The sequence below is a fragment of the Manis pentadactyla genome, chromosome 6 (genome assembly GCF_030020395.1).
Source record: "Manis pentadactyla isolate mManPen7 chromosome 6, mManPen7.hap1, whole genome shotgun sequence".
Classification (NCBI taxonomy): domain Eukaryota; kingdom Metazoa; phylum Chordata; class Mammalia; order Pholidota; family Manidae; genus Manis; species Manis pentadactyla.
This window is the reverse complement of record NC_080024.1, coordinates 16,835,777-17,111,036: the sequence shown is the minus strand read 5'-3', so window position 1 is coordinate 17,111,036 and position 275,260 is coordinate 16,835,777. Positions and strand designations below refer to the sequence as shown.

The 275,260-nt window shown below is 52.4% G+C and overlaps 13 protein-coding genes and 1 pseudogene across 52 annotated transcripts; 9 read left to right on the top strand and 5 right to left on the bottom strand.

Moving 5' to 3' along the window:
- Positions 1-2,474: 2,474 nt before the first annotated feature.
- On the bottom strand, positions 2,475-8,408 carry RESP18 (regulated endocrine specific protein 18). 4 transcript variants are annotated; one of them, XR_008998168.1, is made up of 7 exons: positions 8,195-8,408; positions 6,400-6,504; positions 4,647-4,779; positions 4,390-4,429; positions 4,179-4,268; positions 2,840-3,121; positions 2,475-2,620 (listed from the first exon to the last, which is right to left on the bottom strand). XR_008998168.1 is itself a non-coding variant. In XM_057503512.1 (6 exons), exons 1-6 carry the CDS (start codon positions 8,298-8,300, stop codon positions 3,071-3,073), a joined length of 504 nt encoding a protein of 167 aa, XP_057359495.1. In that variant the 5' UTR covers positions 8,301-8,408; the 3' UTR covers positions 2,475-3,070. The 4 variants fall into 4 exon arrangements, 3 of the variants coding, with proteins under 3 accessions (XP_057359495.1, XP_057359494.1, XP_036770434.2); XM_057503512.1 differs by having other exon boundaries at positions 2,475-3,100; XM_057503511.1 differs by having other exon boundaries at positions 2,475-3,026.
- Positions 8,409-46,238: 37,830 nt separating this feature from the next.
- Positions 46,239-54,253, bottom strand: DNPEP (aspartyl aminopeptidase). Of its 9 annotated transcripts, none has more exons than XM_057503505.1 (15): positions 54,194-54,253; positions 53,523-53,616; positions 53,350-53,438; positions 53,125-53,238; positions 52,744-52,869; positions 52,398-52,537; positions 52,055-52,130; positions 51,840-51,947; positions 51,032-51,109; positions 50,744-50,827; positions 49,612-49,772; positions 49,198-49,237; positions 48,973-49,074; positions 46,692-46,859; positions 46,239-46,441 (listed from the first exon to the last, which is right to left on the bottom strand). In XM_057503505.1, exons 2-15 carry the CDS (start codon positions 53,608-53,610, stop codon positions 46,325-46,327), a joined length of 1,491 nt encoding a protein of 496 aa, XP_057359488.1. In that variant the 5' UTR covers positions 53,611-53,616; positions 54,194-54,253; the 3' UTR covers positions 46,239-46,324. The 9 variants fall into 9 exon arrangements, with proteins under 9 accessions (XP_057359488.1, XP_036770375.2, XP_057359491.1 ...); XM_036914480.2 differs by having other exon boundaries at positions 46,239-46,375; XM_057503508.1 differs by having other exon boundaries at positions 52,398-52,528.
- Positions 54,254-74,554: 20,301 nt separating this feature from the next.
- Positions 74,555-81,525, top strand: DES (desmin). The gene is made up of 9 exons (XM_036914468.2): positions 74,555-75,227; positions 76,124-76,184; positions 76,314-76,409; positions 76,547-76,708; positions 76,880-77,005; positions 77,417-77,637; positions 78,924-78,967; positions 80,459-80,541; positions 80,731-81,525. The coding sequence occupies exons 1-9, from the start codon at positions 74,653-74,655 to the stop codon at positions 80,770-80,772; spliced, it is 1,410 nt and encodes a 469-aa protein (XP_036770363.1). The 5' UTR covers positions 74,555-74,652; the 3' UTR covers positions 80,773-81,525.
- Positions 81,526-87,375: 5,850 nt separating this feature from the next.
- Positions 87,376-142,007, top strand: SPEG (striated muscle enriched protein kinase). Of its 8 annotated transcripts, XM_036914331.2 has the most exons (41): positions 87,377-87,913; positions 96,839-96,928; positions 97,012-97,348; positions 100,134-101,434; positions 103,284-103,427; positions 103,749-103,931; positions 112,710-112,885; positions 113,101-113,189; positions 114,101-114,276; positions 116,706-116,966; positions 118,007-118,165; positions 118,263-118,452; positions 118,558-118,781; positions 121,305-121,424; positions 121,655-121,759; positions 122,351-122,557; positions 122,961-123,084; positions 123,200-123,375; positions 125,647-125,759; positions 126,185-126,353; positions 126,577-126,673; positions 126,800-127,000; positions 128,022-128,079; positions 128,670-128,747; positions 128,858-129,036; positions 129,556-129,582; positions 130,252-130,404; positions 130,583-130,625; positions 131,643-131,711; positions 131,977-133,957; positions 134,272-134,403; positions 136,680-136,796; positions 136,946-137,113; positions 137,226-137,348; positions 137,503-137,670; positions 137,804-138,413; positions 138,878-139,117; positions 139,200-139,423; positions 140,190-140,265; positions 140,470-140,619; positions 140,941-142,007. In XM_036914331.2, exons 1-41 carry the CDS (start codon positions 87,535-87,537, stop codon positions 141,131-141,133), a joined length of 9,810 nt encoding a protein of 3,269 aa, XP_036770226.2. In that variant the 5' UTR covers positions 87,377-87,534; the 3' UTR covers positions 141,134-142,007. The 8 variants fall into 8 exon arrangements, 7 of the variants coding, with proteins under 7 accessions (XP_057359486.1, XP_036770307.2, XP_036770226.2 ...); XM_057503503.1 differs by lacking the exons at positions 134,272-134,403; positions 136,680-136,796; positions 136,946-137,113; ... (6 more) ...; positions 140,470-140,619; positions 140,941-142,007 and having other exon boundaries at positions 87,376-87,913; positions 131,621-131,711; positions 131,977-132,173; XM_036914412.2 differs by lacking the exons at positions 129,556-129,582; positions 130,252-130,404; positions 130,583-130,625; ... (11 more) ...; positions 140,470-140,619; positions 140,941-142,007 and having other exon boundaries at positions 87,376-87,913; positions 128,022-128,068; positions 128,858-128,995.
- Positions 142,008-143,113: 1,106 nt separating this feature from the next.
- On the top strand, positions 143,114-146,306 carry SPEGNB (SPEG neighbor). Its single transcript, XM_057503647.1, is given in 7 exon segments — positions 143,114-143,134; positions 144,520-144,574; positions 144,804-144,826; positions 144,911-145,084; positions 145,086-145,215; positions 145,786-145,927; positions 146,115-146,306. Coding segments are annotated over 7 exon segments (675 nt in total). The 3' UTR covers positions 146,245-146,306.
- Positions 146,307-146,897: 591 nt separating this feature from the next.
- Positions 146,898-153,884, top strand: GMPPA (GDP-mannose pyrophosphorylase A). 5 transcript variants are annotated; one of them, XM_036914292.2, is made up of 13 exons: positions 146,898-146,987; positions 147,831-147,891; positions 147,997-148,094; positions 148,959-149,062; positions 149,328-149,514; positions 149,860-149,919; positions 150,990-151,120; positions 152,161-152,295; positions 152,417-152,514; positions 152,678-152,724; positions 152,947-153,039; positions 153,162-153,330; positions 153,612-153,884. In XM_036914292.2, the coding sequence occupies exons 2-13, from the start codon at positions 147,852-147,854 to the stop codon at positions 153,710-153,712; spliced, it is 1,263 nt and encodes a 420-aa protein (XP_036770187.1). In that variant the 5' UTR covers positions 146,898-146,987; positions 147,831-147,851; the 3' UTR covers positions 153,713-153,884. The 5 variants fall into 5 exon arrangements, with proteins under 5 accessions (XP_036770187.1, XP_036770204.1, XP_036770196.1 ...); XM_036914309.2 differs by having other exon boundaries at positions 146,927-146,987; positions 147,837-147,891; XM_036914301.2 differs by lacking the exon at positions 146,898-146,987 and adding an exon at positions 147,031-147,112.
- A 7,409-nt stretch (positions 153,885-161,293) lies between these two features.
- ASIC4 (acid sensing ion channel subunit family member 4) lies at positions 161,294-182,527 on the top strand. Of its 2 annotated transcripts, XM_057503502.1 has the most exons (11): positions 161,294-162,222; positions 176,379-176,523; positions 176,613-176,740; positions 176,930-177,092; positions 177,613-177,669; positions 178,878-179,102; positions 179,641-179,794; positions 180,866-180,957; positions 181,040-181,119; positions 181,441-181,545; positions 181,720-182,527. In XM_057503502.1, the coding sequence occupies exons 1-11, from the start codon at positions 161,641-161,643 to the stop codon at positions 181,831-181,833; spliced, it is 1,845 nt and encodes a 614-aa protein (XP_057359485.1). In that variant the 5' UTR covers positions 161,294-161,640; the 3' UTR covers positions 181,834-182,527. The 2 variants fall into 2 exon arrangements, with proteins under 2 accessions (XP_057359485.1, XP_036770173.2); XM_036914278.2 differs by lacking the exon at positions 178,878-179,102.
- Positions 182,528-182,667: 140 nt separating this feature from the next.
- CHPF (chondroitin polymerizing factor) lies at positions 182,668-187,322 on the bottom strand. Of its 2 annotated transcripts, XM_036914240.2 has the most exons (4): positions 186,985-187,322; positions 185,359-185,932; positions 184,662-184,841; positions 182,668-184,350 (listed from the first exon to the last, which is right to left on the bottom strand). In XM_036914240.2, exons 1-4 carry the CDS (start codon positions 187,296-187,298, stop codon positions 183,091-183,093), a joined length of 2,328 nt encoding a protein of 775 aa, XP_036770135.2. In that variant the 5' UTR covers positions 187,299-187,322; the 3' UTR covers positions 182,668-183,090. The 2 variants fall into 2 exon arrangements, with proteins under 2 accessions (XP_036770135.2, XP_036770140.1); XM_036914245.2 differs by lacking the exon at positions 184,662-184,841.
- A 107-nt stretch (positions 187,323-187,429) lies between these two features.
- OBSL1 (obscurin like cytoskeletal adaptor 1) lies at positions 187,430-213,248 on the bottom strand. Of its 8 annotated transcripts, none has more exons than XM_036914189.2 (21): positions 212,068-213,248; positions 210,336-210,605; positions 209,999-210,250; positions 209,531-209,833; positions 209,102-209,398; positions 207,868-208,140; positions 206,359-206,631; positions 205,432-205,704; positions 202,288-202,560; positions 201,218-201,493; positions 200,857-201,144; positions 200,393-200,668; positions 199,523-199,792; positions 199,092-199,364; positions 197,838-198,104; positions 196,913-197,025; positions 196,157-196,397; positions 195,906-196,067; positions 195,458-195,562; positions 194,905-195,174; positions 187,430-187,584 (listed from the first exon to the last, which is right to left on the bottom strand). In XM_036914189.2, exons 1-21 carry the CDS (start codon positions 213,077-213,079, stop codon positions 187,541-187,543), a joined length of 5,811 nt encoding a protein of 1,936 aa, XP_036770084.2. In that variant the 5' UTR covers positions 213,080-213,248; the 3' UTR covers positions 187,430-187,540. The 8 variants fall into 8 exon arrangements, with proteins under 8 accessions (XP_036770084.2, XP_036770058.2, XP_036770093.2 ...); XM_036914163.2 differs by lacking the exon at positions 187,430-187,584 and adding an exon at positions 194,048-194,412; XM_036914198.2 differs by lacking the exon at positions 187,430-187,584 and adding an exon at positions 194,048-194,182.
- Positions 187,616-193,254, top strand: TMEM198 (transmembrane protein 198). The gene is made up of 5 exons (XM_036914270.2): positions 187,616-188,102; positions 188,427-188,631; positions 190,872-191,447; positions 192,446-192,648; positions 193,031-193,254. The coding sequence occupies exons 2-5, from the start codon at positions 188,466-188,468 to the stop codon at positions 193,166-193,168; spliced, it is 1,083 nt and encodes a 360-aa protein (XP_036770165.2). The 5' UTR covers positions 187,616-188,102; positions 188,427-188,465; the 3' UTR covers positions 193,169-193,254.
- INHA (inhibin subunit alpha) lies at positions 213,249-216,808 on the top strand. 2 transcript variants are annotated; one of them, XM_036914256.2, is made up of 3 exons: positions 213,249-214,110; positions 214,282-214,504; positions 215,813-216,808. In XM_036914256.2, the coding sequence occupies exons 1-3, from the start codon at positions 214,057-214,059 to the stop codon at positions 216,643-216,645; spliced, it is 1,110 nt and encodes a 369-aa protein (XP_036770151.2). In that variant the 5' UTR covers positions 213,249-214,056; the 3' UTR covers positions 216,646-216,808. The 2 variants fall into 2 exon arrangements, with proteins under 2 accessions (XP_036770151.2, XP_036770158.2); XM_036914263.2 differs by lacking the exon at positions 213,249-214,110 and having other exon boundaries at positions 214,145-214,504.
- Positions 216,809-226,140: 9,332 nt separating this feature from the next.
- LOC118925520 (UBX domain-containing protein 2B-like) lies at positions 226,141-236,536 on the bottom strand (annotated as a pseudogene).
- On the top strand, positions 236,289-250,576 carry STK11IP (serine/threonine kinase 11 interacting protein). 3 transcript variants are annotated; one of them, XM_036914135.2, is made up of 25 exons: positions 236,289-236,336; positions 236,510-236,595; positions 238,629-238,834; positions 239,037-239,111; positions 239,392-239,487; positions 239,858-239,965; positions 240,082-240,153; positions 241,111-241,237; positions 241,436-241,539; positions 241,668-241,763; positions 242,018-242,059; positions 242,251-242,397; positions 242,594-242,678; positions 243,231-243,548; positions 243,725-243,930; positions 244,119-244,232; positions 244,326-244,503; positions 246,316-246,540; positions 246,651-246,754; positions 247,797-247,894; positions 247,982-248,160; positions 248,388-248,469; positions 248,673-248,743; positions 249,238-249,485; positions 250,179-250,576. In XM_036914135.2, exons 2-25 carry the CDS (start codon positions 236,535-236,537, stop codon positions 250,326-250,328), a joined length of 3,192 nt encoding a protein of 1,063 aa, XP_036770030.2. In that variant the 5' UTR covers positions 236,289-236,336; positions 236,510-236,534; the 3' UTR covers positions 250,329-250,576. The 3 variants fall into 3 exon arrangements, with proteins under 3 accessions (XP_036770030.2, XP_036770039.2, XP_036770046.2); XM_036914144.2 differs by lacking the exon at positions 236,289-236,336 and having other exon boundaries at positions 236,425-236,595; XM_036914151.2 differs by lacking the exon at positions 236,289-236,336 and having other exon boundaries at positions 236,430-236,595; positions 246,316-246,522.
- A 10,861-nt stretch (positions 250,577-261,437) lies between these two features.
- SLC4A3 (solute carrier family 4 member 3) lies at positions 261,438-274,784 on the top strand. Of its 6 annotated transcripts, XM_036914109.2 has the most exons (23): positions 261,438-261,653; positions 261,817-261,960; positions 262,286-262,451; positions 263,041-263,321; positions 263,471-263,586; positions 263,908-264,107; positions 265,671-265,816; positions 265,966-266,146; positions 266,611-266,746; positions 267,011-267,194; positions 267,623-267,722; positions 268,178-268,362; positions 269,008-269,233; positions 269,411-269,629; positions 270,007-270,155; positions 270,341-270,535; positions 270,978-271,199; positions 271,550-271,639; positions 272,139-272,305; positions 272,747-273,000; positions 273,325-273,494; positions 273,665-273,838; positions 274,462-274,784. In XM_036914109.2, the coding sequence occupies exons 2-23, from the start codon at positions 261,910-261,912 to the stop codon at positions 274,537-274,539; spliced, it is 3,690 nt and encodes a 1,229-aa protein (XP_036770004.2). In that variant the 5' UTR covers positions 261,438-261,653; positions 261,817-261,909; the 3' UTR covers positions 274,540-274,784. The 6 variants fall into 6 exon arrangements, with proteins under 6 accessions (XP_036770004.2, XP_057359483.1, XP_057359482.1 ...); XM_057503500.1 differs by lacking the exons at positions 261,438-261,653; positions 261,817-261,960 and having other exon boundaries at positions 262,313-262,587; XM_057503499.1 differs by lacking the exons at positions 261,438-261,653; positions 261,817-261,960 and having other exon boundaries at positions 262,313-263,321; positions 267,011-267,120; positions 267,609-267,722.
- The last annotated feature ends 476 nt before the right edge of the window (positions 274,785-275,260 follow it).

Sequence of the window (275,260 nt, the reverse complement as noted above, 5' to 3'; positions counted from 1 at the left end):
CAGGTGTTCAGTACACCAGGGCATGGTAGAAAACTTGAGCTGCTTTTCAAATGGATAATAGCTGATGGCATAAAAGGGTACATCCTTACTCTAAAATCCTAGGGATCTATACTATAATAGTCCTACTGGGCTTGCCAGAGGACTCATGACATCTTGGTCTGCTACAGACACTTTCAATGCTCCTGAGACCACTGGTCATCACACCAAGTGAAAGGCCAACTTGCATTGTGACCTGGAGCTGCTGCAGAGCCTTTTCTTGTTTCAGGCCACACTAGAAGCCTGATAGGTCACTGATAAGTGGGTCAGAGTAGCACAGATAAATGTATTGTATATTGCCTTAAATATCAAAGAGGCCCATTCTTTCATAAAGAGTATTGTCTCATTTTTCTTGTCATAGGTGTCCATAGTGAAGGAAATTGTCCCACTTCAGAGAAGGCATCTAGACAAGCCACAAACAACTGGACCCATTAATGTGGTAGGACTCTGAACTTTCTTGACAGTCCTCTTCCATGGACGTGTCTCATGGCATGCATGGTACTTGCTGCATCCTGTTCACCATATCCAGTTGGCATGATATAGGACCAGTGTGATTTTCCATGGGACATCAAAGCAAAAAATGTCTTTTTTTGTGTTTATTTTTACTGAAGTATAGTTGATATACAATCTTATATTGGTTTCAAATGTAGAACACAGTGGTTCAGCAGTTACCCACATTATTAAATCCTCACCCCCACTAGTGCAGTTACTATCTGTCAACCCAGGAAGATGTTACAGAATCATTGGCTATATACTTCATGCTGTACTACCATCCCTGTGACCAACTTATATTATGACTGAGAATTTTTGTGTCCTTTTATCCCCCTCACCTTCCCCACCCTCCCACCCTAACCCCTCTTCCATGGTAACCACCAGTTACTTCTCAGTGTCTATGAGTCTATGGCTATTTTGTTCATTTTGTTTTGCTTTCTTTTCATATTCCACAAATAAATGAAATCATACATGGTATTTATCTTTCTCTTCCTGGCTTATTTCACTGAGCATAATGCCCTCTAGGTCCATTCATTCCTGCCCTGCTTTTTTTTAAACTTAAAAAAAAATGTGAATACTAGAAAATTTTAAGTTACATATATAAATTGTATGTTTACTGGACAACACTGACTTAGAAACTTCCTTTTTTTCTCATTCTTATAAGGAAAGACAGCTGGAAGAAGTTTGCATTCACATGGCAGAGACAACTGTACGTCCCCAAACTGTCATCAGCTGTTAGAGTTAATAGATATTTTCAATTTAATGTATCAAATATACTATCATTTCCTTTATTTTTAGGATCTTTGTTACCTTTGTAAGAAATCTTTCCCAACCTTTAGGACATGAAGTTATTTTTATACTATCTTGTAAATCCTTCATCTGCAAAATCTTGTAGAATAGCATTTCAGCATCACCAAATGGCTTTAAGCTAAGGAATAAGTTTCATCATTATCTAATTCTTCTTATTGGCCTATGATCCACGTGGATTCTATTTGTATGTTTAAGTTATGGATAGAGGTATATTTTCCTTCTACAAGGATACCCAATTTTTCCTGAACTGTTTTGAAAGATTACCCTCTCCTCTCTGAGGAGCTGTGCTCTTCTTACATCCTTTATTATAAATGAAGTGTCCACATTGTTGTGGGCCTATTTCTGAGCTCTGTGTTCCATAGATCTACCTGACTGTCTTTGCATCAATACCACACTTTCTGAATTACTATACTTCATACTAAGTCTTAATAACAGGTAGAGCAAATCATCTCAACTTCTTTTCAAGAACATCTTTTCTCTTATTCACCTTTTACATTTTCATTTTGAGAGTTTCATAGTTTTAATTAATGAAATATAACTTATATCCAGTAAAGTATACAAACCAGATCCTGATAACTGCCCATTTGCTTGCACCTGAGATTTCCCAGTGAGTGTGAGAGTACTTTGAGAGGAATAAAACTCTGCAGATAGGATATTCCAGTGTCTGGTCAGGCTGCGCATTGGTGGTCAAATTGCCCATTCACTTTTAATATTTTAAGCTATCAGGAGCAAACTGGCAAGAACCATCAAACTATTTAATGTATGTATACTTTGATCATGACACTTCTCTGTTGATTCTGGGAATGAGCAGGATAAGTGGGAGGGTCGAGACCCTCATAAAACAGGAGGGGTCAGGTCTGTCTGCTATGGAAGGGTGGGCAACTGGGCCACACGACACAGCTGGGTGCAGGTGGGGAAGGCTGTCATTCCAGCTGTGGTCCTACCACATTTTCCACACTTCAGGAATGGTCACTGGAAGGAAAACAAGGCAGAAACCAGCCTTCTGACTGTATTGAGGACTCTGCTCTCCTCAACCCCACTGGCTGTTCTGGTCCCACCTCTCTCACTTTGGAGGCTCTGGCCAGGTCCAGATCCAAACCCCACCCATCCTGCCTCAAGACAAGTCACAGAAAGCGTCTGCATGACAGTCCACTTTAATCGGGGCATCCTAGAACTGCCCCTCTGGGGACAATGAGGAGGGCATCAGGGCAGAGAGGCTTCACACGTGGGTTCAATCAGCAACAAGGTTGCGGCCAATAGTGGTGCGTGATTCAGAGAAGCCCTAAAACAAGACGAAAAAAGGAGTGGAGTCAGTATGTGGGGAGATCGCCCCTCCCTCACCTACTGTCCTTCCCCAGATGCTTCAAAAACAGCCTGATTTGAGTAAGCCCACAGTGACTCAGCCCATCCATTGACTGCCTGTCCCCTTAGTTCCCACATATATTTCACCCTCTTTCTGGTAATTTTCCCTTGGGTTCAGGGCTGGAAAGAATGGCTGCACCTTGTTTGCATTCCCCAGAGCACCATGGCAACCAGTCTCTCACAGGTGGGTCTGTCACTTAGCTCTGAGTGCGTTGACCCAGCAACCAATCCAGGCTCAGGAAGCCCAGCTGCCTTCTTGCGGGAGTGAAAACTGGTTTCCAGGGAGCTCATGAGGCACTGGAAGCTCCTTGAAGTGCAGGCTGCCTCTGGATGGGGTGCACAGCAGCTGGGGATGCTAGCTCCATGGCCATCATCCCAGTCCAAGCCACCTCAGCCTCTCCTGGACGAGGGTGATTGGCTCCTAACAGGCCATTCTCCAACATCACTAGAGTGACCTTTTAAAATTGTGTATCACATTATGACATCCCATTCCTTAAAATACCCAGTTAACTTGGCACTACACATAGAATAAAATCCAAACTTTTTACTGTGATCTGTGAGCCCCTGTATGGTCAGTCCTGGGCTTACATCTCCAACCTTACCTTCTACCACTAACTTTTCCATCTGTTCCTCTAATGTGCCACAGCATCCTTGTTTCAGGGCATTGTTTCAGTGCTCTCTGGTTGGGAAGCCCTTCCTTTACACCTTCCTCTGGCTGCCATCTTCTCGTAATTTAGGTCTCAGCCCCAAAAAAGACTTCTGTCAATGTGGAGAAGTCTGATGTTTGGGACAACCCAACTTCCAGGGCAGTCCCTGAGAAGCAGAGCAGGGGCTGTGCAGGGGGAAGGGCTAGGAATCAGGAGACCTGGATTCCAGCCTTTGCCCTGCCATGAACCTGCTGTGCAGCCTTGAGTAAGTCCCTTGACCAGCCTGGGCCTCAATATCTCATCTATAAAGATAGATAGTACCGCTAGATGGGTGTTTTTAATCTGGATTCTGAAGAGTTCAAGCATCCATCCTAAGGAGACAACTCAGAGCCTTGCCCAGGTGACTTTCCCAGGCCACAGGAGTTGAACAAGGCACCGGTGGAGGGTAGAGGGGATGCTGTATGTGAAGGTCTCTGGGCTACCTCCCCCATTAATCCACAGGAGCGCTGCTATCACCTGCTATGATAAGAGAGTATATGGAGAAACTTTTTATTTAATTTTGAAAACTGCAGTTTTCGATGCCTATTTCACACTCAATGTCTGTGCATGATCCTACAGATCATTTTGTCCTTAAAGGCCAACACCTGCTCTACCAGCCTTTCATATGGATAGTCTGTGAGAAAGGAAAGTACCCTTCAACTGGGAAACAAAAGAACTTTCTTCAGCTTATCAGTTTGCACCTCAATACCCATTCCCTTCTTCATACCTGCCTCCTTCATTTAAACAGGTCCTTGGTGGTTCCACCCTCCTGAGAGAAAGTGAGCCCCTCACCTTGACAGGGTTGACCACCACTTGCTTCAGGGCCTTTGAATCCACTCTGGAGGTAGAGCACTGATCCCTGTTCACCTTGACCACTGGGCTCTGTGAGGAGGGAAACCAGGAGTCAAGAAGGAGGCAGAAAAGGGTGACAAGTCCCCAGAGGGAAAAAGATGGGGCCCAAAGTCAGAGATTTAAGATTCTTGAGTAGACACATGAGTCTCACCTTGGGAAATAGGAGCTGAAGTTTCGTCTCTTGCTTGCCCCTGTAAGAAACAGGGATGACAAATGAAACCTGACTTGCTAAAACCCACCTCCTCTCCCTTTATAGATATCACTGATGGCTCATTGAGTTACTTCCTGTGGATCCCAGACAGACCTCCAAGTCATCTTCAGCACTCTTGGCAGCTCTTAACTGCAGTTTTAATACCTCCCTGCTCTGTCTGTCCACCCGGGCATGAACTGACCATAGGCCTCACACACCTCACCCCGGTGGGTTTGGTGGGAAAGGCAGCCTGCCCATCCCTCAGACATGGATCTTGGGGATGGAGTCTGCTGATGTGCTCCATCTTCTGGGCCATCACATCCTGGGTCATGTCATCCTTCCAGAACAAACCTGCAGGGTGAAAGGATGCAGCAAACTGAACCTGGGACACTCTGACTGGCCCACTCCAGGGACCAGAGTGAGATCAATATTACCCCCCTTCCTCAGATAAATAAAGGATCACCATTTGTGGAGAGAATTAAATGAGATGGCATATAAAAGTTTCTTAGCATAAAATATTCAATTAGGATTAGTATTAGATTTTCTTTGCTGATTCATTTGATGATATTGTTAGGATTAAATGAGATTAGGCATGGAAAGAGTGCTTAGGAAACTCTGCTAATGATTCCTAAACTTTAGTATGCATCAGAATCTCCTGCAAGGCTTGTTAAAATACAGATCAGTACACCTATGTTCATTGCAGCATTATTTAAAGAGCAAAGATATGAAAACAACCCAAGTGCCCACTAATAGATGAATGGATAAAGAAGATGAGGTACATATACACAATGGAATATTACTCAGCCATAAAAAAGAAGGAAGTCTTGCTATTTGTGACAACATGGATGGATCCAGGGGGTATCATGCTAAGGGAAATAAACCAGGTAGAGAAAGACAAATACCATATGATTTCACTTACATGTGGAACCTAAAAAACAAACAAAAAACAAATAGATCCATAAGTATAGACAACAAGCTGTTAGTTACCATAGGAAAGGGGGTGGTGAGATGGGTGAAATAGGTGAAGAGGATAAAGAGGTACAGACTACAAATTGTAAAATAAGTTAGACATAAGAATGGAATTACAACATAGAGAACTTAACCAGTACTATTGTAACATCTTGGTATAATAATTGGGTAGTTACACTGATGGTGGCAAACATCTAGTAATGTGTACAATTATCCAGTCACTATATTGCACATCTGAAACCAACATAATATTGAATATTGCATATCAACTTTATTGCAATAATAAAATTAAAAATTAAAAAACAACAACAACAGACTACTGTTCCCCACCCTAGAGTTTCTGACTCAATAGGTCTGGGGTGAAGGTCAAGAATTAGCATTTCTAATGAGTTCCCTGGGGATGCCAATGTTGCTGGTCTTGGGATACACTTTGAGAACCACTGCTCTAAGGCATTATGCCCATATTAGACATCAGTAATAGTAGTAGTAGCAATATGGACTCAAGGCAGATTTCCTGTACGACCCTCCCCCTATTCATGAAACTCTGCTTTAAGGAAGGGTGAGCCATCTGTCTCTAGGGGACTCTGTACTTCCTTTCATTCCTCTCCTTTATTTGTCATACAGTTTGCTCTGCTTCCTACTCAGAGGCTGAAGGATGTGTGTGTTCATTTTCCTGGCTGAGAATTTAAGGATTCCTGGCTCTGGAGAAACTCAGATAGTGCCAGGGGTCAGGACTAGCATGAAGGAATTGGATGCCAGGCTCTTATTCAGGGGCTTTTTCTCGAAGACTCTGCTAGGTTCTTCTAGGGTGTTCAAGGGCAAGCAGCCCACCCATCCAACTCCACTCTAACTCTGGTCTCATCCCTGCTCCATGAAATGAGCATGACAGGGAAGTCTCAAGTAGAGTCATTTGGGAAAGAAAGCCTCCTCAGGTCAAAGAGCCCTTCACTATCCCCCCATATCTGACCAGGCCCCAGCCTCTCTTCTCCAGCTCTTACTCACCTTGTGGCACAATCTGCTGGAGTACAACTTGCAAGTGCTGGAAGACTGGCATGGTGAATTCTTGCAGAGGCCAGATCTGCCCCATTCCCACTTGGCCCTGACCATCTAAGGGCAAAATAGTGGCATCAGGAAGGAACTTGGCCAGAAGCCTTCCAAATCCCAGTTGAAGAAAAGCAGCTTCCTTCCATTGTCACCTCTAGGTCCCCTGGTCTCTGTCCCCCTCACCAGACCCCCAGTCCACTTGCTTTCAAGTCCTCCTTCTTTCCATTTTTCCCTTCCTCCATCCCCACCTTTCCTGTTCTTCAGTACCTGCCCCCCATTCACCTTTGGTACCAACTTCTAGGTAAGAACCAAGCTAGGCAAAGAGCAGCCTGTAGAGATGGAGGTAAGCAGAGACTCAAAAAGCTACACACATGGAATGGATAGTCAGGTAAACAGGTGGGGCTTGGGAAGCAGATGAACTGCATCCCAGGGAAGGTTCTGAAGCCTGGAATCTTTAGACAAAGAAGGTTGGTATGTACAGGGTTTGAGTGTCTGGATCCTTGTATTGAAAGCCACAGTTTTCGCACAGTGCATAGGGGAAGGAGAGGTGATGGCAGAGGATAATCCCAGGGCTATACACACCTACCTCATTCTAGGAGATAAGGTAGCAAGGTTGGAGGAAAGTTGTTTTTTTTTTTTTTCTGTAGTGGAATTACCATGAGGCATTATGGATAAGCATTTAAAAAAAGGGAATTCTCCTTCCAAATTAAATGGATCCTGATATCGATTTCCTGGCTTTGGAAGGAACAGAACCTCCAGTAACCTGTTGAGAAGGAAATGAGCTTCTAGAAGGAGAGATGGTTCTTTCAGATAGCTCTCCAAAGACTGATTGGAAACGTGGTGACCTGGACACCTTCGGCCCGACCCACAGGGCGCCTGTGGTGCTCTGCCCGTGGTGCTGAGAAGTGGATGAAGCCTGGCACTGAGGCAGCTCCGGGCGATAAAGAGGGCTAGGTCTCCCCGCAAGGCTTGACAGTCCTCCTCCTTCCCCCTCTTGTTTTCTGCCACCCAGCCTCCTCCCACAGTTCTTCGGGAGTCATTGGCCTCTAAACCCAAGAGCCTGGCGGGGGGAGTTGGCATCAGACTAGGAGTTTGCGCTTCTTCCGCACGCGCCCCGCGGTGGAATCCTCGAGTCTGCGCAGTAGGCCTTTGGCTGCTCAGATGTAAGTCGGCGCGGGTCCACCTGCACCCCTCAGAGCGGAGCGGGAGGAAGAAGGGTGGCCTCCTTTGCCCCTCCATCTTCTGTTACCCAGCCTGGACTCCCCTTCTTATCGGAAATGAGACCGCGGACACTAGGTTCTGAAGACTTCTGAAGAAGCCCTGGCTCGTATCTCCGCCCAGCCTTTCCTCCGGAGCCAAGACCTCGATTCCCTCAGTGCCTGACCCTACTGTCCCGAGACCCAGGTTCCTGCCTATCCTTCAGCCCTGGGCTTCTCTTCCTCGGCCTCTCGGCTTGCCTTGCTTCTCCCGCGGCCACACAGGCCGGTTTCCCTTCCCTCTGCCCATTTGTTTCCCCATCCTCCCCCCAAATCCACATCTTCCCCTGAGTCAGCTTCTCTTAGGTCCAGATCCCATATGCGGAGCCCCAGGCCACGCCTGTGCCTCTTTCTACGAGGCGCTCTCTACATTTATCTCTTTAAGAGCTCCCAAACACATTATTTTCCTCCTAAAGTCCGAATCTTGAAGCCCCCTAACCCATTTCTCTCAGGATCGCTCTCTGGCCCTGCGCGCACCCCCCAGGTTTCCTCCTGACCGTGGCCACTAATGTCGCTGCAGCCCCCTGGGCGGCTGTTCAGCAGCAGGAAGCAGAGGAGCAGCCGGAACGCCCCGGGGACCCCAGACAACAGCGGGCGCTGCATCCTCCCGGGCTGGGCGGGCTCGCTCCGCACCTGAAACGCAGAGAAGGTAGAGACAGCCGCCGGAGAGGCTGAGCGGCGCTGTCCCACCAGCTGGCAAGGCTGGATCTGCACAACGCTCCCTTGGCAGCACGGCCAATCGCCAGCGGGCCCTGCCCCTCTGGACTCTTACCCAACTCCTCCTTCCTCCTATGGCCCCGACAGCCACCCCACTCCACAGCAAGGCGCCAGCTTCTTTTCTACGTAAACCTGGTCCCCGGGACTGCCGCTTCTACTCCCAGTTCCGAAGTTAGAAAAATGGTTGCGTGTAACATGTGGGTGCGAACTATACCCACCTCATAAATTTGTTGTAAGGAATAAATATGAACAGCGACTGAACAATAAACACTCAGTGTATTTAGCCTATTTTTATAATCCTTGATGCTCTTTTTACCCTCTCTCTTAAAAACCTTCAACATGCATGGGTGGGTTCGACCTGCAAAATACATTGCACGTCTACCCATTTCTCTCCACATCCACTGCTATTGCCCTGGTTCAGACCACTCTACTCTTCAATAGAGTGATTGCAGTAAGTAACTAGCTAACTTATTCATCTCTTGGGTCCATTCTTGTTTAGTTATAGGCTAGGTGTGAGCTTTCTAAATCCTACATTGGCATTTCAGTAGTTTTTCATTAAGCTTAAAAAAATTAAAATTTTCAAATGTCAAAGAAAAAGAAAAAAGAAAAATCTAGTGGACATTCATAAGCTTACCACCCTTAAGAGATTTAACAATCATTAAGATTTTGCCATAATTGCTTCTTTCTCTTGATGAAATATTTTAAAGTAATTTACAGACATGACATCTTACTCCTAAATAATTCAATATGCGTCTCTTAGAATTAATGATAATTTCTTTAAAAACCACATACCATTAAGACATCTGTGGTAGGCTAATGGCCCCTAAGGATGTCCACATCTGAATCTGTGAATATGTTACCTTGCAGTTAAAGGGTCTTTGCAGGTGTGATCAAACTCAGAAGGTGATTAGCCTCAGATGAGGAAAGTAGCCTGGATTTTACAGGTGGGCCCAAGATTATAATCATAAGGTTCTTTATAAGAGAGAAGCAGGCAGAGCAGAGTCAGCTGTGAGATGGTACATCAGAAGCAAGATGTTGGACTGATACAAGGAAGAGTCCACAAGCTAAGGAATGCAAACAACTTCTAGAAGATGAGAAAGGCAAGGAAATATATTCTCCAGAAGGAATACAGCTCTGTTGACATCTTGATTTTAGACTTCTGACTTCCACTGAGATGATTGGTTACAGCAGCAATTGGAAACAAATATCTAAAATATTTATAATTCCCTGATTTATGTAATTCTCTACTTATTCTGGATATAACTCCTTTATCAGATAAATGACTTATGAATATTTTCTCCAACTGTGAGCATTTCATTTTCATTTTAATCTTAACAGTGTCTTTTGAAGAACAAAATATTTTAAATTTGAGCAAGTCCAATGTATTAATTTTATCTTTTTATGGCTAATGCTTTCTGAGTTCTTAGAAATGTTTTATCCCAAACTTATAAAGAGTTTTTTCCTGTGTTTTCTTTAGGTGTGGTTATGCTGGCTTTATAAAATCAGTCAGAAAGCATTCCCTCTTTTGCTATGTTTTAAAAGGATTTGTATATAACTAATATTATTCCCTAAATACTTGGGCCTGGAGTTTTTTTTGTGAGAAAGTTTTATTACTATTTCAATTTCTTTAGCTCTTCAGACATTCTATTTCCACGTCTGTTTTGGAAATTTCAATTTTCCAAGGAATTTGTAACATAGCTGCTATCACATTTTTTAGCATAAAGATGGTCATAATATTGCTCTATTATTCTTTTAATAACTGTAGGATTTGAAGGAATTTCACCTTTTAAATTCCTAATTGTGATAATTTGTATTTTTCCTCTTTTCCCCTTTATCAGTGTAGCTAGAGATTTATAAATTTTATTGATCTTTTTAAAGGACTGACTTTTGGTTTTATTGCTTTTCTTTTTGTTTGCCCATTTTATTGATTTCCATTCTTTATTATTATTTCCTTCTATTTTCTTTGGGTTTCTTTTATTTTTCTAGCTTCTTGAATTGGTAGCTTAGAAGTTGATTTAAATGTGTTCTTTTTCAATAAATGCATGTAAAGCTATACATTCTGAGTATTACTTTTTTGTGTTTTCATTAATTCTCAAATGGTTAATATTTTAAAATTTTTCTTGTGACTTCTTAGACCCATGGATTTAGAAGGATGTTGCAATTGGGGACTTTTTAGGTTTTTTGTTTTTTGCATAATCCACCCCAAGCCTATTTTTCGTCAGTCTCCAATCTTCTGAGGCATAACAAACAAGTTCTTACATGGAGAACAAATTCTTACATAGTGGATTTTCATTCAGTTTGAAGAGCTTCCTTTGGCATTTCTTGTGTAGGTCTGCTGACAATGACCTCTCATACATTTTGTTTGTTTAAAAATATCTCCATTTCTCTTTCACTTAAAAAAGATGTTTCACTCTGTTGTGTATAGAATTTTGAGCTTACCTTTTTTCTTTTAGCATTTAAAGATTTCTATTGCTTTCTGGCCTCTATGGTCTAAAAGATAGCCTTCATCTTTAGTATTGTCCCCCTGAAAGAAATATGTCTTTTTTTTATTTGCCTGCCTTAAATAGTTTTCTCGTTATTTTGGTTTTCAGCAACTTGCTTATGATGTGCCTATATGTGACCTTTTAGTATTTATCTTGCATAGGGTTTGCTGAGCTTCATTATCTGTGGGTTGATGTATTTCATTAATATTGGAAAAATTTTAGTCATTATCTCTTCAACCACTTTTTGTACCCATTGTGTCTCTCCTTCTAAGACTCCAATTACATATGTTAGACTACTGCTATTATCCTACAGATCTTAGAGTCTGTGTTGTGTTATTGTTTAAGCTTTTTCTCTCAGTGCTTCTGTTTGGACAGTTTCTGTAAACTTGATCATTTCTTCTGCTGTATCCAGTGTTCTACTAAAACCATTCAATGAATTTCTCATTTCAGATTTGTTTAATTCATAGAATTTGAATTTTCTTTCTTATAGTTTCTATTTCTCTGCTGAGTTTTCCCAATTGTTTATCTTTTCTTGTAAATTTAACATACTTATAACAGCTGATTTTCATTCCTTGTCTACTAACATCTGGCTCACATATGGGTCTGCTTTATTGATGATTTTCTCTTGATTATGGTTTACATTTCCCTGCTTCCTTGCCAACTAATTTTTTGTGTGTACAGGACATTTTGGGTTGATATATGGTAGACACTGTGAGTTATATTATCTACCTTTAAAGTGTTGAGTTTATTTTGGCAGACAATTACATTTTTGGCAGAAAAACTCAAAGCCTAGTTAGGACAGAAGTGTTTCAGTTCTGCTTGTAACCCTAGGCTGTATCCCTTTTTGGGTTTGGGACATTGTACTTACACCTTTTTGGTTTGGGACATTGTACTTACACCTAAGATGTGGTCCTTTGTGATTTCAATGAAAAGCCCAAGGTGTTTACCAAGGCCTTCTAATTGTATCTGTCTTGAATCCCATACTTGGTCTCCCTAACACTGTAGCAGCTTCTAAAATCTCTGCTCAGATATTTGACTTTTCCACTAGGTTCCCTGAAGTGTCATCCTGCACATGTGCCATTGAGAAGGTAGCAAGGACTAGAAGGGAGTTTGCATGTACATTTTGGGTTCCCCTCTTTGAGCTCACACATTTCTCAGATTTACCCCTCAGTTTCCAGCTGCTCACCTCCATCCTCTCCTTTCTCAGCCATTCAAACTGCCCCTTTCTGCCTGAGCTCTATTTCCTCATGTGCTGCAGGGACGGGTGAAGGCTCCTCAGGAGAAATGCCTGTTAAATGTGGAAGTCACTTGGGAGACTTCCCTTTTTTTCAAGGATTAAATTCCCTCTAGTTTCTTGCTTTTGGTTGGTCTCCATATTTTTATACAGTTATTTTTATATTTTGTTCAGCATACATATATTCAGTGTTTAAGGAGTCTTAGGGGGTTGGGTTTGTTCTCCTCAGTCCATGTCCCCACTCCAACAAAGAATTGAAGGACAGAGACACAGTAGTGAAGTGGAGCAAAAGTTTTATTTGAACACACTCTAAGGGAGGAATGGGCCAGAGTCAAGGTAAACAAAGGTAGGTTTACTTGAGTAAAGCAGAGAGGAAGGGGAAGCTCAAGGATGGGAACTTGCAAGCTCAAATCAGAGCTCCCAGTAACCCTTCCTTATTTGTCTGAAGTAGGACAGAGAGAGTAAAGACTTGTGCTCAAAGTCTGGAAAATAGAATGAAATAGCAAAGTGACTGTGGGTAAAATTGCAGTATTTCCAGAATCTCTCACCTGGCCTTAGTGTATCTCCATATCAATAGGTGTTTCCAAGGGGTGGAGAAAAGTATTCCACCTCCATATCAATAGGTGATTACAAGGGTGGGGAGAGCGAGGGCATATCTGGACCAGAGAGGATTGGTGGGGTGCCTTTTTGCAGCTGGGTAGAGAGACACAAGGGCAAGCAGAAGTGGATGACTGCTTGTAAGCAATAAGCGGTTTCTTCCACTTTATTTCTCCCTTTACCTGATTTCGGCTTCAAAGGTTATTTGCCCCAGGCTGGAAACATATCTCCTCCTCCCCCCACCCCTCCCCAGCCCTGGAAGTTACACCTGGTAGTAGTCGGCAGAACCTCTGAACCCAAAATCTGTCTTCATGGGCAGGCTGTCCCACATATGGTGGGGAGATACCCAGAAACCCCCCATTGGGAGGTCCCAGTGGCTGCTGCTGCCAGGTAGGGTGACAACTTACCCTTACCTTGGGCAGTTGTGGATGGTGCAGCTTCACCCAGGAGCCCCCTATCCATGGGGCTTCCACCCTGGGAACCCCTATTGGGGAAATGGTCTAGGGAAAAGCACCTCCTAGATGGCTGGACCAGCAGCTGTGGAACTAGCCCTCTGTAAGATAGAAGACTGCTTAGAGGCCCTGAGTGGCTGTGTAGCAGCTGGGATTGTGGGATGTTTGCTTCTTGAGATAGTGGAAAGGGTTATTGAGGAGAGAGACACACTTCAGCATCACTTGGAGGAGCTGGGCAATGACCTATGGGATGCCCTTAAGGAAGAGAAACAGTTATTGAGAAGATGGGTCATGCTCCTAGAAGGTACGTTAGCAACGAGGGAGGAGGCAGCAGGAGAATCTGCATTGCAGGAGGCCGTGGGGGAGAAGGAGGAAAGAGCGGTGCCTTTAGTCCTGGCTATGGTAGAGGAGATGTCAGGGGAGAATGAGGGGGTAGGGCCGAGGGTCAAACTGTTACCAAGGCCACCGCCGGAGGTACCAGTTCCTCTGGTTATAATTAAGAAAATAAAAACCCAACAACCACAGGTTCCTCATGGGGAGGAGCAGCCCCCTCTCCAGGTTGTGGAGCCCTCCAAGCTCTGCCCCTATACCCAGGAGGAGCTGGTGGACATGAGCATCCGGTTTTGGCAGAAGCCAGCATAACCTGTGCCTACATGGCTTTTGGGTCTCTGGGTTATGTTGGGTTCTGAAATGGGTAGACTAGCTACCCTGATGACTCACCCTTCCTTCCAGCAGCACTTGCAAAGTACCCACACACTTCAGGGAATTAGGCGCTTCTGGATTGGCTGAGGGCAGCCATCAGGGCAGTTTGGCCTAATCAGGGTAATTTACCATACTTACCTACTAGCTGAAAAACGAATGCAGAGCTCCAGAAGGTGTTAAGGGAGTTGGGCATGAAAAATTTCATCTATAACATGGACCCCCAGGGCTCTGATGAGTTTTTCACCAAAGGAATGAGAAATCTGGTGCTCCATATAGCTTCCCCATCTTTCCTTGGGTTCCTAGTGACTATTCTTGCCCCCCACATAGGGCAACCCCTAAGTGAGGCTACTTGTACTTTAGCATATCTGGGGGAGGTTGAAACAATAAGAGCCTGGAAGGAAGTACGAGCTACAACTGCAAGAAGAAGTACAAAGGGCCCCGTGAAGGTCTCGAGGACCCAGATGTGGGTTGATTTGATAAAGGCAGAGGTAGTGAAAGAAAACTTGATGGGCAGCTCAATAGAATCTTGTTAGAATTGTGGTACAGATTAAAGCCAGAGCAGCAATTCCAGTCACTGAGGTCCAGGACACAGAAGTTGGAGGCAAAGCCCCATGTCTGGCCTATGTCCCTGCAAGACTTCCTGGAGGACAGTGCTCAGGCTTTGCCTGGGCTGTCACCCAGGCAGGAGGACGATTAGGCATTGAGGTTTGACTGAGGGGGTGGTCAAGGGCCCCACCTTGGGGGACATAAGGAGAACTGGAGGCCACACATAGAATTAGCAATTCATTGGTCCCCTGTGAATTTACAATGTGTCCTGGTGCGAGTGGACACAGGAGCTGAATGTTCTCTGATTTATGGCAACCCAGAGCATTTTCTGGGGCCTTGATGTGATAAATGGCTATGGGGGTAAGGTAATTAGAGTGAAGAAAGCCCAAAAGACCATAGCCCACTGGGGATAGGGCATTTACCCCTGAAGGAGTATACTGTGTATATTTCTCCATCCCTGAATATGTTTTGGGAGTTGATATCCTGCAGAGCCTGTGGTTACAGACCACTGCAGGCAAGTGCAGACTGAGGGTGCGTGTGGTAAAGGCAGTTCTGAGAGGACACGTTAAGCACCCACCTGTAGCTCTGCCTGTACCTCTGGGTGCAAATACTAAGCAATATAAATTGCCTGAGGGACCCAAGGAATCTGGACACAACTCTACAGGAGTTGGACAAGGTGGCATCATAAAGCCCACTCATAGTTCTTTTAATTTCCCCAGTGTGGCCAGTGGAAAAGCCAGATGGCTCCTGGCATATGACCGTGGATTACAGGGAATTGGATAATGTCACACCCCCTTTGCATGCTGCTGTCCCCTCTATAGCAGCCCTTATGGACACGCTCAGTCATGAACTAGGGATGTATCATTATGTTGTGGACCTTGCTAATGCTTTCTTCTCTATTGACATAGCACAGGAAAGTCAGAAAGTTTGCCTTCACGTGGGAGGACCAGCAGTGGACATTCCACAGGAACACTGCCACAATCCCACCATTTGTCATGGACCTGTAGCCCAAGACTTGGCCACATGGAAGAAACCACAAACAATGCAGCTGCTTCACTCCATTGATAGTATTATGCTCACATTTGACTCTCTTGCAGATTTAGAAGGGGCAGTTCCTGTACTGCTGCAATATCTACAGGAGAAAGGATGGGCTGTGAATAGCATCAAGGTTCAGGGACCTGGTTTGTTAGTAGTTCTTGGGGGTTGTCTGGTCAGGTAAAACCAAAATTATCCCTGAAGCGGTCACAGACAAGGTCCAGCCTTTCCCTACCTCTACCACTGAGGCAGTATTCTACTGGAGAGTGTTTATTCCACACTTGGCACAAATTCTGAAGCCCTTATACCAGCTGGTATGAAAGGGCATTGGGTGTGACTGGGATGAAAAACGTGCAGCTGCTTTTACTGCTGCTAAGCAAGCAGTCAAGATCATATAGGTCTTGCGTGTAATGGACTCATCAACGCCCTGTGATCTAGATGTTCATGTAACTGAAGATGCTTATGGATGGGGCCTTTGGCAGTGGCTTGTACGGATGCACCAACCTATTGGATTCTGGTCACAACGATGGAAAGGAGCAGAGATCTGGTATACCTTCATAGAGAATCAACTGGCTGCTGTGTATCATGCCTTGTTGGCTGTAGAGCCCATCACCAGAACAGCTCCAACCAAGGTAATAAACACCCCTCCCATCACAGGGTGGGTACAAGACTGGACCCAAAGGCCACAGAGTGGCTTATACTGGCCAAATGGGGTACATATTTACAGCAGTGTAGTGCCCTCTCCAAAAGCCCCTTAAGTGGAGAACTCCAATGCTTATTTGAGCCAGTGATGTATACCATGGAAAGCTGGAAGAACTTGCTTTTGAGCCATTGGTAGTTGAGAATCCTTATCCGGAGGGAAAAGCCTCTATACCTGAAGATGCTTGGTATACAGATGGCTCCAGTCGTAGGCAGCCCCTGAAGTGGAGGTCTGTGGCTTTCCACTCTAAGACTGAGACAATATGGATGGAGGACAGAGAGGGGAAGGGCAGCCAATGGGCTGAGTTGTGGGCAGTATGGCTTGTAATTACCCAGGAGCCCTCCCCTATAGCTGTCTGCACTGAAAGCTGGGAAGTCTACTGGGGCTTGAACCTGTAGCTACTGACATGGTACCATGCCAACTGGATGGTTGGTCACCAGCCCCAGTGGGGGCAAGAGTTGTGGCAAGATCTATGGGCCTCTGGTCAGACTAAGACAGTTACCATATATCATGTGACTGGCCATTTGTCTTTGGCATCTCCTGGGAATGATGAACAGACACACTAGCCCAGGTGCACTGGCTAGAAGGAAAGCCTGCCTCTGATGTGGCCCAATGGCTACACTGGCGTTTGTTGCAAGCAGGGCAAAAGACAATGTGGGCTGTAGCCTGTTGGTGCAGCTTGCCGTTGCCCTTTGAAGAAGTCAGCAGAGCCTGGAAGGAGTGCCCTATGTGCTCTAAGAGGGACTTACACCGAGTCCTGCAGCAACATGGGACAATAGTAAAGGGGCCAATATCCCTTGTCAGGAGCCAGATAGACTGTATTGGACCTCTGACCATATATCAGAAGGGTATCACTATGCCATGACTTGTGTAGACACCACTACTGGACTGTTGGTTTTTTTCCTGCATGTCATGCAGATCAGCAAATGACCAAAAGGGGCCTCGAATGTCTCTTTGCAGCCTATGGCCAGCCTTGATTGAGAATGATCAAGGCACCCACTTTACTGGACATGTTACAAGAATGGGTACAGCAATTAGAAATAAAGTGGAAGTGTCATGTACCATATAACCCTACCAGGGCATGCATGACAGAGAGGTACAGTGGTTTGTTGAAATCTGGCCTGAAGTCGGATACCAAAAATCTTATGGGGCTGGTCAGTTTGTTTTCTGGACAGTGCTATGGCATTTGAATGAAAAGCCCCGAAAAGGAGCCTTGAACCCTGTGGACATGCTAGCACACATTGCTGCCTCTTCTATACAACTGTATGTGCAAACCAAAAAAGAGTTATTGAAGCCAGGATATGGCCAGCAGAGCAACATCCTGCTGCCGGCCCCACTGTGTTAAACCCTGGAGACTGTTGAGTGGACGTGGCCCTACACATTTCAACACATGGACCAGCGATGGCTGGCCCTTCTGGCACTTTGGGGAAAAGGCCTGGAACTGGCCTTCTGTGTGTTCCTGGAGTAACAGCAGAGTGGCCCCCAAAGTCACGGTAGTGTACGCAAAACATCTGGAGGTAAGAGCATTTTACGGGGAAGTGTTGTTTTATCTTTATAGCCAGTACATGTACCTCCTGTAGCCCTATATATTGACCCATCTGTAACTCCCACAGGGAGGGGGTGAAGGTCTGGTATACTAGACCAGGATGAGATCCCATTCCTGCCACTGTCCTATCACAGGACCACTCTTTTGCATGCATCCTACCTGATGGACAAGATTTGCCTATGCTGGTATTATTAAAACATGTATCTTACCACCCTTAAGGTTATTTTCTTCTACAGTCCCTGTGGCCTGGGCCCATCCCCTGGCTGCAGCTGCTGTGTGATGATTGCTCTGAATGCCCTACCCATTTAGTTACTGGCACCTGTGGAATGGGTGAGCTATGGACTTTATCTGCACAGGACTTTGAACCTAGCTGAATCCTCCGGCTTGAGAATTATTGTGATTTTATTGCTGTTGTTATTGTATGTTATTCGCCTGGTTATAGTACTCTAGTTTGCTGGCACAGGGGCCATTGAAGAAGATGGAGAGCAAGTAGATTGTGAGGCAAGATTTCTGGAGGGATGGGCTGTGGGTAAAATTTCAATATTTCCAGAATCTCTCTCCTGGCCTCGGTGCATCTCCGTATCAATAGGCATCTCCACCTACAGGATGGAGAGAAGTAGTCCATGTCCAAATCATAGGTGATTACAAGGGTGGGGGCAGCAAGGGCATATCTGAACCAGAGAGGTTTGGAGGGGTCCCTCTTTGCAGCCAGGTCATGAGAGAAACACACTGGTAAGCAGAAGCAGATAACTGCTTGTAAGCAAGAAATAGGTTTCTCCCACTTTATTTCTTCTTTATCTGATTTCAGCTTCAAGATTCTTTGCCCCAGGCTGGGAACATATTTTCCACCTGGAGTTACAGTAATAGGATACAACTGGAAGAGCACAGAGATAAAACATAGTAAGTTAAGAAGAAAGAAGTCTTTCAAAAATACACCCTCCAAGAAAGGGGACCGTGGGCAACCTCAAAGAAGATGCACTTAAGGGCTTAGGATTCTATCTTTTATGGATTTCAAGAATGGGATAAAGGTAAAGGGTTAGGGGCATAAGCTTTCATGAGGTCTCATGATGTCTGTCTCCAGTGAGAAACAATATGTCATTATCCATAATCAGTACCCTAAATAATTCTGTGGGATAAACTTCCTGTTCCTCTCCAAGATGGTGGTTACCCCCAAGTGCTGGGAACGTATCAGTTAGGACTGCTTGCCTTGCCTTGAGATAGGTTGTTGGCTGATTACCAAAGAATAAGTTAGGAATCTAACTTCCCAACTCTCTGCTTTTAAAATGGAATCTTAGCCTTAAGATAAGTCCCTCCTGTTCTTATTATGCTATTTGTATCTTCACATTTTTAGGAGAATTAATCATGTTGCTTGTCCCTTGTCTCTGTCCTACCTCATTTGTATTAGCTGGAGCAAGTCTCAAGGTCAGCTTAGATTCAGAGCATGTGGAATGAACACACATTGCAAAGGGTGTTAACTCTGAGTCCTTTCTGGCTTTACCTGATTAACTCCCTGAGTTCTTGGCCAGCCCCACCCTATTTTCACCCTTCTCATATCCATCTTTCTACCTAACAGGAGGGTCTGGCACAAGCAATTTTGTCACACCAGGAACTAGAATTTTATCTGACAATCACTGATTTGTGTTATACATAATATTTAAAAATTATTTACAGAAATAGTTTGAGACCTAGGAGCAAATGAGTGTGACCCTGCTCTGAGAAGTATAATGCTACAGGAAAAGGGACATATTGACCTTTGGGTGGGTTGAACAGAGATGGGTGTGATTTTCTCTTCCTTTTAAGATTTCAAACTACTAGGGAAAAAGCAATAAAAATGACAGATTATGTATGCATTGATACTGTGCTGCTTTTTGCTAATCACGGGAGGGGGCCCTAATGCTGAAAGTCATACCTTCAGAAGACCAAGCTTCTGAAGACAAGGCTGTGGATGGAGCCCACCTATTCTACTACCAGAGAAGCCCACAGAAAGAATTTTGACAAAAACCTACTTTAAAATTCCAGAAATAGGTTTTTCTAGAACTGCCTTTATAGATGGCAGTGTGGGGGAGAGGAAAGGAGAGGGCTGCCTCAATTAACTATAAAGTTTTGTGCAAAGAAACTCTAAAATGAAGGAAACACAGATGGGAATTTGTGTGTATTTGTGCTGAAGGACCCTTCCTTTACAGTGTAAACTTCCCCTCTGCCCAGAAATCATAGGCTCTAACAGCCGTCCTGATTTGGGCAAGTCCTGAGACATGGTGACTCAGCAGCTGTCTGACTGCAGGCCTCCCCTTGGCTGGATGTCTGTTCTTTTTTCACTCCCCTGATCTTCCCTTACACTTACAGCTAGTCAGGGACCCTGACCTGGAAAAGAATGGGCAGATTCCTGTTTACATACTTCAGCACCATGGCAACTAGTTACCGTTGCAGGGGATCAGTCACTTATTGCTGATGATGTCACCCAAGCAACCTGGCAGATGAAGTACAGTTGCCATAGTGACAGGAATCAGAGGCTGTTTCCTTGGAGAGCACGAGGGTGTAGAGCCCCCCTGAGGTTCATGCTGTCTCTGGACAGAGTGCATGGCCAGCTGGGGGTGCTTGGCCTTACTGTGATTGCTAAGTCCAAGCCACCAGTGTCCCCTGGACCAAAACAATACTTCCTAACAGGTCTATCTGTTTCACTCTTGCCCTCTCCCAATACCTTATTCAACAGTGCTAGGGTGGTCTTTTAAAATTGTACATCATATCATTCTATTCATTTCCTTAAAATCCCTAGTGATTTTCTTCTGCCCTTTGTATAAGATCTAGATTCTTTTCTATTATCTATAAGGCCCTATATGGTTAGTTCTGGGCCTACTTCTCCAACCATTATTTCCTACCACTGGCTGTTCTGTTCCTCTAATGTGTTGTTTTGGAACTGAAAACTACAATAACAGAAATGAAAACTCACTGGATGGGCTCAGTGATAGGAATGACAGAGGGAAGTGTCAGTTAACTTGAAAATGGAACAATAGAAATTATCCAATCAGAACAACAGAGAGAAAACATGGGGGAAAAGTAAACGGAGCCTCAGGGACCTGGGAGACAGTACCAAATGTCTAACATTCAGGTCGTTGGAGCCCCAGAAGGAGAGTAGAAAAAGGGTAGTACATCAAAAATATTTGAAGAAGTAACGGCTGAAACTTCTAAAATTTGTCAAAGCCATAATCCTACAGATCTGATAAACTCCAAAGAGGATAAACCCTGAGACATTGTAATCAAACTTCTAATAACTACAAACAAAGAAAATTTTGAAACAGAGAAAGCAAACATATAAAAAAAATCACTTACAGACTAATCCACATGACAGGGTGTAGATAAAATTGCAGTATTTCCAGAATCTCTCTCCTGGCGTTGGTACATCTGCATGTCAATAGGTGTCTCAAGGGGTGGAGAGCAGTGGTCCATCTACATATCAGTAGGTAATTACAAGGGCGTGCAAGCATTTATCTGAACCAGAGAGGGTGGGTCGAGCTGTTTTCTGCTGCAGCCTGGTCAAGAGAGAGAGGTGGGATGACCGCTTGGAAGAAATAAACGGGTTTCTTAAACTTTATTTCTCCCTTTGACTGATTTCAGTTTCAGATATATCTTTTCCTGGGATTTTCCCCCAGTGTTACACAGGGATTTTTCATTATATACTATAGGGACCAGAAAGTAGAAGAATAACATTTTTTGAGAGGTGAGAGAAAAGAGCTGTCCATCCAGGATTCTTTATCCAGCAAAATATACTTCAGGAGTACAGGGTGGAATAAAGATGGAGAAAAACTAATTAATTGCCAGCTGACTTGCTCTAAAAGAATTCTTAAAGGCATTTCTTCAAAGAGAAGGGAGATGGTGTCAGAAGGGCATCTGTAACATCAAGAATGTAGGGAGGGGAATAGAAATGAGGAGTATCTGGTAAATACTATAGGCTATTCTTTTCCTCTTGAATTATTTTAAAATACATCTGATGGTCGAAAGAAAAATTATAACGTCTGATAGAGTTTTTGATGTATGTAGACGTGATTGATTCTAATTGATAACAACAACATAAATGGGGAAAGAACAACAGATCTGTAAGCTGGTAAGATACCTACATTTCACTTGAAATGGTAAAACAGTGATTATAAGTAGACTGAAAAGTTAAATGTGTCTACTCTAATCCCGAGAATGACCACTTAAACTAAAGAAAGATGGTAAAAAATACAACTGATACATTAAAATTGAATACAAAAAGTGTTTCAGCAGCCCAAAATAAGGAAGGAAAAGGGAAGCACATGATTATGGAGACAAACAAGTCCTGTTGGGGGTTGAGTTTGTTCTCCTCTGTTCTTGTCCCCACCACAACAAAAAACTGAAGGGCAGAGACACAGTAGTGAAGTGGAGCCCAAGTTTTATTTGAACACAATCTAAGAGAGGAACAGGCCAGAGTCAAGGCAGACAAAGGCGGGTTTACTTGAATAAAGCAGAAAGGAAGGGGAAGCTCATTGATGGGAACTTGGAGGCTCAAATCAGAGCTCCCAGTCACCCCTCCCTACTTATCTGAAGTAGGACAGAGTGAAGACTTGTGCTCAAAGTCTGGAAAACCGAATGAAATAGCAAAGTGACAAAGACACCACTGGACAAGCATGGAGACAAAACTTGGTAAGTTGAGCAGTAAGAAGTCTTTTAAAAATACACGCTCCAAGAAAGGGGACTGTGGGCAACCTCAGAGAAGAGGTGCACTTAAGGGCTTAGGATTCTTTTTTATGGCTTTCAAAAATGGACTAAAGGTAAAGGGTTAGGGGGCGTAAGCTTGTCATGAGGTCTCATGATGTCTCTCTCCAGTAAGAAACAGTATGTCATTATCCATAGTCCTCTAGAGAATTCTATAGGATTAACTTCCTGTTCCTCTCCAAGATGGTGGTTACCCCCAAGCGCTGGGCACGTATCAGTTAGGACTGCTTGCCTTGCCTTGAGATAGGTTGTTGGCTGACTACCAAAGAATAAGTTAGGAATCTAACTTCCCAACTCTCTGCTTTTAAAATGGAATCTTAGCCTTAAGATAAGTCCTCCTGTTCTTATGCTATTCATATCTTGGCATTTTTAGGAAAATTAATCATGATGATTGTCCCTTGTCTCTGTCCTATCTCACTTGCATTAGCTGGAGTAAGTCTCAAGGTCAGCTCAGATTCAGAGCATGTGGAATAAACTCACATTGCAAGGGTGTGGGTTCTTTCTGGCTCTCTGGCTTTACCTGATTAACTCCCTGAGTTCTTGGCCAGCCCCACCCTATTTTCACCCTGCTCATATCTGTCTGCCAACTGTCCCATGATCTACCATCTGCAATCAGAGAACCAAGAAAGCTGGTGGTGTAATTCAGTCTGTGTCCAAAGGCCTGAGAACAAGGGGAGTGGACGGTGTAAGTCCCAATCTGAGTCCAAAGGCTGGAGAACCAGGAACACTGATGTCCAGAGTCAGGAGAAGGTGGATGTCCTCGCTCAGGATGAGAGCGAATTCACCCTTCCTCCACCTGTTCGTCCTTTTCAGACCCTCAGTGGATTGGGCAATTCCTACCCACATTGGTGAGGACATCTTTACTCAGGCTAGTGATTCAAATACTGATTTCTAACAGATATCCTTACATAAGCACTCAGAAATAATGTTTACCAGCTCTCTGGGCATCTCTTAGTCCAGTCAAATTGACATACAAAATTAACCATTACAGTGGGCAACTGGGAATGAACCATGCTGGGGACTGCTGAGAATCTGTCGAACTTGTTTTAGATTTACCCCACCCAGGGAAGGATATGCTGGAATATTTATCCACTAAACTCAATCCTTAACTGTTAGGGCTGCCTCTGGGCACGTGAGGTCCCACCCACCTGAGGGCTGTCTTGAGCACAGCATGAGAAGCAGAGTCCCAGGGCTTGAATTGGGAAGCTGTCATCATCTATAGACACTCTCCACCTGCAGCTGCAGGTGAGCTTAGAGATGGACTGGGAAATATGAGGCAGGGCATCTACACAGTCCGCTATACAGGTGTTCAGTAAATATCTATTGCATGAATATGATATATGTATGATTTACTTCCTGACTAGTCTCCAATTGCCTTGAGGCAGGAACTTTGTATCGCTATGGCCAGCACAGTGAATGAATAATGGGAAGAAGTAGGGGTCAACCTGGCTAATAAGAGCTAGGGACAGATAAATGTGATGACTTGAGTGTTATGTTTAGCTATGTCCTTAGATACAAGGATGCAGGAGAGAAGACATGCCCAGGCTCACAACGAAGCCTGTATTACTAGGGGAGTAGCTCTTAATTTCTCTGGGTTCTATATGCAAATAGGTGCTGTGGTCTAAATGTTTGTGCCCCTCCAAAAGTTCATATGTTGAAACTCTAACTGCCAAGGTGATAGTATTTGGGAGTGGGGCCTCTAGGGGGTGATTAGGGTGTGAAGGTGGAGCCTCATGAATGAGAGGCCCTAGAGAGATCTCTCTCCCCTCCCACCATGTGAGGTTATAGCAAGAAGGCACTATGAACAAAGAAGCAGGGCTTCACCAGGCACAGAACTGGCCAGCACCTTGCTCTTGGGCTTCCCAGCCTCCGGAACTGTGAGAAATAAATTTCCTTTTCTTATAAGCCACTCAGTTTATGGTATTTTTTTATAGTAGCCTGAATGGACTAAGACAGTGAACTTGATACTTTCCTGTGTGTTTCCATTTGTGAGCATCTAATGGGCTGAATGTGGAGGTGCCTCAAGAAATACGAAGTTTCATGTGTGGGACATCTGCAGTTGCAAGTGGGGTGATGAATGGTGGTTGGTCTCCCCTTTCCCAGGGGCAAACTGAGCACAAGTTTCAAAATGTTAAATGTATGTACCCTTTAGTTATAGAATTTTCTGTGTGCTTTCTTGAGGTTGGGCTGGCATGAATGCTCTGTGTAGAGAACCCTAATGCTCAGGGGTACTGGGAACCTCAAAAGGCAGAGGAAGGTCCCAGGCCTGCCAGATGGTCTGGTGGGAAGACTTTCCTTTCATAAATGGGAGACAGAGAAGACACATTTGGAGGCTGTGGATGCGGACAGCTGCCATTCCAGGTGCAATCCCACTTTACCTTTCACCCACCTTAGAAATGATCTGTAGAAGGATGGGATCTGAAACCAGGCCTCTGGGTGCAACAGGGGCTCTACTCTCCGCATCCCACACCCCAACCTTCCCCATGCTCTGATCCCTTCTCTCACCGCAGAGACTCTGGCCTCGTCCAAACCCACCCATCCCATCTCCAGACAACTTTACAGAAAGAGTTTGCTTGGAATTGGCCTTAATAATCCAGATTTGATTCAGCCTGCAATTGCCCTTCTTGAGAGCACCAGGGAAGCTGTGGGGAATAATCAGCTGTGAGGTTCTAACTCAGAGTAGGGCACTGCTCAAAGGCAACCTCAAATGGGAAGAAATAAGGGATTTTCAATGAATGTGCTGAGGCAGAGGTGGCCACTCCCTCCCCCCAAATTCAGAACAAGTCTGGATAGCAGCCAAGTGGCTCAGGCACTGTCAGACTGCAGGCCCTTCTCTGCTCCACACCTCTAGTCCTGTCTCCTTCCTGGGATTTTCCATTAGACACGGGGCAGGCCGGTCCCCTGAGCCTGGAGGACCATGGCAGCTCCTTGTTTGCATACTTGATAGAACCATGGCAACCAGGACCCATCACAGGATCAGTCACAGGACCAACGATGTGGTCTGGCAACCAATCCAAGCTAAGGAGGCCTGGCTGCCATGGCGACAGGGATAGGGACCAGTTTCTTTGAAAGGAGTGAAGGGCTGGAGCATCTCTGAGGTGCAGGCTGCTTCCAGATGGGGCCCCACTAGGAGCTTCCCGGCAAAGCTGCTGTGCTCTTTGTCCAAGGAACCACCAGATCCCACCTGGATGACTCAATGGCCCCAAACAGTTCTACTTGTTTCTACTCTTGTCTATTTCCTAATCCATTTTCTAGCAGTATCAGTGCATCTTTATGAAATGTTTACCATGCTGTTCTACTCCCTCCCTCTAAAATCCCCCAGTGATTTCCCACTGCACTTTGAAAGACCAAACCCATCTACAGACGTTAAGGCGTGAGTTGTCCTGGGCCTATTCTCCAAGTTCATCTGCTGCCACAGGCTATTGTGTCTGTTTGCCAGCCACGAGCCCCACAATCTCACCTAGATGCAATCATATTTGTAATGTTCTCTGCTGTGGAGACTCTTCCTCCAGACCTCCCTGACTGCTTCCTTGTGTCATTTAGGTCGAAGTTCAAATATCACGTCATGAGGTGTCCTTTGGGAGGAGTGGTCGGATGTGTGAAGAAGCCCGACCACTGCTGGGTCTTGGAGAGGAAGGCTGGGGCTGTGCAGGGGGCTGGCTGGGAGTCTGGACACCCAGTCTGGTCCTGCTGCATGCTTGCCTGCTCAGGTTCTCAGCGGTGAAGGTGGATAAATAACGACTAGATGGGCAGTTCTCTATCTGGGCACCAAAGAGCTCCAGGGTCCCCGAGATGCCCGAGAACCGTGCCCAGGTGACTTCCTCAATGCCACGGAGAAAAGCAAGGGAGAGGGGAGTGGGAGGGGCTCTGGGGACTCCTCTCGCATTTATGGGCAGACACTTTATGAATGTACTTATGGATATAAATGGATATGGATGGAAAGTGAGGATTAGGGTCATGTCATACTCAAGATGTTCTTAGAAAAACTGAGAGCCTCTCTGTATTTTTTTTTTTGAATGATGGGAAACGTCTGAAGTAAATTTCTGAAATTTCTGCAGGCCCTTCAAGCTCTGTGCGCGTCTCACAGAACATGAGGCCATGGGAGGCCCCCAGACCTGCATCCTGCTGTTGCTCAATCTGAAAAGATCTGTAAGACTGAGGAAGTAGGGGCGCCCTCCAGTGGGGAAAGGAAGAATTTCCCCTCAATCCTGCAACCACAGCAGGCACTTGTCACACATTGTCTTTAATCCTCCAGACACTAAGAGGCACCATTCCTACCATCCCCATTTCACAGATGTGGAAGAAGGGACTTGAAGACCTTAGCAATGTGTCTAAGGTCACAGCTTGGCAGGGGCAAAGCCAGCCCTGGTTTCTGCCTGTATCGAAAATCCTGTTCTTTTCCATCCTTCAGGCCCTCTCTTCCAGAAGGTTCCATTAGGCTCATTGAAGTGCTGTTATTCCTTATCAGCCAAAATCCATCCACTCTTTTTTTTTTTTTTTTTTTTTGTAGATAATTATTTTTTTATTGAAGGGTAGTTGACACACGGTATTACATTACATTAGTTTCAGGTGTACAACATAGTGATTCAACATTTATATACATGACAATTCTAGGTACCAGCTATCACCATACCAAGCTGTTACAATATCTTGAGTATATTCATTACATCCCGGTTACTTATTATTTTACCATTGGAAGTGTATACTGTTTTGTTTTGTTTTTTTTTTGTGAGGGCATCTCTCATATTTATTGATCAAATGGTTGTTAACAACAATAAAATTCTGTATAGGGGAGTCAATGCTCAATGCACAATCATTAATCCACCCCAAGCCTAATTTTCATCAGTCTCCAATCTTCTGAGGCATAACAAACAAGTTCTTACATGGAGAACAAATTCTTACATAGTGAATAAGTTCTTACATGGTGAACAGTACAAGGGCACCCATCACAGAAACCTTCGGTTTTGCTCATGCATTATGAACTATAAACAGTCAGTTCAAATATGAATACTCATTTGATTTTTATACTTGATTTATATGTGGATACCACATTTCTCTCTTTATTATTATTATTTTTAATAAAATGCTGAAGTGGTAGGTAGATACAAGATAAAGGTAGAAAACATAGTTTAGTGTTGTAAGAGAGCAAATGTAGATGATCAAGGGTGTGCCTGTAGACTATGTGTTAATCCAAGCTAGACAAGGGCCATAAAACATCCACGTATGCAGAAGATTTCTCTCAGAATGGGGGGGTGAGGTTCTAAGCCTCACCTCTGTTGATCCCCAATTTCTCACCTGATGACCCCCCTGCGACTGTGCCTGTCTTAGGTTGTTCCTCCCTTGAGGAATCTTACCCGTCTCTGTCTTCCGGGGCCATACAGGGAAATGTAAAGTTGGTAAGTGAGAGAGAAGTCTTATTGTTTGAAATGGTTAGCTTTTTATTTCTTTGCATATTTATGCCCTGTAGCTTCTATGCCCAGCATTTGTCTTGAGGTATCTTTACCACTTGGAAGAATTATGATACTCGGTAAATTTGATATGAGGCACAAATTCTATTTAAGGGTTGTAATTAGGAAGGAAGAAGAAAAGCTATAGAAGTAGCAGGCGGAAGAAAACATGGGAAGATTGATTATTTCCTTGACATATCTTCTTGTAGAGTAACTTCAGCATGTATAGGTTTTAAGCTACTACTTAAATTGCGCACACACATTAACATAATAGGAGTATAGTTACATAACCAAAGCATACCTGTAATTACCAGCCATCTCCAGTGAAACCAAGAAAACCAGTTAGGCACCTTAGGCATTTGTGAAAACTTATCTATGATATGGTGGATATTGTCCAAATGAACTTGAACAGTCTGAGAGCAATCAGACAAATTAAAACAACCCATTCCTGGGGAATGTTCACATCCCTTATGTTCTTTTAACAGTAAATAGTCTGTAGTTGTAAGATTTTGGAGCGCTACAATTTGCACTTCTCCTAATTCCTGGTTGAGTTCCAACAGTACAGATCCAGTCAAATTTGTTGTTTTACTGTATGCACAGGCCAGCTTAGATATCTCCTTCCTCATTCCCATGGCAAGTCCAGGAACTGGTGGGATGAGTGCATCTACAGCTGTAGCAGTGCGTGGATCTTTGTTGGGGTTTTTTGATGATCATCTTCTGGCATGAGTCTTCCAGAGAGTGCTGATGTTGAAAGTTCTTTTTCATATCGTATCTTAGTTCATTTTTGGGGTATCCCAATTAGGCTTTGATCCTCTGTATAAACACAAACAGACCCTTTGCCTACACTTTTATATGCCCTTTATACTCTTGTGTAGAACTCATTGGAGGTTACCACACAGAAACTGCCCTTTTTTTTTGTTTTTTGGTATCGCTAATCTACACTTACATGATGAATATTATGTTTACTAGGCTTTCCCCTATACCAGGTCCCCCTATAAACCCCTTTACAGTCACTGTCCATCAGCATAGCAAAATGTTGTAGAATCCCTACTTGCCTTCTCTGTGTTGTACAACCCTCCCTTTTCTCCTACCCCCCCATGCATGCTAATCTTAATACCCCCCTACTTCTCCCCCCCCTTATCCCTCCCTACCCACCCATCCTCCCCAGTCCCTTTCCCTTTGGTACCTGTTAGTCCATTCTTGAGTTCTGTGATTCTGCTGCTGTTTTGTTCTTTCAGTTTTTCCTTTGTTCTTATATTCCACAGATAAGTGAAATCATTTGGTATTTCTCTTTCTCCACTTGGCTTGTTTCACTGAGTATAATACCCTCCAGCTCCATCCATGTTGCTGCAAATGGTTGGATTTGCCCTTTTCTTATGGCTGAGTAGTATTCCATTGTGTATATGTACCACTTCTTCTTTATCCATTCATCTATCGATGGACATTTAGGTTGCTTCCAATTCTTGGCTATTGTAAATAGTGCTGTGATAAACATAGGGGTGCACTGATCTTTCTCATACTTGATTGCTGCATTCTTAGGGTAAATTCCTAGGAGTGCAATTCCTGGGTCAAATGGTATGTTTGTTTTGAGCATTTTGATGTACCTCCATACTGCTTTCCACAATGGTTGAACTAACTTACATTCCCACCAGCAGTGTAGGAGGGTTCCCCTTTCTCCACAGCCACAGCCTCGCCAACATTTGTTGTTGTTTGTCTTTTGGATGGCAGCCATCCTTGCTGGTGTGAGGTGATACCTCATTGTAGTTTTAATTTGCATTTCTCTGATAATTAGCGATGTGGAGCATCTTTTCATGTGTCTGTTGGCCATCTGTATTTCTTTTTTGGAGAACTGTCTGTTCAGTTCCTCTGCCCATTTTTTAATTGGGTTATTTGTTTTTTGTTTGTTGAGGCGTGTGAGCTCTTTATATATTCTGGACGTCAAGCCTTTATCGGATGTGTCATTTTCAAACATATTCTCCCATACTGTAGGGTTCCTTTTTGTTCTATTGATGGTGTCTTTTGCTGTACAGAAGCTTTTCAGCTTAATATAGTCCCACTTGTTCATTTTTGCTGTTGTTTTCCTTGCCCGGGGAGATATGTTCAAGAAGAGGTCACTCATGTTTATGTCTAAGAGGTTTGTGCCTGTTTTCTTCCAAGAGTTTAATGGTTTCATGACTTACATTCAGGTCTTTGATCCATTTTGAGTTTACTTTTGTATATGGGGTTAGACAATGGTCCAGTTTCATTCTCCTACATGTAGCTGTCCAGTTTTGCCAGCACCACCTGTTGAAGAGACTGTCATTTCGCCATTGTATGTCCATGGCTCCTTTATCAAATATTAATTGACCATATATGTCTGGGTTAATGTCTGGATTCTCTAGTCTGTTCCATTGGTCTGTGGCTCTGTTCTTATGCCAGTACCAAATTGTCTTGATTACTATGGCTTTATAGTAGAGCTTGAAGTTGGGGAGTGAGATTCCCCCTACTTTATTCTTCTTTCTCAGGATTGCTTTGGCTATTCGGGGTCTTTGGTGTTTCCATATGAATTTTTGAATTATTTGTTCCAGTTCATTGAAGAATGTTGCTGGTAGTTTCATAGGGATTGCATCAAATCTGTATATTGCTTTGGGCAGGATGGCCATTTTGACGATATTAATTCTTCCTAGCCACGAGCATGGGATGAGTTTCCATCTGTTAGTGTCCCCTTTAATTTCTCTTAAGAGTGACTTGTAGTTTTCAGAGTATAAGTCTTTCACTTCCTTGGTTAGGTTTATTCCTAGGTATTTTATTTTTTTTTGATGCAATTGTGAATGGAGTTGTTTTCCTGATTTCTCTTTCTGTTGGTTCATTGTTAGTGTATAGGAAAGCCACAGATTTCTGTGTGTTGATTTTGTATCCTGCAACTTTGCTGTATTCCGCTTCTCACTGTTGTTTGCTTGAAATATGTTTTTCCATCCCTTGACTTTTAGTCTGTACATGTCTTTGGGTTTGAGGTGAGTTTCTTGTAAGCAGCATATAGATGGATCTTGCTTTTTTATCCATTCTATTACTCTATGTCTTTTGATTGGTGCATTCAGCCCATTAACATTTAGGGTGACTATTGAAAGATATGTACTTATTGCCATTGCAGGCTTTAAATTTGTGGTTACCAAAGGTTCAATGTTAGCCTCTTTAGTATCTTACTGCCTAACTTAGCTCGCTTATTGAGCTGTTATATACAGTGTCTGGAGATTCTTTTCTTCTCTCCCTTCTTATTCGTCCTCCTCGATTCTTCATATGTTGGGTGTTTTGTGCTGTGCTCTTTCTAGGAGTGCTCCCATCTAGAGCAGTCCCTGTAAGATATTCTGTAGAGGTGGTTTGTGGGAAGCAAATTCCCTCAGCTTTTGTTTGTCTGGGAATTGTTTAATCCCACCGTCATATTTGAATGATAGTCATGCTGGATACAGTATCCTTAGTTCAAGGCCCTTCTGTTTCATTGTATTAAATATATCATGCCATTCTCTTCTGGCCTGTAGGGTTTCTGTCGAGAAGTCTGATGTTAGCCTGATGGGTTTTCTTTTATAGGTGACCTTTTTCTCTCTAGCTGCCTTTAAAACTCTTTCTTTGTCCTTTATCTTTGCCATTTTAATTATTATGTGTCTTGGTGTTGTCCTCCTTGGATCCTTTCTGTTGGGGGTTCTGTGTATTTCCGTGGTCTGTTTGATTATTTCCTCCCCCAGTTTGGGGAAGTTTTCAGCAATTATTTCTTCTAAGATACTTCCCATCTCTTTTTCTCTCTCTTCTTCTTCTGGAACCCCTATAATACGGATATTGTTCCTTTTGGATTGGTCACACAGTTCTCTTAACATTGTTTCATTCCTGGAGATCCTTTTATCTCTCTCTATGTCAGCTTCTATGCATTCCTGTTCTCTGGTTTCAATTCCATCAATGGCCTCTTGCATTCTATCCATTCTGCTTATAAACCCTTCCAGAGTTTGTTTCATTTCTGTAATCTCCTTTCTGGCATCTGTGATCTCCCTCCAGACTTCCTCCCATTTCTCTTGCGTATTTCTCTGCATCTCTGTCAGCATGTTTATGATTCTTATTTTGAATTCTTTGTCAGGAAGACTGGTTAGGTCTGTCTCCTTCTCTGGTGTTGTCTCTGTGATCTTTGTCTGCCTGTAGCTTTGCCTTTTCATGGTGATAGGAATAGTTTGCAGAGCTGGGACGAGTGACGGCTGGAAGAACTTCCCTTCTTGTTGGTTTGTGGCCCTCCTCTCCTGGGAGAACAGCGACCTCTAGTGGCTTGTGCTGGGCAGCTGCGCGCAGACAGGGTTTCTGCTTCCTGCCCGGCTGCTATGGAGTTAATCTCCGCTGTTGCTGTGGGCGTGGCCTGGCTCGGGCAGCTACTCCAAAATGGTGGAGTCGCGTTGGAGCAGGAGCTGCTGGGAGGCTATTTATCTCCGTGAGGGGCCTCCCTGCTCCCTGCAGTCTAGGGGTTAGGGTGCCCAGAGATCCCCGGATTCCCTACCTCTGGATTAAGTGTCCCGCCCTGCCCCTTTAAGACTTCCAAAAAGCACCCGCCAAAACAAAACAACGACCACAAAAAAAAAAAAAATTAACTTAAAAAAAAATTTTTTTTTTCAATTAAAAAAAAAAAGTGGCCGCTTGTTTTTCTTTATTCTCCGGCGCCAGCCTCAGGCATCTGCTCACCAGTCTTGCTGCTCTGTTTCCCTAGTATTGGGGGCCCTATCCCTTTAAGACTTCCAAAAAGCGCTCGCCAGAACAAAACAGCAAAAAAAAAAAAAAATGGTCACGCGTTTTTCTGGTGTCCTCCAGCGCCAGGCCACCAGCGCCCACTCACTGTTCTTGCTGCCCTGTTTCCCTAGTATTGGGTCCCTATCCTTTTAAGACTTCCAAAAAGCGCTCGCCAAAACAAAACAGGAAGAAAAAAAAAAAATGGTCGCGCGCTTTTCTTATGTCCTCTGTCGCCCAGCCTCCAGTGCCTGCTCACTGTTCTTGCTGCCCTGTTTTCCCAGTATCGAGGGCCCTGCACTCTGGCCCGGATGGCTGGGGCTGGGTGTTCGGCAGCCCTGGGCTCCGTCTCCCTCCCGCTCTGCCTGCTCTTCTCCCGCCGGGAGCTGGGGGGAGGGGCGCTCGGCTCCCGCCGGGCCGGGGCTTGTATCTTACCCCCTTCGCGAGGCGCTGGGTTCTCTCAGGTGTGGATGTGGTCTGGATATTGTCCTGTGTCCTCTGGTCTTTATTCTAGGAAGTGTTGTCTTTGTTATATTTTCATAGATATATGTGGTTTGGGGAGGAGATTTCCACTGCTCTACTCACGCCACCATCTTCCGTCCCTCAGTTCAATCCATCCACTCTTTCACTCTGTCTCCCTCTTTAAATAGGCCCAGGGCAAGGCCAGGCCCTCACCTGCAGTAGGGTCTCGCCATGGTTGGTCATCCCTTGGTTCAGGATGCTGAACACCACTTCAGAGTCCAAGCATTGCTCCCTGTTCACCTTGGGCACTGATCTTGGCGAGGAGGGAAGCCAGGAGTCAGGGTAGAGAGAAAATGGAGAAAGGGCCCAGAGGGAGAGAGCTGGGACCCAAATAAGGGATTTCATCCTGAGGGCACCTCCCCTTAGGGAACAACAGTGGAGGTTTCTCTTTGTGTTTTCCCCTACCAGACAAAGATGAAGCCAGGGGTAGCATAGATATACTATGCTTCCCACTCCCCTCCCTTTGCAGACATCACTAATGGATCATGGCATCGCTTCTGGCTGAAGTCAGACAGGTGCTCTCTTCGTTCTATTTACTGGACTTATGACAGCTTCTACCTGCAGCTCTAATACTCCTTCCCTTCCCAGTTGCTCTGGAAACATGTGCAGTGTGGACAGACAACAGGCCCCACACATCTTAGCCCAGTGGTTCTGGTGGGAGAGGCTGCCTGCCCATCCCTCATGCAGGTCTCTGGACAAGGAGCCTGGACATGGGCTCTGTCTTCCCAGTCTTCACATCTTGAGTGATGTCATCCTTCCAGAACAGCTCTGCAGGGTGAAAGGATGGAGTGAGTGGTTGCTTGGGACGGTCTGATCGGCCCACACCAGAAACCAAAGTGTGAATAGGATTTCTGCTTTCTCCAAAGTACAGAGGGACCACAGGGCACTGGAGGGATCCAGATACTGGCTGGGGTGCAGGAGTGACCACCTCAGCAGTGGAATCCCTGTCTTATAAGCTCTGTGGCCCGGGGAAGCTTACCTAACCTTGCAGAGCTTCAGTTTTCTCACCCATAAAATGACTAACCTTGCAGGGGTGTTGAGAGAATAAAGGAGCAGCCAAAGCACATACGTTTCCTAGCACAGGGCTGGGCATGTAGGAAGGGATCAAATGGGCATTGAATAATGATCATCATTGAGAACTAAGTGAAGCTGAGGAGGTGCAGGGTGCTTTTAAAACACTAAGGCATTGCTCGCACATCAGGCACTATGATTAGTAGAGCAGTCAAAGCAGTTCTCCCTTCTGAACTCTGCAACCATGAAACTGCTTTCCAGAAGGCTCAGACTTCTTCCCAAAGAATCACCTTCCACTCTCCACACCCATCTTTCAGGTCTTCTATTTGCCAAACACTCTGAGCTGCCCTTCTGCCAGGTCAGTCTGGGATATGCACATGTGGGGGAGAGGTTCTGGCTAGGGTCCCCGAGATTCCTGGCTCTGGAGCACTTGGCCAGCACCAGGGTATGGCCAGTCCCAAGGATATCAGCGCTGGCCCTCTTCTGGGGACCGCCTCTGCCGTACCTCCCTAAAGAGCCCAAGTGAGAACGGGTCCGCTGTGAAGGTTGGTCCCCCATCCCCGCCCCACCCAGAGCCTGGGAAGCTGGGGCACCAGAGGTGGGTATGATGAGAAAGCTTCAGGCATGGGAGTTTGGGAAAGGAGTTTTTAAAGTCAAGTTGTGGATCCCCCACCTATATCTGATAGGCCCAGCCTCTCTCCTCCAGCTCCTTCTGTCTCACCTTGAGGCACAGGCTGCTGGTGCACACCTTGTCAGTGTTGGAAGATGGATCAGAACTAGATGAGTATCTGGATGTTGAAGAGCCCAAAGGCTCTTTAGGACGGGTTCTCAGGGTTTTGAGCATGTGTGCATGTGTATGTGTGTGTGTGTGTGTGTGTACTGTAGGCATGTGTGTTTGTGTATGTTCATGTGTGTGTGCACAGGCTTGTGCGTATGTGGGCATGTATTTGTGTAGGTGTATGTATATATGCATGCATGTGTATGCATGTGTGTATGTCCAGTGTACTGGTATTCATTATCTATTGTTCTGTTGCTGCATAACAAGTCACCACAAAGCTTAGTAGCTTATGACAATAACCATCTATCTCACATAGTTTCTGCGGATTGGAAGTCTGGGATAGCATTAGCTGGGTATATCTGGTTCAGGGTCTCTCGTGAAATTTCTGTCAAGGTGTCAGCCAGGGATGTATTCATCTGAAGGCTTGACTGGGGCTGGATCTGCTAGGAATGTTTGGTAGAAAGAGAGACATGAGCAGCCAAAGAAGAAGATAAGGTTCAAAGACAAAGCCACCCAAACTCCGCCCAGAGAGGGGGTTGCATGTAAAGACAACAAAGGCTTTGCAGGGAGATAACTTTCTTGCTGAAAACCAGATCCCAACATGGGCACAATTGAGTAGGACTAAGAACTGCCCAAACCACACCCCATCACAGGAAAGGACATGCTCATAGATGGACCTGTAAATCAAATAACCCCTACTTGTCAGTCAAAGAGGAGCCTCATAGCCAGAATGTAATATAAAGGCCTCCCACCTGATGGACTGGGGCCTTTGCCCACTTGGACTCTGGCCCACTCCTCCCTTGGAGTATATTCAAATAAACTTTCACTCTGCTTCACTATTGTGTCTCTGTCTTTCAATTCTCTGTTACAGTGGGGACGAGACAAGGAGGACACACTCAGCCCGGGGACAGATCTGCTTCCACTGTGACTCACGCACCCTGGCAGTTCGGTGCTGGCTGTTGGCTGGAGGCCTCCGCTGTGGCCACATCAGCTCTCCATGTGGCTGCTTGGGTGTCCTCACAACACAGCTTCCTCTAGAGCAAATGAACCGAGAGAGAGAGAGAGCAAGGCAGAAACCACCGTGTTTTTATAACCCAGTCTCAGAAGTCACATATCATCATTTCTGCCATATTCCACTGGCCACACAGACCAACCTTGTTACGCTGTGGGAGAGGAGTATGCAAAGGCACAAATAACAAGAAGTGAGGATCAGTGGAGGCCATCTTGGTAGTTGGGTACTGTGTGCAGTATATACCTGCAGGGATGTATGCGTGCATGTGTGTGTGTGTGCATGTGGGTTTGTATGTATATGTGTTTTGTGTGTGGATGGATGGATATGTTTAGATATGTTCTGTGCTATGTGTGTGCCCATGAGTATATGTTGGGTATGTGTGTGCATAGAGTTTGTCTATGTGCATTTGTGTATGTATATATGTCAGTGTGTAGGTATATGTATGTGTGTATACCCATGTATATGTTATGTTTATGTGAGGTGTACATGTGTATAGGTATATGAATATGTGTGCATGAGCATGTAGGAGTGTTTGTGTTTATAAATGTATGCCGGCACACATGCAAGCTTAGAAATGTCACTGCTATGTTGGAGAGGCAGGAGCAGGGGCACTTGGGAGGAGTCCCTCGTGCTCCTGAGACAGCATATGGCGGAAGGGATCAAGAGACTGGAGGAGCGGCTCTCCAGTACCTCAGAGTCTGCAGATTCCTGTCCTCTCGGCAGGTGGCTCCCTTTTGTCAAGGCTTCCTTTTTGGCTCACTCCTGTTTGAGGGTTTGTATGTATATGTGTTTTGCTGAAAACCAGATTCCAACATGGGCACAATTGAGTAGAACTAAGAACTGCTGTTTGAACACACACACACTGTTTGAACATCTCATCTTAGTCCTCCTGCCTGAGCTCTGCACCAAGGCAGCCGGAAGCGAGCTCAGAGGAGGCAGCAGCCCCTGGGAGAAGCAAGAGGGGTCGGCCGGCCGGAAAAGAGGATTTTCCTGCAGAGCCCATTTGACCCTCTCATCCGTTCTCTGCACAGGGCCAATCCTGAGCTTCTGGGGATTATTAGGCAAGAAGGGGGCATTTCTTGAACTCTAATAATACAATCTGAGAAGCAATTCCTCTCCTCTTTCAATTTAGAACGTTTCTGATGTCAGCTTTTGTGTTTGGAGGCCTTTAAGCTCTTTTCCTCTATTTTAAAAAGTATTTTTACTATGATTGTGAGAAGTAATATAGATACACAAAAGCGGGTAGGATATAGAGGTGCAACTGAACAGATTATTAGAGCATGAACCACTGTGTCATTCTCCAGGCAACAGAACACTGCCAACAACCCAGAAACACCTTTTGTCCCTTCCAGATTACCACTCTCCCTCTCCCCTCCTATCTCCCAGAGTTAATCACTTTCCTGACTTGGTGAGCATAATGGCCTTCCTTTGCGGTTGTGCAACACAAGTAAGCACACATCTCTGAAGAGTAGTGTTAGAAATGCAATTATAGAGCATATTAGTTTTCTAGGGCTGCTGCGACAGATCACCACAAGCTTGGTGGCTTAAAACAACAGAAATTTTTCCCTAACAATCCTGGAGGCCAGAGGTCTGAAATCAAGGGTGCTGGCAGGGCCGGGCTCCCTCCAAAGGTTCCCTGGAGAGTATCTCCCTCTTCCAGCTTCTTGGGAGTCCTGGAATTCCTTGGTTTGTGGCAGCATTTCCACTTCTGTCTTCACCTGGCTTCTCGTGTCTCTGTGTGTCCAAATATCCCTCTCTTTTTTCTGATAAAGACACTAATAACTGGATTTAGGACCCACACGAAAGCCAGGATGATTTCATCTCAAAGTCCTTAAGTAATTACATTTGTTATAGCCTATTTCTAAATTAGGACACAGTCTAAGGTTCCAGGGATACATGAATTTTGGGGAAACACCACTCAACACACTGAATAGAATATGTATTATTTTGGGTGGATTTCTTTGGTTCAATGTTATAAAGACCCGTATTATCGAACGTAACTTACTGTATTCATTTTCATTGACTTATCGTCTTGCATTGTTGGTAACTGTACATTACAGTTCAGAGTATAATGCACTGTGAAACTCAAGAACCTTCTGCTCCAAGGATCCTCTTCTTCACAGCCTCCTTCCAAGGCTCTGGGAGGAGCCCTAGCAATGTGTTCACATGATCAAATATTTTCATATGATTCGCAAAAGTAATTTGTTATATTTTCTCATTCTAGTCATGCCTTTTTCTTGCTTAATTGTCCTGGATAGAAGCTCCCGTATAATGTAGATTTAATCAGTGAGAGCAGAACTCCTTATCTTGTTCTTGATGTTAGGAGAGAATGCTTTCCATCTCATCATTAAGTATTATATTATCTATGGGTTTTTCACAGATACCCTTTATCAAGTTAAGAAAGTTCCCTTCTATTTCAGGGTGTCAAATAGTTTTATCGTGAAAGGATGTTGGATTTTTGTCAAATGCTTTTCTGCATCTGTTGAGATGATCATGTGGTTTTTGTCCTTTATCCTGTTACCATGGCATATTACACTGACTGATTTTCTAAGTTGAGCCAAGCTTGCATTCCTGGAACAAATCCCACCTTATCGTGGTATATAATCCTTTTTGCCTGTTGCTGGATTCAGTTTGCTATTTTGTTGAGAATTTTTGCATCTATATTTCTAGAAAATGAATTTCTTCCCTCTTTTTATGTGATGTATTTGTCTGGTTTGGGTACTAGAATAATACTGATATTCTCTCCTCTTTTACTTTTGCGAAAAGTTTGTGAAGAATTGGGTGTTAATTCTTCCTGAAATGTTTGTCCTCATTCTAATTGGATATTTGCTTTCATACTAAATTTATTTCTAATTTTGTATTCTTTAATTAAAGAGTGTCCCCAAATTTCAGCCCTCACAAAACTGAGAGCTCTCTTAGGGACCATGTCTCCTGTCGTGTTCATGGACCCTTGAGTTGTTTGCAGTTTGGGACTCTGATGAACAGTGCTAGGGACCATGTCTCCTGGTGAACAGGCAGATGCACTTACTGAGGGTGTACACCTAGAGAAGACTGGCTGCGTCTTGCAGCTGTTGCAAATTTACACTCCCACTGATATTGTATGAGAGCTCCTGTTGCTCCACATGGTATTGTCAGATTAAAATTTTTTAGGTATTATAATGGATGCATAGTGGTTTTGTTAGGTTAAGCCATATGAAATTGTGATTTCATAGGTCAAAATGGTCAAACACAATTATATATGATTTCAGCCTAATATTTCTCTGATGACTAATGAAGTAGAACATGTTTTTCATGTTAATGGCCATTTGAAGTCCTCTTTCACGAAGGGCCTGTTCAAGTATTTTGCCCACTGTCCTTTTAATGTCTGACTTTTCTGATTTGTAGGTCTTTATATACTCTGAATATGAGCCTTATGTCAATTACATGTGTTGCAAATATGTTTCACTTTGTGACGTGTCTTCTAGTTCTCTTAATGATGTCTTAATTTTAATGAGGTCAAATATGCCATTATTTTCCTCTATGTTTAGTGTTCTTTGTATCTTGTTTAAATCTTTCCCTAACCAAGGTCATAAAGTTATTCTCCTCTTGAAGGGCCCCCACCCATAAGATGGCGAACTTCCTGCTTCTCTTCCGGGTCCTCGGTTCCTGCCGGCACCACCTGAAGCCCAATCACCCCTCGCCCCCCCAATCCCAGCACCTAGCCAATAGCCACCAGCCCCGTAGAAGTGACACCACAATCACCCCATGCCCCTTCCTATATAACCCAGCACCTTTCCCTAATAAAGGGGAATTCTCCGGTGAATTGCTGCTGTGTGTCGCTCCTTTCCTTTCACCTCTAATATTTTCTAAAAGCTTTATTATGTTGACATCTATATTTAGATCTAAATCCACTTGGAATTGATTTTGTGTATTGTGGGAAGTAGGGTTCCAATTTCATTTTTCCAAATGGATATGCAATTTTCATAGTGCAATTATACAATCAGTTTGACAACTCCCACCAAAGAAGAAAAGCAAAGGGTGGTGGGAGGACTTATTGATATTTTTATTAAGATTACATTGAATCTATATATCACTTTGGAGGATAACAGATATTTTTACAATATTATACTTTACATTCACAAATGGTATGTATCTTCCAAATTATTTGGACCTTGTTTCACATAATTTTCTCTGTAGAGTCCTTGCATATTTTTTATGTTTATTCATAGGTACTTCATTTTTATGCTTTGTAGAAGTCATCCTTTTTAAAATTTCATTTTCTAAACATTCATAGCTGGTATATAGAAATAGAATTGATTTTTGTGTATTGATTGTTCAGCCAGCTATCTTGATAAATTCTCTTTTTAATCCAAATAATATATCTTTTGGATTTTCTATGTAATAAATTGTATCAAAAAGAAGTTTATTTCTCCCTTTCCTGTGCTCTTATTCCTTTTTTCACCTTATTATCTAGAAGGACCTCCCCCACAATGCTGACGAGAAATAGGATAGCAGGCATCTTTGCCTTATTTTCAGTCTCAAGGGAATTGTGGCATAGTTATATTTCCCCAGAAGCAGATCTTAGACAAAGATTTTATTTGGGAGTTGGAGGAAAACACTGGTAGGGCTGTGAGTAAAACAAGGGAGGGAGGGTGGCCAAGAAAGGGGTGTACTATCAGGATGTACTTCATTCTGCTGGAGAGACTTGGGGAGCTAGTGTAAACTGCACAGATTACTTATATCACCATAGATGTGAGGGGGCTGGCGAATGTACACAGTCTTGTCAGTTAGACAAGACTGGTTAGAGCTGTTCTTGGGTAGGGAGCATAGTTCCCTAGCACGCGACCTGCCCTGTGAATGGGAAACAGTAATCAAGCAGGAAACAAGAGCCTCCAGGCAAAGAAGTGCAGATGTGGGCAGTTGGAAATGGGGCCAAGTGCACCGGAGTGGTAAAATGAGGGACAAGGGTGGGTTTACTGACAGTGTCTTCTACAAAGACCTTCAGTATTTTACTATTAAAACAGGATTTGTAGTCCCCATAGGACGGAAGCCATGCTTAAGTCCAAATCTCTCTATAGATCCTCCCCAAATCATTCAATTCAACAAAAGGAGAAAGGAGGAAATTAGGAGACAGAAATATCACAGATTCTCATGGAAAGTGCTGCACATCTGGTCTCTCCTGTTCTGATATCCTATTACCACATCAATGCTGGGGAGCTCAGCTCCCAAGCAGCTTCCCTACCATCCCCCTGGCCTGGCAATCACAGCCGCCTCTGCATCCTGCAGTAGCTGAAAGGCTTAGTGATTGCGATCCTGAGCATGCCAGGCTCTCTCACCAACACACTCAGCACTAACAAATAGATGAAACTGCTGGTACTTAGAAAACAGTCCACAAAATAAGCAAACTAGTACTAGCTAACTTACTATGATAAAGGAGACTGAACAAATACAAGAAGAAGGGAGAGGAGGGCATGTCGAAAAGGAAGATGGGGAGGAAGAAAAAAAAGAAAAAGGGAAAAAGAGAAAGAGAGAAGAAAGGTAAGAAATAAAGGAAGAAAGAAAGAAAAGAGAGAAATGATGGGAGAAATTAGCCAGAGGAAAAAATTTAATAAAAGACTGTTTTAGAGAACTGTGCAAATAAATGTAAACACTTAAATAACTAAAACATAGAATTTACAGAAATTGATGCCATTAGAGGTAGAAAGCTTAAGCATACCAATTTCTATACAAATAGAGAAAGCTATGAAAGATTTTTTCCGCAATGCAGGATCAAGTCCATATGATTCTGCAGAGGAATTTCACAAATTTTCAAGTCAGGTAATCCTGATGCCATTAAAATTTTTCAGAGCATTAAAAAAAAACAAAAAACAGGAAAACTTACAAATTCTTTTTATCAAGAGTAACATTAATACCTAAACCTGATAGTATATACACAAAAACCCTGCAAATCAATCTTAATTATGAATATGGATGCAAAAATCCTAAATAAAATGTCAAACAATCAATGACCCCTTAAAAAATAACATGATGTGACCAAGTGAGACTTATTCTGGGAATGAAATGTGGTTCAATATTAGGAAAATCCATCAGCATAATTGTCCATGTTATTGAGTCTAAGGAAAAACAATCATAAGATTATGCACCAGACACAAAAGCATATACTGCATGATTTCATTTACATAAAATTTTAGAAAGTGCCAACTAATCTATAGTGACAGAAAGCAGCTCAGAGGTTGCTTGGGGCGCAGGGGCAGAGAGAGTGACTAATTGCAAAGGGGTGCATGGAAACTCTTGAGGGGTGATGGAAATGTTCTGTACTTGATTGTGGAGGTGGTTTCCCAGGTATATATGTTTGTCAAAATTCAAAGAATTATGCATGTCAAATGGGTGTGATTTATTGTATGTAAAGTATACCTTAAAAGAGTTGAAAAATATTTTTAAGGTCAATAACCTTCACTAGCCACACACTGGGGGACAATGTTTGTGATTCACATATCTAACAGAGGATTTATATTCTGAATATAGATACACATTCAGAACATAAATCCTTCGTGTGTATGTATATTCAATATGTGAGTCATTAATAGGACAAATGACCCAATGAAAATGGGCTAAGTATTTGAATAGCAACTTCACAAATGAGGACAAATGGTGTGTAAGCACATAAAACAATACTCAAAATTACCCATCAGGAAACTGCGAATTAAAATCATAATGAGTTACCACTACACACCCAACAGAATGGTTAAACTTAAAAAGAGACTGATATAAAACACCAAGTGCTGGTGAGGGGGTTGGGCAACTGAAACTGTCAGATATTTCTGTGTGTAAAAAATTGTTTGGTAGTTTCTTTTTTTTTTTTATTTTGGTGTCATTAATGTACAATTACATGAGCAACATTATGGTTACTAGACTCCCCCTATTATCAAGTCCCCACCACATATCCCATTTACGTCACAGTCCATCAGCCTAGTGAGATGCTATAGAATCACTACTTGTCTTCTCTGTGTTGTACTCCCTTCCCTGTGTCTCCCCCCCCACTACATTATGTGTGCTAATCATGCCTCTTTTTTCCCTTATCCCTCCCTTCCCACACACCCTCCCCAGTCCCTTTCCCTTTGGTAACTGTTAGTCCATTCCTGGGTTCTGTGAGTCTGCTGCTGTTTTGTTCCTTCAGTTTTTTCTTTGTTCTTATACTCCACAGATGAATGAAATCATTTGGTATTTGTCTTTCTCTGCCAGGCTTATTTCACTGAACATAATACCCTCTAGCTCCATCCATGTTGTTGCAAATGGTAGGATGTTTTCTTCTTATGGCTGAATAATACTCCATTGTGTATATGTACCACATCTTTATCCATCCATCTACTGATGGACACTTTGGTTGTTTCCATTTCTTGGCTATGGTAAATAGCACTGTGATAAACAGTCTTTTTCAAACTGGGCTCCTGCATGCTTAGGGTAGATTCCTAGGAGTGGAATTTCTGGGTCAAATGGTATTTCTATTTTGAGTTTTTTGAGGAACCTCCATACTGCTTTCCACAAAGGTTGAACTAATTTACATTACCACCAACAGTTCAGGAGGCTTCCCCTTTCTCCACATCCTCGCCAACATTTGTTGTTGTTTGTCTTTTGGAAGTTGGCCATCCTAACTGGTGTGAGGTGATATCTCATTGTGGTTTTAATTTGCATTTCTATGATAATTAGCGATGTGGAGCATCTTTTCATGTACCTGTTGGCCATCTGAATTTCTTCTTTGGAAAAGTATCTGTTCAGATCCTCTGCCCATTTTTTAATTGGCTTATTTGCTTTTTGTTTGTTGAGGTGCATGAGCTCTTTTTATAATTTAGATGTCAACCCCTCATCAGATATGTCATTTATGAATATATTCTCCCATACTGTAGGATGCCTTTTTGTTCTACTGATGGTGTCCTTTGCTGTACAGCTTTTTAGTTTGATATAGTCCCACTTGTTCATTTTTTCTTTTGTTTCCCTTGCCCAGAGAGATATGTTCATGAAGAAGTTGCTCATGTTTATGTCCAAGAGATTTTTGCCTGTTTTTTTCTAAGAGTTTTATGGTGTCATGACTTTCATTCAGGTATTTGATCCATTTTGAGTTTACTTTTGTGTATGGGGTTAGGCAATAATCCAGTTTCATTCTCTCACATGTAGCTGTCCAGTTTTGCCAACACTGGCTGTTGAAAAGGCTGTCATTTCCCCATTGTATATCCAAGGCTCCTTTTTCATATAGTAATTGACCATATATGCTTGGGTTTATATCTGGGCTCTATGGTCTGTTCCATTGGTCTATGGGTCTGTTCTTGTGCCAGTACAAAATTGTCTTGATTACTGCGGCTTTGTAGTAGAGCTTGAAGTTCGGAAATGAGATCCCCCCTGCTTTATTCTTCCTTCTCAGGATTGCTTTGGCTATTTGGGGTCTTTTGTGGTTCCATATGAATTTTAGAACTATTTGCTCTAGTTCATTGAAGAATGCTGTTGGTATTTTGATAGGGATTGCATTGAATCTGTAGATTGCTTTAGGCAGGATGGCCATTTTGACAGTATTAATTCTTCCTATCCATGAGCATGGGATATGTTTCCATTTATTGGTATCTTCTTTAATTTCTCTCATGAGTGTCTTGTAGTTTTCACAGTATAGGTCTTTCACTCCCTTGGTTAGGTTTATTCCTAGGTATTTTATTCTTTTTGATGCAAATGTGAATGAAATTGTTTTCCTAATTTTTCTTCCTGCTAGTTCATCATTACTGTATAGGAATGCAACAGATTTCTGTGTATTAATTTTGTATCCTACAACTTTGCTGAATTCAGATATTAGACCTAGAGTAGTTTTGAAGTAGATTCTTTAGGGTTTTTTATGTACAATATCATGTAATCTGCAAACAGGGACAATTTGAGTTCTTCCTTGCCAATCTGGATGCCTTTTATTTCTTTATGTTGTCTGATTGACATGGCTGGGACCTCCAGAACTATGATAAATAAAAGTGGGGAGAGTGGGCATCCTTGTCTTGTTTCTGATCTCAAAGGAAAAGCTTTCAGCTTCTCGCTGTTAAGTATAGTGTTGGCGGTGGGTTTATCATATATGGCCTTTATTATATTGAGGTACTTGCCCTCTATACCCATTTTGTTGAGAGTTTTTATCATGAATGGATGTTGAATTTTGTTGAATGCTTTTTCAGCATCTATGGAGATGATCATGTGGTTTTCGTCCTTCTTTTTGTTGATATGGTGGATGATGTTGATGGATTATCAAATGTTGTACCATCCTTGCATCCCTGGGATGAATACTACTTGATCATGATGGATGATCTTTTTGATATATTTTTGAATTTGGTTTGCTAATATTTTATTGAGTATTTTTGCATCTATGTTCATCAGGGACATTGGTCTGTAATTTTCTTTTTTTGTGGTGTCTTTGCCTGGTTATGGTATTAGAGTGATGTTGGCCTCATAGAATAAGTTTGGAAGTATTCCCTCCTCTTCTACTTTTTGTAAAACTTTAAGGAGGATGGGTATTAGGTCTTCACTAAAGGTAGTTTCTTATAAACATGCATCTACTGTATAATCTAGCAATTCTACTCCTAGGCGTATATCCAAGCATAATGAGTATTTGTCCACAAATATTGTGGTCATATAGTTTAATTATATATATTTTTTAAACCCCACATTGTTTTATGCAGCACATGCAGTGTTTAAAGAACTTAAACAGTCACATTAATATAAAAATTTTATATTGTATCCAAAAAATGTTGGCATAATTTTTTGATGGAATTGATAAGCACTTTGACTTTTCCTGATTTTTTTGTGATGTTTCCCTGGTGATAATACATTAACGAGTGACAGCAGCAGCTGAAGTGGTGACGAGAAGGGAAGCGGATGATGACGGGCGGTGCTGGAGCCCACTGTGCTCTTGTCTTTGCGATGCCTGAGACGGGGAGGGTGGAGACAGCCCGTGGGGCCCAGGGCAGCTCTGGGCGGCCTAATGCTGAGCATGAAGGCCTCAGAGGGCCGAGCCGGACTCCAGGACTATTCTGAGAACAGAAGAGCACTGAAGCCACGTCCCAGAAGGGAGGACTGAGGATGGGAGAAGCGACCTACTGATTGGACCTGCCCACCCTTCATCCACTTCAGCATGAATTTAAGGAAGAGAAAAGAGATTTGAAATCAGGCCTCCATGAAATTCCGGGAGCTGCGGACTCCACCTGCACCCCAACCTCCCGCTCTGTTCTGGTTCCAGAAGTTCAAGCCAGGTTCAACTCCCTCCCCTCCATTCCCTAAATAAGCACAACAGAATGGGTTTGAGTGAAAAATCCACTTTAATAATCCAGCTTCAGCTTAGGTGAGAACTTTCCCTCTCAAGTGCAAAAATCTTTCCAAGAGGCCTCAATCCACTAAGAGGTTACGGCTCAGAGAAGGGAGCAGCTCAAAGAAGCCCTGAAGTGGGAGGCAGCAGGGATCTGGAGTCAGCGGATTGCAGGGCGGTGCCCCTCTGCTCCCCTCCTGCCAACACAGGCCCCAGCAAGAAAAGCACTGCTGCTTCACCCGCATCTGACGGCTGCCCCAGTCCTCCCCTCCCTGTGCTCTCACTGTCCTCTGGGGGCTCATTGGGGTCCCTGAGCCTTCAGAAGACTGGGGACCGTTCTTTTCCTATGTGGCCACTTAGTGATAACCAGGGGGCCCCAGCAACCCATGCAGGCACGAGCGGGGGGAGCAGTCCAGTGGCCATGGTGATGGGTGGGGTGGGACCCACCTTGAAGAGGGTGAGGGTCTGGAGGACTCCTGTGGTGCAGGCTGTCTCCCGGATGGAGTGCATGGCCAGCTGGGGGCTGCCTAAATCCAGCACCCGCAGCCCCAGCCGAGAAGCCAGGATAGGTCCAATGGTGGTCCCACAGGGGGAGTCATTCCGGACCATGAGATCCTGAGAGGAGAGGTTCGGGAGCAACATGCAGTGCGCGCTAAGTCCGAGGAGGAGGGCACCTTAGAACGGCAGCGGCAGATGGTCCACTGCTACCCACTCCCCTCAGAGGATGTATGTGACCAGCATAAAATCAGAAAATCACTAAATGGCAGGGCCAAAGGACAGTGTATTCTGAATTGGTCCTACTCTCTCTGTCTGAGCTACCACCGCCCTAGTTCCAGCGGCCGTCACCTGGCCTCCCACAAAGAATCCTTTCTCCATGTAGCAGGCAGTGGGATTAAAAATAAAAAGTCTCCTTCAAGCCACCCTCTTGCTTTACACCCACTCTCCTCACCTCCCCACCACCATATAAACAACAAAAATCACATAATGGATTTAGTGTTTTAAAAAATACTTTCCAGTAGGAGCCACAACATAACCAAATCACCCTAGTTGATGAGGAAAAGTTCCAGTTCACAGAAGAATGGCAGCTAATAAATGTTCCAAGGATGAAATGTGGAAGGGATGAATTAGGGGGAGATATCGTTCAGTAAACTCTGGTGAAATTATTGACTTAGGCAAGGATTATCAATTGGTGTTATAACCATTAGGTGCCCAGATGATTACAGGTTAGTGTCCAGTCAGAGGAGGAAAACCCCCAAATGACAGAGGGATCAGAGAGCACCCCAATCCAGTGGTCAGTCTTATCATCGCTAAGGGTGGATCACCCAGATAACAGGGTCTGATGCAATGTAAAGGACACACCCACCATGACGTCTTCTGGCCAAAATGTTTAACCTGAATCCATCAAACCTTCAGATAGGAATTTTGGTTTATAGGAAGAAGAGGGGCTAGAGGCACCGGCTGAACACTACCATGAGGAAGTAACCAGACAAATCCAGAAAGTGAGATGGTACAAGGGATGATCAGCCTGGCTTCTTCAGGGCATTGTTATTTAAAAGGAAAAAAAGTGTGTGTGCGGGGGCTGTACTAGATTAAAAGACTTTTGAAGTGACATCAACCAGTGGTAACACGTGGTCCTGAAATGGATACTAAGGTAGGACAAACACCTGTAAAGAACATTTTGGGAATAACTGGGGAAAATTGAAAATGATCTGTACACTAGATGATACACAAGCTTATTGAAACAATATTTACTTAGAAAGAAAGGTGGAGAGTACTGAGTGAAAAAAGGTAGATTTCATTTAAAAAAAAAAAAAGTTAAGTATATGCACAGAGAAAAACCTGGAACAATATACAAAAATCATAGGGGATTAATGTTTATTTCCTCATTTCTATTTATATTTTCTAAACTATACATGTTCTGCTTTCTGCTGTAAGTTATAAAAGATCCCATTGTTTTCCCACTGCCTTAGGGGAAAATCCACACACCCTTCTATGGCCTAGGAGGGCTTCTCCACCTTTCCATTCCTGTCCTCAACCCTGGCTCTGTCTACCCCTAACAGGTGAAGCTCACTCCTGTCCCTCTGGGGCCCTGGCACGTGTTACCTCTGGCCAGGATGCTCTCCCCCCAGACTCGCCTATAGCTGCTTTTTTCTCAGTAGCTAAGTCTCAGCTCAAGTGTCACCTCCTCAGAGAGTCCTGAGAGTGACACAACTCAGCTAACATGGGGCAGGGTGGGTCTATGCAGCAGGCAGAGCCCTGAGCTGAGCTGGGCATCAGGATGCCAGGTCCTAATCCTGACTCACCTTGCTCTGCTTGTTTGCTGCATTTGTCCCTGGACCACCTGGACCTCAGTCCCTTCTCTCTTTCATGTTCTACCTGTGACTAGATGGGCCATTGTCAAGGCATAAAGGAAAATGAGCAGTAGGAGTTTCAGGCTCCCGAGCCCTGCATTTGCTCCAGGCTGTGTGAGAGACATGGTGTGTGGGAGAAGGGCAGGACTGACCCACTATGTGCCACAAGCACACTGTACCTTTGATCCTCACAGAAATCAAGCAGGACAGGCACACTACCAGCCCCACACAAGACCTGTACCCAAAACCTCACTCTATTAGGACCCCCTCCACCAAAGCCTGGTCTACCAGGCTCCCCAATCCCTAGGGGTCCATTTGCTTGTGCCCTTCCACCCTGTTCCCTCCATCATACCCGCCCAAGTAGGGCCCCCCCTCACCTGCAAAGGCACCCCCACTTTGCTGGCCACCTCTCGGATCAGGGCCTCTGAAACCGCATTTGAGGCATAGCGTTGCTTGCTGTTCACCTTGATCACAGGGCCCTAGGGAGAGGGAACCAGGAATCAAGGGTGAGGCAAAGATGTACGACAGGCCCAAAGGGAATGAGATGAGGCCCAGAGGCAGCCAGGCCTCTGAGTTCCTAAGGAGAACCAGGAGCAGCTCACCTTGTGGAATAAGGGCCGGTGGTTCTCCTCATGCTTGTCCCTGTAAGAGACAGATTGGAGGGCCAGGCCTGTCAACGCCCACCACCTCCCGCATGGCAGACATCACTAACGGACCATGCATACCCCCCAGCCTGGCAGGACCTCAGAGTCAGGCTAACTGGTGTCCAGGCTGCCTCTAGCAACAGATAGAAATAAGTTTGAGTGACAGAGCCTAATGAGCATACCTGGGTTAGGTACCACATGACTTTGACCGAGGTGGGCCTTGCAGCAGTCAGAAGGAAGTCCCCACTGAACTTCCCAGCAGTGTGAGGAAAAGGAAGGGGGAGAGGCCAGTGCCCAGGGCTGGGCCTACAGGCAGGTTACGTTTAGATCTCCAGCTGTGTGAGGACTGCGTGCCCAGCACGGTAGACTCACAGGTAGTTGGGGTGCACTGCATGCGCCATGTCTGCACTGATCATGTAGGACTTGGGTATGGCTTCTTCGAAGGCCGTCAGGTGCTGGGGTGAGGCTGAGATCCGCCGTAGCACCAGCTCTGTCAGCAGTGACTGTGCCCCCTGGGCGCTCTCGGATCCCACCTGGTGACAGCAGAGACCTGGCTCTGGGGGTCTATGCTCGGGCTTTAACTGGGAGCCAGGGAAAGGGGCCCAATGCCCGGACTGACCCAGGACCCCACTGAGCCAGTGGGTGAGGAAAATGGGGTTATGAAAACCTGATGGTGGGCTGGGGCCAAATCATTCCTCAGTGATCTCTGGGGCAGAAATGGTACTTTCTGGTGGGCTTCTCACACTGTCCCCTTCCTTCTCCCTGACCCTCACCTAGGACTCAGCCCAGGTGCCCAATATACTGCTCAATCTTCTTTTATGCATGTGACAAAGACTGCTATCTCTCCATGCTATGTTCTATAGCAGAACACCCAAGATGCAGCTAAGCACATGACTACCCAGCCAGAGATGATGTTCCTAGCTTCCTTTGCAACTAAACATGCCATGCTGCATTCAATGGCATGCATGCAGCAATCAATGCCACCTTTGGGTCATGCCCTGAAGAGTATGGGCATACACTCCCTCTTGGCCCTTTTCTTCCTTCCTACTAATTCTGTATAGACATGATGGCAGGAGCTGGACAGCTACCCTGGATCCTGAGATGCAAGCCACGTGTTCAGGATGGCAGACACCTGTCCTGAACTGTTAACTCTGACCTATGCAGTTATACGACAGAGAACTCTACATCTGTTCAAGCTCTGTCACAGCATCTACAACTGTGCCCCAACAGAAGCATGCATGGGGACCCACCAGGTGCTGAGCCCTGGAGCTATGAGGGTGAGAGGGCAGAGTCCCTGTTCTTGAGGAGCTTGCCACAAGGCACACAGAGACATGAGAGGCATGGTCATGCTAGAAGCAGATATATACCGGGCCACGGGGGACCAGTGCTCATGGAGAAAGGTGGTGGCTCCCTGTCTGGCTTCTGGAAGAGCCCTGGCTCATGGCAGGTATCTGGCACAAGCTGAGACTTCACACTGGGGACCTCCACAGAGTCCTCTATGTACCTCTTCGTTGTCGTAGAGGGCAATCATGCGTACATGGGGCTCCGTGGCCAGGGAGGCAGGGTTTGTGCAGGAATCAATCAAGGCCTGGTTTGGGGTGGGGAACAAGAGCATCATCGTCACCACTCCTTCTTCATAACTCAGCCCATCAATGCCCCAGAGGCTGCCTGCCTCTCCTAGTCCACCTGCCATCATGGCTGGAGTGAGGTGGGCTTGGGCTCTCACTGGCCCTCACCTCTCAGGGCACTGCCTGGCATGTTGGGGACCTTTTCAACTAGGAGGGGTCCTCACCTGCAGGGCACAGAAGCAGCTATGCAGGTTGTCTAGCCGAGGGGCAAAGATGAACTCCTCATAGGCACCACCCAGGACCTAGGAAGACAGGACAATCAGCCTGACCTTCAGGCCCTCGCCCAACTCACCTGCTTCTCCCTGCTCCCAAATGCCTGAGCTTGAGCGAACCTCCTCAGTTCCTTGTGCCACCTGCCCCTGACCTCTGGTTTGGGCACTATGATCCTACTGTGCAGGGCTGAATGGAGAATGTAGAGTGGGTCTGAGGGAGGGGAGTGGGGAGGCTGGGAGCTGAGGAAGGGGAGGGGGGAAGCCAACAGTTCCTGACCAGTTCCTAAGGGACAGGAAAAGGGAGGGGTTGAAGGTCACAAGAAAAGCTAAGAGAAACCCGGTGAGGAACAGAAACTTAGTGCACATTCAAACAGGACAGACCCGAAGACTTGGCAATCTACTGTTGGACACTGGGAGGGACACGAGGACACACTCCAGGAAAAGGGTGGCCACATCCAGGCCTCTTGCCCTCAGAGGTTCGGAACCAGTGTGGGTAAAAGCACACAGAGACCACCTGTGCAGACACTCCCGGGGACTCTGTGGGAAGGCTGATTCCCAGGCCCACTGCAGTCTGCAGCAGGGAAGCTGCCCTTTTGAGAACCGCTGCCCTGGAGGCAGAGGGGGATGGTGTCTGCTGGGAAGAACGGGATGGGAGTGACTGGGGGCCTGGCACAGATATGAGTGCTTGGCGGGGGCGGGGGTGGGGGTGAGTGCTGGGATCCCCGAGGTCCCCTCCCACAGGTCCTACAGCGTTCCTCACCGCAGGCTGTGTGTCCGCAAGGCAGAGCTCCATCTCCAAGATGTCCTCGGGACGCAGCCCCAGATGGGCACAGAGAAGGGACATGAGGACCGAGTGGTGCCGGTCATCCTGCAGGACCGGAGGACGCTTGGATGAGGATCTGCTCTCCCCGCTCTTCTCAGGGATCGGTGCCTTCCCCTGTGCTCACCCTCCCCTTCAGCAGGGGACCCTCTTACTGCAGCGTTGAGAGGCCCTGGCTCAGGAGTGCCCTTCTCCAGCTCCTCCTGGACAGCTGTGGCAAGAATGGGGACTCTGTGGGGAGAGATGAGGGGGGTGTGGGAGGGTGGCAGACACAGCAGGGGGGGGCACCCCCAAGCTCAGGCATCTCCTGATGGGGACTGCCCTTGCCCTTCCATTCCCAGCTCACTCCCCAAATGTTCAGGCATCAACTGGATTCCAAGAGTAGGACCTGATGTGACCACCATTAGGTAGTGTCCTCCTAGGTCCCCCTGAGGCCCCTTCCATGTCCCGGGCCACACCCCATCCCTCTTGGTCGCCACGGCGTTGCCCCAGTCTCACAAGTGCATCTCCATGTTGGGCCCAAAGTTCTCGTTGACATTTCGCTGCAGATGGATGGCCAGGTGTGGGATGCGAAGAATGGGCCGGTCCACGTGCACCAGCCGCTGCTCCAGCCGGCCTGAGGTAGAGCACTGTGGCCACTAGGCCAGGTCAGTCCAGGGCACCTCCCAACCACAACTGGTTAAAGGCCCCACTTAACCCACACTAGCCAAGGTAGTCTCTTACCCAACTGCCCCCACCCTGCTTCCCTGGGGGGCTCTCCACAGGTTCTCAGCACCCTGAAGGAAGGGAACAATCTCCAGGTAGCTGAAGCTCAGAACCTCCCAGGTCCAGCCCCAGTTCCTACCTTGACAATGACGCGTCCAGCCAAGGTCAGGTCACGGTCAAACCAGGTGCTCCAGATCCCACCCCCATAGGTCTCCACACCAACCTGCTGGAAGCCCACCTGGCTGCGCCGAGACCTCCGTTTCACCTGAGTGTGAAGACAGGGAATGAGGAGTCAGAGAACACCGAAGGGCGCTGGCTTGGAGGTGAGACAGACCATTCACAAGCAGAGTAACAAAGAACAAGTATTAGTGACAGAGAGCGCCCAAGGTGTGGGGGAAGGGGGCACAAGTCTTCCTCCCTGCTCCAGGGAACAGCGCCCCCAGTTTGTACCTTCCGGCTCTCTCTCACCCTGTACTTCCCCTGATGCCTCCCCTAGCCCAGCACAGCCCCAGTTCCTTACCCGGAGGCAGGGGCTGTCCGTGTGGGCCCCGATGAGGCTGAAACCATTGCCAGGAACATACTGGCCTCCCACAGCGAAAGCAATGATGGTAGAGGAGTTCCTGGTTAGGAAGTACTGGGGGCCGGAGGGAGAGTTTTGAGTTGTATTAGCCAGCCAGATGGCGCACAGGACTTTGAGCCCCAGCCTAGGGACCTGCCTCTCTGGCCCCAACCCACCCCTAGTTACTTTGCTCGCAGGTTTGATATCCCAGCTCTCCGCCTCCTTGAGTTCACGGAAGCCAGCCTGGAGGAGGCGGCTGCGGCACTCGGCTACAGCTGTAGGGAAAGAGACCTCTCACAGAGCTGAGCGCGGTAGGGGACACACCGGCCCCACCCGCTTCCCCTGTCCTGGTTACCTACCGTGGAAAGGAGAGGGGCTCCGGTTCACGAACTTGAGGAGTTCGCGGGCCGCGGCCTGCACCGCCTCCTTGCGAGCCCTGCCGGTCATGGCCACCTAGGCAGTAGGGCGCTCAGATTCCTGCAAGGTCTGGGACCCCTGGACTCCCCAGCCCCCAGCCCCGCGAAGTGCCGCCTCCAGGGCTCAGACCTCTCTGTCCGCCCTCCTGCCCACCCAGAGACGCGGATGCCGAGCCAAACCTCTCTCCGCTGAGAGCTTCGGGCTCCGGTCCAGTACTTGTCACAACCCTGCGGCGCTCCCAGCCCGGCTCGTCCAGGACGGCCCGCCCCTAACCCGAGTTTTGGCCCGGCCCCCTAAGCCCTACCTCACGTATCCCGGTCGGTTCCCAAACTCTGAGCTCCCAGGCGGGACCCTAATTCCGAGCCGGCTTTCACCAAGGCGCGACCCCGGCCCGAAGCGAAAGCCCCGTACTCCGGGGAGACCCCCACCTCCGCCCCACCCTCAGTCTCTCGGAGGCCGCCCCCTTCCAGCCCCAAGAAGGTCGGATCGTCCGGGGCCGGGCTTTTGGTTTCGCTTCGGGCGGGGCACGGCCCACCCCTCCTCGCGCGGTGGAGCCTGGGCGCCACCAAGGTCTGGGACCAGCATTCGAGCCGGGCGGGCGGTGCACGCCTACCTGCACGGCCCTACGCGTGAGCCCGCTGCCGCGCTCCCGGCCCGGGCGCTCGCCCCGCCCCACCCCTCGCTGTTTTGTCCCCTGCGGCGTAGGTGGCCCTCTGCCGCCCCGGAGGTGCTAGCACAGCCGCCGGCCGCCAACCGCCCGCCCCACCCCTTCCCCGGGTCGGAGAGTCGGAGAAAGTACTCCCCGCTAGCTCACCTGGTCCGATGGGTACTGTGCAGAGTGCTGTCTCTCCACAAGTTCTCTTGTGATAATAAAAGCAACGTGACTCATGTCCTTGGAGTGCTCACGAGCTTTATCTTCATGATAAAGCTTCCCACCTGCCCCATCAACTTTGTCCCCATTTTATACACAAACCGAAATACAGGGACGAGTAACCAGTCCAAGACAGTAAATGGCAGAGGTAGGGTTTGAACTCAGTTAATCTGATTCCAGAGGCCCGGACCAACCCACTCCTGGATCTTTTCTGGGGCTTTTTTGGTGCACTTTGGTAGTGCTCTGTTACAGGGAAGTCCCTGAGGGACAGAGAGGTTAATGACTTTTCCAAGATAACACAATTGTTTGGATGCACCTGGGATTTGACTCATATCTGTACTCTTTCCACTTAAAAACCACAGGAGAAAAACACTCCATTGTGTTTATGGAGACAATTCCAATATTCATATGTCAAGAGGGGTGAACAACAATTTAAAAAACCCTGGCACTTTGCCACCTATAGATTCTGATTGGGACTTTTGATGGCCCCTAGGTTCAAAATAGGTCCTAGCAACGAACCAAGGTGTTATCAACACTCGAAGGATTACAGGTCAAGGGAGCAACCAGACCTTTCATACTGGGATGGGATTGGTAGGCTGTGGGGGAGGTAGGGAATAGTTGGAAAGGTCCTGCAGCGCTCACTTCAAAGGAGTAGATATTGCAGGAGAGTGTTCAAGAATATACACACGAGGTGATGGGTTAAATTCATGGAATGCCCTAACCATTTATTGAAATGTCATTATATATATAAAGTTTCAGTGCTGAGTGGGCTGAGAGAACATTCCTTTCCTCTGAGGAGCCAGAGGCTGGCTACTGGGGAAGGGACATATTCAAGGACAGTGAAGACAGCTGAAAAGGGAGGAGGAGATTTAACCTAAAGAAAAATCTTTAATGTTCTTCTGATCCCCACAAACAGTACATGTTAATGTAAGAAATTCAAATAACAAAATGCATAACTTAGGAAGTGAAAGTAAATGTTTGATAAATTGAACATCCATCCATTCTTGATAAAAAAACCAAAGCAAAATCCCCTTAAGAAACCAGGATGAGAAAAGGTAAAGGCTAGCTGGCAGAAATCTAATGCAGATGTTAGTGGGAAAATATAGAAGTGTTCCTATTCAAATCAGAAGTAAGACACAGATAAGGTGTCACTGCTGGTAGTCAACGTGGAACAGCAGTCAAAGCAGTGCCACAAAGCAATTATATATACAGAAAAGAAAAATCTGTCATTATTTGTAGATTATATGATTACTTAGGACCTCAAAGAAATAAATGCGCAAGTTAGTAGAACCGGTAGAGGGGGTGGCATGATTTTAAAAATAATCAGCTTTCCTGTTAGATAACCAACTAGAAAATAAAACAGTACAAAGATCCTATTTACAAGAACAAGCAATACTATTAAACTCCTAGGAATTAACGTGAGAGGCCCAATCTTACTGTAATCAGGGAAGTTAAAAATGAGATACCATTTTTGATTTGTCAGGTAAGCAAAAGTGAAAAAGTGTTGGAGAAGGTGTGGGGTAATGCCTGTCTGTACACACAATTTCTGTAGTATAAACACTCCCCAGGGCTAGTTCCAAGCTGCCAGTATGGACTGAATGTGGAACTGGGAAGGGATGCACAAAAGCATACTATTGCATAGATTTCCACTGTATAGATATAATAGACATAAATAACTTCAAGAGCATAGATTTATAGTAAAATAGGAAGTGGTGATTTTTGAGTACTTATAATCTGTTTTAGCATAATACATTTAATCTTAAGCTTATATAATTTAATTTTTAAATGATTGCTATGTTTAACAATGAGATCACAAAAATCCTGGAAATTTGACAGTTAGTTCTTATGAGCTGGTCCAAGTGGGCTCTCACACACACCTTCACCCATGCTCTACATCTTTGTTCCTTGAAGTGTGATTTTTTGGCCAGCAGCATCTACAACATCTGGAAACTTTTTTGAAATGCAGAACCTCAGGGCTTACCCCAGACCTAACCAATCAGAGTCTGTATGTTAACAAGATCCTGAGATGATCTGAATGCACGTTAAAGTTTGGAACATGGTATTTTAGAGTACTATGTGGCAGCAAAAAAACGTGAGGTCAATCTTTATGTATCATTATAGAAAAAGTTCTAAATATATTGTTGAGTGAGAAAAAACCCATTTTCAAAATAGTATTTACAAGGCAAGAGCATTTAGGTAAAACATAATGAGATAAATTCCCAGAGTTTATATAAATACATATGCATGCACAGAAGCAGGATTGGAAGGAGAGTGGACATCTCTGGATAAGGGAATGGTATTGGATACAGAGTGGGAGCATCAAGGAGGGACCTTAGCTATTTGAAAAAAATTTCCGAGAATCATTCTTACCCTCAACCTCCTGAAAAAATGCCCCCAACAGTCCTTAGCTGTGTGTGTACAATGCTACCATTATCCATTTATGCTTTTGGTTTAACAACTATTAAAGTACAAATGCTGGTGAGTTAATATAGCAATTGCTTACACACACTTCATTGTAAGTTGGTTTGATATACATGTCCTTTCTGATCCATCGGTTTATAAAAGAAGCTTCCTCAGTAGTAATTTGTCACATAATTTTTAGGGTGGTTTGAGGTACAGAAGACCAAAGCAATGCTGTAAGTAAGGGAAGGCACGTGGAGTGTGTGTGTGGGGTGTGTGTGTGTGTGTGTGTGTGTGTGTGTGTGTTGGAATGTTGGAATCTTGGTTGTTTAAATGAATAATTCACTTCTTGGTATAATGGTATGAACTTGCATAACACAGTACAATGCATCCTCTTAAAGTGTTGTTGGAAGGGCATTTTAATTTCCAACACGTAACTTCTGCTCAAGTCCTGTTTTCCATGCACAACTCAATGGATTAGAAACTACAAATCCCAGGATGCATTGGGGTGAGTAGCTCAGGGAAGATTATATTATTTCCAACCAGTTATGTTCTAGAAGGGAGCTTTAAAATTACTTTATATGGTTAAAAAGGAATGAAGCACCTTTACAGAGACTGATAGGGAAAAATTTCCAAGATATCTACTAAACAAAAAAGTGCAAAATAGCAGTTATGTGTGTGTATAAACACATAGTCACACACACATATATTCTTCTATATTTAAACTAGGTCAGCAGTCACAAGAAAATGGTAACTGAGTCTAGGCAGGAGAAATGGGATGGCTGAGGGTCCGGGATGGAATGGACACTTTCTTTTTCCTATAGATCTTTTTGCACTTTTTGAATTTTTTTCTACATACAAGTATTACCTACTTTTAAAAACTAAGTAAAGTTAAGAAGTAAAGGTGGAAAGATGATTTTTACCTATTCTCTGTGACCATAGTTTTGTTTTCTTTTGTACGCTGGTTGAATTAGTAAGCATTTGTTGATTAACATTTAATCCTAAAGCCTTCAACTTGAAAGTACTCACATAAACCTGTATTACCTTCTGATAGAGAAACTTTGCCTACATGTGCAAGAGGAAGTGGATGGAATATTTCTTTTAATGTTGATATTTAAACAAAAAAGCTGGGGATGAGGTAGGCAAACCTTCAGAAAAAGGGACCCAACTTCATTAATTCTTCACCTACACAGAACTACAAATACTGATCTCTTTTCCCTCTTCCTTAGTCCTCTCCACTTTCCTCCTACCCAGCATAAATCATATGCTCCATCCATAGTCACCCCATTGCATATACCTTCAAGTCACCGGCCTGCACTGAATTTGCTACTTTCCTGGCAAAACCCCTGCCCCGACTGCCGTTAGCTCTTCGCCTGCTCCCCATCTGTACCTGGCACATAGTACATATGCAGTACATACCAAATGCATGAAACTTTAAAAAAATAATTTTTTGTGAAAAATGGCCCTTGTAGAATACATCTCAGTAATAAAAAGCAACAAACTATTGATAACTGCAACAACTTGGATGAATCTCATGGGCATTATGCTGAGTGGGAAACATGAGAACATCATAGACAGAGAACATAATAGTGGTTGCCAAGGGCTGGGGATGGTGGGGAAGGGATGGGTGGGACGCTAAAGGAGTACAACAGGGACATCTGTCGTGGTGGAATAGATCTGTATCTTGAACACAGGAAAGGCTGCATGATTTTACACATGTGATCAAATTTGGGTTATCAGCTAAAATACAGGACATCCAGTTCAATTTAAGTTTCAGATAAATAATTTCTTCATATAAAGATGTCCCAAATATTGAATGAGATATACTTATACTTAAAAGCTTAACTGAGTGTCTGAATTCTTATTTGCTAAATCTGGCAATCCTAGATAACATGGCATAGAGCTATACATGCACATTTTACCAGCATCATGTGCCTGGCTGTGGTATTGTACTGTAGTTATGGAACATGTAGCCATCGAGGAAAACTGGGTGAAGGGTTCACAGGACCTCTCTGTACTATTTTTGCAACCTCTTTTTGACTGCATAATTATGTCAAAATAAAAAAGTTTTTTTGAAATGGCCCTCAGAAGAAATCAACTGTTTCTGTTGGTGATAAAAACAAAGAGATGCAGGAAGCGCTGGTTATTAACCTTGGACATTTTATGGAGTGTTGTAAAACTGGCACTTCACAAAGGTCTTGAGATGTATCTCTCTCAAATGTCAGTGATCTCATGTTGTAACTGACAGTAAAACAAAGTGGTTATGCACATGGGCTTGGACTCAGACATACCTCGGCTCAGATCCCGGCCCCTTCATTACTCAGTATATAGCTGTGGGCCATATTGGCAGGAGTGTGCTGGACTAGCACATTGGGCTGGTGGCTTGAAACCAGGTTGGGAGTATTTACACTTCTGAGATGGGCACAAATCAGGGCTTTTCTTTCTTCCAGAGAGTTAGTTTACTACATTTACCACCAGACTTTGAGCCTCACATGTAAAACGGGGGAAGATAATAGTAAAAACCTCATAATGTTGTAAGGATTAAATGAGATAATGCCTGTAGGGTGCTTATCAATAAATTTGTTAAGTAGTAAGGGAATAATAAATGATAGCTATTTATTCTTATTTGTCTCATATTAAACTGAGCAATGTGAGGGCAGATTTATGCCTCAATTATCTTTAGTGACTGGCACAAGGCCTGAAATGTGCAAGTGCTAAACTAATGTTCACCAAATTAATGAATAAATAGAAAAAATAGTGGCTTGAGGTACTATACCTCCATTTGATAAAATTGTGCATTTTATCATAGGCCTCTTAGGGTTTCTCTATCTTTAATCTTGGAGATTTTCAGGCTCCATAGCAGTCTGCCAGTGAGGTCTGGGGAGCACTCTCACCTCCCAAGGATGCCTGCCCTTGCCGGCCTGGCCCTGACTTCCCAAGGTGGCACCTGTGCATGCCCCCAGGTGGCAGAGACAGGCCTTCACCTCTCCCTCCTATGGGAGGCGGGACAGGGAATTCCTGGCCCTGAGACTGTCTAACTAGAGGTCATTTAATCCTCGCTGGATTTGTCCTGTTTATTTTAGTGAACAGGGCTATTTACTTTCAGTTCATATTTCTAGGGGTGCTTGCTCATTTTCCTTCCCTTTTATTTACTCTTTGCAAGCACTTGGGTTTGAGTAAATATGTCTATAAAGTTCCAGGGACTGGGTTACTCTGTGTCTGGTATTTTAATGGCCTTTAAACAGTGTCTGCTCAGGTAAGCATTTTATAGATGGGTTGCAAAGATAGGGAATTCTGTTCTTAGTGACCTCTGATTCCTTTCAAGCTGACAGTTGGCCACCAGCAGCTTATGAATCATGGTTTTTCATCAGTAATAAAAATATCAAAGCCAACACCCATCAGGGACAGAGAAACTGACCCACTGGGGTCAGCCAGACCTGGGACTTGGTAACCATGATAGGTATTTAAATCTGAGGCAGTGCTTAGTATAAGAATTACCTAGAGTGCTTTTTAAAATGCATATTCCTGAGCCCTGCACTGGAAAGTTCTGCTTTGCCAGGTTTGAGCTAAGGCATAGGGATATGCTTTTTTAACCATGCTGCAAATAATTCTTCCATCCTTAGACTACCCTAAGAAATACTAACCTAGATTCTCAAAAACGCTAGTGCCAATGGGTGACTGCACTTGAGCTCAGTGCTATGTTGTAGGGCAACACACAGAGAAGCTGGGAACCAGATAGGGTTGTTTGATTGCCTAAATGATTCCATCAACAATTAACACACCGCTCCTCCAACGTTAGCTGAGAGGACAATGAGTATGATCCGGTAAGCCCTGAGTTCAAAGTCTAATTCATCAGCAGCTCAGCATCTTAAGGGCAGGAACCATATCTTGTTCATCTTTTTACTCGCCCCTCCCCGCCACTCCACCCCACCCCGCTACCAATCCCTAAGACCATGCGCGGCTCGCAGGTTGGCACACAGGGCTGGCTGGGACACTCCCACCAAAGACAAACCAAGCAGACAGGCCCGGTTACCTCAGGGTAGCCTGGGAGCTAGTTGTTGGGGATGGATGTGGCAGAGAGGCTGAGTGCCATGGACACCTGCTCACCTCCTCCCGAGCTATGGTCACATCTGCAGGGCTGAACAGATACTGCTACAACTTGCGGGGTCCTCAGTCCATCTCACAGGGCCCATTAAGACATCATCAGTGGAATCTGAACCAGTAACATCCTCACAGCAGCCCTCAAGCCTCAGGCTGGCCTCCTGGGGCCGGTGTCTAAATGATGACCCCTCACCTGGGCAGCACTGGGGGTGTCCTTATTCCAGGAGGCTGCAGAGTACACTTGACTTTACTTAAAGAATTCCACCCTCATTTTCCACCTCAGCCCCTGTGTTTGCTTCCTCAGTCAGTGTGCTAATTATTTTTTATTTGTGTGTATACGTGTTTATTGTCTGTTTCCCACATGGGGGGGAAGCTCCAGAGGGCACAGCCCACATCCCCGTGGTTCTGCTGAATCCCCAGTGCCTAGCACAGTGCCTGACACAAAGTTAAGTGTTCAAGAAAGACTTTTTTGAGAGGCTTCATTGGCTCCAGCCACCCATTCATTGTTCATATCACTGGCGTGTTTTGCACACCTGTCATGGTTCAGGCTCTTGTCTACCTGAATAACTCCTTTTCTGCCCCAAGGAGCTCCCCACCTGGTGGTGGGGTGCTGGAGACAGCCTTTGTGCAATGCACCCTGACAGAAGCTACATCCAAGGTCTAACAGACATGGGGTTGCAGGGAGGAGTGTGCTGGGGCAATGACAAGCTCTTAAACCAGAGAAATGGTATGTGGTCTGGCAGGATTTCCCCCGCCTGATTCAGGGAGCCCCATGTGCCCTGAGGCCTCTGCCTATGCTGACAACCATGGCTGCTTGTTTCTGCTAATATTGCAGCAGGAGGCATGTATAGAAGCAATCTATAACAGCCATAACTAAACCACAAAAATCAATCCCCAGTGCTCACTCCCATCAACAAACATGCTTGGAGGGCCTCTGAGTGTGGCACACTGTTTTATGGTGCCATGGGAGATACCAGAATGAATGAAATGAGGACTCTGACCCAGAGGGCTTCTAATCTCTTTGGGGAGACAGGACATGTGGAAATGAGAAGATTAACTACATAGCCAAAGGTGTGTATGCCCAGTAGTGAAGGAAGGCTCTGGACCAGTGCTACCCAATTCAGCAGACATCAGCCACATGTGGCTACTGAGCACCTGAAATGTGGCTGGTCCAAATTGAGAGGTGCTATACATACAAAATATGTTCACATTGGATTACAGAAATATACATATTTCAATTTTTAAATATTGATTATGTGTTCAAATGATAATAGTTTGGATACATTGGGTTAAATATATTACATTATTAAAATGACTCTCACCTGTTTCTTTTAATTTTTAAAAATGTGGCTACCAGAATATTTAAAGTGTGACTGCCATTCTATTTCTGTTAGGCAGCCCTAGTCTAGGAATTGAGGGGCCCTGGCAATGGGCCAGCAGCCTGTATTACCACAGCTGGAAGAATTCTGAGGAGCTAGAACAGTTAGGAGAAAGCTAGGGGTACTGAGAAAGGGGTGGCAAGACTTTAAAAACTTCGATCATGGAGGGAAGGAGGGAGGCTGGCAGCTCAAGGAGGCTACATTGTCCCAGAAACAATGTGCGCTTTGCTCACCCAGCACTTCCTCCCTCTCCTGCCATCTTCCAAAAAGATGAAGCCCGGGCACCTCCAGCCACCCTCCCATGCAATGACTCTAGAATCCTGGACAAGGGGGAGTTGCCCAGAGAGCTGGGTTTGGATGCCAAGTATCAGGTAAGTAAAATCCCTCTCCAGGCCACCCAGTGCATGCATGGGATAAGAACACATTACCCTCTCCCTTGCGCCCAGCACTGGGCCCTGGGTGAAGGGCAGGGGTAGAGGAAGGGAGGTGAGATCAGGGACCCTGATGCAGGTGGGGCTGGGAGTTTGGTAAATGTTTGAGATGGGAAGGATTTCTCAGAGGAGCAGTGTGGCCCAGGAGGAGGAAGTCAGCCCCCAAACCTGCTAGACAAAGCTTCTGCTAGGGACACATTTCATCAGGGGAAATCAAGCAGCCTGGATCTGATGTTCCTGCCTCTGCCCTTCCACTCAGCCACACAGAGAAGCTGTAAACACTCAGATGCAAGGATTAACTCTGCAGGTGGTGTCTGGGATATTGTGAACAACTCTCGGTGGCTGTATTTGTGTCTGTGTTAGATTGACCTTTTTACCCCCTGCAACTAAGACATGAGGCTTGGTACACAGACAGTGTTCAATAAATTGATGGATGGAAGAAGGAAGGAAGGGTGCCGGGGTGAACAAATGACAGGTCTGTCAAAGCACTGAAGCAGGTGCTCGGAATGGGCTACACTTGGTCTATGCTAGATTTTTGGATGTGGACAGCAAGAAGGATCTCTCACAGGCCAGATCCCAGTGTACAGGTCACAGGAGAACTGATGCCCAGCACACAGCATTCCACCATCCCAGCCTCCCAGCCACAAGGCCCCAGGCCCATTTAGAGACAGTATATATGACCAAGCTGTAGCCTTCCTGGGCTGAAATTTCTGCCCCCTAGTCTCTTGTCCTATTAAGTACTTTTAAAATTCCCCTTAAGATATCTGTAAAAGGAAAGATGTGAAGAATTCCAAGAGAGTTGGATAAGCCTGGCATGGGGCTTGTTGGAGGCTGAGTTAGTTCTGGGACCCACAAAGGAAAGAATATCCAACCACACCAGGAAGCCTGCAGTTTCCGATTATGGCCACTGGAGGGCACTTCGACCATGCAATACCAGCTCTCTACCTCCCACTTCTTTGGAACTGGGATTCAATTCAACAATGTTAAATCATCAAAATAATGATAGCTCTCCTGTGTTGAATATCCAATACAGCACTAAATGGCTTAAATATATATCATTGCGTTCAATATTCACCACAATTGTTGTGAGTTATCTTGGCTCTTTAGGAAAAACGGAGGCTTGAAGAAGCCAAAGCACTCACCCAAGGTCACTCAGCTAAATGGCTAAATACAATTTGGGACTAAGGACTTAAACCCAAGCTATTGGGCACCAGCTATAAACAGTGAAGACACAGAGAGCTGAAAAGGGACTGTCTGGATAGAGGCAGATGAGTATGCTACAAAAATATGGTTACTGAACAATTTACACATATATGAAATTGAAAGGTGGCTTGCATACAATTTGTACATCTCATATGGTAATGTTTCTTTGCTTCCCCCTCCCCGCAATGATGTTAGTAAATGAAGTGTTTCACAAGCCTTGGATGTCTTCACTTGGAAGAAATAACGTCATTGTAATACAAGGCAGGAAAAGATAATTTTCGTTTAACACTTAAATAGCACTTCTGTTTATCCAGAACTCTTCTAGGCCCTTTACATAAAGTAACTCAATCAATCCTCAAAGCCAGCCTCTGAGGTATGCACTATTATGATCCCCATTTACAGACGAGGAAATGGAGTCTCTAAGAAGGAAGCATCCTGGTCAAGGTGGCACAGCTCATGGGCGGCAGGGCTGGAATCAGGGATCCAGGCGGTCTGGTTGCAGTCTGCACTCTGGAATTTGGGAAATCAGGCCGGAGCTGGCCTTGAGAGGGGTGGGGGTAATTTCCTCATTGGAAGAAATGCACTGCGGAGGTGAAGGTCCTCCAGGCAGAGGGAACAGCGTGGGCAGGCCAGGTGGTGGGAAAGCGTGAGGTGAGGAGTAGGTCCGTCCCAGGCCTGGGCTCCATGGAGGCCAGATGCCAGAGGCCTGTGCAGTCAGAGCTCCTGGGGCCTCTTAGGGGTGGAGAAAAGAAGAGAGGTACAGCAGCGGTGTCCAGGATGGGGCAGGGGCTGCCTCAGCGGAGGAAAGAGCTGAGGCCACCCTGCGCTGCCCCTCTCCAGGGACTGGAAGTTTGGGAAGTGCAGTGTGTGCTCAGGAAACAGTCGGATTGGATTACAGGGAAGATTAAAGGAGCTAAATTGGGCCTGGGGCTGGGGGAGGGGTCCAAGAAGGGAACTGTGAAGGGCCAGCAGCTGGACAGCCCAAGAGGCTGCCGGGAGCTAAGGGTGGGGGCAGGGATCCCACACCAGGCAGGAAGCCCTCCCGACCCCAGTAAAGCTGGAATGTGGGGTCACTGAGCAAGGGCAGCCTCACTTAGAACTGGTGGGGAGGTGGGGCACAGACCACAGGGAAGGAGGAGACAGACTGAGGAGTAGAAGTAGGGGCTTGGGGAGAAGGCAAGAGAAGTGACTGAGAGAGGAAGGGAAGGGGGCAGAGACCAGAGGGCAGAAAAGGTAGGGGCAGAGATTGAGACCAGGAAAAAGTTGGGGATGGAGACAGCCTGAATCCCACCACGAGAGGGTGTCTGATGCTCCAAGCCATGACCTGGTTGGGAAGTGGGGGGCACTGTTGCTTGCAGGGTGTTGGTGGAAAGCACTTTGCACAACACAGAGGGCCCAGGAGCGCCCTCCCACAATCCCAGCCCCATCCCCGCCTCTTCTCAACCCCCTCCTGCAGCCTGAGTGGCAGCAGCAGCCGTGGCCCCTCCAGGGCAGGTGCTCCGCGGTCTATTCTGGTGCCCAGGGTGGGAAGGGCAGAGGGGGAGCCTGGCCCACCTCTTTGAGGCTGGCTGGGGAGGGGATATCAGGGGGGCTCTTTGAAACGGTTGGGGATAGGGTTCTGCCACTGTGGGTGGGGAGAAGGAACTCCAGCACTCTTTGTTTTCAACAATTTGTATCTCTCAGGATCTTTAAAATTGGGAAGGGGAGTCTATCTGAGATAACGCTGGGTGGCTCTGGGGCCCAGGAGCTGGAGCAGTGGGGATCCCCAGAGCTGACAGTGAACCCCAGAGTTTCTTTTGAACCTTGAGGCCTCAGGATCAAGCCCAGTCCCAGTCCCAGCCCCCAGGAAGCCTCTTCAGGACAGAATTGTGGGGTGCTGCTGCCAGAGGCCTGCTCCCAGGCCAGCTGGGGGCAGTCTGGGGCCAGGGTGCACTCAGGGGAGCCTCTCCAACCTGCGGAGGGATGGGGGGCAGTGTCTGAGGGTGGCACAAGGCAGAGCGGCCCCCACTGGCCACTTTATTCCCCAGACATAAAATCTTCAGTGCCCCCCCCACTTGCTGTGGGATGAAGGCCTGAAACACCCTGAAACTTGCCCCCTCTAACACTGGCCCCCCTCTGAGAGCAGTGGGGCTGGGGAGAGGAACAGGGAAGGATGTTGGGAGGGACTTGCCAACATTGTTCCCACTACTGGACAAGGGGCTTTTCAGTGGAGATTCCCAGGTAGGGTCTGGTTAAAAGGGGGAAAGCCTTGTAACTGAGCCTGCCAAGTCGATCTATGGCAAGGCCTTAGAGACCACACAGAGAAATGAGCTGGGCTTCTAGGAGCCATCAACTAAAGTTCAAATCTGGACTTTGTTTTTATTTGCTGTGCAAACTTAGGGAACTTACCTAACTTCTCTGAACCTAGAATGGATAACTGTAAAATGAGGATAATAGTTATTTCCCAGTGCTGTGAGGTTTAAAGATACAGTGATTTTATACAGCAAGTGTCCAGAATAACCATGGATAGTATAAAGCAGGTGCTCAATAAGTGGTAGCTACATTATTGAGTGAAATATTCACTTTTATTACATACTTGGATGGTTCAGATAATAAAGTATCCCACTCAGGAGCTATACAGCTCAGAGTGATGGGTTGGACTGTGGTCTTGAGTGGCTGAGAAGGCCCTGGGGTCTGAGTGGACCTCAAGCTTACTGTGACTCAGCTGGTTGGAGGAAGAGGAGGATGATCCTATAAGGCTATAGATAGCAACTGTGCACAGTGGCCATGTGAGGTCATTGCCAGCCTGCTCAGGCCCTGTTTAAAGCACTCCACAGCCTCAGAGGGATATAGGAAACCTGGACGGGGCCCAGGACAGCAAGGATGTGACCAAACTGGAGGGGCTGAAACCAAAAAAGCCTATGAGGAAAGATGAAAGGAATGGGGATGAATCAGGGAGAAGAGAGGGCTGAGTGATGGCACTAGGAACCTGACAGAATTCCCGGGGAGAAAGAAACCTGCTTTTCTCTATCTGGGTTAAGGTCTAAGAAAGAAAGAAGGGGCTTACATTTCAGCAGATTAAATAGCCAGGCCTAGAGGCTATCTAGAGGGTGTGAGTCCGTGGGTAGGTGGAGGAGCTTATGAAGTCTTCCATGGAGGCTGGAGCAGGGCTGGGTGACATCCAGCACAATATCAGCTGCTCCCAAATCACCTGGCCCCCTCCCATCCCCTCTCTCAGACCCCGCTTCCCCTCTTCTAGTCCAGTCCTAACATCTGTTCTCCTTGGGGGTTTCAGACTGTTGGGGGGAGGGGACTCTTCCGCTTGGGTCTCTGTCTCTTCAGGAAATGGCTCAGGACTCAGGACAGGGTGGAGTTTGGAGAAGTTCGAGGTATCTGCTGCAGGGTGCTGGAAATTGTGGGGAGATGGCCAGATGTGCCAAGGGCAGAGATGTGAGGGGGGATATCTAAGACTCTGGCACCTGGAAGAGGGCAGGGGGCTGCATTCGGGCACAACCAGGTGCTCAGACCTGAGGAGGGAAGCCTGGCGAGAGGGAAGAGAGGAGGGCCAGGTGGTTGGGAGGACCCTGGGGCAGGGTCTTTGGAGGAGGCTGATTCTGTCCCTGCAGGGCTGGTGTAGCCACCTCTCATCAACACACGGTAGGATCGTGGCTATTCTGGGGACGTGTCAGTGACCTGGGTCCTGCTTGATCCTGAGGCTGTGGTGAGCAGAGAGGCTTCCTGCAGGCTGCCCCGGGAGGCTCCAAAGCTTTGCATCGGAAGAAAAAGGCCTCCCCTGCTCCTCATTTTAGGGACAGAGCAGGGAGGGATGTCAGGACATTTCACTGTGAGCAAGGAGAAACAGACCCAGAGAAGGGACCTGAGCAGTCCGATGTCACACAGCTTATCCAGAGCTGGCCAGCTTCTGGCCTGCCGACTCCCAGCCATGTGCTGCTCCCAACACATCAGGATACCTTTCCGGCACCTTCCTTTAATGTCACCAAAGCCCTGTCCCCTCCACTTGACTTCCATCCCACTCCTCTCTGCCTCCCATCTCTTACTGCTGTAAGTAACCCCTGAAATGTATACGATGCTCAGAGTCCCCAGGCACTTTCACCTCCAGAATCTCATTAGTTCCTCCCTCTTGAGCTCAGTTTCCCCCTCCCCTCCCCTCCCCTCCCCTCTCTTCCCCTCCCCTCCCCTCTCCTCCCCTTTCTGTCTGGTCCTCCTCCTCCTTCTCCCCTCCAGCCAGCCAGGAGTCCTATTTGGTAGAAGTTGGGGGCTGGGAGGAGGTGCAGTCAGCCTTCGACTTCTCCTACTTTGGCAGCAAATCTTCTGCACTCCATGTCTGTAAAAGGAGTGTGGGCAGGAGGGGGTTGGAGCAGGGCTGTGGGGCCTTCCTGGAGAAGCCAGGTCAGGGCTGTGGGGGTGATGAGGAGGGGGAGGGGGGATTCAGGAGAACTGGGGAGGGGGTGCCAGTGAAGGAAGGAGCCTAGGGAAGAGTCTGGACTCTGGTGCAGAAAGTTGGGAGAGGGTCCCTATGGCCTGAAGGTCTTAACCCAGTGAGAGGTGATGGTGGCAGATGGGGGTGGGGGAGCTGTTGCTGGCTGAGCCTGGGAAGGGTGGGCAGCGCAGCATGAGAGAGATGAGTTTCAGGGAGAATCCTGACGCCACCATCCCACTGGCCCCCCAACTCAACCTCCCCCCCGACTGGGTGATATCAGGAAGAAACAATTGCCTCTGGACATTCCTTCCCTTTTACAGTCACTCAGGCTCAGCACCCTGGGTGGTTAAGCAGCCACTGCAGCTGAGAAGGTGGACTGGGGAGGGAGCGTGGGGCAGACGCAAGGCGGCCGTTGGGGAGGGCTTCGGAGGCACAGAGGCAGAGGAGCACCAGAGGGCATGGGCTCAGCCTGGACCACCCACTGGTCCCACTCCCTGGGCCCAGAGTCTCAGGATACCAGAAGCTGAGGGGACCTCAGAGATGACCTGGCTGATCCCATCTCCCACCTGGACTGACAGTGCCAGAGAGGAAATGGGACTTGCCCAGGTCACACAGATGCGTAGTTGGTGAACCCCCAGGGTGTGCACCCATATCTTAGCCTCTGGTGTACTGCCCCAGAGCCACACCCCCATGCTTGAGCCTCCTACCTCCCTACCAGGTGCTAAAGCTGAGGCAAGACACAGCAGCTCAGAGTTCACACCTGCTGCACTGCCCCCAAGTCTTTCAGAGAATGGCTGTTTCCTGGCTCAGTCCAGCTGGGGATAGCAGTCCAAGGTGCTTGGCTGGGAAACAGAAAGTGAAGAAGGATGGGCTGTGGAGAAAAGGGCAAAGGGCAACCCTGGAGATTGAGGTCAGTCAGTGGAGGGTGGGCACACAGTAGGGAGGCAACAGCCCTATGTCACACCTGGGTAGACCTGGGTTAGGTGAGGTGCTCCCAAATAGGGCAAAGTGCAAGAGTCACTTCTGGTTCTCCTCCACCCAAATGCCAGGTCAGTGTCCCCACCCCAGCCATCCACCCACGACAGACACTTGCCCCCCAATCCATGCCATCTATGAGATCTGGGAGGTCCTGTCAGTAGCCAAGGGCCTTGTCTTTCAGGAGCCATTTGTGAGATTCAGAGATCTGCCTAGGCATCGATAAGTCCTTCAGGGAAGGCAGGAACAGCCAACGCAGAGGTCTGGAAGCGGGAAAGACCTTGGCACTGTCATCCAACAGAAAATGAGGTGATCCCAGAGAAGAGGTGGGCAAGGTGGGCTGGGCTGGTCCTGGGGGGCCTTGGAGGCCACCATGAGTTGGGTTTTGCTGGCTCATTAGTCCAGGGAAGGGAGAGGAACTGGGAATGGTGAAATGGGCAAAATCTTCAGCAGGCATGAGTCCTACACCATCCTTGTGAAAAGCAGGTCTGTGAAAGGGGGTTCTTCTTGCTCTGCTTGGCTCCAGGTTAGAAGGAGTGGCACAGCAGAGATACTTCATCAGATATAAGGAAATGTTTTCTAACAGCAGAGCTGTTCATTGTCCCATGACTGAGACTTGATAGAAACCTAATGACTATGGAATGGAGAGGGATTCCTGAAGGCAGTGAGTTTCCAGGCAGTGGAGGGATTCAAGCTGGACCAGAGTAGAAAAGATATAAACTTTAACTGAGAAGTGGGGGCATTGGACTGGTTGAACTTGTGACTTGTGAAATTACCTCCAACCTTATGTTTCCAAGACCCTCCAAAGTGAGAATAATCAGGGAAGATTTCAAGCAAAAACAGGACTGAATTCATTCTTTAACGGGTCAATAAAATGTATTGATAACACCCACCATACAAGGCACTATACTGCATACACAAATTTATAAATTGTCTCCTTTTTCTACAAACACTGAATGAAATAGTCTATCTTGGTGAACCTTCCAATTTTCAGTATCAGTTAGCCCAAGTAAGAAGTATGAACATAAAAAAAAGTAACTGTTATTTTTTGACAGCTTACCAAAATTTATATATTCCAAAGTGTCCTGAGGATGTTCAGAGTAGTACTGTTTATAATAGCAGAAGATTGGAAACAATATAAATGCCTATCAACAAAAAAGTTGGCCAAATAAATCATGGTAGGTCCATATAGTGAAACACAAATGAAGATATTAACAATGACTGAAACCTCCCAACAAAGAAAAGAGCAGGACCAGATGGCTTCACTGGTCCTACCAGTGAATTCTACCAAACATTTCAGAATGAACAGAAATCCTCCTCAAACTCTTCCAAAAATTAGAATAGGAGGGAATACTTCCTAACTCATCCTATGAGGCTAGCATTACCATGATGCCAAGTCCAGAAAAGGACACAAGAAAATAAAACTATATACATATATCCCTTATGAATAGCCCCATAAAATACTAGCAAACAAAGTTCAGCAACACATTAAAAGGATTATATACCATGACCAAGTAGAATTTATTCCTGGAAAGCAAGGATGGTTTAACATATGAAACTCAATCAGCATAACATACCACATTGATAGATTTAAGGGAAAACCCCACATGATCAATTTCATTTACAAAAACATCAAAAACAGAAAAATACTTAGGCACAAACATAACTAAGGAGGTATAAGACTTGTATACTAAAAACTACAAAACATTGCTGAAATACATTAAAGGAGACCCAAATACATAGAAAGGCATCCCACGTTCATTGATTTAGAAGATGAATATTGTTGTCAATACTACCCAAAGTGATCTACAGATTCAATGTAATTGCTATCAAAATCCCACCAGTGGTTTTTGAAGGAATAGAAAAGTCTATCCTAAAATTCATATGAAATCTTAAGAAGCACTGAATAGCCAAGACATCTTGAAACAGACCAAAGTTGGAGAACTCACACTCCCTGATTTCAAAACTTACTACAAAGCTACAGTAATCAAAACAATGTGGTACTGGCATAAGGACAGATTTATAGGCCAAAGGAATAGAATAAAGACCACAGAAATTAATCTTTTCAACTAGGTTAAGAGATTTTCAAAAAGGTTGCCAAGACCATTCAATGAAGAAAAGACACTCTTCAGCAAATGGTGCTGAGAAAACTGGATATTCACATGCAAGAGAATGAAGTTGGACCCTTACTTTATATCACACACAAAAATTAACTCAAAATGGATCAAAGACATAAAACTATAGAGCTCTTAGAAGAAACCATAGAGGGTAAAATTAGTGACATGGTTTTAGGCAATGATTTATTGGATATTACACCAAAAGCACAGGCAATAAAAGGGAAAAAAGATAAATTAGACTTTATCAAAATGAAAAAATGTTTGTGCCTTGAAGGATATTATCAACAGAGTGAAAAGCAACCCACAGAATGGGACCTGTTAAACTTTGTGCCAAGTACATTACCCATCCAGATAAATTATTATTTGTTTAGCATGTCAATTCTAAATAGTCTCCTGGGGAGGCTAACCTCTTACTCCAGTGGTGCAGCCCAGTTCAGAACATGTTTTGGAGCACTTCTCTTTCACCTGCCTTCCATGTCTCGGAGTGTTGTTTTGCTGCCCTCCATGGTAGCAAATCCTCAGAGTTGCAACTGAATTTGGAAACAGCCCCAAGTAGTTCAGAGCCAAGTCTGGTAGATGTTGATTTTGACTAGAGAATAGATGTCATTATTTATTTATTTGTTTTCTGCCTCATTTCACCAAGGAACCGAGGCCTTGGACTGGTTGGAAGGGCAATTTCCTTATGTGATCTGAAGAGCAGTCCCAGAGATGTTCTGTCTTCCTTGGCATTGTGAAAATGGGTGCACAGTCTCCAACAGGAGATGAGCCAGGATTGTTTTGGCAACGAGTGGCAGAAGCCCATACCAAGTACCTTAAGCCTCAGAGCCAGGAAGGCCAATGGGGGAGCTCACAAAATTAGGGGAAAGCTGCAGACCAGGGCCCCAGGGGCTGGAAATTTGGGACTCCCTGCCTGGCATTCTCCTCCTTTCCAGGTGTCTCTGCCTCTCCTTGTGTACTGACCTCTGATCGCAGTTCCATCTATATATTCAAGGGAATGTCTCTGACTGGCCCTGCTCAGGTCCAGGCCCACCCCTGAGCCAATCACTGCAGTCAGAGGGATGCAGTTATAAGACTGGCTGGGACCTGAGTCACCTGTCCACTCGTGACGTGTATGGGTGTAGCATTTGTAAGAGGCTGGAAAAGAAAGCGCGCAGTCTATTTTGAACTATAATAAGGTTGGTGTTGCCTGGGATGTGCTAAAGATCCACATGGTCTCCAAAACTCTCCAGGAGCCTACAGTCTAGTTTGGGAGATGCTACACAAAAATAACCAGAACACAACACAACAGCTTGCACTGACTGGAAGGATGGATAAGAATATCTGAAACTCCTCACCCACTTCATAAGCTTGTCTGTTGGATAAAAATTAGACATTTAATGTGAAAGGGCAGTAACAGAAGACAGCAGTAACATAGAACTTGACAGTTCACCTGGCACATTCACATCCACTCTGGCGGCAAAGCATGGGTTCTGGGGTCAGACCGCTTCAGCTCCCTGAGCTATAAAATAGGGATGATATTCGTTTCTATCTCATAGGGTTGTTGGGAAATTGGGGATCATGGGTGGGCAGTGCTCAGCAGAGTGGCACACAGTGGGCCCTCATTGTATGTCAGATGTTATTTGCTTATTGTCACCTGAGCCTCTTTGAACCCCTCTAGGGTAGTCATGGTAAGCCTGACCATTCCCACTTTATAGCTGAGGACACAGGAAGTGAAGGACGTGCCTGCTAGTAACCACGCCTGCTGGTGATGGCAGAGCTAAGAAAGGACCAGCAGTCTTTGTTTCCAAGGTTTGCATTCCAAAAGGGTCAGCCCTGAGAGAGGCCTGTAGAGTGCCAGGTGGAGGTGTAGAGAGACAGCCAGTGTTCAGGAAGTGGCTATGTCCTCAGGGGTCAGTCAGTGACTTGTGCTAAGCACTGGGTGGTGAAGGGATGGCAAGCTCCCCGTGGGGCTCCATTCCTGCTGCGGGCTTGGTGCACTGTGGGGGTGACTGGGCGTTATCACACCCAGTCTTCCAGGGCCATCTGACACCCATGGCTCCTCAGGTACCCAGCTTCACCCCCCAGGGCTCCTCTCCTGTGTGCTTGTTTCCAGCCCATGCATTCTCCTCTATAAATACCAGCTCTGGTATTTGGGGTTGGCAGCTGTGGCTGCTAGGGAGATGGCTGGGTTGACATGTGGCTCCTGACAAAACACAAAGCCCTGCTGTGTGTGGGGTGGGGGGTGTGAGTAGGGGGATGAATTGGGGAGGGGTGGGCTGGGCACAAGAGCAGAAGTCAGTTGACGTTGGTAGTGTGGGGATGAGAGTTTACACAGCAATTGGAAACAGCACACCAGGCCCTTTCTGAAAATCACCCTGTTTATAAAGTTGAGGCCCCACCCTCATGGGTAGGGGAGAGGAAACGGGCCAAACTAGTCTAGAGGTAAACTGAGGCTCAGAGCTAGAACGCAGGTGCCCATGGACATGCCTGGGCAAGCCAGCTCTGGCCAGGATTGCTCTCTGTTCCTGGGGGCACTCTGCTCCTGTGGGTACCCTCCCACCCTCCCTGCCTGCCTAGAGACCCTCTTCCTCTAGGCCTGGCAGGCGGACTCCGGGTCTTTGCTTGAGCCCTCCCGAACAACTACCAGAGAATATTTAGAAAAAGGTGGTTGGGAACCTGTCTTGGGAACAGCCCTTGCCCCTTCAGGAAATGACCCCAGATCTCTCCATGGAGCAATAAGGAGCCCCTCAAACTAAATGGAAGCCTCTCTGCACCCTCTCCCTTGGTCACCCTGGGGAGGAGGAAGGCACCCGAGAGCTGAAAAGGGCTGGTCTGGGGGTTCCCTGACCCGCTTGCTGTCCTGGTGAAGGGGTTGGCAGACCTGCCCATCTTCTGCCCTGCTAAGGGCCACCAGCCTCTCCCACACCCCTCAGGGACCCTCCACCCGCCCCGACTGGGGGCGCAGGCCTCTTGCGGGGGAGCTGGCCTCCCTGCCCCCACGCCAGCGGCCGCCCTTTCCTGGCAGGACAGCGGGATCCTGCAGCTGTCAGGGGAGGGGCCACGGGGGCTGATGTCAGGGATACAAATAGCGCCGACGGCTGGGGGCCCTGTCTCCCCTCGCCGCATCCACTCGCCCGCCGGCCGCTCGCCCGCCGCCGCCTCCTCCGCGCCGCCCAGCCTCGCCCGCGCTGCCACCATGAGCCAGGCCTACTCGTCCAGCCAGCGCGTGTCCTCCTACCGCCGCACCTTCGGTGGGGCCCCGAGCTTCCCGCTCGGCTCCCCGCTGAGCTCGCCGGTGTTCCCGCGCGCGGGCTTCGGCACCAAGGGCTCCTCCAGCTCGATGACGTCCCGCGTGTACCAGGTGTCGCGCACGTCGGGCGGGGCCGGGGGCCTGGGGGCGCTGCGGGCCAGCCGGCTGGGGGCGACCCGCGCGCCCTCCTACGGCGCGGGCGAGCTGCTGGACTTCTCCCTGGCCGACGCCGTGAACCAGGAGTTCCTGACCACGCGCACCAACGAGAAGGTGGAGCTGCAGGAGCTCAACGACCGCTTTGCCAACTACATCGAGAAGGTGCGCTTCCTGGAGCAGCAGAACGCGGCGCTCGCGGCCGAGGTGAACCGGCTCAAGGGCCGAGAGCCGACACGGGTCGCCGAGATCTACGAGGAGGAGCTGCGCGAGCTGAGGCGCCAGGTGGAGGTGCTGACCAACCAGCGCGCCCGCGTTGACGTCGAGCGCGACAACCTGCTGGACGACCTGCAGCGGCTCAAGGCCAAGTGAGGACCCGGCATCCCCAGAACTTCCTTCCCATGGGCTGGGCGCGGGAGGCTAGGCCTGGGGGCTGGAACCCAGCAGTCAGCACCTGCCTTCTCCCGGGGCCATGGACGCTCTCCTGCCCCATGCAGGGAGAGGGTCACCTGCTAGTGTCCCCTGAGGGGAGATGGACTCTAGGTCTGTCCTTGTGCTCCCCCTCTTCACAGAAGGAATTTTCTTGGGAACATCATGGGGTGGAAATCGGAGACTTTGGAAGACATGGAGCCCTGTGGGAAGACCCTTTAAAAAGCATCTTAGGATACTAGGGTGATGTTGATGGGGGTCCGGCAGGCAGATGGTTGCAGGAAGGAGGTGCTAGCACAGTCAGAGATCAAAACCTGAGGCAAGCTTGGAAGGACAGGGGGTGGGCATCCAAGCAGGGGCTCTCAGTTCATCATATGCAGCCCTCAGAAAGCTTGGAGGACCAGGTGGTGGGCTCCACCAGGCTCCCATTACAAAGAGGCAATAAAGGTAAAACAAGCACACATAGGTCCTGCTCCTGGCTGCCCAAGTGAGCAAAGTCACCGCCCTGCCACCAGGTCACAAACATTAAATGAGCACCTGCATGGGCCTAGTTGGGTCTGGGAACCAGGAACATAGAAATGCATAAAATAGACACAGTTCCTAATCCCAGGGAGGTCACAATCTGGTGGGGACATAGATTTCCAGGGTGTGGCTCTGGGCACAAAATGAGGCCACTTCCTGTCCCCTCCTTGGGTGGGCGGAGCCTCCTGTCTCCACCCAGCACCAGGCCTCCTCTGTGTGTCCTGAGCCCACAGCCTGGGCAGTCCCCGGCCAGTCGTCTCCACTGCAGGTTTTATCCCCACCAACTGTCCTCCTGTCTGTCTGTCCTGGCCAGGCTGCAAGAGGAGATACAGCTAAAAGAAGAAGCAGAGAACAATTTGGCTGCCTTCCGAGCGGTGAGCCCTCTGGTCCCACCGCAGCCCTACCCCTCCGTACTTCTCTGTACCCCTTCTGTGGCACCTGGCCTCCTTCTGCCCTTATCTGGGTGATGAATAACCCTGTCCCTCTCACGTAACCTCCCCCAGGATGTGGATGCCGCCACTCTAGCTCGAATTGACCTAGAACGCAGGATTGAATCTCTCAATGAGGAAATCGCATTCCTTAAGAAAGTACACGAAGAGGTATGTCCTTGGCCTTCCTCCTCAAGGTCCCTGCTAAAAGCAATTGCAAAAGGCTGTGGTGTCAGTTTCCAGGAATAGGAGTGTGAGGGTGCTGTGTGGGCCCTGGTAGGGCACTGAAGCCCAGACGTTCGCTGCAGGAGATCCGAGAGCTACAGGCCCAGCTTCAGGAACAGCAGGTCCAGGTGGAGATGGACATGTCCAAGCCAGACCTCACTGCTGCCCTCAGAGATATCCGGGCTCAGTACGAGACCATCGCGGCTAAGAACATCTCGGAAGCTGAGGAGTGGTACAAGTCAAAGGTGGGTGGCCTGGCCAGGGACTCTGGTCCCTCCACCCCCCTCAGTACTGGTTTGGAGGAGCTTCCTGTGGCTCCATCCATGGGGAGAAGGGGGAGCTGGAGTCCCCGTGCTCCCTTGCCCACCCCTACCTGCACCCTGAATTCCCATCTCAGGGCCCCTCTCTGCCCGTAGGTGTCCGACCTGACCCAGGCAGCCAATAAGAACAACGATGCACTGCGCCAGGCCAAGCAGGAGATGATGGAATACCGACACCAGATCCAGTCCTACACCTGCGAAATCGATGCCCTCAAGGGCACAGTGAGTCCCGGCCCACATTGCTCAGTCCAGCCCAGCCCAGCCCTTCCTGACTGCAGCTCATACCCTCCCGCTGTAACGTTGGGCCCATCACACACCCATTCTGGGCCTCTGTCTCCTCAAATCTACCACAGGGGTAGAAACAGATGAGTGGATTCCCAGTTGGACTCTCAGGAATCCTGGGCTACTGTCGGGGACAGAGAGGCCGAACACCGGTGCCCCCTTTTATCTAGTCTCTCAGTTGCCACTAGGACTCCTTTTGAGTTCAGGGTTCATTGGCTCCGAAGAGTTTGACACCTCCTGGACTTGACCATCTGGGGTTGCCTCCCAACACTGAGGCCTTGTCTCTCCCCATCCTGAGCCCCGGGTGCCCACCCCCAGCCTGCCCTTGACCTGGGTGTCCCTCCCCTTCAGAATGACTCCCTGATGAGGCAGATGCGGGAGCTGGAAGACCGCTTCGCTAGTGAGGCCAGCGGCTACCAGGACAACATCGCACGCCTGGAGGAGGAGATCCGGCACCTCAAGGATGAGATGGCCCGCCACCTGCGCGAGTACCAGGACCTGCTCAATGTCAAGATGGCTCTGGATGTGGAAATTGCCACTTACCGGAAGCTGCTGGAGGGCGAGGAGAGCCGGTGAGGGGCCATGCAGGGGCCGGTGGTGGGTTCTGGGGAGCGCTGGTCGGGGGCACCATTCTTGCCCCAGGGAGGCTCAAGAGCACCTTAGCAAGGTCTGGAAACAATTTTTTACAAGAGGCCACCACTCCACTAATTGCAGAGAATTAACCAAGGCCACCTGGGTAAAAAGTGATTTAATTAACAGCTTTTATAAAAAGAGAAATATAAATATTCCCTCATCCACCTTCAGAATTAAGAACCAGCAGCATAAAACCATATTCAGCAACCAGTAATAAAATATTACTGCCAGTCAAGGGAGAGATGAGAGCAGAGTGAGGAATGATGAGGAAGGAAAGGGAGGGGGCAGACAGAGACAAAGAGAGACAGAGAGCCTTGGACACAGGCTAAGAGGGAGGGTGCAAGCTCGTGCGTGCACACACGCTCGCTCACAGGAAGACACAGAGTGACATACTCAGAGCAACTCACTCCTCGACAGAGAAAACAACCTACAACTGGAAGGGAACATGAGGGAAGCTTCTGAAGTGATGGAAATATTTATATCTGGGGTGATGGTCTATATCTTGATTTAGACCCATAGATACATGTATGTAGACATTGATCAAAACTCACTGAATTACACAGTAAAGATTGTGCATTTCACTGTAAACTTAATGTACATTTCTTATGTAAACTTAACCTCAGTTTAAAACAGGTTGATTACTCAAAAAATGATGCCCATTGACACTAATAGAAATGACAGTATGTGAAGTTTAAAAAACTCAGCAGATGTTTAGATATAGGGTTACACATAGAGAGATTTAATATTTCATAGAATTACATCTAGGTATAATGACCTTTTAAGGTAACAAAAGTTGTGTTGCATTTCCCCAGCACTAGGCCTACATGGGGATGGCAGCTCCTGGAACTTGCCCTCATATGGGTAGCCTGGAGGGTGGGCACACATGGTGGATGTCACCCACAGCTGCTATTGATGCACTCGGCAGTGCCAGGAGCAAGAAGGAAATCTGGCGAGCTGGAGGGTGCAGTGGGGTTGAGGGGCCTGGTGTCATGCCAGCAGTCAGAGGTGGAATGGGTGATCCTTCCAGAAGGAACAGTTGCTGGAACAGCTAGAGCTGGCCTTTGACCCCATGCCCTGAGCACTGTGGCAGTGGCAGTGTTGGGGTAGGTGGGAATGGGACAGCTGAGAATGGTGTTTGGAGGGGACCAGCACAAGTTTTGATGGGTGGTTACAGGGAGAGAAAGAGAGTCCTAACGCTTTGGGGGTTTGCTCTCTCCCCTTTCAGAATCAACCTTCCTATCCAGACCTTCTCTGCCCTCAACTTCCGAGGTGAGTGCATGTTGGCAGGTGGAGGCTGAGGTGGAAGGGGCAGGAGTCCAGCACGGGTGTCACCCAAGACCAGCCAGGAGGGGAGGATGGAACTGTGGGGACAGGGCTGGGTCTGGGGGAGGGAAACGGGGCTCCTGTCAGTGGGTGGGGAAGTTGAGATAGAGAGAGCTTTTTATTTTTAAAAATTTTATGTGATGGTTTTGTACTGTATTGGCCACATCCCCTGCACCTTCTGGGAGCATCAGCAAAGGTTTCTGTTTCCTCACATACCCAAACTCTGAAGGTACCTTGGGGTGTCCTTGGCAGCCTGGCAGCAGGAGCATCTAGAGCCACACACCCTGGGCTACAAGGCAGCCAACACCCATTGTCTGGCAAGTTGCCAAGTGCCCCTACCACCCACCCTATCCCCCACTCCTGCTGGCTGCTTGTTGAACACCTCCAGTTTGCTGGAGCAAGATGTTGGACACACGTTTTTAAAAATGAAGCCAAACCTTAGCGAAGCCAAACAATCACAAGAATGCACTCCTAGGGCATTCTGCCATTCTGACATTAGTAATATGCAGATCAAGTGGCTTTTCAACCCCAGAGAGCAGAAAAACATGCTATAATGATACATTAGGAAAGTAAGTTGGAGTCCTTGGCAGCTTCACCTTTCCTAGATCAAACCTTTTATATCTTCGATGTTCGTTTCCATCAAGAAAAAATACACGCTGAGCTCCACTGAGTTACAATGTTCATAACAAGCTGGTTGCTAAGGAGATTCATGAGTACCAAACGCTTAATACTGAGGACCTAAACTTGACCTTCCCTATAAAACTCAGAACCTCTCTTTTCTACTAGTAGTTTATGCAGACACCAAGTGTAAGCCTTGCATTTAAAACTGCTTGACGCTTTTTGAATCAGTAGTTCCGTGGCCATCATAGGGCAAGTATCATCTTACAGTTTTACAGCAAAGGAACTGAGGCACAGAGGGGCACATGACTGGCCACCAGCACAAAGAGCCAGAGACTGACTCTTGTCTGTCTCCCCTTCCTAAAGACATCAGATTGCTCATCCAGAGCTTAAAGTTGCTGGGTTCCATGAGGTTCCCCAAAAGGGTGTCTTGGGACTGGGCTGTGGGGTTCTAACTGTCAAGGTCCACACTCACTCAGGGCTCTCCTGGAGCCGAGGAGTGGAGAGGGACTGAGGAGGGGTTTGGGGAAGGGGAATGCTGGGTGCTTGAGCTCAGGGGTCTCTCATCCTTCTTTACCAGCCCGCACCTGGGGCACATCTCTTGGCTCCTAAGCCTATCTCAGCCATGCGACTGGCCCACTGGGGTGTTGGGCTCAAGGACAGGTGATAAGGTCTTGCTGAAAAAGTAACAGGCCCATCCTGAGAGGGTGGGAGTCTTCTGGGCTCTGCGCTGTGGGATCAGGGATGGACCCCCACTGCCTGCAGCAGCCCACGGCCTGGGCTTGGCCAGGCTGAGCACGTGTGGCTGATCTATTACAGAAACAAGCCCCGAGCAAAGGGGTTCTGAGGTCCATACCAAGAAGACAGTGATGATCAAGACCATCGAGACCCGCGACGGGGAGGTAAATGGTCTGCCTGGCCCCCCCATCTTTGGTGGGGTCTTTGGGGTATATCTGGGGGCTGCCAGCCAGGTGCCTTCTGCTGGCTGCACTGGTTCAAGGCCCTGCTGTGCTGGGGTGGGCGATGACCCAAGGCTGTGGCTCCATTCTCCAGCCAGCACTGGGTTGGACTGGGCTTCTCTTTCTCCCCAGGTCGTCAGCGAGGCCACACAGCAGCAACACGAGGTGCTGTAAAGCCAGAGACTCCTCTGTCACCAGAGACCACCTCCCCTCAATCCTCACTGCCTCCGAAGCCAGCCTCCTTCCATCCCAGAGCAGCACACCTCGCCACAGTGCTCCCCTCACGGCCTCTGACCGCTGCTCACCAGCCACCCCTATGTCCCCACAGGGCACACGGCCCACCCCTGCCCAGGCACAGGCAGCCCCCAGCTGTGTGAGTCCTGGATGCTGGAAGTGAGTGAGCCTGGCTCTTGGCTGCCCTCGGGGTGTGTGGCGCAGGGCCAGGATGGAGCCGAGGCAGGGTAGGGCCCCCGCCCCTCCCATCCCCAGGACCTCAGGCTTCAGCCTCTGGCTTGGGAAAGGGCCCAGAGCAGGGTGTTGGGACCCCACAGGGTCAGGATCAAACCCTGTGAACCTCCCCACTCTCCACTCCCTAGCCTGGGTCAGAGAGAAGGGGCAGCCCCTCAGCAAGCAGGGCAGGTAACAGGGGGACTAGGCTCCTGTGGGGACTAGGGGGCTTGAAGTTGACCCTTATTTTCCCAGGGTGGATTTAGAAAGCAGGGCTGCTAGAGGGACCCCCCGAAGGTGCCAGATGTGGGAGCAGGAGATTCAGAAGGAGAGAGGGTGGCGAGATGCTGGAGAAGAGAGGAGAGGAGAGAGGCAGAGAGTGGTCTCAGGCAGGTGGGAGGGGTGCCCGCCTCCCCAAGCCTGCCCCTCCCCCAAGCAGGGGCTCTGGACAGAAACAATAAAAAGAGAAGCACAAGCCTAGCACGTCCCCTGCTTCACTGACTGCCAGTCTCCCCTGGGGGTCCCCGGGCCCTGTTGCCATGACTGTTGAGATGCACTATGTGCTGCCCTCCTGCCCAGTCAGACTGTCCAAACCCCTTCTGTCCCTGGAGCCTCCCAGCCCTGCTGTGTGTGTGTGTAGCATATGGGGGGTGGGGGTGGACAGGGGGCTTTTGTTGGGGAACCATAACTACCTCTCATGAGGCTCCAGTTCCGGGATGGTCCCCCTTGGGTCCCCTACCCCACCTTCAGATCATTAAGGTCAGGGGACACTTTTTAGAGGACAGAGACTGGTATAGCTATCCCAATCCTTTCCCCAAAGAAGCTTCAACCTCTTCTCATTAAGTGTGTGTGGGCACCTTCTATGCAGAAGGACCCATTCAGAAAACATAACAGTGGTAAGAAAACATCAAGTTCTACCTTGTTCTTAGAGAAGACTCTACACTCTAAAGATGTCAATCCATCCTACATTAATCTATAATTTCAATGCAATGCAATTTCAATTAGAATACCAAAGGGAACTTGGGGAGAATTTTGGAAGCATAAGGGATGGGAGCAAAGGACATATAAAAAATCAGGAAATCATGGAATAAAACAATAACACAGATATGTTAAAGGTTTCTTTGGGGAAACCTTTATTAGCCAATATAGGACTTAACAGGACTTGGCGGCAATTGGGTGACCATGGTGGGTAGAACTGAAGCCTGTGTCTCTTTTCTCTCAGTCCAAAATATAAGTTCTAGTGGGTCAAAGATTTAGGAAGCTTGATGGACCCATATAGGCCTCAACCTTCAAGTTGCTCCCGAAATAATTAAGGTATTACTTTTTAAAGGAGATGGGACAAAGGAAGAGATCATAGACATGGTAAATTCAGAGAGTCCATAGGTAAAATAAACTAAATAGGATTTTAGTCTTCAGGTCCCTAGTCTGATGTTCCTAGCTGGATTTTGCCAGAAACTTCCAAACAGCTTTCAAAGCCTTTCTGGTGTTTCCATCTGTCTCCCCCTCCTTGGATGTGGCCCTTGCTCACACGTTGCCCCTTTCCCTCTGTGTTGTGCCATCCCTCCTTCTGAGAAGGCCCCCTTCTCCATGGTATTCTTCACCTTTGCCCTGGGAGTATCTGGGCCATACCCCAGGTCCCCACCCTCTGCCACTGGTGACTCCTGGTCATGTCTTTTCCCCCTGTGCTCCAATGGGGTTAATCCTGTAGGCCCCAGAACTACCCCAGTGAACCTGTAATGGAACTAAAAATGAAATCAGAAGTAGAATTTCCAGTATTTTCTGCTAGGATAGAGGAGGAGGTTGATGGGGGCCTTGGAATCTGAACTAGTCTCTCTGTGAAAGAAACACCTGGGTGGGGCTGGGCCCGGGTGGATAAGAGGTGGTGTGTGTCGGTGAGTAATTTCCAGAGCCTCTTGCTCCTCCTTCTTTCCCCTGAAGACTTATGTATACTCATCTACCCCACAAAGGATAAAAGGATACATAGGTCCCAGAAGGTGTTACAGGCATCCCCAACCTCCAACAAACAGTGTAGGTGCAGACTAGTAGCTAAGGTTGTGGGAATTTAGGAATCTTAGACTCTCAGAGTCAGACCTCAAAGTCCCCAGGGCAGCAACCCCCAGAACACAGAAACCCCCTCCCCAGCCTTGCTCTGGCACCTTGAGCCGTTATCAGGCTCTGCTTGAAGGTGTCTGGTGTCACAGAATGCACTGCATCCATGGTGGCTCCTTCCAGCTGGGGACAGCCGTGAAAGTCAGAAAGCCCTTCCTTCTAGCACACATCTGTCTCTGTGACTACCACCCACTTGTCCTCAGAGAAGAGAGGAAGTCCAGATCTACCGTGCCCCCAGTGGGGAAGCATTCTCTGAGCAGAGTCTTCCTGGGACCAGAAATTCTGGTTCTGAGTCCTGTGCTTTGCCTCTGACCTTGAGAGCTGCAGCCACCCAGGGAATCTAGGACAGGGGAGATGGATGTGGTGCTCCCAGAGAATGGACACAAATAAACAAAAAAGGATCTGGGTTTCATGTGGTCATACACACACCCCGTCACCTCTTTGGCAAAAACCTCTCCTTGTTCCTTGGGACACTCTGATGTCTTCTCCTTGAAGACTCTGCACATTGAGAAATAAGAGAGCTCATAGGTGGTTGACTAGCTTCCCACTGGGCCCAGGGGACCAGTTCTAGACCAATTCAGACTCCACCTGATGGGATGGAATAGGAAGAAGTGTGGATATGTCCAGCAACTGAGGGCTCAGTGGACACTTTCCTATTCTGTCTGTCCACTCTGACACCCTCCCACCCCTGGCCCTTGGGACGATGTGCTCCACGCACTCATCCCTCCTGGTTTCTCCTTTCACCACAGCTAGCCCAGGACACATATGCAAATATATCATCAATGACCTCTGATTCAGTATCTGTCAGCTAACCAAGGACGAGGTTTTCCTCCATTTTACTCACTGCTGTATCCCTGGTGCTCCAAAGAGTGCTTGGCTCATAGAAGGTGCTCATTAAATATTTAAGTATTTGTTGAATGAATACCCACTGAGCACTTTTACTTTTCTTTGAATTAAATATTTACCAGGCCCCCACTTCATTGACTGAACCAACATTTACTGCGATTTTAGCATGTGGCAGGCACATGGTGCATCACTATGACTCAGAGGAAACTCCCTGTGGCCCAGAGAGGTGGGGTGAACTGTCAAGGTCACACAGTATTATCCATGGCAGATGAGAACTGGGCCATAGGCTCCTTGACCTCCTGAGCCCAGATCTCTTTCCATGACACCATAGGCTTGTGATTGCAAGACAGGGCAGACTGGCAGCACACACCCAGCCTGGCGCCAGGCCGCAGGGCAGTGTGAGGCCCATTTTGAGCGCCTTGCAGCCAGCTGCCCTGGGTGATGGGCCTGGCCAGAGCCTGATGGCTTCTGGCTGTCACAGCCAGTGTAGGCTCCACCAGAAGAGGGCGCCAGTGATTCACAAGGGGCCATGTCCTTCCTACCCAGGTCCACAAACGCCTGTGCTTATTATATCAATGAATGCCCCCATTATGGACATTCAGATGGGAGACACACAAGCCATGTTCCAGGCTCTGTGCCAGGCCCTTTTAAATAGTTAATATTCATTTTAATATTTAATATAATAATTTAAAGCCATCACAACAACCTGAGTCAGATCATGCAATTTGTCAGCTCAAAATCCTCTGAGATGACTTGCCGTTTCACTAGGAATAAAAGTGCCATGGCCTACAAGATGCTAAGCTATCTGGCCCTTGCTCCTTTTCTGACCTCGTGTCCCTCTGCCCTCCCTTCCACTCCCTCCAGCCCAGCTGGCCTCCTGGCTTTTCTCAGAGCCCACCAGGCACATTCCCACCTCTGCCTGAAGCAGTCCTCCCAAGACATCCACACCACATGATTCTTTACCCCCTCAACGTGGGTTCCCAGAGAGGCTCCAACCACCCTGTTTGAAAGTGCAAGCCGCCAGCACACTCCCATCCCTCTTACCCAGCTCCATTTTCTCCACAGTGCTTATCTCCTTCTAATAATCTTCATCATTTCTTTATTTCTTTACATTGTTTGTCTCCTTCCTCAGATGTAAACAACACAGACGCAGGAATCCTTGTCTATCTTATTCAATGCCTGGTGCCTAGAGCTGTGCCAGGCACACAGGAGGATCTAAGAGAATGTTTGTTGAACGAATAAATAAACCTTGAATGGCACTGCCTCTGTTGTATAGATGAGGAAACAGGCTTCGAATTGTTAAGTGGCTTCCTTGAGATCATACAGTTCATTACTTTAGCCGGCCAGCCAACCAGCCAGCCAATATTACAGACCCCCTACTGCATTCCACGCAAATTGTTGAGGCACACTGCTAGGTGGCTTTGGGTTATTGGATTTTAAAAACAGTCTCAAAACATCCTTTGTTCTTGATGTTCAATCTGCTTGCAGTGCCTCTCCCTCATCTTTGTCTTTTAGAATTCAATTCATGTTTAAGGATTCAGTTCATCATCAGCGTTTGCCAGAGGTTGGTGGAGGGGGCATGGCTGACTATGAAGGGGCTGCTCAGGAAAATATTTAGGGTGACATTCTGTATGGTCCTGGGGTAGCCGATGCACAATTCTCTACATCTGTCAAAACTCAGAGAACTGCAGATCACAAAGAGAAAGCTTTAATGTATGCAAACAAGAATAAAATCTCATTCCCCAAGGCTCTTAATCCCTCTGGACATAATTCAGTGTTTAAAATTGTTTCTTATGTATCCTCTCCATTCACACACACAAGCACAGAATGACTTTGGTCTCCCGGAATGAAGGTGGGGGAAAGGGATGTGACATTAAAAGTACCTTTCTCTGCCTTCAAATGACTCAGGGCTCCTCTTTTGGCTCCTTCCTGCCTTCCCAGGCTTCAGCCCTTAGGGTTCAAGGTCAGGCCTGGGTCTCTCACCTGGAATTTTTTTTAAAACTTTTTATTTGGGGATAATTGTAGGTTCACAGGCAGTTATAAGAAACAACACAGAGAGATCCTGTATACTTTTCACCTGATTTTCCCCTAATGGTAACTCTTGCCCGACTGTGGTACAGTATCACAACTAGGAAATTGCCATTAATATAGTCCACCTTCCCTCTTCAGATTTTACCAGTTTTACATGCACTCAGTGTGTGTACGTGTGTGCACATGCATGCACACTTATGTGTCCATTTAATTCTATTTTATCACATGTGTAGATTCATGTGATCATAACCCCAGTCAAGATATGAAACTGTTCTATCACAAAACTCTCACTTGAACTTTTAAAAGTGGTAATGTCTTATCTTGATGTTTCTCAAAGTACAAACGTTAGATGCATCAGTCACCTGGGCCACTTCTTAAATGTGCAGATTCCTGGACCCTCCCAGCACCACCTACTGAAACCGCATCTCTGGGGTTGGGGCCTGGGTATCTGTCCTTTTAACAGATGCCATACTTTGAGAACCACCCCTTTACCTGGCCTTCAATTCACCCATTTGAGTCCACCTCCACACTGCGGCTGCCAGAGGATCCTTCTAAAACACAGCTCTGACCATGCTCTCCTGCTGCTTAGTACCTTGCATTGGTATCCACTGCCATCAGGATACAGTAAAGTGTTCTCAGTCAGGGCCCACTTCCCACCTCCACTCACTGCACCCCACTGCAGTTCAATTCCTCCAAACTCTTCTGATTCTCAGAATGCATCATCTCCTTTCATCGTGCTCTGCTTTTGGTCAAACTGTTCCCTCTGCCAGGAATGTCCTTCCCACTATTGTCTGTATGTTGCAACCCTATTCAACTACTCATTTTTACAGATGAGGACTTGGAGACTGAGAGAGGTTGGAGGTCACCCAGCAAGTACGGGCAGGACTAGCTGGGAGCCTGAATCCACCTGACTTCCTGCTCCTGGTCTTACTGTTTACCAGGCTGCCCTGGAGGGTAGGGAAACCACTGCTCCCTCTTCCCAGGTTGCCTGCTCACCTCTGCTGGAGCCTGCCTTCCCATCTGCCTCTCAGACCTCTCAGCCAGGACCTCCTCTTCCTCCCCTCCAGCCAAGTGGGGCTGGGAATCAGGGGCCTGAGAGAAGAAGGAATGGAAATAGGATTGAGCCTGATTCCCTGAGTGGGGTGAGGGGCAGGCTCACCGTGGGGGTAGGGGTCTGAAGCAAGTCCTTTTAAGCCGTGGCAGGCGATGGGGGCTCCTGGAGGGAGGGAAGGAGCAGAGTGGAGTCGAAATTCCCTCCTCTGCTGCCCCCTCCCTCCACAGCTCCCTCGCAACCCGAGCCGGGGGGCCTAAAAATAGCCCCCGAGGCGCAACCGCCCGCAGCCCTGGTGACCTTCTGGGTAACACAGGCCGAAGGCTGGCGGGCAGCAGGAAGGCAGGGTGCCGGCCCCCCAGAACTCATCTCCCAGGGCACCATCTCCTGGGTGCCACGGTGGCCTTTCGGTTCCAGTTTCCAGCATACTTCCAGCACAGCTCACTGAAGCCATGCAGAAAGGCTGGGGCATGCGAGGCGAGGACGTGGGCACGAGGGCACCCCCCAGCCCCGGGGTGCCCCCGAAGAGGGCCAAGGTGGGGGCCAGCGGAGGGGCCATGGCTGGAGCACCCATCTTCCTGCAGCCCCTGAAGGACACAGCTGTACTGGCGGGCAGCGACATGCGGCTGCGGGTGGTGGTGAGCGGGACGCCCCAGCCCAGACTCAGCTGGTTCCGGGACGGGCAACTCCTGCCCCCACCGGCCCCTGAGCCCAGCTGCCTGTGGCTGCGTAGCTGCGGGGTGCAGGATGCCGGCGTGTACAGCTGCAAGGCCCAGAACGAGCGGGGCCAGGCCTCCTGTGAGGCTGTTCTCACAGTGTTGGAGGTCGGAGGTAATGGGGAGGTGGGGGCTGCACCTGGCCGGTGGGGCGCTCAGAGATAGAGGAGGGCTGCCTGGGCCATGTGGGAGAGGTACCCATTCATCCAGCCTTCTCCCCAGGTGCACTGGCTTCTCAGCTAGGCTGACCCACAAGTGCCATGAAGAGGAAAGTGTGGGGAAAGGGGCATCAAGGTAGGGAAGTTCCCTACAGGAAGGTCAGAGATCGGAGATCAGCATTTGGTCAGCAAAGCCTGAGCTGCACTCAGGCATCTCTGGGAATTCCTAGTGAAAGCCCACCCAGTTTCCCTGTAGAGAGACCTCCTGGGGAAGCCATCTTCATCTCTCCAGTACCTTAGACTCCTGACCAGCCTTTTTACAGGTGTGTGCATGTCTGAGGGGTGGCCAGCTCCCCTGCTCCCGCTGCTAAGTTGAGGGATAGGCCAGTGCCCCTCAAAGTCCACTGCTGGGGCAAGTTGGTGTGGTCAGCACCAGGCTGATTGGAAGAGACCAGTGGATTGGCAAGGATGAATGGGGTACAGAACATCAAGAAGTGGGGGTAGGGCTGGGAGCTCCAGGGCTGTCTGAGGATGGGGGAGGGATAGGGCTTGGGAATCCACAAGCAGGTGTGTGCAAGTGTGTGTGTGTGTGTGTGTGTGTGTGTGCAGGCTGTAGAAAGGCCTGGTTGTACAAGTGGATGAGGAACAGGGGTTTGTGGAGTCGGTATGGAAAGCTCATGGGCCATATCTACCTGAGGTTTAGAGGGCATGGAAGAGAGATGCTCAGGCAGGTGTTGGGGCCTCTGCCTCCATGGGGGAAGAGTGCTGGGCTTCTGTATAAAGGGACAGATGATGGTCTGAGGCAGAAGGGGAGGGGACCAAGACTGGACTTGCTGCTTAGGGGCCTGCTGGGGCTGGTGTGGGTGCCAGACCAGGGCTGATTCTCCCGGGGTCAGTGTTTGGGCTTCCTTTCTGACTTCCTCAGCTCCTAAGTCAGCCAGTTCTTTTCCAGGCAGACGACAAGAGCCCCAGGCTGGCTGAGCCTTGAAAGACAGAATTCTGGGGAAGAAGGCTGCAGCTAAGGGAGATGGCAAATTGCTTAGGGGGTCACTGAGTGTGTACTGGGCATTTTCAAGAGGGACTTCTCACTGCAGCTGGGTGGTTTATGGAGGGCTCCATCCTTGGGGGCTGAGGAGGAGGCAAGGGATGAATGACCTCAGTAGCTCTAGGGGAAAGAAAGCTGTAGGGTGCAGTCTGGTCAGGAGACAGAACAGGGGCTCAGCCCCTCATCATCATTTCTGCTCTCTCCCTAGCCCCACCCTGCCCAACTTCCTACAGGTTTCAATGAGCTGATTCCTCAGAGTCCCTGTGGCCAAGCCTGTGGCAGACAAGGCCAAGGCTGGCTTCTCTTGGTTGACTTTGTATTTGTCCAAGTACAGGCCTTCCCAGCCTGGGGGCAGGGGAAGAGGCCCATCCTGGCAGAGCTCTGAGCTGGGGATCAGACTCTTAGCTCTGGTTCCCTCAGGGGCAGAACGCACTGAAACAGACCATAACCAAGGGGTATGAAAGGCAGATCGGTGAGCACACAGTGTAGGGAGAGTTTAGGGAAGGGAAAGGCAGCCCTGAGAAGCAGCAAGGTGGTCACGACGTTTGTTTAGAATTGCAAAGAGAACCGCAGCTCCAAATGTTTCCTTTTACAGGTAAGGCCACTGTGGTCCAGAGCAGGGGAGATCTGAAAGACGTGCAGCTAGTTATGACGCCCAGAATTAAGAATCCATCCTGGTCTTCACTCTGCGCACTTCTTAGCGGTCAAGGAATTCTGGAGGGTGGAGGGAGAGAGAAAGAGGGTTGGGGGAGCTCTTCATTGTATGGAGAGTAGCCCAGGCCTGGCCTTTCTTCCCTGGTTCCCCAAAGTGGGGAGAACCTAGGATGCTAGGACCCCTCAGCAGGGCTGTTTCCTCAACCCCTCTGTAATCTGGGCGGCATGGTTGGCAGAGCTGAGCCCTGGCTGGACAAACATAGACAGAAGCCTGGGGGGCAGTCTCCAGGCTTGGTCTGGAGAAACAGCATGTTTGAGAGGCTTGGGCTGAGGAAAGGACCCTGGATCCTATGGGCTTAGATTTGGGGCCTTTTAACAGTCATGTTAAAACAAGAACACAGTTGGGCTGCATCAGGTCATATTGAGAACTTTTTCCTATCAGTGAAATCTTTATCCCCAAAGTGGCCTTCTAATTATTATTAACTGGTGATAATTCTTGCAGTAATTTACAATAGTATGAAAAACTACTGTGTGGCAGGCAGTACATTGTCATACCCTTCGATACATTGTTTAAGTTCCACAGCAACCCTGGGGAAACTGAGGTGCAGAGGGATTAAATAACACTCTTGTTGTATGGATAGAAGCGGAGCAGGGATAGAAGCCTCAGTTTGTCCCACTGCAAAGAACCATGTCCTTAACTACTATGCCCCTCCCACGTGACTTGGGGGAGGGAGGGCTTTGCTTTGGTGATGTAGGGGAGGCCTGACCAGGTGAGTCTGGCTTCCGCCCCCTCCTATTATTGCCTGTTCCCCACCAGTCCCTGCTCAGTGACAGGTCCTGGTGAGGAGCAGCTGGGCAACAGCTGAGTATTGCTCAGACTTACTCATGGAAAACTTCCTTGGTTGGGAACAAGAACAGCAAGAGGCCTTCAGAGTTCTTGAGGAAGTGCAGCCAGGACCTGGCTACAGAGGGAAGGAGGCAGCTTCCTGGCTGGGATCGCTGTCTGGCTTGGCAAGACAGGGTGATGCTAAGGTTCTTGGCACTCCTAAAGCTTGATATGTTAGCTCAAGGATGGTGGGATATTGGCACGGCTTGGAGAGCCTAGGGCCTTGAGAAGACAAGTGAGCTGCAGGCTGTGGATTTGGGAGAATGGGAAACAGGAGAGTGGTATTTAGGGTATAGAAATGAGGACAGAATCAGAACTGTGAAGATGGCAGAAAGGCAGGCTACTTGTAGAATGCAGGATACACCTTAACATGTGTGAAGTACTCTCATTTCATTATTTAATCTTCTGAACCCCAGCTTAGTGCTATGATGGTTATATATAAGAAAACTGGGTTTCAAAGAGGCAATTTACCCAAGGTCACAGGCTAGTGAGGTGGCAGAGCCAGATTTGAAAGCTGGGTCTCTGGGCCTAGGTCCACATTGCTTGTGCTCAGAAAGAGAAGAATGGGGAGACGATGGCAGGGATCTGTCATCATAACCACCCTTCTCCTGCCAATAGCCCCAAAGCCAGCTTCTGGCCCCATCCCCAAGATGGGCAGGCATTCTCTTTGAGAACTTCAGGCTCCTGTCTGTGTGGGTTGAGGGGCCATGTGCAAATCAAGTGACCAGAGCAAGGGTCACCCTCAGAGCTTGAGGCATGTGAGGTTGGAGAGGGAGGCCTGTACTAAAAGGTCAGGGGTAAGGAGGAGAGGGCACAGCCTAGAGAAAGGGTAAGCTGATGATACCTATCTGTTAGTTGGGAGTTTCCTGGCCAAGGTCTGGAAGACTCTGCTGTCAGTCAGAGAGGTCAAAGGTCAACAGATGGTAGTGAACCATGCTTGACAATGAGGAGAGGTTAGGGATAGGGAGAGGGGGCCAGTTTAGGCAAGGGAAAGTGGGCGTTCACAGAACCTGCATTGAAGAATACTCTGCAGTTACCATTTTTCACCTGGAACTTGGAATGTCTGGATGAAAAGCAGGAGGGAACTAGTGTAGAGGTGAGAATGGGTATGGGGAGAACCATCATCCATTCATGCCAAGTCCTGATCAGGGAGAAGAGGAGGGGCCAGAGCAGCAGCATGAGGTGCTTTGGGAGGGAAGAAGGGGCAGGAGAACATTCCTGAAGCTAGGGCAGGCCCCCCAAGTTAAATCCTGAATGGAATGCAAGACGGTCCCTTTTCTAGCTCTTTCTTGGAAAAGGGTCTGGGTCAGGACAGAAATAGAGGGATGGATGAATGAGCTGTTTCAGGAAGATTTACTCTCCCTATTCCCACCATCCCTCATTGTTTCCACCACCAGCTCTGCAACCCCCTCTTATATTTATTACCTACTGTGCACCAAGTCACTATATTCTAGGTGCTTGGGTTACATGAGTGGGGGGAAAAAGACCACAATTCCTGTCCTTCTAGAGATTACACTCTAGTGAGGGGAGACAGGCAACATGTAATAAACATAACACCTAAGTAAAAGTTATATAGTATATCAGACATGCAGAGCAGAGTTAAGTCATCAGTGACTTGGGATTTCTCTGGAAGGGGAAATGCTAGCAGTATAGATACTGGAAGTCTGGGTTTGGGGAAATGGCAGGGGGCAGAGCTGCTAGCCATGGAGGAAAAATGGGGCAACATTTTTCCCACCCTGGGAGCATGCAGCAGGCCAGCCCTGTGGGGGTGAGCAGCACAGGCCCAGAGCAGAACACAGAATTCCACAGGCCTCTCCTTGGCCCAGCTGTCCCGTCACTCACGCCTGCTGCCCATTGGTTATTTTTGCTATGGAATGTGCCAGCCCCTCGGATTCTCCTGGGGAACAAGGCCTCAGGTTACCCCCTCTCTTCACTCAGCTACCCCATCTGTGAGTGGGTGTGTTTGGGGGCAGGTAGGGAAAGAGCCTGTGGGTGTCCAGGGTCCTCTGGCTGAAATTGATGTGGACATAAGAGTGTGCCCTCTCAGTGCACACCCCTGTGCATGTATCTGTATGTGGAACATTTGCCTCTGTGGGTTTGGGCAATAGGACCGCCTGTATGTAGCCAGAATGTCCAAGACATAGCCTTAACCTTAAAAAAAAAAAGGCCGTAAACTCAAATAACTTCAGGAACCATGGAGCAACAAGGATAATGAGTGAGGTGCTGTTGTCGGTAGCTGAAATTGAGCATGCTTACCCCATGTGAAATATTGTGCAGGATGAACAAAACTTATCAGTTGGTTCTGTATTTATTTGGGATCCATGCTTTCAAGAAATAAAATTAGGGAACCTGCTGACCAGTCAGCATGTGAAGCTTTCTGACACAGAGGTGAATAACTAAGTCACACTGCCACAGTTAGAATCCTGGCTTTCCGGATTATTGTCTGTGTGACCTTGGGCCACTGATCTCTCTGTGCCTCAGTCTCCTGCTTTGTTGTGAGGATTTAATGACTTAATTCGTAAAAAGTGCTTAGCACAATGCTTGGTACATAGGAAGCATGCAGAAAGTGTTGATGATAATAACTTAGTAGTCACATCTCAGAACCCAGAATTGGGGCTATTTGCTCATGCTGGAATGGGGATTTGGAATCGGGGGGGCGGGGGGCATGTTGACACACAGACCTGTGTGGCTTTGGCTAAGTGATAGGACTTCTCTGAGCATTGATCACCTGTCAGCTAAATGAAGCCACTTAAATGCTCATAAAAGTGGCAAGCTCGCAGGGTTATTGGGCATGAGGTGACATTTATAAAGTGCCTAAGTAAATGCTTAAGAAAAGTAGTTACGATGATTTGGGTGAAGGGGAAGTTTTGTGTAGGCAAAGTGTGCAAGATGCTGAATGGGAGGAATACAAAGAAAGTTTGGTGAGTGTGCTCTCCAAGGAATGAGAAGGTAAGTGGTATTTGGCACTAACAGGAGTACCTCTGGGCACCTTAACTTGTATTTTTTGGAGGGGAGAGGCAGGGTGCAGAGACAGGGTGCAGGTACCTACAATCAAGAAACTCTAGGGTCCTCTCTGGTTTTCCTGAGGAGCCGGGGGTTTTCGTAGTCTGGGCCCGTGCTAGCACGGAGCCCCCCGATGAGGGTCCTTGCCCTGTGAATGACCCAGGCGCCCCCACTCGGGGCTGCGGCCCTGCAGCGTATTCGGGCCTGGGGGAGTTCGGTACTGCCTGGCACGGTGAGCGTGTGCGCCTGTTTCTGGAGTGAGCAAGTGGAGATGCGGCCGACCTTCCAGAGCGGCCCGGCGGGAGGCGGGTGGGGGTGGCGTGGAGGCCGCGTTGGGCTGCCAATGCGAGAGTGGCCCAAAGTCTCACAGGGGACACTGCACCGCCTTCTGTGCCTCAGTTTCCCCATGTGCCCAGGGCTCAGGAGGCTGATGGGGGTGGGGGTGCCGGGAGGCAGGTGAGCGCCGCCCCAGGGGACGCAGGGGATCAGGCGGGGAGGGGGCGCTAGGTGGGGTACGGGCTGGCGGGGAGGGGGCGGGCTCTGGGCGCAGCCGCCGCCTTGCTCCCGCCCGGGCTCCCGCGGCCCCAAGGCTCCACCAGCCGCCGGCGCCGCTCCCGCCCGCTCCCCCATCGCCCCCGGCCCCGCCTCCGACTCCGCCCCGCCCCCGCCCGTCCCCTCCTCGCCCGGCTGCCGGCCCGGCCCCCTCCCCCGCCATGAAGAAGCTGTGGGTGAAGAAGCGTTTCCAGGTGAGGGCTCCGGGGGCGGGCGGCGCCGGGAGGGGGCAGGAAGGGCTGGGCGCCCCGGAGAGAGGGCGGGTCACCCCTGCTGGGCCCGGGGGTGGGGGCGCTGGAGCCGCGCCTGCCCCACCCCGGCCGCTGAGGGCCGCCGGCCGGGCGCGCTCAGGGGGCTCCCCAGACTGCGCTCAAGGGCGGACCCACCGCCCGGGTCTCCCGCAATCCCGCAACCGCTCAGGAAGGCCCCCGTTGCGGCCTTAGGCGTGGAGCGCCCACTGGCTTCTTTGCCACCCTGTCTCTTTTCATGTCTGTCCAACCCTGGCCCCCTGGCCCTCTTTCCCCTGCCCCCCACTCTGGAGCCTTCCATCTTACCGAGCTCTTGAAAGCAACACACTGGGATCCGCGCAGAGCTCAGTAAATTCCCCAAGTCCTGCCCTGCCCTCCACGTACCCGGGCCTCCTTGCTGCATTCGATCAGCTCTGGCCCTTTGGGGGATCTTGCCTCTGCCCCTCATCATCCTCCCCTCCCGCTTGACACCTATCACAGGTATCTGCCCTCCCCCCAGCAGGACTATGTATCCTCATCCCTCCATCACCCAGTCATCAAGCACCGCCCCCCCATCTCTTCCTTCCTGTCAATCAGCCGCCTATCTTGTCTCCTAGGGGTGTCCCTCAGGTCCCCAGTCCTATGAGCCTCTGTCCATCATGAGTCCCAGCATTTGGCCCACAGCTTTGCTCTTCTCTCTCCTTCCTCCTCTGCCTCTGCCCAGAGCCGAGCTGGGGCTCCAGGAGGTCAGGAAGGCAAGGAAGAATGGAAACAGTCCCTACAGGGCAAGCTGGCCACCCACCCTGGTCTCTGTCCACTACCCCGTCCCCACTGGCCCCTGGAATGAGCTTCTGTTTGATTAGAGGTTTGGGTGGGAGGCACAGGGATGTCAGAAGCGAGCCTTCCCCTCAAAACCTCACTCTGGCTTTTCTCTTTCAGAAAACCGGCCACTCCCGCCGGGCATTTGGCCGACTCACCCATGGTGTGTGGACCATGGGCTCTCCCTGCAGTAGCCCATGCCCACCCTTCCTCTTGTTCTATGTCCCTTCATGAGGCACCCAGACCCTGAAGACAGCCCATGAGATGTGGGCCCCCCAGTACACACCCTCACTTACCCACCCACCCAGTAAGGCCCTCTGTGCCCTGCAGCTGAGAGAGAATCTAGCAGTGGGGACGGGGCACTCTAGCACAGCCCATGGTTAGCCTGGGCTCACTGCTCTTCATCTGTGGGGCCAACTGGGGATGAGCTCACTGCCATGCTTTGGCAGCCAGTACGCTGCTCCTGCTTGTCATGGCACACAGAGAAACTGAGGCACAGAACCTGATAGATTCTGAGAAAGTTAAAAATATACCCAGGAAACTTTGCTCCTAGCCACTGGGTATTTTTGAGGACCCTTCAGCAGTAGAAGAGGGAAGAGGGTGCTTGTCACATTATGATGCAGAGCAGATTGGGGGGTGGTTTTGCAAGGAGGGGTCAAAGCACAATGCAAATGCTTTAACAGAAGGTGGGCCTGATCCCAATGGGGGGCCTGGGTCTGTGCCTAGGCCATGTACAAGTAGTTGTGTGTGTGTGTGTGTGTGTGTGTGAGCATTCACACACATGCATGTGTGGCCAGTGGGAGCATGGATAAAAGTGCCAAGGGTACAGAATCACTGGTATAGTTGGAATAACCAGCCAAAGCATGCAGGCTCCCCAGTGCTAGGCAGTCAGAGAATGAGAGATGCTTGGCCCATCCCAGGTGTCTCCCTCTCCCCTGCGCCATCCCCACAGGGCATCTCTGGGCACTGGGTATGCTCACGCTCCCTCTGTCCTGCCCACCCACCACACCCTACCCCACAAACGCTCTGATAACAGTTTGTCCATGTCTCTCTCCTGCTGCTCCTATGGAAGCGAAGTTTTCCGCTCCTGCAGAAAGCAAAGTTACGGTAGGAAACTGGCTCCTGCCCTAGTCCTCCATTCCCCCTCCTCCCTGCCCAACCCTGGCTTCTCCTCACCCTGCCTCAGCTGCACCCTGATGTGTTCCAGCTGGTTTGGGGTGGAGGACAGGCTGGCCCTGCGGTTGGTCGAGTACAACTCTGAGGTGACTCCCTTTTGTTCTTGGGCTACTGGAACCCAGAATTTAGATACTTGGAAAGCAAGACCTTGATATTTTGGGGGTTCCATGGGAACTTAAGCTATCACTGCCCGAGGAGGAGGGAGAGGGGCAGAGGCCCTGGTAATCCATTAAGTGGCCAGGAGGGAGGTCAGTAGGTAGCTTTGAGGACACTACCAGGGAGGCCAGGGTGAGTAGTCAGGGGCCCAGAGATGGAGCCAGGGAACTGGCACAGGGGGTTTGCCCTGAGCAGCCCAGAATGGGCAGGGGGATGTAGGGAGCAAAAGAGGAGAGAAGATGGGTGTTGGAAGACCTCCTGGTGGTAAGATGGAGCCTGCTGTGAGGGAAGCAGGAGGAGACAGAGGGAAGAGTTGGAGTCAGAGGGAGGAGAGCCCCACCCACACAGACCCCTTCTTCTCCAGACTCGGAGACAGGCGAGGATGACATCAGCGATGTGCAGGGGACCCAGCGCCTGGAGCTTCAGGATGACAGGGACTTCAGCACCCCCACGGGTGAGCTGTCTGGGGTATTCAAAGAACAGACAGGCAAGCTTCCCACAAGAGGTTCCTGGACTTCACCGTGCTCCTTTCTCTAGGGGGCTCCGACACCCTGGTGGGCACCTCTCTGGACACACCCCCAACCTCCGTGACAGGCACTTCAGAGGAGCAAGTGAGCTGGTGGGGCAGCGGGCAGACGGTCTTGGAGCAGGAAGCGGGCAGCAGGGGTGGCATCTGCCGCCTCCCGGGCAGCCCAAGGCAAGCACAGGCAACCGGGGCCGGGCCACGGCACCTGGGGGTGGAGCCGCTGGTGCGGGCATCTCGAGCTAATCTGGTGGGCGCAAGCTGGGGGTCAGAGGATAGCCTTTCGGTGGCCAGTGACCTGTATGGCAGCGCATTCAGTCTGTACAGAGGACGGGCGCTCTCGATCCACGTGTAAGTAATGGCCTCACATGGCCTGCACTGTCCCGCCTCACCATGTTGCCCTGCACTGCCCCTCACCCTCCGTCAGCCTCCACCCTCCATCCCCTGCACCATTCATCCCTCTTTGCGCTTCTCCACCCACCCCCATGCCCGCTGCTTCCACTCCTGGCCCCAGCTACCCACTACCTTCCCACACGGTTCCATCCTCCTCCTGTGCCATCACCACCCACCTCCTGCTCCCACCTGTCCTGGCTCACCATGCCATCTCCATGGTCTCATGGCCCCCTCTGTCCCTTCCTCATCTCCTCCAAAAGCTCCACTTTCCCATGGGGCCCTCTCTCACCTCACCCATTCAGGCTCCAGTTGTCCCCAGGACCCCCCCGCAAAGGCCCCCTCTGTGCCTGCTGTCTCAGCAGCTGCTGCCTTGTCATCTCTCTGCACATTCCCGTTCCCTTGTGGGCCTTTTTCTGGGAGAAATGGAACCTTTCTGCACGGCAGCTCGCTGGAGAGCAGGAGAGAGCAAGGGAGCAGGACCACAACCAGGAGAGAGAAGAGAGTGAGGTGGCTAGGGAGCAGATGGGGCCAGGGCCTGGGAAAGCAGGAGAATGCGGGGGGCGTGGGAGGCAGGGGGCTGGGACAGGGAGTGATGGAGACAGAGCTGGGGGGGGGGCCAGGGCTTGCAGGGCTGGGGGCTGGGAGCATGTGATGAGCTTGTGGGAAAGACCTGAGGGTGGGGGTAAAGGTTGTCCTGGTAGGGGTGGTGAGGCGTGGAGGTGTTGGAGTGAGGCAGTGGAGACATTTTTGGAGATTTGGAGGCTGGCAGATACAGGGGGCAGTGCTCTAGTAGAAGAGGGGAGTGGCTGGTGATAGGGGCGCTGGGGGCATTTGGGGAGCTGAGAAGAGGTCCTGATTTATAATGGGTGTGGGTGGGTGGGGGGGACGTCATGGGGGAGAAAGAAGGGGCCTGGTGGCGGGAGGCTGTTTTAAGTGTGGCTGGAGCGGCTAGTGGTGACAGGGGAGAGGTCCGGGGCAGGGAAGGCTCCCTCGCTTTATCCGGTTGGCATTAACCAGGTGCTCGCATGCCCTGGACTTGCCTTTTCCTTCCCTGCCTTTCTTTGCCAGGCCTCAGCCGGAGCCTGGAGTTGCTATGGCAACTTCTGAGGAACCTATTTCCTTAGTGATGTCTGTGGCACAGAGGCTGGCCTACAGCTTGAAACTGCCGGCAAGCAGCCTCCTCTGCTGTCCCCAATTTCTCTTCATACCTCACCCAGTTCCCACAGGCAATTCCTCCATTCCTCGGGGATTCTACTGTCCCTCCCCCAGAGTAGGCTCTGCCTCCCTGCAGGCGGATGGCTGAGGTTCTGTTCCCTCAGGGCACTCTGAATTGCCATCTGCCCTGCCACCCCACTCAGAGGCTGGGTTGCTAGTCTAAAACATTCTTACCCTCAGGCACCCCTAGAACTTCAGCTTGTAGTTGGGTGTCCTGTTTTTTCTTCCCTCTGTGCCCCCAGAATCCCAGACATTTTGGAGTGAGCAAGGTTCAGGAGTCAGACTACTTGGGTTCCAGTCCTAGCTCCAGCCATTTCCTAGCCATGTCACTTTGGTAATGCATTTGACCTCTTTAAGCCTCAGTTTCTTCATCTGCAAATGGGTAATAACATTTCCTATCTCAGAGGACTGTTGTGAGGATTATAAGACTCAGTGCATTTTAAGCATTTAGTACAGGCCTGGCACACAGTAAGTAAGTACTCAACGAGCCATTCCCTAAGTTTTTATTAAGCTCTCTCTAATGTGTCAGGTATGATGCTAATATCTCAGATTCCTTTTCTTGCTAAACCTTTATGTTTGATGTGACCCCCCGAGTCCAGATGGGGAAAACTGAGGCCCAGCTCCTGGGCCAGAGCTCTGTAGGTGAGAGGGGTACTCTGGGATGACCATCTCCTTCCTTCCTCCTCTTCTTTCACACCCACTATTCAGGCCCACGCAGTAGTTATTTCTGAGCTGAGTTATTTCTGAGCATACCCCTTTGGGGAGTTGCTGTGCTTTTGGTGGGGGTGGTGGGAGGGGGTTCCAAGGACTTAAATGAGAACTTCCCAGGGGGTGAGGGAGTACAGGAGGTGGGCAAAGTCAAAGGCCTGTGCTGAGGGCAGGATGATCAAAGGAATGGGAACCTGGGTATCTTGGTCTCTCACCCCAGGTACCCCAGCTACCACCTGCTATATGTACCCTGTCAGCACTGGTGATGGGCCCAGGTCTGAGTAGGTGCTAGGTAATCCCAGGGATTGGGGCACGGCTCCCTGAAGGTTTGTGCCTGTTCCTCTAACGGCCGCTGTGAAGGGGGTATGTCCTGCTGAGGATGGGCAGGGCTGTGGGGGCCAGCTGGGGGCAGGAATGAGTGGGAGGCTGCATTCCCGAGAGGGCCCATCCCCACCCACCCTCCTTCCTACCCTCACCACTTCATCCTTTGGGTCCTATACCTCATTCTTTTCTCTTCCACAACTCAGTTCTCTTTCTGCTGTTTCCCAGCTTCCAGGGCTGGGGGGAGGGTGCTGGCCAGAGCCCCTGGGGCTGTCTGTACTTGGACCCAGCCACCAGCCCAATCTTCTGGTGCAGGAGCCCCCAGCCTCTCCCCAGCACCTGCTCTGGCTGTGCCTTCCTCTTAGGGGGGAGGGGGCAGAGGGTCCGGCCCACATCACCCTAAGCCTTCCCAGCATGCCCCACCGCCCAATTCCTGTCATGAGCTGAAGGTCTTCGAGGCCCCCTGAATCTTCTACCCATCTTCACCTTGGTTCTGCAGCAGCGTCCCTCAGAGCGGACTACACAGGGAGGAACCTGACCTTCAGCCTCAGCCGGCCAGTGAAGCCCCACGTCGCCCGGCCCTACCGCCTCCCTCCAAATCCGCGCTGCTGCCACCACCGTCCCCTCGGGTGGGTAAGCGGCCCCCGCCGGGACCCAGCACCCAACCCCCGGCCACCCCCACATTACCCCACCGGCGCACCCAGGAGCCCGTGCTGCCCGAGGACGCCACCGCCGAAGAGAAGCGAGGGAAAAAGTCCAAGTCGTCGGGGCCCTCGCTAGCTGGCACTGCAGAGTCCCGGCCCCAGACGCCCTTGAGCGAGGCCTCGGGCCGCCTGTCAGCGCTGGGCCGCTCGCCGCGCTTGGTGCGGGCCGGCTCCCGCATTCTGGATAAGCTGCAGTTTTTCGAGGAGCGACGGCGCAGCCTGGAGCGCAGCGACTCGCCGCCGGCGCCCCTGCGGCCGTGGGTGTCCCTGCGCAAGGCCCGCTCGCTGGAGCAGCCCAAGTCCGAGGGCGGCGCACCGTGGGGCACGTCCGAGGCCTCGCAGGAGGAGCTGCGGGCGGCGGCGGGCACCGTGGCCGAGCGGCGCCGCCTGTTCCAGCAGAAGGCGGCCTCGCTGGACGAGCGCACGCGGCAGCGCAGCCCGGCCTCCGACCTCGAGCTGCGCTTCGCCCAGGAACTGGGCCGTATCCGCCGCTCCACGTCGCGGGAGGAGCTGGTGCGCTCGCACGAGTCCCTGCGCGCCACGCTGCAGCGTGCTCCGTCCCCTCGAGAGCCCGGCGAGCCCCCGCTTTTCTCCCGGCCCTCAACCCCCAAGACCCCGCGGGCGGAGAGCCCCGCCGCCGCCCAGCTGCCCCCTCCCAGCGTCGCGGGGAAGCCGGGGGACGAGCCGGGGAGGCCCCGGGGCCGCGGACCGGCAGGCAGATCGGAGCCGGGGGAAGGCCCGCAGCAGGAGGTTAGGCGCCGGGACCAGTTCCCGCTGACCCGGGGTAGGGCCATCCAGGAGTGCCGGAGCCCCGTGCCACCCCCGGCCGCCGATGCCCCCGAGGCCAGGACGAGAGCACCCCCGAGTCGGAAGCGGGAGCCCCCGGCGCAGACCGTGCGCTTCCTGCCCTGGGCCACGCCGGGCCAGGAGGGCGCTGCTGTGTCCCAGACCTTGGAGAAAAACAGGGCGGGGCCTGAGGCCGAGAAAAGACTGCGCAGAGGACCAGAGGAGGATGGTCCTTGGGGTGCCTGGGACCGCCGAGGGGCTCGCAGCCAGGGCAGAGGTCGCCGGGCCCGGCCCACCTCGCCTGAGATTGGTAAGGCCTCAGGGAGGGCTGAGAAGGTGCTGAGCCCTAGGTGGGAGGGCGTTTGGGGAGAGCAAGGATGCTGGACATGGCGAGGTTGTGGTTTTCCTGGGAGACATGGACCCAGGTTGGAGTTTGAGCGAAGGATTGGGTAGGTCCTTGTGCTAGAACCCACCCACTGATGAGGCACAGTGTGAGTATGTTTTGATGGAGGTTGGGTGGAACCAACATATAAGCAAAGATCCGGTGCCCAGACGCCTGCCATAGGTGCCTTAGGTCCAGTGTCCTGCTGGGCTGTAGGGTCAAGGACCTAACCATGGAGGGAGGTATTTGTGGAAACCTAAGGAGCCCCTCCAAACCCCACCCCTCTGTAGGTGAAGTGATAGAAACCAGTCTTAAGTAATTTGTCAGGTTCCTCTTACAGGCAAGTTTGGGGCCAGCCAGCTCACCATTCTGCCTATGCATACCAGCACCATCCCCTGATCCATCTGTGGCCACTAAGATGTGACCCAGCTTCCCTTCTAGCCTCCTCTCTGCCATCCTTCAGTTCCTACATGACTGGGCTGACTGCAGTCACATGCCAGCCTGTATGTTGTCTCCCAGTTTTCCCATGGGTGGTGGCCAATAGCCAGAATGTCCCTGTCCCTAACTAAATATCAGCTTGGGGCCCACTCCTGCAGCCAAGCAGAGGAAGCCATTCTTGATTGGCTCCTACCCTCTGCTGCTTCCCCAGGCCAGATGCCTCTACCCACTGCTCCCAGGACAACCTTGCTAGTGTCTCTCTTGTTGCACTTACCACCCTGTGTTTTTCTTCATTAAAATTACTTCATTTTTCATTTAAGTATTCTTAGAAATGATTAGGCACCTGTCCATCATCATACTAGCCACATTGGGTTCTCACGGCCATGTCTCAGGTATTCTATTAACTGGCTCTTAGGGATTTTTAAAAATTTTAATCCTTACGCCAGCTCTGCAAGATGTTGGGTGTTATTTATCAGCTCCATTTTGCAGGTAACAAAACTGAGGTACAGAGAGGTTATTTAATTTGCCCAAGATTATGTGGCTAGAAAACAGCGTAATTGAGATTTCATTGCCCTTTTGGCTACATATACCATGTTTTATCCAGCTTATAGAAAGTCAGAGTCGGAAAATACCCAGAGAGATCCATGACAGTGGAGTTTTATGATCTTTTTGTGTATACAAGCTTCCTCTAAGCAGGGACTGCATCTTATTTCCTATTGTCTCCCTTATATCCATACAGAGCTTAGTATGCAGTAAGTGCAGCATTACTATTTGGTGAATGGACAAAATCAAAGCTGATCTTCATGAGGCCTCACAGATGGCTACAGGCCCCACCTGCTGCTCCCTCTTTTGAATCCAGGGGCATCACTGATTTGACAGTCTACCACATGCTGCCCTGTGACAACACTATTACTGCTTAAATCTTGGGTTGCTATTATCTTGTCTTATGTTTGGAAGCTTGTAAAATTTTTTGACCTCCAGAGTACATTGCACAGGGCCCGATCTACCATCCCTGGTGACTGATTAGTGCAGAAGCATACACAGTGCAGTCCTTGCCTTCCACCAGAAACCAATACTAATTGTGGCTGAAGTTGAGGTACAGCCAAACTACCATTGAATCCTGGCTGCCCTGTCCTGTTTGAGAAGCCCCCTTCTAGCTTCCTTTCTTCCCTGTGTCAGGACATTTGGGAGAGACCCTTATTCTCCGATCCCTGCCTTTGTAGAAGCTCCTCACTCTGGGTTCGGGTTTCTAAGATATGGGACTGCCATCGTCCCCTCGCCCCCTGAGCTATCTCCACAGGGACCATGTCCTTTTACCCTGTCCCCATGTCTCCATCAGAGTCCTCAGATGACTCCTATGTATCCGCTGGAGAAGAGCCCCTGGAAGCCCCCTTGTTTGAGATCCCCCTGCAGAATGCAGTCGTGGCCCCAGGGACAGACACGCTGCTCAAGTGTATCATCACTGCCAACCCTCCACCCCACGGTGAGCTCTGGGGCTGGGGCCAGGCTAAGGTTGAGGCAGGGAGGGGGAGGCCCCCCTAATGCTCAGTGGGCAGGGTGGGGAAGGAGGGGAGATTGTCTGCTTCATGGGGCTGGCCTGTCCTACGCGTGTGTTAAGAGAGCTGTCCCAGAATCCCCTGAGAGAGGGGAGGGCAGGCCTCAAGTTCTGTGAGTGAGGCGTGAGTCCTCAGGATTCCCTAGGGTGGGGAGAGGAGTGGTTTGGGCTCTGTGTGGGGTGGGGGAGATTTGCCACAGTGGGCTCCTGTAGGCATGGCAACCTGGTTACCCTGCTGCTTTCCCACAGTGTCCTGGCAGAAGGATGGGTCCCCGCTGCGCAGTGATGGCCGCCTTCTCATCCGGGCTGAAGGCGAGCGGCATACCCTGCTGCTCCGGGAGGCTCGGGCGGCTGATGCTGGGAGTTACACAGCTACTGCCACCAATGAGCTGGGCCAGGCCAGCTGTGCTGCTCTTCTGGCCGTAAGACCGGGTAGGGAGCCTGTGGGCCCAGGGGCCAGGTGACGTGAGGAATGAACCTTCTGACTCCCAGCAGAGAACTCAGGCTCTCAACCAGTGGGCATCACCGTCTGTTCTCTTGGGTCAGATGCTCTGGTGGAAGCACTTAAATGGCCCTGGCCTCCGGGCAGGGCCCATATTCCCAAGGCACTCACCAGGCTAGCCAATTCATGAAGTCACTGAAATTTGTCTTTAGACATCCTCTAAATGCCATCTTCCCATAGCATTTCCCTGAAAATGGTTCTGTGGGGAAAGCAAATTTTTCTTGAGTCTCAGAGAAAAAGAATCTCCAAGCTCAAGAGACTTAAAAACCATCAGGAGCCTTCTGAGATTTCCTCTCTAGAGCAGTACCCCCACCACCCAGAAAAAAAGAGATGCCTTTAAGTGCCATGACTCTCCCCCTCACTCCTTCTGTTGAACCCAAAGCCTGTAAAGAGGGTGCAACTGAGAGCACCTCTCTGGAGATGGCAGTGGCTGAGGCTGCCTTGTTTTCTATTTTTATGAAAGCTCTCACTTGGTATCGGACTACTTCCTTTGGGTTTAAGCCTAGTTTCTTTCAGGTTCAGGGTGGGGCTGGACTGGTGTCAGTGTGCATGGCCAGTTCTACTCATTCACATTGCCGGGACTGACAGTGTGCTGACCCTGGGCAATGAGGGGGAGGGGAGGGGAGGCTGGGTAGCAGGCATTCTGGAAGGAAAAGATGCAGACTCAGTCCTCAAGGATATTATTACCATTGGGTGGTCAACCTAGATCAGAGGACCTAGGTTGGAGGACGGTGCAGAGTATATGAACTCAGTTCCTAGAACAGTTGAGCAGTTGGTCAGTAGCAGGATGCTGAATTGAGAGACATCAGGGCCCTGAAGGAGAATGGGATTTAAACCAGGGGACAGGGCTGGGCAGGCAAGGAGGGGTAACAGCACACACTGTTCTGTCCCTTTCTTTGACTCAGAGGCAAGATTACAGACCCTGTATTGCTGTATTGCTAGGGCTTCAGCACCTTCACAGTTAAGGACTTTTTGGTGGTGTCTTCCCTGAGTCCTAGACCTGCATTAGATTGTTTTGCTTGCACCCATCTGGCCTTGCAGAAGGGCAGGTCTACATCTTCCTTAGCTTAGGTACCCACCCTGGAGCCTATGTTTCATGTTTTCTTCTCCTCACCCCTCCCACCCCGCTGAATCACATCCCTCCACTGCATGCTTCTGCCCTTCCATCACCTCCGGGATCTGGCTTCTGACTCAGCGCCCAACTCTCCTTAGGGGGTCTGGGCCTAGCTACAGGAGTCTGGTCAATATCTGGCTTGGGCCGAGATTTGGCAAGGGGTGGCAAAGGGGTGCCCCAAGTCTATCTAAAGGCCATATGGGAATCTCTTAAGGTTGGGAAAGAGGCTTGGGGCAAGGCAGCTGTCAGCACTTGACTGGGAGTTCTGTGTTTGCCACTCTGAACCCCCTGCACTTTGGTTTCCGCATTCATAACCCAGAGATAATTATACCATCCTCACAAACCAAAGCAAACTTGTGAATGAGCTTTATGAACTGTGAAGCTGTAGACAAATGTTAGTTGTTAGCATCAGGAAGGGGTGCCACTGTGCACAGGAGTGCAGGTTCTCATGAGGCTCCAGGGAGCTGCCTTTTCCTTTTCTGCCCTTTCCTCAGACTGTGTCTTGGGGACTCTCCTCCCTTGCTCTTTCCAGGCCTGCAGTCCCCAGCCCCTCCATATTTCCAACCCCTGGGTCCTCAGCTGTTCACCGCATCTCTGCGCCTCCTCCGCCCTGGGGAGCCAGAAAAGCTTCATCACATTAGTCAGTTGCACCAGTCAGTGTGGCCAGAGAACAGCCCCCGTAAGTCAGGCTGACTCGGCCCCAGGGCTCTCATGAAGGAAGCAGACTTTCTTACCCTACAAGGCACTGTTTTGTCCACGGCAGCTGGACATAGGCCAGAGGACCCGGGGAGCAGCGGGAGCGGGCAGAATCAGTGGGTGGCGCAGATGTTTGGCATGGGCAGGGGTCCCAGAGCTGGAGTCCTTGGGGAGGGAGGGGGTGGGACCAGGGAAGGGTGTCTATCAGTGTGGTTGTGGGGGAGCAGGTTGAGGGAGGGTGGGTTTGATGTCCTGTGAGAAGAGGCCTCATAGAACCACCTCCCTTTCTTGTTCTTTACCCACCAACCCTGCCTGTGCCCTGGTAACCAGGGCTGGCTCCAGTGCCCACCCCAGCAGGGCCTGCCTCAGAGAGCCCACCGACCTCAATGCCTGGTTGGGAACCATGGGATGAGGGAATGGGTAACTAGAGAAAGTAGTTACTCAGTACTGTATTTTGGGGGGGCAGGGTCTGGTCCTCACCAACTCTTGCAGCAGCACACATACCCCACTTCCCAGCTCTGGGTCTCTCCCAGCCTGCCCCACCCCACTGAATACCTCTGGGGAAACCACAGTCCTTCTCCCCAAGGGTGTGTGTACTGGGGTGGGTGGGGTAGTTGGCAAGTGTGAGAGTTGTGCTTAACCGAAGCTAAGTGTTGTCAGCTGCTGCCTGCGTCCATCACACAGCCTTTACTGAGTACCAACTGGGTACCATGTGCTACATCTTAAACAGTTTCTTGTGTTTGGAGGGTGCATATACTTGTTTCCAAACCTTTTACCTTTCTTCCCTTATTTGACTTACCTCATGATATATATATTTCTCCGAAAGGGACATGACAGATATGATATTCCCACTTTACAGATGAGAAGACAAAAACATGGAGAATAAGATGACAGAGAATTAGCACAAGGCCAGTGACCTTCACTAAGCCTCTGTAATCTGCCTAGAAATGGTATAAGCGACCAGTGAACTAGGGTGATGGGAATATTTGCCCGTGAAGCAAATAAACTTAGTGTGAATGACAGATGAAAATAACCCCAGCAGTGAACATTTACTCAGTGCTTCATATATACTAGGCTCTATGCTGATTAGGTTATCACATTTATTTCCTCCCTGGGAGGTGGTTCTGTTATTATTATTATGCCTATGCTACAGATGAGGAAACTGAGACCTGGAAAGCTTTAGCAACTTGCTGTAAAGCAGTGCTGATGAACAGAATTTTCTGTGATGATAGAAATATTTTATATGTGCATTGTCCAGTAAGACAGCCACTAGCCACATATGGCGCATGAGCCCTGAAATGTGAGTGTGACCGAGAAACTGAGGTCTTCATTTCATTTCATTTTAACTAATGTGCATTTAAGTAGCCTCCCATGGCAAGTGCCTGCCCTCAGCTCTAGGAGCAGAGGGCCTGTTGGAGGCTGGATCATGATTTGAAGCCCTGTCCCTGGGTCTCCCAAGCCTGCACTCCTCACTACTATCTCCTTTCCTGATACTCTGAAGAGGTTTGGGGTTAAGGTAGAATTATGCTCATGAGCTCATGGGGTGGAGGGGCAGAGGTGCTGGGGTGGGTGGGTCACCCTGGGGGTTTTCTCTCCTGCTGCTCTTCACTCCCCAGTACGCTGTGGCTGTGGTCCTGCCTGCCTGCTGTGAGCACACTTGGCTCACCCCTACCATGGGCTCTGACAGGAGGCTCCCTTTGGGTGCTAGTCAGGAAGAAGGGGCATGTGGGACACTCCATCCTGTTGCTTTCAGTCCTGCCACAAGCATGGGCATATATTTGAACCCAAGGTTCTAGCAGTTTCTGGCCGAGACCATGGCCTCTTCACTTTCCCTTAGCTGGCTAGTTTTCTCATCTGTAAAATGAGGCTCGTTATACCTCCAGGGCTACCTGCTCGGTAAGGTTTGTGAGGATGATACTTTAACTAAGGATACTTGGGCCAGAGGATATGGCTTACTGAAGTTTATTCTGGTCCCACTCAAGTGGCTGACATAATCAAACAGAAAAGAGATTGTTTATTGGGGGCCATGAATACAAAAGGAGAGGCACCAACATCTGCCCCTCCGCTTCCCACCCTGGTCCCAGCCTGTTGCCAATTTGCAAGTTCTCTTTGAAGGCAGTGGCTGCCAACGGAAGGGGTCTTGGAATGCCACAAGACCCTGTCGTCCATCCTTGATGGGGGTCTGGACAGTAATTAAAATAGCAGCCTGATCCCTCACCCCGACTCAGCTCTCCCTCCCCACTCCTGTTCTCCAGAAGCAGGTTGGCACTATGGGCATCTCCCCAAGGCTGTCACCTCAGAATGGGGGTTATCACATGCAGCCTGTCAGAATAATGGAGTCCTAGTCTGCTGTGGGTGCCAACACTTTAACCCAGAGCAACCTGAAGTAATCATATATGGAATTAACCACTTCCACCGCTAGGTCAGGCTAGCCATTGGAAATTGTTTCTGCTTCCTTATCCATTTTAAACCAAGAGGAAAATTCTCAGCACAACTCTTTTCCTCTGCAAAGGGAGATATTCAAGGCAGCATCTGTGGAACTCCCTGCTGTGGGCTAGCCTGGGTCCTCCCTTCCCCTCAGTCTCCCGTCTCCCATGATGGGATTACCATGGCAGAGACGCTTCAGGAAATCACTCTTGCAGGAACCTACTGGGACAGTGCGTGTGGAGAATGGGCTGGGCATGGCTGGGCCACATATAAGTGCTGGTTCATTCCAGAAGCCTCGAGGCACTTCCCTTTGCCTTTAGACTGAAGGCCGCACTTCTGAAGCTGGTTCCTACCATCTGGACCTGAGGATGACCCGAGGGGCCCGCGGTGGCTGAGGCGGTGGGAGGCGTCTGCTCTCCTTGCCGTGTCCCACTTCTTTCATCTTCCCCAGCTCTGTAGCCCGAAGGTTGAGCTCTAGTTCTCTGCATGCACTTCTCACCTCTGAACATTTCTTTGCTCATGAAGTTTCTCTGCTGGGAAGGTTTTCCCCCTTTGTCTTGCTTAAACCAAACTCTTAATTCCAGTACCCCTTTCCTCATCTCCCACTTCTTTCCCGAGCCAAAAGTAATCTCCTGCTCCCCGTACTCCCATGGCCCCATGTGCCCTTCTCTTGCCTCTGTACTCCTGCTTGTTGTTCTGGTCACATGGGCATTTTGCCTGTCATCCCCCCCACCTAGAAGGCTCCTGAGGTCACGCCTGTGACCTGACCACTCCTTAGCCCTCACAGCCACACCTGGAGGCCCTCCTGGACAGTCAGGGATTGTGTGGGTCATGGGAACTATGTGTGAATAGCAGCGGTGGGGGGAATAGAGATCCCTGTGGTTTTCGAAGCCCCTGGAAGGACCTGGGTAACATGCAGAGACGGGGGGTGCCACATCTCCAAAGGGTAATAAGGATCTGCCTAGGAGTAGAGGCTGGGATGAAGCAGTGGTCTGCAAAGGGCAGTCCCCAGACCAGCAGCGTCAGTACCACCTAGGAATGTGTTACAGATGCACATTATTGGCACCAGCCCAGACCTACTATATCAGAACCTGTGAGGTGGGGCTCAGCAGTCTGGTTTAAGGAGATCTCCAGGTGGGTCTGATGCACAGTGAACTTTGAGAACCACTGCCATAGAGTTAGGGACCTTGCTCAAGGTGGGAACAGGTGGTGCAGTGGGAAGCACGTGGGCCATGGAGTCAAACCTCCGAGCTTCAGAGCCAAACCCCGAAGTTCAGTGGCTGAGTGAGATGGGACTTGCAGTATCATCTTTTAGGATTGTCCTCCCATGAGGATCACAGGAGCCCCTAAACTTTCATGTGCATGAAAGAAAATCACCTGGGGTGCTTTTTAAAAATGCAGTTCCTTCATCCCCATTTTAGAAAATCTAATTCTTTAGGTCAGAGTAAGGCCCAGGGATGTATAGTTTAAACAGGATCCCAGGTGATCCTGATGCAGTGGTTCAAGGGCTATTCTGAGAAGTCCTGACATACAGGGCTTTGTGTGATGACTTTCACATGGGTGGTTGTGACCATATTGTGAGAACACCTTAGGGGATGTTGGGACACACTGGTCTGGGAAAGGAGGGCTTCCTGACTTGTAGGCTCCGCATCACTGGTATTTTCATCAAGTGAGTCTGACTTGGGAACAGTGTTGAAATGCCAGACTTGTGCACAGAGTTGGTGTGTTTTGGAGTTGTGAGGTATGTGGGGCAGCACCAACATGGGGGGCATAGGTGCATCTTAGGTTTGGGGGGCACCTGTTGATCCCCTCCCCAGCTTCTGTTTTTCCCACAGTGAGAGCAGGGCTGGGATGTAGGGACTGCCTACAAGGATGGTTTTGGTGTGGGGGCCAGTAAAAACTGGGTGACATCAGAGACTGGTATGGAACCCCAGGGGCTCTGGAACGAGATCCTTGATCAGCCTCCTTGGCCACACAGTTTGGAGGGTACAGAGGGGTGGGGGAACCACTGCGTTGTTTCTAAGAGGCCTAGTTCTGCGCCCTCTGGAGCCTGCGCCTCCTGCTAAGACTGCTCTGATAGCCCCCTCTCTGAGGGGCCAGCGCCAGCCGCCTTTCTCTTGGTCACTGGATACCCCCAGGGTGCTGTTCCCCAAATCACCACCAGGGGTCTCTCAGGCTCCCTGCAAACCTTGCCAGCAGGCTTTAATCTCTGCTCTCCCTCCCTGGGCCCGTGAGCACCTCAGCGCTGTCCAACCTGGAGGTGACCCTGGAGGTCACCAGGCTCCACAGAGGGGAGGAGGCGCCGGCCTCCACGGGCCATGCCTGTGATCTCAGCATCAGCTAGTGGCCAAGCCTCCACAGACGCTCACCAAGTGCCATTCTGACTTCTCTCCCCACCCCCACCTCAAGACAGCCAGCCTTGAATGGTGGGTCCCTCCTCTGCTGTCCTCCCCACCTTCTTCACTGGCAGTGCTGGGAAATACAGGTCATAGCTTGGGAATGTGGCCCTGGGGGGGGGGTGACAGGAGGCTGGAGTAGGGCATGTGACCTCTCCTCAACAGCTCCCCTACTTTCTGGCTCTGAATGCAAGCCCTTTCTCCAACCCAAATACAGATGGGGGAGAGTGGGGAGGGGCTGTCCGAGGAAGCAGCCCCTTTCTCCTGACTCTTGGCCCTGGTGAGGCTGACGGAGTAAGGGACAGTTGTCACCAGGTGCCGCTGGTAGAGCCTGTAGGAGGAGGATTGGATGCAGGCCCAGGGCCCCTGGGCAGCTGCTGGGCCAAAGCTGCCATGGCAGAATGGGGAGACAGAGGTGGGATTCTGGGCACCCCCAGGTTGAGGGAATCATGTCTGGAAGGAGGCTAAAGGTCTTGGTAGTTCTCTGATTGTCAGCGCCAGGAAAACAGCCTGGCTCAGTAGTATTTGAGGCTTGTCAGCGCATTCCATGTGGAGATCTGGATGATTTGGTCAGAGCAACGGGCATTATAGGGGTGATTTGCCATCAGTATCTCCTCTGATGGACATGTCAAAACAAATGGGTCAGGGCAAGTGTCTTGGATGCTTCAGTGCAGTGCCACCCCCATCTCTCCCTGGGGACCAAGGCCCTGCACTTTGGGTAGAGGCACCACTGAGGGGGCTTTGCTCTTGTCAGGGTCCAGGAGCTGTAAGAAGAGAAAAGGCAGATCCCATGCAAGGGAATGAGCAGGGTGGCTAAATACAGCTGGGCGCACTCCGCCCCTCCCCTCTCCCCCGCCTCCACTCCGAGGCCCAGTCGGCTTGTGGTCTCAGCAGGCACTACTCCCCAGCCCGCTGCCTGCCTGCCACCCAGCCGGTCCCTGCCTGGCCAACCCCCACTCCTCCTTCCCCCTCCTCAGGATCCCTCCTCTTCCCCAGGCCCCGGGTGCAGAGCCTTAGCGGGGTCAGCCCAGCAAGCCAGTGGGGCTGGGCGGGCTGGGCTCCTGCTCCCCGGGGAGTGGGGCAGGGGGGACAGTGGGCAGGCAGCAGGAGGGCCTGGTGCCAGGGCAGAGCTTTCGGGACAGGCGCAGGCTGGAGGTCCGTGTGCAGTCTTGGGTGAGTTGGGGTGCAGCCCTGTGGGGGGCTGGGCCACAGGGGTTGGGGTGAGGGAACCAGGAGGAGGGGCTAGGGGGCTGTGGTGGATTCATGTCTGTATTTGGCAGTCGGATAGGAGCCAGCTCAGTGAGGCTGGGCCCCTGGCCAGTTGCAGGGGAGGGCATCAGGGCCCTGGGGACACCCCTCCCCTAAAGCAGACACTGGTGCCCCCCTCTTCTTCCCCAGTCTCAACTGCCCTTCTTGGCCTATGACTCAAGCTCTGCTTTCCCATCCCCTGAGAATTTTGGGGTCCGTGCTCTAGGGCTGGGGCTAACAGATGCCCCTGGGGTATCTGGGGCAGGAAGTTGAGAAGGGGGTGGGGGAAGGGCAGGCTGGACGGTGCCGCCTCGTTGGCCCTGGCCCTGAGGTCAGGATGGGGCTTGTCTGAGGTGTGTGTTCCTCTGCACCAAGCCCAGCTCACCCAAGAAACGGGTGTCTGGCTCTGCCACTCTGGGGACCAGAGGCACGAACCACGTGCATCAGGAGCTGTGCTTCTATGCCAGGAGCATGGATTTCCTGCTCCAGTGGAATTCCAAGTCTCTCACGAGGCCCATGGCGGCCTCTCCGCTGCCCGAATCCTTTGCCTCAGGAGTCTCAGCAGGTTGAGTGTTAGGAGAGTCTGTGGCAGAGCAGGAATCAGGAGCTCAGGGACAGCAGAAACCTGGGCAAGGTCACACAGCAAGTGAGTAGGAGCCCCAGGAAGTGAAGTCAAGGCAGGGCCGGCCTGCGGGAGCTACCTGGGCTCCTGCGCTCTGTTACATTCCAGACCTTATCAGGTCCTTGACTTGGGCTGATTGATCCATCTCTCATTCTCTCTGCCCCCTTCTCTGTGTGCCATTGTCTCTTCTCTGTCTTTCCTCCAGGTGGGTCCACATCCCCTTTCAGCAGCCCCATCACCTCTGACGAGGAGTACCTGAGCCCCCCAGAGGAGTTCCCGGAGCCTGGGGAGACCTGGTCCCAAACCCCCACCATGAAGCTCAGTCCCAGCCAGAACCACCACTCCTCGGATATGGGCTCCAAGGCACCCCCCACTTTCAAGGTCAGACCCCTAAGGCCAGTCCCCAGCCCCTGGATACCTCCATTCCCCATTCCTTTGTGCCTTTGTGTTCCCCTTTGCTCTTGGGGCCACACCAAGCTCCAGCAAGTCCTGCAGCTTGGCCCCACCAACCCTCCTTACCCAGGGGCAGCCTCAGGCCCCAGGAGCCAAAACTGATCTCCGATGGTCTCCTCTGACACTTTGGGGCCCTCCTTCAGGTGTCACTTATGGACCAGTCAGTAAGAGAAGGCCAAGATGTCACCATGAGCATCCGTGTGCAGGGGGAGCCCAAGCCGGTGGTCTCCTGGTGAGTAGTAGCCGCTGGCCACCACCTGCCAGCTTCCCCTGCTCCAGGCGTGGCACCGTGAGGCTTCTTTGGGTGAAGGAGAATGGACCCTTTGCAGACTTCTCCAGGATCTGCCTGGGGGGCCTTATCCCAGGTACAGAGGTGCCTCTTCCCCAACATGCCTCTCCACCCCTTGCCTGGGGTCCCAAGCTCATTCGGGGCTTCTTCTGGGGAAGGGTGTGGGTAACAGATAGTCTCTTGTCAGTTCACTTGGGATGAATGACCAGGAGTAATTCTCTGGAGAAGGCTATCAGTTGACAGCAGGGTAATTTTTAAGGCCTGCTGTGTACCCATCCCTGTGCTAGTCCCAGACAAAACAGTTTGTTTCAGAGCTAGCAGAGCCCAGTGTTAAATGTGGGCTTCACAGCAGGCGTTCATTCCAGGTGCCTGGAATTCTGATTAGTCAGTTTACTTAGCTTTTTATTAGTCTAGATTCTAGTCTTCATTTTTAATTGATTGTCTAGTCTCGAATGTGATTTCCTAACATTGTATGTTATTTCATATCCCTTTTGGGAAGTGGGAAAGCTATCTGTCCATTATAAATAAATAAAAATAAGGCATCAGGAAATTTAAGAACTATCGAGAGCTAAACAGCATAGCACTTCTCTAAGTGTGGTCAGATTCCAAGAAGGGAGAGACCCAGGTGGGCAGAGATGGTCTGAAAGTTCCTGGAGGGGAGGTGGGGTGGGGTGGCAGAGTCAGGGTAAAAACCTAGCTCTGTCACCCAGGGGTGCCTGTAGTCAGCGGGAAGCATCTGGGGAGTGGACACTTGCAGAGGAAGGAGAGGCCTGCTTGGCTCTGTAGCCCCCCTTTCCTGCATGTGCAGATCAGGGCCCTGGGCCCAGGGCACTGAGTCCTTGCCCCTCCGGCAGGCTGAGAAACCGTCAGCCAGTGCGCCCAGACCAGCGGCGCTTTGCTGAGGAGGCAGAGGGTGGGCTGTGCCGGCTGCGGATCCTGGCTGCTGAGCGCGGTGACGCCGGCTTCTACACTTGCAAAGCGGTTAATGAGTATGGTGCTCGGCAGTGTGAGGCCCGCCTAGAAGTCAGAGGTGAGTACCTCACACTCTCAACGAACCCCCACCCTGAATCCAGGCTTGGTCCCTGCCCAATTTCTGACTTTCACACAACCTCAGTTAGAGGATGCCGGGACCAAAAGGGCCTTCAAGGCTCCAAGTTTAGTTGCTTATACTGTAGTTGAGTAAACGGAGGCCCAGACAGAAGTGACTTGCCCAAGGCCACACAGAGGCTTGTTCAGTGCTCAGCTTCTTGCACAGTACTGCCTTCCCTATGCTCAGTCACACCTGCCCCTGATACTAGCCAGAAAGAGACCCTGCTTCCTGCCACTGGCCATCCTCCCACAACACTCTAATAAACCTTTGTCACCTTGCCCTCCTCAGGCCCCTCCCTCACACCCACTGTCCCCTTTCCGTTTGCCCCTTGGCCCCCAACCCATCCCATTGCTGTGCAGAAGCTCTTGTGGCTGAGGGAAAAGGTGGGGAGCGTGTGATGGTTGGACCCGTTCGGAGGGGCCCTTGGGGTGGCTTGGGCATGGAATATTGCGGGGACCCCAGGGGTGCCAGGGCTGGGAGCCTAAGGGCAGGGAGCCTTTCAAGCAGCTGGGACGGCAGGCCCTAACCAGGCTGCCCTCGGGGGCTGGTGGTTTAACCCCCAATGGCTGGCTGGCTGCCTCACCTTCTACTTCACCCTTTCCTGTGAGCAGTTCAGGCCTGGAACCCCTCCTCAGCTCTGCACTCAGCCATCATCCCTCCCTTCCTGGCAGAGGCCCACTCTGATGGCTTCCCAGGACACCCTCAGCCCCCTGCTGGAGCTCAGGCGCTAACAGTCACAGTCACCTCCACTGGGCCCCGCCTCCCTCGGTTATCCTGCCCCCTGCCCTCCATTCCTGGGGTTGTCACCTCCCGACTCCGAGTCCCTCAGCCCCCTGCGCCCACCCCAGCCCCCTTTCCTGGCCTGCTGCTTCCTCTCCAGGCTCTGGCTCTGCCTTGCTGCTTTGTGTTAACCCGTGTCTCAGTGCTTCTCTTTGGGGTTCCTCCTGACATTCCCCAGGCTTTGGGGTGATCCTGATCCTTAGGAACGCCTCTATCCTGGTGGCCCAGGACCTCTTCCTGCCCAGGAACCCCAGAGACCCAGCTTCTGGCTGGCTATAGGCCCCATACCACAAAGCTGATCTTAGGGGAGCTGAAGGTGGCAGTGCCGCCCTGGCAGTATTAGAGGCAGCTCTTCAGCAGAGGGGCCCTAGCCAGGTCTGCGAGCGTGTGCCTCTGCGTGTGTGTGTGTGTGCGTGTGCTGCACTAACCTGCTGCTTGCTGACCGAGGTTTTTGTCTGTACACAGGCGAGTGAGCTCAGGGAGCCACCTGTGCTCCCCCCGCTACCCTCCGAGCCGCACCCCTGTCTCAGGCACCTCTTGGACCTCGCTGTGTTTCACTGCCTCCTGCCCACAGACCCTGCCGGCCAGCCGGCCTGGACCCTGTCCCAGCCTCCCCTCCCCACCTCACTCCATGCAGCATCCTGGGATAGCCCATGGGCCCCTGTGGACCCTCCCCTCCCAAGTGGACATATGGCCCCAAAATGGACTGAGTGCCAAGAACAGGTGGCCATGAGGGGTATCAAAACTGCTCCCCCAGTTTCTCCCTGCAGGGGAGCACCCAGGGAGCGCATGAGCTACCGCTGCTACAGGCCCTGTCTGTCTGTCTGTCTGTGTGTCTGTGACAGTTAGGGAAGGGGCCTGAAGCTGGTGTGGGGCAAGGCAGAGTGGAAGAAGATAGGGCATGACATCTACAGGATGGAGGGGCCTAAGGGCAGGGGGCCGTTGATAAGGGGATCACAAAGGGGGAGGGGGCCGGGCACTGACCATTCCAGAAATGGGTGTCAAATGGCACAACACTTTCTATTTCACAAGAGACCAAAAGCCAGAAGCCCCCAGGCTCTATGCTGATGAGGAGGCCTGGTTGAGGCCTGGCCCTGGGCACTTTTAGGGCCCATTTGGGGCTCTCTTGTTCACTGTCAGGGCCCAGGATGTTCTGCCTGGGAATGAGGGATTTAGCCAAGCTTGGCAAAGGATTAGGGACCTGATGTAGTGGCTGTGGAGATATTTGGAAATACCTGTTTCTTAGCTCAAATAAAGTTCAGTTTGTACCCAGCTGGTGTGCTGTGTTTTTTTTTTCCGCCGCCGTCTCTACCCCTACATAGCCCTCTCAGTTTTCCTGCCCTTGATTCCCTACTGCTTCCCAAGTTCGCCCTCCCTGGCCCATCTTGAGTTGCCATTGTGAAGCCAGGCCTGGTTGCTCCTTGCTGCCCTGGCTGGCTGGGTGGGTGGGCTTTCCCTCTCTCCAAAGGGAAAAAAAAATGCATTTCTCTTTCTGTGTCTGTCTGTCCCTGTGTGTGTGTACGTGTGTGTCTCCCTGGCCCTGTGTGTCTCTGCTCCATGTGTGCCCCCTGTGGCCACTTTCCTCCCAGCACATCCTGAAAGCCGGTCCCTGGCCGTGCTGGCCCCCCTGCAGGACGTGGACGTGGGGGCCGGGGAGATGGCGCTGTTTGAGTGCTTGGTGGCAGGTCCTGCCGACGTGGAGGTAGACTGGCTGTGCCGAGGCCGCCTGCTGCAGCCTGCGCTACTCAAATGCAAGATGCATTTCGATGGCCGCAAATGCAAGCTGCTGCTCACCTCTGTACATGAGGACGACAGTGGCATCTACACCTGCAAGCTCAGCACGGCCAAAGGTAACCGCCCACTTGGGCCCTCGGGCTGCTGTGAGCACCCACCCACGAGCTGGAGGGAGGCCACTGGGTACAGAGTAAGTTGCCCAGGAAATGCAGCACCATCTCCTGAGGGAAGAGCAGTGCATGGGCGGTAGCATAGTACACCTACCTCGATAAAGCAGCAGTAGAGTGGCACCTGGAACAGAGCATGTCCACACGAGTGTTAGCTGCTGTTCCCATTAGGGGGTCAGTCTGCTGACGTGTAGTGAGCAAACCCAGAAGTGGGTTCCATTTCTTGTCCTGCCACATACCAGCCACGTGGCTTTGGATAGATCACTTCATCTCTGAGCTTAAGACCATCCATCTGTAAAAAGGGGTCCTGATAATCCTGACCTCGTAGGATTAATGAGATAATGCATGTAAAGAACAAAGCACAGCGCCTGGTGAAAGGTGGTACCTAATAAATGTCAGCCGTTATTATTATTAATGACATCTCTGACCTGGTCCCAGTCCTCATTTGGAGAGTGGAGATAATGTCTCACCAAGTTGGGATGATGAGCACCTAAGGTGACACTGAAGGGGCTTTGTGAGCAGGAGAGGGACAGGTCAGCTCCCCCAGAATATTCTTTGTGAGGACAAGAGCACTGGTTCTGGGTCTGGGGTGGGAGGGCATGAGGGCATGACCCCCCCACAGAGGAGATTCCAAGTACAGGGAAGGGTGAAGGGGAGGAGTGGGCTTGGCATCCAGGCCTTCTCTAGAGCTGAGCTGAACATCCCGGGTAGGCAGGGTGAGGTGAGCAGGGGACTCCCATCGTTGTACCTGCAGACATCATAGCCTCCTGCCACCGTTTCTTGCTGACCTCCACTCCCCCGAAAAGTCCAGGTCTTTGGACCTTGACCACTGCCTCACTCTGGTTCCCTGGGGACCTTGCTGGGCTCTGCCCAGGCCTCAGTTCTGGCTCAGCTCCCCTTTCCTGCCCAGCACGAAGGCAGGATCTGCAGGTTGGGGTATCTGGGGCTGCATGACCTTCCCTTCCCCAGCACTGACCCTTACCTACCAGATGAGCTGACCTGCAGTGCCCGGCTGGCTGTGCGACCCTCACTGGCACCTCTGTTCACACGGCTGCTTGAGGATGTGGAGGTACTGGAGGGCCGCGCTGCCCACTTTGACTGCAAGATCAGTGGCACCCCACCCCCGTCTGTTACCTGGACTCATTTTGGTACGGCCCACTGTCTGCAGCTGGGGGGCACCCCAAGGGCCAACAAGCAGTGCCTCTTGCTGAGCCTGCTCTGCACTCCCACCCCTGCATTCCCCAGGCCAGTCTGTGGAGGAGAGCGAGAACGTGCGGCTTCGGCAGGAAGGGGGCCTGCACTCACTGCACATTACCCACGTGGGCAGTGAGGATGAGGGGCTCTATGAGGTCAGTGCTACCAACACACATGGCCAGGCCCACTGCTCAGCCCAGCTCTACGTGGAGGAGCCTCGGACAGCTGCCACTGGCCCTAGGTACTGCCTGGGGCCCCTGGGGCTGCTGGGCTGCCTCTCTGGTGCCCTGGCCCTGTTGTGGGAGGTGTGGCTCTGGGCCTCTGGACAGTGGTGTGGGTCTTGCAGCTCTAAGCTGGAGAAGATGCCATCCATCCCTGAGGAGCCAGAGCAAGGTGAGCTGGAGCGGCTGTCCATGCCCGACTTCCTGCGGCCACTGCAGGACCTGGACGTGGGGCTGGCCAAGGAGGCCATGCTGGAGTGCCAGGTGACCGGCCTGCCCTACCCCACCATCAGCTGGTTCCACAATGGCCACCGCATCCAGAGCAGCGATGACCGGCGCATGACACAGTGTATGTGCCTGGGAAGGGACCCTGGGGAGGGGCCCCTCCAGCACCCTCTTTGCTGGCAGTGCCCCCCCACCCCCTGTCCCCTCTTTTGACCTTCCTTTTCTAGCCTGGTCAGTGATGGGGTGCCTGGGGAGGTCATCGCCTCCTTTCTGGGGTCTACCCAGCAGCTATCTGCTGAGTCACACTCTGGGCCTCGGTGGCCCCATAGCACGCACTGGACAGGAAGTACAGCTTGCTGCCAGCACAGGACCATGGGCAAGGTTACAAGACGACTCTGTGCCTCAGTTTCCTCATCTGTAATAGGCTTGTTATGAGAATTAAATCAGTTAATGCATATAAAGCCCTTAGAGTGGGGCCTGCAAATAGCAAAGGTCAGTAAATGTTAATTATTATTATTGCTACTGTTATTGTTGCCGCCATTATCATCCTTGTCAATAAAGCAGTGCTGTCATGCCTTCCTGGAGAAATGTCAGTGAAAGCCTGGTGTGGGCAGTGTCTAACGCCAAAAGGATGCTTGACCAGGTCGTTAATGAACAGCAAATAAAGAGGGAACTGGGGGAGAAGTACAGAGGCACGTATTTGGGATGTTGTCCTCTCAGCCTAGGATGTTTCTCATGGGAGTACAGCATCTCCCTGCCATCCGTGAAGGACTCCAAGTCTTGTGTGAGAAGCTGTACCTAGCCCTGTCAGACAGTGCCACACTGTGACCCAGGATGCGCTCCTCTTACAGATGCAACATGACAAAACTTCCTATATTAAGCCCTTTGTCAGTGCCCGGCCCTGAGTGCGTAAGGGCTGACATGGACAATCTCACGTTCCTCGTCTCAGGCCTGTAAGGCAGGTGCTATGTTCCCTGTTTACAGATAGGGAAACTGAGGCTCACAAAGGGTCAGGCAGTTGCCCTAAGGCAGGCAAGGATCATCTGACTCTGGCACCCCACTCCTAACCAGGATGTCCCGTCGCCCACACCCCACTCTCGGCCCCATCCCCACTCTGTTCTTCAATGCCACCATTATGGCTCTGACCCTTCCTCTCAGCCCCCTCCCTTGGCTGTCTCTGCTCAGCCCACAGGCTTCCCATCTCTCCATCTGCTTCAGGCCCTGGGTGGGTGTCTGTCTTAGGATCTGAGCTGGCGTCTCTGCTTCTGTCTGTATCTGGGGTCAGGGGCAGCCTTTGCTTCTCTTTCTTTATAAATAGTGTCAGCAGAGATAAATGAATCGGTGACTGTTCCATGCAGAGATAACTGCTAAGAGAAGGGAGGGGTGTTTGGGGATGGCCCTGACGTGAAGGAGGACAATGCAGGCCTCTTCCCCTTCACGTCCCTGCCTGAGATGGCCCCCTCATCATTCAGGGAACACAATGTAGGGAAGAGCTTCAGAATCAGAGGGAACCAAGTTCAAGCCATGGCATGGCTCCATCATTTATTAGCTGTGTGACCTTGGACAAGTCCATTAATGTCTTTGACCTCATTGGTAAAATGAGGATAATTTTGCAGGGTTGTTGAAAGGATAATGGAAAGAAAATGCATGTTAAGTAGCTGGCCTAGGCTGGGCACAGAGCAGACAACACTTACTATAATTTATAATATAACATATTTGGCACTTATGGTGTGCAAGTCATTGGGTTCTGGCAGGAGAAACCAGCCCTGTCTTTAAGGAGTTTGCATGCTGATTTAGGAGCCATGACATGTGTAAGAGAAGAGGAAAGACCACCCAAAGCAGTGTGGGCCCGTGCTGGAGGCCCTGGGGAGGGAGGCAGGGATGAGGGCACAGAGGTGACCAGGGCCATGGCAGAGGAAGTTTCTCAGGCTGGCAGTTACCTTGAACCTAGTCTTGAAGGAGCAGGAGGCCTTGATAAGAGAAGAATGTTTCAGAAGGGAGGGGCAGTATGAGCAGAGAACTGGAGAGGGAACTCCCTGACGGCTTGTCAGGGTCAGAATGTGGAGGAATAGCAGGGGACGTGGCTGGATGGGAGCCTGGGCTGAGGGCTTTGGATGCCACCCTGTACAGCAGGTGTCTGTACGGGCTCCAGATCGAGTTAACACGTGGTGCTGTTGGCAGAGTGAGGACCACACTAGTGGAGGGCTCCCGTGGGCTCTGGGCTGGAGAGGGGGCCGCAGTGGCCATGGCGATGGAGAAGAGGGGACTAAGGGCGGGGCCTGGAGAGCACAGCCTTACCAGAACTTCGACTCGGTGGTGTGACTCCCCAGAGGTGCAGAGATGAGGGCAGCCAGCCGGCTAGGAACCTGCAGAGGGTGAGGCAGTGTGGAAGGAAGGTGAGAAGTCGCTGGGCCTGAAGTGTTGGAGGGGCAGGCAAGAGAGGCCAGGGTTGCACGTGTAGACTTGGTGGCCTGGACCTAGAGTTTGCTGCACACTGAACACACTTCTTGCTGTATGCCCCACCCTTCCCCCTCTCCTCCTCCCTGTGGTGGGTGGGGATGAAGGGGCAGGCCTGGGGTGGCATGGGTCCACCCCTCAAAGTATCCTCCTAGCTCAAGCCCCATGTCACTGTCCCTCCCACCTCCAGACAGGGATGTCCATCGCTTGGTGTTCCCTGCTGTGGGACCTCAGCATGCTGGTGTCTACAAGAGCGTCATTGCCAACAAGCTGGGCAAAGCTGCCTGCTATGCCCACCTCTATGTCACAGGTGAGGCAGACACCCCCCTGGTCAGTCGTGTCCAGAGCCTAACCTCCAGCTAGGGTGAGGGAGGGGCTTCCACACTATATGCCTTCCCCTTTGCCCCCTGGGGAGCCATCTGGCCTTGCTCCTGCCCCTATAGTGCCCTCCACCCCCAGCCCACTGCCCTGAGGCTTGGTGATCCCGTGGAGCCATTGGGCCCTAAAAAACCCAGCAAACATCCATCCTGTGGCTTTCAGATGTGGTTCCGGGCCCCCCAGATGGCGCGCCGCAGGTGGTGGCTGTGACCGGGAGGATGATCGCGCTCACATGGAGCCCTCCCAGGAGTCTGGACACGGCCATCGGTGGGTCAGCATCCCACGCAGCTGTGGGGAGGGGAGGGGGACATGGACAGGCCGGCTCAGGCGGGGGCACCAAGGGAGCCAAGAGTGGTGGCAAGGCCCAGGGAGAAATATGGGCAGGGCTGGGAGCAGGGCCAGGAGCAGCTTTGTCTGTCCCCCCTCCATGTGTGGATGGAGTCCCGGATCCAGGTCAGCATCAGGTTGGTCCCAGAGACAAAGGGGCCACCACATTCTCTACTCTTTCTCAGAGGGCTTGGGGGCTTGGGTCATGATCCTGGGAATACCCTCTTCTTCCCTGGGCACCCTCTCTATGCTTCAGTTTCCCTATCTCAGGTAGTAGCAAGGAATTGGGATATAAGTCAAGTTCCCTGCATGCCCATAACTGGATCCCATGCCTGGCATCTTGCTGGCTCTGAGCTTGGCCAGGCCAGTGATTGGGCAAAAGCAGATATGGGGGTGGCAGGCAGAAGCAACAGGAAAAACTGAGGCAGGTCCTCAGAGCAAACTAATGATGACTTCCTGGGTCCCAAGCCAGCTGAATGGGGTGGTGGGCACCCCAGCAAGACCCTCTTCTAGCGGCTGCCTACCCCCCAGACCCAGATGCCCTGACCTACACCGTGCAGCACCAGGTGCTGGGCTCAGACCAGTGGACTGCGCTGGCCACGGGCCTGCGGGAACCCAGGTGGGCGGCCACGGGGCTGCGGAAGGGGGCCCAGCACATCTTCCGGGTCCTCAGCACCACCATCAAGAGCAGCAGCAAGCCCTCCCCTCCCTCAGAGCCCGTGCAGCTGCTGGAGCACGGTGAGCCTGGGTGCCCCTAGGGGGCGGGCAGAGGTGGGAGTTGCTGGGCCAGGGAACAGGGTCCCTGTAGTGCAGACTCAAGGACTGGTCTGGACATGATGGCTGTGGTGGGCAGAGCATAGCTGGGCACAATTCCTACCCATTAGCGTGCCCCTCCTCACTCCTGAAAGGGGCACACGTACTGGGCAAGGCCAAGACTCTGGGATCAGACAAGCTGGGGGTGCAGTCTTAGTTCTGCTACTTCCTGGCTGTGTTCCCTAGACAAATTGCTAAGCCTCACTGGACCTCAGCTTCCTCCTCTGCAAAAATGGAGCACGCTTGGCAGTTGGGAGGGTTAAAGGTACAATGGGTGTTAAGGGTCTCTTGTCAAGCCAACATAGAGCCTGCACTGTTCTCTTCCCAGGCCCACCCCTGGAGGAGGCACCCGCTGTGCTGGATAAGCCAGACACCGTGTATGTGGTGGAAGGACAGCCCACCAGTGTCACTGTCACCTTCAACCATGTGGAGGCTCAGGTCATCTGGAGGAGGTGGGCCCTGCCCTGCATGCTCCACTCCGCATATGTGGCGGTCCAGCTCCAGCCATCCTGGTCTGACCTCCCTGTGGCTGGATGCTGGGTGACCTCCCTGTCACATGTCCCTCAGCTGCCGAGGGGCCCTCCTGGAGGCACGGGCAAGTGTGTACGAGCTGAGCCAGCCAGATGATGACCAGTACTGTCTTCGGATTTGCCGGGTGAGCCGCCGAGACATAGGGCCCCTCACCTGCACTGCCCGCAACCGCCACGGCACACAGGCCTGCTCAGTCACGCTGGAGCTGGCAGGTGGGTGACAGTGGGCCTCCTTCCTCTTCCTCCTGCTGAGGCCCACAGCCCTCTCCTCACGCCCTCAGGTGGACACACCTCCCTGCCAGTCCTGGGACTCCCCTCTCAGTCCTGTCTATCTAAGGGCCATAGTAATACCAACACTAGTAGTAATAACAGCAATAGTACTAATATTACTGAGCACCTAGCATATGCAAGGCTCAATGCTAAGTATCCTACGTGTATCCCTTCATTTATGTCAACACTGTGAGATGGGGGTCAGTTATTATCTCCATTTTACAGATGGGAAAACTGAGGCTCTGAGAGTGTAGTAAGTAACAGGCCCAAAGTCACCCAGCCTACTGAGTACAGGAGCTGGGATTCAAGCCCCAATGCCAGACTCCAAAGCCAGAGAGTGCTCTGAGCTCCTGTTAAACACAACAATAAATAGTACCTCAAATGTAACAAGCATAGGGACACCAAATCAACTTAAAAGGAGCTCAAGTGAACACATCTTATCATAGACTGCCCCCCCTGGGGATCCTCGCTGCCCTTTTACACAGGCCTCTTTGACAGAGCCTCCCAACCTTTGCAGCAAGGGCCCCTTTTATAATTTCTCCTGGAAAGATGTAGTCTCTCAACCAGTAGCATACATTAAGCAGTAATTGTCTTGTTTTCCAGTTTGTTAATTAACTCCAGACATATGTAACTGCCACTCAGAACTTCACTTCAGCATGAGCTAAACCGTGTTACCTGCTGAGTAGATATAATTCCAACCAAATGCAAGGGAAGTGCCATTTTAGTTAGCACAGGCAATCTTATCACGGGTAAATGTACATTTTCTGGTGCTTTTAAAAAATTGTTCAAGTTCATTTGACACCTTCCAGTCCTCTGACCTTCATAGAGCCACCCCACTACCAGACCAGAACCCAGAGGGGAGAGAAGGCTCCTTTGAAGTAGAAAAGAAGCAGCAGATGTGTGAGGAAGAGCTGGGGGCCCCCTGGCTGGGGGGGGGGGTTGAGGGGCTGGGGCCACAGATCATCTGGGCTCCTGGGCTCCCGTTAATGAGCCTTCCCTCTTGCCCAGCTTCCCCCCCACGCCAACCCCCTACTCAGCCACCACTTTGTTCCTTGGCAGAGCCGTCTGCGGGGCTCATCTTTCTTCCCAGATATAGGAAGAGCCCTCTGGTTTGGGGAGTGCTGGCCACTGAGAGCCCTGCCACCCAGCTTGGCTGGTACAGGGACTAGGGGAGACTGTGCCACAGCCGGCCAGGGCTAGAGCCGGCCTGGGGCTTGGATCTGCACCTCCCTCCTACCAGGCCCCACTCTCTGTCTTTCCCTCTGCAGCGTCTTCTCCACCTCCACAATGCCCTCGCCTTTTATCTGTGTAAAATCAAGCTGTGTGCCTGCTATGGTGGTGGTCCCTGCCTAGGACCCCTGCTCTTCCCTCAGGGCCTGATGATTCCCACTCCATTAACGCTGAGATCCTCAAACATGCTCAGGAGTGGGGCATTGGGAAGTCACAGGCTCCTCTGCAAAGCATGTTGGAATATGTGTTTAGTTCCATCATGAGAATTTACCAGGAAGTAAGACAACTGCATGATATGTGTGGAGAATAAAATCAGTCACATATGGGAGAACTAAGCTGAGAATCAGTACCCGTTTGTTCATCTTGCCAGCTCCCAGATGGTAGAAGGCCCCTTAGACATTTAAATAAGATTCAGAGAGAAAACTTCAAGATAGAGGCAATGAACTTGATTCAGGGTCACAGCCTGAGCGGCCTGCCAGGCCCAGGACCCTAAAGTCTGAGAACCGCGCAGTGGGACTGTGCCCAATAGCGATCACCCACAGGGGGCAGCATTGAGCCACTCCATGCCAGCCCATTAATGCAGTGAGGGAAGAGGCTCAGGACGGCTAGCCCTGATTTTTCAAGAGAGGCAAGAAATCCAGATTTCTTTTGTGTATGAAAATCTCCTAATTTCAAAGCTGGCAAATGAACACTGAGGGTCAAACAAAGCAAGCCTGCATCCTACGGTTTAGGTTTTTGAAATTTTGAGAACATCACATGGATTTATGTAGGAGCATGCTTGATTCAGGCAAGGAAACCTGGTGTTCCCTGGGGCTGAGTTTGAGAGCCCCACTGGATAGGGTCCTGGGACTCTGGGAAGTCAGGGGTCTGGTGTTCTGCTTCAGCCAGTTGCTGAGGGAGGGCTGGGAGAGGGACTGAGGAGGCAGGCCCTTGTGACCCGTGTTGTCGCCCTCCCTTCCCTACACCGACCCTTGTGTGTTTCAGAGGCCCCTCGGTTTGAGTCCATCATGGAGGACGTGGAGGTGGGGACTGGGGAAACCGCCCGCTTCGCTGTGGTGGTTGAGGGGAAACCACTGCCGGACATCCTGTGGTACAAGGTCAGCGGGTAATGAAGGCCTCGGCGGAGTTCTAGCACGGGGCTGGCTGGAGCCCGGGGGTAGGGGAAGTGGGATTTCCTGGGGACATGGTTGGGGACCAGGAGGCTTGGCAGCAGGGGAGCCCAGTCAGAGAAGAGCAGAGATTTTTCCAGAGGTGCAGTTAGGAGAAGGAAGTGGGACCCAGGGGAGCAGGCTGAGGCTGGTGGGGCTTTGAGGAACCAGGGGACAAACTAGGGGCTGCAGGCTATCAATGCGAGTTAAGTGTGGAGCCAGTTCTGGGTTCCGTGGGAAGCAAGGCCTCCAGGGCAGAGATAATGCTGGGCCCTGGGGTAGAGAGGTTCCTGGCCCCGAGGTAGGGATGAGACTGGGTCTCTGGCATGGAGGTGAAGCCAGACCTGGGCGGGAGGTGACAGCCAACTCTGCAGGATGAGGCGCTGCTGACCGAGAGCAGCCATGTGAGCTTCGTGTATGAGGAGAACGAGTGTTCCCTGGTGGTGCTCAGCACGGGGCCCCAGGATGGAGGCGTCTACACCTGCACCGCCCAGAACCTGGCTGGCAATGTCTCCTGCAAGGCAGAGTTGGCTGTGTGTTCAGGTGGGCTCGGGTTCAAAGGGGGAAGGGCAAAGCATTCACCCCAGGAATGCGATGTGGGCCCCTGGCCCTTCACTCCTTGACCACTGTATCCTCCAGCCCCAGTGCCCTGCCTCAGGCCAATATTCCTGTTCCCGTTCTGTGCCTCCATGTGCCCTGCCTGCCCAGTCTCTGCCCTCCTTCCCCTCTTGCTGTCCCCGCCTAACACCAGGTATCTCTTCCCCAGCTCAGACAGCTATGGAGGTGGAGGCGGTAGGGGAAGATGAGGAGCAGCGAGGAAGGAGACTCAGCGACTTTTATGACATCCACCAGGAGATTGGCAGGTGTGGAGATGGGAGGAGGTGTGGTGTCTGGGGGCCAAGAGAGACTGGGTCTGAGGCGAGGAGGGCACGGAGAGCCGGGGCTGCAGCAAAGCCTGGGCCCCGTCCCCTCCCTGTGTCATCACCCAGGGGTGCCTTCTCATACCTGCGACGCGTGGTGGAGCGTAGCTCTGGCCTGGAGTTTGCAGCCAAGTTCATCCCTAGCCAGGCCAAGCCAAAGGTATCAGCATGGCGGGAGGCCCGGCTGCTGGCCCGGCTCCAGCATGACTGTGTCCTCTACTTCCATGAAGCCTTTGAGAGGCGTCGAGGACTGGTCATTGTCACTGAGCTGTATCCTGGGACAGGCGGGGTAGGTGGGGTCTCATGGCCTGAACTGGTCCTTGTGACATCCAGTTAGCAACAGGTTTTACACTTTGCAGAGCCATCCCATTGACAGTTGGGAGGGGCAGTTCACCTTTACAAAACGTTCCCTCTGACAACTGAGAGTTCTGGAGGCATCTTGTAAATACCTCACAGGGTGGAGTCTTGAGACTTCAGGGAAAACCAACATTTTTAAAAAAATCTTAAACTTAATACTTTGTGTACCTGGCAGTGTTCTAAGAGTTTTACAAATATTAACCTAAATCCTCGTGTACACCGGTCTCATGGGATTTTTTTATCCCCACTTTTTGGATAATGAAACTGAGGTCTCATGAAGTTATATAACTCCCCTGAGAAGGTGTGTGATTTTTATCACAAAAGGCAGCCTCGTACAGTCTATCTGAATATTTGATGAGCATCAGTACTTGGCTTTACTTGGGAAGTTGTTTTCATAAAGAATGTGTTCTATGCTTTCATGAGAGCTGTGGTTACACAGAGGCACACTTTGATAAGGATGCTGGGTGGTCGGCTTGTCACTCCCAGTAACAGGGTGACTTTGCCCTTCACACTAGCCTCCCAGTCTGCACTGTTAGAACCCAAACCTCAGTAGAATGACCAATAACTATATGTCATGGACCTTTGGGTCATGCTCAAATAGTCAAGTCAAAAATCTGCTCTAACTTGATCCTTATAAATACCACAGGGTGGGCAAGAGAAAATATCATCCCCATTTTACAATGTAAGCTCAGAGAGGTTAGCTAACTTGCCTGAGATCTCACAGCAAGTAGGAATTCAAGCAGGGTTGTCCTATCTATGTACCCAGATGACAGGAGGAAGGTGAAGACATAGTCACTAACTAGTACCAGGAGTGTTTTAAGGGGAAGGAGCTGAGCTGGGATCTGACTTGAGCTTTGGAGGTGGGTGGAAGGCACTGCCCAGGGAGGGTCTGGCAGTTGGCACTGGTCACTGTTCTCCTTGACCTGGGACATAGATGCACCGAGGAGCTGTTGGAACGAATGGCCAGGAAACCCATCGTGTGTGAGTCTGAGGTGAGGGCAGTGGGTGGTAAGGGGTCAGGTTGGGCCGTTCACCCACCTGAGCTCTGAGAACTGAGGGGTGGGTCCTGGGCATGCCATCTATGCCCATGGATGGGCCAGGGGCAGTGGTGGAGAGCACTGTTGGGCAAGCAGCAGAGCCTTTTGCCCCCACTGGACCAGATGCTCACCCTAGGACTTGCACTGTCTTCTGTAAATCTCAATAGACACCCCCTGGCCCCTAAGTCTTTTGGTTCCCAGTCTTCCTCATATAAACATTCCTCAAGCATTTCTCCCAGGAGCCCCATCTAGACTCTATTGAGTCTTACTGTTGTCCTGCCATGTACAGCTGTACAAATTGTGCACTGCACAATTCTACTTATAATATAAATGGTTCCCTCCTAGAATTGTGCTGTGTCCAACCTGTGCAGCTATACATGGAGGTTCTGGATCTCAGAAACTTCAAACTTTTGTTTCAAACCCTTCCACCAGCCATCTGTAGGCCACTTCCCGGGCATGGCCTGACCTCTTGCCACAGCCCTAGTGGTGATCAGATGTAATATCCCACCCTTTCCCTATGGACTCTGGGCCTTCTGTTTCCACAGATTCGGACCTACATGAGACAGGTGCTGGAAGGAATATGCTACCTGCACCAGAATCATGTGCTACACCTGGATGTCAAGGTAAGGGGCGGGGAGCAGGCAGACCCTCTAGGGGCCAGGCAGTGGGGATCTTCCCCTCTTCACTCAGCTCCCATTCACTCAGCTCCCATGCCTTACCTTGTGTCCTGCAGCCTGAAAACCTGCTAGTATGGGATGGTGCGGAGGGTGAAGAGCAGGTACGGATCTGTGACTTTGGGAACGCCCAGGAGCTGACTCTGGGAGAGCCCCAGTACTGCCAGTATGGCACACCTGAGTTCGTGGCACCTGAGATTGTCAACCAGACCCCTGTGTCTGGAGTCACTGACATCTGGTAATGTTGACATACTGGGCTGCTGGAGTTGGCCCTCAGTGCCATACTGGGGACCTCACAGAGAGGAGCTTTACTAGCCCAGATTCTTTCTCTGGCACGTAGCCTCGTGGCATTGCTCACAGGGTCTGTTGTTGATTTTACTACCTACCCATCACCAATCAGGCCTAACCCAGTCACTCAAGACCTCAGCCCTGTCAGTCCTTGGCTCCTTGGCTCCCCTGGGTGCTGGGCCTCCCCCTCTGTAGCCACCTTGCCTCCTCCCAGTGAGGAAGGCATGGCCCCTTGGTCCCCAGACTCCTCTGGGCTTTCTGTGCTGGCCCTGCTATGACCCTTGGCTCCTCCAGGGATGTCTGGACCCCAGGTTCAGAGTCCTCCCTATAGGAGACATCCATGTGCCCACCTGTCCATGGCACTGTTCACGCAGAGGACACCCCTCACTAAATGAGCGGTAGGAGGGAACATTTAACTTCCAGTGGGAGGGGGCTGTCCTCTTACCTGTCCACTCTCCTTTTCCCACAGGCCTGTGGGCGTTGTTGCCTTCCTCTGGTAAGGACCCCTCTGCACTCAAGACCCCAATCTCCAACAGTGTCCTGGCAGGCCCACCTCTACCATTTGCACAGCCTGAGGCAGGAGAGCAGTTGGAGGCCTGCAGCCCACCCCTTGTCTTCCACACCCCTGCTCCTTCCTGCACTGCAAGAGGCATCATGCACATGAACGTGGACACCCCAGTCTGTGTGTCTAAGCTGTCTCCACCACCACACCCCTCCATAAAGGTGGCCACACTGGTGGCATGATTGGGAGGCTGGACAGAGAGAGGCCAGTGCAGGCTCACTTAGGGAACTGCGAGGTCCTGTGTGTCCAGAACAGGGACTAGAAGCAGAGGCTGAGTCTCGGTGGACATATCACCTTGGCGCCACCTCCCAAGCCTCTGCTGGAGGAGGGACAGAACAAGTCCTCTAAGGTGTGGGCTCTGGGCAGAGACCTGGTTGCCAGTGTCCTGAGGCAGTACTGCCTCCCTGCCTGTCGGGGGTGGGGACAAGACAGGCAGGAATCTGAAAGACTACCATCTGCCCCATTCACCCAGCCTCTGCCTTCCCCAGAGCCCTGGGGCCTTCACCTGTCCTCAGCCTGTGTTCCCACTGGCACCCCATGTCACCTCTGCCGCAGCCCCAGGGCCCTGCCCACCTCTTACACCAGTCCTCTCCATCCCTACAGTCTGACAGGAATCTCCCCTTTTGTTGGGGAAAATGATCGGACAACATTAATGAACATCCGAAACTACAACGTGGCCTTTGAGGAGACCACATTCCTGAGCCTGAGCAGGGAGGCCCGGGGCTTCCTCATCAAAGTGCTGGTGCAGGACAGGCTGTGAGTACGAGGCCCCGAGAAGCCCCCACCTGCAGAGACCCCTCATGCCACCCTCTACTCCTGCCTAAGCCTCTGCCTTTAGACATTCAATCCTCCAACTCCTCAGAGGCCCCATTTCCCCAAACATTTATTGAGTGAACGAACAATAAATCCCTTCTTCATCCTCCTTCCTTTACAGGAGGCCTACCGCAGGAGAGACTCTAGAACATCCTTGGCTCAAAGTGAGTTTAGTCTGGTAATGCAGTGATAGAGACGATAAAAAGAGAAAGAATGTTATTTATTGAGTGCCTACTGTGTGCAGTAGCCATGATAGGCATTTTATATATACATATAAAGTCTATTAGCCTCACAATAATTGTGCAAAGGAAGGTATTACTCTCATCTTCTTGATGAGGAAACTGAGGCCCAAGCTGGGGTATCATGGTCTTCAAGGCATAGGCATGGACCTCCCTATCCTGGGGGTTCTCATTAGGATTCTCCCTGTATTCTTAAGACCAGCCTTGTCCTCCTCACTCCCATATGCCCACCTCTGTCCTGTGCTGGCCCAACACACTGCAGTTGGTGGGTGTGGCTGGCTTGGCCTCTTGGTTTTGAGCTCCATGTGGGCAGAATTCTCACTCATTCACCTTTAAACCCCACTACCACAGGGCATAGCTCCAGGCAGGAGTTGGGGAGTAAGCAAATGACCCAGAATGAGAAACTAAATAAACTATCCATTTAGTGCTGTGCTGGGTCAACTGAAGGCTGAGGTCACTCTGGTATCTGTCCTTGGAGCATAAGACTTATTTCAGAAATGATCAGAAATGAGCTCCTAAAAGAACAGCCTGGGTGGGTGGCTGAGGGGAGCATCTGTCTTGGTCTGGCCTACCAAGGCTCCAGATGTTTGGGGTGCTGGCTCTACATGGAGACAAATGGTAAGCTAGGGAGTGGGGCCCTGGCCCAGAGGCCTAGGCAGGTCTTCCAGGGCAGCCAGTGTACCAGGACAGGGCCTTGAGCCCTGTGGCATAAGCTCTGAAGCCCACCTGGGGAACCACCAATTTTCTGCCTTTCCACTTAGGTTCAGGTAATTTGTCCATACGTGGGCACCTTGGCAGTTGTGACAGATCCAGGGAAAGGGGACCCCAGGAGCCCAGACTCCATGCTGCTCAGTCCATTCTCCCCTCCTGTGGGCTTTGTACTGCCAGAGGGTCTAGGTTGACAGAAGACTTTCCCTCAGGCCTTCTTTCCTGGGTTTGCAGACACAGGCAAAGGGTGCAGAGGTGAGCACAGATCACCTGAAGCTATTCCTCTCCCGGCGGAGGTGGCAGGTGAGTTGGCCTGGGCGCTGCCTCTCTGCTTTCCACCTTCTCATTCTGCAGCCTTCTCTCCTTAACCCTCCCTTTTTCCAGTCATGCACCTTTAACTTCCTGTTCATCCACCCTCATCCATTTTTTTATTCTCTCAACTCTGGCTTCCTTCCTATCCCCTGACCCTCTGCCTGCCTTAGTCCTTCTCCCTGGGGTGAGGTAGGCCTGAGTAGGTCAGTCTGGTGCCATGGGTCCCTCAGGTCTGACTCTAGGACCCTGTCTCCAGCGCTCTCAGATCAGCTACAAGTGCCACCTGGTGCTGCGCCCCATCCCTGAGCTGCTGCGGGCACCCCCAGAGCGGGTGTGGGTGACCGTGCCCAGAAGACAACCCCCCAGTGGGGGGCTCTCATCCTCCTCCGACTCTGAAGAGGAAGAGCTGGAGGAGCTGCCCTCAGTGCCCCAGCCACTGCAGCCCGAGTTCTCGGGCTCCCGGGTGTCACTCACTGACATTCCCACTGAGGATGAGGCCCTGGGGGCCCCAGAGGCTGGGGCAGCCACCCCCATGGACTGGCAGGAGCAGGGAAGGGTCCCCTGTCTGGACCAGGAGGCCCCCAGTCTTCAGGGTTTCCCCTCCCCAGGCCAGGAGTCCCTGGCTGGGCCCAGCCCCCAGCGGAGAGAGCTCCGGAGGGGCAGCTCAGCTGAGAGCGCCCTGCCCCGGGCCGGGCCGGGGGAGCCGGGCCGGGGCCTGCACAAGGCAGCCTCTGTGGAGCTGCCTCAGCGCCGGAGTCCCAGCCCGGGAGCCACCCGCCTGACCCGGGGAGGTCTGGGTGAGGCTGAGTACGCCCAGAGGCTGCAGGCTCTGCGCCAGCGGTTGCTACGGGGAGGCCCTGAGGATGGCAAGGTCAGCGGCCTCAGGGGCCCCCTGCTAGAGAGCCTGGGGGGCTGTGCTCGGGACCCCCGGCTGGCACGGGCTGCCTCCAGTGAGGCAGCACCCCACCACCAACCCCCACCCGAGACACGGGGCCTGCAGAAGAGCAGCAGCTTCTCACAGGGTGAGACAGAGCCCAGGGGCCGGCACCGCCGTGCTGGGGCACCTCTCGAGATCCCTGTGGCCCGGCTTGGGGCCCGCAGGCTACAGGAGTCTCCTTCCTTGTCTGCCCTCAGCGAGGCCCAGTCACCCAGCTCTGCGGAGCCCAGTGCCCCCAAACCCACTGCCCATAAGTCCTCAGAACCTCCTGCCTCCACAGTCAGCGATGCTCCCGAGCCCTCGGCACCCCAGCCTACCCAAAAGAAGGCCGCAGAGTCCGTGCCAGCACCAGCACCAGCCCCCAAGCTTACACAGCGCCCTGTGGCTCTGCAAACCCTAGCGCCCCCGCTCACACCCTATGCCCAGATCATGCAGACGCTCCAGCTGGCAGACCACGCGCAAGGCCCCCCGCAGGGCCCTGCCTCACCTCAGTCGGAGCCCAAGCCCCACCCGGCTGTGTTCGCTCGCGTGGCCTCCCCACCTCCGGGAGCCTCCCAGAAGCGCGCGCCTTCGGCCGGGCCTCCCACTCTGCTAGCCGAGAAAGCCCAGGTGCCCACGGTGCGCACGGTGCCCCGCAGGCCAGGTAGCGGTCCCAGCAGCGGCATCGAGAACCTGGAGTCAGAGGCTGTGTTCGAGGCCAAGTTCAAGCGCAGCCGTGAGTCGCCCCTGTCGCGGGGGCTGCGGCTGCTGAGCCGCTCGCGCTCCGAAGAGCGCGGCCCCTTCCGCGGGGCTGAGGAGGATGGCATGTACCGGCCCAGCCCGGCGGGGACGCCGCTGGAGCTAGTGCGACGGCCTGAGCGCTCCCGCTCCGTGCAGGACCTGAGGGCGGTCGGGGAGCCGGGCCTCGTCCGCCGCCTCTCGCTGTCGCTGTCCCAGCGCCTGCGGCGGACCCCGCCCGCACAGCGCCACCCGGCCTGGGAGGCCCGCAGTGGCGACGGGGAGAGTTCGGAGGGTGGCAGCTCGGCGCGGGGCTCCCCGGTGCTGACGGTGCGCAGGAGGCTCAGCTCCACGCTGGAGCGGCTGTCGAGCCGGCTGCAGCGCAGCGGCAGCAGCGAGGACTCGGGAGGCGCGTCGGGCCGCAGCACGCCGCTGTTCGGAAGGCTGCGCAGGGCCACGTCCGAGGGCGAGAGTCTGCGGCGCCTCGGGCTCCCGCAAAACCAGCTGGCTGCCCAGGCCGGGGCCACCACGCCTTCTGCAGAGTCCCTGGGCTCCGAAGCCAGCGCCACGTCGGGCTCCTCAGGTGAGGAGGGGCAGGGGCGGAGTGGCAGGTGAATGTGTGAACATATGCGGATGGGGTGAGGGTGCAGGGCTGGGAATGCGGGTACAGAGCTCAGAAGAGGAGCGCGCTGGAGAGAAGCTCTGGAAGGAGGAGAGGGCTGAGGGGGTGCTGGAGGGCCCAGGACGGAGCAAGCCTGGCTGAGGGGCAGAGGCTGGCAAGGGAGCAGGCCAGGGTGGAGACTAGAAGTTCTCTACTCCTCTGGGCTGCTGGTTGCAGGGAGGTGGGAACTTGCTGGTGCCCGCTGGGCAAGTGCTCATGAGCCTGGGTCTTCCCAGCTCCTGGGGAAAGGCGAAGCCGGCTGCGCTGGGGACTCTCTAAGCTGAGGAAGGACAAGGGGTTATCACAGCCAAGCCTCTCCGCCAGCGATCAAGAGGATTTGGGTCACCAGTATGTGCGCAGTGAATCAGGTAACAGAGGCCCTCTGGGTAAGTAGCCCCCTCCCCGCCTTAGGGGCAGTTGTAGCTGGGTGAGAGATGGATCACAGGGAGGAGCCAGGCAGGGTGGAAGGGGCCTGGAGTCAGGAAAACAACAATAACAATACTAGCAGCAGCTGCCACTAATTAGGAACACCACATGTTCTATTAAGCACTTTATAAGAACTCAACTCTTCCTCCTTGTTTAGGAACTATTCTTGTCATTCCTATTTCACAGATGAGGAAACAGAGGCTTAGCCATGCTAAGTAGCTTGTCCAAGTCACAGAGCTGGTAGTAGTGGGGCAGCCAGAGAGCTGGACTATATGACCCTCTGCAGCCAGACCCCAGAGCTGACTTTGGGACACCATATTTGTGACTTTCTTTGGCTAGCCTCCTTCCTCCTGGGAGATCCCAGAAGGTCTCTTAACTGGGAAGGAGCTCAGGATAGGGCTCCTCTGCCCTGACTGTCCCCTCCAGATGTGCATAGGCTTGAACATGCACACAAAGACACTCTTTCTCTCCCATCCTGGAGGCCCCTAATCTGGACTGTGCCCCCAATTCCCCATTTCTCTATATCCCTGAGTACCTGGTTGCTCTGCCTTGTCCTGCTGCCCCCAGAGAAGGCGCTTATGCATAGACAAGGGGCCTCAGGGCTCTGTGCTGGTGGGACAGAGACTTGGAATATGCCCCGGTCTGTTTTTCTGCCTGAGTGTCCTGGGCTGCAGGGATTGAGGTATTCTCCAACGGGGGCCACCCTGGTCCCCCACCTGGAAAGGGGGCATTACTCAAGGACTACCAGCAAAGGCTTGGGAAGGCCGAGTTTTCCAGAGCAGCATGGAGGAGAAGGAGGCCCACCAAGCCAGGCTGCTTGCACACACCCCTCCAGTCACCAGTTCTGTGCTTCCCTGGCTTCCAGATGAAACTCCTCAGAACCAGTCCAGCAGTGCCTCAGCTGGGCTTGGGGTGACTGTGTCCTGCAGGGACATTGGGTAGGAGGGCAGGGGTGTCTTCCCGTGAGCCAGTGGGCAGTGGGGGCTTCAGGAAGTGAAGAGGAGGGAGGGAGGCCTGCTAGGGGGGGACGAGGCTGGAGAAGGATGGGGAAAGAGGGAGAGAGAGAGAGAGAGAAGCCAGCCCAGAGACCTGGGGACAGCTGATCCCTTCCCACTTGGGGCTTCCCTCCCAACTCTGGTTTGCTTGTGCAGCTGATTTCCTGTTGAGACAGTGTTACCTTAATCCAGCCTCTCCCCCTCCCTGCAGGAAGAAAGCTGTTTCTTGTCCACTTTACCAACCAGGGTTGGCCCAGGGGAATGGAAGTGGGACTGGCAGATCTGGGCTGGAGTTACCTTTCTCTTCTCCTCCTGGCATCTCTCTTTCCCTGCCTACCTGGTTCCCTCACTTAGGCTGGAGGTGGCCATTGATGAAACTATATTTACCTCATGTAGTTGGCACCTCAGTGTGGGACCCCTTTGGGGGGAACACTGGGGTACAGTGGAAGAGGGGCACGCTGCTGTCCTGACCACCCACTCCTAACAAGCTTTCTTCCCCGGCCCAGCTCATCCCCACTCCCATCCCTCCTGGTTCTTCAGACAGGCAGCAGCTGGGGCTCCCAGGGGGAGCTACCCCTGTCTCTTGTCCCCCTCCAAAGCTCTCACCAGTGAGCCGACCTGAGGAGTGTGTAGAAGGTTTAGGACTATCTCCCTAGAACCCAGGTGGGACAAGGAGTGAGAGAGGCTAACACACTTCTGGGGTCTGCCCCTGGTTTTCCTTGACTTCACATCTTTTAAGACTGAACGTTTTGATTGAATATTATGTTCAATCCTGCAAGTCTCAGCGCAGGTCACCAGTTCCTCTCACTTGTCCTGTGGTGTCCCAGAGGGAGCAGGTATTACAAGATCTTAACCATGATGGTTTTTCAATATTTGTTATTTATTTTATTTATCAAATGTTTATAGAACACTTACTGAGTGCCAGGCCCTGCTCTAGGAGATTTACAAACATATGGGGTAGCTACCAAGCATCTTCAATAGTCAGTGAAAAGACAAGATAGTGCTACACGCAGTGAGTGCCCAGAGAAAGTGATGCTCACCCCAAAGAAAATTCTCAAAGGTGTGGCATGGGGTTCTACTTCTCTTACCTGGGAAGAGACAACCTCTCATTCTGCTCGCTGCCCTCAGCACCAGCTCTCACATGCACCTCCCCTTCCTTGGTGGTAGGCAAACCAGGGTCCCTGCAGCCCAAACCAGGGAGGCTGTCTGTGCTCTCCCTGCAGACTTCCCCCCAGTCTTCCACATCAAACTCAAGGACCAGGTGCTGCTGGAGGGAGAGGCAGCCACCCTGCTTTGCCTGCCTGCAGCCTGCCCTACACCCCACATCTCCTGGATGAAAGGTAAGGAGGTCACTTCTTCCACAGAGCAAGGATTTAGGTAATGGTCCCAAGGCCAGGGGATGCTTGGTGGAAGGTGGCAACCAAGGGAGCCTGGAGGGCCAGGTGTGCTGCTTCACTCAGCAGCCCCTCTGGCTCCCTCCTGCCCCCAGACAAGCAGTCCCTGCGGTCAGAGCCTTCTGTGATCATTGTGTCCTGCAAAGATGGACGGCAGCTGCTGAGCATCCCCCGGGTGGGCAAGCGGCATGCTGGGCTCTATGAGTGCTCAGCCACCAACGTGCTAGGCAGCATCACCAGCTCCTGTACTGTGGCTGTGGCCCGTAAGCTGGGGACAGGGACCAAGGCGGGCAGTGATGGGGGATAGTGGGGCCGGGCTTGATTGACCCTGAGCTGGGGCACAGGGGCTCTCAAGGGCTCCCCTCCTCTTGCCAGGTGTTCCAGGAAAGCTAGCGCCTCCTGAAGTGCCCCAAACCTACCAGGACACAGCACTGGTGCTGTGGAAGCCAGGAGACAGCCGGGCACCTTGCACGTACACGCTGGAGCGGCAGGTGGATGGTGAGGGACAAGGCAGGCTGGTGCAAGGAGTGGGGGAAGGTGGAAGGCAGAGATGCCCAGGAGACAAATGCCCTCCCTGGCCTCCTCACAGATGGCACTGGGAGCTTGGGCCACCCCGGCTGTGGCCTCAGCCCCTCCTCCATGCTGTCTATAGGGGAGTCTGCCTGGCATCCCGTGACCTCAGGAATCCCCAACTGTTACTACAACGTGACCCAGCTGCCGGTTGGTGTGACTGTGAGGTTCCGTGTAGCCTGTGCCAACCGTGCTGGGCAAGGGCCTTTCAGCAACCCTTCTGAGAAGGTCCTCGTCAAGGGCATGCAAGGTCAGCAGGAGAGGGTGGTGGGGTGTGGCCAGAGGAGGAAGGGGACCCTGAGCCCGGGGTCCACCCCCTCCTTAGAGCACCATGGTTTTGCCCCTGGGATGCCATGGTGATGATTTTCTTTGTCTCAATTTAGATTCCTCAGCTCTGCCATCTGCTCCTCGCCAAGAAGCCCCTGTTACCTCAGGGCCAGCCAGGGCCCCACCTCCTGACTCTCCTACCTCACTGGCCCCAAGCCCCGCCCCAGCTCCTGCTTCCCCAGCCCACCAGTCAGCTACTCTCAGCCCCTCATCTCCCCCAACTTCTCCTAGCCAGGCCTTGTCCTCACTCAAGGCTGTGGGTCCACCACCCCAAACACCCCCACGAAAGCACAGGGGTCTGCAGGCTGCTCAGCAAGCAGAGCCCACCCCACCCAGTGCCCAGGCCACCCCAAGTGAACCCAAGTCTTCCGTCCCTGACACTGGGACCCTGACCCCAGCCTCTATCCCTCAAGAGGTCAAACCGGCATCTTCCTCTACTCCCCTGTATATGGTGACCTCCTTTGTGTCTGCACCACCAGCCACTGAGCCCCCAGCCCCTGAGCCCCCCCCGGAGCCCACCAAGGTGACTGTGCAGAGCCTCAGTCCAGCCAAGGAGGTGGTCAGCTCCCCTGGGGGTGGCCCCCCCAGCTCACCCAGGCCAGAGGGCACTGCTCTTCGACAGGGTCCCCCTCAGAAACCCTACACCTTCCTAGAGGAGAAGGCCAGGCAAGTGGGGATGGGATCGGGAAGGGGTGGGGACTAGGTGGGACATAGGGAGCAGAGGGATCGGGAGAGAAGACCTGACTGCCCTGGCCAGGGTCAGGGAGGTGCTAGGCTCTACATGTTTAGCACTATTGAGTTCAAATTTTCTCTGAACTGTTAGTCACATGATCTCATTGAAGCTTCACAACTCTGAAAGAGACTGCTTTGTTATCATCACCCATTTCACAGATGGGAAGACTGAGTTTAGAGAGGTTATGGGATTTGCCTAAGGTACAGGGTACAGAGCCAGTGAATGGCAGAGCTGGGACTCAAAGCCAGGTTCCTAGGATTGAACTCCAGAGCCTACACTCAGAACCGCTCACACTTGTTTGTTCCCAGGGGTCCCTGCTCCCCCGACCCTTTACCCCTTATGACGCAGACATCCCTTCCCCTCCTCTGAGCATGCGGTGTCCCCCACACACACATAGGGGCCGCTTCGGTGTAGTGCGAGCATGCCGGGAGAATGCCACCGGACGAACGTTCGTGGCTAAGATTGTGCCCTATGCGGCGGAGGGCAAGCGGCGGGTCCTGCAGGAGTATGAGGTGCTGCGGACACTGCACCATGAGCGGCTCATGTCCCTGCACGAGGCCTACATCACCCCACGTTACCTCGTTCTCATCGCCGAGAGCTGTGGCAACCGGGAACTCCTCTGCGGGCTCAGCGACAGGTAGCCGGGCGTTCTGGGAGCAGCGGGAAGTGAGAGCGGGGCCGCTGGGCTGGGTCATCGCCCGCTTCACCTGGTCCCCCAGGTTCCGGTATTCAGAAGATGATGTGGCCACCTATGTGGTACAGCTGCTACAAGGCCTGGGCTACCTGCATGGCTGCCACGTGCTGCACCTGGACATCAAGCCAGACAACTTGCTGCTGGCCCCTGACAACGCCCTGAAGATCGTGGACTTCGGCAGTGCCCAGCCCTACAGCCCCCAGGCCCTGAGGCCCCTTGGCCACCGCACAGGCACGCTGGAGTTCATGGGTAAGGTCACCATGCCAGCCAGAGCAGCAGCAGCCGGGGCTTCCTCCATTTTACTCACATGTGTGTCATTTATTGTTTACTGTATGTAAGCAATGAACTAAGTCCTTTCTGTGGGTATTTTTTTTCAATTTATCTTTACAATAGCCCTGGAGATCGGCGTGACACTACCTCCCATTTTTACAGATGGGGAAACAGAGGCGCAGTGAGATTGAGTATTTGTCCAACATGAGGTAGTTATAAATGGTAGAGCCACGATTTGATAAAGCTGGAAAGATGAGAGAATTAATTATTAACTTATATAAATAAGGAAAACCTGCTACCATTCAGCTACATGCCAAATACTTTATGTTCATTACCTGTATTCCTTCGAGTCATTCTATAAGCCACACTTTTACAGGTGAGGAAATGGAGAGCCAGACAGGCGTAATACTTTGCCCAGGTTCCCAAAGCTGGAAGGGGCAGGCCTGGGATCAGAGCCAACCAGGGCGATTTTAAAGGCCCTCAACCTGGCGCTGGCCTCCTTTGCGGTTCTGGGGATTCCTGCCACTCAGTGCCAGGGCTGATTCCTAAGGCGCCCTCCATCTCCTCTGGGGCTCACCCCTACTCCCATCCTGCTTGCTGGCATCCGGGACCTGCTGCTCTAGTTGTGCCCATGGTCTGGTGACCTGGGCATTGTCCTGCTCCTTAGGCCCCCAGGGCCTCCCCTCCTCTCCCTGTGCCCCTGCCCTCAGGAAGCCGGTTCAGCTTGGCCCCTGTCTCCTGTCAGCTCCTGAGATGGTGAAAGGAGACCCCATCGGCTCTGCCACAGACATCTGGGGAGCGGGTGTTCTCACTTACATCATGTGAGTGCCCCCGGGCCCACCTTCTGCCTGCACCCTCTTCCCCTCACTGCCTCCCCAGCACACATGCACACGTATGCACATGCACACACAGGTGGGGTAGCCCTGTACCTGAGTGCTGTGCGCCTCAGGACCCCCATGCTAATGTATCCCTGGACCTGTGTGAGTTGATCCTCAGTCCCTGTGTGTGACCTGTCTCCACAACAGGCTCAGTGGGCATTCCCCGTTCTATGAACCAGACCCCCAAGAAACAGAGGCTCGGATTGTGGGGGGCCGCTTTGATGCCTTCCAGCTGTACCCCAACACCTCCCAAAGCGCCACCCTCTTCTTGCGAAAGGTCCTCTCAGTACATCCCTGGTGAGTGGGCCCACATCTACCAAGCCCCCAGCATTGCCTGCCCCCTGGCTGTCCTGGCCCAGCCCATGTGTAAGATCCCCAGCTCCTCCCCTACCCCCAAGAACACATTGCTGCTATTACCACTAAATGGTTGCACTGCCCACCACCAAAGCCTATGACACCCTATGAGGTAGACAGAATCATCATCCCCATTCCAGAGATTGGAAACTGAGCCCCAGAGTTGATCTAGCTCACCCACATAGGGGTGAATTCAGGATTGGGACTTGGGTCTGTGGGAGGGCAGAGCCCTCCAGGCTCATGGTCCCTGGCCTGGCCTGGCAGGAGCCGGCCCTCCCTGCAGGACTGCCTGGCCCACCCATGGCTGCAGGACGCCTACTTGATGAAGCTGCGCCGCCAGACGCTCACCTTCACCACCAACCGGCTCAAGGAATTCCTGGGCGAGCAGCGGCGCCGCAGGGCTGAGGCTGCCACCCGTCACAAGGTGCTGCTCCGCTCCTACCCAGGCAGCCCCTAGCAGCTTGGACCACAGCCGGGCCTCTGGCTTCCACTTGGGGTTCCCACTGATGCTGTGGGCCATTCCAGGGCCCACACCGAGCCTGTTGGGCCTGGGGCTTCAGACTCCACCAGCAGTAACATCCGGCCAGGCTATTACCTCATGGACCTGTGGGGACAGAGGCCCCTGGGCTTTGCATGATGCCACCCAGGCCAGAGCCAGAGCAGGAGACCCATTGGCCAGGCTGGGTGGGGCCAGAAAGGAGCTGGAAGAGGGGCAAGGAGGGAATGGGGAAGTGACCAGGAGAAGGAGCCGAGGGATAGGGAGGGGGTGACTCTAGGGAGGTTCTGGGAGTGAGGGACAAGTCATTGGGGAGAACCAACTCAGGAGGGTGAGTGACTGGAGAGGAGGAGAAGGAAGGAGCCCAGGGTGTTGGGGCATGGGCTCCTGTGTCAGTGAATCAGGGACAGGAAATGGAGACAGAGTTACTGTGTGAGAGAAAGTCTGGAGGTGGGGGAGGGAGAGAAGAAAGGACTTGGGTGGGGGTGGGGTGCGCCAGCTGCCAGCATGCCCAAAAGGAGGAAGGAGAAATGAGAAGCATGGTAGTGGGGTGCGGAGAGTGCTGGAGGCTGGAGGCAGTGATCAGCAAGCCAGCACTCCTATCCCGGTGGACGCAGCTCTGGACACGGTGCTTGCCCAAGGATGTCCCCACTGCCCCTCGTGGCCTTCGCCCTTCTTCCAATTCATATTTATTTATTTATTGACTTTTATGAAGTTTCCCTTCCATCCAATCCCTATTGCCCATGTTGTCCTGGCCATCCCTGCAGCCATCCAGTTGTCTGTGCAGCTGTCTGTCTGTCTTTCACAAGGAAAATAAAAACGGCAAGCAGCAGGACCTATGTGTGGTCTATGGGAAGGGATGACTGGTGGTACAGGGAGCTGGGGGAGCTGGGACAGGGGTGTTTTAGCTTGGTCTGGGCTAGTAACAGCGGAGGTATCCCCTCGCCTTCCAGTCCCCTCACCTGGCCCTCCTGGCCCCTTGCCTCTCCCTTATTCCTAAAAGAGGAGAATCTTTGGCCTGCTTCTCCATCTGAAGTTTCTGGAATCCTGGCAGGACCACTGAATCACCCCCACCACCCTGTAACCAGACTCTGGTGGCCCCCACCTCTTTTCTTCCCATGTTCCATCATCACAACTTGTAGGATGCTGGGCTCTGGAGTGGCCCGGCCCACACCAAAATCCTGGCTCAGCCTCCCTTTCTCTGCCCAGGAGACAGGTCAACTCTGATCCTGCCCCCTGAAACAGAAATGGTTTCTTCATGATCGGCGACAGCAGGTGGTGTAAAGAGCTGAAGAGGGAACCAGGACAGGCCCACACCCCATGCTCCCAGTGTTAGAGCACCAGTCAGAGCATGTGGGGCTCCTCTTCACAAGGCGGCTCTGGGTGCTCTGGGCAGCGTGTCTGCTGTGAGGGGGCCACAGATGAACACTTTCCTAGGGCCAAGGGATACCTCAACCTGGACCTCCTTCCCCCCCTGGCAAGCCAGGGGGTCTGATGGGTGCTAAGGACCTTGGCTCTAGCCACTCCCCCACAGTGCCACAGAACGGTCACTGGATCCTAGAACAGAGCTGCCCTGCCCTGAGATGAGGGAAGGGAGAATCAATTCTCGTGTGTGGGCGGTGGAGGGGAGGTGGAGGAGTGGGGGGATAGTGGGTGGGAAGGATGTTTTCCCACTCTTCCACCTTGGAAACTCTGTTTTTGGCCAGGTGAGAGGAGTAAAGCCTCCCACTATGAGCAGAGAGAGCTGGCGCTGGTGTGATGCTAACTGAGGTTGAGGGTGCCTTGGCTGTAGCCCAAACAACCTTTTCCACAGCCCAGCCCAGCCTCTCTGGTTTCTCAGGACCCCAGGGAAGAGGCAAGCCCCATCATTATAAAATAACGGGATGTTAAAGCCAGCTGGAAGGAACCAGAGAGGCGTCTTGCCCACCTGTCACTTTAGCGATGAAGATATACAGTTTACCTGTGAGAAGCTTTAATCCCCTACTCACTCCAAGTCTTTTCTTATGAAACTGAGGTGCCTGAACTCATATCTTGATAAATGGTAAAATTCCTCTCCCGTCCCCACTCTGATCTTGAGCTCTCTTCCCATCTCCATTGGAAATGGCATGCGAACTGCTTGTTCCAAACCCAGAGGAGCAAAGGTAATTTATGTCAGCAGAGCTGTGTCAAAATCGCTCTGATCAAAAGGTGACAGTGTTCCACACCTGGGCGGGCAGTTACATTGAATGGAAGCAATGCTGTGATCTGATGCCCTGGCCTGGGCACACTGGAATCCAGGCGAGTCCCAGAGGGCTTAACTAAAGCCCTTCATCTTGGGTGGTCTGATGCCCCAGTTGACCGGTTTATGCCCCAAAAGGGGCTTGGGCAGACCTAGATTTAGGGAGTCAATATTAGTGCCAATCTGAGGACAGTGCGGCTCAGGCTGACCTTACCACTGTCACGTGGAGGGGAGTGAATTGGGAGGGGGAGGCAGGAGAGGATGCTGTTCTCAAAAATCATTATGGTCCCCTCTAGGTTTGTCTGTTTACCACCAGGGGGCACAGTGCAGAAATGACAACCCTAGACTCCTGGGTCTAGGGGAGTAAGATGCTTCCGGATTGGTCCTGACAGCCACATGATCTCCCATAACTGGCTGGATGGACAGTGGTCCACTGCTACTCCGGCTTCATTCAGGGAGACCCCCACAAACACTTGCACCCCTTAACCAATAGTGTCCTGGGAAGGACATGTCCGATTGGGGACTGACCAGAGTGTAAAGCTGCCCCAGATTCAGGGAGCTGCATCTCTTGTTGGGCTGGGGCCTTGTCTGATCCTCCCAAGAGTGGGCTGGATACCCACTGCCCTGGGAGGGGAAGGGGCTAGAGCCACTCGGGTTTCTCCCTGGGCCTGCCCCAGTGACTGAGCCAGCATCCCAGGAGTCTTCTAGCTAAGTAAGGACCCTGCTTGGGTCAGGGGGCGGGAGCTGGGCCCCCAGGTCTTGGGGCAGCCACACCAAACAAGGCAAGGAGGGGAGCGTTGTATAAAACCAGGGCCTGGGACTGAGCACCTGCCTGTGTCCCTGCTGTGCCATCCAGAAGGGCTCTGTGCCACCTGTTACCCAGCTAGTCCACCGGAGTCCTGAAGTTGACCCCCGAGGGTGAGTCCCACCTTCAGACCACCCCCTGACACTCCTCCCACTGAGATGTTCTGAATCTGCAGGGAAAAGGTTTAAAGTCAGAATCTCTGTGTCATCCTAGACCTCCTGTTTATCTTCCCTTCACCTAGATATCCAAAGCAGCTCCCACCAAAAAAAAAAAAAAAAAACAGTGGTTGCTGCCCAACCTTAGGGATGAACCCTGGACATCAAGGACCCCCAGGTCCAGAGAGCAACCATTCACATTCAGGCCTCTACAGAGGCTGCAGGTGAGTGGGGAGCCCTGGAGCCCTCAGGAGGAAGGGAGCTGAAGTTGTAGAAAGCACATTCCTACATTGCGGGTGGGTGGTCCATGAGCACAGTGTCATGGACTGCTAGGGTCATTGGGTTTAGGGGACAGATGTTACTGAGGTGTGGAAGGGTGGCCGACAAGAGTACATAATTTTACCAGGGTAACTCTTCAGGCACAGCCCTCTACTTCTCTACGCCTACATTAAGGTTCTAGTGGGCAGAAAGGGAGGGCAGGGGACAGGAGCACGGAGCTCAGGGCTGCAGGTGGGAGCTGCATCTTGGGAGGTCTGGGCCCTGACCTGGCTGGCTGTTAGGTCCCAGAGGAACTGTGTGAGAAGGGGCTGCCGCGAGTGCTGGAGCCACTGAAGGATGCAGTGTTGATGGAGGGCAGCCCAGCCCAGCTGACTTGCCAGCATTTCTGCTTTCCTGACCCATTTGTCCATTGGAGCAATGACGTCAAGGAGCTGCGAGATGGGCCAAAGTATCCATCGCCATGTCTTCAAGAACCCTGACATAGTCACACTGGTGTTGCGCGATGACAAGCTGGCAGACCTGGACCAGTACAGCATCAATGTAACCAACCACTTCGGCTCCAGCTCAGTGGGAATCCTTGTAGAAGGTATGCGCACCCCGGGTGCAGTGCCCCCACTGAGCAATACCACTCCCAGACGCCCGTAGCTGGCTCCAGCTGCGTGCATTTACCGCTGGGCCTAGCTGAGTCTGGGATGGGTGCGGGCCAGGCCAGCCCCAGGCATAGCCTGGGGCGCAGCGTCAAGAGGGCTGGGGAGCCAGTCCCTACCTCAGGATCCCATCCCACCGAGACACAGAAGTCCACTGAGGGCTTCAATCACTCAACTCCAGGGCCCCAAGGTCACAGCGAGCCAGGGGCAGAGCTCAGATCTTCCGGTTTCGACAGGGAAATTTCCACTACCCAGAGCTGTCTACAAGGCACTGCGAAAAGTGTGAGCATTCCTGGCTTTCACCCCTGAGAAGTCAGAGGGGGCAGATATTAGTCTCATTTAACAGCTAAGGAGATAAAGCCCCAGAGAAGCTACAGACTTGCTCAGTGTCCACTGTGAATTTAAATCCATTTCATATCTAGGGCCCGGTATTAGCTGGGGAGGCAATGTCCCTGTCTCGCTTCACCTTAGATCCCTCACTAGTTCGCATTCCCTTTCCCTTCATTTAGTCCCGGCGGTGATTCAAAAGGGATCGGATAACACTAAGGCGCGCAAGGGTGCCACGGTGACGCTGACTGCGGAGATCATGGGTGAGCCTGAGCCCGTCGTGGGTTGGACCACGGATAGGCAAGACATCGAGGAGGATGACAGGCGAGGGCGGAGGCCGGCAGCAGGGCCGGGCCTGGAGCTGGAGCCTGGACGGGACGGGGCCCAGAAACCCGGCGGGGGTGGGACGGGGGCGGAGAAACGGGGGGTGAAGTACAGCTAGCTAATTAGCCGGGCCCAGGGCGCGCTCTACCTGACCCGCGGAGCACCTTTGCCCTCTCTTCCCGCCCAGGGTGTTCTTCGAGATCGGTAGTACCACCACGACGCTGACCATTTGTTGGGCCACGCCCGAGGACCGCGGCAAGTACGACGTGTACTTGGAGGACATGGACCAGAGCTTCTCTCGCTTGAACGTGGCCTGAAAGGGACCCTCAGACCTTTCGCCCTGGCTCTAAGCCCTGGGGTGTGTGGGACAGACAGCCCTTCTCCATCTTGCTCAATAAAGATGCTCTCCCTGACCCTCCGTGTCTATTCTGTTCTTTTGAGATGCCATTTCCGTTAGCGCCCACACTTATTCCAGACCTACACGCCAAGGTCGCAGAATGTTGGGGCCAGACTGTTTGGAGTGCCTAGTCCACTGCTTTACTTTACGGACAGTAAATCTGAGACACGCTTTCTTTTACGGTCAGACACTCCTTCACTTCTCTGCGGGATGGGCCTAGGGGTCTATGATCCCGCCTTCCCTCCTTTTGTATACCTCAAGCCCCGCCCTCTCGAGGGTTTGCGCTCTGGCCCGGTCCATTTCAAGACTGGCCACACCCTTCTCTCGTCTCTAGCCGCTTTTCCCCGCGACCTAGTTCTCTACTTCGGCTGTTCCCCCTGGGCCCGTTCCTAGACAGTTTCGGGTGCTAATCGTAGATTCCAGTCTCTGCTTCTTAGGCCCCACCCTTCTTCTATTTAGACCCGCCCCCTTTACCCGTTGGCCCTGTCCCCGCGTTCTCCTCTAAGGCCCTCCTCCCTCTCTAATAGTCGGAAGGGTGGGGTAGGGGCTTAAGAACTACAATTCCCGGCATACTCTGCGAAGTTCTCGCGAGTTGCGAGAAGACACGTGCGCGGAAGGAGCAAGCAGTTGTGGACCGCAGAACTGCAATAAAGGGAACTAGTGGTAAAGGCTCCTGATGGAGGGGTGGTGGGAGGGGTTGGGGGGCAGGGGCCGGGATGCTCGGAGGTCCCGGATGGTTCTACGCACGTCCGCTCCTGTGTTGGTCCTACAACCCCTGGCTACGCGAGGTTAGGGTTTATTGGACAGTCAGATGTGGGGTTCTGAGGATCAATCCTCCGAATCCTGAGTTTCAGCTACTTGTCAGTATTGGAACCCAGGGTGTTTGTAGGTTCCGTATTTGGGATGCCAAAGGAATCTGTCTTTTGATTCAGGGTTCATCACCTAGAGGTTAGTTTTAGGATTCAGGTTCAGCATATAGAGGGTTTTTGCTAGGATTTGAGATTCATCAGATGCATATCAGTGTTAGTTCAATACTTGGGATTCACTCTTACCATTGTGGTTATATATCTGGGGCTCCCTCAGGATCCGAGGTTCGATTTTCAGGGTTCACTGTTGGGATTCAGAGTTTAACATATAGCGTGAGATTGCAGCAGTTGGGAATAGGTGGATAAGGTTTGGAGGTTTGGAGTGTGAGAAGGGGGTGTACTGCTGAGTTTCTGAGTTTGTTTAATTTGTGGCCAGAGGGAAGTCTGTTAGGCATCAAATTACAGGGAGCAATTTCAGAATTTGCGATGAGTCACCATAGGGTTTGATGGCCGGTTGGGATTTGAGATGTGTGGGATTTGTGAGGAGTTGTATGCGAGAAAGGACTGTATTGAACTTTGGATTTACATCCCGGGAGAGGGCTGTGTTGCTCTTTGAGGTTTGGTGTTTGCTTGGGGATATGAGTGGAGTTTCTGGGTTGGGCTGTGAGATCTGAGCTTGATTTCTCTGTTGGTATTTGAGGTTTAGGTGGCAATCAACATCATGCTCAAAGCTGTGATCCTGATTGGAGGCCCTCAAAAGGGTGAGGAGTTGGAGGAATGGGGAGAGGAGGTTGGGCTGGATTGGTTGGTGGGGTGGAGTCAGAGGGAGACAGGAAGATGAAATGTACTTCTCTCTCCTCTCCCAGGGACTCGCTTCAGGCCTTTGTCTTTTGAGGTGCCCAAACCCCTGTTTCCCGTGGCAGGGGTCCCTATGATCCAGCACCACATTGAGGCCTGTGCCCAGGTAACCCCATAGGAACCCCTCTCCCACCTCACTTCCTGCTCATTCCTTCATGCCATTTTGCCCCCCTTTTCCAACCTTGACCTCTTCCTGCTAGGCATAACTCCAAGGACCATTATTTACAAATAACAACACGAATGGCACCCCTTGGAGTTTGCAGTACAGCTGTTCTGTCTTCCACCTAATCTAGTCTCATCTGGCCTCTTCTTGCTCAGATTTTACTCCTGTTTTAAAGCATGGGATATGAGATCAGGCAGGCATCTTGGAGACCATTTAAAGCTATAGCATGAGGAACCTTAATGATAACAGCTCTGGACTCATACCGTTGCTCACCACGAAGCTAATTTCTTTGTTGTTTTTGGTATCGGGACAGATAAGACTTTATATGAATCTAGTATCTGCCTGCTGTAAGGACTTGAGTAAATTTCTCACCCTTTTTGAGCCTTAGTTTCCTTAATTGTAAAATGGGGTGAATTAGACCTACTTCGTCGGGTGGTGAAAGATGGTTACAGATGATGTTTGTGAAGTGTACACTTGGTAAATGATACCCTAACTTCATGCTCATCCCAAGGTCAGATTAACAGATAGTAAATATTGGGGAAATGAATGGATTGGTAGGTAGAATCTTCCCAATTCAGATGCAGGCAGTTGGGGGATAGTAGAATGAAAAAAGATTGAAAGATTAAGGACTGAAACGTCATTGTCCAGAGGAGAAATCAGACCAAAGTGGTAAAGTGAGTACCCAGGGGCCCCATAGCTGAGTCTGCAACTGTGTGGTCTCTGGATTTCTGGGCCAGTTCCATAGATTCCCCCAGCATTCCTTCCCATCAGATACTGTTTTCTCCCAACGTCTTCCCTTGTCCTCAGGTCCCTGGGATGCAGGAGATTCTGCTCATTGGCTTCTACCAACCTGATGAGCCCCTTAGCCGGTTCCTAGAAGCTGCCCAGCAGGAGTTTAACCTTCCAGTCAGGTGTTGTGCACACTTGCTGTGTGGGGTGGGGGAGTGGTGCCCTAAGCCTCTGAATTTTCAGCAGTAGTAGAGTGAGCATTTGCCAGACTTCACCCTCACACACTGGGAGGATTTTTATTTGGGCATCTCCGAATCCCTGAGTATATTGAGTTTTTCTGGGCTTTGGGCGGGTTTACTTCCAGGAGTAGGAGGGGTACGGTACCCAGGCTCATGGTATCTGTCTCCTCTGATCTCACTGAGCTGGCTCGGGGGTCCCTGGGGACAGGTATCTGCAGGAATTTGTGCCTCTGGGCACAGGGGGTGGTCTCTACCATTTCCGGGACCAGATCCTGGCGGGGAGCCCAGAGGCCTTCTTCGTGCTCAACGCCGATGTCTGCTCCGACTTTCCCTTGAACGCTATGTTGAAGGCCTACAGACACCAGCCTCACCCTTTCTTGCTCCTTGGCACCACGGTGAGGGGGCTTGGAGGGCTGGAGGGTATAGAAGGAGTAATCCAGAGAGGTTCCTGGAAAGCAGGGTATCAGGGAGGCAGAGGCAGCCTAGGGAGTTGGGAGTGGGAATGAGGAGGGAGATTTGTCAGAAGCCCCAGCAGTAATGAAGACCTGGAGCCCTTTGGCTGCTCAGAAGTAGGGAGGGGGAGGGCAGCTGTCAGTTTGCACCCCTGCTGAAGGCCTGTCAGTGGCGGAGCTGCGTGCCAGGTGCTGTAGGGGAGAGAAAGAAAGAAAGAAAGAAAGAAAGAAAACAGACCTTGCGGCCCTGGAGCAGGCGGGTCACTGTCTCAGTGTGCTGTCTTTCAGGCTAACAGGACACAATCCCTCAACTATGGCTGCATTGTAGAGAATCCACAGACACACGAGGTGAGAGCGGAGGGGCTGGCTGGGTGCTAACTCTATGTGTCATCACTCCCCACCCCTCTGCCTCTAGGGAATGCTGGAATGCTATGGGGTGGGCCCCAGTCAGACAGGTGGGGTGTAGCCTCAGTTCATATTATATTCCTTCTAGGGCGATTGGCAAGAGTGAAGGAGTAACAGTTAATTGTCATGGTTGTGGTGCTCCAATAGATGTGTGCACAGGATGCTATGGGAACACAAAAAGGGGGCCCAACCCAGCCTTGTGCCTGTGCAGGTGGGAGGGCTCCCCAGAGCAGGCAAGGTCTGAACTGAGTTAAATTTGTCTAGACAGAAAAACATTGCAGGTAGAGAGAGCAGTACGTACAAAGGTGCAGAAGCAGGCGACAGCATAGTGCCTCTGGAATTAAGGAGGTGGGAACATAATCAACTAGGCAGAGGGTCTCTGCCTCTGTTTGTGAAACTCCCTAGCCCTGAGCCTAACTGACTTTCACACACCAGCTTTATTTGTTTAAGCTGTAGTATTAAAAATACACCTGAACATACACAGACACACACACATATACTATGACTTTTTAAAGTTTTGTGCTAGGCACCAGGTAGGCATGAGGAAAACACAGCCACAAAGACAATCCCTGCCTCTCTGGAACCCTGTGTAGTTGGAGAGGCAGTCAAAAAGCAACCAGCAAATGGCACAAGTGCCACAGGCAGGTGTGGCCAGAGGGCAGCGGTGCCCAGACCTGAGAAGCTAACTCTGGAGCAGATAAGAGCAGACTCACAGAGGAAGTGACAATGTCAACTGGGCTTTGATAGCCAAGTTTTCCAGATGAAGAGATGGGAAAGGGCATGCCAGGCACAGTCATGTGATGGCATGGAGTTGTGTGCTGGGAGGTGGGGAGGTTTGGAAGGGGAAAGACATGTAGTCCAGACTTATCTTGAAAGTGAAGGTGAAGGACAGTGGCAAGATGTGCACTGCAGTTTAGGAAGACCAGCCTGGCAGGAGGGAGAAGCTGGAGGTTACAGGCTCCTGGAGGGTAGTGGCAGGGCCCCTCTTACTACACCCAGCTCTCTGTCCTCAGGTCCTGCACTATGTGGAGAAACCCAGCACGTTTGTCAGTGACATCATCAACTGCGGCATCTACCTCTTTTCCCCAGAAGCCCTGAAGCCCCTCCGGGATGTCTTCCAGTGTAATCAGCAGGATAGGCAACTGTGAGGCAGGCCCCGTGGTCCTGTACCCCCAAGTACCCCCAGCCACAGACCCCCCAGTCTCTGCAGGCTCCATCTCAACCTGCTCACCTTTTCTCCCTTCTCCTTTCCACTTGTCATCTCCAGCCCAACCTCCCCAGTCCATCCCCTTCTAACCTCATTCTGTCCCTCTTCCTTATCCATCCCAGTTCCTCCTCTGTCACTGCCTGCCCACTCCCCTTCTGGTCCATTTCTCTCCATCCCTGAGAGTCCCAGAGATGTCTTTCAAAACAGACGGCAACCCACTTGGACGCACACACGCTTGGGTGCAGATACACACACACATACACACGCTCTGTCTCTCTCTCTGTGTCTTTCTCTGCCTTTCTTTCTCTCAGGTTGAGGCTCCCCTAGAGCATAGCACCTCAGAGCCCTGCTCACCACAAGCCACAATCCCAAGTTGTCCCCCTAGGCTCAGGACCCATTGCCTTCCTTGGATCCTGCCTTCACCCCTTCCTCCCCACCCAGCTCCCATCTGATGTCTCAGTCATTCAGCCATCTTCTCACCGCACCCATATCTCTGCTTCTTTCCCCATCTCTCCTGGCTTCTCTATTTCTGCTAAGCTGGCATTTCTACCATCTCTCCCCTCACACCCTCCCCATCTCCCCCTTTTTCTGTGACTGTCTCTGCCCTCACCAGCTGCCTTCCTTTGGGGTGAGTGTCTGTTTCATTCCATCCAGTGAGAGGGGGGGTGACTAGAGGTGGGGTTTAGAGGCATGGGTGGGGAGGAGAATAGGCAAATGGGGGAACCCAGGTCTGGCTGAACTCCCTGGACACGGGGCAGGGATTGGCAGCAGGTCGATAGCACTCCAGCTAGGGGAGGACCTGGCAAATACATGTGGATGGTAAGGGAGCTTCCTGGGATGTGAACTATCATTTGGGAGAAGACCTGACTAGACCTGGAGAGGTGGAGGGTTCCCTCTGGTTCCTGTCTCTGAGAGTTGTGTTGGTCCCCTAGGTGGGCTCAGGTGGGGATCTGATGTCAGCACCCCTTCCTTTCCAGGGAGGACTCTGCAGGCCTGTGGCCAGGGGCAGGTACCATCCGCCTGGAGCAGGACGTGTTCTCAGCCCTGGCTGGGCAGGGCCAGATCTATGTGCACCTCACTGATGGTATCTGGAGCCAGATCAAGTCTGCAGGGTATGAGAGGGGACTTTAATGGGGTGGCTGAATTGCCTGGCGGAAAGGGGGTGAGACTTTGGGTTGGTAAGGACAGAGCCCTGCTGATCCCTGAGCCCTTGCTACACCCTCTGGCCCCTAGCTCAGCCCTGTATGCCTCCCGCCTCTATCTGAGCCAGTACCAGCTCACTCACCCAGAACGCCTGTCCAAGCACAGCACAGGAGGTCCGCGAATCCGAGGTACCCACCCTGCTCCAGTTCTTAACCTTTGCCCCCACCCCAGCCCCTCTGCCCCCTGAACCATGACTCCTGACCTCAGATCCAAAGGCAGTCTCAATCCCTGCCCTCCCTAAACCAGATACGGTTTGGGGTATTTGCCCCACGTCCTCTCTTCTGCTTCTAGGAAACGTTTACATCCACCCAACAGCTAAGGTGGCCCCATCAGCTGTGGTAAGTTGGTGGGCCTGCCCAGAGAGAGGAAGGGGGCTGGGCAAGGTAGGGGGCTGGAGGGAGTGCACGGATACTTCCTGAGTTGGAGTGATGGTCTCTGCTTTGTCACAGCGGGTCAGGCGGCCTCAAGCAGCCCCCTTCCCCCTTATCTGTTCTATGAAGGGACTGACTTTGGAGTCCTCCAAGCCCCTCAGGGCTTATGGTACGCGTTCTTTTCCACAGGTGGGCCCCAATGTGTCCATTGGGGAGGGGGTGACTGTGGGCGAGGGTGTGCGGCTCCGAGAGAGCATTGTCCTCCATGGAGCCACGCTGCAGGTAGGCACCTGGGCACATGCAGCAGGGTGTGGCACTCCCAGATGCCAAGGGGAGGGGTGAACCCCATGGGCTCTGCATCTGGCCCCTTCTCACCCCCTCACCTCACACCATCTGTCTGGCAGGAGCACACATGTGTTTTGCACAGCATCGTGGGCTGGGGGAGCACTGTGGGGCGCTGGGCCCGAGTGGAAGGTACCCCCAATGACCCCAATCCCAATGACCCCCGAGCCCACATGGATAGTGAAAGCCTTTTCAAGGATGGGAAGCTGCTGCCTGCCATCACCATCCTGGGTATGGCTTCCCAGGTGACCTGGGGCTTTGTGCAATCTCCACAAGTGATGGTGTGTCCCATGGGGAGCGTGTGTGTGTGTGTGTGTGTGTGTGTGTGTGTGTGTTCCTTTAGCAAACATTTACCAAGTGCCTGCTGTGTGCTAGTGTGTGAGTCATGGGGGGCAGGAGGCCAAGGCACAGATGGGCAGGGGGGAATCTCTCCCAGATGGCAGTAGCCCCCAGCCCCTTGTCCTGCAACTCCCCTCCCCATGGCCTACTTGGTGCCCTCCTCCACGCTGCAGGCTGCCGTGTCCGGATCCCTGCTGAGGTGCTCATCCTGAACTCAATTGTTCTGCCACACAAGGAGCTGAGTCGCAGTTTCACCAACCAGATCATCCTCTGAGGGCGACTGCCAGATGGCCCCGGCACCTCTTACCCACTCTCCTCAAGGCCAGCCTCTGTCCAGAAAGGACTGGAGGCAGCCAGACAGGATCTTCACACACCAGGAGCAACTGGGTGGCCAGGGACTCCTGGCCTTCTTCTCTACTCCCTAATAAAGCCCTGTGAATCTTGGAGCCAGCGCGGACTCTGCTTGTGCCTGGGCTAGGGTGGGGGTGAAAGGGGGGCAGCTGAGTCAGGCCCCCCCACATTAGCATTTAAATTGGAGTCATTGCTGCGGGCTCATGAATAATGAATCTGGAACCTTGGTAAATCTCCCCCTCCCACTGCCTTTAGCCTGGCATGCTGCTCTGGAGTAAGGCCCTCATGGCTCCCAGTGTGCCTGGCCCTTACCTTCACCCCTGCCCCAACATTTCTGCTTCCCTGTGCCTCTTCCCCCAGTCTGGCTCAGACTCAGAGTGTGAGGATTCTGAAGGGAAGGGTGAAGGACTTGGGCGGGGCAGTGAGGTTACCGCAGTGGGCTCCAGGACTAGGAGCCATAGGCCTGAGACTGGATCACCGGCAGCCACTTTCCTCACTTCCTGCCCAGCCCTAGCCCAGCCTGTTTTCTGCTTTGCCAGCTCCATCTGCTTCTAGGCTGGCTTTTGGCGGGGTGGGGGTTTCTCCCCTCCTGAGGCCTTGTGTTGGTCTCCCCTGGCAGGGGAAGACAGAGTGAAGCCTAGTGGGGGCCCTCTGTTCTGGGAGGGGAGGGGCCCTGGCTACCTCCCACCACCCTGGCTCTACCCTTTGGGAGATCTCAGCCCTCGCCTCCACCTTCCTGAAGCCCCAGAGAAACCCAACCATCTCTCATGTTTGTCTACGACCCTCATGTGCCCCTCTTGGTGCCCCCCCCACTTTTCCCAGCTGTGGGTGCGGAGCTTAGTTGCCAGATGAGCTGGTAATGATCGTAATCTGCTAATTGAGAGGAATCTAATTACCCGAAGAGAATGGGGGGACAGGACGTGGGTGGGAGGGAGGAGGGGGTCCTGGCAGCAGGCAAGGGGGGGAGCAGGCGGCAGGGTGCCTGGGCCTTCTCTTCAGCACCAGGGTCTGGGACAGAGCCCAGGATTTCATAGCTTCATAGTTGGGCAGTTAGGAAGATGTACTTACTCGGACTAGAGCTGAGGGTGACCTGGATTGGGCCAGGCGACCTCCCGGCCCCTTAGGGCCCTGCAGGCTGTGTGAGAACATGTGTGAAATGGCGGGGTTTTAGCAGTCCTGACCTCTAACCTGCCCTGACTCAGCCCCTCCTGGGTTTCCTCCTGCCCCTGCCTCCTGCTGACTTCCATAATCTGTGCGTGGAGTTGGGAGGGGGCTGCAAATGTCTACTCTGGGCCTGGGGTCAACTCCCTGTGGAAGGGGAGTGGGCCACAAGGCCAGAGGCTGGGTCCCTTCTCTCTCCTCCCCCCAGACCTGACCCTTCTGTTCCGAGTGGTTGGCAGAGGCCATGGCAGCTCCATCATAAATATGATAATTTAATTATTTTCTCAGCAAAACACCGTGAAATCCAATAAGTCTGTGTCAGGCCCCAGCCCCCGGGAACCCCCCTCCTAGGCCCAGTGATGGCGGTGGGGGGGGAGCAGTAGAAGGGGAAAGGGTCAGTGTGTTTGAAGTGGAGAGGGGCAGTGACGCTGAGGTCCTTGTAACACGCGCTCCCCCAGGCTGATGGAGTCACTGCTGTGCATGTGTGCACACTAACGCAGAGGGGGGCCTAAGAAGGGGAGAAGTTGTAAATCCCCCACCCGAGCTGTTGACTACCCTGGGAGGGACCTAGCGCCCCATCCATATGAAAGCAGAGCGCAGGGCCCAGGATGTGGGATCACCCTGCCTCTGGAGGGGAGAGAGCAGAAAGAGCCCCCCTTCGCCATCTCTGGGACCTCACTGGCCCTGTTAGGGGTAGGAGGATGCTGGCCCCCCAGGGGTTGAGAAGGGAGAACAGAGGGAACTGGTGGGAAGTCGGGGATAAGGAGGGGGAGGGATGCGGGGGAGGGGTGCGCTCCTGCCATTAGCGTTTTTTTTTTTTCGGTTTCCATAAAAAGATTATTCTGTAAAATCAGCGAGGGGGAGCAGGCTGGGGGCCGGGGAGGGAGGCGGGCCCCTGACACCAGGCTGGATGGGGCGACAGGGTAGGAGAGCTGGGGACAGGGGCAGAGCGAGGAAAGAAATTTGGATGGGCTTCAGGAACCAACCAAGGGGAGAGAGAGCCAAGAACACAGATTGGGGTGAGGCTAGCCAGGATGGGGTGGGGCGGGGGCAGCGCCCTCATCTCGCTCGTGCCCCTTTGGCGGGGCTGCCCTGGGCCCCAGTCCCACCCCCATCTCTATCCCTCCCCTTGGCACTTAGCAGCCATTACTGGGGGAGCAGATTGCAGCCCCCTCCCCCTCTTCGGGAAGCAGGCACAGCTGGGGCCCCGCCACATCTGCCGCATCAGCGCGGAGCACAGCTGGGTGTTCCCAGAGCCGGCTCCCCAAAACACAAAGGGGTGTAGGGCGGGGGCCAAGGAGGGCCCAGGCCCCTGAGACAGACACACTGACACCTCTGCCAGCAGACACATACTCCTCGAGGCGCAGCTACACCCACCACCACACACATTCCCTCCGGTGCAGAGGCAGGAGCACCGACAAACACGCAATTACTCTGCCCCGCCCGCCACCCCCGCTCCCCTCCCCCCGCCCCTTCCTCCTGCTCCCGCCCCTTCCTCCAGGCTCCCCTCCGCCACCTTGGCCACCTCTGAGCCACGCTCAGCTTTTGTCTGGAGGGAGCGGGGGCCTCACCCCCCAAGCACACCCTTCTGCGAGGTTTGGAGAACCGGAGGGCAGTGGTGATAGTGGGCAGCCAGGTCTGAGGCCTGGGGAAGCCACTGCCCTCCCTCCAAGCGAATACTCCCTGTAGAGGACCCCCCTCTAAACCGCTGCTCCTCACCACCCTGGGTGTGATGGAGTCTCCATCCAGGCAGGGCTGCGGGCAGGGCACCCTTGACTGTGTCCCCCAGGGCTGTTCCGTCGGCCACCTCGAGGCGGCGCTGGCGTGCCCTCAGTCTCTAGCGTCGATTCCTGGCTTCCAGGGCCTGGTCCAGCCACTTCCCCCCAGCCAGCAGTCTGCCGGTACCCTAACTCTCAGCTTATGCCGCCCTCCACTTCGCCCGAGATACACGCAGGGCGTGGGGACTCGCAAAAACGGGAAAGTTCTCCCCAGAAGAGACGGTCAGGAAGCTCATATTTCCTTCTTCCCAGGCGATGACCACCTCTTGGCCCCTGATTAAATCCTGCCCTCCTGCCCCCTTCACAGCGCCTGCTTCTCCCACTCATGTCCTCGGCCCTGGTGTCTTGCCCTCGACTCCCTCCTCCCTGCCCCCACCCCACGCCGCGCCCCCGCCCGTACCCCTCAGAGCTCTAATCCTTCCTGCTGCTATACCGCCTTATCTGCTCCCAGCAGCTTTCGCTGCTGCAAAGCCCTCCCCCCTCCTTCGCAGGATCTTCTCCCCCCTCCATCTCTGGCTCTCTTCTGACCAGGCCCCCAATCCAGCCTGTCTCTGCTTCTCAGGCCCCATGATGGCTACTGGCTGACACCAGATCCGCACCCTAGTGCCCTTTGCCCTCTTTGTAGCCTTAGCTCTGTGGCTGTCCACTGCCCACCCACTCGCACACTGGCCTCTCCCTACCCCAAGTCCACCTGGCAGGCCCCACAGACTGGGTCGGTGTCTGTCCAGCCAATCTTTTTCATCTTTCTTCTCCCTGTTCTTCCTTTCTTGACCCCTCCAGCGGCCTGCCCATGGATCCTGGGCCTGATCACCTTCAGTCGCAGTGACTGCTGCTCGGGCTTGGGCGTCCCCAGAGGGAGATGGGGGTGCTGGTGAGAGCCACAGGAGCGGGGTGCAGAGTGCTGGTGGGCAGTGGGGGCAGGGCCTGGCGGTGGGACGCTAACCCTCTTCAGTCGCTTCAGATCACGTCCGGGCCTCCCCACCCCCCTTCGCTGGAACTCTCATTAACCGCTTCTCCTGCCTCGTCCGCGGCATAAATAACCCAGATAAATCAGCTGCCGTCCGCCCCCCGCCCCTCGGCCCCCGCACAGCCCGTTTGTCACCGCTGCTCGCTCACCAGCCAGGCCTGGCCCAGTCCTGGCCTCCACACCCCCATCTTTGTCCCTTCCTGCCTACATCAGTCCCACACTAGCTCATCCCTTGATCCACACCATAGCCAGGCCTGGGACAGGTGTCAGGTCTGGGGAGGGTGGCCAGGTGTCTTCTGGGAGCAGGGGGTGGCTGGGGACTCTCTCTAGGAGAACGACGCTATCTAGGATTTTTGAGGTCATATCATTTATGAATGGGACCACCCAGGCAAGGAGTCTGGGCTGCACATGGTGAGAAGGGGCAAATTTGGCTACGCTTGGCAGTCCCAGTGCAGGGAGAGGAGGCAAAGCTCCAAGCGCTGCGTGCAGGAAGGGGGTCAGAGGCTCCCTTGGGCCCCCCAGGCTGAATCCTAGGAGGTCTCCTGGTCTGCCTTTGGGGCATTTTCCCCAAATAAAATCTCCTGCACCCTGCCAGGTGCTCTGAGTCAGAACCCTCCTGCCCTCCCTCACCCTCTGCTCCCCGTTCCCGTGCCTGGTCTTGTCAGGCTGTACGGATGCCACTCTAAACTCCGCCTATCAGTCCATCCACCATTCTCTTTCTGTCTAGAAGCCTAGTTCATCCCCCAGGGGGTGGAGTGGGTAGAGAATTGGACTGGGAACAAATCTGGGGAATGGGGATAACTAGTGGGCAGAGGATGCCTGGCTAAGGCTTCACAGCCTAACCCTGCAGCCCCTCCACCTCATGCCCCCACCGCATGCCCTGCACCCACATCCCCAACCTGAGTCCCGGACAGACCCGCCCCCTTTGCTCACTTGCAGTTCAGATCCTGGCCAAGCACACTTGGCCCTGATGCTCACTGCAGGGGGCAGCTGGTCCCCCGAGAGTGGGTGGGGGAAGCAGGGAGGAGATGGGAGAGCTCCGGCACAGGCTGGGGTGGGGGTGGGGAAGAAGCTGGGCCCGGCCCCAGGGACCAGCTGGGCAATGAGCCGGGGAAGCAGCCGGGAGGCTAAATGAGGGAGATTATCACCCAACTGCAGCCGGGCAGAGAGGAGGCAGGCAGGGAAGCGGGGTGAGGGAGGGGGGAAAGGATAGGGGCTGGAGGGGCAGGGGATGTAGGGAGAGGGGGGTGGGGGAAACCGAAGAACCTGGAGGAGTGGGGGAGAAAGGCCAAGGGATGGGCTGAAAGGACGTGGGGGGAGCCCCACTGGGCATAAGCACATTCCTGGAGATGTGAAAGACTGGATGATCTGGACTTGGGGACAGTCAGAGACAGCTGGCTGTGGGGCAGTGGCAGGGGGGCGGGGGTGCTGCATGCCACTGATGGCTGTTCCACTTCCCTGTGGCTTAGTGCCCCCCACCTGGCAAACCACAACCGAACTCCACTCCTCTTAGAGGTTGAGGGCTTCCTGCCATGCCCTCAGGACAGAGGGTGTGATTTGGGATCTTGATGGAGGCCAGTATGTTGGGGGAGTCGGACCCCTGGTCTGAATGGATGGCAGGGCAATTTAGGACCACACACTAAGTCCAGGGCAGAGGTGAGTGGTGGGGAGAGCTTGGGGGGCAGCTCCCCACTTTCTTGGCAGAGTCCCAGACTGAAGTAACCTTAAAAAAGCAATTAAATCACCTTAAAAAAAAAAGAACCAGTAAAGAAAAATCAATACTGGGAGAAAGGGGAAGAGAGGCTGGTGGAGGGGGAGGTAGGGTGGAAGTGCTGGAAGGGTCTCAGAGTCTAGCACAGAGGGGAGAGTCTGGGAGGGGGCTGCCTGGGCAGGGGGCCGAGAGGGGGACTTTTTGTGGTCACTTGGAGTCTCTGCTAACTCAGCAACTGCTCCCAATGCCAGCCCCTTTCCCCTCCGGGACGCTTGCCAGATGCAGTCCCTGACCCCAGGGCTCTTATCTTCCCAGCTTGGGGATCTGGCTTGTGGGGAAGTCCAGCCACAGAGCCCCTGCGGAAGCTACTTTGATGAGAGGCTGGGGACAACCCCAGCAGGGAGCCAGACATGGCCAAGGCTAGGCGTGCCAGCAGGCTCCCTGCTGGGGTGACCGGTGACCACCAGGGCCTGACCTGGACTGATAGCCAGGATAGGCAGAGTGGCTCCCTGTCCCCCAGGGGAGCCATCCCTGGTCCCCTCTCTGAGGCCAGGCAGGGGCTGTGACCAGTGGGGCAGGCCTGACACAGGGGAGGGGTGGCCACTGGGCAGCGGGTGGACTTCGGGCTCTAATCCCCAGCAGCTGCTGTTTCCCTCAGATCGATTCCCTTCTCACTTTTTTTTCAGCTGCTGGTTCTGCGGCTCGGATCGATGGAGCCGCCTCCCCCGCCCCTCTGAGTTTCCTCTCCTTGCTGCTCATTAGTGCCCCGATTAATCAGCACCCCATTTCCTCTGGGGGACAAGTGCCTCATCCCCCGTGGAGGGCTCGTGTTCTCACATGGCCCCCCCGAGAGCACAGGCTGCTCACCGGGACCCCCACCCTGGGAGCACCAAGGCATCCCATCTGGTCTGCCAACAGGGAACCCATCTCTGGCCAGGATAAGAGCCACACACCTGCTTCACCTCCCCGAGAGACCGCAGCCACCCCAGGACTCCCCAGCCCCACCCTGCCCCGCACCCTGCCTGTTTCCTTAGGATCGCACTCCCTCCCACGCAAGCCCAGCACACACTCCTGCTCCTTCCTATACCCTGATTTGGGCTCTTCCCCCCTCCATTCCACACGCTCTCCCCTCTTCATACCTCCTCTTGGCTCCCTGACCTGTTCACCCAATACCCTGTCCCCACCCCCAGCCGGGCTATAGCAATGGATTTGGGAGGTGCCTGGGGAAGCAAAGAGGTCACAGATATGCAAGGCAGCCAGGGTGCCCTCTGTCCCAGATACAGGAGTGACTGAGTTGGTGGGGGCCGCCAGAGTCCCAGAGGGGGCAGGGATTGGGTGAGTGTTGAAGTTGGGAGCAAAGCTCTAGGAAAACAGAATCTTGGTGGAGCCACCCTGTTCCCTTGTCTGTTTTGCCTGCTGTTCTCCTTTGCCCTCCCCTCCCTCATTCAAACAAGTGGCTCTCCCACGGAGTTTCTGGAAGCCAGTGTGAGTGGGGTGGTGGGGTCAGGTGGTGGCTGGTGCTGGAGGCAAGAGTCAGCAGGCCACAGGTGGGGGATGGAGTTGGCTGACCCTTCCTGGGCCATGGTCCAGAAAAGTGGCAGAAGGAGCTGAGGACTCTGGGTTCAGCACTCTTACCTGGGTGGCCTGGGAGTGGGGCCATTCGGGGACCCCATGAGTGGCTAGGATATATATAGCAAGAGTGTGGGGGGCAGCCCATGAGAGCTCAGGAAGAGATGGGGAATCCCTGTCCTGGGCTGGGGGCTGCCCCCTCCCCTGGCCTGGCTCCTGCTGCCCATGCCGCCGGTGGAACGCTGTTGACATGTCCTGAATTATTAAGCATGGGGTGGGCTCCGGAGCACATGCTGAGCGGAGCGGCTGGGGCTGCGCGGCGTGGCGGAGCAGCTCTCACTCCCTCGCTCACTCGCTCGCAGGGACACACGCAGGGGCTGACAGCTGTGCTGGTGCTGATAAGGGAAGCCACAAGGAGACGATCGAGGAGAGAGACAAGCGGCAGCAGAGGCACAGCAGAGGCAGCACCGGGGCTGCGGAGCTGCTGGGAGTGGGAGTGACTCCCCACCTCGGGCCCCCACCCTGTCCCTGTCCTCCTCCCGCTTGCCCTGAGTTTAGAAGAGCAGCCGCTGCCACCACCGCCACTCCGGAGGGCACCAGGGGTTTGCTGGCCAGGGAGGGACAGGGGCAGGGAGGCTCTGGCTGGTCCCAGAAGCCAGGGACAGATGCCGATCGAGATTGTGTGCAAAATCAAATTTGCAGAAGAGGATGCGAAACCCAAGGAGAAAGAGGCAGGGGATGAGCAGAGCCTCCTGGGGGCTGCGCGGGGGACAGCGGCCCCCCGGGACCTGGCCACCTTTGCCAGCACCAGCACTCTGCACGGGCTGGGCAGGGCCTGTGGCCCAGGCCCCCATGGACTTCGCAGAACCCTTTGGGCACTGGCCCTACTCACCTCACTGGCTGCCTTCCTGTACCAGGCAGCCAGCCTGGCCCGGGGCTACCTGACCCGGCCTCACCTGGTGGCAATGGACCCTGCTGCCCCAGCCCCAGTGGCTGGCTTCCCAGCTGTCACCCTCTGCAACATCAACCGTTTCCGGCATTCGGCACTCAGCGACGCCGACATCTTCCACCTGGCCAATCTGACAGGGCTGCCCCCCAAAGACCGGGATGGGCACCGTGCCGCTGGCCTTCGCTACCCGGAGCCGGACATGGTAGACATCCTCAACCGCACTGGCCACCAGCTTGCCGACATGCTCAAGAGCTGCAACTTCAGTGGGCATCACTGCTCCGCCAGCAACTTCTCTGTGGTGAGTGCTGCCAGCTGGCCTGCCTGGCCTGGGGGCAGGGGCAGTGGTGTGTAGGGGCATCCTCAACAGGGCTTCCCTCCCTTCCTTCCACCACCAGAGGTTGGCCTTGTGTCTCCCAAGCCTGGTGTTTCCCTGGGCGTCCCAGCCACACTCACAGGGGCTTACCCTGCTGCTCCTCTTCTTGGCTCTGTGGCTGCTGCAGCACCCAAGACTGGGGCCAGGGGTCTGGCCTGGGCCCCGGGGCCCTGAAACTGCTCAGCTTGCAGGGAAGGGATGCACCATGCCAAGATGAGACCAAGTCTTCTCCTCACCAAAGAAGGGTGATGGGAAGACGGTGTTCTGGGGGCCCCAGCAAGGGAGGGACTCAGGGCTGCCTCTTGGGGAGCTGGCCCCACCGGCAGGCTGGAGAGAACTGAGCTTCGTGGACACTGGGGACCAGTGTCTCTTCTCTATCTCTGTGTCTCACACACACACCCCCTTTCACACTCTCTCACACATCCCTCTTTCATGCTGCCCCTCTGGCTTGTCCTGATTTCCCTCCCTCCGTTTTCCTGGTTCTTGCTGCTCCCTTGCCGGGCTCTGGCTCTTCCACTGAGAATCACTCATTCACTTTCATGTGCATGTCTCTCCCTCACTGCTGCCCAGCGCGTGCACATACACACATGCCTACAGCTCAGGGACACAGTTTCCGCACACTCCCTCTCACACACACTCAGTGTCCCTGTCACTACACTCGCGTGCACACCTGCACACCCACACACCCAGAGAGCTACTCATCTCTGGGCCCACATCCCAGCTCTTATCTTAGCTGCTGAGGACAGGGTAATGCTGTGGTTGCTGTCCCCTCTTGTGACCACCCCCCATTCATCTCAACGCCTGCTCCCCATGGGGGACTGCTGGCGCCATCTCTCACGTATGTGTGAACACAAACACACACCTCTCACAGGGCATAGAGTATCAGCTTGGGCTGCCCTCCCACAGTCAGGTGTGTGAGGTGAGGGGTGTGTCCTGTATGCTGTCTGTATGTGTGTGCTCCATTCATCCACAGTCATGGGGTATCTATTATTCCTGGTGCTTGAGATGCCTGGCCCTAGTCCACAGCTTACTTCCAGCACTGTGTGCGTGTCGGTTTCCATCCTTGTGACCACTGCCCAGTGCATATGCAAATGTGTGGCATCAACATGGTGCCCAGATGCCAGCCCCAGAGATGGGGGACTTCCCCTCCTTATGACCCAGGTTCTCATTAACTGCCTCAGTCTCACCAGGAAACACACTACCAGTAGGTTCCTGGCCCCCGCTATGCCTGCAGCCTCGGGGTCTGCCTGCCATGTTATGGGGAAGTCGGGTAGAAATAGAGGAAGTAATGAAGGAAGACAGGACTGTGTTGTGAGAGGAGTTGAGAGCCCCTGGGTGCTTGTCCGGTTATATATCTCCTCTTCTAGGCAAGATCACCACTCCCGGAGCCAGGGCTGCGACAGTCCCCAAGGAGGTGGAGTACAGAGGGCGAGCATGGCCTCTGGATCCATGCGGCTCCTCTGTCCGGGATCCTCGCCCCTCTGAGTTGAGAGTGGCAGAGCCCAGTCTCAGCAGTTGGTGGGGCAGAAATCAATAGGGCCTTTGTGTCCCTGAGCTACAGAGCTTGCTTCTCAGGCCCTGGTTGGGGGTGGAAAGGGAAGGGAAAGTGTGAGGAAAGCTCAGTGTGCGGAGGGGAGGAAGGAATGGAGAGGGCAAAAAGTAAGGTGAGAGAGGCAGTGGTTTCCTTTCTGCTCCAGGAGAAGAGGAGATGCCTGGAGGCTCTGGAACAGGGAGTATCTCTGAATCTTGGGGACAGCAGGGTGTGCAAGGGTAGACCTCCCACAGATCCTTTCATCTGTACAGCTGGAGAGAGGAGAGTAGGTCTCAAGACTGAGGCTGAGGGGCAGAGGGGCAAAGCAAGCACTGGGGGACAGCAGTTCCCTTTTGGACCCTGTTTCCCCTGTATCTCACCCAGCCTGGACCCCATACCCTTCTGCCCACACCCCAAGTGCTGAGTGTCACTCCTTCTTGAGCCTGGCATTCTAGGGCTGAGTCTGCGCAGATTCACCAAGGCCTGGGATTATGGGTTGGGATAGCGGTGCATGGCACTAGGGAAGACAGGGGTGTGTAATTGGGCAAGATTGAAGAAGGGGTATAGAGACGGAGACGTGGGCTCTCTGGCGGGAACACGAGGGCCAAAACAGACTCTGCAGTGAGAACATGGAGAGCATGATGGGAACCTGGGAGCTATGGAGGGGAGATGGGTACAGGGACCAGTTGGAGGGTGACCTGCTAGAGCATGGTGGTGAGATGGTTGGTGACAGGGACAGGCTTTGTGTAAGGGGCTGTAAGTGTTTTCTGTTGCTTTCCCTGTTTCCTCCTTCCCACTCCCCACTCTGCTGTGACCTTTCCTCTGGAATCCAAGTTAATAAATGTCACATTTTCCAGCCTATTTTTACTCCGGGTAATGCACCCTCCCCCAGTCCCCTAAGCTGCTGTTCTTGCTTCTGTTACCACCGCAATCGCTCTTACCCCCACGCCCCATAATATCCCTCACTGACTCCTAATAGTCACCCACTCACTCAATCAACATGGCATGCTGAATGCCTACTATGTGCCAGGCTTCCCGCAAGGTGGTGTGTGGGGAAAACGAAGAAGGCATGCCCAGGCGCCCAGTCCCTGTCCTCAGGCAGCCTACTGTCTCGTGGCTGGAGTGGGCATAGGGATACTCTAAAGCTTAACCAAAGATGCAAGAGTTAACCAGCCATACAAGCACTGTCATGAGGTGCCAGGATTAATTGCCAAACAAGGTGCATGGCTAGTAAGAGCCTGAGCTTAGAGTGAGGCCACTCTGGGCTGAAGGAGGCTGGAGAGGCTTAAGGGATGAGGCAGGCAGGTGGGCGAGGTTTGGAGAATGGAGAGGAGGGAAGTAGGGAGAGAGAAGAGAGGGGCTCCTGGGTGGTGGGAATGCTGGCCCCATCTCTTCTCCTCTTGCTCTCCCCACAAAACCCATCTCATACCAGCCCACGCCCCCTCCACATCCTGCTTCAACACCACCTGTATGTTCTCTGCCTTCCTCCCCAATTCCTACCACCATCAGCTGCCCCCACCCCAGTACTGTGGGCCTCACACTTTCCCCCCTGTGGCTTGCTCTCAGCCTGCCCCCTTACTAAAAGGCAGAAATCACTCTTTCTCCCTAGGCTTCATTTCTTTAGCTATAAAATGCAAGGGTGGCTCTAAAATTCAACATCTCCTCTCAGCTGGGGACTGTGTGGTGCAGCGGTCAAGTGTGTGGGTCCTGGAGCCAGACCTCTGGATTCGAACCTCGGCTCTACCCTTTAAGCTGTGTATCCCTGGAGAAGTCAAAAAAGCTTCTGTGAAAATCAGTTTTTGTATTTATTGAATCAAACATTAGAACCTAAAAAATTCAGGTGGTTATGAAGATTAGAGATAGCTGCAAAGAGCTTAGCACACTGCCCAGCATGCACACAGTGTGTACTCTGGAAGTGTCAGCTGTCATAAATGCCACCATCCCACCTCCTGCCTCTCTTACCTGACTGTCCCCAGTACCACCTGCTGTTTTCTGACCCATGCTTCAGCATCTTCCCTACTCCCCATCACCTAGCCTTCCCCTCCTCTTGACCCTCTGGCCCTCCCCCTCCCCATCGCCTATTACAGCATTCCTGTGCTATCCAACCCTCCCAAATGTTCATCATGCATGCATATATGCAGGAGTGTGCACACATACAGTAGAGATCAGTGCTATCCCACAGAACATTCTGTGATGATGGACGTGTTCTGTATCTGCACTGTCCAACATGGCAGTCACTAGCCACACTGGCTATTGAACCTCTGAAATGTGATTGGTATGACAGAGAAAATGATTGTTCCATTCAAATAGCTACACATGACTAGTGGCTGCTGCACTGGACAGTGCAGCTCCAGGTGGTCATAGAACAAGGTTCCGACTGCCAGATTAGACAGGGCTAGGAATTACAACTGGGAGCAAAGGATACAAGCTGGTGGTTGTGGGCTATGATTGGAAGTCCAGCCACCTAATCTCTGGGCTGAGGCCCCAGGTTGAGGTGAGGATAGGGCTTGTGTCTGGGGACATCAAGGTGTCTGAAAACACCATATGAGCAGATACACCTTTCTTCCACATTCAGGACATGACCTTGGTCTTTTCCAGCTCATTGTTGGGAAGACTGAGGCATGGGGGAAGGAGAGAATCCTTGAGGAGGTAGGATCAGGACCCAGCCCCACTCTGTAGGGTTCTCAGGGGTCCGGGCAGCCCCTAGGGGGCAGGTGACTGGGGGACCTGTGGGTGCTTCACTGTCTCCATCTCTCGGCTCTCAGACTTCCCTCCCCTCCCACCCCTCCTTCCCCACACACTGGTGACTGCCGTGACTATTAATCACTCGCCCTGTTCTCTTCCTCTCTACTAATCAGGCACAATTATACAAGGCCTCTTCCAGCTGGGCAGTGCCCCTCCCTGCCCTCCTCCCTCCTCCCCCCCGCCCCCAGCTGCCATCCAGGACAGCTCTGACGCAAGGGGAGCTGCAGGCGAGCCCTCTCACCCTCTCTGGCTTCCCCAGCCTCCGAGGCCCCTCAGCAACAGCCTTCCTTCCTTCCAAGCTTCCTCCTGAGCCCACCCCCTTTCCTGGTGGGGTCAGGCCAGTACTGGTAATCTCTACCCACTTGTTGGTTGGGGGAGGGGCTACTCCACAAACACCCCAACTCCCTGCCTTTGCCTCTGCAGGCTCCTGCCTCTTGGCCCCTAGACTCAGGAAGGGAGGAGTTCCCACTGAGGCTGGTCGGCTGGTCCAGGCCTCTTACCTATCAGATGAACGTATCTCTGACCCTCAACCCGTCCAACCCCCTGCCCCCTGTCCCCTCTGGTCCCATCTTCTCAAGGCATAAAACTTGAGAACATTTAGTTCAGTATCTAGTTCAGGGGTGGTCCTGCCTTAGGAGCAAGCAGGTTAGGTAGGGAAGGGCACTGATAGGGATGGGTGGTCCGAGGAGAACTAAAGATCACTTACGAAGTGAGCCCTCTGCCCCAGCTGTTACCCTACGGTCAGAGATGCCCAGCGTTGGGGGGTTCCCAGTTTGTCCAGAGAAACCTCAAATCTTGATTAATAAAAAATTTCCTGAACAAAATGAAAAAAAATTCCTTGAAAGCTATTTACAACTTAGATTGCAGAACCCAGTGTGCTCGCCCCGGCCCCCGGCTGCTGCCCCTCAGGCCCTCCTGAAGGGGGCGCGCTCAGCCTGTCTGCTTTCCATTGGCCAGTGGAGTTGGAGGAAGGCATTTGAGTGGTGCGGCGGAGGGGCCGCGGCGCAGGCGGTTACTGTTCCAGAGGGCTGGTCTGCGAGGGCAGCGGGGAGGGTCACGAGGGATGTGCCCCATCCGGCCCCACTCAGCAGCCCTGTGGCCTCTTCATTAATCAGGAATCAGCCCCGAGCTGGGCTCATTATCAGCTCAGCTTCTCGTGGCACTGCCGGAAGATGCTGATTAGCATTTGAAGAAATGGCCCACGCACGTCCCCCTCCTGTCTTCCCTCTTTCTCCCCTACCCTGGCGCCTTCCTGGACCCCCCACCCCTGCCCTTCTGCAGGGAAGAATCCGACCTCTCTCATGGCTGGCAGCAGTGCTGCTTCTGCCAGGCTCCGGCCGGGGGTAGAAGGACCAGGAATGGGGGGGCAGGGAGGCAAGAGCACCCCAGAAGTCCTAGGAGTTCTGAGCCTCATGGCTGCTCAGGTTGCTGCCCCGAGTCAGGAGGTCCCACTGGGCAGAACAGGGAAGCGAATGCGGGCTGGAGACAGGGTGGGTGGTCAGTGAGAGACGGACAGCCACTCTGCAGCAGGAGAGAAGGTAGCCTCAGGCTGGTGAGTTATCAGTGTTTCCCTGCCCTTCCAGGATATCCAGGCAATGCCACCGTCTTAGACCAGCTGGACAGAGGGGGTGGGGACAGCCAGAACAGCGGACAGGAGGCCTGAGTTTTTTTTTGGCAAATCATGGTGGAGGCTTAGGGTCTTGGAGCCATCCCAGAGGGGTGGGGGTGGGAGGCAGGAGGACAGAGACCTGGAGGGTGGAGATAGCAAGATTAAGGGTGCTCCCGTCTTTTCCGTCAGGCGAGGGGGTGTCTGCACTTCTCAAGCCGGGGCTGGAAGCGCTGGAAATTCAGCCCACTGCCCAAATGTTCATCATGCCCTTGGGACAGCCGTTTTGGGTTAGAGGGGGAGTAGTTCCAGAGAGACAGGCATAGTCTGCAGCAGCCGAGGCAGCAGCGAGAGTTCAGAGAGGAGCCACGGCATGATTAAGGGGAAATGGAGGATTGATTTAGGAGGAAAGATTAAAGGAGCTAAATCCGTGGCGCTTGGCTCAGCGGTGACTAAGCGTGGACAGGATAATAGCTTACAAATGTGTGAAAGGTGTAAATACCAAGCGGGGGGAGGGGAGGCGGCTCGGTGGGCCGAGGGAGCAGGGACGGGGGCTGGGCAGGCCCTCGGGAGAGCTGGGGGCCCCTGGGTGGCTGCTGGGCAGGGCTGGCCCGTCTCCACCGGGAGTGCGGGGTAAGGGAAGCAGGGTGTTGGGGAGCCCCGGCTTCCAAGCAGGGGTTCCGTTTCTGGGGCGCAGCGTTGCCGACTAGGTGCTGACCACCACGTCCCACTCCCGCCCCTCTGAGGATCGGAGGTCGCGGGTTCAAATCCCGTCGGAATCCCTCTGTATCCCTCCGCACAAGGCCCTTCCCGCTGCTGCCCAGCTCGCCTGCCGCTCCCGGCCCTGCAGCCACCTCCTCTGGCCTCCCGCCCAGCCGTCCCGGCTCGCGCCCCCTCGCCCCTTCCCGGCCGCGGCGGCGGCAGTGTCTCCCTCGGTGGTGTGGAAGCCTCTCGCGGTGCTGTGTGCGGAGGTCACTTTGCCGAGGAGCCGGGAGCCGGGGGAATGCAAATGAGGCAAACCCAGGGAGGAGGGCGGAGGCGCCCGTAGGAAACCGGAGGGAGGGCGCTCGGGCGCCTTGATGGATGCCTGCCCCGCGGGAGGGAGGAGGGGGCGACAAGGAGCGCTAGGCTGTGGGTGCGGTCCTCTGCGCGCGGCGGACTGGGCCTGGTCGCCCGGGTGCATGTGCCGAGCGGGGAGCGACGGGACCCGGAGCGGAGCACAGCCACCCACCGCCACCATCCCAGCCCGGGCTCCTGACCTCCCGTCCGGCAGCGAGTGTGTGCTCCACTGTGTAAGGAAAACTCTTGAAGAACAACTTTGCATCAAGGGGAGGGAATGTCAGGGAAGGCATTCGTTACAAACTACAAATATTCCCTGCTGGAAAACTGACCTTCTGGGCTTTCAGGCCTACGCGGTGGCTACTTGGTAACAGGTTTGGCGGTTTACCTGTTCTGGAGGCCCTGAGCTCTCACCTCCCGCGGAAACGCGGAGCGCGCCTGTACTCCCGGCCTTGTCCTGTGGCCCCAAGCTCTCCCAGGCCCCCAGCGGGTCTTAGCCTGTCGTCTTGCAGCCTTGACCGTCTCTCTCCTACTTATCCTCCACCACAGCTCACACATTTACATTTGACCAAACACTATGCCCATGTCCTGGACTCACAAGAACTTCTACCTGGGGGAGGGCGTCTCCCTGAAAAGCTCTTGGAGGTGGGAGCTAAGGGGCTGTGTTGGCCATGTGGTGGGGAGGGGCCAGGTCTCCTGGCGGGCAGGGAGGTGTATGTGGGGTATTCTCCCTCTGTTTTGACTGGGGCAGTATCTGATGCCCTTGCTGGGTGAATGAGTGGGCTTACTCTAGGCAGCTTTACTCTCCAACCCAAATGGAACCCCTACTCCACTGTCCAAGGGCTTATGCCAACACCCCCACCCTGCCCCATCACAGTACTAATCACAACAAGCAACGATCTGTGAATACCTGTGACTGTGGTTCTGTATTTTGCTCCTCATGCTGTACACCTGTATGGACCTGGTTCATAGTGTGGTGGCTCAATAAACATGTTCTGAATGAATGAACTGCCTCTGCAGCCAGAGAGCAAGCTCCTTTAGGGCAAAGACTGTTTCATTCTCTGAGTCATCCCCAGCACCAAGCACAGTGCCTGCCATATTGTACAGCCTCAAGGAACAATGCTGGACAAATAAGTGTTGTCTGAATACCACCCATTTCTTGAGCACCTGCTATTTGTTGGTGCTGTGCCAGATGCATGTCATCACACAGTGGCTATGAGCACTCCTCCAGTGCCAGATCTGCCATGTCATGACCCTGGCAGCTTCCTTACCCTCTCTGGTCCTCCATTATCTTGTCTGTAAAATGGAAATAATTAAGAGACCTCCATTATAAGGTTTTAGTGAGGAGTAAGGAGTTAATTCATATACAGTGCTTGGCACAGAGTAAGCACTAAATGTTTCATATTACTATTATTTATGTACATTATCTCTTTCCTTATAACACCTGTGAGGAGTGCCTATTATTCCCATTCTGCAGATAAAAATGGAGGATCAGAGAGGTTAAATGACTGAATCCACAGACAGTAAGGGCAGGGTCCTGATGGAAGCCAGGTTGGACTGCAGGCCTGTACCTGTATGTGATTTCACTTTGTAGATGCCTTCCACATACTTTCTCTCTTTTGAGACTTAATGACCACCCTGTGAAATAAGTCAGGCAGGAATTTTTATCCCTACTTGACTGATGAGGAAACTGAGGTCCAGAGAAGTCAATAAATCACACTATTAACTAAGGTTATGCAGGCTATCACTGGTAGAGCTGGAGCTGGGACCAGGTCTACTGAGTCCCAGCAGGGTCACTGAGGTTGGTGAAGAATGCTGGGGTCAGCTGGGGAAGCAAACTGGATTCTAGTATTGAATTTGCCTTGTTTTTTTCTCTGTGCCCTTGGATATGTACCTTGCTTCTATTTTGGCTTTTGTACAAGAAGAGTTTTTGTCTGAGTGACCGACCTTCAAGTTCTGTTCAGTGCAGATACCCCAGGTGTTTTGAGTTGGCGCCGTGGACCAACCATGGTGCGTGCCATGGTTCCTTCCTCTGCCCCTGGTGAGGCTAGAGAAGTGGGAGTCTCTGAACCTGGACCATCCCTGAGTAAAGTGGGGGCCTGAGAGCTGTCTGCTCTGGGGTGCTAGTCACTGTCCAGGGCAGATGAAGATGCACCCCCTTCCACTGGCCCACTCTGGACCTCAGGGCACTGCAGGGTTAAGGGGAGTTCATACCAGGAGCCTAAGTCAGAGGCATGGAGCCGGACCACATCAGGAGAGGGCTGATGGAATTTGAGAGATGAAGCTGCCGTGGGAAAATGGGGTAGGGGAGATGCCAGGGCCTTGGCAGAGGCTGGGTGCCCAGAAGGCACTGGAGATAAAGCCCAGGCCTTGGATTAGCTCTGGGATTAGCCCAGCCTCAGCTGCTCTTGGCTGCTTATCTCCTGCAGGCCTGGGGCCCTCTCCCCCACAGTCCTGGCCCTGCTAATTGCCTGTTAACCCTGTGGGCTCTGTGGCTGTAGGAGGATGAGATGATGGGGAGGGGAGGGGGAGAATGCAAGCCAGCCAGCCAAGGGGAGCTTTCTGGGGGAAATGGGAGCTGTGGATAGATGCAACTCCAGGGACTGAGAGAAGCCACTGTTCAGGGAGCAAGCCCTGGACAGCTCTCTCCAGCCCCTGAGCATTGTCTGGGGCAGATCTGGATGACTGACAGGGAGAAGGAGGGGAAAAGACCCCTGGGAGGGTTCCTGGCTTGGGGGCTGGAGAGGAGTGCCTCAGGCCCCGGGAAAAGTCTAGGAGGAAGACAAGGGACCAGGGATTGGGCAGCTAGACTAAAGGATAAACAGGCTAGAGAAGCAAAGGGCAAGGGAACGGAGAGGCCAGGAGGCTGCCAGGCCAGTGGGAGAGAAAGACAGGCCAGGGGGCATGGACAGCCAAACAGGGCAAAGGACAGAGAACAGAGGCCAGATGAATAACTGATCAGATGCTGAGGACTGACAGGCCAGGAGGATAGAGAAGGAACCAAGAGACAGACTGAGGTCAGGCATCAGAGGCTAGGGAGACAGAGACCCAGCCTGGGGTCCAGGCCAAGAAAGGGTGAGGTGGTCCGAGAGGGACAAGTAGAGGGCTGGCCAGAAGAAAGGTGGTGTAGGGGTCGGAGGGTCTGCATGCCGCACAGACAGATTCCTGTCTAGAAGCTTTTCAGTTTGGGACCAGAGGGACTCTGGGAGGCCAGGTGCTCAGCCCATGGCCAGGAGGGTGGGCCTGGGCGTAAAGGCAGAGAGCAAGGTGGGGCCAAGAAGAGGGAGGGCCAAACTGGAGGAAGAAGTGGGGGTCTGAGATGGGGACAGGGCCCAAAGGTTGTGGGCTGGTGGTGGGTGGTCTGGAGATAGACCCTCATGGCACATCCTGGCCCTGAACCCGCCCCTTTCCATGGCTGGGCACTGGACTCTCAACTCCTGTACACATACCCTCCTTCTGGGCCAGTCCATGGGGGACAGAGCTGTGGACAGCTGTGGGACCTTGTGGCTGAGCAGCCGTGCCGTCTCCATGGAAGAGGCTGTGGGCTGTGCCGCCACCTGAGTTCTGCCACTTAGGAGCCTGTGGCTCCGCCTGCCACTGCCTGCCTGGCCCAGGGACTGTCTCCGGGGCAACGCTCCGTTCTGCCCATCAGTTGGGTCTGACCTGGGTTGTGCAGGTAGCCCTGCCCTGTCAATCTGGCCTGTCCATTCCCTGCAGAGTATCTCCATCAGACCCAGACTACTGCCACCCTTGTCCCTTGGTCTCCCCTGCTCTGTACAGCTACCTCAAGGGCAGGGGTGACAGAGGCTCCCTCCAAAGCCATTGGAGCCAAAGCCTTCCTGGTTGGGGCTTCCCCACTCAGGGCGTGTGTCTGTGTGTATATATTGGAAGTATCGGGTAGGAAGGCTGCCCCAGCCCCACCCAGGGTTGGGATCCCACCACTCATACATTTGCTGAACACCCAGCAGCAGGTGTTTTATAAGCACTAATTGCTTTGGCATTGGTCTCAGTATTTTTGATTCTCTGCTGTCATTTTACTTGCTGTGTGCCTTCAGTCAAGTCACATTCCCTCTCTGAGCCTTCTTACCATTAAACAGGGCAATAATACTAATCTCATGTAGTTTGGAGGCTCAAAGGAGAAAGCAGACCAAAAGTGGCAAGCACAGAACCTGGTATTAAGTGGTGCTTTTGGCTAGTGTCCATTTGGTATCCCTTCCCTCCACCTCACACCTTCTCCAAATTGTGCTGGGCTCTGGGGATGTCAAGATGGTAAAAGGGGGCCCCCAGCCTCAGGGAGTCCCTGGTCCTATGGGTGAGGGTGAGCTGTGGAGAGTCTATGATGGTGCCTGGTGGTCAGGGTCAGCTGGGATGGTGCTGCAAGTGAGTAATGCAATACTTGGGTTCCCCGTGCAATCCATGGCTTTGTTTAGCCTCTCAACTAGAGTGCAAGCTCAAAACTGGCTGTGTCAGCAAGAGCTGATTTCACCATCTTCTTGGCTCTAAATAGGAAGAGGGTGGGTGTTTTGAGATTTGGGGCAAATACTTACGTATTCCCCCCATCTACCTTTCCCACAGCACTGGCGGCCTAAGAAGCTTGCACCCAGCTCCCACCCAGGTTGCCACTCTTCCAGTGAGATGCTATGAGAGTGCAGGTCTAGAGGGAGGGCTGTCTCGCTGGGCTCTGGCCCCTTCATATAGGGCCTTTCTACTCAAAGTGTGGTCTGCAGGTTTTCAGAAATGCAGAATCTCAGTCCTGCCCCCAATATACATTTGCTGAATCTGAATCTGCATTTTAACAAGATCCCCAGGGGCTTTGTGTGCCCTTTAAAGTTTGAGAAGCATTGACCTTGGAGACCTTGAAACCAGCTCACCTCTCTTAGCCTCAATTTCCTTATCTGTATGGTGTTGTAGGGTGGTTGTGAGGATTCAGTTGGAAAGAGCATGGCAAGATTTAGCTCAGTGCCTGGGGCAGAGCAGCAGTGTCCACTCGTGCCTCACAGATGGAGATACAGAGCTGGGAATTGACCTGCGTTATACAGACAGTCAAGGACTGGAACCCAGAAGCTGGTGAGGGTGCAGAAAGAGGAGGGGAGGGACAGGTAGGGAACTGAGAGGCAGCAGTTAAGGAGAACAGAGTGAGGAAGATTAGAGACGTGGAGAGGAAGGGAAGGAGGACTCGGCGAAAAGGGGACAGGAGTTGAGTCATATTCCGGTCTCATTGCAGCAGACTGGGGCTGGGGCTTGGGTTAGGGTTGGCTTGGGGTGGGGTGGGGCAGACAGCTGCCAGCGATGGGTTGTGGGAACAGCTTGAATCTTGCATCTAAATGAGTTCCAACACTCCCACCAATTAGCTGTGTGACCTTGTGCAAATCACACCGCCTCTCTGAGCAGTGATTTCCTCATCCGTGGTAATCAGAGGAATTAAACCTACCTGGTACCAGAATTGCTGAGTAGATGAAATGGGACAGCAGAAGATATTGCTGTGTTTTATAAATTGCATGGTGCTTGTTGTGAACCTGTTTTGTTTAGGAATCTGAGGCAGAGTATTTGGGCGATAGAAGAACCGTGTGAGGGGAGAGAGGGCCAGTGGCATGGTTAACCTAGCTGGGGGGGAGACCTAACCCTGCCCCACTACAAGGGTGCCCCCAGGCACCCAGTGCTTCTTAGAACTCCTTACTCCCACTGTCCTCAAACCAGCCCCTCTCCCTTCTACACCCTACCTCTGACGTGAGGCATTTGGGGTGTCTTTTCCCCAACACTGCCTCCAGCCTTTTCTCCTGGCTTTTACCAGTGTGCAATGTTCCTATGGAGAGGGGAGGAGGAGGAGAGAGGGACTGAGCGCAATGACCCATCGCCCCCAGGGAAGGTGCTGCCTGTGATGGGTGTGACCCGAGGGCTCCTTTCTTCAGGGTGAGCCTGGCGGGGGGAACTTGTGTCCACCTCTCCCTCAATGCCTCCCCACCCCAAGTACTGCGCTTCTCCCTCCACTGCGAAGTCCGCAGTAGAAGCCTTAGCTTCCATATCCGGGGCGCCACCACCATCTGGCGTCCATTCTGGAGAACACTCCACAGAGGAAAACGGCAAAGGGCTTCGTTCAGCGCAGCATTATCAATGTCCCTTGGGCTCGGTCACTGCGCCAGGTGCTGGAGCCCCAGACAGGCTCACTGCTCCTGTGTGGCTCTGGGGATTGGATGGGAGATAGACTTTGAACAAGGAGACAGGTGAACAAGATCATTTTGGGTCTTGATAAGTACTTTGAGCAAACCAACAAACACATTGATGGGTGGACAGTGACACTGAACATGTGCGGTATGTGAGTGTGTGTCTGAAGAAGGAACACTTAAGCTGAGACTTAAGAAAGGGACAACTAGCCGTGCCGGGGGTTGGGGAGCATTCCAGGAAAGGGAATGTGTGAATACAGGCCTGGGGAAGGAAGGCGCTCAGTAAGTTTGAATTTGTCACACAGAGGTGGGAGTGGAGTGTCAGGACAGGTAGTCAAGGATTACATCACATGGAAACCTTCAGACTAGGGAAGGACTTTGGCTTTATTCTCTGGTAAATGTTGGGTTTTAAGCCTGCAGGGGATTGATTGGTTCTAAGCACTTTAGATGAGCTCTGGCTGCTGTGTGGAGAACAGCCTGGAGCAAGAGGTGAGGGTGGATGAGGGGACACCAGCTAGGAGCCCACCACCATGGCCAGAGGGATGGTGAAGGTGAAAGATGGGCAACAACGTGGAAGGATATGGATGGATTCTAAATAGATTTCAGATGGAGAATTGCCTGGGACAACTGCTGGATTGGATGTAGGGGTGAGGGAGAGGGTGATTTCAGGGATTCTGACCTGAGAAACTAGGTAGATAATATGCCCCTTTATTCAAAGGAGAATGGGGGTGGACAGCATTTGGAAAGACATCAAGAGTTCTGCTATTGGTATGCTGAGCTGGAGGTACTTTTTTAATCATCTAGGAAAGGATGTCTATAGAAAAGATGGCATTTCAGGGGAAGCTGAGCTGTAGATTGGTTGCTGGAATATGGGACAGGGGTGGCCAAGCAGGTCTGGTGGCCCTCGCAGGGGACAGGGAGCCCTAAGCCTAAGGACTTGTCTTAGCCCCTCCTTCCATCTCCCCTCTTCCTCCCCCAGGTCTATACTCGCTATGGGAAGTGTTATACCTTCAATGCAGATCCCCAGAGCTGGCTGCCCAGCCGGGCCGGGGGCATGGGCAGTGGCCTGGAGATCATGCTGGACATCCAGCAGGAGGAGTACCTGCCCATCTGGAGAGAGACAAGTATGCAGGCGGGAAAGGGGCAGGGGCCAGGCTGGGGGCTCCAGCCTGGGTCCTCTTCCTGAGATGGAACCACCATCTCCACTGTGCAGATGAGACATCGTTTGAGGCCGGCATCCGAGTGCAGATCCACAGCCAGGAGGAGCCACCCTATATCCACCAGTTGGGCTTTGGTGTGTCCCCAGGCTTCCAGACCTTTGTCTCCTGCCAGGAACAGCGGGTGAGCACCTCCAGCTTACCTGGGTTGGGCACAGGGCTGGGCCTTTGGGCTCAGGGGGATGCTGGCCAGACCTGCCCTCCAGGAACTCACAGCCCACCAGCCCACCATGGACTTTGTTGGGGCTGTGGGGCGCTGGAGGGCTGGGTGGAATACTCTTGGGCGTGACCCTACCGTGCCCCGCCTCTGCAGCTGACCTATCTGCCCCAGCCCTGGGGCAACTGCCGGGTGGAGAATGGGCTTCAGGAGCCTGAGCTTCAGGGCTACTCAGCCTACAGTGTGTCTGCCTGCCGGCTGCGCTGTGAAAAGGAGGCTGTACTCCAGCGCTGCCACTGCCGGATGGTGCACATGCCAGGTGGGCATCCCATCCCTCGCCAGCCCTCAATGCTGCCTGACAGGCTCCAGAACCTCCAGGGGCAGAGCACTGCTCATGTGCACAGGCACATACATGTGTACAACAGCACATGTGCATGTCTATACCATGTAAGCGTGTATGCGTATGTGTTTGGGATTTTATAGGTGTTTTCACATATGCATATGGGAGTGCATGCATGCATGCTTGTGTGCATGCTAATACATATTTATGCATAAATGTGCTTATGTACATCCATGTGTGTGTACTTGTGGAGGTTGTGTGCATGTGCTTAAATAAGGGGAACATGTGTGCACATGTGTGTGTGCAAGTGTGCACGTTTGCATGCAAAAATGCATGCACACATTTTCATGCTTCTATGCACGAGCAGGTATACATTCATGTATGTACATGTATTTGCAAACCGGCACGTGTGTGTGCATGTGTCCGTGTGCCCACATTGGGATTGTGCTGGGGGAGAGGGAATGGAACCATGGACTCCAGGAATTTTCTCTCCTTTCAGGCAATGAGACCATCTGCCCACCAAATATCTACATCGAATGTGCCGACCACACCCTGGGTCCGTGCTGCCTGCTACCTTCTTCCCTACCTCTCCATCACCCTCCTCTTCATTTCTTTGTCCACCCTTCTCCTCACTGCCTTGGCCTCCTTCTTCCCTGGGGAGGGGTTTTTCCTGGGGGTTGAGCCTTATGCCACCTTCAGGAGGGTGGGGGGCGGTTCTGAGGACCTTTGCAGGTATGGACACTCCGGTAAGTGGCAGGGAGGGAGTTGCAGAGAACCCAGGACTCAGAGTAAAGGGTTGGGCTTCTCCACTTGGTTCAGCAAGTGAGCCTGCCCTTTCTGGAAAAATGAAATGATTTCTCTCCTGCTCTGAGAAAAGATGCATTGCTGGCATCAGTGTGGGTAAGGCAAACCCCGTCTATCCATAGATCTCACCTGGGCTGCAATTCATTAATTCATCCGTCCATTCATTCATTCATTCATCCTACAGACATTTACAGCCTAGGCTGGTGCTGAAGGTGAAGGTGGCAACAAGAACCCGACTTCTGTGGAGCATACTCCTTGGCAGGAATGTCGACATAACGCCATGTGTTAGTCCTTGGATAGAGGACCTCAGGGGTGCTACAAGTCCCCGGGGAGCATGCAGCTCCACTGGGAAGGCAGGGAGGATTCCTAGAGGAAGTGACAGATTAGCTGAGACTTGGCGGGTGTGAAAGAGTCAGCCAGGTAGAAAGGGGGTCATGTTCTAGGTGGTGGGAACAACGTGTGCCAAAGACCTGTGCCCAGAGACAGCATGTGCATCTGGGGCACTGTAAGGTCAGTGTGACTGGAGGCAGAGAATGGAAGAGGGGGCAGAAAGAGTGGAGGAGGCTTTGGAAAGCCAACAATGACTTAAGGCAAGGAAAGAATGGCGTCTGATTTTAGGCAGGTGATTGGGCCACGGGGAGGGAGAAGAAATGGGTTTGAGATCCTGGGACAGCAGATGCCATCAAGGCCCTCTAGGTCGCACACTCCAACTTCCCCAGCCAAAGGGGTGATTGAAGAGTGTTAGATGAGGGAGCAGGTGTGTGAGCAGGGGTAAGGGAGCCATGGAAAATGGTGAAATGCCACAGAATGAGCAACACTAGGGAGCCTTCATACCCCAGGCCTGAAGGGGTAAAAGAAGGGTATGCCTCTGGGAGCTGTTCAGTGCACATTGAATGAACGCTGTGCTGAGGGACAGGGACAAGCTGACCTGCACTGAGGCTTGGGTCTGGTCCCCTGCAGCCAGTCTCAAAATGCTGAGCATCCTGTGGAGCACAGTGACATCCTTGTGGCTGAGACAGGAGCTGTGGCCTCAAGAGAAGGAATGCAGCCTCTGCCACCCACGGCCTGGCAGTGAGGAAGCTGGGGGAGGATATACCCTGAAATCTCTCCCCTCCTTGCCCTCTGACCCTACTGAGGCCTCCCACTGGCCAAACCCAACTAAAAGCCAGAGGACACGGAGTCCAGGTGATACATTTAGCAGATCAGTCTCCTAGGCACAGAGTAAGGTAGAGGAGAGTGGAAAGTGGATCCGAAGGGGCAAACAGAGAAATCCAGCATACCAAGCACAGTATTTGTTCCTCTGTCCCTCCATCTACGCATCCATCTACTCATCCATCTGCCTATGTGAAAATACCTAAAATCCCCTTCACCCCAGCATCCTCTCCAAGCCCCTGTGTGTCTGAGGCCTCACGTGGTTGATGAGCTCTGGTGAACGGGCTGTGCCCTCCCTCTGAGCCAGGGGGACCTCTCTGCGCCAGTGGGTGGGAGGCAGAGGAATAAGCCGGCAGGAAGGTGCTGGGGGGCTCTCCCCTCACTCATTATCTGAAGCTGGTCCAGGAAGGGATCCCCAACTAGTCTCCTACAGGCAGCACCAGGGTGGCCAGTAGAGACCGCAGTGTGGACATGCCTGCCTCAGGACATCCCCTGGCCTTCTCCCTGCAGCCAGTGGGCCTCTGGGCCACCTGCCCCCACCCCCACTGCAGCTGGTGCCTCTGTGTTGCAGACTCCCTGGGTGGGGGTTCCGAGGGCCCATGTTTCTGCCCTACCCCCTGCAACCTGACCCGCTACGGGAAAGAGATCTCCATGGTCAGGATCCCCAACAGGGGCTCAGCCCGGTACCTGGCAAGGAAGTACAACCGCAATGAGACCTACATACGGTATGTGGGGGGGTAGGAGGAGGGGATCTTCAACAGGCCTGGTGCGCAGTGGAGGCTGGGAGCGGGCTGCATGTGCTAATAATGTCTTCTGCCAGGAATGCTTTTCATGATCCTTTTCTTCTAACTAACCATACCCATCCTCCAAGTCACACCCTGTGTCTCCACCTCCAGGAAAGCCCTTCTCGGTCCGAATCCCCTTCATCCGAGCTCCCCCTGTACCCTGTACATATCTCTGTCATTGCCCTCACCCATTGTGTGGAGCCCTCTGGTCTATTTCCTCCCAGCAACCTGGGAGCTCTTCAGTGCATGTTGAGTGAATGCTGTGCACAGGGAGAAGGACAAGATGGCTTGCAGGAGGTGCCACACCAAGCCTTGCATCTGATCCCCTGCAGCCAGTCTCAAATTGCTGAGCATCCTAAGGGGACAGAAATAATTACAATACAAAGCTCATGCCCCAATTTGTGGATGATATGTCTGATGGTGTGGCACTGATTCTCCGGCCCCAGCTGAGATTAATGTGGGTGGGGCAGGGGAAGCCGGGAAGGTGGGCGGACCTCTGAGGAGCCTGGGTTTGGGTCTGTGAGGAGAAGACAGGGGAGGCATCCCAGCTAAGAACTGTGGGATGATGCAGAGACCAGGCTGAGGCCGTGTGGAGAGAAGAGAAAGCAGTTTGATAGGAAAGCACAGTGCAACAGGTCATGGGCAGTCTTGAGAATCCGGAAGAGGAATTTTGGAGAGGACTTGAGTGATAGGGCCACTGAAAGTTCTACAGAGGTATAGGGGTGAAGCAAAGTGAACACTATTTGCTGCTTTTAAGAAGAGGCCAGGAAGGACTCCATCAGGCCCAGGAATTGTATTTTGTGCTCCTGGGCCCTTTGCTAACCCTCAAAATATGAAGCTGACATGCATCTGGGACTTTCTTCCCTCACAGCCTTTGGGAGTCTGAGGGTAGTCCCTGGCTTCTCAGCGCAGGGGCCTCAGATCAGGATCTGCTGGACCTGGGATGTCTCTTGCCAGCTGCCTTCTCAGGAAGATGGCTCTACAGGGACACCCTGCTTCCTGTCTCTGCAGGGAGAACTTCCTGGTCCTAGACATCTTTTTTGAAGCCCTGACCTCTGAGGCCATGGAGCAGCGAGCAGCCTATGGCCTATCAGCCCTGCTGGGTGAGACCTGGCCCTGGCCCAGATCTCAGCGGGGTGGACCAGCCCAGCCTGCTCCTTCTGACCCTACTCTTGTGCCCCCCAGGAGACCTCGGGGGACAGATGGGCCTGTTCATTGGGGCAAGCATCCTCACACTGCTGGAGATCCTTGACTACATCTATGAGGCAAGAGATGGGAGGTCTGGTGGGGGCCACCCAGAAAGGGCGTACAGGGTGGGGACTGTGGGAAAGCAGAGAGAAGGGCAGGCTTCTTGGTGGAGCTGGCCGGGCTAGGAAATCAAGCTCGGGGTTCCTTGCCAGGTTCCCTGACTGGCTGGAAGGCCTGAAGGTGGTAAGGGGTCTGGAGAAGGGGATGGAATAGGAGGAATGGGGAACCCTAGAGGGGGTTTGCTGGGGCAGCAAGTCCTGTAAGGTGGGCCTCATGAGGCCCACCTTTCTCTACCAGTTTCCTGAGCCCATTGCTATTCTGTCACCCTGAACCCCAAGGTGTCCTGGGATCGACTGAAGAGGGTATGGCGGCGTCCCAGGACTCCCCTGAGGACCTCCACGGGGGGCATCTCCACTTTGGGGCTGCAGGAGCTGAAGGAGCAGGTGAGGACAGTGCCCCTCCCAGGTCTGAGTGCCTCCCTAACTGCTGAACTAGCCTGGGAGGGATTCTTGGGGTCCCCTGGTGCCTCTGCCCAAGGGGACAAGGAAAGGCTGGCTGTGGAAGGCTTGGGGGCACAGCTTGTCCTCTCTCTGTCCCACTCCCTCTTCACCTTGCAGAGTCCCTGCCCAAGCCGGGGCCATGCTGAGGGCGGGGGTGCCAGCAGTCTGCTCCCCAACCACCACCACCCACATGGCCCCCCGGGAGGCCTCTTTGAAGACTTTGCCTGCTAGGATGGTGCTGTGTCTGAAAGGACCCAGGAGTCTGGGACCCCTCCCCAGATCCTCAACATAGCCTCCTCCTGCTCCTGGGACAGGCCTGGGGGCAGCCCAAGACTGAAGGGGGGAGGGCGGTGCTCACAAGGAGGGTGGGGACTCAGTTCCTGCTCTCGCTGGCCCAGCGCCAGCTGCTTTGCACAAGGGTCCTACTTGTCCACACCTCCCCCGCCCACTGGGCTGGTGCCCAGGAAGGCTGGAGGGGAGAAGAAAGGAGAGAAGTGGAGAAAGGGGCCCACACCAGCAGGGGTGGAACCCTCTGTATATTTGTATATATTTAGGGGGGACAGGGAGGGGGTGGGGGTACAGATGTAGAAGGCAGGTAGGGCTACAAGGGTAGGTAATGCCAGCCAGGGTCCCAGCCCTAGAGTGCCACAGGAGAGGGCGAGCCCCTAGGGCTCAGGAGTGCTGGACTGGTCCCTCTCCAGGCCCAGCTCCCCTTTGGCAGGGGGAGTGGGTGACCCAGCAGGCCTGGCCCCCACCTTGAGTCCCCTCCACAAGGAGCAGGCAGACCTATCAGACCTTGGCTGAGCTTCGGGGTGGGGAAGCGAGCCTTCTCAGACCTCTCTGCCTCTAGTCTGGTTTTATAAAGTGCTGATAAAATTGGGAATAAAGAGGCATAAAGAATTCTCTGTGCATATGTGACCAAGCTGGGAGTTGGGGCAGGGCTGGGCATACGCACGACTTGGTCCCTGGGAAAAGGAAACCCAGGCCCCAGCCAGGACAAGGGAACCTCATTCTGCCTGCCCTCCCTGCCCCCAGGCCTACCTTTCAAAAACTCAGAATCACTAGTCCACCCTCAGCCAGTTTATTAAAGGAAGGGAGCTTCATTGGGGTCCAGGAGGGAGAAGGTGGGAGGTGCCCTATCCCCCTCTCTTGGCTCCCCACTTCAACTCATCTACAACCCAGCCCCCAGGAGACCCTAGGAGACAGGCTGGCGTCAGGCAGAATGTACTACATAAATACTTGGAGGCCACAGCCTGAATTAGCAGCGTCAAGGGGGCAGGGAGACCAGGTTTGGCGCAGGAAGGGATGGCTCTGAGGACACTTCCCCCAGGGACTGTCCTGGGCCCGAGGACCCACAAAGCCAGAGAGCAGGCCAGTGGGCTATCTGAGGCTGCAGCCAGCCCTGTCCAGCGAGGCTGGCAGGTGGCTCCGGGTTGCTGGGGAGGAGTGGGGTGCTGCCATGCCAGGGTTCTGGGGTGCAGGGCAAGGTCAGGTGCTATTGCCCTGCTCCTGCTCAAAGAGCAGCATGGCCAGCTGGGTGCGGGAGCCCAGGCCCTCCAGCTCACTCTGGCGACAGCGGTGGTACAGGTCCTCGCTGAGCCGTGCACTGCATGTCTGGGTCCGGTAGCGCTGCATCAGCGCTGGCTCCACCGCCCGCAGCACATGCAGGCCGGAGAAGCGCAGGAAGAGCTCATACACATCCATGCTCTCCAGCATCTCCTCCTCCTGCTCCGAGGCTGCCGCCAGCCGCCCACGAGCTGCCACGTAGTCAGAGTTGTAGAAGCAGGCTTCGCTGGCTGCCTGGCGATCAAAGCGGCCTGTGTCTCGCCCCAGCTCTGGGGGCCCAGGCCCCTGTGGTGGGGCCACAGCTGGATGGAAGGCCTGGAAGTGCATGGGAAAGAAGGTCTGCCAGCCAGAGATGGCATGCATACGGCAGCGGTTCAGGAAGTCAGGTGTGAGCACCGTGTCTGGCCCGGCCAGCAGGAACAGTGTGTCTAATGGGTGCTTCTTGGAGAGCAGATCCATGAGGCGCAGTGCTGAGGGTGCAGCTGTCTGCACACTGAGCCACGGCACCCGGGCACCAGGGAAACGCCGCTCCATCTCTGCTACATGGGCCTTAACAGGTGCAAAGACATCTGCATGGGCTGCCCGCTGGGCCTGTCGTGGCTCATACAGTAACAAAAGGGTCAGGGCTGCCGCAGCATCACCAGGCTCTAGTGCTGCAGTAGCAAAGGCCTCTAGGAAGCCAGGGGCTAGGTCCCGTTCAGCTGCAGCCAGAGGCAGTAAAACAGTGAGACGGGAGGCCTCAGTGACATAGGGCACAGGCAAGATCTCCACACGGCTCAGTGGCCGTAGCAGCTGCACCCGGCGAGTCAGGGGCCAGCGGCCGCCCTGGGGGGTCAGTGCCTCCAGCTGCAAGTCCAGGGTGTACTCCATCCCCCGGGCAGGATCAAAGCGTCTGTAGCCATTAACCAGCTGCTGCTTTTGGAGCCGCAGGGCCGGATGGTAGCGCCGGTTGAGCTCCTCCAGGGCTGCCCCCAGAACGTCGGCCACATCAGCTTGGTCGACCCCATGCAGTGGGCAGCGGGGTGAGCCATCAGCGCAAGAGAAAGCATGCTGCTCTGTGAAATAGTCCCAGCGCAACACCTCAAAGCGGGAAGCTGGGCGGGATGGTGCTGGAATGCCCACAGGCCAGGCGGCTGCCCGCTCCCCATCAGCTGCCAGACGGCTGGTATTCTGGATCTCCCACTGGGTTGGAGAAACAGACCGTGAGCAAGGCATAAACCAAAGGGGCCAACGTACAGCTGGGGGACTGAGCAGGCAGTAGGTGCTACTCAGGATGGGTCCCCAGTCCCCTGCCAAGCTCTGCCCTCCCAATCCTCCACTCACCCTTTCCCTAGACTGAGGCAGGCTCAGAATTAAAAGGGGAGTTCCTGGAGGGACTTCCCAGAAAAGGCAGAAACAAACAGAGACCTGGGAAACAGGTCTCTTTTGTATTTCCCTGGGATCTCTGAGAATTCTCAGGACCTACCCCTTCTCTCCCTCAGCCCAGACCATACCTGCAGTTCCTGTATCTCCTGGTATGTGCGTTCCAGCTCAGCTCGGGCAAAAGCCTTGTGCAGCTGGTACATGTGCACTGGGTCATGTACAGGGTGGGCTGTCAGGGCGCTGCGGAAACGAGGGTCCCCCTCCTGCACAGGCCCCTCAGGGCTCAGCTCCAGATAGCTGTAGTGTACTCCCTGGGGAGAGGGAGGGAAGGGGTCCATAATGGGAAGAATGATGGGACAGTCTCCCCCTCACCTGATAATGTGTATCTTATCTCCCCACCCTATGACCTGTTTTGGACTTGGAATCAGAATTCTTTGGGTCTAAGTCTACCTCAACCAGTTGTGAGCTTGCGTGACTTTGAGTAAGCCTCTGCTAGCTCATCTGTGAAATGGACATGCACCCTATCTCAGAGCTGTCCAGCGGCCCAAATAAAATAACAGCCAACGCTGAACACCTACTATGTGCAAGTATCCATTATTTTTTCTATTCTTTGTAACAACTCTGAACAATAATTACTTCCATTGGTACGGGGTTGAGGATAGTGAAGCTCAGGAGATTCAGTAACTTAACCAAGGTCACAGGGATAGAAAATGACAGAACTTATAGGCATGAAAACCCAGGCCTATAATTCCAACCACCCCTTTGCCCCTCAAGGAGAAGTGTTTAAGTTCAGTTAGGAGTCACCAGTGGGGGAGCTTAAATTCCCACCTCATGGTCACCAGTGCAGCCCACCCCGGTGGCATCGAGGATGCAGCGTCCCAGCCACTCGTCTGGGTGCGCACTAACAATGTCGTTGCGGCAGCCTTCCAGATGGGGACGCAGCTGCTGTAGCAGTGTGCGGGACAGCAGTACTCCAAAGCCTCCATGGCAGTAGCGGCCTGGGGTGGGCTCTCCACTGATGAAGTCCTGGGGCCGGCCCAGATAGAGGTGGGCAGAGGCTGCCAGGCTAAGGTGGCCAGTGAGGCGGGCCAGTCCATGGGCCTCGGTGTAGGTGGCATCAGGCACTAGGAAGAACCAGTCAAAGTCATCTCCGTGCTGCTCCAGCAGGTGGCGTAGTGCCAGGTGCAAGTGCCCGATGGGTCGCTCCTCACCCAGCGTCACCACAGCCATGCCAGGTGGTGCCCTGCGGCCCCGTGAGCCCGTGAGGAACACCACGCGCTCTAGCCGGTGCCCCAGAGTGCGGTTCACAGCTACCCCTAGCGTGGGCAACGTGGCCTGTGAGGTCAGCACTGCCACCAGTAGCCTCTGCCTGATGCCCAGCTCTGTGCTGATGTAGCGGGTCCTGGGAGAGAAGAGGGCACAAAGTTATCAAAAGGACAGCAGGTCAGACAGGAGGCAACATACATACATAGGTTCTGGCAGGTCACGTCCTCTCTGGCCTGTTTACTCACCTATGAATAGGGTAAGAATAACACCTACCTCCCAGGAGTCATGAGGATTCAAAGTGAAATACTGGCCTTACCTATATAGTGCTTTGGGAAGATGGCAATACCCCTGCAGATATGAAATATATTGTGGGTATGATTCCATTTCACTACTTAGCAGTTGTATCTTTGAGCAAGTAATTTAACCTACCTTAGCCTCAGTAGCCTCATCTATGAAATGGGGTTTTTATCTACTTAAAATACCTGGCCAAATGCTCAGCACATAGGCGCTTCATACACAATACTTACTTCTTTATAAATATGCCGTTATATAACAAATGCACCACATAAGTTATATAAAGGAATATATGGCATAGGGATGTACTGAGTGCATTTGGGAGAGGGGCAAACGGGGGCTGAGGAGTTTCAGTAACTTACTTCCCAAAATGCAGAAAACAGTTTGCAGAACTGGAATTTTGATTCAGTGTTACTTAGGAGACATTATTTCAGCTCAATGACAGAGGCATTAATGCGACGGGTACATCACCCTCCCCCACCCCCAACACACACACACACAAAAATCTCACCCCGAGGTGCCCCACATGGAACAAGGGATACAGGTAAATCCTAGTTCTCTTTTCTCTTTCCCTTTTTCTATGCACCCACCCTATACACCAGTAATTTTTCTAAACCCAACGGCCGACCGAAGGAGCTAAGAGGATCTTTGGGGGACCATGGGGTCGAGCCCGTTTAGGGCAGAAGAGGGTAAGCTCAGCCCTGGACCGGACTGAGCCCAGAAGAGCCTCAGATGGGCTCCACAGCTCCCGGGGAAGCAGAGCCATAGGAAGTTATCGGGGCCAAAGACTTCCTGGCCGGCCAGCCCCTTTCTTCCGGAGCCTGACCCGGCCCCCGGCGGCCTCCGTGGCGCGCCCGTCCCGGCTAGTGCCCAGGGGGTGGGGATGATCCGTACCTGACAGCCTTTTTGGCGGCCTGGCCAGGCGGTGCAGGGTGGTAGGGCAAGACACGCGGCTCCCAGTTCTCCCCAGCGCCTGCTCCGGCCCCAGGCCTTTCGCGCTCCGCTCCTGGCTGCACCGAATTGGGCCGGCGTGCCGCGTTGGTGTTGCCGCGCGGCGGCAGCTCAGGATCTCCAGGTTGAGGCGGCCCTGGGCCGCACGGCTCCTCCACCCAGGTGACGCTGAGCAGGCTCAGAGTGAAGCCTAAGGAGATGCCCACGGCCACGGGCCCTGCGGGCCGCAGCACCGACAGCAGCAGTGATGCCCGCATGGCGCCCGGACCGTGGGCCCCAGGCTGGGGAGCAGCTCCAGAGCCGCCAGAGGCTCCGAGGGGGCGGGACCGGGGAGGGGGCGGATCCGTAGGGCCCGGCCAAAGAGGCGGGCCCACTCCCTCCCCGCTGAGCAGAGCCCGCGGCCCGAGCTGAACACCCGGCGCCGCTCACTGAAGCTCCAGTATATAGCGCTGGGTTCCTGCGCTAAGCTCGAGAGCCTCCGCCGCCGCTGTCCGACGTGTCACTGCGAGGACCCCGCCCCCGGGGTGGGGTCTTGGGCTCCAGCTACCGGAGAGGGAGGAGAAGGGGGAGGTTAAAGAGGAAGGACCTCCGGAAGTGCCCCTCCTCAGTGCAAGAGAGGGAATGGCTGGGGGCGGAGTCCCAGACGTGGTTGGTGCAACCCAGGTGACGTCAGAATCAGCCCGCCCCTGCCAGAATGGTGCGCCCTGAGTGACGTCAGGAGCAGAGGCCGGAGCTGTCCATCAGCACCAAAGGCCGCGGGCGGGCTCAGGGCATGGGGCCGCGGCTCCGGGGCAGCCCAAGCCCCAGCTCCTGCTCCTTTCCCTTCCCCGGGCCCAGCCCGAGTACCCGAACGCCGCGGGACTGGAGTGCCAGCCGGTGCTGGAGGCGGAGTAGCGACGCCGCAGCGCAGCGACCTGTTTCTCCGGCCCCGCAGCCCTCTCCCCGAACGGCGGACTTTTCCTGGACCCCAGTCAACTGGGCCTCTGGCTCCCCGCAACCCCGGATCCTCTGGCCCCTGCACAGCCTCTTTCGCTCAGAAGCCCAGCTCGCCTCCAGCCCAGGTAGATCTTAAACAATCCCAGATTTAGCCGCCCACAGAGGAGTCTCCTGGCTGCCTCCTCACAGGCAGCACACTGCCCTCACCACCCGCCCCCCGCCCCCAACCCAGCCTCCCTTTTAACTTCTTCATCCCAGCCCCATCTAGCCAGGCACTTTTGTTTCCCTTTGTCTTTCGCCCCCTACTTCAGGGATGCTTCCAGAGCTGCATGATGTGGGCACCATTCCTTTGTCCACTGTGTCCTTGCCTAGTTTTCCCACTCCCAATTCTCACGGGCATCCTAGTGAAACCCAGGACTCCTTCTTGATCCCAACTTCCTTTTTGTCAGGCTGACCTAGGAGGGTGACTCTCTTCCATTCCCAGCACTATGCCGGGCACTATGGCACCACTGCGGTTCCAGCTGCTGCCCCCTGAGCCAGATGATGCCTTCTGGGGTGCACCCTGTGAACAGCCCCTGGAGCGCAGGTACCAGGCACTGCCAGCCCTCGTCTGCATCATGTGCTGTCTGTTTGGAGTCGTCTACTGCTTCTTTGGTGAGACCCCCATCTCATCCTTCACCTGAGCTTCCCATTGTTACCCAAGTTATTTTTCTGAGGCACCCCAAATCTTCTCTAGAATTGTCACCACCACCATGAATAACTATCTTTCTCTCTTTCATCCTGCACTGTGTTCATAGATCATCTGGATTTTAAATCCTGGAGAACATAGGTTTTTGAATTAGGCATGCTCGAATCTGAACCTGGCTCCACATGTTACTAATTGTGATGCCTTGGGCATATTAACCTGTCTGAGCCACAGTTTCTAATCTGAACAGTGGGAACAACGATATTTGTCTTACATAGCATTGTTGTGAGAACTAGCAGGCATTCAAAAATTAATAGCTATTGTAGTGAAGATGTGTTTGGATCACTGTGCTAGGTAGGCACTGAAAACATTTAGCATATAATTAAAAATGATCTCTTACCACAGAGCATAGATATTTCTACACACATGTAGATAGCCTACAAGGCAGGCTTCGGTAACCGAGTTCCTGTGGACGGTTGTATAGGATGGGCACTGCACAAGGGAGTCCAGCTGAATAGGCAAGTGGGGGCTGAAATCCCATCCATGCACCACTTGCCAAACTCTAGACCTTGACACAAGGCAGCTCTACCTAGAGGAAGACACAACTTTTTCTGATTTACATAAAAGTGCCAGATGGGCTAGTGGAGAGTAAGTGCCCAGGGACTACAGCGTGAGTTACAGAACTTCAGAGAGGCAAGTGAGCTCTATGGGCTGGGGGTCCAAGGAAAGCCTCCAGGAAGAGTATAGGTGATGAGAACAGGTGTAGAGGCTTGGAGATCTAGGTTCCAGGCTGTGCAGAGGTGGGGTGGAGACTCATGCTCTGCAGGCTCTACAACTCCCGCTAGAATGCTGGGTAGTAGACAGGAATGGGAAGCAGATGGTCCCTTCCCTTCTATCCCCAAACTCTGGTCTGAACAACTGTGGAGTGGGCAGGAGGGCCCTTCTAAGGGTTCAGGACACATTCTGGGTCTCCAAGGGGTCTCTGTGACTTCATCCCCTGCAATACTCATGCCCATTCCCTCTGCAATTATCAATGAAGCCTGGCATTCCTTTTCTGGGGCTTCCCTGCCATCCTACCCCTTTAGGATACCCCCACTCCCAGGGTCGTGGATTTGGAGCCCTTATGCATGCCCTACTCCTCTTTCTGACCCCAGAACCTCCTGGACTCCTCTTCAATGTGCTTCCCCTCATTCCTAGAACTGAATCTCTTCATTCTGACCGTTCTCTTTTGGCATTTTCACACTCTGTGACCCCCGTCTCTGACTTCTATCTTCCCAGCTGTTCAGGATCTACAAGTCCCTTATCCTTCCAAGTACCCTTAATGGCCCTATAACCTCCATTTTTCTGAAACTCCATGACCACTATTTCCCCTTATAATACTCCTTGACTCCCCATGAACACTTGTAAGCCCTAGTGACTCTCAACCACCCCCAGTTATCTTGTTACTTTCCATCCCTCTGACTCCCTCTATTATTCCTAATTACTTGATACCTATGACCCCATTGTCGGATCACTCCTCCCCTCACCATGATCTCAATGATCCCATTTCTCTGGCCTTAATAGTGCCCTCTCTCAGGAAAACTAATATTTTCAATGATTCCACATCTGTCAATTCCCCTAACTTGCAAAGACTTCATCTCCTGAAACCCCTCCCTAACAACCCTGCTTCTCTGTTTTCTTTGTAACGTTTTAATGATATCCAATCTCTGAAGCCCTGTGACCCTCAAAGAAAGACCTCATTTTTCTGAACCTGTGTGACCCTCATCTTTCAGGTTCTTTCTGAGTTCCAAATACCTCATCTTTCTGAACAATCCCTTCCCCAAAGCCCCCAATTACTCTATTCTTAATCCCTTTGTTACCCCCAGTGACCTATCTCCCTGACCCCTATGATCCAAAAGACCCCAATGATCCCTATCACTAATTCACTGATTCTAATGCTTTATCTCTGACTCCTCTGACCCCCAAAGACCCAGTGCTCATCTCAGTGACTGTTTTCCCAGTGACTCCCAATGACCTGTCTCTCTGACCTCCATCATGATGCCAATGGTCCCATCACTGATGCTCTCAGGACCCTGGTGACTCCCAATTCTCTGATCTTAGTGTCCTGCCTCTGGTTTCCCTGTGATTTCAAGTCCCTGATCCCTCTGACCTCCTGCCTCCAGCCAGGTGACTTCATTTTGGCCCCTCACTAGCCCCTGTTCCCCTCCAGGTTACCGCTGCTTCAAGGCAGTGCTCTTCCTCACTGGGTTGTTGTTTGGCTCAGTGGTCATCTTCCTGTTGTGCTACCGAGAGCGGGTGCTGGAGACACAGCTGAGTGCCGGGGCAAGTGCAGGCATCGCACTGGGCATTGGGTTGCTCTGCGGGCTGGTGGCCATGCTAGTACGCAGCGTGGGCCTTTTCCTAGTGGGGCTGCTGCTTGGTCTGCTGCTCGCTGCTGCTGCCCTGCTGGGCTCTGCACCCTACTACCAGCCGGGCTCTGTCTGGGGCCCACTAGGGCTGCTGCTCGGTGGCGGCCTACTCTGTGCCCTGCTCACGCTGCGCTGGCCCCGACCGCTCACCACCCTGGCCACTGCTGTGACTGGTGCTGCTCTCATCGCCACCGCCGCAGACTACTTTGCAGAGCTGCTGCTGCTGGGACGCTATGCAGTGGAACGACTACGGGCCGCCCCTGTGCCCCCGCTCTGCTGGCGGAGCTGGGCCCTGCTGGCACTTTGGCCCCTGCTCAGCCTGATGGGCGTTCTGGTGCAGTGGCGGGTGACGGCCGAGAGGGACTCCCACACGGAAGGTGAGAGGGCACAGGCCAGGGTGGGTGTGAGAGAAATGGGTGATCAGGGATTGTGGTGGTGGGTGCTGAGAGACTGGAACATGGTGGGGGGAGAAGCTGTACACAACAGTAGTGGAAGGCCTCAATATGGTTAGAGAGCTGACGAGCTCGGGGTTTGGGAAGACAGGACCCAGTGCCACCATTCATTCTACAACAACATTCAAAGCAGCAGCTCCGTGCCAAGCCAATTCCAGGCACTGGAGATCCAGCAGAGACAAAAGAGAAAATGTTCCTGTTCTTATGGGGTTCTATTCAGGTATGGAGAGACAGACAATACACACTCAAACAAAGGAGATAATTCCAGCTGTATGGAGTAATAGGAAAGATATATGCAGGGTGATATACATGAGTAAAAGAGTGACCTCTAGAGGCTATTAGAGATAGGGTAGTCAAGGAGGGCCATTTGGAGGAGGTGACATTTAAGTAGAGTCCTGAAGGGTAAGAAGCTAGCCATGCAAAGAGCAAGAGAAAAGGGGACAGCAATGTCAGGGCCTCAGAAGGAATCAGCTGGGCTTGATGAGAGAGTGGGGCTGGAGTGGATGGATGAGGGTGCCAATTGTGTGAGCCCTGGAGATGTCATTGGAATGTTAAAGTAGAAAGGATCTAATCTAATCTATTAGCATTTGGGATGCTCGTTCTGGGTGCTGAAGAAGGACACACAAAAGGGGAAATCAGTGAGGTGGCAGATGTAGTCTAGTTGAGACGATGGCTGGTCTAGGATTGGGAGAGAGACAATAATCGGGAGAGGATACCTAAAAGTCTAGCAATCTTGCAGGAAGACCTTCAGAAGAAAAGAACAACTGCAGGAAGTCCCATCTGGGAGGTGGAAAAGGAAAGGGGAGGGGAAAACATACAAGGGAATCTGGAAGCACCAGCCCCTAGGTAGGAAAGGTCAGGGAAAGTCTGGGGAGGTGAGGTATGCGGGCCTCTGAGACCCTTCTCTGCCCATCCCTTCACAGTGGTAATCAGCCGGCAGCGACGACGTGTGCAGCTGATGCGTATTCGGCAGCAGGAAGAGCGCAAGGAGAAGCGGCGGAGGAAGAGACCCCCTCGGGTTCCCCCCAGAGGCCCCAGAGCTCCTCCAAGGCCTGGGCCCCCTGACCCTGCTTATCGGCGCAGGCCAGTGCCCATCAAACGCTTCAATGGAGACATCCTCTCCCCAGTGAGCAAACCAAGCCCTCTGGCCTGAACAGGGGAAAAGGGAGAGTTGTAGACTGTCCTACTAGGGCTGGGCCTTCCCCAGAGGCTGATCACTGCCTAGAAAGCCTAGTGTTTGTCTGCCCAGCATAACGCCTGCACCAGGAGCTTGATGGGTCCAGCTCTAGGTGTGTGGGAAAGGTATCCTGAGTATAGAGTTTTAATGAGTGATGGTATGGTGTTGGGTCTCAGGGCTATGGACTATAGGTGTGGTGAGGTCCTGGGCCTAAGGCACTCAGGTGTATGTCTCAGGTTTGGGGGGGCCAGTGCAGGGAGAAGATGTCTACCTGAAGTGGCTTTCAGGCAGGGGTTCAGTGGCACTCACACCTGTGTTTACTTACCCACAGAGCTACATCCAGAGCTTCCGGGACCGGCAGACAGGGAGCTCACTGAGCTCCTTCATGGCCTCGCCCACAGATGTGGACTATGAGTATGGGTCGCAGGGCCCACTGACAGCCTGCTCGGGGCCCCCTGTGCGGGTATAGCAGTATAGCTGTTTCTGCCCACCTAGACTCTGTGGTCACCAGCTCTGCCAGCTTGGGGAGGTCTGCTGGGCCACCACCCAGCCAATCTGGCCTGACTGCTGGAAGGGAGACCTGTCTCAGGCTAAGCTAGGCCTGGGGGGAAAGCCCGCTCTCAACTTCCCAAGGGGCTCCTGAAGAACGCAGGGTGTGAGCCCCACTGGGGTATGCTCAGGGTTGTGAGTGTGTTGCCTCTGTGTGTGTGTGTGTGTGTGTGTGTGTGTGTGTGTGTGTGTGTGTGTGTGTGTGTAGGGGTGGGTTTAGAGGGGACACTGGGACTTTTGCCTTAGATTTCTGATTGGTGGGGCTTTTCCAGGGCTGGCCCTGCCTCCTCTCCCACTGCTGGGCTCCCACGGACCACTCTCCTGCATGGCTAAGCGGAGGAGGTCTGCTTTCCTCCCCCGACACGCCACCTCTCAACCAGACTCGTCTAAGGCTTCTTGTCCTTGTCCATGGGGCTAACTTCAGCACCTCACCCTGATCCCCTGTCTCTGCAAAGCCACCAGCCTGAGGGCAGTGGTAGGGGATGGAGGTGAGGGGTGCTACTCTGGGCTGGGCTGGGGAGGGGAACTGGGGAAGGGGCCTTAAATGCACGGTGCATGTCTGGTGTCTGTCTTGCCACCCTGGACACCTCATGCTTCTGTCTCCCCATGCCCCACCCTGTTTTACATCTTTTATAAATGTGCCAAACTGTGTGGCTTCTGCCAAGAGTTATGGTCTTTGGTGGCTGGCACCTCCATAGGCCAAGTTGGAAGCACTGCAGCCCTTTGGTCCCTTGTGTCACTTATTATACAGGGGCTCCAGGCAAGTTCTGCCATCCTACACTACACAGAGAGCCAGGGAAAAGGGCTGTACCACTTTTATTGTCTCCCAACACCTCTGGTTCCCCTGCCGCCCCACCCCTGCCTGGGGTAAGGGCATGCGCCTTCCAAGTTGTCCGAGAGCACCTGCCTGGCCTGGTTCGGTCCTCCTAGCTACCTGCAGAGGAATGACTCTGCGTAGGGCCGGGGAGATAGTGGGTACCACTGTCCTCTCCCCTGGCAGATCCTGGGCACTCACACAGGAAGAGCTGGGCCCTCACCCTCTGCCCCACATTTTCTGGACCTCTGTTAGCACTGTCTGTGGGGCAGGAAAGTGAGGGTCAGAGGTAGGGCAAGGCACGGCATCTGGAGGGAATGCAGGAATGTGGGTGGAGGGTGGGGCATCTCCTAGGTGGAAGAGGAAAGAAATGGGACTAGCTCAGCAGCCCTCTGCTGAGGCTTATGTTAAACTCACTGAGATGGGCAGAAGCCAGTTAAGCAGAGGGCAGGAGGGCTGAGGGACAGGTGTGGGGGAGACTAGGGGCTGGTAGGTGGGAAGGAGAGAAACGGGTACAAATGGGGCATTCAGGAGAGACAAACATGGTCCAGAGACAGGAGGGAGTGAGAAGCCTGGAGAGGAAAGGGCATACAAAGGTGGGAACAGCTAACCTGAACCAAATGGTTCCTGCTGAGAACACAGGGCTCCCTCCTCTCTCCAACCCTGGGTGTGACCTCCCCCCTCCCCCACTCCCCACTGCCAACAGATCCCAGAACCAACTTGACACCCCAAGTCCTGGAAAGCCTCTGGTAGGTGTGTCTCAGCCCACCAGCTCTTAGCGACCCCTCCTGCCTGGCCAGCCAGGCTGCCCCTCTGACCTCTGCCCAGTCAGCTTCACTCACCCTCTACCAGCAGTCGTGTTTCAGCACTGTCCTGACCGGTCTGGCAGCAATAGGTGCCCTGGTCCTCAGGTTGCACGTCACGGATGACCAGGCTGTGGGTAGGGCCGTGGCTGCGCAGCTCGTGCTTGTCTCCAGGGCACAGCTCAACCCCCTCCCGTAACCAGCACACGTGGCCCCCCGAACGGGACAGAGTCACCTCCAGCACTGCCCTGCGGCCGACCAGAACCGTCTTCTCGCGAGGGGGGTGGCGGCAAATCTGGAGGGGCAGTGCTTGGGGATGGAGGACGAGGGCTTGAGTTAATAGGGACACGCAGGGCCCCCGGAGAAGAGACGCATCTCCCCTCCTCGCGACTACCACTCCTGGCTTTAGGTCTCTGTGTCACCAGTAGGTTCCCCTGTCCCCCCAATCCAAAGTCTCCTCATCTCCCCCCTACCCAAGGAAATGCACTGCCCTCTGTGACCCACCCGGGCACAGTCCCTCGAGGAAGAGAGGGGAGAGCGTTTCCAGGGTCAGCCGCCAGCCGGCTTGCCAGTCCGGGCCCCAGCTGCTTACCCTCCACCTCCAGCTGCGCCACGGACTGGGCGGGTCCCGCCTGGAAGCGGACCTCACCGGCGTCCTCCGCGCGTAGCTCGCTCAGCACCAGAATATGTTTCTTCTCTGGAGTGGGGGGAGGGAGGCGGGGAGGAGGAGTTAGCTAGGCCTACACCGCCTCTGGGGAGCATTCAGGAATGGGGGTGGCGCTGGAGTAGGTCCCCGGACCGGTTCGGACGCCTCAAATACGCGCTGTTTTGGGCGGAATTGGTAAATTGAAGGGGAGGAGGAGCGTTCCAGGACCAAGGCCTCAGAGCTTAGGGGCCGGGGAAAGATGGTGAGACAGCTCTTTGGGCCGTGGGGCGGGGCCCATCCTAGTCGGAGGCGGGGCTTATCCTAGCAGGGCGGGGCCTGCCTGTCCCGGGGGCGGGACAGCAAGGGGCCAGAGCTGGTAGAATGTCGGCCAGACCTTCCTGTCGGATGCGGACGCGGCCTCCAGGTCTCAACGGGCGCCCTTTGAGCTCCCAGCTCCCAGGGGTCTCGACCTCCGACACAGTGCACTCGAACGTGGCGCCGTCGCCTTCGCGGGCGCGCACCGACCGGAGCTGGGAGAGCACTAACACCATGCGCTCTGGGGCGGAGCCAGGGGCGTGAGGCGGGGAGGGTCGGAGGGGGCGGCACCCGACCACGCCCACTCCCCGCCCCTCTGTCTAGAAGCACCAGACCAGTCACTCCCTGGGAAAGTCAGATCCGGGGAACCCACTCCCTCAGCAGTGTCCGGCCGGGGCAGCGCCCGGTACCCACCGCGCACGACCAGGCGTACTGGCCCTGCGCGAGCTGTCCCCACCGCGCAGCTGTAGGTCCCAGCGTCCAAAGGGCTGCAGCGCCGCAGCTGGAGAAAGCGGCGCGTGCCGAGGGACTGGAGCTTCAGCCGGGGGCTGGGGATGAGCGGGCACCCGTCCTAAGGGCAGGAGTTGTATAGGGTAGGGGTGAACTTAGCTGGGCGGAAGCGGCGGCGCCGTGTTGATGCCAAGAGGTTTCGCGGCTGATTTATGCCCGTCCGTGTCCCCCAGGCTGGGGTCGGACCACCCCGCACCTTTGGGGCAGCACCAGGAGCCTCACTGGGGAGGTGTCACCCTTTGGGGATGTGAGGGCTGAAAAGGGGTGCCATAGTCGCTGGGAGCCCAGAGTCATGTACTGATCATACCAGCCATGGGCATGGATTCTGGAATAAGGCAAATCTGGATTCAAATATGAGCTCTGCCCCTGGTCAATACTTGACCCAATTGAACCTCAGTCTCCTAGAGATAACATGGAGACATGACTTATTTCATAGGGTTGTTGCAAAGATTAGCTCATTAAATGTAAAGTGCACGAGAAACTTCTGCTCAGCGAGTATTAATGTTTCTGTTTGGGGAATCACTAATGTTATTGTTAAGATGCTGGGGTAGGCTGGGCTAGGGCTGCTGCTCTGACCTTCTCCCAGGTAACATCAGCCAAGGCCTGGGAAAGCTTGCACTCCAACGTAGCTGTGTCTCCCTCAGTCACCTCTAGGTCCTGTGGCCCCCACACAATGGTCACTGGGGCCTCTGGGAATGGGAGAAGGAGGACACACTTGGGTACAAGGGGTTAGTGGTGGACACACTTAGACAAGGTGGTCATTGTATACTAGTGAGCAGGGGATGTGCTGGGACAAGTGGTCCAAGGGGGATGCTGGTCAGTGGAAAGCACAGCCAGGAAACAAGGGTCGACAGGGCAGGAGTGGCCAGCTAGGGGTCACATTTTAGGGTGGTTAGTGGGGACATACTCAGGGGAACTGGGGCAGAGGTGCCAGAGGAGTCACCCATAGGCAGGCATGGTCACTGGGAGCCACACTTGGCTAGAATGGACAGGTGATACTGGCCAGGGTGGAGCATAATGGAGTCAGAGGAGCATTGGGGGAACCCTAGAGCAGGTGTGGTCAATGGAGAACATACTGGGCTGGAAGCAGAAGTGGGGGCACTGAGGCAGAGTTGCTAGGGGAGTCACCCTCAGGCAGCCAGTTGTTTGTTGAGACTTGAATGGTCAGAAGGGTACACTCAGACAAGCAGAGGGGGCCACAGCAGGCAGGCGTGGTCAGTGGGGTCACATGCAGGGTAGTCAGTGAGGCCACGGTCAGCAGGCAGACAGTAGTGACCACACTGGCACAGGCATGCTCACAGTGGCACAGTTGGTGGTTTGCAGGGACTGGGTCAGTGGGGCTGCACTGGATCAGACTGGCCAGAGAAGCCACACTCTGCTAGGGAGGTCAGTGAGAGTCACAGTGGGACAGGCATGCTCAGCAGGGGCCACACGGGTAGTGGGATCAGTAGAGTAACACCCAGGGTGGTCAGCAGGCAAGTGGCCATCCCGGAGGCCGCACCTCTCACAGTGAGTCTGGCTGCACAGCGCAGGGAATCCGCAGTGAAGGAGATGCATCCCGAGTCTGCCAGGCCCAGGCCACTGAGAACCAGGCCGTGAGTATGGCCCTCTGCATGAAGGCAGCACTTGGGCCCTGGCTGCAGCCGTACTCCACCACGGGCCCACTCTCCAGTCACACCCTCCTGGGACAGCTCTAGCTGGAAGGTGGCGCTGCCCCCCTCAATGACAGTCACATCCTGCAGAGGCTGCAGAACCCTTAGCTGCCTCGCTGGTTGGGGGGAGATGGAGAGAGAGGGAGGATGAGGGCTCCAGCTCTGGGCAGGGGTTTCAGAGGGCTCACACACCCTTTGGCCTTGCCTGTACCACCTCTAACACTTAACCTCAGGCCCTACAGAACAAAGTTCGGAACCAGGGTGCAAGGGAAAGGGAGCACAGCAGGCCAGACTTGGTGAGTATACAGGGGCTTATTGTGGTTAGGAGAGGGGACACATGGAGGGGATAAGTTGTGGTTAGGGGGTTGAGGAGTCTTGGTGAAGGTTGCTATGACACTGGAAGGAGCACAGAATTTGGAGTCAGACACATTTGGAGTCTAGCTCTGCCACATAATTTGTATGCTGTGTGACCTTTGGCAACTGCTTGACCTCTCTGGGCCTTAGTTTTCCCATCTGTACAAGGTGAATAGCATTGAGAGATGGGTTTATTGTGATTAAATGAATGAAATAAATTGGAAGAGAGTATGTATCACCACCATCAAGAATTTACCAAGTTCCTTGTGGGCTTTTTCATGTTATCTCAGTTAATGTTCCCCAAAACCCCTGAAGTAGGGATTAGCTCCATTTTTAAGAAGAAGTGGTTTCAAGAGATTAAGTAGACTGCACAAAGGCACACAGTTAAAAGAGGGTTCCAGCCTCCAGGGTGGGGCTGCTATTTGCCAAATGGGCCCGTGTATCCTCGGGCACATCACTGGGGGTGAAGGATAAACATGGGAAGTCTTTCTGGAGTATGATATTTATGTGTAGAGCAAAGCCAACTTGAACATACAAAATGGAATGCAGAATCCACATGGACTTCTGGGGTAAATAGAAAAGTCATTATAAAAAGAAAAGATTTGCTTTGGGCAGGCTGCTGCAGGTCACATTCCTGGAGGCCAGCTGGGGCTGACTAGCCTCAGTGGTGAGGGGCACTTTGGTGGGGACTTGAGGGGCCCTGGGCCAGCCAGGAAAGGCAATGTGTTAGGACAGGATAGGGCACTCACGCCTCACGCTGAGCCTGGCCAGGGTGCGGTCGTGGTGGCTTTCGCAGCCGTAGGTGCCCTGATCGACTAGCATGACACCGTGGATGAAGAGGCGGTAGATGTGGCCATCCTGGGCCATGGACACGCGAGAGTCGTGGGGTAAGGGCTCCCCGCCTCGTACCCAGCGCACAGCACTTGCTGCGCCCACTCGGCCTGTCTCCACTTCGAGGCACACATCCTGGCCTTCTTCTGCCCGCACATCCTGCAGCCGCCGCAGGAACAGCAGTTCCATTTCTGGGGAGGAAGGGGGAAGGGACTATGGTGGGGCCTGGAGGCTGACCCCTTGCTCATGCCACTGGTCTGTCCCTGGACAGAAGGGCAAGGCTGCTAGGGCCAGGGCTGGGAGAATAGGTACAGGGCAGAAAACCATTCCATCCCCATCAGGACCAAACCTCTAACATGGAGCCGGGCACTTGTAGCTGTGCCCCCTGCTCGGGCGGTCACAGTCCCTGCATCCTCAAGCTGGCAACCTCTCACAGTCAGTGTGCGGCTTGAACCATCCTGGGCCATCTCTAGCTGGGGCCCTGGAGTGACAACAGCCCCATTGCGCAGCCAGGTGACATCGGCGTCTGGTGGGGAGACTTCACACCGGAATGTGGCATCGTCGCCCTCATGGACAGTTAGTGGCGTTAGCTCAGAGACCAGCTTCGCCAGTGGTGGTTCTGGGGGCAGTCAGGCAGTAAGGTGGGCAAGGTGTCTTTCCCTCTCCTTTTCATCCCATCCTAAGGTATACGCCCTCTTGTTACTTAAGACCTGTCCTGAGGATCTACAGTGTGTCAGCCACAGGGGGTGTCCCAAAGGGCAAGATGCTAACTCTCTGCCATTCCCTCTCAATCCTGGCCTGGCTCTGCACCTCTCTGATGCCCTAATAATAATGAATCATTTGCCATGTACCCTATTTATCTCATGTAATTGCTACAACATCCCTGTAAGTCAAGCACTATCTCCCCATTTCAGAAATGGGGTTCAGAGAGGTTAGGCCACTTGCCAGTCACACAACCCCTGGGAAAGGGAATCCCAGTTGTAGACTGGGTGGGTTGACTCCAGAGCCCCTGATTTAAACGAGTGGACTATGCCTCATCCTACTGGAGGGCTCCTGAAAAAGGGCGCCCAGAGCCCTCAGCCAGCTAACAGCTTTGCATGCACTAGTTGGAGCCAGAGGCAGTAAGGAGGGGTTTGGGGGTTTAGTGGGGTCCAGAATGGTGCATAGGTGTGGTCCTAGGGGGTGCCAGGGCCCAAAGAGTACTGGGGGTGCATGTTACCTTCCACGCGGACGAGGAAGATGCGGCTGTCCTGGGGTGCGTCGCACAGGTACTCCCCAGCATCCCTGCTCCGGGCCCCCTGTACCCGCAGCACCTGCCTCGCCCCAGCCTGCTCCAGCTGCACCCGCCCCTGGCTGGCCAGGCGCTCCCCATCCTTGTACCAGCGCACAGGGGCCCCCGGCCCGGAAAGGTGCACCACCAGCTCTAGGTCCCCGCCTGGGGTGCTGCGAACCCTCGTCTGGGCAGCCTCTGGGGTCACCACCCGCACGGGGGGCTCTGTGGGGTCAGAGCTGGGGGTCACTAGGAGGGAGAGACTCAAGGGCTTCAAGGAGGGTGGTGGTAGGCAAGATGGAGAGAGGTACTGAGAGAGGTGGGCTAGGGACAGACAAGGTGCACTGGGGAAGTGGAGAAGCTAAGGAGCCTGAAGGTGCAACTCCCAGGCTTTTTGCACAAGCTATACTCACCAGCCACCTGGACACTGAAGGTACAGCTGGGGCCCCCTGGGCCTGCCCCGGACTGGCAGGTGTAGAGCCCTGCATGAGCGGGGTTTGCAGCCTGGATACAGAGGACGCGGCGCGGTCCCTCAGCTTGGAGTTCCAGGCCCTCTCCCTCCTGCACTGGCCTCCCATTGTGACTCCAGAAAACAAGTGCGCCAGCCCGAGACAATTCACAGCTCAGCACCACCGGTTCCCCAGGGGCCACACAGAGTGGGCCAGGGGCTTCCTCTGGGGCAAGGAACTGGACCGGGGTCTCTGGACAGAAAGAGGAAGGTGTCAGCTCGGGCTTGCCCCAACCCGCCACCCAGGGCTGGCCGGAAGCACCCACCAGCCAGGCTGACATTGAAGGTGACAGCTTCATCACGAGTCTCGCACACATACTCCCCGGCATCCTCAGGTTGGGCATGGGGCAGGGTTAGGGTGCGAACAGGCCCCTCAGCACCCAGCTGCAGGGTGTCCGATGCTTCCACCTCCAGCCCATCCTTGAACCAGCACACCTGGGACCCGGCAGGGGCCACCTCGCAGCGCAGCTCCACACGTCCTGGAGCACTGAACTGTAGGTCCAGGGAGCGGGCGGCTGGGTGCACAATCCTCTCTGGTGGGGCTGGTGGCCGGACAGAGGGGCACTAGGGCTGACTCAGTCAGCAGCCTCTACCCACCTCACCTGCTAGCTTCTCTGCCCTCTCCCCTCGCAGCACTGCTCTTGGAACTTCTGGCACCAGCCACAATCCGTGGGTGCCTACTGTGTGCCAGGTGCTGTGCTAAGCACATTTGCAACTCTTCTCAGCCACTCGTGATACTCTCTACAAAGTGTACTGCTGTAGGTTTCACTTTACAGATAAGGATCTGGGGACTCTTTGGAGGGAAGTGATCTGTCCAAGGTCACATGGACAGAAAGAGGTAGACCCCCACTCCCACCCAGATCCATCTGACTCCAATGCACACCCTTCCCGACTGTCCCCATTTCATACTCCCTTTCCCTGCCTTGCCTCCAATGCACAGACAGAACACCTGAGACAGCATCCATTTTACTTTTCTGGGGTCTGTCCATCCTCACTGGAATGCAGCTCTAAGAAGACAAGACATTTTCTCTTATTGGCTCACTACTCTAGTCCTCAGCATCCAGAACAGGGCCAAGTACATAGCAGTTGCTCAATAAGTACTTGTTGAATGAACGAATGCTCCTAATTGCTGGCTCTCTCCACCAGGCCTCCAGTCACTGTCCCAGCCTGATCTGGGCAAGCCAGAGCTCTGTGAAGGCTGAGACTGAGGGACCTGGGGAAGGGCAGCGGGCAGAAGGAACAGGCTGTGAGCAGCAGCTGGGGGACCGCAGGATGTGGGAAAGGGGGGTTGGGTCCCTCAGCCTCCTGACTCTCTAGCTCCCCAGAGACTGCCCACCTATGACAGTGACAGTGAAGAAGGCTGAGTCATCCCCGGCGTCACACACGAACTCGCCCCCGTCCTCAGGCTGGGCAGCGGGCAGCACCAGGCGGCGGTGCAGCCCATCATTCTCCAGCACCAGGGCCTCGCTCTCCTCCACCTCTAGCCCATCCTTGTACCAGCGCACGGGGGCGTCCTCCCGAGACAGCTCACACATCAGCACCACACACTGCAAGCTCACGGCGATCAAGGTCACCTCATCCCGGGGGTATATGATGCGTACTGGAGGCTCTGTTGAGGGGGACAACCACAGACTGTCACAATGTCACTGTTAGCCTCTCTGAAGCCACCTGGTAGCATGAAGTTCCTGTCACCCACAATAATAAGAGCAATAAGGATAATAACAATGAGGAAAAATGGGTCCATAATCTGCTCTTTGAAATTCCCGGGGCCAGAGGTGTGACAGAATCCAGAATGCTTTGGATTCCAGAAATGGTGCATATTTATCCTATCACATACCTATGCCCTCACTGGGCAAAATAATTAACCACATTGACATTTCTGCAGTATAACATAGGTGTATTCACTCCTAGCAGGAAAATTAAAGCATAGAAATGGTTTCACAGCCGCTAATTCAGGTTTTACAAAAACGATTTTGAATATCAAACTACAAAAAGCCTTTTGATTTGGATTTTTTTTGGATTTTGTAGTTGTGGATAAGCGATCATGGATCTGTAATAGCAAATACTTATATGCCATTTCCTAAGGTTCCAGGAACCATCCTAAGCACTTTACATGTTGAACCCTCACAGCAATTCTAGGAGGTAGGTATTATTTTATCCCAGTTTTCCAGATGAGAAAATTAAGGCACAGAATGATTATGCAACTTCCTTAAGGTCACCAGCAGATACACCTACTCTAGGGCAGGAGGAAAAACCACTCTGTTAAAGGGAGACTCAGAATCTGCACATAGTGGTAGGGATTCCAAGCCAAGGCCTGCAGGAATTCAGTAATGATTTTTGCATCTGTGCATGAGTTGCCAACACCTGAGAGTTCCCCAAGGAGGCTAAATGCTGACTGGGGGAGTTCATCTCCAACTGTTGCAAAGTGGTCATATATCCACAAGGGAGCTATGTCAACACTGGAGGTGACCAGTGCACTGAGCCCAGGCCTGCCCACGCACCTACGCACCCTGGAGGTGTTCCAGAATCTTTGTTTCCAGGACACATTAGCCCACCTTCAGCATTCAGCCCCCTTGTGGCTAGACTGGGGAACTGCTAGCTTCCCGGTCTTAGGTTTTGCGGAGGTGTGCATGGGCAGACGTGGACAGACATGCTTGCCAGCACACAGCCCTCTGCCTCTGCAATCCACCTCCCTAAATGGACTTGTTCTTAAGAATCTAGAGGACACGGGCTGGTTCTCTGGCGCCCAGCAAGGCTGGAATATTACAGAGTGTGGCTGCCTGAAGGGTGGGGGAGTTGACGGGGGCAGTGGGGTGAGGACAGGGTGCTGTGATGGGACTGGGGTGTCTGTACAGCTTTGGAGTTTCAGCTTGGCATCAGACTTGATTCTCTTTGGTCCACAGCCAAGCTGATGCTTGTGTGAACTTCCCCATGAAGAATCTGGTGTTCTGTGGGGAGGCCAAGTGTAGGCTGAAATGTGTGTGGCTGTGGCCATTATGTCTGGCCTGGGCTTGGGATGGGAGAGGTTGGGGATTCACTACAGAAAGGCCTTTTTGGTTTTGTGGGCTTGTGTGTGCCAGGATGCACTACCTGGAGTGCAGGGAGCTGGGGTGGAAGGGGTTCTGGGGTGGGGTTAGGGGCCTAGGTAGCCCCAAGTCTGGGGTGTCAATTCCTAGGACAGGGCAGGGAAGAGAGCAACAAGACTGTGCCAGCCGCAGGATCATTGCTCCAGTATAGCCACTGGGGTTCTTCTGTGCCTCCCAGAGCTGCCTAGGTCCTAAGATGCCCCAGTACCCCACAAGCCCACACATACAACCCGGGATTGGTGCTGTGGGCTTCAGCCCCCAGGTGTCCAGCACAGAACCGCCATCACTTCCATAGTCATCATCCTGTGTTTCCCACTTTGACCCTTCTCCCTGTACCTTCAACCAAACCCCAACTCCCACTTAGTTAATTAACCTCGTGCTCCAAGTATCTGGTTTGAAGGCATTTCCTGTCTGCAGACCAGGTTAGCAGCCTCCAGCTTGGACTCCCACTTGCGCCCTTTCAGAACACTCAACATCCCACCCTCAAGACCCTGTAATGTGTCTGGCTTTCCTGCCAGGCTGTGCACTCCTGGAGGGGAAGTGTGTCTGTCTGTGTGCTGCCAGGTATCCGGAGCTCAGCCCAGGGCTGGCTCCTGCAGGTGGCATGGTGACTTTCTCTGAGGCCCTTCCTGACTCTCCTGTTTGGCATTCTTGAGCCCTCTGCCCTTAACAGCACTTGTCACAAGGTGTCACTGTTATATTTATTTGTGTGTTTATTGACTTAACACAGGGGTCGCAAACTCAAAAGCCCACAGGGGCCAGGTAGGTAAGGTCAGTGGCTGAAGCAATGTGGGGAGAGGCAAAAAGGAATGGCAGGGAGGGAGGGACAGAGGAATGTGGGCCCCGTTTATGGGGCAGCTGCTACTCAGTGCCAGCTGTTCGTCGCCATGGGGGGAAGCGGGACCAGAGTCGCCGGGTCTTCGGCTTTTTCAAGAGGACGCATAACTCCGGATTGTTATTTGGACTGTCCTGACTTTGGTAAGACTCTGCAGACCAAACAAAACACATCTGTGGGCTGGATGGGGCCCTAAGGACTGCCTGTTTGCGACCCCTGGTTAACACCTGCCTCCCCAGCTAGACTGGCAGCATTCGGAGAAGAGGGACCACGTGTGCATCATGCACTAATTACCCGCGACACCTGGCCTGGCGCCCAAAGCATTGAAAGTGCTCAGTAAAGGAGCTGGTGGAGCATATCTGTTCCCAGCCTCAGGTGCCGGGGAGGAGCCTACTTAATAGAATAGGGGCCCTGGGTAGGGAGCCCTGGTACATGCACCCACAGCCCCTCCTTCCTCCTCCCTCCTCCCCAGCATGCTAGCTAGTGGGTATGCGGCCAGCTCCCCTAAGGGCTCAGGACTGTCCTTTGGTGACCCTGGGTAGCCGGGGTGGGCCCACACCTGTGACAGTGACAGTGAAGGAGGCTGACTCGTCATCGATTTCACACAAGTACTCGCCGGAGTCCTCGAGCTGGACAGCAGGTAACACTAAGCGGCGGACAGTGTCCTCCTTCTGCAGGAGCAACGCCGGGCTCTCCAGCACCTCTTCCCCATCCTTGGTCCAGCGCACCTCGGCCCAGGGCCGGCACAACTCACAGGTCAGCACCACGCGCTCCAGGCGCACAGCGGCCACATACACCTTGCCGCTGGGGTACACGATCCACGAGGAGACATCTGGAGGACAGGGATGGCCACGGCTGGGCGTCAGTGTGCCCTGCTGCTCTCCGATCCACGCCTGTTCTCTAGTCCTGGAGAGTGGCCCCTTGGACTGTGTGTCCCAGCTGCTTGGACAGTCACACACAGCTGGAGACACAACCACAGCCCCCGAGCACATCAGGGGCACAGCAGCACAGGGGAACCATGGTGTCAGCCTCACCTATAGAAATGTTCCACATTCTCTGGGTTGGGACAGGAATGGGATGAAGGGTGGGACTGGGAAGAGGAGGGTTGGGTGCTGACAGAGCTGGGTCTTCCACAGGCCTCTGAGATCTTCTGATTCCTCTAGTGCCTGGGTCCACTTGCTCTAGACCCTGCCCTGCAGAACTGCCATTCCTGAAGGTTCCCCTTGGCAGGGGTCCTCAGGAGAATGGAGAAGGCAGGGCTTCCTGGTCACGCATCCTGCCTTGACCAGTGCATTTAGAACAATGCATTTCCTGTGGGGGACTGAACCTCAGGGTACAGACTGTGGGTGTGGTGAGAAGGGGGTCATGGGATCAGCTGAGGCGGGGAAGTAGGGCCTGGGAATACTGGCCCAGGGTGAGGGTGCGGCAGCTGCATGGCCAGGGGCAGAGACCACCTTCCCGACCCATGGGCCCACCCAGCCCCCACCTGTGATGGTGACAGTGAAGCAGGCACGCTCATCTCCAGCGACGCACTGAAACTCGCCCCCATCTGGGGGCTGGGCAGCGGGCAGCACCAGGCGGTGGCGGGGCCCTTCGTCTTCCAGCACCACAAAGTCATTCTCCTCCACCTCCTGCCCGTCCTTGTACCAGTGCACAGGGGCGTCCTCTCGGTTTACCTCACACGTCAGCATGACACACTCAGAGGTTATGGCGTGCACAAACACGTGCTCCTGGGGATCCAGGATGTGCACTGGGGGATCTGGCAGGGAGCAGACGTGGGGTCACACAGACACCCCACACATGGGAGACAGGAGCCCACACTAGCTGCTTGGCCAGGAGACAGTCTCCTCCCAGGAGGAGGAGGGGGAAGGCCATGTTGTCTAGGGGGCTCTGGGGCAATGACATTGGATACTGATGGCATAGCAGGTGAGGACTGACAGGAGATCATGACACCTGAGTGCTCTATGGGTACCCAGAAGATCAGAGGTGGCTGCATGGGGACAGAGAGGGAGGGAGGCACAGAGAGCCTTTGTCTGAGCTGAGAAAAGGTCGCTATGCAGGCTACATCAAGGCCATGCTTGCTGCTGCTTTTATAAGGAAGCCCCCAGTGTGCTGGTCCCAGGACACGTGGGAGGTAGGCATGACTTGGCAGTGCCACAGTGGGACAGTCACTCCCTATAGGTAGGGCGTTTCCTGTTACTGAGTGAGTGCAGGCAGCGGCTAAAAGATCACCTGGCGACTGGGTTGAAACAGGATCCCTATTCAAACGGAGAAGGTGAGCTGGATCACTGTTTCCCGAGCTGCCCTGCTCTCCTGGAGTGGACCCTCAGGCTCTGTCCTAGATATCCTGGCTTTGAAGGTATGGGGGGGGCCTGGGCATCTGCATTTATAACAAGCTTCCAGGGTGGTTATGCAGCAGCCAGAACATGGACTGGCTTCTGAGAACCATGGCACCACTACACTGAAAAGCTTCCCTTTGGCCCTGGCCACCTGGGGAGTGGGATAAGTACACACCTGGGTGTGAACTCAGCTATGGTGTTTGCTGGCTGCATGATAATGGACAGGTACATAACCTCTCTGAGCCTCGGTTTCTTCATCTGTGAAGTGGTGCTATGTTGCCCCTTATCCGGTTGTGAAGATTACATAAAATAGTATATATTTGAAGTATCTAGAATGGTATTACTTGGCTTATAGTAGGTACCCAAAGACTGTTAGCTCCCATCTCTCCTTCCCTGAAGTAAATTTAGTTTCCTGATCCTACACTTTGCAGAGGGTTACGTATGGGGCAAGTATACCAGGTGGTGGTGCGGTCCTTTGTCGTCCAGCACCACATGCATGGGACAATTAACGAGCAAGTAGAGAGTGATCGAACACGTCTCCTAGCCCACTAGGCCCTCCCTGGAAGAGACCCATAAGCAGGCAGACCTGGGCAGGGTTTGCACAGCTCCCAGAGCCAGCCTCGGCTGAAGGGACCCAGGTCACCGTGGTTCCTGACCTCGGACGGTGACATTGAAGAAGGCCGAGATCCCTTCTGTTCTGCACTCAAACTCGCCACTGTCCTGGACTTCGGCTGCAGGCAGGATCAGGCGGTGTTTGCGTCCATCCATCTTCACCACCAGTGACTCGCTCTCCTCCACCTTCTGCCCATCCTTGTACCAGCTCGCCGGGAAGTCCACCCGGGAGAGCTCACAGATTAGTACCACCGGCTCTGAGGTTGTGAAGGTCAACACCACCTTGTCCTGGGGACTCAGGATGTGCACGGGGCTCTCTGCATGGGGAGGAGCATGGTCACAGGCAGCGTCCTCATCATGCTCTGCCTGGGGTAAGCAGCCCCTCCTGGTGCAGGAGGGTGGGCACTTCAGGTCAGACAGCTGCTGTCAATGCACTTATTGGAGTTAAAAAAAGAAAGTAACTTGGGGTTTACACACCAACTCTTAAGAGTAGCAGTTTTCGTGTGCAGAAGTTCCTAGGGAGCCTACTAAAAATGCAGATTCTTAGACACATTCCTACCCCCACCCCACCTCCACCTGGGAAGTGTGCAAGGGCCAGGGAATCTGCATTATAAACCAGCCCTCAGGGCAACTCTGATATAGGTGATCCCAGGTCACATTTTGAAAATCTTCACTGGCTGCTGGTTATTTCTCACCTTGCCCCCGTCCTGGGATGCTGACAGCCAAATGCCTCAAGACCCTGTGCTTGGGTGCCAAGAAGTTCCTTCATTGGCTTTATAAACTCCAGCAATGGTGAGATGGCAAGTGCCAGCAGGTTCCCTGAACTATCAGATGCCCACCAAAAGCTGTCCTCAGGGATGCCGCATTCCCTTCCAACTGTGTTAATTCTCGATGTAAAATTAGGATTGTGCCTCACAGAAAGGAAGTTGCTCTGACAAAGTGTTAGCAATTACATGAGAGGGCAGGAAACAATCAGGGACTAGGGGCCAGGGTCCATGTCCCTGAGATGACAAACATGATAGGATTCTATAAACCACAAAATGCTCCAGAAAATTTGGATATGATGCTGATGAGCATAACAAGGGGTCCCCTGTACATTACATATGGGTTGAAATCTTTCTGGACCACTGAGCCCTCTATATGAGCCCACTACAATGCTCTGTACTCTCCCTGCCCAGGTGTGAGAAATGGGAACAGAATCTGCCTCGTTTTGCCAATAGTACTTCTGTATCTTGACCCTCCCTATGTGCCCACCAGCTGGTCCCCACCACCACCAACCTTGGATGGTGAGGGCAGCTGAGTCCTGCACCCCGGGGCAGCTGAAGCCGACCAGGGCCCCACTGTCCTGGTGCTTAACGGCTTGCAGGATGAGTCTGTGCTGCAGGCCCTTCTGCTCCATACAGTATCGCAGGGCTCCAGGGCCCATCTGGCCCTCTGGCTCATTACTCTTGAGCTCTTCCCCATTAAGGAACCAGGTGCCCTGGATGATGGTGGAGAGATCGAGGGAGAAGACAGCATCTTCCCCGTTGTATACCTGCACATCCTCCAGACCTGACACCAGGCGAGCTGTGGGCACTGAGATGGGGACAGAGTGCAGCCATCAGAATCACAAGGTAGGCAAGTGGCGGGTGTGTAAGAGGACAGGGAGAGTGTGACTTGGGGTTACAGACACTGATGGACAGGGTGGCTTTGGAAGGGCCAACTTACCAAGGTGAGCAGACCCATGGAACACAATGTGGGGACTGCGGCCGTGTTCGCTGACTGTGCAGACGCGGAAGCGGTAGTCACCCTCGGAGGGCACACAGTCTCCTGGCACCTCCACAGCTCCAGCCTTCTCAATGCTGAAGCACTGGACCCAGTCTTCCGAGCCCAACTCCTGCCGCTCCAGCCGGTAGATGAAGGGGGTCTCAGGAGCTGGCTCAGGAGGCTTCCAAGTCAGCAGGACAGTGTTCTTGTGGCCCTTAAACATCTCTGCCAACACGGGGGGTCCTGGGGGACTGTGCTTGATGCCTGAGACAAAGGCAGGGTTTGCATTCCAGCATGCTCCAACCTCCCACAGGGCCTCCCAACTTAAGTCTGCTTTGACAACCCAGATTCTGGCACCTGGTCACCCTCCTGCCCTGGCCCTCCTGTCAGACCCTTGAGGAATTGTCCCAGGGGCTTTCCTGCCCTCACATTTGACTCTGAGCAGAGTGGTGGTACGGGAGTTGCCCAGGCTAAAGGTGACCTCGCCGGCATCTTCTCGGGTGACTGCTGGAAGGACCAGGGCATGCATGTGACCCGAGCTGCTCTGGCATGTGGTAGGCAACTCCTCCCCATCGCGGCTCCAGTGCCCCTGGATGTCAGCCTCTCGCGTCTCCACCAGCAGCACAGCATTCTCTCCCTCCAGGACATCAAGCTTCCGGGGCAGCCGCTTCAGGATGGGCCCTGAGACACAGACAGGAATCCCTCAGCCCAGGGGTCCGGGCACCAGCCTGTCTTGGCCTCAGCCTCCTCCTACTGGCCAGCCAACCTTTGACTGTCACATTGGCCACGGTGCGCACCCGGCCCCGCATCTCGCACAGGTAGACACCGTCGTCATCTGCCTTCAGCCTGTGGATGACGAGGCGCCGCACTGCGCCCTCCTCTATCTGCTCATACTTGCGGCAGGGCAGCAGCCGCTGGTCCTCACGGAACCAGGCCGTGGGGATGCGTGAGTTGGGTACTTTACACTCCAGCACGGCAATCCCATGCTCCCGGCCCTCCACATCTTGCAGGGGCCTTGTGAAGCGGAGGCGGGGCTCTGTGGAGAGGGGAGAGACAAGAGAAGGCTCTGGTCAGACCAGGAGAAGGACTCCCTTGCACCACTGACCACCTAACCCACATTAGCCCATACTGTTTGTATTTCTCCTAGAGCAAGCAGGCATTTGGAATCACAGAGAAACCACCAGATGGGAAGTCAGGTGGCTTAAATTCTCATCTGACCCTGACACTCAGTAGCCACATCACCTTGAGCAAGGCCATTTCAGTCATCCTGGGCCTCAGTTTCTTATTTTAAAGTAGGGAAAGGGATGGAAGGGCTTGGAGCACATCTGATTTTCTAGCTATTCTTCGAGGCACTGCACAAATTCTGTAAGGGTCTGAGTTGAATTTCATTTTTAAAGCATTTTTAACCATTTTTAAAACTGCATTTTCTGAAAAGAAAGCATGATGATGGAAACGAACAGTGGGTTAACTTGGGCTGCTGGAGAAGCACATTTGTTCTCCAGCTCTGGGAAGCTCTGCCTTCTTGCTGGGCTTTTTTTTCCTGATAGTGTTAAGAGTTCAGTGTGGCCCAGCGAGTTTGTACACATCAAACCGTCCCACTGCAGCACAGGTGCCCCATGCTTGACTGCTTGCCAGGCAGGGCTCGGGAGATTTGCCAACTTTTTTTTCCTTGAGGGAAAAAGCTGGGCAATAATTAGTGAAGGTAAAATCCTGTGTTATGATGCACTCCTATTATGGAGAACTTTAGCTTCCAGTGAGAGTTTGGGTGTTTCCCCCCCTAAAATTTTCTGTTTCTGAGCAACATTAAGCACTTATCAGATATTGCTGGGGACTCAACTTTGAAATATAAATTTCCTCTCCTTTCAAACATGGAGAACAGTTTAATGAAAGGGCATTTTTCCATCCTCAAATTTACCTTTGGCATGCCTCCGGAATTGCTATGCCTGTGTCCAGGTCCTTCATGGGGTTTACAGATTAAACCCAGCTATGACTGCAGCCTCTACTTAAAATGTGAATTGAATAAAATAGCCTCCTGGGTGTTACTGATTTGCTTTATAAAAATTGGCTTTATATAAGTCTGGAGTTAGAAATTTACACCCACAAAATGTTCCTTTCATCATTCTTATATAGTGGGGCCCCAGTCGCGATTATCCTTTGGGGGGAGGGGAAATCGAATAACAGAAAACTATTGAGCCAAAGAGTTCCCTCTCCGTTTGTATAATAATCACTCCTTAAAGCCCTTTTCAAAGGGTGGTTTTCCACCATCTGCCTCAGAATCACTTGGGGAGTTTGCTAAGAAGTTCCTGGGTGTGTGCAGACCTACTAAATCGGAATCCTTGGTGGGGTGAGAGGCGGGCAGGATGTGGAATTTTAATATTCCGCGTCCCCCACCCCTTACCGCTGGGCGCTGGGCGGTGAGGGGAGGTGGAGCAAGGAGGGCCTCAGAGGGCACAGAAGGCCCCTTCCCAGGCCCCTGCCGCCCCTGGACCCCGCAGTACCTTTGACATGCAGCTGCACAGCACTGAGCGTCTGGCCCGCCGAGTTGCGCGCCGCGCACACGTAGAGCCCGCGGTCCTTGGCCTGGCAGTAGAGCACCTTGAGCACAAAGCCGCCGTCGCGGTCGCGGTACATGAGGCGGCGGCGATCAGGGAGCAGCAGGCGGCTCTCCCAGTGCCATTCGATCTCGGGCTCGGGCTTGCCCATCACGTAGCAGCGGAACTTGGCGTGCTTGCCCTCGTTCACCCAGAAGGTCTTGGGCGCGCACTTGAGCGGCTCCACCACGGGGTTGGGGGCCTCGTCGGGGTCACAGGGAGGGCTTTCGGGGGGCTGGTTCACCTGGAGCAGCGCGCCGGCCTGCGTGTGGCCGTGCGCGTTGCGCGCGTGGCATACGTAGACGCCCGAGTCGGGCAACCGCGCCGCCAGGATGCGCAGCGCCAGGCTCGCTCCCGGGCCGCCCTCGGCGCGGCCCGGCTCGAGAGCGAAGTGACCGCTGTCCCACACTTCGTCCAGGGCCATCCCATCCTTCTCCCAGTACAGGATGGGCGCCGGGAGGCCCCCCACCTGGCACGTCAGCACCACCTCCGCCCCCCGCAGCACCCACTGGGACTGAGGCCCTGTCAGGAACACCGGGGCTCCCTCCCCGGCCCCAGGTGGGGGCAGCGGGCGCTCAGCGGGCTGGGGCTCGGGCTCAGGGGCCAGCGGCTCCAGCACGGTGACGGCGGCTGCCGCGTAGGCCTCTCCGGCCGCGTTGCGAGCGCGACACACGTAGACCCCCGCGTCGGTGGGCAGCGCGCTGCTCAGCAGCAGGCCGTGCTCGGCGCCGTCCGCCGGGAAGCTCAGGCGCTCCGAGGCCGCCAGCTGCTGCCCGCCCTTCTCCCACACGACAGTGGGAGGCGGCTCCCCCAGGACCACACACTTGAGCTCGGCCTCACCGCCACTTACCACCCGCACGGGCCGCGGGAAGCGCAGGAAGCACGGGGGGCTCCCCTGATCCCCCGAGCCTGCCTTCATCGCGGCGGCTGCAGACGGCCAGCGGGGCGCGGGGGATAGGCGAGCGGCGGACGCGCAGAGGCCGGGAGCGGCAGCAGGAGCCTGGGAGGCAGGGCGCGTCTGGGGACTCAGCGCGGGGACCCGCGGAGCTCCCCTCCTTACCCTCCGCCCGGAGCTGCAGCTCTGCGGCGGCAAGATTCCCGGGCCTGCAGCCCAGAGCTCAGAGCTCAGGGGGCAGTCCTTCCTGTTTGCCTTTACAACGAGGGGCCCCACAGCCTCCCCTGCCCGCGGCCTGGCTTCCTGCTCCTGAGAGCCTCCCTTCCCAGCCCCCTCCCACAGCCTGGGCCTCTTTCCCCTCCTCCCTCCCGCCTCCAGCCGCCAGGTTCCCAACCGACCGCCAAGCTTGGGCCTGAGTGGCAGAGGCGCCTGCAGCTGCCAACCCTCAAAATATTCTCTGATGACACAGCTGGAGGACAAGGGCCTAGACTGGCTCCTCCAAGCTAAGTATAGAGCAGGCAGGGACCACCTGCCCCGTTCCCTAGCCCCAGTTCTAGTCCCAGCCTCAGCGCGTCCCCCCATGACTGGCCCAGCAGCTGCTAGGTTGAAAGGGGCCCCAGAAGGTCTGAGGGGTAGGCGCATTCTGTCTTCCTGACAAATAACACTTTTAGGAGCTGGCAGACCCCAGCTCCCAGGCTCCTATCCCACCTGTTGTCACCTCTGTGCTGCATGCTGGGATGTGACTCACATTCTGTGTGTGTGTGTGTGTGTGTGTGTGTGTGTGTGTGTGTGTGTGTGTGTGTGTGTGTGTGTGTGTGTGTGTGTGTGTGTGTGTGTGTGTGTGTGTGTGTGTGTCTATGGAAAGGGGTTGTATCTGTGGGTCAGGTCACTTGGGGTGAAAACCCTCCCCGGCCTCTCCCCTCCCCCACATTCCTGGCGGGAGTGGGAGATAAGGCTCAGGGCCACAGACGTCTGCGTCAGAGATAGGAGGTCTCAATGCCATGGGCAGGGGCAACTCGGACTGCAGGGCGTGGGAAGGACTGGGGAAGACTGGGGTGAGCAGGGTAGAAGAGGGCGGGTGGTGGGATGGGGAGGGGTGAGTGGGAGGCCCTGGGTAGACTCTGACAGAAGGGGCACAGGCCGGGTGTGGGTTCACTGTCAGCAGGCCCAGGTGAGCTATGATGCCCCAGCTGCCACTGCTGCTCTTCTTGCTGCTGACCTTACAGGGTGGGCATGGATGCCATGGGCCAGACCTGGACCGGGAACTTGTTCTGGCCAAGGTGAGGGCCCTGTTCCTGGATGCCTTGGGGCCCCCAGCAGTGACTGGGGAAGGTGGGGATCCTGGACACAGGCGTCTGCTCCGAAGACATGCCCAGGGGGCCCTCGTGCGCAGGAGCTCTGAGCCCGAGGAAGAGGATGTCTCCCAGGCCATCCTTTTCCCGGCTACAGGTAACAAGGGTGGGGAACGGCAGGGAGACTTTGAGAAGCAGCTTGGTAAAGCATAGGCTTGGGAGGCTGGCAGATCTGGGTTTGAATCCCAACCTGCGACTCAATTGGCTCTTTGCAACAATGGACCAGTTACTAAACTTCTCTGAGCATCTGTCTCACCTCTAAGATGGGCAATAATGCCTACCGCTCAAGATTAAGTGAGATGGCGTATCTAAAGTGCATGGCTCATAGGAGGCATTTGGGAGACAGTTGTCTGCGAAACCAGGTGTCTGAGGGTATGGGTCCCTTCCTGCCACCTTTCCTTCTTTCTCTGCTCCTGCTGCATGCTCCAAATCTTGTTTCTATAGCTCCAAGTAGCTGAAACTTGAGAAGGTATCAGGAATATAGGAGAAAAATTAATTGGGAAACTCCTGGGAAATATGTCTACCTTCTCTTGAATTCCCTTCTCATATCCTTACGTCCCCATGTTCCACTGACAGAACAAGTCAAGCTCTTGTCTGGGTGGACTTTGTTTTAATCTGGTCCACCTTTCCCTTAAAGGGACATTGTTTCCCTCTGCCTCAGCAAAGTGAGTAAACATAGGGCTTTGGGATCAGGCAGAACCCTAGCCTGGACACTTAGTAGTTAAATGTCACTTCACTTTTCTAACCCTCAGTACCCTTATCTACAAAATGGGTCGATTATTGAGAGGTTCATAATGAAATAATCCATGTAACAGTATTGCTCCAATTGCCAGTCCTTCAACTGACACTGGTCCATGGTTGTTTGGTATAGTCTATGTATCTGTCACTGAAAGGATGCCAACTGCCCTGCCCTCTATCCTGAGTTATATTCTTTCCTCTCTCCTTCCTCCATCTTCTTTTTGATGTTAATCTTTTTAAAGTGGAATTATTTTAAATCATTTATCATGCAATATTTCTGACATTAAAAAGATATATAAAGTAATATAACAAATGCCTGTGTACACACCATTCAAGGTACCATTTCACATTATCAGAGGAACAGAAATTCAAGTCTAACAATTTTAAGTGATGTTGAAGATAGAGAGTGTTACACATTGCTGATGGGAATATTACTTGGTAAAACCACTTCAGCGAGAAGTTGGCAACTTCTTGTATTTTTAAAGTCCTTTAATGATGAAATAATAAATGGGGAACCTCTTGACAGTTCCCTCAAGGCTTCAGGGAGGCCCCAAGTCTGGCAGAGCACTTGGCAGGCTCATGAATGACAGCATCTCCCTTTTGAAGGGGGGGTATCCCAGGTCCTGCCAGTCAAGGCTGCCCTCTCTCCTCTCTCTGTCTCTTGCAGGTGTCAGCTGTGAGGAAGAGCCAGCTGCTGGAGAGCTGTCCCAGGAGGCTGAGGAGGGCCTCTTCAAGTACATGTTCCGGCCGTCCCAGCACACGCGCAGCCGCCAGGTGACTTCGGCCCAGCTGTGGTTCCATACAGGACTGCACAGGCAGGCCACAGCAGCCTCTAATAGTTCTGGGCCCCTGGTGGGCCTGCTGGCACTATCATCCAGGGGTCCCAAGACTGTGCCCATGTCACTGGGCCAGGCACCCCCTCGCTGGGCTGTGCTGCACCTGGCCACCTCTGCTCTCCCTCTGCTAACCCACCCCATCCTGGTGCTACTGCTGAGCTGTCCTCTGTGTTCCTGCTCAGCCCGGCCTGAGACCACACCCTTTCTGGTGGCCCACACACGGGCCAAGCTGCCCAGTGGAGGGGACAGAGCCCGACGCTCGGCTTCCCCACTGCCCTGGCCTTGGTCTCCCGCTGCGCTGCACCTGCTCCAGAGGCCTCCAGAGGACCCTGCTGTCCATGCTGACTGCCACAGGGCAGCTGTTAACATCTCCTTCCAGGAGCTGGGCTGGGACCAGTGGATCGTGCACCCACCCAGCTTCATCTTCCACTATTGTCATGGTGGCTGTGGGCTGTCTACTCCACCAGACCTGCCCCTGCCAGTCCATGGGGCTCCCCCTACTCCTATCCAGCCCCTTTCTTTGGTGCCAGGGGCCCAGCCCTGCTGTGCTGCTCTGCCGGGGACTATGAGGCCCCTCCATGTCCGCACCACCTCAGATGGAGGTTACTCTTTCAAATACGAGACAGTGCCCAACCTTCTCACCCAGCACTGTGCTTGCATCTAAGGGAGTTGTGCTGGTGGCCAGGTCCCCACCATCAACAGCTGGGAGCAGGGGTAGGGTTTGGAAAACATGGTTCCCACTTCTCTGCCTGAGGTCTCCCCTCCCTACCCCATCCCACCCCACCCCGTGGGTAACACAACAATAAACAATAGTGCAGATGACTTGACATGCATTCTCAGGTTTCTCTGATATGGTGGGGAAGTGGGCAGGTCTGGGCCCTGGGAGCATGGGATTGTGGGATCTCAGGTCACTCAGCCTCACTTGACACAAGAGATATGGAGTTCAGGAGCTGTAGTTGAATTTGTATCTGGTGGGAGGCTACAGTGGTTGGGGATGACACAAAGGTGCTCCAAGCTCCTGATGGCCAGTCCAGAGACAGAACTGGCCCCTGTGCAAGCAGAACCTGACCTGGCAATCAGGTTGTCTGCCTGTCACATCTGAAGGCCCCTGCTGTACTCACAGTGCCAACATCTAAGCGGCCACAAGCCCTGCCCACCATCCTCTGCCCTAGCTAATGGACACCCAGCTCAAGATTAGGTGACTGGTAGATGACCAGAGATCACGGCTTTTGGGCCCCACTGAGATAGATGTTCAGAGTTGGTCAAATCTTGGGCTTCTCAGGATCTTGAGTGGGAAGTAAGGGAAAGACATCTGAATTGGCAGCATCTGAAAGTGGACAAGGAAAGACAGGTGGAAGACCAAAGATCTGAGTCAATTTGCTGAGGGCCTTGGGACTCCTTCATCTCTGTTATCACTGACTCTTGATGTGGATTTGTGAGGTCTGGCTGTACTGGGATTCAGGTTCCTGAAGTCTTAGGCTCCCTTCATGCACCCTGTGTATCTTTATGTGATCCCTTAACTCAGTCCTTAATGTTGGAAGTGTGGAAAGGCAGAACCTACTGCCTGTGCTCTTTTGTGAATTTGTGTGCACTCTGTACATGTGCTGAGAGTCCAGAGCAGGGCACAGAGTCCCTTTTTTTTCTCATTGTGTCTCCTACTCATTCTGCCCTGCACTGATTGGGCTCTGCTTCCCTTGCTTCCTCGCTGTTCTTCATTCTCCCCTGGTCTTGTTATTCTCCACCCAGCCCCAGGGTCCTGGCTCTCAGCAGGTTGGTTCCACCCAGTCTCCCTTTCCGGGAGATGTTCGGGCTCCTCACACTCGAGAGCCCTCTGATAGTGAGTGCACTGCTGCAGTGTGTGCTTGTGCTGACAGTGGGCTCATCAAACACTCCCTCCAACTAACTCAGCTTAACAGGGTGGGGGGGTAAGCACCTGCCCTGAAAAGGGGATGTGGAGGGGAGAGAAGCCCATGTCCTCACCCTTAGGCTAACACCTTTCACCTGCTCAAGCTGAGCTGACTGTGCTAATGTACCTTGAAGCCTTAGAGCCAGCCGGAGCAGCTCATGTCTGCTGTCCTGCACCAGCCTCCATCTCTGTTGACCCAAATCCCCAAGGAAAATCCCGAAGGAGACTCTGCTGCTCTGGAGGGGCGAACATGCCTGTTTGCAGTCCTGAGTCTGTCCCGGTACCTTCATCTAGACCCAGCACTGCAACCAGTCTGTGCTCAGAGCTCCTGTTCAAGAGGTGAACTGACAAGAGGACTGGTTGGGCTCAGCCATTGGCGGGAATGGGAGATTCTCCTCAAGCCTGCCTGAGCTCCATGCTCTCCCTGTCTGGCTTCCTTACCAGACCCTCCCTGCCCTGAGTGAGGCCTTTCTCTGGAACCTTCAATCCTCCTACTGGGCTTAGGATCCTTCTTCCTGCTGAGGCCAACCCTTGTTGACCAGAGTTTCCCTATCCCAGCGATGTGATGAGATCTGAGGGCTTGGGTCTCTCTACTGAGGAGCAATGACAGGGTCTTCCACTAGGCCAGTTAGCAGGTTGGTGTTGCTAGTTCCCCCATTGTTGAGATAGAGTGAGAAGAGTACAATGTAGTGCCTTTCACAAAGCCCAGGGTTCATCTTACAGGGCTATCCTTTAAAGTTATCTGTAAGGGTGAAGGCACTGGGGGGAGGGGTGAGCACGTAGGACACTGATGACGTGCCAAAGTCCCCGGCTCCTGCCCCCTCCCAACCTGAAAAATGTGCCTTAGGCTAGCCAATCCTCACGCCGCTGTAAATCTAAGCTCTGCCTCCCCCTACCTTCTTTAAAAACATGCTGCCTGCCCTGCTGAGTGTAACTTCCCTGGCCTGTGATAGCCAGACCGCAGAACATCACCTGGGAATTTGCATTCAAATAAACTACCTGGCCTTTTGTTGCCTCTCTTGGCCTGCTTATTTCGGCTAGAATTTATCTTACATTATCTGTGTGTGTGAAAAGTATTCTTTCTTTTATGATATGGTGATGATAGAAGGTAGTGGGTTTTGTTTTACTTTATGTTAAAGTTTGAACTTAAATTAAAACTGGGCAATTCTAACTGGGACCTCAAGATTTTTCTTTGCAATTTTGCTGCTGAAGTCTGTGAAATATACAAATCTGGCCCCCCTCTGGGATCTCTAAAGCCTTATAACAAACTTAGCAAATCAGGAAGATGTGTCCAGCCCTCCTAAGAGGGGCTGACAGTGGCTGGGCACACCTTTCTGTCCTTACTCCTTGCCATGGGACTAAGTAGTGTTCTTCAGATGTGCTCCATGGCCCCAGTACCAGTCATTAGGGACACTGAATATTCTTAATACAGTCAGTTTGAACAGAAAGTGCAACTCAAAGTGACATAAACCAAACAAAACAATTTAATCTAAATAAAATTAAATAAACTTTAAAATTAGATTATTTAAAAATTAAAAATAAAAAATTTAAAAAATTTAAATCACCAACTCATGACAAGTCCATGACCACAGCTGGCTAAGATATGGCTTGATTCTGACTGCAGAAGGCTCTACTTCCTTTCGGTTGACTCCATCTCAGGTCCGTGGTGGCCTGGGAAGCTCCCAGCCTCCCATCATGATGCACTTGGTCTAGCGGGAGGAAGTTTACTTACAGAAGTCCCAGAGTGGGTCTTAGTGGCCCAACCGTCCAGACTGAGGCAATGTGCTTCTCCAGAAAAGGTGGCTGAGGGAACAGAATGAGTTCATGACTTAGATCATGTGTCTTAACCCTGGAGCTCAGAGCCTAAAGTATAGGGGCTAAAGTGATATTCCCACAGCAGTGTACATTTACCACAAAAGGGTGGGCTAGACGCTGAGGGCTGGTTCCTCCCCTTCTCTCAAATCAAACTCTTTGTCTCCCCACATAGACATTCTTCTGTCCCTTCAGGAGCAGCTCTTGGTTGGGCAATGCAGCCGTCTCCCTGACCAGTCTCGGAATACCCCTCCTCATCTCTCAAGTCTGTGTGCCATCTGGCTGCCAAGGGAAATTTCTTTTGTGATCGTGTCCCTTAGGTGTCTTAAAAATTATCTACCCAAGGTTCAACCTCCTTTGTTTGGTATCTCAGCCCTTTACAATCAGTCCTAAATCCATCCTTAGAGCCTAACCTTATTCCCATTCCGCCCTTCCTCTCCCCACCCAACCACACACGCCCAAACTCTGTCAATACAAATTCTGGTCATTCCACAAATACATCACTGAATTCTCAAGCTGCCGTGTCGTCAGGGTGTCTCCTTTACTTAGGCAATACCTCCTTGGAGATCCAATTCTGAGGTCATCTCTTCTGTGACCTCCCTTGACTCTCAGAGGGCGGAGCTAGTTACACCTTCCTCACTGCTTCCTGGGCACTTTGCTTTTCAAGGTTGTTTTTCCAAAAATGTTACTTAAACATTTTTTTTCACAAATAACACATAGATACGTTCTCACAGTAAAGATTCAAATATTTAAAATTATGCCAACACTCCCTTCGTTGTTTCTCCCAATTCCAGTCCCCTCTACAGGGATGAGTATCCTGCCAGACATATTTCTGAGTTTACATCTATCCATCCATCTACAGAAATAGTCTTTCATCCTCCACAAATGGTACCCTGCTTTCTGTATTGTGCTGCAGCTCTTTTACCTTATGTTCAAAGAGCTTTCTTTGACTTTATTTTCCAGTCCTAATATTACTTTTTTTTTTCTTAGCAATCACCCTCCCCCAAGAAATAAACTTCTTTTGTTAATTTTATATCTTATATAACAAACATGTATACATCACTTACTTTGTGCCAAGCACGTTATGACTCAAAGCCCATGCAATCCTCATGACAACCTATGACATAGGTTTGATATTATACATTGTTCAGATGAGAAGACTGCAGTACAGAGAGATTAAATAATTTATCTAGTTGCATTCCTAGTAAGTAGTGTAGCCAGGATTGGGACTCCAGAAGTCTGATTCCAGAGTCTGTGCCCCTACTGCTATACTATATCACCATGTTACCTCTCCTCTGTTCTTCAAATATGTCTGCTGACACTATTTGTGTCTGTTGAGTAGTGCATCCCAGTACCAGGACACTTTTGGAAACGACAATCACATTTTTGTTTGTTTCCAACCACTTTAAATCTCTGAGATTTCTTGTCATTTTTTTTCAGTGAAAACATTCTTCATTGGTAAGCAGATACTTAAAAGTTTACAGTGATGTAATTGTAGATTAATGATACCAAAAAATATATATATATAGCTTACCAAGGGATATTATTAGGGTGATGGAAATGTTCTAAAACTGGATTGTTGAAATGGTTGTACAACTGTAACGTGTACTAAAAATCATTGAATTGTGCATGCATTTAAATGGGTGAATTTATGGCATGTGAATCATACATAATAAAGTTGAGTATGAAAATTATAAAGAAAAAAAAAGTTTACAGTGACTACATCAATAGAAAAATTCAGGAAAATGACTCTAAGTGAAAAAGAACACTACATAGCTCCTGTGAAGGTATTGTTCATCTCTTCTGGATATTGAATTTCTCTCCTCATGTAAACTTCTATATTTTGGAAGACTTACATAGAAAAATGGCAGTCACTTTTGTGTGTGTATCTATAGGCACTCCACCCAACTGATAAAAAGAAACTACAAGAATAAAATTTCAAATAATTTTACAGAATTTTGTTCATTTTTTCCTGTTCTGTTTATCTAAACCAGAGCCTTTTATTTAATGTTAATTTATTTCAATAAATGATTTCCTTAGGAAGCAGCTTTTGCTCCTGTGAAATGTAATTTATCCCCAATATTCTTTTTGAATTAGGACCGACTGTTATTTTTGTGTTATCCAAGTTGTTTTCAGTAAGTCAAAAGGAGCAAGTCTTCCTATCCTGAAGAAGGATATCCTCAGGAATAATCTTACTTGATATTATGACACCGAGAAAAACTTTTCTCTGTAGTGGTGGGATCAGCAGCTCTGGGAGCACTCCCAGGATTAATCCCCTAGCACAGGTAAATTCCCTTCCTTGAAATAATCAGAGCCCCTGAAGAAGGTGGATTTTGAATCTCCTATTAGCATATTCGAGTCAATAAGCAGAGAGTAGGCATAATAGACTTTTCTCAGTACCTGGAAGTGGGGAGCTGCTGTGACAAATACCTAAAAATGTAGAAGTGGCTTTGGAATTGGACAATGGGTACAGGCTGGGAAGAATTTTGAGGAGTATAACAGGAAGAGCCAGGATTACTTCGGAAAGACTGTTAGTAGACGTACGGATGTTAATGCTAGTGAGAGCTCAAAGGAAGTTAAGGAGCATAGCAGACAATACCTAAATTTAAAGACTATCTAAGTCATTGTGAAATGACTGTTAGTAGAAATAAGGACATTAAAGTCACTTCCAGTGATAGCTCAGAAGGAAACGAGGGTCATGTACTGGAAACTAGAGGAAAAGGGATTCTTATTATACAGTGGTAAGAAGCTTGGCTGAATTGTGTCCTGCAATTATGTGGAAAGCAAGAAGTTGTAAGAGACTGACTTAGATATTTAGCTGAGATTTCCAAGCCCAGTGTGGAAGGTGTGGCATGCTTTCTTCTTGCTGATTATAGCAAGATGTGAGAGGAGGTAGATCAACTGAGGAAAAAACTGTTAAATAGAAAGAAATTAGAACTTGACATTTTGGGAAATTCTCAGCCTATCCATCACAAGATGCTAAAATAAGAGACTGACCATCAGGAAATCCTGCTCTAGAGAAAGAGATGAGGGTGCAGCTATACAACCTTCTGCTAATATCTCAGAAATACCAGAAGATCTGAGTATTCAGTCACACAAAAAGCTCTTTGAAGAATTTAAGGGTGTGGTTCACAGATCGCCTCATAAAAAGCCAGACATAGGGATGGGATTATCTAGGAAAGATTGGTGGAGAAGCTTCCTGTCTACCATGACATACACAGGAGACCCACAAGTTTCTTGAGAATGTTAAACCAGCAGAAACACTACCATCTTAGATTGAAAGGGATAGAGTATAAAATTAAAGAAGGTGATTGGACCCCCCAAAATCCTACAGTCAAGAATCAAGCTGATAAAACTGCTCAGCTACAAACATGTGCCACCTTTCATGAAAAAGGAAATATGACCCTGAGAGGGTGTCACAAGCCCAAAGGATGGGGCTGTGAATCACTTAATCCCAGGCCTAAAAACCTAATGAATGTGGTGTGGTTGCCTGGATTTCTAAATTTCTTGGGAATGGTAGATCCTTTTTTCACTCTATTTTCTGCTTTTTGATGGGACTATCTGTAACTGTCTGTGCTTGTCTTACAATTATATTTGGAGTAGATAATTTGTTTTGTAGGTTCACAGGTGCATAGATGGAGAGGAATTGTACTCCAGGAATCATACCAAAACCCTCACCCATTCTTGACTTAGATAATTTAAATGATGAGATTTAGGACTTTTAAACTGGTGAAATACAGATAGAATTTCTGACTTTGAGTTGATGCTCTAATGGGTTGAAACTTTTAAACACCTTTGGATAGGGTGAATTTATTTGGAATGGATGTAGATCTGGGGCAAAGATGGACCGTGGCAAGCAGAATAACGGCCCTCCAAAAATTTTTATGTCCTAACTCTTGAATTTGTGGATATGTTATCCTATGTAGTAAAAAGGGACTTTGTAGATATGATTAAATCATGCAAATTGAGATGAGATTATCCTGGGTTATCTAGGCAGGCTACATGTAATCACAAGGGTCCTTATAAAAGGGAAGAAAGAAAATCAAAGTTTGGTAGTACACGATGTAGAGAGAGAAGTAGAGTTTGGAGTGATATGGCCATGATCCAAGGGTGCCGGTATCCCATGCAAGTTGAACAGGCAAAGGACAGATTCTCCCCTGGAGCCTCCATAAGGAACCTGGGTTATGTTACTTTACATGGCAAAGGCAATTTTGCAGAGGTGGTTAAGGGTACTACCTATTTTAAGATGGGGGAGGTAATCTTGAATTATCTGCTGGGCCAATCTAATCACATGAGTCCTTTAACAAAGAGAATGAGAACATTTTCTGGATGTTGTAAGTGACACAGGATGGGAAGGGTCAGAGAAGTGCAACATTGTTGGCTTTGAAGACTGAGGAAGGGACCACAAACCAAGGAAAGCAGGCAACCTCTAGAAGCTGGAAAGGATTTTCTGTTAGAGCCTCCTGAAAGGAGTACAGCCCTGCTATCTCCTTGATTGCAGCCCAGCAAGACCCCTGTTGGACTTCCGTGGATTTACAAAGTCATGAATCTGTGTTACTTTAAGCCAGTGACTTAAACAGTGTAGTAATTTGTGTTAAGTGACACTTAAACAGTGTAGTAATTTGTTATGTCAGTGTGAAAATTAATAAAGGAAACCACACTCAAGTGGAGCTTGGAGACTAGAAGGGGGAGCCAAACAACTGCAACTCAATTACAGGAAGAATTGTTAATTACAGACCCAACAGAAGAATCATCAACAGGAAAGGATCATCAATTACAGCCCCCCCCCCATAAAGAAAGATGTACTTACGTCTCCTACAAGAAACTGACTACCCCCTAACCCAGCCAATGAGAAACCTTCAACATCCTGAACTCTTACTTTCTTTCAGTGGACTTTAGTTCAAAACAACCTTTCCCAACTTCCTCCTTCTTCAATGTTCCTCTTGTTTATGGCACTTACCTGTGGTTTTGCCAAATGTTGCTTGTCTCAAATTGCAATTCTCTGTTATTCCTGATAAACCCATTTTTCTGGTAAAATAACTGGCAGTTTTACTTTTAAGGATAATAGCAACAATAGGAAACTAATAACTAAGAGTAGTGACCAAAGATGAGGTGGTATCTGGGAGGAAAAAGTGTTTTTGTTATTCCTGATGCAGCTGGAATCAGTCAGGAAATAATTGGCTTTAGCAGAAATGCAAATGTTTAGGCTGGTCATTCTTCAGATCCAGTATGTCTGACAAAATACATTGCTGAATCTCTCCACTAATTTTGTCCTGGTGTAGCACATACTCAGGGCTGAGCAGTTAGAACAGTGTTTAGTATATATAGTGGGCCCCCTAGAAAAATGTATTGAATGAATAAATAAATGTGATCAAGACAGGCTCTGGGAGGGATTGTAATTACTCGATTTTAAAGTCCTGCTTACCATATCTTCCCAAGGATTGCTGACCTTTACATCTTTTTGTTTCTAGTTTACGACGGTCACGACTCAATAAACTATAATGCCAAACTGTACTTTTGTATACTAGCAATGTAGCTAAGTAAAAAGGATGCATAAAATCTTAATTGAAGAAATAATTATTGTTTGTTTAAACTATTCCAAAGTCAGAAGATAGATACTTTTTAATATACAATATGTAAAAACGTTCAACTTATTTGCTAAAAAGATTTCTTAATGGCTATTCGTTAATGCAGCCTCAAGAAACCTTAGTGCAAATTCTACCAAGTGCATTTATGAGAAAGGGGTTTTGTTCATTTTCATGCAAACAAATGTTACATTAAACTGAGCAGGTAACAAATTGGTTTGCCTGGATATTTAAAAGCTGTCAACATAAGCCAGCCCTGAAACTAAAACCTCAAACATATTTATCTCAAAATCTATCCCTAGTCCAGATATATCTACACTAAGACTGAAAGACAGAATAAGAATAAAACCAAAATGCATCTGTGAAAGTAATAAAAATAATTTGATGGTTTTTACACTGGAAATATTTTCCTTATCAATAAGGCACATTATCTTTCCCACCTGCTATTACATGGATAGGAGCAATATCATTTTCTGGAATACCATAGTATTAAGAGTACCTGCTTCTTGTACCAGGCTTTCATCAGTTAGCTCTCTGTTTGGAAATTAAGTCACAAGATGAAGTCAAGAGTTGCAAATTCAGGACTGTATGATAGATAAACTCCCCAACATCCAGGATCCTGGGTATACTACTGAACCTTTGTATTAAATAACCCTCATTCGCTAACTTGATTTGAAGTTTTGTCCTTGGCACTGAATTATCAATAAGAATAACTGCTTTAAGTATTGACTTATTCTCCTCTTCTGGGAAGGAAGTTTTACTGGGCTTCCAAGTTTTTGCCTTTCTTCACTAAAAGCCTTGAACCTTATTCTAGGTTTTATGTATTCTTGATCTTGATGATCTCCCATATCCAAATTCACTTGGCCACCATGAAGCAGTTGCTGAAGCTCCAGGGGAGTCTCCTTTGAAATCTTCTGCCAGCAATAATGTCACTCCAAAGGATTTCTAACGTAAGTTGCTGTATTTCAGCCATACATACATGCTACTCTTAACAGACTCCAGAAACTGAGCATTTGTTGGGTCACTGTTAAAGTTTCAATTCTCCATCATCAAAACTGAAACTGTTGCTCCACAGTTGAAGCAAAATCTGAACATCTTGCAGCTGATTTTCGCCATAGATGAATCTAGACAGTTCACAAAAGGAACAACCCATTCTGTACCCTCCACATATAAATGACTTAGATTTGTCATCACTCCAACTCATGGCTTCATTCAGAGGGACAGCTTCAGGTTCCCTTGCCTCTGAGATGTTCATTCATGATTTTTCCAGTTGAAGGTCAAATTATACATAATCCATTGAACACACGTTCACTTAAACAGAACCTTAAAATGGAGTATTGTGACAGTCAGCTCTTAACCAAGTGAACATAGCCCCCAAAGCAGAAAAACCTTTGAGGGCGTGTTCATGCATTTTTAAAGATGGTCTTTTTAGGCCTGTCAGATTTAGAAGATTCACATTTCACTTCATATCATTCTGCCAAGGCCAATTTATTTCTTGATATGTCATCACTTTGGCTGTTTTCGGATTTCTTTGCAAGGTCCTCACATTCTTACTAAATTCAGCAAATTCTGCATGCTCGGGGGCCTCTGCCCTGAAGACCTGTGCTCCTACCCTGCATGCTAGGCGCTGCTCTCACCATCTTCTTCCAGCTCCCAGGCCTCTGATCCTTTAATATTTCTTTCTTCCTCCTTCTCTCTGTTTCTTTCTGTGTGTGTGTGGGTGTGGGTGTGGGTGTGCACCTCGTACTCTTTAGTTCAAATTTATTAAATCCCTTTGCTCACCATTGCTTTTTACCTCTCATTCCTTCATCTGGGATTCATTTTTCTTAGTGCTGATCTATCCTCTTTTATTACTTATTTCAGAGTAAGTCTGTAGGTGATAATCTTTTCGGAGTATCCCTCAACTGAAACTCTTTCTTATTTTCACATTTGAATGATCGTTGTGCTATACTGTACACAAGTCTAGAGTCAAAGATATTTTTCTCTGAACTTTAAAAGGTGTTTACCCTTTTCTTCTTGTACCTTGTTTTTCAATGAGACTTTCTGTCAGTATGAGTCTCATACCTTTATAATTCATCTCCCCTCCCCACCCCGTTGGAGGTTCTCACCTGGTATCTGCAGTTGCATCATAATAGATCTGCATGTTAGTTTTACAAAAGAATTCCAGTTGGCATTTGGTGGGCCCTTTCCATTGGAAGATTCATGGTTTTCTTCAACTCTGGGATATTTTCTTCTTTTATTTATTTGAAGCTGCCTCTCTGTGGATAAAATGAGAGTTCCTGTGGCCAGGATTCTCACCTGGCTGTGGTTGACTAGTTCACTGCACACCTGTGGGCAATACATGGCTGTTGACTCTATGTAAAGAGCTCCGCCCAGTGCTCTGGGCACGCCACGGTGGCACAGCTGCAAGGCTGCAGGAGAGCAGAAGCTGTAGTGGTGGAGGGCCCAGGACAGAGGCCCAGAGGACGACTGTGCAGACAGAGGGGCCCTGAGGCAGAGACCAGTTTGCTGCATGCAGACTCGCTGAGTGAATGGGATTTTAGTGACTGACCTGCCACCTGGAAATAAAGTTGGGTATAACCCTTTCACCCCAAGAACGTTTTGCTGTCAATTTCTTTGGTCACATTGAATCCATAGCGAACTTGCCCTGGGCTGAGACCCATTGGCAAGACACTCTCACATTTTATTTTTTACTTCAGAACTTCTATTAGCTGGGATATTGAAAGTTTTCTACTGGTCCTCTGCCTATCTTAGCTTTTTCTTTTAATGACTGCTTCCCACATTTTGTCTTGTAATATGTGATAGGAAAACATATTTGCTCAATCCTCCAGGCCACACATGTACCCTTTAGCTGTGTGTTCTATTAAGGGGTTTTTGTTGTTTCATAATCTGTTCAATTTTTCCACTGATTTTTTTTTTTTAATGAATGTGATATCCTTTTGCATCCAAGAATGTTATAATTATTCTGAAGTCCTGTTCTTGTTCTTTGAGCTATTTCACTCTTCTAGAGTTTGGATTTGATAGCTCTTACAAGATGTTGTCTTTCTCCTAATGTTTGGTAATTATTGGCTGGAAGCTGATCTTTTATCTGAGATTCCTTGTTAGACTGTTTGTTCTCTCCATTTGTATACTCCTTAGCAAAAAGGGGATGAAATAATGCCATGGTGTATATCATAACCTACTGCAGTAACTGTATAGTTGGATGGGGGATATCAAGAAGAAAAGCTAAGAATATGGCTTCTGAGAAATGCCTGGTCTTAACACTTGGGTTATCTAAAATAAAGACCTGATTTATGGTCTGTAGAGCAAACATGGTATGTATGTCTGCTTTATGATGGAATAGTTTTACAAAATTACCTTGTGCCTAGGTAATGACAAAGAAATACCCTGTACCATCAGTTTCCACATGTACTAATCTATAGAATGTAACTATTGACATCCTGATTTATATACTTTGTTAGAAAGTGTATGTAACCTTGTAAGAAATTTCCCTTCTCCAGAGCACTTTTTTTCCTATGGAAGGGCTACGTTTCCTGGGCAGCTGACCTAAACCTGGGCTCAAATAAAACTCTAGTAACTCTTTTTTGGGAGTTTTAGTCTAGGATTTTCTTTTCATCAACAGTGGTGTTATTGGGCAGCTGCATCTGGGGTGGTCTCTCCCTGTGCACTGTTTGAGATGTGAGCCCGGATGGGGAAGGGTTTTTAACACAGTCTGACTGAGAAAGAATTCTCGACCAGGTATAAGGAGTGTAGGTAAGGAGGGACTCCAATAAAGTGAGAGTAGCAGCAAAGGGCAGCAGCTGTGCAGGCAGTAGAGCACAAGGAAGAACAGAGGGAGGAAAGGGAAGCTCATTGAACTCTTCAGCATAAAGCAGATCGCTTGCATCCATGGTCATCTGGCATCCAGTGCCACTTGAATCTGCATGGCATAGGAACTAAGCCACTACCACCCCAGGATTTGGGGGAGCTGCAGAGCACTGGATGGAGTGAGATTATGTTCTGAGAACTTCCCAAAAGCAAAGAAAGGAGATTTTTGAGAAGGCCAATAAAGAGCATGATGGTACAGCTGCAGCCCTGCCCAGGTCACCCAGGTGACGGGAACTCACACTCAAATCAAGAGATCTCAATAGCCCTTCCCTACTTGTCTGAAGTAGAACAGAGTGGAGACTAGTGCTTAAGTCTAGAAAATTGAATGAAATAGCGAAGTAACAAAGATGCTTACCAATGGAAGAGTGCAGAGATAAAACACAGTAAGTTGAGCAGTGAGAAGTCTTTATTTAAGGCATAATACACCCTCAAAGAAAGGGGGAGTGCAGACAGCCTCAGAAAGGAGGCATGTTATATTGCCAGTGGAGTTTACTCCAGACAAGTTTACTATGGATTCAATGAGATCAAAGAAATGACAGTGGAACGTTCTTGGGGTGAATGGGTTTATACCCAACTTTATTTCCACGGTGGCAGGTCTGTCACTAGAATCCCGTCCACTCAGAGCGAGTCTGCGTGCAGCAAGCAGGTCTCATCCTCTGGGCCTCTCTGTCCCCGCAGCCGTTTGTCTCTGTCCTTGGTGCTCCTGCCTCTGGTCTCCCTCAGACTTGCAGCTGTGCCACCATGTCACCCAGAGCACTGGGCAGGGCTTTTTATATACAGTCAATAACAATGTTTTACCCACACATGTGCAGTGAGCTAGCTGACCAGGACCAGGTGAGAATCCTGGCCATAGGAATCTTCACTTTATCCACACATGCTTGAGGGCTTAGGATTCTTCTAAGGCTTTCAAGAATGGGGCAAAGTGTGTGTGTGTGTGTGTGACATGTAGGGTTGACATGTGGTATCAGGATATGTATCTCCAGTGAGAGACATGATATCACCAACCATAGTCAATTCTCTAGATATTCTGTAAGATAAATTTAACACAAGGAATTTCTTGATCCTGTTCTTCTCCAAGACAGTGGTTACCTTCAAGCAGTGGGACATACCATTTAGGACTACTACTTGCTCTGCCTTAAGATAGGGTAGGTCGTTGACTGATTACCATAACATGTTAGGAATCTTACCTCCTAACTTCCTGGTTTTTAAAACGGAATCTTAGCCTTAAGGTGGAGACCTCCTATTCCTACTATACTATTTATATCTCAGCATTTTTCATCACAGGCAGGAAATATTAATCATGATGCTTGTCCCATGTCCCTGCCCTACCTCCGTGTAGTATTTTGGCAGCTTATCTTCTGCAAGTGGGTGCTTCCCTTTCCTCCTAGGTGTCACCAGCCACTGGGAACACTCTCCTTTCTTTCCATCTAATGATCTCATATCCACCATTCCCTCCTGGAGGCAGATAATCCTGCAGGAATTCCTTGGTCTCAGGAGACAAGAAGAGGTTGTGTTTGGAGTGGTCGACATGCTTGGTGTGCCCGCTGTGGCACCCTGAACAGTCAGTGCCCTGCTGGCGACTCCTGAGCCGAGGAGCTGTGCACATTTTGGGCTGTGGTTTTCTTCTCTGACCAGTTCCCACCTGTCATCTACCTTTCAGGGATTCCTCATGGTTTCTGCTCTGCCAATGTTTCTCCTTTTTGTCCACAGTGATTACAAATTTGTTTACTTATGTATATATATTTTCTCTGTTATTTCTAACAGAGGCTGCAGAATGCCTTCAGTGAGCAGTCTTGGACTGCAACTATCTCCCATAGCACTCTCTCCCATAACATCCAACATGTTTGTGATAGGTGAAATAATGATTCCCTTCACCAAAGATGTCTTTATCCTAATTCCCAGAACCTGTGTAAATGTTACGTTACATAGCAAGGGAGAATTAAGACTGAAGATGGAATTAAGGTTGTTAATCAGCTGAGTTTAAAACATGGAGATTATTTTGGAATAGCTGGGTGGGTACAATGTAATCACAAGTGTCTTTAAATGTGAACGTGGGAGGCAGAAAAGTGAATGTCAGAGTGATTGATGTAAGGAAAACTCAACTGTTCTTTGCTGTTGTGAGGATAGAAGGTGGGCAGCCTCTCAAAGCTAGAAAAGACAGGGGAACAGATTGTCCCATGGAGCCTCTGGAGAGGAATGCAATCCTGCTGACACCTTAAATTTAGCCCAGTGAGATCCATTTTGGACTTATGACCTTCAGATAATAAATGTGTGTTGTTTTAAGCAACTAAGTTCAGTGTAACTTTTTACAGCATCAATAGGAAGCGAACACAATGCTGAAATGTGATTGTTGGTATCTGTCCTATCACACTGCCAGCTTCTTGAGAACAAGAGAGACACTGTTGTCTCCCTTATTTACTGGAATCCAGCACAGAAGCTAGTATACAGTCAGGATTCAGTAAATATTTGCTGAACGAATGAAAGAGTGAAAGGCTGCTCTAACTTTGAGGTTTTACAGAGGCTCTGACATTCCAAAGCAGCCTTTCCTCTTCCCCAGCCCTGGAGACCCTAAGCCCTTCTCTTGCTTCCTTCCTCCCCACCCCCCAACCCCACCATGTTTCACATTGCAGGTCTATTTGCTATTCCATTTGCAACTTCCTCCCTTGCTGGGGACTATTTCCCCTGTTTTCCAGTCCTGCGTGCAGGGAGAACTGAGATGGAAGACCCGTGTCATGTACATAGCTGACTTTGCCAACTGCCCTTGTGGGTTATGCCTGAAATGGTGACTTTATATTCCTCTCCTCTCTTCTCTATAGCCCCATATTTTACTCATTTCTTATCGGGCTTCTGCTCTTTTCCAACCAGCCTGAAACGGGGATTGTAGTCTTCATCTCATCTTTTCCTCTTTGTGTTCTGAACCAAGCACATCTTTCTTATAGCCCATCTTAAACCCTTCTCAGATGATTCCTTGGGTTTCCGAGATAGGCAATGAAGAGAAAGGCGTTTTCCCATGACCTCAGGTTTACTATAAAGCCGCTCAGGGAATTCCTCAGTTAATTTCGTGCAGAACTGCCAAGTGCTTTCAGGCTGGGAGACCACAGCTGCTGCTGGGTCATTGGAATATTGTTATTTTGTTGCTTCCTTTTCTATCAGCCATTCTCCGGCCTTGGCTTCTCTTATTTCGCATTGAGCTTGGCTTCTGCTTCTCTGGCTTTCCCTCCATGTGCCTCAAGCTCAGTCTGTCCTGGAACCAGGCTCTGGTGGGCTTGCTCGGTCATGGTCTAACACAGAGGCCTCATGTCAGGCCTTCTCCAGTGCTGCTGATTTGTCCCATATGTTTGATCCTGGTGACTGGGCCAGTTCCTGGGCTAGTCATTTGTGGCTAGGTCTGTAGCAGATACAATGTGTGGTAACTTATGTAGAAAGAACTGCCTCTGACCACTCAATCCCAGGGTGTGGGCACCAGGTACAGGGAGTGCTGTCTAGTAGAAACTCTTTTACCAAAACTCTATTTTTACAGGTAATAGTCACACCTCCTCATACTCTTCCATTTGTCCTTTCCCAATCCATGAAAATACTTAATTGATGAAACAAGCAGATCATCCAATTTCACCCTCTGCACCCACAACCCAATTTCAAGTGTGAAATTTTCATTTTGGAGGCATCCCTGGGTCTCAGTCACCCAATCTGCTGCAGGAGGCTGTAGCAACACAGCAGAGGGGTCCAAATCCAGGACAATGGCTCCTGTCCTAAGATGAACTATTATTTTTGTTCCCCTATGGGCAATAGTCCAGGGGCTTGCATGCTCCAAGGTATCAGAAACAAGCAGGATGCTGAGTCTGTATTCTCTGGTAGCTGATTTTCTCATTTTTGAATGAAGATACACTTTCTTCCCTTCTTTCCATTCCTGCTGCCAAAGCTAGTAACTAGTTCACATTTCCTTACTCCTTTCATCACAAGCATTTTGGAGAGGCTACCCAGGGAACATAGGGGTGTCAGGTAAGCTCCCAGTGGCAGCTGCTTATAACTTACATTACTGCTCACACAGTGACGTGGGGGTGGAGCCTGAGGGAGACGAAGTGTGCCTCTCCAGTACCAGATCCAGCACTGTGCCGGGAGGTCTTGGTCATGTGCTTGGAAAGGCCAGCTGAGCATTTCTGATTTCAGGCAGAATGTTACTCTTGGAGAATAAAACTCAGAAAAGTGTTTATAAGTTAAGAGTATGATATCATAGCATTTCTTTAAGAAACACAATTTCATTCATGGTAATATGAGATGATGCAATAGCAGGCATATATATTATATAATTTCTAAAGACAGATCTTTTTTGAAATGGCATTGCATGCCTTTTTAATAAAGATAATAATTCTTTAAGCAGTGAATTTGACCTTCAATCTTTAAAGTGTCCTTAGACTTAAATTAAAAAATAAGTTTAGCTCTTTAATCTTTCTAGAACTTAATGAGTATGGTATGAGGGAAGGAACTTAGCTTTTTCCAGATGGACAGCTCAAGGTCCCAAAAACTACTGAACAACTCATTATTTATATCATTAAATTTTATGTATAGCAAAAAGAAATTCCCATGTAGTCACAGTTATTTCTGTACTGTTTCATTAATCTATTGATACAGGCATACCTCAGAGACATTGTGGATTTGGCTCCTGACTACTGCAATAAAGCAAATACTGCAAAAAAAAATTGAGTCAAATGAATTTTTTGGTTTCCAGTGAGTATGAAAGTTATGTTCACACTATGTTGTAGTCTATTAAGTATGCAATAGCATTCTCTAAAAAATTAATGCACGTAGCTTAATTTAAAAACTTTTATGGTTAAAAAGTGCTAACCATCATCTGTGCTTTCAGGAAGTCTCAATCCCTGATCACAGATCACCATAACAAATGTAATAACAATGAAAAAGTCTGAAATATTGTGAGAATTACCAAAACGTGACACAAAGACACATGCGCAAATTGCTGTTGGAAAAATGGTGCTGGAAGACTTGCTCAATGCCTGGTTGCCCCAAACCTTCAAATTGTAAAAAAATTCCACAGTTATCTGTGAAATGCATAAAACAAAGCATGCCTGTGTTCGTCTATCTCTTTGTCAGTATCATGCTGGTTTGGTTACTGTGACTTGATAGAACATTTTGCTATCTTGTAGGGCAAGGCCCCTTTTAGTGCCTCGTGTTCTTTTCCTCAGAATGTCTTGTCTGTGTTCATGTGTTTAGTCTTCCAGAGGCATTTGAGAATCAACTTAAGTTCCAAAACCTTCCCATTGGGATTTTTATGGGAATTGCATTAAATTGACATAATTATAATATTGAATCTTCAGGAGCATGATGTCTTTTCATTTACTCAGGTAATTTTTAATGTCCTTACAGTTCTCTGGTTTTCTTCATATAGATCTGGCATATTTCTCAAGATGTATTAGATACATAATCTTTTTTTTTTTCTGTTATAGTGAATGGGATAATTTTTTTCCTTTTCACACTTTTATTTTTAAGAAGGTTTTTATCTTCGTCAAGGTTCTAATGGCAGCAATTTATGGAAACACACTCTTAACTTAGGCGAAAAAAGGGGCGGAGGGATTCTTTGGAAGTTTGCCAAAGCCTGCAGGCTAAGGGCAGAAAGGGGAGTGGGCCTTACAAGGGGGCTGGAAACGAGAACTGCTTAGTCTTCTGTTGCTTCTCTCAGTGCATGTTTTTTCTCTCTCTCTGCAGTCCAGCTTTCTTTGCTGCTCTCTTTGTCCCGCTTTCCATCTCTGGGAAGCTGGGGGATGTAGAACAAATCTGGCTACAGGTGCTTCCCATATGAATGGAGCAATTCTCAGAAACACTCTGTGGGCTGGGGAGACACCCCTGAAACAGATTTCAAGGACTGCAAAATCTGGACCTTTAAATGAATCTCTTTTTGGGTTACAGTTGACAGTAACAGTATGGAGAACCTCTCTCTTCAGTCCCGGATGACTGATAAACAGGGATGGACAATCATCACTGTTTTGCATTTAATAAAAATATATTGAGCCCCTACTCTTTATATTGTATATTGCTTCTCTGTTCACGTGCTTCACTACTTCACTGCTTTTGACTTATATAACAGTATGCCATGAGCGCAAAATTGTATGGTTTAGGGGTACAGATTGCCATTACAAATATTTCATCTTTAGAAAATAAGAGCCTTCAAATTTTGAAACTTGGGGTAAAGATGACTGTGGCCCTACTCCTACTGTCAACTGGCTTAGGATTCACTTTTTCACGTGTAGAAAAGGTATTGCACTAAAGAAAAAAAAAAAAAACAGCCCTCCCTGAAAATCAAATTCTGTTAAAAAGACATTTTTCTTTACTTAGTCTAGTTCAGTAGTTGACATTTTTTGACCAGAAGCCAGGTGAAAGCCAGGTGAAATGGGAACCAAGAAACTTTGGCATTCTTGGTGCAATCGGTTATTAATTGAATGACCTTCACAAGTAACCTAGCCTCTGTAAACTCGTTTTCTCATTTTCAAATGCGGAATAATAACAACTTTTAGATTCAGGTGTTATGAGACGAAACAGTAAAAACAAAGGGCTGGGTATTAGTGGAGCGTTACCAATCGCAGTAAGAGTCTGATATTGCTCAGGGAAAAAGCAAAAATGAGTTTGGAGTAAGATTTTAAAAAATCGTCACAGGGACCCCAGAGATGGCACCTCCGCCAGCCTCAGCTCTTTCAATAGATACCGAGAAACTCCTTTCTTTGGCGAACACGCTCTCCTTTAAACTGGAAAACGGGTGTTTGCTACGGACGACGTCTTTTCCTCAGTTAAGAGAAAATCCCCTTTCTCCAATCTTTGCTTTCCTGCCAATTCTGCAAACAACGAGTCAGGTTTTCCTCAAATGCCTTGGAGGGGACGCGGCGAGCCGAGCGGGCGTTCTAAGAAGTGCCCGGCCCCAGAGGGGAGGGGTGCTGCGGGCCCAGCTCCGCAGCGGGGGTCTAGGTCCTGGCAGCCCGTACCGCGGAGGGACCGCCCCAACGCGAAACATGCCGGCACCGCCCCGATCCGACACGTAAGCACGGCTTAGGGCGTGGTTACTGGCAGCGGAGGCGTGCTTTCCGGTGGTCACTCCTGTTCACCTTACTTCCGGGGTGGGACTTCCTGCCCTCCTTTGAAAGGTGCCGTGCTGCAGAGGTGGTGAGAAGAGAGCACAATAGGGTTAGTTCAGCTGATCAGCCTTATGCTCCTCGAAAGGGCACCCGGCAGAACGCTTTTCCTCACTAGTTTTTTTTTTTTTGTCTTTTCTTCCAGCGAGGGCTCGGTTTACGCGGACGTCCTGGGCTTTTTATACTACCACCCACCTGAGGGTCTTCCGCTTCCTCTTTCCCCAGGCTCCGCCCCCAGCGTCCTGTAGCCATGACGACCGCGCGGCGCGATTCTGTGGTTTGGAAGCTCGCAGGACTGCTGCGGGAGTCTGGTGAGTGGACTGGGGCTCGGGTGGAGATGCTCTCCACTTTACAGAGACACGCCCCCTTAGCAGTGACAGAGTTACAGCTGTTTAAGGTCATAAGGGTGCTGTTTAAGGTCGGAAGGTTTTGGTGTCAAGGAATTCATTTCTTTTCGCCTCCTGGGTTTGATTTAGTGCCATTGCCTTCAGTGTCCTCCGTCTTTGACAGTCTCAACAACCCTTAGCTATTCTTCGAGGACAGTTTCCAGTGTCACTTCCTCTTTTGCGTTCTCTGGTACTCTAAGGGGGAAGTGATTTTTACTTGGTTGTGAGTCCCTGAGACCAGGGCCTGGTCATAATAACTGTTGGGTGACAAAGAACTTAGTGTAGTTAAAAGCATGAAAAGACTCACCTGGGTTGGAATTCCAACTCTGTCTCAAATTTGGCCAAGTTATTTAAACTTTCTGAGCCTCAGTTTTCCTCACTAGCAAAATGGAATAATGTTTGTATTTAAATTAAAATACAATTGTTGCGGGGATTAACTTTAATTCATGTAAAGCATTTAGTACAGTGTTCGCATATACAGTAAGTGCTCAAAATTGGTAGCTGTCATTACTATAATTTCTTCCCTCAATACCTGGTCTCAGTGGAGCCAACGGTAGTTGTTCACTATGTGGTTGGCATTGGTTGTGGTAGAACAAGCCTTGGCCTTGAGATCAGGCAGAATTAGCAACTTTCTACCACCTATATGCTCTCAATTAAATATCCTCAACCTCTCTGAGCCCTAATTCCCTTATCTGTACAAAACAGCTAACAGTGCTTCTCTTTAGGAGATTCTGATAAAGTTTAAAAGAGGTAACAAAGTTGTCTGCCACATATTACCCAATTAATATTAGCTGCCTTCCATCACTCTGCACTTCCACTGGTGGTATCTGTAGAATCTCTCTTTATAGCAGTTTTTACTTTCTGGCTTGTTTTATTAACTGTGCACATATCTCCTCTTCTAGACTTGGAGGCTCTTACAGGGTGCTAAGAGTCCTTGAGCCATGTCTGTGTCTATTATCATTGTTTAGTACATAGAAAATCTTTCATGTAAGGTTGCAGAATTTGTTTTATTATTTATTCAGCAAAAATCTGACTTGGCTTCAGGGGTTGGTGTGATGGGACGTATATGTTTATGACTATAAAGACAGATCTTTATGGATGGGACTGTTTGGTGTCTTGATTGTAGTGCTGGTTACAGGAATCTACATGTATGACAGAATAGCATAGAACTAGACATGCATATAACAATCACAATTTTCTGGTTTTGCTGTTGTACCATATAGAATGTAACCATTGTGGGAAACTGGGTGTAGAATATAGGATACCTCTCTGTGCTATTTCTGAAACATCCTTTGACTTTGTCCTTGTTTTTTAAAAAAACTTAATGAAATTTCTTTATGCCTGTCTTGTAGCTGTACCTTTTTAGGTACAGTGATGAATATCAAGGTGACCACAAGATGCCCTCAAGAATGACAGTTTCATTGCAGAGAGCAGTTTTAACATAAAGAACAATAACAGTGCTGTAATAAGTGGTCATTCTTTCTACTACATGCATTTGAGTGTTGTTTGAAAGCTTCTGTAAGTGTGCATATTACATTTACAGTCAGAAAAAGAGATATAACACCTAATCAATGTTAATGTAAAATGAATAATTAGATTGTAAAAGTTAAGCAGAGTTGCATGTTGGGAAATATTCTTGGAGGAGGTAGGTGTTGCACTGGACGGAATGGAAGGGGATGTATTAGAAGAAGCAGATGGTGAAAAAAAAATTCGAAAAGTCAGCTGGAGTCATGTAGTGATGAACTCTCATCTATCAGCCTAAAGAGTTAGGACTCTTTTTCAAGATAGAGGGATGCCATTGAAGACTTCTGAGCAGGGAGAAGATGGAAAGTTCCATCCTTCAGTGGAGAATGTACAGTGTGGATTGGAGTGCATGTGTCCTGAGGTCACAAAGTCTTAGAATAAAGGGGAAGACCCTTTCATTACGTACTCCTTCCTGTCTGCCCCTCTCCCTGCAGGTGACGTTGTCCTGTCTGGCTGTAGCACACTGAGCCTGCTGACTGCCACACTGCAGCAGCTGAACCATGTATTTGAGCTGCACCTGGGACCATGGGGCCCTGGCCAGACAGGCTTTGTGGCTTTGCCCTCTCACCCTGCTGACTCCCCTGTCATCCTCCAGCTTCAGTTCCTCTTCGATGTTCTGCAGAAAACACTTTCACTCAAGGTTCTGGAGTGGGAATGGAGCAGGATGTACAAAGAGCCCAAGAGAATAGTGGAAGCAAAGGCTGGGGTTGTGGGCATGGGTGCCAGAAGTCTGCAGCGCCTAGATCCAGAAGCTGTGAGAGCCTCGGGTAGCTGTGCTAAGGAAGAGATGCCAAGGAAGGGGAGACGTGCTGGCTCTCAGTGACCTGTGTTTTTTCTTTTAGCTGGTCCATGTCCCTTGTCCCGGCCTCCCAGGGCCCATCAAGATTTTTCCTTTCAAGTCCCTTCGGCAGCTGGAGGTACGGGGTGCGCACTGAGGGATGTTGGTTCACAAAACCTAGCTTGAGGCAGATATTTAAGGATGGGGACAGAGGGATGGCTTCTTTTCATTGGAGGGGCAGGCCATTGGTCTACAGTGAATGTGGCATCTACTCTTGTCCATTGAGCTTGGTTTAGGGAAGTTAAATGAACCAAGGTTGGCTTTGTTACTGTTTTCCTTCTCCTCATGAGGGGAGGTGGGGTTAGGCCTCTGTCTTCTGTGAAGTTCTGTCTTCCTCCCTCCCTCTTCCACGGCCACAGCTCCAGGGTGTTCCTGTCCACTGCCTCCATGGCCTTTGTGGCATCTACTCCCAGCTGGAGACCCTGATTTGCAGCAGGAGCATCCAGGCCTTAGAGGTAAGGAGGATGCAGCGTAGGCCCAGATGCCTTGTCCTAGGAACACAGAGAACCGAGCTCTGACATTCCCTCCTCTGTGTAGCCTTCCCTGCCTCCCTCCGGACAGTGTCCTTATATTCCCTGATGTGCTCCTGCTCCCTCTGTACCTGGCCGTATATTCATGGTCACACCTGCCATATTGTATTAAATATTCCCTTATCTGCTTCCACCCTCTGCCCACAGTGAACTCCTTGAGAATAGGGCCCTGGGTTTTCTTTAAGTGTGCATCTCCAGACCCAGCTTTGTATATGAAAAAATGAATGAAGGGCTGGGTAACAGAGTGCGGCCTTGGTGTGGGATTGGCTGTGAGACGTGGAGCACCTTCTCTCAGGAGCTGCTCTCAGCCTGTGGTGGCGATCAGTGCTCTGCCCTGCCTTGGCTGGCTCTGCTTTCTGCTGACTTCAGCTACAACTCACTGACCGCCTTAGACAGCTCCCTGGTGAGTTCCTCAGACGAAAGGGGGTTTGGGAAGGACAGGGACTGGCCCTTCAGGAGGAGAGCCAGCTGGGTACCCGGGGGTGTCCAGTTCTCTGCTGCTTCTTCCCATCCCCCCAGCATCTTTTGTCAGCTCTGCGCTTCTTGAACCTGAGCCACAATCAAGTCCAGGATTGCAAGGGCTTCCTGATGGTGAGTACGAGCTGCCTGGCTGGGTCTGGGATCAGTAGGTCCTCTCTCTCATCAGTCTGCTCTGACCCTTTCTTCTGAATCTGGCTTTTGCTCCCCTTGTTCTTGCCCCGTGCCAGGTGGGGCCACATCCTGGGTGGTAGTACTGTTTGGGGGCTCAGGCTGTAGCATAAGACAAACCGGTGTTACTTTTATAGTATCAAAATGTCACTTTAGCCCAGCGCCTAGCTCAGAAAAGGAAAGCTTTTGATGATGGTGATGAACCGTTCTCCCAGGTCTGCCTGTCACAGATACACAGCCAGACATTCATTAGAGTAGTGAGAACAGATTTTGATTAGTAATAAACTATTGTAATAGTAATAAACTATTGTAATATCTGATCAGTACTGAAACTATTTTTATCAGTAATGAACTTTTCAGCATAAAATGAACTCAACTTCAATTTGTGCAGAGGTAACTAGGCCTTTTAAAGGGGGAGTGAGGGAGTGGGGAGGCAGAATGGCTGGGGCTTGAGCTGATTCTCTCCTTGACCAAACTCTGGTTAGTTTCTCTGAAGTCAAGGAAGTGGAACTTTACAAAAAACAGGAAGAGGGCATTGATCTTCCTGAAACCCTCTGGGTTTGCTAATTGGCAAGGCTAGGCTCCTGTCTCCTGTGGAGCCTGGGAAATGGGCCCTCTCTTCAGGTGTTGGATGAAATAAACCAAATTTTTCTGGCATCCTTGAGTATTTTTAGGCAGGAATGTAAGGTGGCTGGAATTGTCATCCTAGGGCTCTGGCCTTGATTAGAAACTGCTAGTGCTTGTCTTACAATCTGGTGGGTGGAGCTGTGGTAGGAATCATTTTTGCTGACAGTATGCAGTCTTTATACGCCAAGATTAAGGCCTGGTCGAGAAGAGGGTTCAGAGGAGCCTGGCTAGAGTTTGGTCCAGGAGAGAATCTTTGTCACCACCCCCTCTCAGGATTTGTCTGAGCTCTGCCATCTGGACATGTCCTATAACCACCTGCATGTGGTGCCAAGAATGGGACCCTCGGGCGCTGTTCTGGGGACCCTGATACTTCGAAGCAACGAGCTCCGGAACCTGCGTGGTGAGTGGGGGTGGGGGTGGGGCAAACGTGGAGGGGAATGGGGGCAGTGTGAGATTCAGGGTGGCCCTGACCCATGTGTCTCCAGAGCCTCCTGTGGACTCTGAGATGCCCAGGCTGGTCCTTCCGCTGGTCTCTCCCCACCGCCCCTCCACCCGCCTGCTCAGGCACTGCCCTTCCCTTTCTCTGGCCTTGCCCTAGGCCTGGGGCAGCTGCGGAACCTGCGGCACCTGGATGTCGCATATAACCTGCTGGAAGGACACAGGGAGCTGTCACCACTGCGGCTGCTGACTGAGCTCCGCAAGGTGCGACCTGGGCACTTCAAGGACCTGAGCCAGCTTCGTGCCCCCTCCTCCCAGGCTGATGTGGCCAGTGCCCTTCCTCACACAGGGGGGCCTGAGGCTGACCTCAGTCTCCTCTTCCTGCTCCTCAGCTCTACCTGGAGGGGAACCCCCTGGGGTTCCACCCTGCACACCGAGTGACTGTCGCCCAGTACTTGTCACCCAGGGCCAGGGATGCTTCTGCCGGCGTGAGTGCTTTTCCTGGGCCCACGCTGCTCCGCCTTTCCTGCCCCGTCCTGCCACCACCCTATAACCTCTTGCCTGTCCCCACTCTGTCCCTAGGCGAGGAGTCAAGGTGCTGGTCTCCCTGCTTATCATGCAGTACCACCCGCGAGCCTAGGGGTCCCAACAGGGCTGGAAGGGTCCCTACCCCCAGTTTGGACTCCCCCTCCCCTGGGCACGTGCTCCCCATCAACACTGCCGCCTCTTTATCTTTGCTCAGTTCCTTCTTGATGGAAAGATCCTGTCACTGACTGACTTTCAGGTTAGTGTGGAGGAAGTGAAGGATTGATAAGGGAGGACAGGAGGGGAGGGCCCTAGCTGAGGGACATGAGGGGTTTCCAGGGTAGGGGTCTTCCTGTCAGTTGGAGAGTAGGGCCCCCCTCGGCTAGCTTGGGCAGGGAGGAGGTGCGCCTCTACCTCTGACCTCTTTCCCTTTGTGTTGTCACACGCCAGACCTCTACATCCTCAGGGCTTAGCTCCACGGCCTCACCTCTGCCCTGGCTGGTTGGGAGTACTGTAGAAACCTCAGGTGGCCCCGACTTGAGTGACAGCCCCTCTTCAGGGGGCATTGTGGCCCAGCCCCCACTTTGTAAGGTTAAGGTAAACAGTGTCCTAGGCTGCGTTGTGCCTGGGGTTGGGTCCTTTTACGGGGGCTGTGGGTTGTCAATGGGCTGGGAATAGTCAGGCCTATCCTTGCCTATGGGTGAGGTGTTTTGGGGAGGTGGGATGGGCAGCCACGGATGCTGGGTGGGAAGCCTTGACTTTCTTAGAATGCTGTCCGCCTCCCTGACCTCAGAGCCGAGTCCGTGTGAGGCGGGCAAGTATCTCGGAACCCAGTGATACGGACGCAGAGCCCCGGACTCTGGACCCCTCGCCGGCTGGTAAGTCAGCACAACCCTCCAGTCCCTTTGCCCCAGTCCAGTGCTCTCCAGCCTTCCAGTTAGGAGGAATTTTATTTTTGGTGGCGTGGAGCCTTGTAGAGGACCTCTTAGTCTTTCCCCTTTCCTTTTAGTCTGAGGAAAGGAGAAGAGACCTCTCGTTAACAGCATTTTCCAAAGTGGTTTTCAAGGAACATTAATTCTGTGGGATGTCAAAAGGTCACAAAATGGAAGGATGCCACGGCCAAATTCATATGGGAAACACTAGGTTAAACAAAGTTAATCAGGTGTCCTTCCTTCAGGACCCACGAGGACCTTACAGACACTGCTGTGTATTGGGACTCTCGCAAAGCAGCACGCGCCGTGCAGGGCTGAATCACACGGGACTGGTGTTCCACGGAACACACTTCAGACGTGCTGCTGAGAGAGCCTTTGGCCTCTCTGACTGAACACCCTTTCACTTCATCCTGAGGGGCACTCGCAGAGGAGGCTGGGGTCATCGGGCTGGGGCTGGGGCATGGGCTTGCTAAGCTGTGTGCCCCTCCACCTGCCCAGGACAGTTTGTGCAGCAGCACCGGGAACTTGAACTCATGAACAGCTTCCGGGAACGGTTTGGTTGTGACTGGCTGCAGTACAGGAGTCACCTGGAGACCTCTGGGATCCCTGCTCTGGCTCCCTCCAAGGCCCCTGCTCTCAACACATTGCCCCCAGATTCCCTGAGTCCAGAGGCCACACCTGACCCTCTGCCTGCAGAGAAGGAGGCCCTGCCGGAAATGGCAGAGGAGGTCAGGGTGCCGCTGGAGCCACAGGAGGAAGAGGAGATGGAGGAGCAGGGAAAAGAGGAGGAAAAGCAGGAGCAGAATGAAGTGGAAGGTGTGTGCGCAGTGGCTGAGGGGCAGCTGGGCCGGTGGCGGTGGCATGTCTGGGAGCATTAGGAAAACCCAGCTTGGGGTGGCTGACTCCTTTTGGATGGAGGGCTGCCCCACGGTAAGGCAGTGTCTCGGGTACCTTTCCCTGCTGACAGGGTCCCTCCATTGGTCTCTCCTCAGTGGAGCTCTGCCGCCCCATATTGGTGTGTCCCCTGGACGGGCCAGAGGGCATGCAGGGCAGGGAGCGCTTTCTCCGGGTCACTTCTAGCCGCCTCTTTGAGGTGGAACTCCAAGCAGCTCGAACCCTGGCACGGTTCGAGCTCCAGAGTCTGCAGGCAGCTGAGGTAGAGCCTGAGACCCAGACCCAAAGACAACCAGTGGCCAAGGTGAGTGGGGGGACTGGGGCTCTGGGCAAAGGCATGGGCTGAGGAATAGGGCTTCTGGGCTAGAGCATGGATGTCAGCAAAAGCATTTCAGTGGAGTCCAAAACCGTTGTTTTCCTCCACTCCGTGAAACCCTAATCTCTGTGACCCACTCCGACTCTCTTTTACCTGGTCCCCCTCTTCCTTGGCAGGGAGATCAGCTCCCCAGAGCCCCGGTCCTTGTTCTGCGCTTTTCGTACATTTGCCCTGACCGGCAGCTGCGACGCTATGCAGTGCTGGAGCCTGACGCCCATGCAGCTGTCCAGGTGACAGGGCCCAGAGCAGGGGCCCAGGGGGCGGGGGAGATGGGGAGGCTGGGGCCCTGTGGCTCATGGCTGCGGCTGCCCACCCTGTTTCAGGAGCTGCTTGCTGTTTTGACCCCAGCAGCCGCCACAGCCCAGCGTCAGCTTGGGGAAGCAAGGGTCCTGCCGGGGGGCAGGCTCCAGTGTCTACGTTGTGGCTATGAGTTGAAGCCAGAGGAGCCCAGGTTGGGACTGAACAGTGAGGAAGGCTGGAAGCCTCTGTTCCGAAAGACAGGTGCAAGCCCTGCCCTTGACTTCCCTGCCCACACTGAGTGGAAGATGGCTTTGAGGGAGGGAGTATGGAGGTGGAGCCCCAGGGAAGAAAGGAGTGGGGACCCACTTCTCTGCCTGGCAGAAAAATAAAACCATCTGCCTGTTAAATTTACAAAATAATAAAAGAAGAAACAGTTATATCCTTTTTATTTTTAAAGGTCAGGAAATAAAATCTCTGGAACTGTATTTAAACATACTCTTTTTAAAAACCTAGAAGGCTTTTACCCTTTTTGGCTAATGTTTCAGCCCAACGAGCCCTCACCGCAGTGTGGGGCTGTAGGCTGCCCTCTGAGCGTGTTTCACTGTTGAGTGAGATGCTCTGGGAGCTGGCACGGGGCGTCCTTCCTTGACTGACCTTGTAAGATACTTGATATCGGGTAGTGCCTCGTGGCATTTCTTCACACTCTTTTCTTTAACACTAGAGATTTTTCCATTGTGGACTAGTCAAAAAGCACTATTTTTGAAGACATGGCAAGAAGAAGAAATTTTTTCTTTGTTTGGCATTATGCTTTTATTATTTTTTGAATTGATATATAGTTTATATACAATATTATATTGGTTTCAGATGAACAACTTAGTGTTTCATCAGAGAAAGAAATATTCTTGATAACATCTGTGTTGAAATGCATGACTTCTGTTAGCCATTTTTCCCTTCTTGGCTGTAGCTGGAGCAGGGGGGTTTATTTAGAAAATGGCCCTCTGTCTGTTCTCCACCCTGAACTTCATGGTGGCTGCAGGCCCCAGAGGCCCAGTGGCACAATGTGTGCAGTGGAAAGAGCCCTGCTCTCTCCTAGACCCATCTGTGCTCCATGGGGTCCCATGGCCCCTATGGTCCCTATGGTGGGGGCATTGTTACTGAACATTCCTGTGTGCTATATTCTCCTTTATTTGAGCTTCAATCACCTCATCTCAAGAGGAGAATAGACTTGCTCCGTGGTTCTGTTAGATTTCAATGTAACCAGAAGGCACCAGGCACAGTGCCTGATACAAAAGTCCTCCGTAAATGGTAGTTGCTGCCGTTAGCCCCCCCTTCCCCCCGCCCCGTTGTACGGTTTTGGGCTGAGGGTCTCAGTTATTGGATCTTTGCTTTCCTCATTTGCCAAAAGGGATAGGGAGAGTTTTGATACTACTGTCAGAGGATCGATCTAGCACATGCCCAGGACATTGCAGCTGCTCAAAGGATGTTTCTTCTCTCATTGCTGATTTACATTCTGAATTTCTTACCTGATTCTTCTCACTGACCCTGACAGCCCTGTGGGATAGATGCTAGTATCATCCCCGTTTTAGAGACAAGAAAACAGGCATGGAGAGTTTAGGTGATCTGTCATAGTTGCTTAGATTACAGCCTGTAAGTGTTGGAGGCTGGGATTGGACCCAAACCTGGCACCCTGCCTTCCCAGTCTGTTGATGTGGGGCCTTCAGACATTGCTGGTAGAGATTGGGGTACATGAAGAGCCCAGAGCTGTAGGAGGGGATCAGAGGGCCCAGTTGAGTTTAGCTTTCTGAGCAGGCGTGAAATCGGGGTGGGGGGGGGATGTATTTCCAGGAGGTTGTAGCCGTGGGTTTGGCTCTGCTCTTCCCTCAGTGGACTGGGACAGATTGGTCAGCAGCTGGGCCTGCCGAGGGAGTTGGTGGGTTGAGAGCGCTGGGTAGTGTGTGAAGTGGAGATGGGGGCCCAGGTGAGCCTGAGAGCAGGTGGTGAGCATTATGAGCATGGTGGTGGGTTGTCGCACTATGTATGAAGTTCACTAGGACTGGCCATCTGTCCCTCCAGAATGTCCTGCTGTTTGTCCGAACTGTGGTAGTGATCACATGGTTCTTCTGGATGTGAGAGCCCCAACCAGCGAGCAGAGACAGGGAGAGCAGTTGCCAGCCCCCTTGCAGTCCCCTAGCACTGTCCCTGACCCTCCCGGTGACAGCGACCACAGCAACGGGGCCAGTAATGCCCTATCTCAGGCGCTGGTGTCCCGTGACTGCCGAGGTGGGAGCCTCAGTCCCCGTGAGTATCGGTGAAACAAGGCAGGGGTGGTGTTGGGTGCGGGAAGGGGCTCTGGTGGGTGGCGAGATGGGGCTGTGGCAGCAGGGTGGGCTGACACCCTCCACCCCCAGCCCCTGAGTGCCGTGGCCTCCGCTCTGTGGACCACCGACTCCGGCTCTTTCTGGACGTTGAGGTGTTCACTGATTCCCAGGAGGAGTTCCAGTTCTGCATCAAGGTCTGTGCCAGCCTGGCCCGGCCCCGTGCCCCTCCCTGACCAGGGTGCGCAGTTGTTTCCACCTCAGCCATCTGTGTCAGAGCAGTCGTTCCGGAACCTCCAAGTCTGGCTTCCAGGTTGAACTCCATCAGCTGCTTGCAATGTGGCTGTGGACACGTTCCTTGGTATTTGAGTCTCAGTCATTGCCCCATTACAATGGGGACAGCAATACCTACCTCACAGTATGGCAGCATCAGTAAGAGCTGAGGTTTAGAAGCACCTCAGTAATGGGACCATCTGTAACTATTATAAAAACATGATGTTAGTGGGCCCTCTTTGTTAGGCATCTAGCGTTTGCAGACCATAAGGATCTAGAGGAAATCAGTCTTGCCCTCCACCTTGTATTGTGGTGTGAGGAACAATGATCATGTGGTGTGAAGGTGCAAGAGTCAGGCCGAGGCCCTGGGGGGGTGTCTGGTGCAGCCTCAGTGGGCCAGGGAAGCTTCCCCTTCCTGAGAAGGTGATGGCCAGGCAAAGTTACTGGGGAGCGAGGACAAGGATGTCCCAGGAAAGGAAGTGGCAAATGCATGGGGGCCTGGGGGAGGAGCTGGTGGGGAGGGCTGCCCGTGATTGGGGCGGCCAGAGTGTGGGGCTGGGTGGGGGCAGGCGCTCCTGGAGGAGTCTGAAGAGCTGGGAAGGGAGCAGGTCAGGAGCAACAAGTGTGGGCCAAGGCATTTGAACTTGACCCCAAGGGCCGCAGGAGCCACTGAGGGATTGGAAGCAGGGGAGTGGTGGCTGGTTTTATGTCTTGGCGCACCCAGTCTAGCAGAGTGTGGAGGGGCTTGGAGGGGCACAATGAGAGGCAGGGGAACCTGCTAAGAGCCTGCCGTGTGTCTGAGAGCAGGTGGGGGGCGGTGGGAAGGAGAGCACGGTGGGTGGAGAGGCTGGGATGGGTGAGCAGTGGGGAGGGTCACCAAAGGTGCTGTCACAGGCCATCAGCTCTCAGGGAGCAACCTTCTTAGCTTTCTCTTCCTGTTTCTCATCAACTTCCTCTTCCCCTTAGGTGCCACTGGTGGTGTCAGGCCTCCCTGGGGAATTTCTGTGTCTTGTGGTTGTGTCTGACCACAGGCTTTACATGTTCAAGGTGACAGGGGAGACCAGGTGAGTCAGCGGGGTGGTGGCCAGGGATGAGTCAGGGCCCCCCGTGGGTCTCACTCTTTCCCCCACTCCGCCCCTCACTCTCCACAGCGGGCCTCCAGCCAGCTGGCTGCAGCCAACGCTGGCTGTTCCCCTGCATGATCTGAATGGCATCGAGCTGGGCCTAGCAGGGCAGAGCCTGCGACTGGAGTGGGCAGCCGGGGCAGGCAGCTGTGTCCTGCTGCCCCGAAATGCCAGGCTTTGCCGGGCCTTCCTGGAGGAGCTCACTGGTGAGAGAGGGAAGGGCGAGGGAAGGGAGGGCGGGGTGGAGGTCGAGGGGTCATACTTCCCCATGTCTGGTGTCCACAGGGGAGACAGATAAGTAATGGGACTCATCCTTTGTAGAAGTTTCTGAAATCTAGAAACATGGAGCATGGAGAGTATCGAGGGGTGGAGAGGTCGGGGTAGAAGAGGTGGAGTCTCTGAGGGCTCCCTGTCCCTGGATGGCTCTTTCCAGATGTCTTGCAGTCTCTGCCCCCAACCCGAAGGAGCAGTGTCAGCACCACGGAGGAGGAGGTGACCCCAAAGCACTGGCTCTGGTGAGTCAGTAGGAGGCCAGGGCTGGGACCAGTGCCTGGATGGCCCCTCCTGGAGCACAGGCCCTGTCTCCACAAGCCCCAGGCACGGTTGGGCCCCGAGTGCCTGGGCCTGCCACCTGTCTCCATGCCCACACCTCCCGACGCAGGTCTGCTCCTTCCTCCCTGCTCTCCCCACTCCATGTACTGCCCGCTCCTCCCCTCAGGCCATTGCTGGAAAGAGACTTTTCCTCAGAGCCTCCCCGGTTCTTCTACCTCCGAGTGTTCCTGGTGGAAGGTGAGGCCTCCTCCCCATCTTGACTCAGGCCCTCCAGGGCCTCTACGTGCCCTTGTAGCAATTCTCGGTGCCTGGAATCTGGCTTCCTCCCAGTGTCTGGCACACCTGAACGGCAGCCTCAGTGTCCTGGCGTCTCTGCGTGGGGCCGGGAGGTGCCCTGGGTCCTCAGTCGCTCCGAGGACTTTGCTCTCAGATGCAGGCTTCCTGTGAAGTGGAGCGGACTGGGCTTGCTCCGCCTCATCCTGTCAGAGGCAGCGAGTGGATCCTCTTTCTGGGCGGAGTGGGTGGGTGGGCAGGTTCCCTTTGCCTTGGGCCTCAGGGATTTTGGAGAGTAGAGATGGCTGGAGTCTGGAAAAGGGAGGGCCTTGGCCTGGGCCCTTCAGCGTGGCCCCTCAGAGTGTGGTTGGCTCCTCTTGAGCAGAGCTGGCGTGCTGGCCAGGGATGGGCTCCTCCGTGGCCTTCCACTCTGGGCCTCGCCATCTCTTTCCTTCCAGGCCCCGCAACATGTCCTGTGTCCCTGCTGCTGACTCTGTCCACCCTGTACCTGTTAGAGGAGGACTCTGCAGGGCCCCAGGCAGAGCCCCTTCTTGCAGCAGCATCTGGCGCAGCCTCTGAGAAGGCTCTGCCCTCGGGGCCGGGCGCCTCTGTGAGCGTCAAGGGGCAGCAGCCCCTCAGCAGCCTGAGCTCAGTGCTGCTCTACCGCCAGGCCCCGGAGGACTTGAAGCTGATCTTCTATGACGAGGTGTGTGCGAGAGTGTGAGTGTGAGTGTGTGTGTGAGAGAGAGATGGGAGCCGAGGTGGGCAGTGTGGGAAGTGGAGCCAGAAGGGCTGCAGTTGGGGGGGTGTGAACTTGCAATGGGCAGTCATGGTGGAGGGAATACAGAGTAGGGTGCAGGGAACTGGGGGGCTCACCGGGTTTGGACGAGCAGCAGGTGGGAGCCACCCAGGTTAGGAGCCCTGTCTTGTGTTAGCTGGAAGGCCTTTGGTGAGGCGCCCGGCAACAAGGAGTGTTGTTTGATGGGCTACTGTGTGCCAGCCATTTGCACTTCACAACCTGCATGTGAGGAGGTGCTGTTATCCTAGATGAGGACACTGAGGCTTGGGGACATGAACCAGGTTTGCCCAGGTCACACATGGTAGAGCCGGGGATTGGACTCCAACTGATTCCTTGGGATTGACTCCAGAACTTATATTCTGCAAACCAGGAAGGATAAAGAACCAAAGTAGTAAACATGGAAGCCCTTAGGATCTTCAGTTAGTGCTGATTGGGTTCTGTTTAAAAAGCTCAAAGTCAGGATCTCTGGGGAGTGACACAGACTTGGGAAAGGAGCGGCCATGCGCCAGGGAGGGGTGGCAGGTCCTCTCCAGCACCTTCCCTCCCTCTGCTCTGTGTGGCCCTCTGTGAGTCTCCCCTCACTACTGCTTGCATTGCCAGGTGTCCCGGCTGGAGAGTTTTTGGGCACTCCGTGTCGTGTGTCAGGAGCAGCTGACGGCCCTGCTGGCCTCCATCCGGGAGCCCTGGGAGGAGTTGTTTTCCATTGGACTCCGGACTGTGACCCACGAGGCTCTAGACCTTGACCGGTGAGGCCTCCCAGGCGCCACGGCTGCAGATGGTCTCTCCAACTCTGACCGAGGACTTCTCCAGCCTTTGGGCACTGGCCTGGGAGGCCCCACAGGACTCATGGCTCAAGGGAAGGCTGAGAGAGAAGTGGTCTGGCCTTTGGATGATCTGGCCCGAGGGGCAGGCTAAGGGGTCAGTAGGAAGGTTTCTTCTGTACTTTTTCTCAGGTATCAATAAACTGGTTGCCGTTCCAGATATAATGGATGTACTTACACGTGTCACTCATGAGGCCTGCCATTCCTCTGCCTCTTCTAACAGAAAGTGCCCTGCCCATAGCTCTTCCTCCACAGGCAGCCCAGGCAGCCTTACAGGTACTGAGATCCCGTCTCCATCCCTGCTCTGCCCAGCGATGGGACCAAGTAAGACTCCTGACCTGCGGATACCAGGCCTCAGCCGGCCGCGCTTGTCATGTGGCCTGGCATGGAAACCACTGCCTAACATAGCTGGGCCAGTTCGGTTGTACTCGCTGGGATTACAGTCGGGAACTAATGGGTTCTCAGGCCTTTGGCAGTTGGGAGCTGAATGTGAGAGGGTGTCCGGGCAGTGGATGTGTGCAGGCGGCCTTTGGAGGGAGGGGTTGGCAGCTGCTGGCCTCTGCTCTCGCCTTTTTCTCTCAGCACCGCCTCCCTTAGCCTGGTGGCCTGGTTGGGTTGATCGGGCTCCTGTACCTCCATGGCCATGGTGATCAGTTCAGGAATGCCCGTGTGACTGGGTTTGACCTACCAAGGCCCAGTTCTGGCCTTCGGCTGGAGAACCAAGAAAGAGGTGGGTTTCCACCAGGAGTGTTGCTGAGAGGATAGGCCTGGGGCTGCTTGCCATGAAAGGAGAGCTTTCCTGAAAGTGGAGCCAGGAGAGAGGAAGACAAGGATGAGAAGGAGCGGGCAGGGCCGGTATGGGGGTGTCTCTGGAGTCCCTGGGTCCAGCTGTGCCGGGAGGCAGATACTCCTGGAATGTTAGGTTATGTGAGCTGCAGGAGTCCCCTCCGTTTTTCTTTTTTCTTCTTTCTCCCTCTTTGTCTTGAAGGTGTGGTGAGATGTTAGGCGAGGTATTAACTAATACCTGGGTGGGTTTTTTTCACCCCTCCCAGTTGAACTGGAGAGAGGAAAGATTCCACATCTTTAGGTTTGAAGTGAAAGGGCTAAGCGGTAAGAGATTTAAAAGGGACTCTAAATAGATAAAGAGCTCTATAGTGGGGAGAGGGGAGAATTTTTAGAGAAAAGCTAGAAGCAGTATAGGGACAATTCCTCTTGACATCGGGGAACTCTCAAGGTGGGGGTCCCTGTGCCGTGCTCCCCTGTGGCTGGAACGAGAACAGTGACCTGTCTGATGCTCCTCATGCGACCAGGGCAGACGGAGATGACAGTTTGGAAGGACCTGGCAGAGGAGGGCTGGTGACGGTTGCCCATTCTCTTGACTGAGGAAAGGCAGGGGTCCAGAGGATCATGTGGCCCCCAGTGGGGCAAGGAAGTCTGCTGAGAGTGTGCTGGGATCATGGCAGGAGGGCCAGGGGGAGGGTGGGCTAGGCCCGGCTCCCAAATGGGGGTGTGACCAAATCAGATTTGAATTGATTGACTTTAAACCACTGATGGGGATGACTTCACTTGAATGTTACCAGATTAACTTTTCTGTTGCTTAGAAGTGGGGGCTTGTTACAAGGATAGAGCTGCGTTACAGAGAAAAAGTTAATACATTTTTGCATCCCCAAATTTGGAGGACTGCTGTGTTTCTGGAATTCCTGTCTGTTACCATTGGAAAGGGCAACATAGAAGGATTTGGAAGGTGTGGACCCAGTGAGGGGGGTGGTTTCTTTATGGCGGACTGGGGTTACTCCAGGTGAGGTCTTCAGGGAGGTTGGGAGGGGTAGTAGGCTGGAGAAGACCTAAACCACACTGGGGCCCAGTTCTTCCCTTGACCCCGCCAACCCTCTGCAACCTAGGAAGACGGAATCAGGTGGGAAAGAATCAGTGCCAATGGAGGACAGTCACTCAGCCTCAGGGCCTGCTCATGACGGACCGAAAGTACTATAGGCCCCTGGATTCTGACAAGAAGAAACTGTGAGGCCCCAGGGGGGAGAAGGCCCCGAGGTCACTGGGGTCCACCTGTAGGCTCTTGCCTCTTCTAACCCCTGTATGGATCAGCATTGTTCCGGGCCTAAAACATGTTCACGTATTAATTCATAAGTACACTGAATGGATGCATTTATTTATTCCTTCACTTAACAGATGAATAGGACACAGGTCCCACCACAAAGCCCATCAGAGCATGTCAGGGTAGGAGGGGTTCCTAGTGACTCATAGTATATGTTCTCTGGGCCAGGACTGCTAGGAAGGGGTGGTGAGGGGGCCAGTATTGAAAGTTCCCTTGAAGATTTACAGAGGAACACCTCTAAGTAAGGGTGAAGGCAATAATCTTAGCAGCCATGGCTTAGTGAGCCCTTTCTATGGTCCATGCACTGTTTAAAAAACTGATCTTCCCGAGTCTTCCTACACTCCTTTAATCACAAGATACAGAGCCAGTTAGTTTAAGAAAAGAGCCCTCAGTGTATAGACGTGACCTAGACCTGGAAGACTAGCGCTGAGGCCCTAGAGGTGGGTTTCTCCTGCTTCTTGGATCCAGATGGTTTTTCTGTCTCCACTCCCCAGCAGGGCCCCCATCTGGTCTGGTGGGAGAGAGGGGAGGAAATGGTATGCATCTCAGAACCAGCCAGCTGGGAAATGCTGGCCAGGGTGGAGGTCACCAAGGGACCTGCAGGAGGGGTGGAGGAGCCCAGAAAGGACTCTGCAGAGGTTCACAAAATAAGTTCACCCAGTTCTGTTTTGCTTGGAGCTGGCCTGAATTTTTAATTGAAGCAAATTAAAATTTTAGTCCAAAAATATTAGTCTGCTTTCTTGGCAGTGTGCACACCCCCTTCCCCATTGGCAATTCACCATTTGCAAACAAGAGCTGATGCTGGAAGGCCTTCCCCAGCCTCTGGCCCAGAGCTGCCTTTGATGGGGGCCAGGCCCATTTACAAGCGCCTCCTCAGAAGCCCCATCAGCTCAAGGTCCACCTAGAAAGAATAATGCCCAGTCACCTTAGGGTAATTTGGAAACAGTGTGAGGCTGGGCCAGTTGAAGAGGAGCTTCTTGCATTTCTTTGGGCCTAAGATCTCTATGAGCATCTTTGCTTTCCTTAACACTTCAACAAAGTCCTCTGCACTCAGTCCTGTGAGTGCTTTTTCTTCGGTGACCCAGGAGAGAGGTGCTGATGTTGCCTGTGAAGGAAGTGTTCAAGGGTGAGGCCATCACCGCTCCTGGAAATGTCTGGCACTAGGAGAAAGGGCCAGGATGCACCTTCTCAGACCCTGCTGCATGCAGAGTGCATGGGACTGCTTGGCTGCTGACACTTGTGCACGGATGTTGGTCACCAAGAACCTGCCTTTCACAGCCTGGACTGTCTCCAGAGATAACTTGTCCATTCAATCTGGCCTTTCCCCTCCTACAAGTGCTTATTGATGGTCTCCTGACTTTGAGCTTGCTGGCAGTGGGGGCCCCAGGCAGTGGAGAGAGAGAAAGGATTCATTTCCCTGAAACTGTACATAACACTATGCTCCATTTTCTGTAGAAAGAGGGTAGGAGGGGATACAATATATGTATTCATGTTTGCTTCTATCTGTATAAATTCTAGAAGGATAAAAAGTGGTGGGGGGAACCAAGATGAGAACAAGGCAAAAAGGCAGAGAGAGCATTGTTTTTTTAAACTTTTTATTTAAAATATTAAAAAACCCTCTGAATGTATAAGGATTCAAAAATAATACTTGAAAAATTTAGATGAAGCTCTGGGATGGGGGTGGCAGGGTTAGTGGCCAAACTGAGTGGTATAAACATTGATTCCCGAACAAGACTTCCTAAGTGGAAGGTGGGGGAGTGGGTTAGCTTGACGGACCATCTCTCTCAATGGGGCCGGGGGGTGGGTGTCCGTCTTTGCTGATGAGCCATTTCACGGGGAGTGAGGGTGCCAACTTGCTCCTCCTCCTGCCCGGATTCTGCAGTGGCTTCTGAGAAGGCCCTGCCCAGAGGGGCTGGCTGTGTCTGGACTCGCAGCTGCAGTTTGGTGTGTGAGGCTTTGCCTGTCTCTAGATGAGAGCAGTATTTGCATCTCCCTGCTCAAGAGCTGGGGTGGTGGTCATATGCAAAAGGCACAGTGGATTTAGATCAAAACATCCAGGGTAATGCCTGAGTTTTGCAGCTCACTAGTTAATCACGGGCAGGTAACTTGCCCTTGCTGATCCGTGGCACCTCCATGTGCAGCGAGGGGCTGAGACCAGTCAGTAACTTACCAGTTAACAAAATTGTTGAGTGCGATAACGTACATGGAAGTGCTGTGTGAGCCATAAAGCATGAAATAAACGCTTGTTAAAAAACCCTGCATGTTGGTATTACAGCTTCGGTTGCCTAGAAATGCCCTTTGTAATCAGAAGAGGGAAAGCCTGCGTCTGACTGCCCGTGTTTAGGAGCAGATATTTCTCCAGTGTGCTCCCCTGCTGGGGATGTGAGCAAGCCATGACATGCATGTCTTTTCTTGGCCCATCCTTTGTCATTTGATCATCTTGGACTCATGACTTCTCTGTCCTCTACAAAAACATTCTTCAGTTTATTAGTTACTATAATTACTTTTGCGCTTGCCTTCAATTTTGCAGACATTTATTGAGTTCTTAAAGTGTGCCAGGCTCTTGTATGACAAGGTGGGGGTAGGGTAGAAGGATGAATCAGATATGCTCCCGCTTTCCAGGAGCTTACAGTCCATTGAGGAGTTGAAAAAGGTATCCAGGAGCTGGGTCCTGAAGGATGGGGAAGATTACAGTAGGGAAGTATCACCATAATGGCCGTTTGCTGGTCTTTGTACAAATTGTTTAATTGACATTATCATACTCAAAACAACCCTGAAGGAAGGGTTGTACAGGTGTACATCTTACAGGTAAGGAAGCTGAGACTCAGGTTAAGGAAGGTGGTTCTCACCAAGGGGATGCTGGGTTTCAAACTCAGGACCTCTGTGTTTTCCCTAAGCCATATTGCCTCTTAGACCTTCTAGAATGCCCACCCTGGTTCATGTCTAATCACTGTAAATCTGTCCCCTCGTGGCAGCAGGTTCCAGTGATGCCACATCCTACAGAAAAACTCCATCCAGATCCTTAGCACCCAAAGATCCATGCAGATCTCTGCCACTAGGCCTTTCCTGCCCCCTTCCGCCTGGAATGCTCTTCCCTCCCTTGCTTTCCCAACACACCCCAGGTTGCATGGCTGAGTCTTTGTCTCCTTTAGGTCTTTGTTTCATTGTCCCCTCCTCATGGAGCGCAACCTTAAGTTTGCCACCTGAATGTTCTCTGTAACTCTGCTTCCCCTCCATGGCACTTGCTATGTCTTGTAATTACAAATGTGTTTGCTTGTTTATTGTCTATAAGCTGCCCAAAGGCAGGGACAATGTCAGGTTTTTTCACAGTTGTATACCTCACACCTGGTGGAGTACAGAGAGAATGTATGGGTCTTGGTTTTACACACTTGGGTATGCATGAAATACTACTTTACAACATTTTCAAAACAACCTTTTATTCAGGCCTCCATCCCCTGGGGTTGGCAGGGCTCACTGAGCTCAAACTCCCCACCCCCTACCCCCACCCCATCTTGGAGGAACCACCTTCTGCTTAGCGGGTTGGGGAGGCAAAGGTGCTGTTCCTCCACCCTCTCCCCAACTTCTGGCCAAGAAACTGTGTCTCTTGCCAACACTTTTTTTCTTTCTTTGCCAACCCCCCTGTTTCTTGAGACTTTGGCTCTGGGTAAACAAAAGGCAGAAAGACTTGCAGGCTTCTTGTCTTACCCATTCCTACAAAAGAACAACATTCAAAGGAGGCTACCTGCTTGGATGGGGTTGAAGGAGGAGAGTAAAAGGACATAGACTCATGTCAAAATGTCATCCTAGCCACAAATGAATCAGAACATCTGGACCTGAAAGGTGGGGTCTGCAGCAGTGAGCGAACCCTTCAGGGACAGGTGGTGCTCCCCTGAGATTGGATTTGTGTCTAAGTCAAGTCCAGGTTTACATATAGATTATTATGTGATAAACCACTGCAGAACAACAATAGTAAATAATAAGAATGACATTTATTGAGCACCTATTGCGTGCCAAGCATTGAACTGTTATTTTATATATAGCATCACTAACTGCTCTTCCCTCCCCTGCTTTCCCCACAGTCTGGGCTCTTTCTCAATGTCATGTTACCTCTCTTGTAAAAATAAGGTCTCAGTCACCACGAGGCGAGTCAATAGCAAATGGCACTGAGCGCTCGGCTCTGGGGAGCAGGGAGGAGGTACTCTTGGCAAGAAGGAATTCCAGGCCAGTTTAAGAGCAACAGGGGGCTACCTGAACATCCTAGCACCTTCCAGAAACTCTTCAGCCTGTTGAATTAGGATTACAAACACAAAGATTAGGCCATTGGCCAAGGAGTGTCAGAAACTACCCTGGTCAAAATAAAGGCTCTTTGGGATCTGTTGATGAATTTGCATGGCTGGTATCCTCAATTTGGCTGGAAGACTTATTACCCTTCTAAGTGTAAACCAACATGAACTAATTTTATGTACATGTAATTCATCATTGTTCATACTGCAAGTTACCTGAGGGCTTTTGGCACTTGTGTCTCTTAGATTTGTGGAAGTATTGAAACTAGCTAACATTTATTGAGCATTTACAAGCCAGGCACTGTTCAAGTGCTTTGCACAGATTGACTCACTTCGTCCTCTCAGCAAACCTGTTATCATGATCATGTTAAAGATTGGAAATCTGGGACCCAGAGAGGGCAAATAACTTGTTCAGGGTCATGCAATGGTCAAGTGGCAGAGCTGGGCTATGAATATGCAGGCTGCTTGGCTCCAGATGTGTCATGCTTGATCATCTCCCTATATGGCAGCAAAGATGCATCCTCCTTAAAACACTCATCTGGGAAGTTAGTGGTATATTTTGGCTTGTGCTCATGGCTTGGCAGGTTCAACAGTTGTGGGAGGAACTCAAGACATGGTGGTGGGAGGCAGGGGACACTATGATGTACGTGGAAAAACTTTACATGAAGCCAGAGGTGTCTGGGTTCAGTTCTTGGCCATGCTGCCTACGGGCCTTGGACCATGGGCAAGTCACTTAAACTCGGTGAGTCTTATTTTTCTCACCTGTCAAATATGATTAAGGGCCTCTACCTCAGAGGGTGGTTGTGAGCTTATGAGAATATGAATACCAAAGTGGTTTGTAAGCTGGAAGACACTACGCAAATTTAAGGAAGTGAAGTTATCATTGTGTTATTAAGGTTAAAGGATGGGGATGGTGAGGAATGACAGTGATGAGAGAGGCAGGGGCTGCCCAGGCCTGCTAATGAGATGGTCATTCTCTCGCATGCCCTCCACCAGCTCCCTGATATTGCTACTGCTAATGGCTGGCACTTGCTTAGCCTGTGCCCTGAACTCAGAGCCCACTTCCCTGATTCTATCAGGCAGGACACTGAGCTGCAAACAGCTACTCTAAGCTGGAAAGGAATTTATTAAAGGAAATGAACATGAGGCAGTATTTTGGGGAGGAACAGAGGGCCAGGAATAATGACCAGCCTTATCACCAGAGCTTCTCTAGCAGAAACACCACCATCATTGGACACCAAGCCTCCACCACAGCTGCCCTCAGAGGACCCAAACACCCCGACTTCACATGCAGGAGAGCAAGTCCCTCATGCATGTTGCTCATTTTTTATTTCAGGGCTTGCACAAGCAAGTCTGCTTGGTGGAACCCAAGTCCCGTGTCTGTACTCTAGCTGCGAGGGAGTCTGGGCATGTGACTTCTACCTTGGAGAGACAGTACTCATGGAAAATGATCTAAAGGCAGAGAGGGTTTTCAAAGATCTGGGTAGCCACAGATGACAAATATCCTCTACATCAGTCTAGTTCCTAACATATTTGATCTCAAGTCAGAGATCCCAGGGAATGGCTATGAGAGGAGCCCACCCCAGAGGGCTCCTGGCCCATTCATGTGGAACCCAGAGAATGGTGTGCTCGTGTCTCCACCTCTGGGTGGTGTGGTGGGATGGCTCCTGCTCCCTGGGACATGGGGGACAGGCCTTGGGGGTGCTGCATGTGCCAGACAAGTGTTCTGGGGTCTCAGCACACAGGCAGGGACATTCAAGTAAGACCTGGCTGAGAAGGAGGGTGCAAGGTGGGAACTCAGAGCTTCTACCTTTGCTGTCACCTTTCCTGTCCTCTGTCACACACAGAGTGGCCCTCCCTTGTGCATGCAAGAAGCAACTCTTTTGCCACAGGAATGAAGACCCCATCAGGAAAACTCTAGAGGGGACTGACATCACAGGTGCACTGGAGGCAGCAGGACACAATGGAAAAACCTCCAGGGAAATGCCAGATCTGAATGGGAAGAGTGAAAGCATACACTGATGTCAAACAGGATGAGCTGCTATGAAAAAACTGGTGTCTGTCACATCTTCTCCACCTCCATCCTGAAAAGAGAGATGAACATGGGTGTTGTCCATGAGCAGGTGTAATGTCATCTTGTTAAATCCACCACACTGATGATGAATCACTCTTACATTCCCTTTCTTTGACATGCAAGTACTCCTTAGATTTTATCCAGCTTGAAACAATTAAAATTGTTCCCTGGCACAGGACTCCTTGCTCTAGTCCAGGGATAATACTCAGAGATCAACCCTGTTCCTCTGAGCACACAAGTGACTGCCCGGCATAAGAGCCTTCCGCTTTGCCTGGATAAATTAGTTTCCCCAAACACAAAGTGGTGTGGAGGAGATCTACGCATCCTGCCACTGCCCAGGACAAGCTTGGCAGATAAGATGCCCTCAGTAAACCTCTACTGAATTCAAGCTGGAACTGTCAGCCTCTTCCTTCTGTCTCACAGCAGCCCCTCTGGCTTTCAGGAGTTGGATTGCTTAGCCCCTCAAGTGGAATGGGTGTTTAAAGGTCGAGACAAGATTTCAGTCCATCGTCCCAGTGCCTAGGGGCTAGAAGGGCCTTGCAAAGTTAGAGACCACAGCTGTTGACTCTGGTTGGGGTAGGGGATCCCCACTGGGGAAGAGGATGGGGGTCTGAGGAAGACATACTCCCTGGGGAGGGGAGAGGCCTCAGAGGGATGAATTCTGGGGTGCCCTTAAGGCATCAGTGTTGGGCGTCCCAGGTTGGCAAGACCCTCCTGAGGCTGTCTTGGTATTAAAGTAGCTGCCTTTGATGTTGCAGGACAGAAGACAGGGCCTGTGGCCATGAGCAGGACACAGGTGTAGAATGTAGGCCTCCCTGGACAGTTCCCCACCAGGAGAGGCTGCAAGGCTTTTGTGTGTCTCTGAGAAAGGGAGGGCCGCATGAAAACAACACTCAAGGGAGAGACTTGGAATCGAGTCACCTGGCTCACCGTGTATTATGTGCTAGGGCTGCCGTAACAAAGTACCACAGACTGAATGGCTTACACAGCTCCGGAGACTGGAAGTCTGAGATCTGATGTCACCAGGGCCATGTGCCCTCTGGAGGCACTAGGGGAAGCCCCGTTGCCGGCCCTGCTCCCGTATCTGGTGGCTCCTTGGCTTATGGCAGCTCGACTCGAGCCCTCACATGGTGTCTTCCTGAGTGCGTGTCTGTGTCTAAATCTCCCCTTTTTTAAGGACACCAGTCATGACCTCATCTTAACATCTGTAACTATCCTATTTCCAAATAAGGGCACCTTTGCAGGTCCTGGGGCTTAGGACTTCAACATATGAATTTGGGGGACACATTCAACCCATAACAGATGGGTCTCACAGCCTGAGTTCTGGGGCACAGTTCACATGCTGTATGTTCACGCAGCTGACTCTCACACTGGGGGCTTGTTTCACCCCCTCCACACCCTGCAAGACAGGGAGGCCAAGCACCTCTCTGGGTGAAGGAGGCCTGGAGTGGTTAAACGGCGGTGGCTGGGATGGTCACCTTGCCTGCACCCATGATGCCCTGTCAGCAGCCTGCTTCCAGCTGTGACCATGGCAGGTCAGCAAGCCTCCCTGAATCTCAGAGGTGGCAGGGCTGAGTCTGGAAAGGGCCTAGCACCGGGCAAAGCAAAGTGGGTGTTTCACAGGTGCTGGTTGCCCTCCCCCTCCCTGTCGTCTGGCTGTGAATGTAGGAAGTTTCCTTTGGGTTGAGCTGAGACCCGGATGAGGGCAGGGGTGGGAGAGCGTACATTATGTACCCAAGGTCACAAGGTTAAACCTCTTTTCTACACACAGCCCCATCCTGGCCAGCCCCCTGTCATCCTGTCCCTCCCCTCCCTGGTCCCCAGGGGCTTGTTTCCCTCTCCTGGCCAGTTCTCCTTCCCCCTGCCCCTCCGTGCTGCCTCCACCTCTGTCCCATCCTCTTACATTTTCCTAAGGATTCAGGAACACGGCCTCATCAAATATGATCGCGGGGCTGTATGGACCAAATGTTGTGCTAGGTGCCTAGTTTCAACCAGACCCCAGAGGATGAAATTGGGACCCTGTAGTTTCTCCCAAAGACCTTTGCCCTTGGAAAAGATGTGACCTCAGGAGGTGGGAGGTGGGGAGTGGAAGGGATGCGGAAACAGCCACAGAATCTTAGAGCTGCCTGGCACTTTGGAGCACTCCTATTCCAGGCCCCTGCGACTAGAGATGGAGAAACCGAGGCCCAGGGAAGGAAGGTAATGTGCCCAGGTCACATGTTGGGTGGTGCCTGGTGGCAGAAGCCAGGCATCTGGGGCTATACTGGGACCAAAGGGGAGGAGGTGGCTGCCTCCCGGGGTCTGTGGGCTCACTTCCCAAGTTTGGAGGGGCTTGTGAATGTGGAGGGGTCGCCTCCAGGGCTCTTAAGGGAAGGGGAGGTTAAAAGTAAGGTGGGGAGTGAATCTGTGGGAAAGTGGGGCCCGGCACTCGCCCCTAGCAATGCGGGGAGCGCCGGGAGAAGGGGCTGGGGAGCAGGTGGGCTCCTGCGGGGGCCCGCGCGTGGGGGCCGGGCCGGCCGGGGCGGGCTGAGTCACGGCCCGCCCGCTCCCATTGTGCGGCCCGGCGGCAGCGGCGGCGGCGGAGCTGCGGCGCCGAGCGCGAGGAGGTGGAGCCGCGGGCTGCGGGCTCCGGCGCCTGCGTCCGCCCGGCCGGCCCGGCTAGCCGAGGCCGCGGGCGCCCCCCCTCGCCGTCCGGCCTTGCGCGCCGACAGGCCCCAGAGCAAGCGCGGGAGGGAGATGGGGCGCGGCAGCCCGCCCAGGCCCTGCACGCCCCGGAGCCCCGAGGTACACCGCAGGGCAGGGCGGGGCGCGGCGGGCCGGGGCCGGGGGCCCCGGGTGTCCCGGCGTGGCGGGGCGCGGACCTGCGCTCGGGCGGGCGGGGGATCGGGCTCCGGGCGCGGGGACGGGGCGGCCGCGCGAGAATCCTGACCCCGCCCTCCTCCGCCAGGGCGCCCCCCTAGGCCCGCGCAGCGCCCCCTTCTTCTCACTCTGGTCACCAGTCCCTCTGTGAGCTAGAGGCTCCCAAGCCGCCCCCCTGGCCATGGCCAACGGAGTGATCCCGCCGCCCGGGGGCGCCTCCCCGCTTCCCCAGGTGACTGGCGCGCGCGGGGGTGGGGAAGGGACCCCAAGGCGGAGAAGGGAACCTTCTGGCAGACCCTGGGACCGGCAGTTCCAGGGCTGGGCTGGGCCGAGGGTATGGAGAAACGTGGGGTCTTCCGGTGGCTTCCGATCTGCTGCCTCCTCTCCTCCCAAGTCCTGGGAGCGCGGGATGCTGACCCAAGCCTGGGCACAGGGAGAGAGGGCTGTTGGAGACGGAGGCTGCTGGCCTCCCCGCCGCCACCTAGGGCTTGGAGTTGGGGCGGGTGTGGGGCTTTCGTGGGTCCAGGGGCCTTAGGAGAGGCTGTCTGAGCCCGCAGGTCCGGGTGCCCTTGGAGGAGCCCCCTCTGAGTCCGGACATGGAGGAGGAGGACGATGACTTGGGCAAGACCCTGGCTGTGAGCAGGTTTGGGGACCTCATCAGCAAGCCCCCAGCCCGGGACCCCGAGAAGCCCAGCCGCAGCTACAGCGAGCGGGACTTTGAGTGTGGGTAGCCTGGGGACCCCTAGTGTGGCCACCCTCACCACCATCACCTTCACTGCCACCATCACCGTGCTCACCACTGGCAGTGCCATCTTGTGCTGGACGCTGTGCTGGACGCTGTGCTGGGCCACCATGCCATGTTAAGTCATCCTGCCGCACTCACCCATTGCCTGCCCACCTGCCAGGGGAGCTGGGCCCCAGATGTAGGGGAGCTGCAGGGAGATGGGCCTGGGGTCTCCCTCAGTGACCTTCATCTTCACCAAGGCTCTGCCTTACTTCTGGCCCTGTCCTCCTCTCTCTGCCCCCTCATCTCCCCTCCTTAGCTCTCGTGACTCTACCTCTGTCCCTGTGTCATGTCCTCCACCTCCCCACCCCCTCTCGGGACCTCTCCTTCCATTACTGCCTTTCCCCCACTCTACCAGGCGTCACCAAGGACAGGACATGGACACAGGTGTTGGGGGGAGCCTGGCTCTGCAGCGAGGGCTAGGGTGCCCTTGTTTGAGTCCTTGTGCTAGAATAAGGTGTGTGCCCCCAGGGCGGTGGGGGCCCCCTTCTGCTGTGGGGACCCCAACCGGCTCTCCTGCACCCCCAGTTCACCGGCACACATCGCACCACACCCACCACCCGCTCTCGGCGCGTCTCCCTCCACCCCACAAGCTGCGGCGACTGCCCCCCACCTCTGCCCGGCAAACCAGGAGGAGTAGGAAGGAGAAAACCTCTGCTCCCCCCTCGGAGGGGACCCCTCCCATCCAGGAAGAGGGGGCAGCTGGTGTGGAGGAGGAGGAAGAGGAGGAGGAGGAGGAGGAGGAGGAGGGGGAATCTGAGGCAGAACCTGTGGAGCCCCCTCCTTCAGCGTCCCCGCAGAAAGCCAAGGTGGGGGGCTGCCCCTGGAGGGGGGCTGGCTGCTGGGGGAGGGGTGTGGAGAGGTGGGGAGGACACAGTCAAAGGGCCTGGGCCAGGCTGGGTGGGGAATGGGGTCTGAGTCCAGGCAGGGATCCGGGACACGTCCTGCTTGCCCACAGTTCTCCGTTGGAAGCGACGAGGATGACAGTCCCGGCCTGTCCGGGAGGGCTGCCTTCACCAGGGCCCTGCCCTCGGTGGGCCCTCATGCCGAGAGGAGCCCCCAGCAGCCGGCCAGGTACAGGTGCCCAGCCCAGCCCAGAGCAGGTCCTTTGCTCCTTCCTGATCCTGCGGAGTGACCCCACCTGTGACCCCAGAGAAGAGAGGAGGAGCGGAGAGGGGCAGAGAAAGGGGATGGGTGCTCCCCTTCTCTGTTCACGTGATTGACAGGGAAAGAACAGGGCCCACCTGGGGAGAGTCCAGGAGGGAGGGGCCCGCAGAGCAAAGAGGAGGGTGGGGATACTGAGGAAGGGGAGACCAGTGTGTGGGGGCAGGAGGGTGGGAGGTGCTCAGGGGGCTGCTCCAGGCCCCTCCCCAAGCTGCCGTGTTGCCTTCCCAGCTCCCCCAGCCCGCGGGCCCGGGCCTCCCGACTTGCTGGGGAGAAGAGCCGGCCCTGGAGCCCATCAGCCAGCTACGACCTGCGGGAGCGGCTGTGCCCAGGCAGTGCGCTGGGCAGCCTGGGTGGCCCAGAGCAGCAGGCACCCACGGACGAGGCAGAGGCCCAGATGCTGGGCTCCGCAGACCTGGACGACATGAAGAGTGAGTGCCAACCGGTGGCAGCCCCCATGGCCACCCCCACGGCACCCAGCCTGTGAGGACCTTGGCAAGGGCTCTGCGCTCCCCCCAGGGCTGAGTCCCCTCCACTGTGTCCCTGCCTCCTGGAATGTGGCCAGTGACGGGGAGCTCACTATCTCACCAAGCCACCTCTCTGGCTGCTGGAGCTGAGCTTTTTCCCTTCACGACACCACTGCCCTTCAGTCCTGACTCTGTCCTCTGAGTCACCCCTGAAAAGGCAGCCCCCTTCCCAGTGACACTTGGAGGCAGCATTATACCCCCTGCTCTTCTCAGGGCTCACTCCTTTTATCCCCTTCAGACCCACCCACCAAGTCTGAGCCACCCCTCCAGGCCCTGCCTCTCCCCTGTCAGGGGTCCCCTGGCTCCTGCTGTATCACTCTTAGCCGTGCCAGCTGTGATCTCGGCACATTCCTTCCATCTTATCAGTGCCCTGGTTTCTGTGCCACCTGTCATCACCCTTGGGACTCTGTGCCCAGGCCAGTGCCATCACTGACCCCACCCTCCTTCCCCTTGAAACTGGGTGGGGGTGTGGGGGGAGGGCTTTGAGCTCAATACGTCATGGAAAGTTGCCAGGGCCTGAGGACAGGGACAGGAACAATCCGATGGCAGCAGCAGGGGAAGGCGGACTGGGGGGGCGTGTTTACAGACCCAGGGTTGGGGCTGGAAGCAGCAGGGAGCCGGCCTGGGGACTTGGGGAGCTGGGGTCAGCAGGCTCAGCCACCTCCAGCCGTGGTCGGAGGATCCCACTTCTTAGAAGAGCCAGGGCTCAGGGAGGGAACAGGGCCAAGGCCTCAGCTGTGGGGAATGATGAGCCCGCTGGACGAGGTCACAGAGCCCAATGGGGCACTGAGCCCTGGGCCACCGGACGCTGAGGCCCAGGGCTCTCGGAGGGCTCCAGCCTCCAGCCCTCGAGACTTGCTGTCCTCAGAGGACTTAGAGATGTTTGTGCTGGACCTTGAGGACTATGACCTGTTGAAGTCCAGCAGGGGCCAACTGACCCCCATGGCAGGGGGACTAGCTTGTGAGTAGCTGGGCTGCTGGCCTTTCCCCAGCTGCTGGGCTGGAGGGGTAGGCGGGGAGTGAGGGAGAGAAGCTCCACTTGGGTCTGCCTGGATGTGCAACTGTCGGGGGAGGCATGGGTGCCGAAAGGGCTCTGGGAAAGTATGGGGCTTGGCGCCTGGAGACAGTGTGGGTCACAGCCCTCCAGAGTGAGAGGCAGTGGCCATGGTGGGGAGAGGGCCGAGCTGGGGCTATGGACCAAGTTGGGGGGTCTGCCTTCTTTTAACTGTGGCTTGGCCAGTGGTCCACTGTTGACTCTGGGCTAGTACAGCCCCTCTCTGGGACCCAGTTTTCTTATCTATGAAATGCCCACGCTGGACAACATGGTTCCATTGCCAATGGCTCCTGGGTGACAGTGGTGCCCATCACGCAGACTGGCTGAGCAGAGTGGGGGTCCTGGAGGGCATGGCCATGACCCCAAGGCTTCGAGCCAGACCCCTGGGACCTCCAAGGCCTCCTTCTCTGCAGGTCACCGGTTGGAGGACAACCCTGGCATGCGGCGACACCTGGTGAAGAAGCCATCTCGGGCTGGTGGCAGGGGCAGCCCTGGAGGCCTGGCCCCCATCCTGCGCAGGAAGAAAAAGAAGCAGCAGCTGGACCGGAGGCCTCACGAGGTACAGGACCCCAAGGGGTGGGCCTGCAGCTTCTTCTCCTGCCAAGAGCCTCCCGTTGTCTGCTCCCTGCCTCACCTGGTCACCATATCCCCAAGACAGCCAGTCCCGCCTGGTGGCCCCCAGGCACTCACCCTTGGCGCCTGCCCCAGGTGTTTGTGGAGCTGAACGAGCTGACACTGGACCGCAGCCAGGAGCCCCACTGGCGGGAGACAGCCCGCTGGATCAAGTTTGAGGAGGACGTGGAGGAAGAGACGGAACGCTGGGGGAAGCCCCACGTGGCCTCACTGTCCTTCCGCAGCCTTCTGGAGCTCAGGAGGACCATAGCCCACGGTAGGGGCCCTGCAGGCCTGGCCCTGGGGCAGCTGGCCTTCTTCATGGATCACAGAGTTGGCCTGCCCAGCTCCCAGGGACTGCTCTGTGGAGTCCTGGGTCCAGGCAAGGTCTGGCTGCCTCTTTGGGAACGTGGAGTCCCGCTGCCTGGGTAGCCGAAAGCTCTGAGAGCCAGGGCTGACCCGACTTAGCACTATATGTGCTTGGGGCATGGTAGGCCTCAGGCCACATGCAGTAACCCAAATGAGTCCCCTCCCTGATGAGGAGGGGCCACACCCTCGCTCATGCTTGCCCTTCCCGCCCTCTCTGGGTGGGCTCGGGCCCTCTGGAGCTGTGGGTCTGCCTGGGTGCATTGTGTGCTTCGCTCACCCGGCACATTCGCGTGCTCTTGGGGAGCAAGGCAGCTTGGGGGTGGTCATTTGAATCTGATGAGACTGTGCCCCTTCTCCCGACTGTGCCCCTAGGAGCTGCCCTCCTGGACCTGGAGCAGACCACTTTGCCAGGCATTGCACATCTCGTGGTGGAGACCATGATTGTGTCTGACCAGATCCGACCAGAGGACAGGGCCAGCGTCCTACGAACCCTGCTGTTGAAACACAGGTGCCCGGGTGGGGGCACCAGAGGGGGCTGTCTGGGTCAGCTGCCCCTTCAGGAGTGGCTCTCCAGCCTTTGCTTGAATACCCCAAGTGCTGGCGGGGAGGTCATTCCTCATTCAGCTTTGGACAGTATCCACCATTAGAAAGTTCTTTCTTACACTGAGGAAGGAGGCACAGAGGGTCTGGCTCTTCATTTCTCACTTCCCCATGACCTCAGTGCACCAAGGGCCTCTCCTAACCTGCTCTGCCCCCTCTGTCCTCTCCCCAGCCATCCCAATGATGACAAGGACAGTGGATTCTTTCCTCGAAACCCATCAAGCTCCAGTGTGAACTCAGTCCTGGGGAATCATCACCCAACGCCCAGCCACGGCCCTGATGGTGCGGTTCCTACCATGGCCGATGACCTGGGGGAGCCAGCCCCACTCTGGCCTCACGACCCTGATGCCAAGGAGGTCAGTCGCCTTGCTCTGACCTTGGCTCAGGGAGTGAGAGGGCCTCCAGTTTTTGTGGAGTCCAGAGCTGGCCTCACTGAGTGAGTCAGGAAGGGAGGGTGCCCAGCACCATACTCGGTACAAGGTAACCAGGTAAACACCCCTAAAGATGCAGGGTGTTTAAATGATGTGGCAAACCCACGGGAGCTGTTTGAGCAAGATAAGACTGAGGTGGTAGTGGGGGACTCAGGGGAAGAGTCCAGATCTTAGGCTGGTTCCCTCCTAAGGTGGGGCATGTCACCAACAGTGCCTCCCTTGGCTGGGGAGCCAGAGAGCAGGGCCTAGGTCGAGGGGTTGGAGGGCAGAGCCCAGGGCTACAGCAAGGGGTGGGAGGGCCTGCCATGGCCTCCGGTCTGGGTCCCAGCCCTATTCCAGTTCTGCGCCCTCAGAAGCCTCTCCACGTGCCTGGGGGAGACAGTCACCGGGGGAAAAGCCTGAAGCTGCTGGAGAAGATCCCAGAAGATGCTGAGGCTACTGTTGTGCTCGTGGGTAAGGAGGCCTGGGTGCTGGCGGCGGGGGCTGGAGGCTGTGTGTGCCTCCACTGCGGTCTGCCTGTCTTGACCTCTGGCCTGCAGGCTGCCTCTCCCATCTCCAGCCAGGCCCCCACCTTGCCCCTCCTCTTCCTCACAATTTGTCTTACCCCCAGCCCTTTCTCCCCCAATCTGTCTACATCCCTTCCAGTTTTCTGCTGTCTTGCACTGCTGCTAATCCATAGAGTTTTGTAAGAATTGGGAAAAAAATATACTAGCTCCTTAGGGCCCTTACTTTCTGTTTGTTGGTAGATTGTAATAAATATACAAGCATATAAATGGACAGGGGTCCTTCAGTTCAGTCTTTCTTTATGCAGTGCACAACCTGTACGTGATGGTCCCAGATACCCCTCCAGGGCCTGTGTGGACCCCTCCCCTCTTTGCCAGGTGCTCTGTGCCTTGCTCTTCCCGCAGGCTGTGTGCCTTTCCTGGAGCAGCCAGCAGCAGCCTTTGTCCGGCTGAATGAGGCTGTGCTTTTGGAGTCTGTGCTTGAGGTTCCCGTGCCGGTTCGCTTCCTCTTTGTGATGCTGGGGCCCAGCCGCACCAGCACTGACTACCATGAGCTTGGGCGCTCCATTGCCACCCTCATGTCTGACAAGGTGGGTCCTGCAGCCCCTGCACTGGGCGCTCTAGGCCTGTCACCCTGGGCCCTATTTGTTCCCTGGCCTTCCTGCTGCCCATAGTGCCCCTGTGCATGGGTGGTAGAGGCCCTGCTGGGTGGAGGCAGTGCCCTGGAGTGGTGGTGGACAGAGCAAGGGGAGCCCTGGGCTGGGGCTGCGGGAGAGGCAGGTGGTTGCAGGGGCGGGAAGGAGCCCGACTCCCAAGTTTCATATATGACATGAGATTTGAATGGGAGGCTGGATATGTTGTCTTTGCTGTGCCTTCTCTGGGGTTTGGCCAGGAAGGTCCTTTAGGCAGGCACCAGGGCAGATGGAAATACCAACCTGTAGGGCATGGGCATGCTCCAGTCAGAATGGTTCTGGAGGCCCCTGCTATGCCAGGTGTTACCCCTTCAGTTGTGGAGTCATGGAAATGTCTGGAGGCTCCTAGAGGAACGGAGGGCATTCGGGGGCTTCAGGGCTGTGGCTGATTGCAGCCAGCAGGGACGTGAGTCAGGATTGTGACAGCTGGACTGGGCCCATGTATGTGACTGCCTTTGCTCTGTGACGGCCCCACGCCTCCTCCTGAATCCCCATCCCTGGGCCTCCTGGGACTGTCTCAGCCCCTGCCTCTCCTGTCCCCAGCTGTTTCACGAGGCTGCCTACCAGGCAGATGACCGGCAGGACCTCCTGAGTGCCATCAGCGAGTTCCTGGATGGCAGCATCGTGATCCCTCCCTCGGAGGTGGAGGGCCGCGACTTGCTGCGCTCCGTGGCTGCCTTCCAGCGTGAGCTGCTGAGGAAGCGGCGGGAGCGCGAGCAGACCAAAGTGGAGATGACCACCCAGGGAAGCTTCGTGGCCCCTGGGAAAGGTCAGACCTCTGGGGCCCAGAGAACCCCCCCTCCCACTCAGCTTCTAAGGCCACAACCCCAGCCCTGTCCTGACTCCCTGAGCCTCTGTGCTGTGTCCCAGGCTGGGAAGGATTGAGCCCAGGACCCTCAATCAAGAGGGGGGTGGTTTGTGTTCCAGAGGCCCCTTGTTCCCCCAGAACTGTCTGTGGAGTTGGGGGGCTCCGAGGTGACCCCTGAAGATGACCCCCTGCTGCGGACTGGCTCAGTGTTTGGGGGGCTTGTGCGGGATGTGAAGCGCCGGTACCCACACTACCCCAGTGACCTGCGGGACGCGCTGCACTCCCAGTGTGTGGCAGCTGTGCTCTTCATCTACTTCGCTGCACTCAGTCCTGCCATCACCTTTGGGGGGCTGCTAGGTAGGAAGGGAGGAGAGGTGAGGGGCCCAGTGTCACCTGCAAGGTTTCTGGGTCAGGGTGTCCCTCCCGTTGGTCCCCTTAGGGAGCTGATGGGTTCGGGGATAGTCTCCAGTGTGACCATCTTAAGGAGCTGCTGGGGCAGAGGATCCCGGGGACCACTTTTGGGGGTCTGTAAAATAAGAGAGGGAAGGGGGTACAGGAGAGGGGTGGGGGATCCTGGATCACCTCAGGGGGCTGCTGGTGAGGGGCCTTATCTACATTTCTGGGGCACTGCTCCAATCTTGCTGGGTCCCCAGGTTAGGGTCAGGTAGGTGAGGAAGAGGGGCCAGCAGGAGGAGCCAGGCCAGGGCCATCCCACTGACCCTTGCCCGTCCCAGGGGAGAAGACCGAGGGTCTGATGGGTGTGTCCGAGCTGATCGTGTCCACGGCTGTGCTTGGCGTCCTCTTCTCTCTGCTGGGGGCCCAGCCGCTGCTTGTGGTTGGCTTCTCGGGGCCACTGCTGGTCTTTGAAGAAGCCTTCTTCAAGGTGACAGCCCTGCACTGCCCCTCCCCAGGGATCACCTGCCCCATCCTCTGTCCCTTGGCTCAGGTGACGGTCCTGCAGTCTCTCCCTTCTCCTGCTTGGAGTTCACCCCCTGCCCATGCCATGGGGCCCCAATATCCAGGACAGAGCACTGTGCGTAACCACACGCCCCCTCCTCTGGCCTCTAGTTCTGCCGAGCCCAGGACCTGGAGTACCTCACTGGCCGGGTGTGGGTCGGCCTCTGGCTGGTGGTCTTCGTCCTCGCCCTGGTGGCGGCTGAAGGCAGCTTCCTGGTCCGCTACATCTCGCCTTTCACGCAGGAGATCTTTGCCTTCCTCATCTCGCTCATTTTCATCTATGAGACCTTCCACAAGCTCTACAAGGTGGAGGTCCAGAGAGGTCCTGGGAGTGTGTGTGGATGGGGGTGCTGAGCAGTACCCTGGGGAGGAGAGTGTGGAGGGGGCAGCGTGTGCCCTTGGGAACAGAGGGCACAAGGAGGGGTGCTCCGCTGGGTTCAGGCAAAGGCAGCCAGGGGCACGCTGGGCTAGGACACAGCTGAAGGGCAGGGAGTCAGACCCCGAGGGTGGGGGTCAGAGCTCCAGGATTCATCTGCGCAGGTATGTGATAGATCAAGGCACTGTCACTGCTACAGGACCGGGTGTCCTCGGGTTACCTTTTGTGTGTGTGTGAGATGTAGTTGGGTGTTTTGTGTTACTGTTGTCCCATCAGGTATGATAGGGGCCAGGCCTCCCCCTCACAGGTGTGCTGTTGGTGATCAGGATCACCTGCCCAGGTGAGCATTAGGCCACCTTGTAACCCACACAGGTGTTCACGGAGCACCCACTGTTGCCGTTCTACCCCCCTGAGGAAGGGGCACTGGAGGCAGGGCTGGACCTGAATGGGAGTGCCCTGCCCCCTACCGAGGGGCCACTCGGCCCCAGGAACCAACCCAACACGGCTCTGTTGTCCCTCATCCTCATGCTTGGGACCTTCCTCATTGCCTTCTTCTTGCGCAAGTTCAGGAACAGTCGCTTCCTGGGTGGCAAGGTGCGTGGCTGCAGGGGTGGGGCCTGTGGAGCCCCCATGGATGTCCCCCAGCCCCTGCTCTCTCTGCTAGGCTCTGCTCCAGAGAGGGGCTTCCCCTTTCTTCCATCCACCCGTGGACCTGAACCAAGTCTCTGTAGTCCCTACCCTGTTAGGAGCTTCAGAGAAGTTTAATCAGGAGAGGAATGGCCTCCTAGGCTGGGCTGGCACCCCTGGGGCTTAAGGGGACAGGTCAGGGGACTTCTGGCTCCAGCTCGGCTCCCAGAGAGGTTGGGGTAATACATCCCCACGTTAGTCTCCGGACCCTCACTTCCACCTGTTGCTTCCTTCTGCCCACTGGCTCCTCTTTAAAGGCTCGACGCATCATCGGGGATTTTGGCATCCCCATCTCCATTCTGGTGATGGTCCTGGTGGATTACTCCATTACAGACACCTACACACAGGTGAGGGAGCCCCTACCCCCTCCAGCTGCTGGTTTGCACCTCAGGGTCTTGAGAGGGAGGCCCCCATACATTCCCATTGTCCCAGTGGCAAGGTCAGAGCTGGAACCCAGCTCTCCAGTGTGAGAGTGACCTGCAGGGGCTGCACTGGGGTGGGTGGGATGGGGGTTCAGAAGTAGCTGTGTTGGTGCAGCTGAGGAGGCCAGCCGGGAGTCCGAGGCCACTTGTGACCCTTAGTCTGGATGCTTGGAGGGGCAGGCATAGGGCTGGGAGCAGAAAGACAGCTGTCCTTGGGGCTCAGAGGTATGTCATTTCCCTGCCCTCAACCAGACCCTTGGTCACTTTGGAGGGTGCAAAATGAATCTCCCCCAAACCTGTTCACTCCCCTATATCCCAGGGCCCTGCTAGGGGGATGCAGAGCTTGCTGGGAGCAGCTGCTGCGTGGGGTTCTTGGCTTGGGGAGGTTGTGTCCCTAAACCCTGGCTTCCTTCTTGCTATGCAGAAGCTGACGGTGCCCACAGGGCTCTCAGTGACGTCCCCCCATAAACGCACGTGGTTCATACCGCCCCTGGGCAGTGCCCGTCCTTTCCCACCCTGGATGATGGTGGCCGCCGCTGTCCCCGCCCTCCTGGTCCTCATCCTGATCTTCATGGAGACACAAATCACTGCGTGAGAGGGCTGGGGGCCTCTGAGCCGAGGAGGTGGGGGAGGATCGGCGCATGGGGAGCACGTGGCCTGGGGCACGATTTCCCTTCGGTGCTTTGACATGCTACCCACCTGTTACCACCATCAGCAGGGTGGTGCTTCACAGTCCCCAGAACACTCGGACACTGTGTTCTGTCACCAGTGATGCTCCAATGTGTCTCATTTTGGTTAAACCACAATGTGGTGAGATCTGGCATCTGGCTTCTGTGGTGTTTTAAATATCCACAGAATGAGGGTTTGGCTCAAAATTGCTTAAATGTGAGAATTTCAGTTTGGGAACTTGAAAGAAGAAGCTGGCAGGGCCTGTGGAGAGCTCTGCATGTCGTTCCCCCACTACACGGCCCCTGCTGCCGGCCTGCCTGGCCAGCCAGCTGCTCGGTCCCACTTCTCTTCCTTGCCCCACAGGCTCATCGTCAGTCAGAAGGCGCGGAGGCTGCTCAAAGGCTCCGGCTTCCACCTGGACCTGCTTCTGATCGGCTCCCTGGGAGGGCTCTGTGGGCTCTTCGGGTTGCCCTGGCTCACGGCAGCCACGGTGCGCTCGGTCACCCACGTGAATGCACTCACTGTCATGCGCACCGCCATCGCCCCTGGTGACAAGCCCCAGATCCAGGAGGTGCGGGAACAGCGGGTCACGGGAGTGCTCATCGCCAGCCTCGTGGGTGAGAGCGTCTGCCTTGCAAGGCTCAGCCCTCGCTCCCCAGACTTGCTTTCTTGGACCCCATGGCCAGAAGTCCACACTTAGCCCAGGCCGGACTGGGTCCCTTTTGAATTTCCAGATGTCTAAGCCCTGCCTTGCTCCCTGCCCCAAACCTGCTTCTTGACACTCCTGGAGCCCTTTCTCCTGAGCCCCTCCTGGTTCTCTATTGTGCTCCGTCTTCTCTTGTTCATAGTGATGAGGCCCAGCTGATCCCCTCCCTGCCAGACCCATCCATCCTCACGGGGGCTGTCTGAGGGGTCAGGTAGGTCTGTGTCACCTCCTCCAGGCCTGTCCATTGTCATGGGGGCTGTACTGCGCCGGATCCCGTTGGCCGTGCTCTTTGGGATTTTCCTGTACATGGGGGTCACATCACTGTCCGGTATCCAGCTGTCCCAGCGTCTATTGCTCATTCTCATGCCAGCAAAGCACCATCCTGAGCAGCCCTACGTGACCAAGGTAGTGCCAGGAAGCGTGGAGGTGGGGTGATGGGGAGAGGGTCTCCGGGATCCCTGGGCAGCAGATGGACAAATGGCCTTGAAAGATTGGGAGCCAGGTTGCCGAGTCCCCTAAGATGTAGGTGGGTGCAGGCTGGCGCTGTGTGGTGAGGCTTGACGTTCGTTCCCCAGGTGAAGACGTGGCGGATGCACCTGTTCACCTGTATCCAGCTGGGCTGCATCGCCCTGCTGTGGGTGGTCAAGTCCACGGCGGCCTCACTGGCCTTTCCCTTCCTGCTGCTGCTCACAGTGCCTCTGCGGCGTTGCCTTCTGCCCCGGCTCTTCCAGGACAGGGAGCTGCAGGCGGTAAGCGGTGTGCTTCGGACTGTGTCAGGGTGGATGGGCGGGACCTGTGTTCCAGGCTCTGTTGTGCCCTGTGCTAGTTGTATGACAGCAGGCAAGTTACCTCACCTTCTGAAGTCTGATTTTCATCTGTGTAATTGGGCCAGTCAGAGATTCCACCTGACAGCAGTGGTGTGAGGATTAAATGCTAATCCAGGTGAAGCTGGAGTACAGCGGTTTGGTGTGAAGTAAGCACAGGCTGCTTCTGACAGCTGCGCAGGCTGCGTCCTGCACAAAAGCACACAGCCAAGGGACAGGTAGGGGTGGAGTGACATTGTAAGCCATCCTGAGCCCTGTTTTTGTCAGATGGAGGAAGGCACATCTTTTTGAAAATCACCCACCCAAGCATGATATACAAAGGCACCACAGGAGCTGGGAGTGGCCCTGGGAAAGTACCTGGTGTGTGGGCGCTGCTCTCAGCCCTGTTATCATTAGGAGGTATCACTGGCGCCGGGACCTCGTGGTTCTGGCCCGAGGGAGGTGTTTCAGTCTGGGTTCAGGGTCCCTGCAGACAGTGGGGCCTGAGAAGGTCTGGGAGCAGGAGGGCTGCTTCCCTGCCTCTCTCAACCTTCTGCTCCCTTCTGCAGCTGGACTCAGAAGATGCTGAGCCCAACTTCGATGAGGACGGCCAGGATGAGTACAACGAGCTGCACATGCCCGTGTGACCCTCCAACCTGGCGCCCCTCAGTGACCCGGCACCTTAACGATTGGCCCCTGGGCCCCCGTCAGAGCCCAGCCCCAGGGCCAGTGGGCTCCTCACGACCCAGAGACATGCCTGGAGCCACTGTTAATGCCACGGCAGAGCGGCCCCCTGACCCTGCCTGGACCCTGACCCCATGACACCCAGGCCCGTTCACGGCCCAGACCGGCGCCGGCTTTGAGCTCATTATAACCACACTCCTTGTCTTGAGTCTGCCTCCCTTTCTTGGTTCCATCTCTGGTTTCGCAGGTCATACTTAGCCGTCTGGAGTTGGAAGACTTTTACTTCCATGGTTATCAAAGCTGGAGACAGGCTTGAGGCAAGGACAGAATTCTTGAGGGAAAGGGAGAGAATCAAGTCCCCAGAAGGTCAGAGCTGGGCGTTATCATCACCCCTCAAGTACAGCTGAGGCCCAGGAGGCCCGAGGTCAGCCCAAGGTCGCATGCTGTTAATCCGGCCCCTGATTAGAAGGGGGAGGGTGGGCGGAAGGAGAGGGGGGAGCTGCCCTGCTTTAGCAACTTAGGGAAATCAGAGCGTCCCCAATAGCTGTGTGACTACAGAGGCGAATGGAAAACGTTTCTCTCTTTTTCTTGGTCGCTGGCATTCTGAGGAGCAGGGACGGTAGCGCCATTCCCTAGACGCCAGGGTGGAGCTGAATTTGGGGTCCTCGGACCATTTTAGATTCT

Excerpts from the sequence above, each read along its gene's own strand:
- RESP18 (XM_036914539.2), bottom strand. The coding sequence starts at position 8,300 with ATGCAGCGCCCGCTGTTGTCTGGGGTCCCCGGGGCGTTCCGGCTGCTC. Across the intron at positions 4,269-4,389 it reads TTCAGCTCCTATTTCCCAAG|AGCCCAGTGGTCAAGGTGAA; the intron begins GTGAGACTCATG and ends CCCTCCTCACAG. Across the intron at positions 2,621-4,178 it reads TGGTGGTCAACCCTGTCAAG|GGCTTCTCTGAATCACGCAC; the intron begins GTGAGGGGCTCA and ends GTCTTGTTTTAG.
- DNPEP (XM_057503505.1), bottom strand. The coding sequence starts at position 53,610 with ATGACCGGCAGGGCTCGCAAGGAGGCGGTGCAGGCCGCGGCCCGCGAA. Across the intron at positions 51,948-52,054 it reads CAGGGCCTCTCAACGCTGCA|GATGACCGGCACCACTCGGT; the intron begins GTAAGAGGGTCC and ends CCGGTCCTGCAG. Across the intron at positions 46,860-48,972 it reads AAGTGGGGGTGCCTTTGCAG|GATCTCATGGTCCGGAATGA; the intron begins GTGAGGGGGGGC and ends CTCTCCTCTCAG.
- DES (XM_036914468.2), top strand. The coding sequence starts at position 74,653 with ATGAGCCAGGCCTACTCGTCCAGCCAGCGCGTGTCCTCCTACCGCCGC. Across the intron at positions 76,410-76,546 it reads TTAAGAAAGTACACGAAGAG|GAGATCCGAGAGCTACAGGC; the intron begins GTATGTCCTTGG and ends CGTTCGCTGCAG. Across the intron at positions 78,968-80,458 it reads CTCTGCCCTCAACTTCCGAG|AAACAAGCCCCGAGCAAAGG; the intron begins GTGAGTGCATGT and ends GATCTATTACAG.
- SPEG (XM_036914331.2), top strand. The coding sequence starts at position 87,535 with ATGCAGAAAGGCTGGGGCATGCGAGGCGAGGACGTGGGCACGAGGGCA. Across the intron at positions 97,349-100,133 it reads CGGGCGCTCTCGATCCACGT|CAGCGTCCCTCAGAGCGGAC; the intron begins GTAAGTAATGGC and ends TTGGTTCTGCAG. Across the intron at positions 125,760-126,184 it reads CGGACATCCTGTGGTACAAG|GATGAGGCGCTGCTGACCGA; the intron begins GTCAGCGGGTAA and ends CCAACTCTGCAG.
- GMPPA (XM_036914292.2), top strand. The coding sequence starts at position 147,852 with ATGCTCAAAGCTGTGATCCTGATTGGAGGCCCTCAAAAGG. Across the intron at positions 149,063-149,327 it reads GAGTTTAACCTTCCAGTCAG|GTATCTGCAGGAATTTGTGC; the intron begins GTGTTGTGCACA and ends CCCTGGGGACAG. Across the intron at positions 152,296-152,416 it reads AGCCAGATCAAGTCTGCAGG|CTCAGCCCTGTATGCCTCCC; the intron begins GTATGAGAGGGG and ends TCTGGCCCCTAG.
- ASIC4 (XM_057503502.1), top strand. The coding sequence starts at position 161,641 with ATGCCGATCGAGATTGTGTGCAAAATCAAATTTGCAGAAGAGGATGCG. Across the intron at positions 176,524-176,612 it reads GCCCATCTGGAGAGAGACAA|ATGAGACATCGTTTGAGGCC; the intron begins GTATGCAGGCGG and ends TCCACTGTGCAG. Across the intron at positions 179,103-179,640 it reads CCAGAGGACACGGAGTCCAG|ACTCCCTGGGTGGGGGTTCC; the intron begins GTGATACATTTA and ends TCTGTGTTGCAG.
- CHPF (XM_036914240.2), bottom strand. The coding sequence starts at position 187,298 with ATGCGGGCATCACTGCTGCTGTCGGTGCTGCGGCCCGCAGGGCCCGTG. Across the intron at positions 185,933-186,984 it reads GCCGCCAAAAAGGCTGTCAG|GACCCGCTACATCAGCACAG; the intron begins GTACGGATCATC and ends CTTCTCTCCCAG. Across the intron at positions 184,351-184,661 it reads AGGAGATACAGGAACTGCAG|TGGGAGATCCAGAATACCAG; the intron begins GTATGGTCTGGG and ends TCTCCAACCCAG.
- TMEM198 (XM_036914270.2), top strand. The coding sequence starts at position 188,466 with ATGCCGGGCACTATGGCACCACTGCGGTTCCAGCTGCTGCCCCCTGAG. Across the intron at positions 188,632-190,871 it reads AGTCGTCTACTGCTTCTTTG|GTTACCGCTGCTTCAAGGCA; the intron begins GTGAGACCCCCA and ends GTTCCCCTCCAG. Across the intron at positions 191,448-192,445 it reads GAGGGACTCCCACACGGAAG|TGGTAATCAGCCGGCAGCGA; the intron begins GTGAGAGGGCAC and ends ATCCCTTCACAG.
- OBSL1 (XM_036914163.2), bottom strand. The coding sequence starts at position 213,079 with ATGAAGGCAGGCTCGGGGGATCAGGGGAGCCCCCCGTGCTTCCTGCGC. Across the intron at positions 205,705-206,358 it reads CTTCACTGTCACCATCACAG|ATGTCTCCTCGTGGATCGTG; the intron begins GTGGGGGCTGGG and ends CCTGTCCTCCAG. Across the intron at positions 201,145-201,217 it reads CTTCAATGTCAGCCTGGCTG|AGACCCCGGTCCAGTTCCTT; the intron begins GTGGGTGCTTCC and ends CTTTCTGTCCAG.
- INHA (XM_036914256.2), top strand. The coding sequence starts at position 214,057 with ATGGGCAGGGGCAACTCGGACTGCAGGGCGTGGGAAGGACTGGGGAAG. Across the intron at positions 214,111-214,281 it reads AAGGACTGGGGAAGACTGGG|GGTGGGCATGGATGCCATGG; the intron begins GTGAGCAGGGTA and ends CTGACCTTACAG. Across the intron at positions 214,505-215,812 it reads CATCCTTTTCCCGGCTACAG|GTGTCAGCTGTGAGGAAGAG; the intron begins GTAACAAGGGTG and ends TGTCTCTTGCAG.
- STK11IP (XM_036914135.2), top strand. The coding sequence starts at position 236,535 with ATGACGACCGCGCGGCGCGATTCTGTGGTTTGGAAGCTCGCAGGACTG. Across the intron at positions 241,540-241,667 it reads TGCTGACTGAGCTCCGCAAG|CTCTACCTGGAGGGGAACCC; the intron begins GTGCGACCTGGG and ends CCTGCTCCTCAG. Across the intron at positions 243,549-243,724 it reads GGAGCAGAATGAAGTGGAAG|TGGAGCTCTGCCGCCCCATA; the intron begins GTGTGTGCGCAG and ends GTCTCTCCTCAG.
- SLC4A3 (XM_057503498.1), top strand. The coding sequence starts at position 262,671 with ATGGGCCTGGGGTCTCCCTCAGTGACCTTCATCTTCACCAAGGCTCTG. Across the intron at positions 267,723-268,177 it reads GGCTACTGTTGTGCTCGTGG|GCTGTGTGCCTTTCCTGGAG; the intron begins GTAAGGAGGCCT and ends CTCTTCCCGCAG. Across the intron at positions 271,200-271,549 it reads GTCGCTTCCTGGGTGGCAAG|GCTCGACGCATCATCGGGGA; the intron begins GTGCGTGGCTGC and ends TCCTCTTTAAAG.